The sequence below is a fragment of the Phocoena sinus genome, chromosome X (assembly GCF_008692025.1).
Source record: "Phocoena sinus isolate mPhoSin1 chromosome X, mPhoSin1.pri, whole genome shotgun sequence".
Taxonomy (NCBI): Eukaryota; Metazoa; Chordata; class Mammalia; order Artiodactyla; family Phocoenidae; genus Phocoena; species Phocoena sinus.
Window position 1 is genome coordinate 18664293 of NC_045784.1, and position 288358 is coordinate 18952650.

General features: G+C 41.6%; 3 protein-coding genes and 2 pseudogenes across 3 annotated transcripts; 3 read left to right on the plus strand and 2 right to left on the minus strand.

The window, feature by feature from the left end:
* Window positions 1-5698: 5698 nt before the first annotated feature.
* On the plus strand, window positions 5699-203920 carry PHEX (phosphate regulating endopeptidase homolog X-linked). The gene is given in 23 exon segments (XM_032619721.1): window positions 5699-5816; window positions 10972-11040; window positions 18001-18162; window positions 44688-44774; window positions 48179-48405; window positions 56762-56830; window positions 59577-59693; window positions 62827-62910; window positions 64153-64312; window positions 72217-72268; window positions 72270-72313; window positions 74685-74812; window positions 97138-97239; window positions 133127-133204; window positions 142150-142253; window positions 151798-151856; window positions 171538-171592; window positions 184572-184639; window positions 186817-186947; window positions 194035-194100; window positions 195150-195254; window positions 199319-199395; window positions 202405-203920. Coding segments are annotated over 23 exon segments (2265 nt in total). The 3' UTR covers window positions 202508-203920.
* LOC116747480 lies at window positions 144657-145129 on the minus strand (annotated as a pseudogene).
* Window positions 203921-206423: 2503 nt separating the features above from the next.
* CBLL2 (Cbl proto-oncogene like 2) lies at window positions 206424-225524 on the plus strand. The gene is given in 7 exon segments (XM_032620344.1): window positions 206424-206522; window positions 223892-223964; window positions 223967-224172; window positions 224175-224222; window positions 224224-224462; window positions 224688-224863; window positions 224866-225524. Coding segments are annotated over 7 exon segments (1500 nt in total).
* Window positions 225525-272444: 46920 nt separating this feature from the next.
* Window positions 272445-273797, plus strand: LOC116747805 (40S ribosomal protein S3-like). Its single transcript, XM_032620345.1, is given in 4 exon segments — window positions 272445-272460; window positions 272845-273518; window positions 273520-273627; window positions 273629-273797. Coding segments are annotated over 4 exon segments (888 nt in total). The 3' UTR covers window positions 273719-273797.
* Window positions 273798-284769: 10972 nt separating this feature from the next.
* Window positions 284770-285790, minus strand: LOC116747563 (annotated as a pseudogene).
* Window positions 285791-288358: the final 2568 nt, after the last annotated feature.

The window sequence follows — 288358 nt, forward strand, 5'->3', positions numbered from 1 at the left end:
CCGTGCTTGAGCAGTTGGCTGTAATTAATCAAAGACGTTCAAACTTCCATAGGTTAGTAGTCTAACTGAGGGGTCAGAGTGGGTCTGATCAATTTGAGGATGTAGTATGTAAGCACTAGTTGGATGAATAGTTATTACATTTTAACAGAGGTGTTATGCAGTAGAGTGCTTTGGGAAAAATCTCATTTTTTAATTTTCTATATTTTATGATTTTTTGACATCGTGACTCCTTTCAGACCCAGGGAGGGACTGCCCCTCCAAGGGTTAGCTAATTCCTAAACATAGTGAATGACTTGCCTTCTACCATGCCTCTGAAATGCAAACCAACCAATCCCAAGTTCATGCCCCTACCTGCCTCCTTTCATCAGACTTGTGCAGTATCCAGGACACTGTCCCCCTGCCCTAATCACCCCAGGGCCGGGTACTGGACAACTAGAGCCCAGTCCTATAGACCAGAGCCTGCTGAAATTACTCCAATTCTAAACTTGCTCAGTTGCTTACCCTGCCTCGCCCATTTCTCCCCTTGAAAACCACAATAAAGGCTTTTGCTCAGACTTTCCCCTCACCCCTTCTGCCGTCTGACCAACCCTGGTGCTTCCTCTTGCAGCCGTCTGTGACATGGCATGCCACTTCCTCTTGAAAACTGTGAATAACACTCTTCTTTTGAAGCCTGTCTTCATGTCCGTCATCTTATCATACGTGTTTAGAAAAAATCCCGGGTACCTCTCAAAACAGGAGCCAGATAGATTTGAGTTCCAGCTGGGCTGTCATTTACCCATCAGGTGACCCTGGGAATATTACTTATTATCCTCTGCCAGCTTCAGTGTCCTTATCTTTTGTTTTTGCGGTACGGGCCTCTCACTGTTGTGGCCTCTCCCGGAGCACAGGCTCCGGACACACAGGCTTAGCGGCCACGGCTCACAGGCCCAGCCGCTCCGTGGCATGTGGGATCCTCCCGGACCGGGGCACGAACCCGTGTCCCCTGCATCGGCAGGCGGACTCTCAACCACTGCGCTACCAGGGAAGCCGCAGTGTCCTTATCTTTAAAACCCGTGAAAAGATTCCTATATCATAGAACTGCCATAAGGACTGATGATAATATGCATAAAAGGAGGGCATACTGAAGAAATAGTAGCTGTATGGTCCAGGAGGTGAGAAAATCAGGGAATAAAAGTCCCCTTTAGGCTCAGAAGTAAACAAGTACAACTCATGGATAGATACCTTTCAAGTTTATATATCTTTCCTAATGTTCAGTTACTAGCAGCAGGAAATCGGGCGATATTTTATGTATTGCTATTTTTGTTCCCTAGCTCAAAAAAAATTTTTCCCCCATGTTAAGTTATGGCTGCTGTTCCTGTTAAGGAAATAAAATGTGATAATGAATCTTTTTAACAAGAGAATTAGAGGAAGCATAGTTTATCATTGCTTTTCCTCAGCTCAAGTGTCTTTTTGATATGCTATACCTACCTCTGCTAATTACCTGAGATAGATAAACAAGTTTATCAAGAAACAAGGCACAGAGAAAAGAGGTTGGAATTTGAAACCCCTCTGGCCTTAAGACAAATACCTGCTATGTGACCTTGGGCAAATCACTTACTAGCTCCAAACTTGAGTTTCCTCATCTGCAAAAGGACACAGAGCACCTAGCTAAGAAAGATGTTTAAAAAGATCAGATTAAAAAAAAATCAGATATAATGTAAGTAATGAGTCCCTTTAGTGCAAGGCCTGGGACTTGAACCTTCCCTAATCTGATGGACCTGCCAACGAATAACAGAGCCCTGCCACAGCTCCCAGCTTTGAGTTTTCAGCATGTAGCTTCTCTCTCCCTCTTTTCCCTTCACTCCCTCCCTCTTCCTTCCAGGGGATGGATGAGTACATTTTTCAGGATTTGAATCATTTCCTTCCTTCTCACTGAAATTGTGGCCCACATGGGATTTTACTGACAGAAACAGAAGACCCCAAACATCCAAGTAATGACCAGATGCACTCATGTTTAGCATAGACCCGTTTTCAGTTGTCCTCCCGGCCACTGGAGTTGGGCTGAGATTGCAGGAATCACTTATCTGTGGATAAATAATCTCACCTGTGAGTCCTGCAGGAAGAGACGTAAATGCCCAGGCAAGTCCCCTCTTGTGGTGGGGTTTGGCCTATCTGGAAGTGTTCCTTTTATTCCTCAAGCTGTCCATTCTTGCTGGTCCTCCTTCTGGAAGTCTTCCCAACAAGTCTACCACCCAGAGATTTCTATTTCTTTGGACATTTAGTGACCTTTAGTGTTCTGTAACTAAGTTGCCAAGGCTTTTGGATGTTTTCCTGCCCAAGCCCAGTTTCCCAGTCTGGAATCTCTGGCATGGCTTCTTCATCTTCCCTCACAGGCCTTGCACAGGACCATGCGCCTGAGAAACGCCCAAGAAACTTCTGTTGATTCATTCACTGATTTCAGTTAAGGCTCCTGGTAGCCCTGGGGCTTCTTAATTGAAACGGGTGGATGCAGACCAGACTATTAACAGACTTACCTGCATAGTGACTTTAAATTTAACTCATTTTTACCGCTATTGAGAAATTATAAAAGTTTTTTGACAATGCCCACCCCTTTTTGTACCAGAACAATGACTTTTCACTTCAAAACACACTAAGTTATATGCTGTAGTTTCAGTAGCACAGTTTCAGGCAAAGACACATCGACCAATTTCCTTGACGCAATAGCTTGTATTTAGAGAATATCAAATGGAACGATTTTGAGAAGGTCAAGTGTGGATGACCATTTTGCTTTGTGTATGTGTGCCGTGTGGGTGGTCTGAAGAGGCAGCATTTCCTGCTGCTCATTAGTCCAGGGATTGGTAAACTTTTCTGGAAAGGGCCAGAGAGTAAATATTCTAAGCTTCACATACTATCTGTGTCATAAAACTACTCAACTTTGACTTTGTAGCATGGAAGCAATCATAGATGATACATTAACAAATGGGCATGACTTTGTTCCAATAAAACTTTATTTACAAAAACAGACAGTGGGCCACGTGCCCTAGTTTGCAGATCCCTGCTTTTGTCTCTTGTGAGCACTCTAATTCTCTGTGCTTTGAACTTCTTTATTTTGCTCTAAAGGGTTTTTTCTGTGTTGCAACTTTATTTTTAAGTGCAGTTTGAGCACAAAATAATCGTCATCTCTGAAAAGGTTGAAAAATTAATGCAGAAAATGGCACAGAATGAGGAATGCACTTGATGGTGAATGATTCACCTGCACCCTTTCTTCTACCAATCCCCACCCACTCTCAAGTCTTCCTCAGTCCTTTGGTGAGTTAAAACAAACCTTCACTACATTAGGTGAACATACTGTATTTTTGACATTTTGAAATAGACTTATTTTCATTGTTCAATTAATACATTTTTCTATCTGCACTTGCATATCTTTGTCTGGGATGGAATGCATCCTAATTTTCCTGTTACAACTGATGGAAGTATTTTTTGGTTTAAAGGCTTTTCACTTAGCAGTTGAGTGTTCAAAAATAAATTCACAAGGTTAAGTGATGGATAGGTGTGCTTCAGGGTAAGTCCCAGCTGCCCTCGTCTCTGGGGAAGCTGCCAGTCCAAGGTTTCCAGCCAGCAACCCACGATCACCACTGCATGTTAGTCTGGACCTGGAAAGGTGTGGGGAGATTTGAAGAAGGAAAGAGGGAAGAAGTGGGTCCTGCTGTCATGCTTATGTGGATGTCCTCTCCCCTGTGCACAGCGTATGGCAGTGATCCCCCTCGCTATCTTTCCATTTCCTGCTTTTCCTGTGTCACTTGAGGCCAGTCCTTGGGCCTCAGTTTTCTTAGGAGCAAAACAGAGATAAAAATACCTTTGCTAGCAAGTATATAGGTTTACCATGAGGTTAAAATGGGATATGAAAGTGCTCTCTACCTGTGTGAAGTATCATTATCATCTGAGCATTTAGAAGGAATTAGGAGGCTGAAAGACCCCCAGACGCTAGCATCTGAGGTTCCTGAAATTGCTTTTTAAGGGTAAGTGGCTGAGGCTAACTTGTGTAATTTTCATTGCTCCTATTTCTCCCTTCGCTGTTGTGGACCATGAACTGTGGATGATGGCCTGCAGCACTGAACTTGATGGATGTGATTCCTGACCTCATGGAGCTCGCAGTCTAAGAAGTAGTATGGAGTCAAGTCCAAAAACTCTTGGGAGGATCCCACCCTAGAAGCCAAAGGCCTGCTAGGATGTGTTATTGGAACAACAAAATGTCTACAACATACCATGATGTCATAATTTGGACAAAGGCTTATTCTTTCTGGTTTGGGGGCAACATGAAATGAGCGGAAAGTAAGGTAGGGTGTGTTACAGGACTGTGAATGTGAGCCCGTGTTACATTGGACTCCTCGGTGTCTGCTGAGCCCTGGTGTGATGCCTCCCACGGCCAAAAGCAGAAGTTTTGCATGAGAAAAGTGCTCTCCTGGTTTCTAGATGTAGCTGAATTCTCCAGCTCCACTCCCACTGTCCTGTGACCTCCAGCAAAACAAAAACAGGTAGGTGGTAACTGTGCTGTGAATTAATGATGTCTATATCACTGGATCATAAAATCGATATAATTTTAATAACACTGAAATATCAGATGCCCCGTGAAGAAAGCAGATTTTTATAATTTAAATTGTTAGTATCAATATAATCCAAGAAATCAAAGACCAAGTCATTAACCAGTCTTTCCAGTGAGACGGATCACCTCTGAAATTCATCCTGGGGAATCTGTTGAGACCGGGGCTTGATGAAAACACAAAAACGTACTAACCAATGGTGGGGCTGGAGGACACGATACACGGGTGCACTTTTCATTAAAACATGCAGGGAAAAACCCTTTTGCCATATCTTTTGTGCTGGCTGATAAGCTTAATTCGAACGCTTACTCGCCTTTTGTACAATTCTTAGCACCACGGAAAGGAAGTGCTTTTCCTTCTTCCTTAAAAAAAGTTCCAGTCCAAACCATCAGCCGCTGTATGTTGTCTTAATTACTACTTTGCACTGCACTGGGCTATGACTCTGATTTCTGGCACATGCTGTCATACACAAACTTCCTAAAATAAAATGCTCCAGGATATCCCAGGAACTCTTAGAAGGCTTTAAAAAGGGACTCGCACACCGAAAGAATATCTTTGATGAAGACAGTTCAGGCAAGCAGAATGATTATTGCCAAAGAAGTACGTGATTCTTTGAGATCTTGAAGTGGGTCGGAAGAATCCTTGCCACCTAACTTATCATGGTTTGGGGGAGTTTGACAAGAATCCAGTTTTGATAAAGACAATCGTTTTTTCCTCCCCAAGTGACTATACATTTAAATAGCTAAAACGTCTGTTCAGTAACATAGTAAAACATGTACACTCGGAACGCCTGAGAGAAGAGCCTGCCAAACAATCGGTTGAGAGGGGCAGCACCCTCTTGCTGGGGGGAGAGCACCAAGATAAAGCAACCACTGTTTGTTTTGTCTGGTCGGGGGAAAGCCAAGGTGACCAATAATTTTGGGTTTCTTTTATTTCATTTGTGAAGAAGTATTTGAGAAAGGGTGGCGAGAGGACATATCCTGACGGGCTTTTTTTTAACCTGTCCATTAGTAGAAGAGCATGAGAACCTTGGATGTCAACGCCTAACAGACTCTTGAGACCAGCCACCAAACCACAAAAAGCGACTTTCTTCTTGCCTGGCCCTTACATCTCTCCCAATGGATGCAGAGACAGGGAGCAGCGTGGAGAGTGGGAAGACGACCAACAGAGGCACTCGAATCGCCTTGGCCGTGTTCGTTGGTGGCACCCTGGTGCTGGGCACGGTCCTCTTTCTAGGTAAGTGGAACTGGGCTGGTGCAGTGGCTTCCTTGTGCTGTATTCTGGCAAACCTGGTCGGGATGCAGGTGGAGGGCTGTTTGCTTGTGTTAGTAGGTGGTGCATCCTTAGTTTCTATTAAATATGCAAATGAAAGGAAGCTTTTTCTTTAGGAGGGTAAATAAATAAAAACTCCCAAGTACCAAATGCATAGTCCAGAATGTGAAGTGGGTATAAAGTGGATTCGGGTGGCTAGAGGATTTGGTTGCATCGGGCAAACATTTTTTGTGCATTGCACTCAACAAAACGAGTGTTTATGAATTCATAGTCAGATACTTTGATTTATTTTGTGAGGAAAGACTTTACATTGTGATCAAACCACGTTGGAATTTCTTTCCATTTGATTTTTGTCAGTGTTTGCCTGAATGAATCATGAAATTTAACTCACAAAGTACAAATCAGTCTTTAAAAATGCACCATTAATGATATTCTTCAATTCCTTTCTAACCCAGTGACTCTGGTGGAATAAAAAAATTAACTCTGCCTTTCTCTTAGATTTAAAAACTAATATGAAGGAAATAGAGGTTTTCCTCCTAAGATTTGGAAGGTATTGTGATTCACTGATTTTAATGACTTTTGGTGAGGATGATGTACCCAGAGAGTGATGTTAAAAGCGTATTCTTATGAGACAGAACAAAATAGAAAGGGGAGAGGAATGTTCTAAAATTTTAGGCATTTTGAATCTTTGACTCTTCGCCTTTGTATTTGTTTCATACGGCTCAAGTATGAAACAGTATTTCATTGGCTTGAAAGTTATGTAGGACCAAGCCCTATATTTAGGAGAGTCTAGGTGCAGTGTGAAATGTAGCGAGCCTGGGAACGTACCTTGGCACATGCAGGATGCAGGAGGCCATGTTTATCTTGGCAGGGGAAAACCAGTAATTAAACTTTAAAAGAGTTAGGGTTGTGTGGTTGAAAACTCTGCTAAAACGAGCAAACCATCTTTCCTTGTTTTCTGTGGCTGAAGATTTAGGAAATTAGATGGGTTTATTGCTTTCTGGTACAGCTGAACCTCCTACTCCTGCAACTGAAATTGAGGCTCTCGAAAACTCGTGTGAGATTTCTTGGCACTTGCGGTTGAGGCAAGTGTCCTATCCTGAAATTCAAAACTGGAGGAAAGATGATATGGGCATGTCAAGGGAGTATGTACTATGTGGGAAGTGGACTACAAAGTTAGACTATTTGTGTTTTGCAAACATTCCCAACTTAAAAATCCAAATGATTATTGTTTAGGTAAAAATATGTGCTCTTTTTAATGACGTTACTACTGCTTGAAGCTTTTTTGAAATTCCTCTCATGATTACGTTCTGAGGCTGTAGCATATTATCAGAATGTTCTTGATGGCAGCAATCTTTTTTTTTTTTTTTTTTGGGGGGGGCCACACTGATCTTAGTTCCCGACCAAGGATCAAACCCAGGCCCTCTGCTGTGAAAGTGTGGAGTCCTAACCACTAGGCCACTGGGGAATTCCAAATCTTTGTTCCTTGAGAGAAGATGATTCTTTGGGATCAGCTCTGAAGTTTTAAGAGCACAGTAAAATTCATCAAGCCAAGCGATGCTATTATGGGTAAGGAGGCCTGCCTAAGATAGAAAAAATAACTTTCCAATGTGCCCAATAACATGGCTCTCTCTCACTTAGAATCTTTAGAGAAGCTGTAATGGTGTTAGAGAGTAAGGGTGTGGCCTCCCTCAGCCTTCGCTACTCAGTGCCGTCTGTGGACCGGCAGCGTTATAGCATTATTTGGGAGCCTGAACTCCACCCCAGACCTACTGATTCAGAATCTGCATTTTCACAAGATCCCCAGGTGATTCATTTGCAAATTAAAGTTTGAGAAGTATTGCTTCAGGTGACCATGTCCTTTCGGATGAATACATTCAGAGACATTTGCTTTTAAATAAATGCACACTCTCAAGTGAAAACATAAATGATATTTTTGTCAAATGTCTCTGCACTATTTCTGACTCCCTTCCTTCCCTCCTCCCCTTTTCACTGCTAGTTCCACAGGCCTCTGCCACCCACCTCCACCCTGCACCTAGCAAAGTCCTTGTCTGAAAATCTCCTGGGACCTGCCAGACAATGCTCTTTATGACAGTATTTTGGTTAAGGTCGTCTTCTCTTCAAGGCACTTCCGGGTAAACTTTGTGGTATATTTTTCTGCCTATAGAAGTTCAGTCACATGTCTGCAATTTCCGGCCTTCTCCTTCCCTCTTATTTGTATTTTAGCTCTGGGGTAATCTCTTTTTTAAAACCTTAGTCTTTATACAATAAGAGTGATAGCCACTGGCCTTGGGGTGGTTTCAGAGAACTTAGAGCCCTAGGATTTAAGGCCTTATATGCCTATACCCAGTTTATTTGATTGTATTTCATTTATTTCTTTTAGATTTATTTTTTATTCAGGTAACATTGGTTTATGACATTATATAAGTTTGATGTGTACAATTTTTTCAGCTTTCCGGGCCGTGTGCTGTCTCTGTTGTGGCTACCCGACTATGCTGTAGCACAAAAGCCACCATAAACAATATGTACACAAATGGGCATGGCTGTATTCCAGTACAACTTGATTTCTGGACATTGAAATTTAAATTTCGGATCATTTTCACATGCCACGAAATATTCTTCTTATGATTTTTTCCAACCATTAGAAAATGTAAAAAGCATTCTTAGCTCACAGACCATTCAGAAAGAAGCCGTGGATGATGTCACTGCATTCTGAAGTCATTTCTGCTGCTTATAGACTAATCTAAAATGAGAAACCAAAGCGCTCTTTAAGTTTTTTAAAAAGCCCCTAACCAGCAAAAAGTAACATTTTCATTTTTTTATTAGAAATAATTTTTTTGTTGTCTCTGTTTTATTCACTTAAACCTTCACATTGTCTGGGCTTGTTGACCCCTCTTAATTTACAGGGTCTTAAGATAACCCCCCATGGAAATGATGCTCTTCCTTCAGAGACTGGTTTGTCTGCGTCCTAATTAATTTAACCTAAACTTTTCTTTTACTCATCATCAGGTAAGGATATTTGATTTTAGTTTTGCTTCCCTTAGAGGTTTTCGGTCAATAATTATTTTTCCATGAAAGAAATAACTCCTTAAAACTTTAAAAAATGAGATATAATTTACATGTAACATTATTATATTGGTTTCAGGTGTACAGCGTAATGATTCAATACTTGTATATATTGAGAAATGATCACCATGATAGGTCTAGTTAAACATCTATCACCTCACAGTTACGTATTTTTTTCTTGTGATGAGAACTTCTAAGATCTACTCTCTTATCAACTTTGGAATATACAATGGAGTATTACTAACCATAGTCACCAGGCTGTATGTTACATCCCCATGACCTATTTATTTTATAACTGGAAGTTGTATCTTGAAAGGAATGTCTTTAACTATTTTATTATCTTTTTTTCTAAAATAAAAACAAGGCTAGTATCAAGAAGGTATTGTCCACAATCATAAAATATTATTATTTACAATAAAGTTTGTTCTTCCACTGTAAAAGAAGACACATGCTCTTAAAGAACATTTGGTAACCATATAGAAGTAGACTGAAGGGAAAATTTACTCCATGGTTCTACCACCAAGGCATACTGAAATATTCCATACTAATCTTTATGTTCCACATATATTATTTACATTTTTTTGCTTGCTAAAGAAATCAAAATATAACTTTACGACAAGATACTTCTTTTCTTAAAAATAGGCCTGAGAGGGCTTCCCTGGTGGCGCAGTGGTTGAGAGTCCGCCTGCCGATGCAGGGGACACGGGTTCGTGCCCCGGTCCGGGAAGATCCCACGTGCCGCGGAGCGGCTGGGCCCGTGAGCCATGGCCACTGAGGCTGCGCGTCCGGAGCCTGTGCTCCGCAACGGGAGAGGCCACAGCAGTGAGAGGCCCGCGTACCGCAAAACAAACAAACAAAAAACAACAAAAAAATAGGCCTGAGATGTTTGTTCCATAGACAGCTTTCTTGAATCTCTAATGTAACACAGGTAAAAAGACTGTTTGGAGGATGAATGTCACATTTCCAAATGATTCCTTATTTCTGCTCACAGAGTACAGCAATAATGAATTCTCCACAATTTCCTTGGCTACCACAAATATTTTCAAAGTCTAAACTCACATCTGCTAATGCCCAGGTGCTACCTGAAGTTTACAAATAGGGCACCGTTCTATACTTCTGCAGAAATCCATTTAGATGAAGTTACCGGGCAGATGGGGGAAATTAAGCCATTGGTGAAAAGCTACTTCTGTCTTACAGGGTTTTTGTTTGGTTTTGTTTTGGTGGAAGTAGTTGGAAGCTTGGTCCACCAAGCTGCATCTGTCTGGTAGATGCATCTGTCTGGCTGGGCCTGATGGGAGGAGGGTGTGTGGGGTACAGGGCAGGCAGATAATGACTCTGTTGATAGATGACTGAGTTATATAGGATATATTTTTACTCTTCCCCCCTTTGACGGGCCGTGTCCTGTATGGGTGGTTAGATAAGACGCAGAGCTTTAAATGCCACCTATGCTAGCTTTTTCCTTCCACTCTGGATTTGGTCCAATGACACAGTCTATAAGTTTCAATTTTCCCATCACTAAAATGAGAATGTAGTTGTAAACAAAAAGTGAAATTATGAGACTTAAACCACGGATAATCAGAGATAGAAGAGACTTTAGAGATCATTTAACCCAGAGGTTCTCAAACTTGAGCCTGCATCAGAATCACCTGGAGGCCTTGTTAAAACGCAGATGGCTGGGCCCCGCCCAAAGAGTTTCTGAGTCTGAAGGTCTGGGTGGGGCTCGGTCATTTGCATTTCTAATTAGCTCCCAGGTGATGTTGCTGTGCTGCCCTCGCCCTGGGGCCCCCACTCTAAGAAGCACTGGTCTGCTTGTGCCCACTTGTCTTGTGTTCAAGAGAACCAAGTTTGAGAGCAGCCAAGAGTCTCACCAAGGTTACTTAGCTAGTGACCAGAGTCTGGTTCTGTGACACTGAGCCAGGTGGAGTTTTGAATTCCATGTCAACACAGGGAAGGATGAACTGACAGCAAATGTCTCGCATACGTGCCTGACGGTGGGTTACTTGGTGGTGGTCTGCTGCAAGCCAGTCATTTCTTTATTTGGTCTGTTTTTCAGTGAGTCAAGGTTTCTTAAGCCTCCAAGCTAAGCCGGAGTACTGCCTGAAGCCAGAGTGCATCGAAGCTGGTAAGTCAGTTTTCCATCCTGTGTCAAGTTATGATTATGGTACCTTGGTGAGTGGAAGAGAAAACAGGCGGTATTTTTAGTATTTTGTTTGCTTGAGGTTTACCAGGTATGAAACGCAATTCTGATGAAATTTTAAGTTTTCTTTCAAGACTTGGTGTGAAGTTGTGGAATGTAGGTTTCCTGTTTTCTTTTTCCTTGCAATGAAACAGCTGTGCAGTATTCCAAATCATTATAAAGGAAATCAGGAAGGAGTGTGGGAGGCTGAATGGCCTCTCTTAAGACCTGGAGACCTTGACCTTCGTATCCCCTTAGCTGGATACAGATTCCCATTTATCTCAAGTAGTCTTTCTGTATCTTCTGGTCAGTGGGTCTGGCCTGTCTGCGTCTAAGCGGGGACCCTCTGTAAACCGATACTTCCACTGTCACCTGGAATCCCTTTGGGTCCTTCTATTTCACGTTACAAGTCAAATTTTTCTTGAGGTGACAGACTGTGTATCAGTGGGTACCGCAAAGTGAAGACGAGCGGTTAAAGTTGCCTCAGTTTTGCAACATCTATCAGTTTTGCCCTCCATAAACCAGTGTTAGGGCCTAGAGTTGCAGGACCTGGATCCCAGCCCCACTCCCATTTTTAAGTGGCCAGGGACACTAGTGTGTGTTTTCCAAGGGGAAAGTGATGGGATAAGTTAAGCACATGGTCCTTTCACTTTCATCTTGGCCTTAAGAGAAGAGATTAATGAATTATTGCACCAAATATTTATTGCCCTCCAGGCACTGAGTTAGGTTCTAGGAATATAGCAGTGAGGCCGAATGACCCGGTAAGGGAAGAAAGACAACAAACACCCAAGGCAATTAATGGACAAGAAAAATATCAGCTGATGATACATGTTATGCAGAAAATTTTAAAAAATAGAATAATGTGGTGGCTAAGTGACAGGATGGCTAGATTGCAAAGTCTGAGGAAATGACACTGAAGGGGCCCTCTGAATAATGAGAAGGGAGTGCTGTGTGAAGATGGAGGTGGGGGGAACAGCTGGGGCAAAGGTCCCGTAGAGGAAAGAGCTTGGGGCACTTGAGGAATGGGAAGAAGCGCTCTGGGTAAGGGGCAGGATGCAGGTGATCAGGGTCAGTGGGGAACCCAGGTGCCAGCAAGTTTGAGGTTTTCCTAAGTGTGCTCCAGAGGGATTTCAGAGAGACACAAGATCTTATTAGCCTTCAGAAAGATCTCTCTGTGGAGAGCTCGACTCTGGGGAGTCTTTTGGGGTGGAGGAGAGACTGTAGAGGGCAAGAATGGAAGAAGGTCGCTCAGGCAGGTGGTTATTTCGGCAAGCCAGGTGAGAAGTGATGCTGTCTTGAATTTCAAGACATGGGAAAGGAGACAAGAGGGTTAGGAGATAAAGAGCTTGCTAAAGGATTGGATGTGGGCTGCAAGAAAATTCAGAGAATCAAAGTGGATACTTCGATTTTTGGCGGTGGTTGGTGGTGGCATTTATTGAGATGGAAAAGACTTAGGTGAAAGGGCTTTTAAACTCTGAGGCCTTATACAAAGGTACTAGGGTTAGACAGTTGTGTTATTAGAGTTCTTTCTTCTAAATTTATTTTTTATTGAAGTATAGTTGAATTACAATGTTGTGTTAATTACTGCTGTACAGCAAAGTGACTCAGTTATACATATATACATTATTTTTTCCTATTCTTTTGTATTATGTTTATCACAGAATATTGAATATAGTTCTCTGTGCTATACAGTAGGACCTTGCTGTCCATTCCATTCCATATGTACCAGTTTGCACCTGCTAATCCCAAACTTGCATTCCTACCCTCTCCCACCCTCCTACCCATTGGCAACCACCAGTCTATTCTATTAGAGTTCTTTTTTTAAAAAAATATTTATTTATTTACTGGGCTGTGCTGGGTCTTTAGTTGCAGCACGTGGCTCCTTAGTTGCAGCATGCATGTGGGATCTAGTTCCCTGACCAGGGATCGAACCTGGGCCCCCTGCATTGGGAGTGCAGAATCTTAACCACTGTGCCACCAGGGAAGTCCCTTGTCCCATTCTTAGTGATCAACATATTATATATATATGTTTTAAACCGGGCAGTATGTTTAAATGACTTACATGTGCCATCTCATAAAAATCTTCATAAGAACCCCATGAAGTTGGTGCTATCACCCGGCCCAATTGCACATGAGGAAATGTAGGCTTCTAGGTGCTAAATAACTTGCTCTGGGTCACATCCTGAGTTAGCAGCAGGGCTGGGCTTCAAGTTCATGTGTGGCTCCTCTCCATCTGTGCCTGTGTGCCAGAGGCCATGCCAGGAAACTCTCTTGGACCCTGGTCCTGTCTTGCTCTTTTTTCATAACATTAGACCTACTAGAGTCTAGGGACTAGACAACTGTTTCAGCTTTTTGATCTCGTCCCAGAAAGGATGAGAAAGATGTGGGAATTCCCAGGTCCTTTCCTGCTCCCAGTGGAGCAGCTGACCTAGGGATTTCTCCAGTGGAGCAAGGGTGACCTGGAGTCAGGTGGGGCACCAGGTGGGACTATCAGAGGACAGGTTTTAGGCTTCACGTCATCACCTTGTGCTTCGTCTGTGGAACAGTTTTTGCAGATGTGTGAAATTAAAAATTTTGAACTCAAATTGAAACCCTAAGTCAACTTTCCGTACGGAGGGCCACTTATTTCATGAGTTTTGTCTCTTTATTACGAATCATAATAATGCAAAAGTAAAGCTTGAAGAATGACATTGATTATGTCGTCTCCTGCCAGCTAGTGTTTTCCCTTGCTGCCCTCTTTTTAGTTTTCACCTTGGCGACTGGCTTTCTAATATTCAAAAAGATACTTCCGCTGTTTCTGGAGCAAAAGGCTCACCAGGGCTACAGTCCTGTAACGTGGGCGCCGCTGTGCGGTGCGTGGGCGCCACGTGTGTGCTGCGTGGGCAACTGTGCGGTGCGTGGCCTCCCCGTGCGTGCTGCGTGGGCGCCGCTGTGCCGTGCGTGGGCGCCGCGTGCGTGCTACGTGGGCGCCGCGTGCGTGCTGCGTGGGGCCGCTGTTGGGTGCGTGGGCGCCCCGTGCGTGCTGCGTGGGGCCGCTGTGCGGTGCGTGGGCGCCGCGTGCGTGCTGCGTGGGCGCCGATGTGCGGTGCGTGGGCGCCGCGTGCGTGCTGCGTGGGTGCCGCTGTGCGCTGCGTGGGCGCCGCTGTGCGCTGCCTGCTGGCAGGATGAAGTTTGGGAGAGCGAAGTTCTGGACTTTTTGCGAGCAGGTGCCAGTCTTTTCCGAGATGGTTTCTCTTCCTGACTTTCCTTTTCTATTTCCATCTATCCTAATCCCTCTTTCGGAATAAGAGGTGGAGGAAGAATACAAAGAAACGAGGAAACAAGGAAAGGGCGTGCTAATGATAGTGGATCAGGCCAGAGAGGTTGATGAGTGTGAGGCATGATCTAGCTGGCCAAGTACAGGCCATGTGATCTGGGCTAAATACATAAACCATCCTAAGCTCAGTTTCACCATCTGTAAAATGGGAATAAGAATTTTTATTTATCATACTGGTTGTGAGACTAGAAGAAAATAATGTTGGTGGTAGTACTAGTAATCCAGGTCCACAGTGCCATATCCTTTACCCTGTACCTAGAGAGCGTTGTAATGCTCAGTTGGCAAGAGTGGACCCGAGCTCTGTTCCTGTGACGGCAAAACTGGATCTTAACTCAAGTGAGGCTGTTTTAGACTTTGTTCATCCTACTTAAGAGAATATGCATTTATTCCCTATAGAATTATTAATGTGCTTGCTACAGGAGTGCTGCTCCAGACATTGCTGGAGGTATTATATAATCTGTGGTTTAGGCGTTGCATTACTTTTCTAGAATCTATGAGCTCTGAAACATCTGGGCTCAAGAGCTTCGAGTAAGTGTTTGTGGAATTGTAATAGCAAATTTGTATGTATGGTTGCCAGATTTAGCTACGTGCATTCATTCAGGATGCTCAGTTAAATTTGAATTGCAGATATACAACAACTTTGTTTTTGCTATGAGTATGTCCCGTGCAATATTTGGTAGTACTTACGCTATAAGAGTAGTCATTTATCTGAAATGCAAATTTCACTAGGCATTGTGTATTTTATCTGGCAGCTGTATTTATTTGGCGATGTGCCTGACACTGTTCTAAGCACTTTACGCATATTTTCTCATTTAATTCTCATGAAAATCCTATGTGGTGCTATTATTATCCCATTTTATACAGATGAGGAAACTAAGATACAGAGAGGCTAAGTAACCTGCCTAAGGTTACATAGTTATTGCATGGGGTTGTTGGCATTCAAAACCAGGTGGTCTGGCTCCAGAGTCTGTGATGAGGCTATACTGCCTGAAAAGGGCTTAGCATAGTTCCTGGCACAGAGGAAATGCTCAATATCAGTGATTTTATTGTTACCCCCTCCCCCCCCAACCCTGATTAAACTTAAAAAGTCAGGGTGGTATAAGGAGTGGTGTCTTCACTTCTACTAGATAAACACTAGCTGGAGATTGAATAACAATTTACCTTATATGCAATGACTTGAGGGAATACATAGCTTGGCCTTTCACAGATTTCCTTCATTATCATATTTCTTTTATTAAAACAAGACTCTCTGGTTTTTCTCCATGGAGCTGAGTAGGGGGAGAGGAGTTTTGGTGTCTTGACAGCTATGGTCCCTTGCAATTTGAAGTCACAGTTCCCTTGTAGAAAGTGCAGCCCTGTGCCCAGCTGTGAATTGTGAGTGCTGAATTGAGAGGCTGAAGCTGGAGTTTTTCCACGTAGTGGGCTCAGTTCCAAATTCAGTGTGAGTGATGTATTCCCCCACTTTATACCAGGGCTGAGGTCAGAGCTGATCTTGCAGTTTAGGTTCCTGCAAGAATACTGAGGAGATGGGATACATTTGAGGGTTGGGGGCAGGGGGAGGCTTGGGAAGGTGGCCAGAAAACAACGTGCTTATGTGAATAAAAATGTGTGTGAGGGTTCCTCTGTGTGACTCTGAGTATTGTGTGGGACTGAAACTTGTATGATCCGTGTTCCTGAGGTGTCCTATAGCAGATTCATTCTGTGGCTGCACAACCAGAATAACCACAAATATAAACTAAAATGAAGATTTTATGTGTCCTAGCAAATTTGCATATTAAATATTAATGATAAAATAGTAACAGTAAGTAAAATTGTAATTGGAGACAACCTCATTAATTCTGAAAGATGAAAATATTAAGTAAATTTAAAATTTATCAACCTTAGATTCTAAACCAATTTTTTTCTTTTTGGATGTGGAAGGATTGAGCGTGATGGGGATTTTGAAGTTCTATAGAGATTAAGTTGTTTGTATATTATTAACTTCATCAAAGACAAAAAGCTGTTTGAAATTTTCATAGAAAGTCTAGGCTAGAGAAATATGTAGCCTTACTTTTAAACCTGGAGGAACCACACACATAACCAAACTGTAATAGGCGCATCTAAATTTACGCAGATTATATTTTTTCGGCAAGTCATTCAAGTTTAGCTGAAAACTCTTTGAGTTTTCATTACTTCAAACATAAATGTATTCTGGCATTAATTAATTATGAAAATCACCCAGGCTGTCGTCTTTCCCAGGTCATTAAAATATTGGCTGCCTTTTTAAAAAAAAAAATCATTTGGTGCATATCTTTATGCTAGAGTGGTAGCCAGCAGTTGGAAGGGAGTTGGAGTTCAATATTAGGAATTTTGGGACTTTCTCGTTTTGTAACGAAAGACTTTTTTTTAAAGCTCATGGATACATATTTAAGTATGAACGAACTTCCTACCGATTGACTATCTTCCATATATAATCGAGTGTGGCCTTAAGAAAGAGGAAAAGATGGCAGATCAATCTATCGTGTCTTTCTGTTAACTCATACAAATACCCAGTTCTGCCCCTAGACCTGGGCAAGAGGGGCCCCTGCCCTGGGCCCCTCATTTAGAATGTTACACTTTGCTCTGCTCTGGCCATGCCTCTCCCCTCCTTAACCCAGAATTCCCTGCAAGATGGCACCAAGCCTCCTTTTAGGGCCTGTTTGGGTCTCTTCCGGGGCTTCATTCCTCTGAGAGCTGCCCTGAATGTCAAGGGGCTCAAGGATCCATACCTGGCTCTCCAGGTCTTTATAAAGGTGTATTGTAAATAGATATTGTCAACATTTAGGTATTACATGTGGGCTTCTGTTTCAGTTAGCCTTTGTTGTGGAATAGACCACCCCAAACCTTAAAGGCCTGAAACAAGAGTGACTTAATATTTCTTATGATGCCTTGGGTTTGGTGGGGTTCCTCTGCTGGGACTGCCTAGGCTCATTCATACAGCTGCATTCAGTCGGAGGGTCGCCTGGCCTGGAAGGTCCATGATAGTTTCAGTCACACATCTGGCGGTTGGTGGTGGCTGGGTTCGTCTTCGCGTGGCCTTACCTCCTCCAGGAGATTCTTCAAAGGGCAGTCTCAGGGCACCAAAGGGATTTAACGTGGAAGGTGAAAGGCCTCTTAAGGCCTAGTTTTGAAACTCATGAAAAGTTACTCTGCCACTTTCTGTTGGTCAAAGCAAGTCACAAGGCCAGCCCAGATCCATGGCAGGGGAAATAGATCCTGGTGGCAAGAGTGGCAAAGTCACCTTGCAGAAGGATGAAAGGAATGGAAGGAAATGTCACGCACGTCCTGGCAAACAATTTACCTTATACTCCATTTATATTCCTGTTCCAGGTCCCACAGATGTTAGGGGTGCTCCTGCAAAAGCCGGTAACTATAATATGACTCAACTTTTACCCACTTGCTCTGGATGTAATAGTTTAATATAGTGAAGTTGATTCAGGGCTTCATTTGAGGGGAAATGTAAAAGCCAAGGCTTGGGAACTGGTTGATATGAAATCATTGTTTAATTTGGAAGAGACCAGTACACAATGTTCAGTGCTTGTCATTAATCCTATGATTTTCTTTTTAAATAGCTGCTTCCATCTTGAGTAAAGTAAATCTGTCTGTGGACCCCTGTGATAATTTCTTCCGGTTTGCTTGTGATGGCTGGATAAACAGTAATCCAATTCCTGAAGATATGCCAAGCTATGGGATTTATCCTTGGCTGAGACGTAATGTCGACCTCAAGTTGAAGGGTAAGTTTCTACTGGGGTTTGGTGATGTGCTTTACAGAGAGCAGTATTTGACAAGAAAAACATAGTTTTGGATTTGAGGCATGACTGCTCACTCTTTAACTATACTAAATTCACTTCCAGGATTTTTTAAAGTGGAAGATTGAAAGGAAAGTTGTGGAATTTTAATCTTTCAGATCTCAGTGCAAGCCTAGTGTAGTTCATTATGTTCACATTGGATAATAGTAAGTTCTGCTGCTGAAGGATAAACAGCATTTGATTGAGGTTGGGAGCAAAGGAATACTTAATGAAAATCATGTTATATTGGTATACTTATTCATCTGTTACGTTCAGAGCAAACTTCATCACTTGCTCACTGTGTCCTGGATTTTCATGGTTTACAAAATGTACTTAACACTTCATCGTCTTTTGGCATCACTTTTGGGAACTCTGGATGACCTTGTGTTTGTCATGTTGTTCCTGTTAACTTCTAAGTTGGCTCTGGGGAGACTGTCCTTTCCCCATGGCCTCTCAAGCAATGACAAGCTCACACACACATACTCACATATGCGCGCATGCACACATACTCTTCAAAAGTTGAAAATATCTTTAAAAAAAGCTAGAGGATCTTCTGCTCACAATTGGTCTAATTTTTATGCTGAGTTGTTGGAGAAAACCACTTCAGAACGCAAGTAGAGAGATTTCAAGGCCAGGTAAGGTGAGTGTTTTGTGAAGGCAAAAATAGCATATATCTTTTTGGCTTTCTTATAACTGAGCTATGCCATATAACTTGCATTCAGTAACACACCTAAAAGAATTTCTGAAAATTTTTGAGAATCATCATTTTTCTATCTTCTCCATATCCTTTTCCTGAAGATTTTAAGAATTAAGTTCATTAATTTTAATGAAAATTAAATACGTATCAACTTATATGTATGTTACAACATCTGAAACCATTGGCAAAATAATTAGATACCTATTGTCACTGTAAGGAAAAATGTGCTTAAATTTCACAACTAGATATAAATCATATGGACTTACATTTTCTACTAGAAGGCTGAAACTTAATCTTCTTAAGTTATAAATGAGAATTTGCAAGAATGTCAGAGTTTTCCCATAACCCAACAGGTGAGATTCCTGTTCTGTGGAACTGTAAATAGGACCTTGAAGAATGAATTTGCTGAGCCTTATTTTCCTGCAGGATATTAACTCGTGTCGGTCCTTTACCTACCATTCTTGCCTGTTTCCTGTTTCCCTTCTCTGGCTTCTTGTCTTCCTAGACAGAGAGATGTGTGCATGTGTGCACATGTACACACACACAACTGGAGAAATATCACTGAAGGATAAAAAAAAGTCAATATTTCCAGATAGATGATCCTTTTATATTAGTTATAGCCCAAAGATTTCTGTCTTCAGGGCATGAAGCAGTTATAATAATTTAAAGAATTTCTGGGAATGTCTTATTGTAAAAACTAAAATCAGTATCGGTGGGCTTTGTTTGAGGAGGACATGGTATATGGGCTAAAATTCACAGAAGTAAGAGTAAATTGTTCAGAGCAGCACAAGTTTTTTTTTTTCTACTTTGAAAAATGAAAAAAATTTATTTCCAAGCTCAGTCGTGAAAGTAGAAAGGAGCACAATTAACATGCAAAGAGTAAAAAGAAAGTCACACATAAATCCACCCCTAGAAATAACTGCTAATAAAGCAATTGGGTATATAGCTTTCCAGGTGTTTTTCTCCATGTGTGGGTACATATGCATAATCTCATATGCACAGCCATATATTTAAAAAAATAAAAGATAGCTGATATTACGCACGCTGCTCTGTCACCTGCTGTAACACATAATGTATTCCTCATAGACATGGATTATGTCAGTAGATATCTTTCCTTATTATAAATAACACTATAATAATACCTAAGTTTACACATCTTTATGGCCTTATCTAAATGTATCCTTAGGATAAATTCCCAGATATGAAATTGTTGTGTTGAAAGAGTATTCACCGTTTCATTTTTGTTGCATATATCAGAATCACCCTTTAGAAAGTTATTTTTAGGTATTCATATATTTTCTTGCTGTTTTAAATGGTTACTTTTCGCAATCACCCATTTTTTTTGTGTGGTATAAAGTAGGGGTCAACAAACTGTGGCCTGTGGGCCAAATCCAGCCCACTGCCTGTTTTTGTAAGTAAAGTTTTTTTGAAAGACAGCCACATCCATTCATTTATGCATTATCAATGGCTGCTTTTGCACCACAAAGGCAGAGTTGAGTAGTTGCATATAGAGACCATATGACCCATAAAGCCCATATAACCTGCAAAGCCTAAAATATTTACTCTCTGACCTTAATGGAAAAAGTTTGCCAACTCCTGATGCCTGTTGTAAAGCTTTGATATATCTATATTGGATCTAGGTAGAACTATTTTATTAATTGATAGCTATTTGGTGGGTTTTTGGGATTTTTTGATAGGACATCATAAAATTAAGAAATAATTGTAATTTTTGTCTCTCCCTTTCCTTTTACTATATTGACTAGATTCTCAGAATAATGTTGAATTATAGCAATCGTAATGGGTATAATTTTCTTTTTTTTGAAATAAATTTATTTTATTTATTTATTTTTGGCTGCATTGGGTCTTCATTGCTGTGTGCAGGCTTTCTCTAGTTGCAGTGAGCGCGGGGGCTACTCTTTGTTTCGGTGCACGGGCTTCTCATTTCAGTGACTTCTCCTGTTGCGGAGCATGGGCTCTAGGCGCGCAGGCTTCGGTAGCTGTGGCACGTGGGCTCAGTAGTTGTGGCTCGCGGGCTCTAGAGCGCAGGCTCGGTAGTTGTGGCACACGGGCTTAGCTGCTCCACAGCATGTGGGATCTTCCCGGACCAGGGCTCGAACCCATGTCCCCTGCATTGGCAGGCAGACTCTTAACCACTGTGCCACCAGAAAAGCCGGGTATAATTTTCTTATTCCTAACTTGGGTGGTAATGCCTCTAGCATTCCCCCCAATATATTTTTTCTTTTTTTCTAACCTTTTCTATTGTGTTCTGTTATTCCTAGTTTGCAAAAAGGTATTGCTCAGGAAAAATCTCTTCACTGTTTATCAAGAGAGTCACATGGAGTATCTCTTTTAACTTCTCTAGATTTTCTCATGCTAAATTAACCTTATAATCTTGAAATAAATCCTGCTTATGAATGGTTTATTATTTTAAGACATTGCTTAAGAATTGATTAAGCTAGTATTTTGTTATATTTGTGTCTGTATTTATGATTCATATTGGTCCATGGATTTTTGTGTGCTAGGTTTGTTAAATTCTGTTATCAAGATTGTGCTGGCCTTGTGAAACAAAATGGGAGGCTCCCCATATATTTCTACGCTCTGGGAAAGACACAGACAAATAAATCTCAAGTTATTTTGTGACAAGCACCGTAAAGGATGAATTTAAAAATCAGTCATAGGGCTCTTGCTACAAGTGCCAAGAAGGAGAGCAAATGGTGGAGTAGGGTCTCTTTTTAAATTAGTATCATCTTGTTCCAGATGTATGTGCTTGAAATATAAAATATGTTTTCTTTAAACTTTTAAATTTTGAGGTAATTCAGACTTAAAAGTTGAAGGAATAGCACAAAAAACTCCCATATACCCTTTACCCAGATTTCCTGATTGTTATTGTTTTGCTGTACTGTATTGGCTTTATCATACTATTCATTCTCTCCATCTATAAATGTATAGGTTAGAAATATGTAAATGTGTAGATGATACTGATACACAGATTTATAGATACATATCTTTCTGAACTCTGCAAATATGTTGCAGATAATTAGGAATTCTTAAAGTGTATAAATAGAGCTTTTCAAATATCAGAGGTGCTAACAATGTTATTTTTTAAACACCAGACATTTATTTATTTATTTAGCATGCAAGTTGTTTATTTTGAGAAGTGATCCCAGGAAATAGAGGTGGGGGACTGGGAAGAGTGAAAGATGGAAGGGAGGAAAAGTGAGTCCAAGAATTAAACACTAGTCTTTAAATTCTATCTGTATGTCTTTATTCTATATCTATCTATGTATCTGTGTTTCTCTCAGTCTGTCTACTTATCTGTCTAACCATCCAGGTGATGCAAGCTCATTGTAGATCAGCTATAAATGACTAACAAGGAGAAACATACTTCAGATCCCAATACCTGGTGATAACTTTTTAAATGCAAATATACATATAAAATTATATATATATCTCAAAAGGGATCATGTATTCTATTTTTATAATCTGTCATTTTTACTTGACACGTTAACATGTTTTCAGGTCAATAAAAATAGATCTGTACCATCATTTGCCATGACTACTTTGTGTGGATATAGTACAGTTTGTTTCATCAATTCATGTGGTGCCATTTAGGTGGTTTCCAAACTTTTTCCTCATTGTAAGCCACTCAGAGCCTGAGTTTTGATGCCACAGGGTTGGATTTGAATCCTGGTTCCCTTTCATTTCTCCTCTGTGTCACTTTTGGTCAATTACTTAGCTTACCTAGCTCAGCTTTTTTACCTTTCAAATGGAGATGAGAATACCCATTTCATAGGATTTGTGAGGACTAAAGGACATGACCTATATAAATTACCCAGTCTAGTTCCTGGCATGTAGCAGGCCCTCAATTAATATTTGTCCTTTGCTCCTACATTTTGTCTCAAAGATAGTTCTAAGGCTCATGAAGTAGTGTCTGTCAAATGCTTTACATTTTATTCTGGTCTTATCCTCTGTAAATATCATGTGCTTTCAAAAATATTGAATGCGGTCTAGATATTTCTCCTCACCCTTGATAAAAAAGAGAGAACATCCCAAAATAAAACGCAATACGAGCAATCAAAAGAATACCATTTTCTTATGGCTGATAGAGAACACACAGAAATGGCTGTCCAATTTGTGAAATAAAATGGATTTGACAGACCTGGCTGATGAAAAATTGCCCTCTATTGAAGTCAGCAACCTGGCTTCATGAATGTTTTCTTTAAATGGCATATAAGGCTCAGATTTCTACTTGGCAAATAAAATTATTTCTTGTTCTCTCCAAGAATTAGAATCTGTTTTTTTTTAAAAAAGGCTGAATGTAGTCATGTGTTTGAATGTCTTAAAATTTCCCTCCTACAAAACCTCCCAAATTTGTTTTCATGTGGCCATGAGGATGACACAGCATGCACTGCTTATGAAAGAACAGATGAAAATTTTGCAAATGGGCATTTACGAAACACGAGGCAATGAGTGAGATAGAACACTTGTGTCAAACAGAAGACAGATGACTCAGGGTAGGGCCAGCTCATCCCTATTAGGGAATAGCGATCTTTGCCAATAGTTTATAAAGAAATGCAGTATATTATTATATTTAAGCACAGACAGCACCAGCAGAACAATAAGATGAAGTAGGGTCTATGCATTAATGGGCAGAGAAAGATGATCGTGATTCATAGATTGGTTATTTATTTGTAAATACCTGCTGGCTGAGATTTAAATGATTCTCATAATTAAATAACCCCCCTGTAATCTTGTTTTCCCTATTAGTGATCCTTAGCCAAATCGTCTTTTACAGATATTAAAAAGCTGAAAACTTCAGTTCGGCTCCTGTAAAGTCATTTGATAATTAGAAAGTTCAGATCGTTGAAGACATAGTGAATTGTGTCATTTTCCTCATACAGTGAACATGGTATAATGATGTACCAGATTGAGCCTTGACATCATTAAGCTCTTTGAAACAAATGACGTCAGACTAGAAAAAACAAAACAGGGATGTGGTGAGGAGGTGCTAAGGAGCAGCCAGCCACCGTGGTGTGCTTTTTATTCCTGGTGAAAACTCAGCCCCTGTAAGTCTCACTGAATCTGCTATATGGACTGAGTGCGCCCACTCAGAGCAGACTCCTGTTTTTCTGACCACGTGGCCGTACAGGAAGCAGCAAATTGCCAGTTTGTACATGCGCCGTTATCGGTCCCGTGTGCACAGAGGGGTGCTGGGTAAAGATTTGGGCCTGTATCGCAGGCTTCTAGAATGTGAAATGAAATGATCTTACCTGAAGAGTTTTGTTGTTGTTGGTCCCATTTTTCCTAATTGCATACCCCATTTGAGCATGGGTAGGATGGGAGTGTGGGTGCGTGAAATGTGAGGAAGGGGAAAGAAGTCCAATTTTAAAAAGTTTAGTCATTTCCTGTTGGGAGACACTCACTTCAAATACAGAAATGAATTTCTTCCTGAAGTCTCTGTGAAAAATGTGCATTTAGCTTTAGGACAAGACCTCTTTCTAAATAGCTTAAGGAAGTAAAGAGGCCATGAGAACGGCCACCATGTGTAAAAGCTTGTGTTCTGGTAGTTCCGACACGCAACATTTTAGGTTTTCTTCTTGTGTATCCATTTTTACCCCCAGTGCATGTCCTTGTCTTACCTTTTGACTCCTACCTGTTCCAATCTTTTTATTTTATGATCCGATCTTTTCCCCTGTGTCTTTAATGTAGCTTTTAAAACTTCTGTAGTGGTTAATACTAGACATAAGTTGGGTACACTTGATAAGAACCAGATCTTTTCATTACATTCATTCTGAGTTGTATGCTCTTTAATTTGGGGGAAATGTGCCCGCTTCAAGTAGATGGAAATACACAGCATTTTGATTGTATTAGTCTGTGAACACAGGACTATTTTCTGAGCTTTTACTTTTTTCCTGGCCCCAGTTGCTTTTAGTCACAAGTAACAGAAACATCAACTCAGACTGACCTAAACAATAAAGAAGATTTGTTGGCTCGTGTAACCAAAATATCTAGTAATCATGTGGACTTCAGGTAAGGGTTGATCTAGCAGATGAACCATCCCATTAAGGATCACATTTCTTTCTTTGTCTCTACTCTGACATCCACTGTCTCATGCTTTCTAAGTCCGCTTGGTCATAAGATCGTTGCCAAGAGCAATCAGAATTTAGACTTCCTCATTCACATCCAGCAAGAGGTATTGTGTTAAGCATAGGAGGATGCAGAAGTTAATGAGGCTCCCAAGACTACCATGTGGAAATTAAAAATCAGCACATCACAAAATATTTCAATAGGTACTGTAATCAAGACTCTAGAGGGAATTCCCTGGCAGTCCAGTGGTTAGGACTTGGCACTGGGTTCGATCCCTGGTCTGGGAACTAAGATCCCACAAGCCACGAGGTGCAGCCAAAATAAATAAATAAATAAAAGACTCTAGAGCTACACTGTTCAATACTGTAGCCACTAGCCACATGTGGCTTTCAAGCACTTGAAATATGGCTAGCTGGAATTGAGATGTGCTGTAAGTGTAAAATACACACCAAATTTCAGAGACTTCATTTAGAAAACATGTAACATATCTCACTAGTAAATTGATGATTTATTTCATTAATTACCTATGGAAATGATGATATTTTTAAGGTACATTGGGTTAAATAAAATATATTATTAAACATAATCTCACCTGTTTTATTTTAGTTACTCAAATATAGCTACAAGGAAATTAACAATTATGTATTTGGCTCAGATAATATTTCTGTCAGACAATGCTGCTCTAGAGGCCTGAATAGGCCATTAGAAAGGTGAGCTATCTGTGAATAAATTCAAATTTATTTCACTGATAGAGAAGGATCAGAGAACACCTTTATTTAATAATTTTTTTTTTTTTTTTTCGGTACGCGGGCCTCTCACTGTTGTGGCCTCTCCCGTTGCGGAGCACAGGCTCCGGACGCGCAGGCCCAGCAGCCATGGCTCACGGGCCCAGCCGCTCCGCAGCACGTGGAATCTTCCCGGACCGGGGCACGAACCCGTGTCCCCTGCACCGGCAGGCGGACTCTCAACCACTGCGCCACCAGGGAAGCCCCATTTAATAATTTTTTAAGAAATTTATTTATTTTTGGCTGTGTTGGGTCTTCGTTGGTGCGCGCGGGCTTTCTCTAGTTGCGGTGAGCGGGGGTACTCTTCACTGCGGCGCGCAGGCTTCTCGTTGGGGTGGCTTCAGTAGTTGTGGTGCGCGGGCTCTAGAGCGCAGGCTCAGTAGTTGTGGCACACGGGCTCAGTTGCTCCGCAGCATGTGGGATCTTCCTGGACCAGGGCTCGAACCCGTGTCCCCTGCATTGGGAGGCGGATTATTAACTGCTGCGCTACCAGGGAAGCCTGAAAACACCTTTATTAAAAATAGTTCTCTACTCCCATCTCCAGTCCCCCTCTATCCTGTTACCTTATTAGTGTCCTCTGTGGTACTTATAACCATCTGAAATTATCTCATTTGTATACTTGCTTACTTGTTTTTCTCATTATGCTTGCTCCCCTCCCTTCCCCCTTCCCCCCGTGGTAAATTTTCTGAGAGCCACAGTCTTGTCCATTTTGGGCTTCACTGTAACCCAGCACCCAGCATAGTGCCTGGCATATAGTAATTGCTCAGAAAATACTTTTTGAAGAAAAAGATCGTGCCCTCTGTATGTGGCTGGCTGGGGTGGGGTAACTTTGTCTCCTCCTCTTTCTCCCCCCTTCTGAGCCTGGGGCCCTGCATGCTGTCCCAGAAGAGCCGTGAGTTGCAACCAGAGCTTGACCCTGATGGGAGAGGAAGGGTATCGTCAGTTCTTCATTTGTGTTCTAGGTTTCAGGAAGGCAGGACAGGGGAGTGGACAGTGCAGCAGGCTAGAGCCTTTCTTGGGTCTCCAAGACTCCCTGGCGGTGTGATCTTGTGTAAGTTACAACAAGGAAAATAAGAACTCACAGGATGGCGGCCAAGTTTGGGCTCTGAAAAGAAACTGGGACTCTGCCACTTATTGCCTATATGATCATAGGCAAACCACTTCCTTCTGAGTCTCAGTTTCTTTTTTTTTTTTTTTTGGTGGTATGTGGGCCTCTCACTGCCGTGGCCTCTCCCGCTTGCGGAGCACAGGCTCCGGACGCGCAGGCCCAGTGGCCATGGCTCACGGGCCCAGCCGCTCCGCGGCATGTGGGATCCTCCCAGACCGGGGCATGAACCCGTGTCCCCTGCATCGGCAGGCGGACTCTCAACCACTGCGCCACCAGGGAAGCCCTGAGTCTCAGTTTCTTATCTGGCAATACTGTTGGATTAATTCAGTGAGATGCAGCGAAAGTCTTCTAACAGGGTTTGATAAGTGGCATCTGTTATTACTGCTAATTTCATGAGGATTAAATGAACATTTTAAAAGCACTTGGCCCATAGTAGATCCTTAAGAAATGCTAGTTTCCTAATCAAATAAAAAATAGAACTTTAATAGATAAGAAAATTTAACAGTATTATTAAAGTAAAATATTGTGATCTAGTTTTTCCCAAAAGTCTCATCATTCCTGTAAACGAGGCAGCTGGTCCTGAAAGAAGCAAACCTAGGGGTGAAAACAATAGGTTAGGATATTTGTGTATTCCAAACTTTTATTGCCAGATCTTGGTCATGACCTGAAACCCTGGAAGGTCTTGCTAATCTAACTTGTCAGACAAAATACTCATTGGTGTATGTGAGTTTTAAATCTCTCCCGTAGGGAAAGAGAGGAGAGGAAAGGGGAATTGGTGAAAATAAGAAGTGTCATCTTAGGCTGCTCTAGATCTTTTTTAGCTACCACTATTTTTTTTTGTTGTTCTTTATACCAATTTTTCTTCTCTCTTTTCTTTTCCTCATCCCTAGGGGATCTTTAACTTAGACCCATGTCCCCTCAAGAGAGCTGTTGATAGAATTCAGGGACTTGAATAGGAAAAAAAAATGCATCTTTATTTTCACTAACCTTTGATGGAACTTTAGCATTTTCTTTATGACTGTAGGCTACAAACTCTGGTATTATTAGCTGTGACTTTGTTACCAATGGGAATCATCATTTTTTAAAATCTTAATACAGATGTTGCAGGTATCTTGAAATACTATGTACATACATCACCACTTCAAAATCATAGTAGTGGCTAGACTCGATGGTAGATCTTATTTAATGAGTTAATGAAGTAGTGCATATATCATGATGTCAAACAGTAAAACAACTGTTTTGTTAACTGTGCTTTGAAAGAACCGGTTTCCATTGTAAACCTATGTTTCTTATCTTATGTTCTTATAGATAATATTTTGAGAATAGCCCATAGGTTTTAAGAGCCTGCCCAGGGGATGTATGGCACAAAAAAGATTAAGAACCCCTGCCTATGTAAAGATTGCTGGGGCACGCCTCAGGAGGTATAGTTTTATTGCACTTCAGCCTTTCAATGCATCCTAATTCAGGTGTTTTGAGTGGACACAGCTATTACATGGACCCACTGGTCCACTCATACCCAAATATTTGAGCAGTCCACTGTCTAGAATCCCTGGGTAATGAGCACATTACCAACAGTTAATAGGTGTTTATAATGATATTAGATGAAACTGGAGATAGGTGTTTGGAGATTTGTGCCAGTGCCAAGCTTTGAACTGGTTAAGTGCAAGCTTTATGGGATTACCTACGCCACAGAACAAATACAGTTATCGATGAAATTATTGTCTATTACCACATACCTCTTATGAAAGCAGAGAGTTAAAGGTCAGTGCCCAACTAGAGATGATACAGCCTTTGTCATAGTGTAGTTAAAAATATTTATAAACAGTGCAAATGATTGAAAGTAGTAATATACAAAGTAGCGTCTTCATTCATAAGTACATATTATGTGGTGTATGAAAGAGCTCGCTCGTTGTCTTATCTTGAAGACAGGGACTCTTGTTTGAACTTGGAATGGCAGCGGGTGGAGGGGGGCTGTAAATCTGGAGGTGCTGGAGTGAGGTTCCAAGGAGAAGACCGAATCAGTATAACTTGGGTCTGTTGGAAGGAAGGAATGAGCAGTGCTGTTGGTGAGAGATGACAGGAGTGAGATGGCGGATGAAGGATGTCAGAATCCATTTGTGAGATTTTTGACTTGGGGCAAGGAAGCTGAGGTTTCTGAAAGGTGGAGTGACAGCCTGGAAATGCTATGCATGGGACTCTAGACTGAAGAAAAGGAGTGTAAAAACAGATGAGGGGGCTTGTTTGTGGTATAAATATTGCAATACATTATGAAAAGTTTCCTGCTAGTTAGCTTGAATGTTGTAGGAAGATAGAAACATTTTACTTTAGAAGATTGTCAACTAAATTTGGGATCTTTTGACTAAATATAAGGTTTTTGGCATGACTAATGACACAGGATATTTGCATCCTGAGAAAGACATATATATACCTACAGTGACACTTCTCAACCTGCCCACACCCAGGCCCTATTTTGCATGGTTGGTGTGTGTAATGTGTTTTACTTTGTAGTTGTTCAAAAGAGTTGCATATTTTTGAAAAGCCACTTCCTGAAAGAGGATGACTGGGAAGGGAAGAAAAATCCTAGCTGGCTTTGGTGGTAACAATTCGGAGGCGTACCCACGTGAGCTTTGGTGGTAACGATTCCTGAAGCTCCTACAAGTTCCCACATGTTCCTGCTTTTGGTTGCTAGAAGCCGGGATAATAACGGAGCTGAGAATATGGGATTTTTGCAGGAACTTCCAAGGGTCATCCAGATTTCACAGCAGAAGCAGATGATTCAGATTTCCTGGGCCTTGAAACCTGTGTCTTAGAGAAATGGGACAATCACTTACCTTTACTATACTCCTAATTGGTCAGTGGCAAAACTCAGGCACCAGAAAAATTTAAAAGTTGGTTGCACACAAATGCATGGCCAAACCAAGTTGAAAATTTCATTCTCGCATTTCCAAACTGCCTGATGAGATGATTTCAGCTGTGCTCTCATCCTCAATTCTGAGAACTTTTCAACTGCAACTTGAAGGTGTGGATGGGTTGAGCATCTTTACAATGCGGAAAAATCCCCATTTCTCCCCTGATTTACTAATAATGGGGGTATTTCTTCTCATTACTGTGAAGTGAGCCTTTAACAGATCGCCCCCCCCCCCAAATTCGTAAGAGTACATCACACAGAGCAGGCCCTAACATTCTAGGCACTTAATAGAGGTGACCTTATTTAATAATACCCTTGTTACCATTTGTTGAACTCTCTAAACTGAACTCCCAACAAGCCTGTAAGATGGAAGGTTTAGCTACATTTTGGGAATGAGGAAATAGAAGTAGCCGAGCAGTACAATCAATAACCAGCCCAATATCACACAGCTAATAGGCGATAGAGCTAGGATTAGAGTTCAGATTATTTTGACCTAGTAAAACCCCTGAAAACCAGGAAGGTGGTATTATCCCATTTTACAGTTGTGAAAATTGCGGCTTGGAGAGGTTAAGTAATTCATTCATATTCACACAGCTAGTGACCTGTAAAGGCATCTTCCAGAGCAGTGGTGTCCAAAAGAAATGTAATGAGTCACAGATGCAACTCACATGTAATTTTACATTTTCTAATAGCTACATTAAAGTAAAAAGGAAACAGGTGAAATTATGTATTTTATCTAACCCAGCATATCCAAAATACTGTCATTTCATGGAATCAATATAAAAAAACTTATTTGTGAGACATTTTTACGTTTTTTTCTTGCCTACTAAGTCCTTGAAATCCACTACGCATCTTACACTTGCAACATGTGTCCTTTGTGGACCAGTTATATTTCAGGTGCTCAACAGCCCCTTGCGACTAGCCGTTTCTGAATTGGACAGGGCAGTTCTAGACCAGTGCTCCTCAACCCCAGGCGCACACTGAAATCACAGGGGAGCTTGAAAGACGCAGATGCCTGGGTCCCATCCTCAGAGGTTTTGATGTAATTGGTCTGGGGTGGTACAGGCTGGCTTCCGGTTTTTTAACCACCCTTCCCCTGCAGGTGGTTCTAACCTGCGGCCAAGTTTGAGAACCTACTCAAGTGTGATGTCCAGTCTAACTAACCAAGTAGAGAACTGTAGCCACTGTCTACTGGAGAAGGTTCTGTGAGTTTCCTGAAATGAGAACCATTGAAAATAACCACTCTGGCAGTATGCTTTGCTAGTGCACATTAAAGACTGTTGGGCAATGCCCTAATTTATTAATTTCTCGCAATTTATATTTCCCAACATTTTGACCAAGTCCTGGAATAATGTAAGGAAAGAGATTTCTTTTTTCCCCCTTGACTACACACTGCTCTGGATACACACCAGTGCGAGTAAATTAAGACATAAAAATTCAGTTATTTTAATTGAGGTCAAAGGTGTGCGTGTCAGTCTGGAATCTCTGAGCTGTGGAGAAGAGGAAGTTGGGGTTTGAAAGCTGCAGGTCGTTGCCAGAATGAAACGTGTCTAGTGGGGACCGTGTGGGAAGTGCTGGGTGAGGAAAGGCAGTTGTGGCTCCGGCTGAGGTCTGAAGGCTGCATAGCCCACGCTGTGGCAGGACGCCCAAGAAGCTGCCCTTGCCAGAGGTCTCACGCCTGCCTCCCCGCTCAGCCAGACTTGTATTCTTGCCCCTGAGACCTGGATGTGAGACTCAGCATTCAGGAACTAAAATGTCTCATCTCACCGGAGGTTCAGTTGTCCTTAAAATGCTTTTGCAGTCATTTGGAATAATTTTTCTCTCGCCTTCTTTTATTTAAATTGAAACACAGCTTGAATATTCTGGACACATTTATTATTATTTCCCAGGAGGAAAAATACTGGGTCTTCTGTGGTGGTGATGCTATTGCAGTTTTGTTGGTTATATTTATTTGACTTAAAATTAAGCAGGAGAACACACAAACACTGCTGTCTTTCATAGCCTCAACTAAATTAATACCATATTTCAATGAATCAAAAAGACTGTCAACTGCAAGGTGCACCACTATTTCATGTATGCTAAGTAAGACTAAGCTATTACACAGTGGTTTCTTAGCACTTGGGATTTTTATTTTATGTTCATTGAAAGTTTTTTACACTTAGACATTAATTTTTATCACGTTAGTCTTTTGCATTAATTAAAAAGGAAAACGCAAGCAGAAGAGATGGGTTAAGGTGTTTCTAAAACTTCCTCACAGTATTTTTGATTTCAAACCATCAGTACATCTATTTTCTCACAAAACACTGTCCTCTTTCCATCAATAACAGCAGTGATTCAGCATTTCTTTAAAATGTGTTCCCAGTCATCTCAGGGATTTTCCTCCAAGACTGCCTTTTTGGATATACAGTAAGTTTTCATTTCATAGCCAAACTGTAGTGAAATCTTTCTGAAGATGAGTTAAGCGATAATTTCCTAGCCCGGCAACCAGCTCATTTGAAGTGCTGACAATAAGAACTGCTAGATCAAGGTCACACATGGGCAGGCGATGGCATCTACATCGTGACTGTACCTGGCTGACAGCTTTAAGATGAATTCCAATTTCAGAGATGTTAAGATGAAAAAAAAAAAACGTGCTTCTTAGATTTCATGAAACATGGTATGTAAATTGTATTCCTAATAATCCAGATTCCCCAGCTGCTTGTCACATCCACCTTGTTTATGTACTTCTGAACAATTTCAATGAGATTTGCCTGCTGTTCCCTCCTCAGCACACCTAGGCTTTCATGTACAATGGTGTGTAAGCCAAACTCTCCCACTTCCTTCTACTCTACTTTGCAGCTGGAGTACAAAGTACAAAACTGTACTTTGATACCCTTCTTCTCAACCTTGAATGTGTACATGGATCACCTGGGAATCTTGTTAAAATGCAGATTCTGTTTCAGTAGGTCTGAGAAGGGACATGAGAGTCTGCATTTCTGGCAAGTTCTTAGGTGATGCCCACATTGCTGTTCCAGGGACCACATGTTGAGCAGCCAGGCTTTGCTACATCTAAGAACATGGTATGTCATTAAAGAAATTCAGCACCTCTCCAGGGTGCATGGGTGGTTTGTTTTTCCTTCATTTATATTATTATTTTGTTAAAAACCTGTATAATGCAAATGTCATTGTATTGGATAAGAACGAAGATTTCTTAGGATGAAAAGAAAACAGAAATTTTATATGTCCTCTCTTACGGTACAGGGAGAGGTATTTCTTCCCCTTAATTTGTTTTCTGAAAGATTTGTTCATTTGGTTTTCCCTTGCCTTTCTCCTCAAAAAACTTGGGCAACTTGAATTTATTAGGAAATCTGCATGTAATTGCAGATTAATAACCTACCCATTAATACCACATTAGTTCATTGTGATTAATAGCATCTGTGTGAATACTTAATGATTAGTAATGACGGACTATTTGCTTTAAAGTGTCAAGAGAACATTCCATGTAAAAAGGCACTACCCATAACGGGAAAATTAACTATAGGCTGGTTGGATAATGACTTGTCACAAACAAGATATGTTTGTTTGGAAAGCCTCATCAGTGTTGATATTTGCACAGTGAGAGATAATTTGTAAAACATGCATGGACCTTTTAATTTATAAAATGAGAGGGGAATTTTATTTTCAACAACAGTTAAGATAGGTACGGGAGCTTATATTTATGAGAGAGAAACACACACTCACAAATATGTGCTAGTACACTCACAAGTTTGCTGTGTCACTAACCAGACTTCCTGTAGTGACCTTTTAGATTGAGTTCCAAATTGAACTGCTTCTCCTACCTGCTGTCTATTCTGAATTCATAAATTCACTTCCCCAAGGCCCAAGCGTTTCTTGTTACTAATTTTATTCCTTTAGCAAATCATTTGTTTTCTCTATGGTTCCTCATTCTAATTCTGTGATGTTGCCATCATTGTTTATTTCTGTCTTTGCCCTACATCTGAGGAAGCGAAGGTCAGGAAAATTATGTGAGTTGCCCAAACCAATCCAGCCATATAATTTGTCCAGATTATGGGTCTAGCATTTCAAATGTCTCCAAATTTAACCCAGGCGGAAAGAACTGCATGAGCAGAGGCTCTGTCCAGCTGGTGCCTTTGAGGAAACCCAAGAAGCCCAGTGTGATTGGAGCTCAGAGTTGGAAGGGAATGGGTACACAAGACAAAACTGAAGAGAGAGGAGGGACCAGAGCACATAGGCCTTGTAGGCTGTTTAAAGATTTTAGCTTCTGTCCTCGGGCAGTGGGAAACCATTTGTAAATGTCATGTCAGGGGGTGCCGATGAGCGATGCATTTTGCCAGAGCGTGCTGGCTGCGTGGCTCGGAGGAGGAAGTTGATGTACGGAGATCAGTTCTGAAGGCCCCAGCATGCTGTTCTGTTTTCTAGCTTGGGATCCAGATGAAGGTAGAGTTTGTCTTCTTTGTTACAGAAAACCTCAAGCATTATTGGGTATCCTTTTCTCTCCTTTCTTCTCCCTTCAGCATGAAGGGTCATTGTGTCTTCTCTGTAGCCCCCCTTTTTTTTTGAAACGCTCCCAGACACCTGGAAGAATCAGCTAGGGGAGCTTCAGCCACAGCCAGTGGGTGCGGAAGTTAACTTCTGTCCCACCAGCCCTCTTGCCCTTTTGGGTTCTCTGCTTGCGCCAAGGATGCTATTGCTTCCTTTTTTTTTTTTTTTGCAGGAGAGGATTCTGGACAGAGAAAGAAAAGAGAGCCCAGCTCTGAACCCCTCACTGTCCTAAACCCAGTTTTAGAGGGGCAGCTGCCCTTGACCACACACTGTGGTTTGAATAGCCAAGAATAGAACCTCTGCTGCTCTCACCTCCTCATGGAAGGTGGGAGTGAAAACAGGGGTTAGTTGGGGAAGTGGCTTTTTAAACCTATGTTTACAGTGTTTTGATGCCGCTGTCATAGATGAGAGAGGAATCGTGAAGTCTGGAGCTCAGATTTTTTAGGATTTCAGCGATGCAATATTTATCCCACTCTTCCTCTCTGTAGGGTGTGGTATAAGCAGGAGTTGAAAATAGCTATCCTGTGTTGTTTTTTTCATTTGGAAGTCTTTCTGGCATAGTGCTGATTATTTTTCTTTTCTTAAACCAGTGAATTGACTCTCACCTCAAACACATATTGCATTTCATCTTTAAGAAAGGAACTTTTCAAAGCCGGGTTTTTCAGAACTGAGGACTAAGACCTAAATGGGCCAGTGCAAGGAGAGTGTTTCCAGGACAAAACAAAGTAACGTTCTCCTTGAAAAATGTTGATGTTGAATTAAAATGGAGCTACAGAGTGAGGAAACCAGCAAAGAAAGGGTAAAGCTTCTGATCTGACATTGGGTCAGGTGGGGAATGGGAGAGGAGGAAATCTGGGCTGGTGATGTCCTGGGGTCACAGGCATCAAGAAGGACTGCTGATAACTGTCAACTGTACCTTAGTAAAGCTTTGGGGGAAGGAGGGCTGGTGAGTGCTGTTGGTTGAAAGTAGTGGTTCTCAAAGTACTTTTCTCCACCTGCAGTATCAGCATTAACTGGGAATTTGTTTGAAATGCAAACTCCTGGCCCCTACCCCAGAGCTATTGAATCAGACACTCTGGCAGAAGGACCCAACACTGTGTTTTAACAAGCCCCTCTGACAAACCTACAGCCAACATAATACTCAATGGTGAAAAGCTGAAAGCCTTCTCGCTAAAATCTGGAACGAGACAAGAACGCCTACTCTTATCACTTCTATTCAACATAGTATTGGAAGTCCTAGCTACAGCAATCAGAGAAGAAAAAGGAATAAAAGGTATCCACATTGGAAGAGAAGGGGTGAAATTGTCAACATATGCAGATGATATGATATTATATATAGAAAACCCTAAAGAGTCCACACAAAAACTCCAAAACTGGGGCTTCCCTGGTGGCGCAGTGGTTGAGAGCCCGCCTGCCGATGCAGGGGACACGGGTTCGTGCCCCGGTCCGGGAAGATCCCACATGCCGCGGAGCGCCTAGGCCCACGAGCTATGGCCGCTGAGCCTGCGCGTCCGGAGCCTGTGCCCCGCAACGGGAGAGGCCCCAACAGTGAGAGGCCCGCATACCGCAAAAAAAAAAAAAAAAAACTCCAAAACTGATAAATGAATTCAGCAATCTTGTAGAAGGATACAAGATTGACATTTGTTACATTTCTGTTACATTTCTTTTTTTTTTTTTTTTTGCCGTATGCGGGCCTCTCACTGTTGTGGCCTCTCCCGTTGCGGGGCACAGGCTCCGGACGCGCAGGCTCAGCGGCCATAGCTCGTGGGCCTAGCCGCTCCGCGGCATGTGGGATCTTCTCGGACTGGGGCACGAACCTGTGTCCCCCGCATCGGCAGGCGGGCTCTCAACCACTGCGCCACCAGGGAAGCCCCCTGTTACATTTCTTTACACTAACATTGAAATATCAGAAAGGGAAAGTTAAAAAAAAATCCCTTTTAAAATCGCATAAAAAATACTTAGGAATAAACCTGATCAAGGAGGTGAAATACTTATGCTGAGGACTATAAAACATTGATAAAGGAAATTAAAGATGGTTCAAAGAAATGGAAAGCTATCCCATGCTCTTGGGTTGGAATAATTAATATTATTAAAATGGCCACACTACTCAAAGCAATCTACACATTTAATGTGATCCCTATCAAATTACCCATGACGTTTTTCACAGAACTAGAACAAATAATCCTAAAATGTATATGGAACCATAAAAGACCCAGATTTGCCAAAGCAATCCTGAGGAAAAAGAACAAAGTTAGAGGCATAACCCTTCCAGACTTCAAACAATACTACAAAGCTACAGTAATTAAAACAGCGTGGTATTGGCACAAAAACAGACATATGGATCAATGGAACAGAATAGAGAGCCCAGAAATAAACCCATACATCTACAGTCAATCTTTGACAAAGGAGGCAAGAATATACAATGGAGAAAAGACAGTCTCTTCAGCAAGTGCAGTTGGGAAAGCTGGAAAGGTGAAGTTAGAACACACCCTCTCACCATACACAAAAGTAAATTCAAAATGGCTTAAAGACTTACATATAAGGCATGACACCATAGAACTCCTAGAAGAGAATATAGGCAGAACATTCTCTGACATAAACGTACCAATGTTTCTTAGGTCAGTCTCCCAAGGCAATAGAAGTAAAAACAAAAGTAAACAAATGGGACCTAATCAAACTTATAAGCTTTTGCACAGCAAAGGAAACCATAAACAAAACAAAAAGACAACCTACTAGGAGAAAATATTTGCAAATGATGTGACCGACAAGGGCTTAATTTCCAAAGTATACAAACAGCTCATACAACTCAATAACAAAAAGAACCCGAATCAGAAAAATGGGCAGAAGACCTAAATAGACATTTCTCCAAAGAAGACATACACATGGCCAACAGGCACATGAAAAGATGCTCAGCATCACTAATTATTAGAGAAATGCAAGTCAAAACTATAATGAGGTACCACCTCACACCAGTCAGAATGGCCATCATCAAAAAGCCTACAAATAACAAATGCTGGAGTTGTTGTGGAGGAAAGGGAACCCTCCTACGCTGTTGATGGGAATGTAAATTGGTGCAGGCACTATGGAGAACAGTGTGGAGACTCCTTCAAAAACTAAAATAGAGTTGCCATATGATCCAGCAATCCCACTCCTGGGCATATATCTGGAGAAAAGTCTAATTTGAAAAAGGTACATGCACCCAAAGTTCTTAGCACTATTTACAATAGCCAAGACATGGAAACAACTTAAACTATTTACAATAGCCAAGACATGGAAACAACTTAAATGTCCATCGACAGATGAGTGAATAACGAAGATGTGGTATATATACACAATGGAATACTACTCAGCCATAAAAAAGAATGAAATAATGCCATTTGCAGCAACATGGATGGACCTAGAGGTCATACCAAGTGAAGTAAGTCAGAAAGATAAAGAGAAATACCATATAATATCACTTATATGTGGAATCTAAAATATGACACAAATGAACTTATTTATGAAACAGAAACAGACTCACAGACCTAGAAAACAAACTTATGGTTACCAGAGGGGAAAGGGGTGGGGGGGCAGGGATAAATTAGTTTAGGATTAGCAGAAACAAACTACCATATATAAAATAGATAAACAACTAGGTCCAAATGTATAGCACAGGGAACTATATTCAATATCCTGTAATAAGCCATAATGGAAAAGAATATGAAAGAGAATATATATGTGAATAACTGAATCACTTTGCTGTACACCAGAAACTAACAGAACATTGTAAATCAACTATACCTCAATTAAAACAAAAGCGAAAACAAGCCCCTCTGATGATACTGATGCATGCTCAAGTTTGGAAACCACTGGTTTGACTAGGACATAATGTGAAGTGAAGCTTTCGGGACCAGCTAATTTTGTTTTGATCTAACCTCACCAGGCCTCCTACCTATGACTAGGAGCATCAGGAGTGTGTGTCACTGGTCACAAATATGGTTACGGGGCAAAGGGGGTAAATGGCTCAGCACAGGGTCACTCCACCACTGCAAAAACAAGTCTTGATATAACCGGAGAAGGCATTTCTTCCAGTTATGGTGGAGAGCTCTGTCAAGAAAGTCCATGAGGACTGCCTGTGGTTTAGCCACCTGGGGGCTTTGTTCTCACATAGGAAAGTGACTTGCAGAATTTTACTGGGTACCTGACGGTCAGATGAGCAGGAGTCAGGGACCTGGGTCCAAATCCAAGCTCTAACTTTTACTAGCTGAGTTTCCTTGGACAAGTTATGACAGTTCTTGCCTGTAGACTGGGGTTAATGATACATGCTGCTTAGGGTTGGTGGGGGATTAATTGAGGTCATGTACAATATACCTGGCACAGAACAGGTGCTTAATAAATGAACGCTGTCACCAGGGTCCTTGGATGTCTCAGGACTGCTCAGGAAGGACCACTGTGGGGGGTATGTAACCATCATGGCCTTTTCTTGTAATGTTAAGATGGTAGAAATAGGCAGGAAAAATGTAATTAAGATTTGCACTATAGGAAAAAGAAAACTGAAGATGAATTTTAATGACTCTAAGTTCAGCACAGGCCTTACATTGAATTATCTGCTAAGATTCAAATTATCTAAATAGGAAAGCTATTTTTATGAGTTAAAATATTATATTGGCAGATTCATTGTAATGCTATGCTATCAGAGTGATGTTAAAATTTAAATTATTTTGAAGTGTGACTCTGGTAAGTGTAATCCTTAAAAATTCACTTATAAGCGCACATAATAAAAGAGTTAGCTTCTGTGAGACTTTTGTAGTGTCTGGCAGTTGTATAAAATTGATTTCATTATGGACAAAGAGGTCTTTTGTGTTAAAAGGGGAATATTTTTATGTTATTTGGTAACCCATGATTTAGATTGATGAGTTCGAGGTTTTTCATGCCCCTAAAATAATCTCTGCCCCTTTTTCTTAAGCTAATGCCAACCAACAATGATCATTTATGAGATGATCATAAAAAATGAACAGAGAAAAGCATTCTGACAGCTTCTCTACCTATGTTTGGGTGGGAGTTTTCCAGAAGAATGGGAAATATCAGCTCTCATTGTCTTTTCAGTGTGTCAGACAGACTCAGTTAATCCCATGCTTGACCGGCTATGGGGCTGAGGAACTGCAAAGTCGAGTGTCACACAATTCGTGTGAAAACATGAGGGTTATGGGATCCACAGACCATGACTTAGTTAACTTGAATTTTATTTTTTAATGAGAATAACAATGAGCTTTGCAAGCTGATTTAGAGTCTCCACATCTAACTGCATTAGAACTTAATACCCATGAAGTGTAAGTTAGAAAAATGAAAATTTTCAGTACGGTAAATAAACTGAGGAGGCTGGAAACCAGATTGAAGCCTGTAGCCTGGAAAATCAACAGAGACTAAAAATAGTAAGATTAGAGGCAACATTCAAACATGGACCAGCCAAAGGTGGCTTTTAAGTACCACCAAAGGAGAAACCAGGCCATCATATGATAGGTTTAAAAAAATATGTGTCTAGAGAACATTCTGTTTCTTATGTAGGTGTGGAAGGGCACACCTTCCCTTAAAATGTAGATTTGGTTTTCCAAAGTTTTGATTTCTCATGTTCTCTCTCTCTCTCGCTGGAATTAAGAGGACACTCCCACTGATTTCTAAAGGAAATGCTGGCATAATCTACATGAAATTGAGCATTCACCTTGATGACATTTGACTGAAGGCTTTATTTTTTTTTTTTTTTTTGCGGTACGTGGGCCTCTCACTGTTGTGGCCTCTCCCGTTGCGGAGCACAAGCTCCGGACGCGCAGGCTCAGCGGCCATGGCTCACGGGCCCAGCCGCTCCGCGCCATGTGGGATCTTCCCGGACCGGGGCACGAACCTGTGTCCCCTGCATCGGTAGGCGGACTCTCAACCACTGCGCCACCAGGGAAGCCCTGACTGAAGGCTTTAGAATGCAGTTGCTGCTTTCTAAATATTAAGCAAATCAGGCACACAGCTCCAGCGAGCTCTTAGCAAGTAGCCAGAGGATCCCCTTTAGAACAGGCACATAAAAGGATTACAGGGTCCGGAGAAAGAACACAGAGGAGCGTGTTTTGAAATAATCCTTATGCTCTGGGACCATCTTGTTTAAATGGCGTCACCTTAACACCGAGGTTCTTGGTAGGTGTTTGCTCACAGGCCTAAAACTTTGTGCGTGTGGAGTTTTGAAAACAGTGTTAGTTGGGAAAGTCCTAAATATTGCAAAATCTCCAGATGACTGGCCTGAGCTGTATGTGACTGTCGTGAGCTCTTGACTTACCAGGGGACTGCCAAGTCCTTAGGAGTATCGTTTTTCTTTGTTTGGAATTCCCTCTTCTTATTCCAGAGCTCTCAATAAAGGCCCTGTCTGAGCAGGAGAATGTGGACGGAGTAGAGTTGATAGTCCTGTCTGGCTTCTGCGGTTAAAGGAGGTTGAATGCCAGTAAGTACCCCCCCACCCCCACCCCCGCCATAGAAGAGCGGGGAAGTGGAAGGTCAACCTGAGACCACTGGTGAAACGAGACTTACGTAGCTTAAAAAACGGTATTCACAAAAACAGATGAAATCTTGGATCTCATTGTATGATATGCAGACTGCAATGTGAGAAAAGGAGATAATGGATGTTAGTATAATTAGGACATTGCTGATTATAAAAAGAAATAACAAAATAAGTCCAGTTTCTCACATTTCCTTTTCATTTGGGCGAAAAACTCTCTCAGACTTTCCTTGACAGAAATTCAACTCGGCAAACATTGAATACCACCCATGCTAAGCGCTAAGCCCTGGGTGTTCAAAGGTGAATGTGACTCAGTCCCTGACCCAGAGAGCACTTAATCTAATGGAGAATAGCCATTGTTAATGCCTATTTTATGCACTAAAAGTAATTTTTTGTGGTAATATTTGAGGCCCAATGACCAAAAATACCTTCTTTATTAAAATTCTCACACGATTCGTCCCCTGTGAGGCCAAGCCTGTGTTACAAAGGCATGGGCAAAACCCAATTTCTATGTGGACTGTAGATCCAAATGTGAAACAGTAAATATTCTAGAGGAGAACATTAGACACTATCTTCATGACCTCAGGGTAGGCAAAGATTTCTTAAATAGCACACAAAATATGCTTACCAAAGATGGAAAAAGTGATCACATTACACTACATTAAAACAATTTCAGTTCATTACATGATACCATTAAGGAAATGAAGTCTGGGGAATGGAAGAAGTATTGCAAATGCAGTGCAAATACTCAACAAAGGATTTGTGTGTAGAATATATAAAGAGCTTCTATAAATTAATAAGAAAAAAGATTACCAATAGAAATGTGGGAAATAGAGTTGAGTAAGCACTTCACAAAAGAGGATGCTGGTTGTCTTGATTGGAGATAGTGACTGGAAGGGAGCACGAGGGGCTCCAGGGGTTCTGGTCATAATGTTGGTTATGTGGGTGTGTTTACTCTGTGAAAATCCTTCAAATTATGATTGGTGCACTTTTCTGTAGGTAGGTTATAATTTCATTGAGAAAGTGTACATAAAGAAAAGGCCTTGTTGTCTAGGATGATGAATGCAGCAAAGTATTTTCAGACGTTATCTCTTGTTGGAGCGTTGCCTCTACTATGGAAGCAGAGGAAATGTTGAGAGCATGGGCTTTTGCTTGGTTGTTAGGGCAGGTCCAGTTTGTGCAAGAGTCCTGCACAAGGAGTGCCAATGTCTTGGGTTAGCAGAAGGCCTTTTGGCTACCAATATCCTGAGAAGGGAGGAGGAGAAAACATTTATGGAGAAAGCACTAGAAACAAGCTTGATTACTTTACAGTTTCGTTTAGAGCTAACTCAGCCTGGAAGCCTGTTTAAGCCACCATTGATTGATCACTTACCACGTATTGCGGCACTGAGATAGGGACTTTCTGTGCTTTAAAATATTTGATCCTCACCACAACCCTGGAAGGTAGGTGCTATTATTTGTCCAGATTTACAAATGAAGAAACTGGGGCTTAGGGAGAGTAAGTAACTTGCTTAAGTTCCAGCTAGAAAGTAGCAGCAAGCTGCAACTGGAACCCACATCTTTGTGATTGAAAGCTCACCCCCTTGACTCTGTCTATTATTTTGCCTTTTTGGGGGGCAAAACCAATTTTATCTGAGCATAGTGAGAAGAAAAAATAATTACCCTGTATGCACACACACATATATCAAATTTTGATGAGCATAGGCACTTTGAAACTGATTTTAAAGTCTGAGGTTTGTTGTACTATAGGTTATGAACTGGAGTTTTCCTTCTCTGTTGTAACATGGTTAGGAACACCTGGATGGGGGTGAGAGGAGACTGAGAAATCTTCCAAGAAACAATGCAGATTATCATGGGAATACACTTATATGGGTGACCCACGAGCCCTTCTCAGTGCTTTAGGGACAGTGTAATAACCTGAGTAATTGCCTTTGATAGGCTTTGTTTTCTGCTCATTAATGACTCTCCAGGTTAGATTTTATACTTCTTACCACTAGTTGAAATACAGAGATACATAAAATGGATGCAGCCAACTGATTGTCACAACATTGTCTGCATATCAACGTTCTCCTGCCTGCTTGGGTTTGAAGAGAAGGAGAGGAGAAGGGAAAGGGTATGATAAGGAACCTGTGTTAGCTGAATTTGTTTCAAAAGTCAAATTCTGGTACAGAAGCCAGAATTTTGACACATAAAAATTATTGATATTTGTGCACCGTTAGGGTTTGGGGATTGCCCTACTTAGCATATACATGTCCTCTTTTCCCCTTCTCGTGATACATAGAGCGCCTTGGGTACACACTCAGGTACATATTTAATATTTTGAGTTCTTTTGTTCCATGGCTTATTTTTGTTCCCCAGGGTGTTCATGTTTGCAGCCTGTGGAGTGTTTATAGCATCACAATAACAGTGCATCCCCAAATGAAATTTGGATTACTTACTTTCAAATGTGTCTCCCCAGCAGTCCAATGACTGTGGTAGCAATATGGTGGAAAGGCACATTATCTGATTTGAATAGAAATATATGTGGGTATGATTTTAGAGATTCTGTTTATTAAAAAAAGCAATCATCCTTTATCCTTGGGGCTAGTTATCCCAGTTTTATTGCTGTGGTAATACACAAGAAAGAAACAAGTTGAAATAATTGAAAATGCCCACATCGAGCTCAACTTATTTAGTTTATCTTAGTTATATGTACTTGTTTGATGTACAGATGCTTATAGAAAACTGGACAGAAGCTCTGGGTTCCTTTTTTTTGAAATGTAGAACTTGTAGTTTAGAAGTAGATTCTGCTTTAGGGAATATGTAATTATTTACTAATTTGATTAGCACTGTACATTGTATGTTGAAGCTATTCAAAGTACTGTAGGAGCATCTGTTGTACCATCATTTGGAGGCTGCTAGGTTGTTTCAGAAATAAATACCAAATTCCTTGACAACTGCAGTTTGACATAGCTCGTTGTAGGCAGTGCCGTGGTGCTGTGTGGGAATTCTTTGTCTTGGCTTCATGTCGGTAAATTGATATTCTCAGGTGCATCCAAGGTGTTATTTTGTGGGGAGGGTAGTTTTTATTGAGTCTTGGCTTTCCTAGTTCCTTATTTAATAAAATAGTGACAGCTGTCATTTTCTACCTTCAAACAATAGCATCAGTGATTTTATAAACAGAAAATCATTTTCCAGGTGGGCTTGTGCCCATGCTGGCAGCCATTTTATATACATGGCCTCATTTTAAATGGCCAGGACTTTGAATGTGTAAATGGGCAACTTTTCAGGCAATTTGGGTAGGCTTTACATTCTTGCTTCTCCATTTCCTGTCTAAACAACGTCTTCCGTGTCCACGGCATGTTTATGCAGCATTGAATAAAACTCCTAATGGGAAATTTCTTACAGATGACCTCCCTGAGCGGCTGGGCTGTGAAGAAGTCTTAAGAAACCCGACCCTGATGAAATTGCCTCCGTTGAGAATATTACTCAGTGCAGAAACGAGGAATAGAATTCGGTTATTTTTGGTTCTTGAAAAAATGAATTCTGGGTTTTTTTGTGTGTAGGTGGCAGAAAACATTAACCCTGGCAGAAGGTCCAGTCTCAGTTGGAAATTGAACTTTTGGTTTCTTTGAATTAGGAGAACCTTGGAGAAGAGGATGTTAAAAATATTTGTTATTTGAACCTCAAGCAACTTGGAATCGGTTCTGCTGTCTTTTATAGACATATCTTTTCCAGGGTTGTCTGTCTCTACATTTAATTTTCTGGAGGCTGGGACTGATTATCAAATGACCTCCAACTCAGCATCACCTGTGGCTGGATACTAATGAATCCTTTTTTAACCTTCCTAGCACTTTTGGAGAAATCAATCAGTAGAAGGCGGGACACCGAAGCCATACAGAAAGCCAAAATCCTTTATTCATCTTGCATGAATGAGAGTGAGTAATAAAGAAAATAAATAAAATAATTTACCACCCTTATTTTTCAGAGTTCTATTAATGCTTAAAGATATTGTTTAAGGAAAAAGAGAGCTACTAAGAATTCTACTAATATTTAAAGGTGTTGCTTAAAGAAGAGCTATTTTCCAAGACTGGATTTTGACTACCCCTGCCTTTAAAAAAAAAGTTAATTAATTAATTAAATTTTGGCTGCGTTGGGTCTTCGTGGCTGCGCCGGCTTTCTCTAGTTGCGTGAGCCGGGGCTACTCTTCGTTGCGGTGCACGGGCTTCTCATTGCGGTGGCTTCGCTTGTTGCGCAGCACGGGCTCTAGGCACACAGGCTTCAGCAGCTGTGGCTCGTGGGCTCTAGAGCACAGGCTCAGTAGTTGTGGCGCATGGACTTAGTTGCTCTGTGGCATGTGGGATCTTCCCGGACCAGGGCTGGAACCCGTGTCCCCTGCATTGGCAGGCAGATTCTTTTTTTTTTTTTTTTTTTTTTTTTTGCAGTACACGGGCCTCTCACTTTGCAGAGCACAGGCTCCAGACGCGCAGGCTTAGCGTCCATGGCTCACGGGCCCAGCCGCTCCGTGGCATGTAGGATCTTCCCAGACCGGGGCACGAACCCGTGTCCCCTGCATCGGCAGGCGGACTCTCAACCACTGCGCCACCAGGGAAGCCCGGCAGGCAGATTCTTAACCACTGCACCACCAGAGAAGTCCCTGACTACTCCTGTCTTTCTTTTTTTTTGGAATTTTATTTTATTTTTAATACAGCAGGTTCTTATTAGTTATCTATTTTATACATATTAGTATAATATGGGATGGTGGGATGAATTGGGAGATTGGGATTGACATATATATGTATAAAATAGATAACTACTTTACTCTGTATGATAGTCTCTAGGTCCATCCATGTCTCTACAAATGACCCAATTTCGTTCCTTTTTATGGCTGAGTAATGTTCCATTGTATATGTGTACCACATCCTCTTTAACCATTTGTCTGTCAACGGGCATTTAGGTTGCTTCCATGACCTGGCTATTGTAAATAGTGCTGCAACGAACATTGGGGTTCGTTGAATTATGGTTTTCTCAGGGTATGTGCCCAGTAGTGGGATTGCTGGGTCATATGGTAATTCTGTTTTTAGTTTTTTAAGGAACCTCCATACTGTTCTCCATAATGGCTCTATCAATTTACATTCCTACCAACAGTGCAAGAGGGTTCTGTTTTCTCCACACCCTCTCCAGCATTTGTTGTTTGTAGATTTTCTGATGATGGCCATTCTAACTGGTGTGAGGTCATACCTCATTATAGTTTTGATTTGCATTTCTCTAATAATGAGTGATGTTGAGCAGCTTTTCATGTGCTTCTTGGCCATCTGTATGTCTTCTTTGGAGAGATGTCTATTTAGGTCTTCCGCCTAGTTTTTGATTGTGTTGTTTGTTTTTTTTAATATTGAGCTGCATGAGCTGTTGATATATTTTGGAGATTAATCCTTTGTCCATTGATTCATTTGCAAATTTTTTCTCCCATTCTGAGGGTTGTCTTTTTGTCTTGTTTATAGTTTCTTTTGCTGTGCAAAAGTTTTTAAGTTTCATTAGGTCCCATTTGTTTATTTTTGGTTTTATTTCCATTATTCTAGGAGGTGGGTCAAAAAAGATCTTGCTGGGGCTTCCCTGGTGGCGCAGTGGTTGAGAGTCCACCTGCCGATGCAAGGGACACGGGTTTGTGCCCCGGTCCGGGAGGATCCCACATGCCGTGGAGTGGCTAGGCCTGTGAGCCATGGCCGCTGGGCCTGCGCATCTGGAGCCTGTGCTCCACAACAGGAGAGGCCACAACAGTGAGAGGCCCGTGTACCGCAAAAAAAAGATCGTGCTGTGATTTATGTCAAAGAGTGTTCTTCCTATGTTTTCCCCTAAGAGTTTTATAGTGTCCGGTCTTACATTTAGGTCTGAAATCCATTTTGAGTTTATTTTTGTGTATGGTGTTAGGGATTGTTCTAATTTCATTCTTTTACATGTAGCTGTCCAGTTTTCCCAGCACCAGTTATTGAAGAGACTCTCTTTTCTCCATTGTATGTCCTTGCCTCCTTTGTCATAGATTAGTTGACCATAGGTGTGTGGGTTTATCTCTGGGCTTTCTATCCTCTTCCATTGATCTATATTTCTGTTTTTGTTCCAGTACCATATTTTCTTGATTGACCTCTGTCTTAATGTTTTGTTGCTAGCTTGATGGAGAAACTAAGAAAATTTTATTTCAGTGGTTGGCTTGGATTCTTCAGGTATCAGTTACTCCATGGGAAACTTGGGTGGGGTCAGAAGGGCAAACCATATTGCACGTGGTACAGAAACCAGAATCTGGAGGCTAGGTCTGGTTTGAGAAGGACATAGTAACACTCCTTCTCAAACCAGACCTATGTCCTTTGGAACCTCCTGGGGCCTAGCGTAATCCAGATTCCCAGCCGGGCCAGGCTCCTTCTGCTTCTCCATCAGCCTAACAGCCATCTTTGTTGAGCACTTTAGGCCCCTCTCAGCATCTTGGGTCTGATTGGAGTTAAGAGGGACACCTGAGGGCTTCCCTGGTGGCGCAGTGGTTGAGAATCTGCCTGCTGATGCAGGGGACACGGGTACGAGCCCTGGTCTGGGAAGATCCCACATGCTGCGGAGCAGCTAGGCCCGTGAGCCACAACTACTGAGCCTGCGTGTCTGCAGCCTGTGCTCCTCAATGAGAGAGGCCGCGACAGTGAGAGGCCCCTGCACCGCGATGAAGAGTGGCCCCCACTCGCCGCAACTAGGGAAAGCCCATGCACAGGAACGACGAACCAACACAGCCAAAAATAAATAAATAAATAAAATTAAAAAAAAAAAAAAAAGACACCTGACATTTTACCTGGTACACTTTCTCAAGGCTACTGCAGGAAGAAGCCAGTGCCTCTGAGAAGTGTGTTAATTTGTTTAGGTTTTGAGGTATTATTTGGTGAGCTAGAAGAGGGCGCTGAAAGATGATGAAAGAGTCTGAAGCAGTAATTCATTTTTGTTGGGGAGTGATTAGTTTTATTGAGCAGTTTCCTTTAGTTAGGGTTGTTCCTTAGTTTTGCAGAGTGTTCTCAGCTTAACGTTGCTCATTGGCTTGGGTCAGTATGGTGAGCCCATCTTTTATTGTTGGGAATACTGGGCAGGTTCCCTAGTCAGCTCTCCTGGCAAGAACATCAGGTTTAAACAGTCACACTGAAGTATGAGTCATAGGTAGTTCTGTTTCTGTGATTATGCTCAGTCCGCTGCACCTCTCCCGAAAAAGTTAGGTTGGGACCTTACTGGAATTTTCTCTTGAGAAGATACACTTGCTTTCTAGTTCGGTGATCCAGTTTGCATTTCTAACTCTCTCTTCATATTTGCTCCCTTTCAGAAGCGATCGAAAAAGCAGATGCCAAGCCATTGTTACATATCCTGCGGCACTCACCTTTCCGCTGGCCTGTGCTTGAATCTAATATCGGTCCTGAAGGGGTTTGGTCAGAGAGAAAGTTCAGCCTTCTTCAGACACTTGCGACGTTTCGTGGCCAGTACAGCAATTCTGTGTTCATTCGTTTGTATGTGTCCTCTGATGACAAGGTGTCCAACGAACACATCTTGAAGGTATAGTGAGGACTCCTTCATCATGCTTGTTTAGCCCAAGGTTAGCCTTTTTGGGTTGCCTTCTCAAGGAAAGAGACTCATACCACCTTAGTGAAATGATAAGGTTACAAATTCTGTTAAACGTTAGGATCTAGACTATTCCCTACCCACCTCCCACCTCCCCCCACCCAGATTTGCAGATTGTAAATCATGAACACACTTTTTGTCAGCCTTGCAAGAAGCCGGTGAGTGAGTTTCAAGTGATCTGTGATCTGGCTCTCGAATATCTACCCTGAGCATGTGTAGGGCCCCTTAATTCTGGTGGAGAGATGAGCAAAGACTTTCTGAACTCTGCTCTTCCTCTCCCCTCATTCCCCTGACCAAGGAGTGAACATGTGCTATGGTTCATTGTTTTCCTTCACTAACATCTTGTGTACATGCCTAAAATTTCATTGTCAAGTTGTCTTCAATCTCTTGTCCTTCCTTTCAAAAGGTAAGGCAAAACTTGTTCTAAGTGCTTGATTGCATTTTCTGTTGGGAGAGTAAACATCTCTTTCATAAAGGAATGGGCCATGAGGACATACCCTGAGGTGGAGTATTACATTGGTAAAATCAGGAGACTGTCAGAAAACTGCCAACAGTGGAAGATTGATCAGTCAAAGAACTTGGCAAGAATGCAAATAGCACTTTTTAAATTATTTTGTCCTTTGATTCTTTTTTTTTGCTTCTGTGGTTACTTTAGTAATGAAAATTTTGTTGAACCGCTGATTTTTCCCCCCAGTTCTGTTCTTTGTTAAACCAGAAAATATTAATGATATATTGATAATTAAATCATAGAAATATAAATCCTTTAGAGTGTATTATCCTCTCCTGATATAAGTCAACTTTTAAAAATCTATACCCTGGAGTTTATTTTTTGATTTATACCAAGGGGCTGGCAAATTTTTTTTCTGTAAAGGACCAGATAGGAAATATTTTATGCTGTGCGGGCAATATTATCTCTGTCTCAACTACTCAACTCTGCTGTTATACCTGGTAAAGCAGCTGTAGACAATATGTACATAAATGGGTGTGGCTGTATGGCGGGCTGGACTCCAGGCTGTAGTTTGTCCCTCTCTACTTTAGACAATGGCAGTCTCAATAAAAATATCTTTAGTCACTGAAAGAATTCCCATCTCCTCAAGACGAAATTCTTAGTTACAGAGACAGCTGTATATCTGTGCTGGGTGATGGAACAACAACATGACACAGACATATTCTAATGCTTTCAGGATAAGACGTGCTCTTCAACGCTCTACAACCATGGTGATGGTCCAATTGACCTCTGTCCCATGTTGATAGATTACTCACTTAAAACAAACAAACAAACCAGATTTTAAAACTCTCATTCTTAATTTCAGAACTATTATGGTATCCCTTCCAAAAACCTTAAATGGTGTTTTGAAGTAAGTTGGAGACTGTCTTTCAAACTTAAGTTTATGTACTCTATTGCATGATAGATCTTGATTTCCACACAGGTTAATTAATTGCAAATGGTAACCACTTCAGTTTTCACCAATTTCCGGATCTAGTATAAGAACTGAATCCATTTAAACATTTTATTATGGAAAATAATACAAGTAAAAGTAAAAAGAATAGTACTACAAATTCCCGTGTACTCATCAAGCCACCTTCAACAGCCAGCAACTTTTGGCTGTTCTTGTTTCATCTGATACACCTCCTTTTGGAGAGCAGGCTGGAACATTGTGTAGCAAATCCAAGGTATAATATCATTGCGCTGATAAATGCATCAGTGTTTATCTAATGGAAAGGACTATTACAACAACCAAAAAAGTAATTGTAATTCCATAGTTAACATCTAATACCTGGCGAATTTTCAGTTTTCCTGATTGTCTCAAGCATGTCCTTTAAAAAAATTAAACAGTTGGTCTTTGATTCGGGTTCCAAATAAGAATCACATGTGCATTGGGTTGACACATCTATTTTAATTTATAGCATACTAGATTTGACTGATTTCAGGGTAACCTAATAGCTAATGAGAGAAAATTCTTGTTTATAGGAGAATCACAGCTTTAAAAGTACAGGAGAAATAATAGAATTTAAAAGTTAGCATTTTTTAAAATCCCTAATGAAAAAAAGAATTAAGGTAACTATCACCAATAGCTGCTAAAGCTATTAGATGAATGGTTGATGGAGAAATTCAGGATAGAGAGACCAGACTGACATCAGATGAACCCAGATATTAATGGTAGCACTGCTAAAAGTTGGAAAACCAGATTTTGTGTGCCTCCTGATACCATGCAGTGGGAAGCATATGCTATCAATGATGCCAAAAGAAAAGGAAAAAGGGCCCGTGAGCCATGGCCACTGAGCCTGCACGTCCGGAGCCTGTGCTCTGCAACGGGAGAGGCCACAACAGTGAGAGGCCCGCGTACCACACACAAAAAAAACCAACCAAAACCAAACATCTGTGTGTATGTACATAATTGTAAATAAGCACTTGGGCTTCCCTGGTTGCGCAGTGGTTGAGAGTCTGCCTGCTAATGCAGGGGACACGGGTTCGAGCCCTGGTCTGGGAGGACCCCACATGCCGCGGAGCAACTAGGCCCGTGAACCACAACTACTGAGCCTGCGCGTCTGGAGCCTGTGCTCCGCAGCAAGAGAGGCCGCGCACCGCAATGAAGAGTGGCCCCTGCTTTGCCACAACTAGAGAAAGCCCTTGCACAGAAACGAAGACCCAACACAGCAAAAATAAATAATAAACTCCTACCCCCAACATCTTAAAAAAAAAAAAAGAAAGAAAAAAAAATGAACTTGGATCTAATCAAGCCCGTAGTTTTAATACCAGCTTACAGGAAACACGGGGAATAGAGGATCACGGCAATCAATTTTTAACAGCTTGCCTTGCACACTTAATATTCAATTAAACTGATCCTAGAAACACTGAACTGTCAATAACAGAACACTTTCCAAATGTAAGGAGGCACTCATGTGCTTACTACTGGTCTCTTCTGCCAAGGTGGCAGCTTCCTCCAAACTGATGTGTTTGAGCATGGCCTGGCATTTGAGTGCAGTGTGCATTTGCTTCAGTTACGTCCCTGTTTGTACCATTTTATATGAGTGGATATTCACACACCTGAATTAACAAAATAGAGCTATAGTCTTTCTAATCATGACAGAGCTGCTAGAAGTTCAAGCATGTGTCTAGATATTGGTAGGAAAAGCTCTCTTCTGAGATCTGCATAAAACCCAGTGAACCTGATAACAAAAACTAGCGTATCTGTGGCTACCAGTGTTGTAGAATTTGTGGGTGTTGCTTTTGTTAGAAATAGTTAAAACTATAAAAAATCTAACTGAATATTTGAAGCCCCTGAAGTACCTTTTAAGTTTTGTGGAACATAGTTTGAAAACCACTGCCATGGTGGAGAAAAGAGTATGCTTTGGTGTTAAAGAGATTGAGGTTTGAGGTTTGGCTTTGTGACTTACTCACTGAATGTGTGTGCAGATTGTTTCACTTCTCCCAGTTTCATTGTCCCCATGTGGAATGAAGGGTGAATTAGAATTTACTTTTCACTGTTGCTGTGAGATTTTTTTTTTTTTTTTTTGCGGTATGCGGGCCTCTCACTGTTGTGGCCTCTCCCGTTGCGAAGCACAGGCTCCGGACGCGCAGGCTCAGTGGCCATGGCTCACGGGCCCAGCCGCTCCGCGGCATGTGGGATCTTCCCGGACCGGGGCACGAACCCGTGTCCCCTGCATCGGCAGGCGGACTCTCAACCACTGCGCCACCAGGGGAGCCCCGCTGTGAGATTTAAATAGGATGAATTTGGTGATAATTTACAGGATAGATGCTGGTACACAGTAGCACGTGACAAAAGGTACCTTTCTCTTAAAGCATGACTAGGCAACTGGTCAGAACCATGTGGGGAATGTTTGTCTTCAATTTCTGTGCCAAACATGTGTCTCAGATCTCAAGTTCAGATGTGTGAGAAATAGCCATTTTCTTTAGTCAGTCAGTCTCATGTCTGACTCTGAGGTCCCACCCCCACCTTTTAGTTGGAAACTGAACCAGTCTAGGCCCTTCCCCACTTCCCGGCTACTCTATTTCTCAGCCTTCTCCTAGGGTATTGGGAGACCCTCTGATCATCAGTTATGTGTTTCTGAAAAGAAACCTGCCATCCCAGCCCATGTAGCCACTTCAAGTGTTCCTCTCCTCTGCTGGGGCCCTGGGCCTCCCAACTCCCTCTCAAATCCTGCCATTTCTAGGAGCATTGATGAGTCCTTCTGCTCGTGAGAAACTTTGACTTCTTTGGCTGCCTAGATTCTGTTTTTGCTCTGGGAGAACTCTCTCTTACCCCCAAACTCTTCTCCCTCAGTGTATTTAGACTTCCTTTTCCATCACATTCTATTTTCCTCAATGTTCTTGGGTTTTGTAATCCCACAAACCCATGGGGATAAGAAAAATGACTCCTTTGGGAAGGCACAGCTCTGTAGGCATACTACTAGGTGAGCAGGCGGTGCCTTTGGGTGCCTTTCCAATGGGCACATGTATTCCCATGCCAAGAAATGCAGTTTGGCAAGCAGGGGTTGCTCAAACCCACACAGTGGTCCTCTGTAAAGTTCCCCTGTGGCAAGATGGCACAGGATTTGCCACAGACTTAAATGGGAGAAGGGAAATACACAAATACAGGAAACAACAGATTAATGCCTCCCATCATATCTCACTACATGTGTTTCGTTTTTTTTGTGTAAGGAGATACCAAGAATGAGGATTTAAAGGACAATAAAAGACTTTTGAATATATGTGGTCCTGAAAGAGTGTTCGGAAGGCCAGGGTTGTCTCAGTATATCAGTGACTTGAAGTGATCATCACCCAGCGCCTGCATTTGTGTGACTCTTAGCAAAATCCGTAAGGATGATAAGGAGAGACTGTCTTGGAAATGAAGTTGTTGCTAGCTTTTTTGTCCTTTTCCTGCGTCATACTGTGTGAGATGTTTCTTTTTGTATTACTGTTTTGTTTCCTAACCTGTGGTGTATTGCAGTCAGAGAAAAAATTCGTATTTCTGTTCAATGTGTTAGAGTTCCTAAATATATATTATACTTTCTACTTGCAATATTAAGATCACTTATAAATGCAAGGATTGAAAAACCTCAGACAACATAGTGTCCTAATATTGGCCTCTTGAGAAAGTCTTTTGCCTCAAGAGTTTATCTGGTTCTGATGAGATTTAGTTGACTAACCTTATTCAATCTGTTTGGTGTATTTAAGATGTTCCCTAGAAACTGTAGCAATCTGAAAGTTTAAAACAGGTCCGGTAACTTCACTTGAATCATCTAAACTTTTACAATAAGTGGATTTAACTTCATTTCATCAGAGGGAAGCTTTGGCTTTCTTGATATTGTCTACACAGTTTCCTTTCCTTTGAGACTGAAGCTCAAAAAATTCTCCAAGTGGTCTAAATCTAGTTGAAACCCAAATCATCTTAATCATAATATTATGTTTCATGTTCCTGGCTTACTTAATTTTTGGAAGAAATGGTGGTATATTGGGAATTGGAATAGGATGAAGCCAGGCTGGCTTGTGATTTGGTTGTTTAGGGCCAATTAGTGAAGAAGATTGAACACAGTAATTTGAGGTTTTTAGCAATACACCCAGGCAAGATGGATGTTATGAAAACATCTTTTTCCCCCAACTTACTTAACTTTTTAAATGTGTGAATAAGATTTAAGGTCGAAAATCTGCTGTTGCATTCAGTTTTATTCAGTTTTTGGGCAGTTGCTGATACTCAAGAAAACAGAAAGAACAACTATAGAGAACCATAGAGAAGAACCATGGAGAAGGTTCCATAGAGAACCATAGAGAAGGTTCTGGAACTTAAACATTTTTTATTTAAAAATTTATATACAGTTAAGTTCACTATTTTTTAAATTCACTTTTTGTGAAGCACAAGTCTGTAAGTTTTTACAAATGCATGGAGTCATGTAATCACCACCATAGGAAAGAGAATAGTCCCATCGCTCCCTCAAAATTTACCTCGTGTTGCCCCTTTGTAGTCATCCACTCTCCCCATCCCCAAGCCCTGTTCTCCATCCCTACAGTTTTGCCTCTTTTGGAATGTGATTAAAATTTGCCCATGCTGTTGCATGTATCAGTAGTTCATTCCTTTTTATGAGTGAGTAGTAGTCCATTGTGTATCACAGTTTATCCATTTGCCAGTTGAAGAACATTTGGGTTGTTTCTAGTTTGGGGCAATAATGAATAAAGTTACATGCAGGTTTTTGCATGAGCATAAGTTGCATTTCTCTTGGGTAAATAGCTAGGAAGTGAGATTGCTGGGTCACATGTAGGTGTATGTTCAATTTTACAAGAAACCGTCAAACCAATTTCCAAAGTGGCTCTGTCATGTTGCATTCCCAACAACAGTGTGTGAATGATCTAGTTTTTCTACATCCTCACCAGCACTTGGCATTATAAGTTTTTTTTGTTGTTTTTTTTGCCATCCTAGTACATGTATAGTGGTGTTCCATTGTGGGTTTAGTTTACATTTTGCTAATGACTAGTGATGTTCAGCATCTTTTCATTAATTTATTTTCCATTTGAATATTTTTTTTGGTGAAGTGTTTGTTCAGATCTTTTGTCCAGTTTTAAATTGAGTTGTTTGTTTTCTTATTGAGTTGTGAGGACTCTTTATATATGCTGGATACAAGTCCTTTGTCATATATGTGATTTTCAAATTTTTCTCCCTGTCTGTAGCTTGTCTTTTTCATTCTCTTAACAATGTCTTTCACAGAGCAAAAATAGTTAATGATGATGAAGTCCAATTTATTTTTTCTTTTATGGATCTGCTTTTGGTGTCTAAGAACTCTTTTTCTAACCCCAGGTCAAAGATTTTCCCCTGTTTTCTCCTAGAAGTTTTATAGTGTTAGTTTTTACATGTAGGTCTATAATCCATTTTGAATTAATTTTTGTACAAGTTGTGAGGTGTGGGTTGAGATTCATTTTTTTTTGGCAGATGGATGTCTGATTGTTGTAGCTCATTTTCTGAAAAGACTGTATTCTTCCCTTTGATCGCTTTTAAGGTGCTGAAAGTTTTTTTTTTTTTTAATTTTTAAAAATATTTATTGGGCTTCCCTGGTGGCGCAGTGGTTGAGAGCCCGCCTGCCAATACAGGGGACGTGGGTTCGTGCCCTGGTCCGGGAAGATCCCACATGCCACGGAGTGGCTGGGCCCGTGAGCCATGGCCGCTGAGCCTGCGCGTCCGGAGCCTGTGCTCCACAACGGCAGAGGCCGCAACAGTGAGAGGCCCATGTACTGAAAAAAAAAAAAAAAAAAAAAAAAAAATATTTATTTTCTTTAATTTTTTGGCTGTATCAGGTCTTAGTTGTGGCACACAGGATCTTTGTTGCGGCATGCGGGATCTTTTGTTGTGGTGAGGGCTTCTCTTGTTGTGGCATGTGGGTTTTCTCTCTCTAGTTGTGGCGCTCAGGCTCCAGGGCACTTGGGCTCTGTAGTTTGCAGCACGCGGGCTCTCTCGTTGAGGCGTGCGAACTCAGTAGTTGTGGCGCATGGGCTTAGCTGCCCCGCAGCATGTGGGATCTTAGTCCCCTGACCAGGGATCAAACCCACGTCCCCTGCATTGGAAGGAGAATTCTTTACCACTGGACCACCAGCAAAGTCCCAGTGCTGCAAGTTTTAATTCAAGAAATTATGCTATACTTTTCTATAATAATAATTCTAGATATTTAGTTGTCTGATTATTGTTTGTATTTTTATCACCTATCTTAAACTTTCCAGAGAGGGTTCTAAAGTTTGCAAAGATTTCTCAAAACAAAATTATTATTGATTCCTTTCCCCCCCAAAATGGTGCAATACAGTATTTTAGGGAGAGGGGGGTGAACAGTCTGGTTAATCAGCTTGACGTGGATTGGCATTTTGCAAAATACTGCAGTGAGAAGAATAGTGGATCTGGTGGTGGAAGACAATGATTCTCCTCTGAGCTCTGCCCAACTGTGTTACCTTGGGGAAGTCACATGACTTCTTTGGATTTCGTTTCTCCACCCACCAAATAAGGGGGAAAGTCAGATAATCTCTAAGACCTATTCCAACTCAAATATTATAGCTTTGATGCTATTCAGTATTGTTAGAAACTCAAAAGGGTTACAAACCATGAATCAGGGGAGGAGGGGCAGGTCTCTGATACTTTATAACAGTCATTGCTGAAGTGCCTACTTGCATGTAGCTCTGATTGCATTGAATTGTTTTTGTAACGGTAACACATGCTCTAAATATGGCTGGTATGCAGATCTCATGACTCTTGTTAATAACATGGTACCTAAGAATTTACAGTGCAAGCAGATGCTTTGTTTTTTGTTTCAACAGCTGGACCAAGCAGCGCTCTCCCTAGCCGTGAGGGAAGACTACCTTGATAATAGCACAGAAGCCAAGTCTGTAAGTTTTACTCATTCAACTCTGTATCTTGTCAGGCATTTTTGGGTTCATAAATTGTTCTCACATTCCCAACTCTTTACTAGAATTGAGCAGTGTGGGTGTTTGATGACCATATTCCCAATGTAGGAAGCAAAGGCCTTTCATTTCGGCAGATAAATGACACTCCCTGTTTTCTGGAAGTCTGAAAATGAAGGCTGTATGAGCCCCTGTGCTCAGTGCCCTCATGATCAAGCTGGGAAGACAGCACACCCAAGTTGAGTAACCAAAGAATGAGCTTGCAGCCATGCCTCAGAAGTGCAGAGAGCTCACAGTATATTGCAGCAGCATGGGCATGGACACCCGGTCGACCAGTGGTTCCCAAATTGTACTGCTAAGAACCACCTGGGAAGCTTCTATTAAATGTCCATTCTTGGGCCTCAGCAATGGAAAGTCCGATTTAGTAGACTTGAAGTGAGGCCCAGGAATCTTTTTTTAACTGGTGCCCCAGGTTAATTTAAGGTTAATGAGAACTAGATGGGATCAATCTGGTCTGACTTCTTGGGTTGGCTTGGAGACCTAGGAGTTTCCTGGAGGTTGGATTAGAGCTGGTTCATTCCTAATACTTTCAATTCATTTTGGAACCTCTGTTGAGCTTCCAAAGGAGCCTCAGACCCAGGGGAACCTTGACCAGGGAGTGCTCGGGTTTCTGGCCTAGCCTGAGAAGGCAGGAACTTCGACAGGGAAGTGCTGGCTCACAGTGGAAGTCCCTGCTCCTTTGCTGATAGGAAAGCCTATATCTAGGAGGCTCTGGGGGGCAGGAAGCTAGCCGAGATCCTAGGCACCTTTCTGGCTGAGGACACTCATGGAAGAAGGTTGGCGAGTTTTCCTTCTTGAAAGTGGACAGAATGAACTTTTGCCAATCTGGGGAACCTCTGTTTCTGCTGGGGTCACCACCCTACAAGCAGCCGTGCTTGAAATCTTGTCCCTGTCCTGTAACCAATCAGTCCTGTAGACTCTGCCTTCAAAGTATCTCTTCCACCTAGTCCCTCCTTTCTGTCCTTACTGCCCTAGGGCAGACCCCTGTTAAGTCTCCTTTTAGCTGTTCCCTCCTCCCCTCATTCCATTGCCTCCTTAGCACCACCACTTGACAAGTTCTCTTCTCAAAGTACAGCTCACAGAGTGCTTTTGCTCACAAGCTAGACTCTAAATTCCGCAGAGGGAGGGAGTTCAAGGCCTCTTCATGGCCTGGTCCCAAACCACCTTTGCTGTCTCACCTATTTTTTTTTTTTTTGTGGTATGCGGGCCTCTCACTGTTGTGGCCTCTCCCGTTGCGGAGCACAGGCTCTGGACGCGCAGGCTCAGTGGCCATGGCTCACGGGCCCAGCCGCTCCGCGGCATGTGGGATCTTCCCTGACCGGGGCACGAACCCGTGTCCCCTGCACTGGCAGGTGGACTCTCAACCACTGCGCCACCAGGGAAGCCCTGTCTCACCTATTTTTATTCTTCCCCCAGCAAAGCAGCTTGCACACCTCACAGGAGGACTCCTCAGCGCTTCTGAACCAGTCTCCTTTAACTGCTATGTCCCCGGTTTCTTGAGGCTGGAATTTTCCAGTTCTTGAGTTTCTAAGCACTTAGCAGCTTTATTAAGGACCTCATTTTGGTCTTGCTAGTGTTACAGTTAGTAATGATGTGTTTATCTCCCTCACAGGGTCACACTGAGAACCAGACTCAAGTATTATTTAAATTTTCGTCTGTACCTCCCATGTGCACAGAAGGCCTAGCAAGATATCGTGCATATGTATTGATTGAATAAATATTTTTGGAATTGAACTGGGATTTGCAAAACATTTCTAACTAAGACTATTTGTGAATCTTGCTTACTGATTCAACAAATAATTATTAAGGGCCTGCTGTATGCTAAGCACCATGCAGGTCTCGAGGTCATAAACATCATTTTGCTATGCAAAATCAAGGTTACATTAGGAAATCTTATTCCCATAGCATAACTATGAAGCAGTTTAATACCCAGTGTATTGAGTTCTCACAAATATATCTGGAAGGAGAGGTGACCCCCCAACAAGATTCCTTAGTTCCCACAAAGTAAGCTCCCCCTCTCCAATAGTATGTGAATAGCCTGAAAATGGGTTTATGAACATGCAGGGAGGAAATTCTATATTTGCTAGGTTTCTTTTCATCATGCTTCTCTTCTTTCCCTTCTTTCTTCCCTGGGCTAGTGAGGAGAACTCTGTAAAAACCGTTCAAAACTGAAAAGACATAGGGCTTCGGTCACTGGTCTTTTGTTTTCAGTGTGGAGGTGGGTAAATTGAGCTGGAAGAGAATAAATCACAGTTCTCATTAGTCTTCATGGATCATGCCTCCTGCTTTTAGCGACAGTTCTTTCCCATTATTTTATTAAAGTGTCACTTGCCTGGAAAGAGGAGTCTGACCTTTAACTTTCTGTTCTGGGCTCATTTGTAGATGTTTCTTGTATCCATAATATCGCTAGTTGCCAGCAAACTAATTCTCTTGATCCTTGGTGGCCAGACATTTCTGTCTCATGGAAACAGTACCCAAGTAGCCATCATTCTTCTTTGTCCCAAGGTGGTAGGTGGGTGGTTGGTATTGCACGATGCCTGTACCATACTTCGAGTACAGAGTGAAAATGAAGGGCATTTATTTCCACTTGCTGTTTCTGCTCTTCCGTGTCCTTGAAATATACTTCCTAATAGGCTGATGTCATGGTCACTTGCTTCTTTATCTCTTACAGTATCGGGACGCCCTTTACAAGTTCATGGTGGATACTGCCGTGCTTTTGGGAGCTAATAGCTCCCGAGCAGAGCATGACATGAAGTCGGTGCTTAGGTTGGAGATTAAGATAGCTGAGGTAAATCTTAATCTAAAATCTGTTTTTTTTCTTTTTATTTTAAAGGCAATATATCTTGAATGAAAATATATTTTAAAAAATCATTCTGTGGCATTGTTCTTTGGGTTCAAGGTAGAACCTATAGCATCCCCCTCTGGGAAGTAACAGGAAGAAAAACCGTGACAGAAAGAAGAGCTCTTCATTCCTTCTACCTCTCTGCTTGAAGCCCATTCAGTGTCCACATGCTGCTCAGCTGTGGCCAAAGAATAGCAGCAGGGAGAGGCTCTATGTTTTCCTAGAGGAACTCCTGTTTGGTCTCAACTGAAGAATATATATTTGATAAATCGTTATTGATTTGGCTTGAGTGGAACGTTATTTTTAGTCTAGTCTACTCTTTACACCATTCCTACTCAGAAGTCAATCTGATCTAAGATAGGGGCTTTGGGAAGTCTATGCACCCATACTGGACACATAATTTGATGTAGAAAGTGTATAGGGCAGGCTGGTAAGCATTTATTAGCTTCCTTTCTAGTGCTACTTTGTACCTACCCCTGGTTTTCATTCTTTTCTTGCCCCACTCTAATGAATGTCATTGTGTCATATGCTGTGTTCTATGTAAGTCACCTTTTAAATTTTTTCAGGCTCATGGTGGAGGCAAAAAGGTACAAGAACAAACTTGAGGGAGAATAATCAGAAATCCTAAATGGTTAGCTTTGTTCAAAGAATAACTTTTCTAGAAGAACAAAGAATAAAATCTCTATACATTCCCAGGACCGGAGGGAACAAATATGGTGAAATTTGCTTGTGGAGATACACTGTAGTGAAAAAAATGATACTTTTGTCAAGAAGTGGTTGCATATAGGTTGGTAGTCTTCTATAACAGAAGTTGGTAAAAATCCTGAAGTGCATGGGAGTCCAAGTGTTGCTTGGTTTTGTGTTTGGCAAGGTGCGGTGGGGTGTTGAAGTGAGGAGTAGGCTGATAGGGTCAGGAGGAATTGGCCTCTTGGCTGCCGTGGTGTACTTGTGTATCTTCCTGTAGACCCCTAGTTGCAGAGCAAAAAGTTCATCCCTGCATGTCACCTTTGAAGAGTGCAAAGACTGCTGCAGATGTTCTGGAGTCAAAGACTATGCCTGTGAACCAGTCTAGAGGCCATCTGGATTCCCTTCCCAGGCAAATAGGAGACCCAGCAATCTAATTTGGACCGAAGCTCTGATACAGCGGGAAAGGCCTTGCCTTGAGCCAGGGATCTGGACCAAAAAGGGAACTAAAAACAGCTGGGCTGAGGCAAGACTGGGAATTATCAAGAGGTTAAATGACGTGACAAATCCATGGGGTGGGAGAGTAGCTGGCAGAGAGCTGAAAACAGCTCTGAGGTCAAAGGGCTGCAGCCTGGGCCTGCAAGGCTGAGTAGAGGGAGGAGGAGTGTGAACATTCTCTGAGGCAATGATTTATTAATAAATAGAGCCAGGAGAGTGCTTGTGAGTTATAGGAAGTCTCTCCTGTGGAGGGTGAGGAGAGAGAAGCTGAGGACACCGAAGCATTTAGAAAAGAGGGGTAGATATCTGCCACTCAGCCTTCTGTGATTTTGTCTTGACAAATCCATGGTGTGTGGGTTTTTGGCCAGCCGGTAATGCTTATATATGTCTCTTACATCTCAGGTCACTAGGGACCTTCAAATATTAGTGGGGCATGTCATCCTAGGGAAACTTCTAAAGCTGGGGAGACAGGACAACGTAGTCAAGCCCCCCCGCCAAAACAAAAAGTTCTTGTAAACACAGCCATGGAAGTGTGCATTCAGCCATTCCCAGCTAGGGATGTGTGCATAAGGGGAGGTCTTGTTGATGGTGTGGCCCTTGGGATAAGAGCCAAGTGGAGTTTGTTTTGCTTTTTGTTTTTTTAAAATTTATTTATTTTTGGCGGTGTTGGGTCTTCGTTGCTGCACGCAGGCTTTCTCTAGTTGAGGCGAGCGGGGACTTCTCTTCGTTGTGCGTGGGCTTCTCATTGCGGTGGCTTCTCTTGTTGCAGAGGATGCAACATACGGGCTTCAGTAGTTGTGGCTCGCGGGCTCAGTAGTTGTGGCTTACAGGCTTAGTTGCTCCGTGGCATGTGGGATCTTCCCGGACCAGGGCTCGAACCCGTGTCCCCTGCATTGGCATTCTTAACCAGTGCGCCACTGGGGAAGCCCCCAAATGGAGTTTAATTGGAAAGACTTGAAAAAGAAAACGAATCATAGGCAAAGTGTTGAATTACGGTTCAGACCATGAGGGTGGTGTTGATGGATGGGGGTGCAAGGGTAGGAGAGTCCTGTGTGAGTTGGAAGGTGGCAAGTTTAATGCGAGGGAATCAGATGATGGATGGTCTTAAGGCGAAATCATGATGTGCTCAGGGGCACGGGGAGCTACTGCCTGTCCACGGGAGTGATTAAGGTGGCCCTTGAGGAGATGATTGTTGTTGCTCTTCTCAGACTAAACGTGGCAGAGGCTAGAAGCTTAGATTTGGTGTTGCCAAAATGGCCAAGAGCATAAGTATTGGGAATGGAGGAGTGTGAAGAGTCAGGGCTGTAGATGCAGACTTGGCAATATGTCTGGGTGGTAACTGAACCCCTACCCCTAGCACTGGGGCCAGGGGAATCTCAAGGCCAGAGAAACCAGAGGGAAGAGGGGAAGTGAGGGAATGAGCTGTTGACAGAATGGTCACAGGTGGCAGTGGTGTCCAGATAGTCTAGTGCTCTTCAGTGAGAATGTTCCCCTAGGGATGAAGGGGTGGCCTGTAGTCCATGAACTATGGAGGTCATTACCTGGACACCACAGGTGAAGGTGGGATGTTTGTCTCAATTGCTCAACCTTAGTTTGGCTGTCAAGCCCGAGCCAGTAACAGGTTTTGTCCATCCGTGTTATAGGGATGGGAGGGATTCGAGTAGTTATTTTTGTACCGAGGACAGTGTTTCACACTGAGCAGGACAGCAAAGTTTCTTTTTATTTTCTTAATCCTGCCTGAAGTGATATCTTTTTTTCTTCTCTCCCAGGTTCGGCACCACACCAAAATCTTGAAAAAGTTTATGATACTATGCAGATGTTTTGGCACATGTAGAAAGTAGTCATGCAGTAAGAAATGGGTCATTTGAAAAAAATAACCAAAGTCTCTTTCCAACAGATAATGATTCCACATGAAAACCGAACCAGTGAGGCCATGTACAACAAAATGAACATTTCCCAACTGAGTGCTATGATTCCCCAGGTTGGTGAAAATGACCCAGGAAATTGTATCTTAACTGGTCATTTGACAAGCGATTCTGTTTCACCTGTGTGTAAAATTTTGCCTCGTAAAACCTACCATTGGTCGTCTTGCTCGTCATCATCTTTGTCAGTCATCACATAAAATATCCCTTGTCTGTGCATCGGGATGCTTTCTGCCATAGGGAATAGAAAACTTTTCCAAGAGTGGCTTAAAAGCTTCAAGCCTGTTCTCTTACATGACAGAAGTCTAGACATAGGTGGCTGTTGGTGTTGGCTTAGCTGTTGCACAATGTCATCAAAGATCCAAGTTCTTTCTTTCTGCTCCACTCTTCTCAGTGTGTTGGCTTTTTGACTTCACGTTTGATGACTCAAGGTTGTAAGGTGGCTGCCACAGCTGCATATGTCACATCTGCCTTCAGGGCAGGAAGAAGGTGGAAGCACCAGTATGGGCCATGTGTAACTCTTCTACCAGGAAAAACCAAAGCCTTTCCAGGTGTCTTCCCTTTATTTCTTATCAAGTAGGATTGGGGCACATGGCCATCCCTACCTACAGGCTAGGCTGGGCAAGTGAGTGACTGGTTTTCCTTTTCAATAGTGGAGGCAGGCAAGGGAGGAAAAGAAGGGAAGACTGGGGATGACTTTTGGGGTAGCCAGGTAAGAACGTCAAGATAGTGATGCTGTGAAGAGGGGACACATGTTACTTTTTGTTGCTGCTTGTTTCCCTCTGTGTAAGAAAGGCTATGCCAGAGGGAAGAGCAGAAATGTAATGGGGCATCTCTCTCGGTGTGGACAGGAGAGTGAATGAGTAGGGAGTGGGGGAGAGTGCAGGGAGAAGGGAGGTGAGGGCTAGCGCAGGAGGGAGGGAGAGTGCAAGAAGGAAGGAGGGAGAGCCCAGGAGAGAAGGGAGAGGAAGGAAGAGGGAGGGGGAGAGTGGAGGAGGCAGGGGGAGTGCTGGAGAGGCCAGGGGAGCGCGTGTGCGCATTACTGGGGGAGTGTGTGCACGCACGTGTGGTGCATACACAGACGGTACAGAGCACACATTCCATTTACCATTCAGGCAGTAGGTCTGGTCTGGGTGGCAGTGATCAGGAATTTATTTTCTAGATTTGAGCAGTTGAACGTTTAATTATTTGGTCTGAAGTCACAAGCAATGGAATACATTCAACTGACTCTATTTGCCTTTCTCCTTGATTCTTGCCCCCCAGAGGTTGTCTCACTATGTTGTTTTTCTCTCTCTCCTCAGTTTGACTGGCTGGGCTTCATCAGGAAGGTCATCGATGTCAGACTCTACCCCGAACTGAAAGACATCGGCCCCTCAGAGAATGTGGTGGTCCGTGTCCCTCAGTACTTTAAGGATTTGTTTAGGATATTAGGCTCTGAGAGGAAGAAGTAAGAGCTTTTTTGTGCATTTTACTGTGACTTTTATTTTTCCTTTTAAATTATAAGGTCTTCCCTCTCATGTCCTTTGAAAACTGTTTTTAAAGAAAGTTACATCAAAAGAGTCTTAGGGAAGGTCATGGTGCCCTTTGTGACAAATGGGCCGAAACCATCATCTGGTGTAATTTATTTGCTATGATGACAACAAATACGCAGTGTTTTTGCCCCTTATTTCTGGTCTTTCTCCATATTTTCTCTCTGAAAGCCTAAATTGTTTATTAGTTTTGGGAACTTGTCATATAATGATGTTATTTTCTGAGCTTTCTATATGAACATCTTTGTTTTTCCCCAGTTCATTCTCGGTCTTTTGCTGTTTTTTTCTGGTTTCTTTTAAGCCAATAAGTCACTTTGTGGCAATAAACCAAAGTACCAGTATTGAAAAGGCATAAGATCACTCTGAGAACTGTAGAAAAATTGGACTGATGAAACAACTTCAGGAACTGTCAAGTTTTTCTTAAAGAATGTTTTAGAATTTGTTGCTTTGTTCCTTTAGCACTACAAAACAAGGGAATGCTAAAAATGTCCAGGAAAGAGAATTTTTTTTATTGAAGTATAGTTGATTTACAATGTTGTGTTAATTACTACTGTACAGCAAAGTGGTTCAGTTATACATATATATATATATATATATATACACATTATTTTTTTAATATTCTTTCCCATTATGGTTTATCACAGGATATTGAATATAGTTCTCTGTGCTGTACGGTAGGCCCTTGTTGTTTATGCGTTCCATATATAAAAGCTCACATCTGCTGACCCCAACCTCCCCCTCCAGCCCTCCCCCAACCTCCTCCCCCTTGGCAACCACCAGTCATGAGTCTGTTTCATAGATGGGTTCACTTGTGTCATATTTTAGATCAGGAAAGAGAATTTTACATCCTCATGAAGCCATTCACATTTGACTACAGAAAATGAAGCGCAGGAAGGTCAAATAGTTGACAAAGACAGCTTAATAGGCTAATTGCCGGGCCATAATTAAAAATCATACTTTATTTTATTTTATTTATTTATTTTTTAAACATCTTTATTGGGGTATAATTGCTTTACAATGGTGTGTTAGTTTCCGCTTCATAACAAAGTGAATCAGCCATACATATACATATGTTCCCATATGTCTTCCCTCTTGCGTCTCCCTCCCTCCCACTCTCCCCATCCCACCCCTCCAGGCTGTCACAAAGCACCGAGCTAATATCCCTGTGCCTTGCGGCTGCTTCCCCCGAGCTATCTACCTTACTACGTTTGTTAGTGTGTATATGTCCATGACTCTCTCTCGCCCTGTCAAAACTCACCCTTCCCCCTCCCCATATCCTCAAGTCCGTTCTCCAGTAGGTCTGCGTCTTTATTCCTGTCTTACCCCTAGGTTCTTCATGACATTTTTTTCCCTTAAATTCCATATATATGTGTTAGCATACGGTATTTGTCTTTTTCTTTCTGACTTACTTCACTCTGTATGACAGACTCTAGGTCTATCCATCTCATTACAAATAGCTCAATTTCATTTCTTTTGAAGGCTGAGTAATATTCCATTGTGTATATGTGCTACATCTTCTTTATCCATTCATCCGATGATGGGCGCTTAGGTTGTTTCCATCTCCGGGCTATTGTAAATAGAGCTGCCATGAACATTTTGGTACATGACTCTTTTTGAATTTTGGTTTTCTCAGGGTATATGCCCAGTAGTGGGATTGCTGGGTCATATGGTAATTCTATTTGTAGTTTTTTAAGGAACCTCCATACTCATACTTTCTTATTTGGACTTAGACAAGGCTATGTTACCAGGAGTTGTGTTGGAAAAAAGGCACCTGCCAAAGTCCTAGGAATAAAATTTAGCATCCATCCCCACCTACGAAAACACTTAGACACTTTTGAAGAGCTGTTCATTTTAAGATGCTGTTTTCTTATGATAAAAACAATATGTGTTCATTGAAGAAGGCATACAAAAAAGTAAACATGCAGAAAAGGGAGAGTAGAAATAATAAATTCACTTCAGATTCTTTGTGAGGTAGAGCCTTGCTATTCCAAGTGTGGTCTGTGGACCAGTAATGCCAGCAGCATCACCTTGGGCCCTTGGTAAAAATACAGATTCCAAGGGCCCTCCTCCTTAGAGGCTGATGCAGTAGATCTGGGGTGAGGCCCAGAAGTCTGTATTTTAACAAGCATCCCAGGAATCTTACGATTAGTTTTTTGGGAGACTCACTGCTTTAGAAAACTTTTTCATATGTACTTCCTAGCTCCGTAATACTATAAAATATGACCCAAATGATTTTGTACTTCTATGCCATTGAGTTACTCAGCACATTTTCAATGGTGGAGGTAATTTCTGTTGAAAGATGGAGTTTGCCATGCTGTATGTGCATCCTTCAGCACCTAGTGAGTTGGTTTCTTCTAGTGTCTGTGTTATCTTCAGTTGTAAATTAGTAGGTACTTTCGGAAATTGTATTAATTTTACTTCCACAAAAGCATAATTTACAACCAGGGGATAGATTGGGCCTTGGTTTACTGTATTAGATAATCTCTTTGGTGGTGATTACACTTTAGAATTGCAGGACCTGTCATGACAAAGGGCCCAAGAAAGACCATGATTGGAGGAAGACATTAATCTGGTTCTTGACAAAATGATAACTTAGACAGATGTAAACATAGTGAACTATAGTGTAAGAAAATATAGATAGAAAAGTGAACTGCAGACATTATGTACATAACATAAATGACCTGCAGATATTATGAAGCTTCAGTTTTAAATAGACAAAAAACAAACCTCTGTCACATAGTTTACTCTTCAGCAACCAATTCCTCAAAAACAACTTGTATTCTGTGTATGTTTATGAGATTTCAAAACACTATATGCTTCTTGAGAATTTTGATAGCACTTTATTTGCATGGCACAGTAAGGTTTTTAGGCTGCTAATCATCTTTGCTCCTCACTTGTGTTGTGGCACAAGAGTGGTCAAGGAAACGTGCCCTTGGGATCCCATTAGTCAGGACACACCAATCGCTGTGATAAGCACCTCTAAACTCTTATTGGCTTGTACAATGCAAATGTACTCTGTGCTCCTGGAATGTCCAACATGGGTGTCCCTGTAAGGCAGCTTTCCTCCAAGTAGGGACTTGGGAACCCAGGCTCCTTCCATCTTGTGGTTCTGCCTTCCTCTGGCTTTTTGGAATCCTCTCCATTCAGCCAGTGGATGGGGAAAGAGAGTGGAGGATTGCACAAGAGGTTTTGTGGGAAGGCCTAGAAGTGGAATGTGTCACTTCAAGCCGTAGTCCATTGACCGGAACTCAGCCACATGACCCATTTAACTGCAAGAGAAGCTGGGAAATATAGTCTAGCTTTGTGCCCAGGAGCAAAATATCAAAGAACTTACCTAATTTTCTGGTTTGCTCCTCTCCCTCACCTCCACGACTCAGTGAGCATCTGATGGTGGGCACTCCTGTAATTGCTTTTGTAACTTCAAGGCCTAGCATGGTACTTCTCACATAGAAGATACTTCCTAAAAATTTCTAAAAGTTAACCAGATGGCCCAATGCCCACTGTGCAGGAGGTGACATAGGAGCAGAACCCCAAAGGATAAGGAGGAATTTTCCAGGTAGGGAAGAGTAGAAAAGGGGGATGTTGAGCATGTTGGGTGATGGAACTAGCATTAACTTGGATGTTGGCTTCGAGGCAACAGTTTCTGGACTTCCCTGGCGGTCCAGTGGTTAAAACTCCACACGTCCACTGCAGCGGGCATGGGTTCGATCCCTGGTCGGGGAACTAAGATCCCACATGCTGTGCAGTGCATCCAAAAAAAAAAAGAGGCAACAGTTTCTGATTCAGTAGATCTTGGGGGAGGCCCAGGAATTTTCTAACAAGTTCTCAGGTGATGGTGAAGCTGCATACCTCTGGACTGCCTCTAGGATTTAGGAAGGTCTCTTTGGCTTTGAGAACCTTCAAGAGGTACCTGTTTGGCTTACCTCAGGTGGTTTGACTCAGGAGCAAATGCAAGCTGTGGAATCTGAAGACCCAAATGTTAGTCCTGGAATTGACCCATACTTAGAAGTCCTTTGACCTCTGACCTTTGTTTTATTTATCTGAAAATTGGAATAATAATAATAACCACCCCATAGCATCGTCATGAGGATCAAAAAAGGTCTTTATGATCTCTTAAATGTAAGCTGTCACTAATTGCAAACAAGGGGCAGGAAAATCTTCTTAAAAAAAAATCTTCCTAGTCAGAGGCTTTGGGAAATGATTTCATGCTGCTCTGTTAGTGGTGGATTCTCTCCTGAGATGCTTTGCTTTCCTCTACTTTATTTATTGCCATTTGGGGAAATTACCATACTGCTAAAAATGCTTTTTGAAAAAAAAGGTATTATGTGTTATTTTTCAGGGACTGTTGCTGAGTCTTATTTTTGTTTTGTTTTTTGATGCATCTGAGCATTAAGTGTCAGTAATTCAGTCATTATGGTCAGATCTGTTCCTGGCGTGGTAATATTAGCACTCCAAAGCTGTGCTCCCCAGCATTCTGTCAGTGTATTTATAGCACGCTGGAGCAGCTCATCAGCGCCATTGCCTCACTGTGCGAGCTTCCCCAATTCCGTCTTCTAGCTCTCAGAGGTCTTTGTGTGCTATCGTCTCGGTCGTGCCTTGCCTATGAAGGCCTCACACACTGTTCTTTCTTCATACCCACAGATTTCTTTGAAGTGTGGTTGTCAGAGTGTTTTGGGGTCCCTGTGACTGGCCAGGAAATCTTTGTGGAACTAGAGGTGTTAATCCCTCACTGTGTGGCATGGGGAAAAGCGCAGAGGCTTTAAGAGTCAGATACACCTTGGTCTGGTCTAGCCTCCACTGCTTATTACACCCATTCTCCAACTTGGCTGCACATTGGACTTAGCTGGGGGGGATTTAAAAACAATATTTATCGTGGGTCTCACCCTAGAGATACTGATTTAATTGGTCTGGTGTGGCCTGGGCATCTGGACTTTTAAAACTCCCCAGGTGATTCTACTGAGTTGGAGACCGACTGATTATGGGATCATGAGGCATTACTTAATGGTTCTAGGCGTCAAGTTTCCTTTTATGTAAAATGCGTACAATAACATCTCTCCTATAGCAGTGCTGTGGGAGTTATAGATAATATGGGATGCCTTAAGCGGTGTGATTTTGAGGGAGCAGGAAACGCCGAAAAATCTAAAACCCCAACATACTTGCATCGTGCTGCCTCTTTTACCGCCAGCATTAGGCCACGTCCTAACAACTTCCCCAATTGATCTGGCTCATCACAGACCCCTTGAGGGAATAGCTTTTGAATTCACGTAAGCATATCTGCTGGCCATGGACCTCCTTTGAATCTCTACCTATGGAGCCAGCACAGCTCTCACACCACAAAAGCAGTATTTTAAGGTTGAAGAACATACAGACCTTGTGTTAGGGTTGGGCTCTGCCCCTTTAACAATCTAGATTTCGGACCCTAATTGCAGCCTGTGTGTTCCCTGCTGTAGCTGGCCTTTCTGCCTATAGCTCTGTGAGTGATGGCCCTGCTCAGCATCCCCTCCAACACAGAAGCTATTCCTGCATTATTCAGCCTGTCCAGAGTTCATGTTCCTGCTTCACACCCTGAAGCCTTCATAGCCCGAGCCCTGTCCCCCTCCCAAGGCCTACTCACATCCCTCAGGTTGAGGTGTGCACTCTCCCCAGCCCAGTGCCTGGCATGCACTTTTGGGTGCTGGGGTCTGCCAGATCATTATTTCTGTGCTTGCCTGGTTCCCTGCTTGGCTAAAAGACCCAGGAGATCAGGGGTATAGCTTTCTCAGCTGTCCATCTCCCCAGCACCTAGAACTATTAGTACGTATCGGGTGCTCAGGATGTGCTGAATGAGTGAATGAAAGAAGGGTTCCTTATGTACTTACCGTGTATCCCATTCAATTAAAAACCCCATTTTTCATGAACAAGCTGAAATCTGAAGTTCCCTGTCCCCCACCTACACTCTTAAGTTCTCTGAATGTGGGTGATGAGTTCCTATTTCTTTACATTCCTCATGGCATCTGGGACGATACTTGGACAGCAGTAGGTGCTCAGTGAGCACTTCTTGTCTTGCTCAGGATTAGGGATATGAACTCAAAACGTCCAAAGGAATGACCTAAAACGGCATGTTTATTATAGTGCCTCAAAAGAGCATGGACAAGGGCTAGATTTTCCTGATGAGAGTGGTGGTCTCCGAGGGGAAGTGGGTCTGAGAAGAAAATTTTAGAACTCCTATATATCTTTATTCTTTCCATTGAAAAAATAACTAGGCTATATTGAGTTTTGCTATATAGATGGCCATGGACCCTTCATTTGAGCTGCATGGCACATATGAGGCAAGACAGTGTTACCTTCACTGGTTAGTCTTTATTCCACATATTAAAAATAATCTCAGGTCATTTACATATACCTGTAGATTTATGAATTTTATTATTGGTTTAATCCTCACAAAATGGACAAGTGATTTAAAAAATTCTTGTAGAGAAACAGGAATTGAAGCTATTACTAATAGTATAAGCACAAAGTGAATGGGAAAAGAATGGCAGAAGTGGCCCTTCTCCCACTCTAGTTACGCCATCTTGGTTGGCCAGCTGACAAGGTAAAAAGCAATGGTGTTCTAACCAGATCCGGGAAGGATATGGTCAAAATATTTTGAAATAGTCAAGACAACCATATGAGATGTTGATTTACATTGACTGTCATGTATTAACCTAATCCTGTATGGATAATGTGTCTTGAAGAATTAACTAAAAGGTGTTTGGAAGGATTAACTAAGGACTTTGGAAAATATCTTTATTTCATTTTATCTTTCAAAAATGTCTATTTCTATATTTGTGAAAAACATTCCTGATATGTTAGTCCATTAGTATATCTCTGTATAAATTAAAATGACTATACATATATTGGGTGTATATGCTGAAATAAATTGAATTTGCTGAGAGTGCATGTCCACTGGGTTAGGGTGCCATGCAAATGAGAGTGTGGGTTGTTCTTGATGGGCCAGTTGCCTTCATCATGTCACACTGCTCTCACATGGCTGGCTGACCGAGAGCCATCTCAGGAATGTGTGTTATTAGTCACCATGGTAATGGCACAGCTGGGAGGGGATGGGTCATTAAAAATTCATCATCACTATTGAGTTAGAATTAACTCAGATCACACATCCTTCTAAGGTCAGGGCACATAAAACGGCAACACTTAAGAAAATGTAACGGGTTTTAAAAATATGTATTATGGACATTACATGAGTGTATGGGGTTGTTCATATGTTTGGAAGTGAACAGCAGCATGAAAACTAGAATTTACTCTGTCAACATTTGGTTACTTATTTTAACTTCACAGTAGCCCTATAAGGTAGGGATCATTCTCATTGTATGGCAAAGATAAAATCAGCAAGCTTAAGTGACTTGCCCAAACTCCCACATCTAGTAGTTTTGCAACCAGGGTGCATATCTAGATAATTGGTATTAGCCAATATATTGCATTTTGTTTCCAAAAGGTAAGAATTCATCTTCATTTTATCAAGTCACTTAATAATTGGAAGTTCTTGACAATTTCTAGACATGAAAGGCTGGGTAACAGTGGACTCCATGTCCTGAGTGGGAAAGCAAAATGTTCACGCTGAGGCCTGGGGCTGGAATTTTCATATCATCTATCTGTATTAGGTGGTGAAAAGCAAGCCAGTTTTGGTTGAGCTTATTGACACTGTATCATCTTATGTCATTTCTCAGTGAAAGTTCTGCAGTTCTGTATGAGCAAGAGGTACCCTCCATGGAGCTTTGCCAACAGATTTTCCCAGGGTGTTCTGCAGAGCATCACATATCAAATTCAACACAACAAATGTGCTTCTCTTTCTGTTAACAGGACCGTTGCCAAACTATTTGGTGTGGAGGATGGTTTATTCAGAATTCCAAACCTAGCAGGCGCTTTCAGTATAGGTGGCTGGAATTCTCACGGGTACGTTTTAAGAAGATTGCAATGTTACATCACTGGATAACTTCACATGCTGGAACAGTCTGTATATTAACCAACCCAATAAAATCATCTTAGGGATTGGATGAAACAATCCAATTGTTTAAACAGAGGGAGTTTTGCATCTCAAACTCTATTTTTTGGGGCTTATTTTCTTTTTATTGAGGTAAACCTTACATACAGTAAGGTACACTCAAGCTCTTCTTTGATGAGGCTATATATTGAGGGCAATACTTGGGACCATCATGTTGTTTTCGCTCTCCCCTTCTTATCAGTTTATTCCCCTTTCCCCCAGTGTTTTTAAGTGGGTCATTGTAGTTATAATTTTTTTTTTTTTTTTTTTTTTGCGGTACGCGGGCCTCTCACTGCTGTGGCCTCTCCCTTTGCGGAGCACAGGCTCCGGACGCACAGGCTCAGCGGCCATGGCTCATGGGCCCAGCCGCTCCGCGGCATGTGGGATCCTTCCAGACCGGGGCACGAACCCGTGTCCCCTGCATCGGCAGGCGGACGCTCAACCACTGCGCCACCAGGGAAGCCCTGTAGTTATAATTTTAATATTTCTTAGTGATATATTTGTAACTGTCTTTCATTTTCAGTATTCTGAATATTCAAAATATGCATGATATAAGTATTAGATGGTAAAGTTTCATCTTTAATTTAGGGGTAGAGTTTTGTCTTTAACTCTACCTTGATCTTCAGTCTTTTAATTTACCCGAATTCTACTAGGCCAAAGAGGGCCTAAGTTTAATCTCCTCTGAGAAGTGGCTCAACTGCCTGAAACACTTTTCCTTCTTCCCCTCCTCACCCAGCTCTGTGATCTTTGCCTCCTCTCCCACTCTTGTTCTCCTCTTAACTTACATAGGTGTTACTCTGTTTCAGAGGCTTTTGTCTGAGTATTCTCTTACTAATACAGGGCTTAAGGATTTTGTGGCTTTTTTTGTTTTAACATTTAAGAATTTTGTGACTTTAAAATGTTTAGTTAATTTTATCTCAATTTGGAGTTAAGTAATGGCTAATTTTGGAAGCTATAACTTTATTTAACAGACATTTTAGTTACTAGAGAAAGTGATAAGTAGAGAAGTTTCTTAGTGGGTCATTACTCTTGAGTAGTAGCACAATTATTTGGATACATTTTGGCCCTTAAAGTCACTAGAGTATTGAGCTTTATAGAGAACTCATATAAACAACTATATATGTTGAGGTCATATCAAAGGGTTAAGTTACAAAAAAGGTAGATTATATATATGTATCTCTGTGTATTGTTAACTCCCATGGATCACATAAAAGATGGTACCCAGCTGCTTTCCACCCCCACTGTGAAGAGAACAGAGAGTTGTAAGAAGTAGTTTGTGAAAATTTGAGGTTAGGTATGAAGGGATGTTTCTTGAGCATAAAGTGCTAAATATAATACTGAATTGCCAAAGAAGATTGTAGGATCTCTTTCTCTAGAAGTTTTAAAAATAGATTCATTCATTCCTTATCTCTGAGAGTCGTTGTGTTATCAGTAAGTAGAGGAAGAATAGATGAACTTCATTGTTAATCCCATTTGCTCTGAACCAACAACCTGGATCTAACATCGTTCAAGGGATGCCTCCTGCCACCATTCTCAGAGCCTCCGTCCCTTGCTGTCTGCCTTCACTTTGCATTTTGAGTGCTCCAAACTCCCAACCTGCAAGGGCAGTTTAAACGATATTTATTTCTTTGCTTTCATCCCCCAAGAGTAAACCTTTGAGCCCTCCAAGTCCTGCTTTGGAGCTTCCTTACTTGTTTGTAAGTGTTTTCTTGAAATGGTTTATTGGACAGATGAGAAAAACATTTACATCTATTTTTACTTGGTCACCAGTGTGTTCTGTTATGACACAATGTAAATATGCTTCCTGGGTGTTCATGGTGGGCATATTTTCCTGGTCTGTCTTGTGAATGTACTTCCCAGAGCAAGGAAACCCTCACTGGGCAGGAGCTTTGATCACCTACTGATGTTAGACCTTTCTTGGTGGAACTTTAGTTCTCAGTAGATGTTAACTACCATCTGGACACTTGGACAGCATCCCCTCTCATCCCTGTTAACTGCAGAAAAGCTATGCTATTGTCCAAATCCTTTGTTTAATGGGGAGAATTGGAAGGAAAGGAGGAATACATTATTATCCACTCTTAAAATATTTTCACTTAGTTTTAAATATAATGGGATAAGCAGAATATTTTTCTTCATCCGATTTTACCTTTGGTGTACTATCTGACACATATATTTGCGTTGGGGCCTGCAGTGTTTTGTAGACAGTTTCCTTCAGGTTGTTTGAACTTTTTTTCAGTCGTTGGTTTTATCCAAGTGAAGCTCAGTCTGGATCAATTATCTCCCACAGGTAATCCAGGGTACACAACTTTGTTGCCTCAGTGGGACAAGTGTGTCAACTTTATTGAAGTACGCTCCCTTATGTTGTTGGAAAAAATGTTTGTGGATGTACACTTCCAGGAAGACAAGAAGGAGGTGGTAAGCGCTGCTCCCCAGCTGATAAAAACAAGGGCGGTTAACAAGATCTGACATGGATATGGTCAGCAGGCCAATATCAGCCTTCTAGCTCTTCCAGTGACGAATCTAGAGAACAGCTTTGCTTCAAGAGGAATTCCTGCAGTACCATATTAATTGAAAACTCAAACTCAATGTAGAATGTTATCATGAAAATTAAGAAAATTTAGAAATGAGGAAACAGCATGAAATCATGCCTTTAAGAGTCAGAATTTCTCCTGTAGAGATTAAATGTGTTAGGGCAATGCTTAGGAAAAAAGAGGACCTAAATAATTTTAGGATTGGATATTTGAACTATTGTAATTACAAAAGGTAGAGATTTCTAGTCAGGTTTCTTTGTTTTACAGATGAGGAAGCTGGAGACCCAGTGATGAAGTGATTTGTAATATATTTAACAACTTCTCGTTTTTTTGCCAATTTTATTATTTACTTTTTGTTCTTCACAATAAGCAACTTTTAAAAATTGAAGTATAGTTTGGGCTTCCCTGGTGGCGCAGTGGTTTGAGAGTCTGCCTGCCGATGCAGGGGACGCGGGTTCGTGCCCCGGTCCTGGAAGTCCACACGTGCCGCGGAGCGGCTTGGGCCCGTGAGCCATGGCGCTGAGCCTGCACGTCCGGTAAGCCTGTGCTCCGCAACGGGAGAGGCCACAACAGTGAGAGGCCCGCGTACCGCAAAAAAAAAAAAAAAAAATTGAAGTATAGTTGATTTACAATGTTGTGTTAGTTTCTGGTGTACAGCAAAGTGATACAGTTATGTGTATAATAGTTATATATATAACATATATAGTATAATGTAATAATTAATGATGTTGAGCATCTTTTCATGTGCCTATTGGCCATCTGTGGAGAAATGTCGATTTAGGTCTTCTGCCCATTTTTTGATTGGGTTGAAAACAAACAATTTTTTTTATTGAAGTATAGTTGATTTACAGTGTATTAGTTTTGGGTATACAGCAGAGTGATTCAGTTATGCATACATATATATCTATTGTTTTTCAGATTCTTTTCCATCATAGGTTATTATGAGATATTGAGTATAATTCCCTGTGCTATACAGTAGGACCTTGTTGTTTATCTATTTTATATATATATTAGTGTGTATCTAATATATACACACTCCTAATTTATCCCTCTAATTTATCCCTAAACTCCTAATTTATCCCTCTCCCCTTTTCCCTTTGGTAAACGTAAGTTTGTTTTCTATGTCTGTGAGTCTATTTCTGTTTTGTAAATAAGTTGATTTGTATAATTTTTTTTGGATTCCACATATAAGTGATATCATATGGTATTTGTCTTTCTCTGTCTGACTTAGTTCACTTAGTATGATCATCTCTAGGTCCATCCATGTAGCTGCAAATGGCATTATTTCATTCTTTTTTATGTCTGAGTAGTATTCCATCATGTGTATATGTGTGTGTACACCACATCTTCTTTATTCATTCATCCGTTGATGGACACTAGGGTTGCTTCCATGTCTCGACTGTTGTAAATAGTGCTATTATGAACATTGGGTTGCATGTATCTTTTTGAATTAGAGTTTTCTCTGGATATATGCCCAGGAGTGGGATTGCTGGATCATATGGTAGTTCTATTTTTAGTCTTTTAAGGAACCTCCATACTGTTCTCCATAGTGGCTGTACCAATTTACATTCCCACCAACAGTGTAGGAGGGTTCCCTTTTCTCCACACCCTCTCATATTTAACAACTATTAAGTGGCTTAGAAACAAACAAAATGCAGGGATTTTTCCCCCCTTTCCTTATGCTGTCTTCTAAAAACTAGAGATGTGACATTTATTTCACAGAAAACACTGTCAATTTTTTTCATAAGCTTAAAAAGAAATCCTTTTATTTTGTAAATTTGTAAACATATATAGAAAGAGCATTGTAATCAACTTCCATGTACCCATGATCTGTGGCTATTCGTAATTGTCGTAGTGGTGTTAATGGCTCAACCAGATAAATCCACTAATAAAAGCTGAGGTTTAATTTCATTCATTTACTCAACAAATATTTGTTGAACATCTGTTATATACTAGGCACTGTTCTAGGCACTTGGGATACAACAGAGAACAAAGATCCCTGGCCTCATTGAGATGACATTCTATTGGTGAGGGTAGACAAAAAAATCAATACAGTGCATACATTAGCAAGTGTATTAGAAGATGATAAGGACTCTGGAAGACAGAGGAATGAGATCAGGGTAAAGACGACAAATCGGGATTGCTGGAAGGTATGAATATGTGGGGGTGGATTGTAGGATTAAATAGGATGATCAAGGAAAGCCTCATTGTGAAGATGACATTTGGCAAAGATTTGAAGGAGGTGAGAGAAATAGATATGGCATCTATCTGGGGGAAGAGTGTTCTTAGCAGATGGAACAGTTAGTGCAAAATCCCTGAGGCAGGGATGTGCCTGGAGTGGTCAGGGAAGAGCAGGGAGGTCCACGTGGCTGGAGCAGGGTGAATGAGGGTGAGAGAAGTAGGCACTGAGGTCAGAGCAATAACAGGGATGGTGTGGCATTTTATAATCCTTGTAGAACATTGTAAGAATGTTGGCTTTTACTCTGAGTCAAGTGGGGAGCTAATGCAGGCTTTTTAGCAGAGGCCTGATGTGACTTGACTTATGTTGAGAGGATCGCCCTGGCTGCTGTGTTGAGAAGAGATTGTATCAGGTCAAGAATGGAAGCAGGGAGGCCAATTAGGATACTATCAGAGGGACCAGGCCAGAGATGATGGTGGCTTGGACCAGATGGTAGCTGTGGAAGTTGTGAGAAGGGGTTGCATTCTGAATACATTCTGAAGGATAGAACCAGCGCAGTTTGCCGACAGATTTGTTGAGGGATCTGAGAGTAAGAGCTCTGAGTCTGATTAAATGGAAATATGGAGGTGCTATTAACTGAGAAGAGGAATACTGTGGGGAGGATCAGGTTTGGAAGGCAGGATCAGGAGTTCAGTTTCGGCCATGTTGAATTTGAGATGTTATCAGACTTCCAGGTGGAGATGTCATGGAGGCAGTAGGGTATGAGTCTTGAGTTTAGGACAGAGGTTGGGGCTGAAGGTTGGAGGAGAGAGGAGGACTGAAATGGTTGTCCAGGGGAGTGGGAGACTGAGTAAACTGAGGAAATGTAGTATGGCTGCTCTAGGTGAAGTTGGAGGTCATGAATTTTAAAAAGTCTCCTCATTTTGGCTGTGTTCTTCTCCATGTGTTTCAGCTACACTGGAGGAGAGGGTCTATTTTAAAATAGAAATTTCAATTTAGCTAGGTTTTTTTTTTTCTGATGTGCATTTTCTTTGTGAAGAATTATATTTTACAAATGGCATGAAGCAGAATATCTAGGTATGATTAACTAATGTAGGGGAGGAAAAAAAATTTTTTTCTCTACTCTTCTAGGTTCCTGGCTGAGACCCTCCTGTAATAAAAGATTAATAGGAGAAAACCAAACAAGTTTAATAACATGTGTACCTCTTCTACTCAGGAAAACTGAGTAACTCCCAGAAATGGCCCAAGCTACCACCTTAAATTCCAAGTCCAGCTAAAGACGAAAGAAGATGTTGAGCACTGGAAGAAGCCACTTGTGGGCACCAGACAAAATGCAGTAAATAAGGGCATGGCTGTGATGCAGACTTAAGTCCTTGCCGTCTCCATTGCTAAGAGTTTCTAGAGATTTAGTCATGCTCCTCTTGGTACCGAGAGGGAGACACCCTTACAATGGAGTTTACCCTTATAAACGTTCATTTCTCTCACAAAAGGGTGATTTCTACTGTTTTCAGGACAATTCCTATGTCTGCAGCCTCTCAAAAATAATCAGCCCCAAATAATCAATATGGCAAAGGGGCATATTTAGGGATGGTATATTTTGCTTCCCTTCGCTAATAACAATCCATCGTAGTCAGTCAGATATGAATATGTAAGCACCTTGGGCGCAGGTGGTCATTAAACATTGAATTTAAAGGCAAAGAAATAAAAAAGTCTGTTAAGCCATGATAATTCCACTGGTTGGTATTATGTGTTGATATGTATTACAACTATGTATTATGTGCTGAGGTTTGCTTCAGAATGCCATACATCTAAGCACATTTACTTGGATTTTTTTCTGTCTTTTGATACTTTGGAGAATTTTATGCCAAGTTCGAGACTTTATATTTGAACCTGTAAGTACTCTTCTTGTAAATAATTCCACTGAAGAATTAATGTCTTATTTCAAAATACTGAATATTCCCATTGTGTTTTCTTTCACTCCTTGGTCGGAGTAAATGGATTGAGAATTTATCAGATAATCACAGTGGTAACATTATAAGCCCTGGGAAGGATATAAAAACAATTAAGGGATAATGGAGGTGTTTTTATATAGCAGGATTTTTTTTTTGGCAGTAGAAGAATTTTAAGTAATACGAAAGGTATGTGGATTAATTTGTTTGTCTCAGTTTTGGTGTGAAAGTCCCTTTTTCATGTGTCAGGATGTGACAAGTCAAGTTGATTTTGGCACTTCCCCCCTTATTTTGATGTACGTGGGACGTGAAGGTAGTGTGATAGTTACACAGATACTCATTTATTTTACATAAAATTATTTGCCTCCCTTAAGCAGAAGCTATTTGCCTCAGGGAATACTTAAGTTGGAAACTTATAAGAGTAATATGTGGCTTTTTATAGCCGTGTTACAGGGCTCTCATCCAAGAACCACCTGGAACCACTGATTTACTTGAAAAACATTCTTTATTATTAGCTACAATCCAAAGAGAAAAACAAAAATATCCCCAATGGCACAAATTCCAGAGACACTAACTCAGAGGGGTGAGTGCCATTGTTTTATTTTCAAAAACAGTTGTTAAGCAAATGAATACAGTCAGAAGGTTAAACTTCAGGTATTTCTCAAACTTTAATGTGTACAGGAATCACTGAACGATCTGGTGGTTAAAATGCAAAATCTCATTGCATTTTAACTGGGTCTGGGGTAGGACCCAAGAATTTGCATAACAAGCTCCCAAGCAGTGCTGACACTGCTGGTCTAGGGACCACACTTGGAGTAGCAAGGCCTTTTCATCATTCATGTGTTTGCAGTTACCACCAAAAAACAGCTCTGGCAATTCATGTGAGCAGGGCAGGCATTTGGCTCAGGGCAGCAGTACATCGTTTGCTAAAGCCTGTTGCATTAGTGCAAGTAATCGCTTCAATTTTCAGATCATAGAAAATTTCCCTGTTTCAGATTGCTTTAAGTGGACTGTGCCAAACCCCAGGTGTGAGGACCTTCAGGCTACTTTTTAGTTCTGCTTTTTTTGTTGTTGTTTTTTTCCTCTGAGCTATTTAGTTTTCCTTTGAAAACTGATACCTGGGTTCCTCTAAGAGACTTTGTGCTTCTCCTCAGTATTTCTGTTTTTACAGCCTCTTTTTTTTTTAATAAATTTATTTTGGGGGGCTGCGTCGGGTCTTCGTTGCTGTGTGCAGGCTTTCTCTAGTTGCAGCGAGCGGGCGCTACCCTTTGTTGCGGTGCGTGGGCTTCTCCTTGCGGTGGCTTCTCTTGTTGTGGAGCACGGGCTCTAGGTGTGCGGGCTTCAGTAGTTGTAGCACGCGGGCTCAGTAGTTGTGGCTCGCGGGCTCAGTAGTTGTGGCTCGCGGGCTCTAGAGCACAGGCTCAGTAGTTGTGGCGCACGGGCTTCATTGCTCCGCGGCATGTGGGATCTTCCCAAACCAGGGCTCGGACCTGTGTCCCCTGCATTGGCAGGTGGATTGTTAACCACTGAGCCACCAGGGAAGCCCTCTGCAGCCTCTTAATGGCAAGTTGGCCCAACTGCCTCTGGTTGGCACCCTTTGTTATAGAGAGGGTGGGAGGAGCAGTTCACTTTGGGGTTTCCTTCGTAGCGGTGAAGGCATCCTCCCTCACTCCCCCAAAGTACCTCTCTTCCTTTATCATTGGGGAAAACACATCATTTTACATTACTATTTCCTTGTGACTTCCCATATGCGAGTCTGCACGTGCACACAGCCACATTCATGTACAGTCATATTTATTCACTCACACATAACAATGGGAGTTTTACAAATTTAATTAGAAATGGGAAGAATAGCATGTAGAAAAAGGAGAATCCTTCCACAGAAAGCCACCTAAAGGGGCCACATGGAACAATCTCCTGCCTATCAGATAGTGAGCCAGGACCTTAATCCATGTGGGACTGGCTGCAGACTTTACTTGAGTCAGAGGGACAGGCCGGTGGAGTGAGAGTAGGGAGTTGCACAACTCTTTGGACGGTGGTTGTCTTTGTTACCTAGAGTAGCACTATCCAGTAGAACTCGGTATGAGCCATGTATGTAATTTTACATTTTCTACTAGCCTTATTTAAAAAGTAAAAGGAAACAGGTGAAATTAATTCTAATAATATATTTTGCTTAACCAAATATATCCAAAATATTGTCATTTCAACAAGTAATTAATGTAAAATTATTAATGCAGTAGTTTGTGTGCTTTATTTAACACTCAGTCTTTGAAATCCCATGCATATTTTTATAGCACATCTCAGTTCGGACTAACCCCATTTCAAGTGTTCAATTGCCACGTGTGGCTATTGGACAGTGCCTGTCTAAAGAACTGAAGAGTTCAAGCCCTGCCTGGAGTTCAGCATGGCAGGGCTCAGTCCCTGGGTGAGCGGGTGCTAGTAGCCAGGAAGGTCCCCGAGAAGGTGGAGTTGTTGGTGTCTGACCAACTGGGTTTCTCAGAGTGCTCTAATATCGAGAGGGGAAGGACTCAAGCAACCCCACGTGAGATTCATGGCCTGGGAACAGGGGTGGGAGTTGGAGTCAAGCTAGTACTTGGTGAGGATGTTTCAGATTCTCTGGGATACCAGCTTAGAGGAGGAAACAAATTCTAGACTGTACTCTGAGGTAAGCACCTTGGAGGCTTGGTTCTCATTGGCTCAGGGACCAGCTGGTGTGGAGTCTGCAAGTCAGAGATGTTCAGTGCCTGAAAGGTGCAAAGGACTGAGTCAAGGCGAAAGTCGGGGGTTCCGAGCTCAAATACCCTCACAGCCAGTGAGGAACATTAAATAACGTACAGGAGTAAAGCTGGCTGGGTGTCAGCAAAAGCCAGGGCAAGTGCAGTGATGAGTGACAGCTGACCCTGGGCCTCGGTGTCTGGGACCCAGTAGTGATGAATAGGAATGGATGTGATATTCAGGATTCAGCTCAGGCTCTTTTCATGCAGGATGCCTGCCGAGGGTTGCTCGGTTTCTGTTTTTTGTTTTTTGAGAGAAGTCAGAAATGCGGACTTGTATGTGAAATATCCTACATTTTAAATCTTGGCCAGTACTTTGGAGGCCAAACTGAATATGTCCCTGGGATACCGTTTTGTGGCTTTTACACTAACATTTTCTCTCCAGTTTTCAGACCCAAAGTCATGACCGTGTCTGTCAGAGAACTCTTTAAGTTTTGCAATCTTATTTAGAAGATCATGCATAGTTTAAAAATACAGCATATTAGCTAATCATTTAACAGGTTGCTTTTGTGGAAAGTTATATGAAGGGTATGAAAGTAGAACTCTCTCAGAGAATCCATGGTGTATTGTCACTGTAAATAGAGATGATGGCTCTCATCGTACTGTGACAAACCCTGATCTGTAGGCTCATGACCTAAATGACAGGAGAGAGAGTTAGGGGTATGTGTGTACGTGGGGAGGGATGTCTAAAGTTGTTACTTGTTTTTCTCTTCCATTTTAAAATTATTAATGATAATTTATATCTGTAATGTATGAGTAAATGCCCCAGATAGATATCAGTGTCCACGGTGGGCACACAAAGATCCCAACGATGGCTGTATAATGTTTTAAAAATCTGATGATGATAATAAGGTAGCTAACTTTTACTGAGATTTAGTTGGATGTCTGGTACGCATTCTATAAGAGCTTTCGATGCGTTAACTCATTTAGTCCTCGCGGTGGCCCTGTAATTGCTGTTATTGCCCTCATGTTTCCAGATGAGGGCACTGAGGCTCCAAGAATTTAAGTAAATTCCCCAAATGTCACACGGCCTGAAAATGCTTTAGGTGGGGTTCAAGTCCAAACACCCTAGCTTTAAGTCAGTGTTCTGTTCCCTTGCTTCTCTCTGAAAAACACTTGAATCTTCACCATTTTTATGACTGGCATGAGGAGACCAGTCATAATGAAAAGACTTCTTAGTGGCTTGTCCTATAATTGATTCACCCTTATCAGGAAATTACTTATTCATGTATTAAGATCTTATACAAATAAAAGGCACATATTTCCTATTTCTTAGCATTTTAGAGGTAGGGAACAGTTGGAATAGGTTTTGCTTCTAGTAGCATTCTAATATTTTAAAGACAAATAGAGTGAAAGCTTAATCAGTTCGAGTCTAACCAGGTGACATTGCATTTTTTTGTGTTCATAAAATTTTCAGAAGAAACGGGGAAACAGTAAGAAACGAGCTGATTATCAGAGATTTCATCTAAGAGCAACATTTGAGGTTCATCTTTGGCTCAGTCCACACACTGAGCTCAATTTCCAGTATTTCCTACATATATCATTCTGAGGAGTGATCCCTGATGCTTGGAATGATGACCTAAGGCTCTGTAAGCTTTCTTCATCAAAACAGTCTTTAAAATGTTCACCATTTTTTTGGGTTACTAAGGCAGAAATGTAAACATACACGTCAAAGAAAAATTTTCTATCATGTTGATGCAAAGGCGAAAAGGATCTTTCCGTTTTATGCTTTGAATTGTAGTTTCTAGAAAATTCAAGGAAATTGGAATTCCCATTTGAACATTTTGTCTGAGCTAAATTATTAAACCACATAATTTTATCTCATTATAGATACTCTGTCCCCAAATTACTTATCTTTATTCATATATCTCAGCTCTGCCAATAGGCATTTTATTGCTGTTCTCTCAAATTATCTGTTTTTGTTGTAGGGTGAACCCTATTAAAGAAAAAAATATTCTGATACTTGTTAAAATGATAAGGAAGACTTTATTCAGGAGTATTGCAAAGGATGTCAGGACTTTCCAAGTAGGTGAGAGAGATCGGGCTCAACTGTGAACATGGCAGAGACAGCTGGGGGTTGGCCAAGGAGCAGGGTGAAGGAGGCAGTGGATGGAAAATGACTAAGAGGAAACGTTCAAAGGTCAGGGGACTTTTTCTGAAGGCAGGCCAGGGTGCACAGATATCAAGGGTGGGGGATGAGGAATCTGACAGATATGGAGGGTGCTCAGATATCAAGTGTGGAGGGGGTTCTCTGTAAACTGACTTACTGGGATTCTTGATAAAACTGGGCTGTGCGGGCCTGGCACAGGGCTTAGATGAACCTGGCTAAAGGTTGGTCAACGAGAGAGTTTTTGTCAACACTCAAATCAAAGGTAAAGTCACTGGTCTCTTATTATACGTTAAAACATTCTGTACGCGGAAGGTTAATCTAGTTAAAGAGGAACGAATCTTTTATTATACTTTAGATTGAGATTTTATTAAGTGAAGAATTAAAGCTTTATTTACTGTGTAAAACAATTCACTGATTTCTCCTGTACTCTAGTAGCTGATTCCTTTTTCTCTTTATGGTAAGGACATCATTCATGTCCCCAAGTAGTGCCATGGATGACCTAGAGTATCGTCCAGTTTTCTGAGTGCTCCGCATGAGCAATTCTGGTAGTAATTCTTATCCCAAGAACGGGTTTCTCCTCCCATCCCATACTGCTGCAGCTGGTGCCGAAGACTTAAGTACCCACATGGGTCCAATTGCAGTGGTGGAGTTTGAACTTGCAACCTCCATGCACTAGGAGTTCACCTCATTAGTTAGCCAAGATAATTGAATTGATGGACTTCCATTAATATTCAAGTTCTCCAATTCCCTTGCTCACCGTTTTTCTCAGTGGTTGAATAAATGAGATGTAACTCTAACGTTAGTGGCAGAAGTCACTTGAAAGTCGGTGTCATACATCATAGCAATGCCTTTATACCGAGGGGTTCTTGATTCCTTACAGATGCTGTTACAAGAGTTGCTCTCAGTATAGCCATTGTACTGATAAAGATAAAGCTCCCTTCAACACAAGTCACGCAAAGTAAAGGATATTCTATCTGGCTATCAAGTGTCCCTGTTTCCGTTTGCCTAGGCAATGGTGTCAGCTGTTATATCAATCAGTTTCTCTGGGTCTTTGCAGAAGATCCGTCTGGATTAAGGCAAAACAAACTGATGTGAGTTTTAAAGGGCTTTTAAAATACAGTTATAAAATATTGACCTTATTAAGAAATTACGTCTGATTTTCTGAAAACTTGCATTAGCATCTCATAGCCCAGTTCTGTTCTTATCATTTGGGGCAAATTAACCTCTTTGTTTCTCTATCTTCCTGTTTATGAATGGTACACAAGGTTTTGCTGCTATAGTAATGCTGTGTAACACTCAGCCACAAAACTTCAGTGGCCTTCACCAATTAACAGTTGATGTTGATGCGCCTGGAGTTGGTTGGTGGTTCCCCTGGGCAGCTCTGCTTATTTTCGCGTGGTTTGTCTAATGTCTGGGGGTTGGCTGGTCTAGGCTGGCTTCAGCAGAGGTGGCCAGGATGACTTGGCTCTACTCCAAGTATTGTACTTCCTTCAGCCGGCTAGCCTGGGCACGTTTTCATAGCGATGGCAGAAGTGCAAGTGAGCAGGCGGAGACGCGTGAGGCTTCCTGAGGCCCAGGCTCAGGACTGGCATAGTGTCACGTCTGCATTCTGTTCACCAAAGCAAGCCACAAGGCCAGTCCAGAATGACAGAGCAGGGAAGTAGACGCTGCCTTTTTAGTGAAAGGTCCCACAGCAAAGAGCATGGGTACAGGGATGGGGGTATAGAGTTAAAAGCCATCGTTGCAGTGACTCATAGACAGGGATACAAACAGTACCTACTTCGCTGTTTTGTGACGAGGACTGAGTGAGATAATCCACGTAGAAGGCTTAGCACATGCCTGGTGCATAGTGAGTGCCCAGTGAACGTCAGCTACTGTTATTACTGTGTGCCATGCCTAAGATTAATCATGAAGAGAGAATGCATACTATCTATCAAAGAACTATGGCAACTCTCCTGCATTGAGATCTCTTCTTTCTAATTTCTCCTCAAAAGAGTGAGTGTGAGGCAGGTACCTGGGGGATTGCTGTTCCTAGTCCTGCATATATGCCCAGTGTAGTAGCTTTCAGTTGGGATAAAGATCCTTTTATGGCTGGTGCCCTAGCCACATTCCAGAACCAGCCCTATCGTTTAATGCTTAAATCTGGCTCATAAGAGAGAGTCTCATGCAACTACTCAAGGAGCCAAGTATAATTTCTAGAACAGATCCAGGTTTCACAACTCTCTACGGGCTAAATCTTATTACAGCAGATGTCATAAGACCCCAATCCTGACAGCTCTTTTTAAGCAACCTTTGGTAAAATGACATCCAGCAAAACAAGTAATTCAGAAAGGTCATTGGGAATTCTTTTGAAATAAGTGTGGACACTACTCTTGCCCTTGTCCTTGAGTGTGCTGCCACGATGGTGACACATTTGGGCCGCCTTTCTTGTTTGTGGTCTCTATCTTTGGATAACATTGGACACTGTTGCCTTTGCCGCTTATTATCGGCCGCAGTCTTGTCAAGCAGATCTGATCAGGCCTGTGGGCTGCGGAGACCCTGTCCTGGAAATTCATTGGCTGGAAGAAAGCACTTAGGCCCTCCAACAGAGCTGCGTTTTGGATGTGACCAGGGAGAATTCCTTGCTGGAGGGAGTTTACCCACAGCCAAAAGCTAGACCATTATGAGACTGGTTGACTTCTAAATATTATTCTGGTTTCTGATCCGTTCCCTCGAAGAGTAGGAAAGTGGGAAACAGAAAAAGATGAGTTAGAAAATCAGAGCACAGTCTCTCTGTTCATATCCAGTAAATAGGATTTTACTCTTGTTACCTCCACCCCAGCCTTATGCTTTTTGATAAGAGGTCGTGGTAAACTGCCCCACCAGACTGACATGCTTTATATAGCATGTCTGGGGCCCAAGTAGCTTGACATTTTTTTCTTTCGCCAACATTTTAAATAGCTACGCAAGTTTGTTAATCTTGACAAACTGGTATGATTTGTTTTATCATACCAGCTTGCTTGGCTGCCAGAAACTGAGGGTTTCCTAACTATCCTTAGTTTTTCTGGCTTTACCACTTCTCCCACCTTAACATGGGTCTCTTCTTTACTTCTTATTTCAATGCCATTATTATATTTTTATCAGGAGCCAATTCAAAGTTGTTTTCATAAATACAGTATAAATAATGAGTCAGTGGATAGTTAACATTTATTAGTGCATTGATTTATTTAATGTCTGTGTTTCTAGTGAAGTGACAGTTGCCAGAAAGAAAAGTTTTAGAACTTCCCTTAGATTGCAGCCTATTTCTTCCAGGTTAACCACATGAATTATTGATAGTAATTTTTGTTTTTCACATTCACTCGTCACGTGGTTATAATTTAAGGAACCATGTCTTGCTCTAGACCAGTGAGGAGACTGGAGACGTTTTAATCTTATGTTTTGTTAAGATATTACGTATAATTTCTGAATATATTAGGAAAATCTCTTCAACATTATGCTTTTATTTAAGAATTTCATTAAAATTACTTTAATGCATATAATCACCTTGAAGATTGTTTTTCTTCTTTAAGAACTCCATCAGCCTATAGCTATTTCTATCAGATATATAATATATATGTATATACATATATTAATATTTTTAAACCATTCTTAGCCATCTGTTCTGTACCACGTTGGCATCATCAACCTCAGAATGGACTGGGCTAACTTACTGAGTCATTTGAGTTCCACTGAAGTTTATATTTGGAATAACTGCTGGAATAACTGTTATACATTAGCATGTATAAAAGATATTTGATTAAATTTCATTTCTTTGCTAGATACCCCCTGGAGGTTTTGAAAAACATAAATCAACTTCTATTTATTGAACATCTGCTACATGTATCGTATGAAATCATACCATGTGAAAAATCATATCATGTAAGATGTGAAATCATAAAACTAACAGTGGTGAGATATGAAATCATAAAACTAACAACTTTAAATTTGCAGAACACCATAGGGGAAGAAAAATTATTTTTCCCTTTAACCTCCTAGGTTCTTGGCTAAGATCCCTCTGTAATGAAAAGACAGATTAACAGGAGAGAGAGAGAGGTTTAATAACACGTATACCTCCTGTATACATGAGAGAGACCCAGGAAAACTGAGTAACTCGCCAAAATGGCCCAAGTCATCACCCTAAATACCATCTGCAGCTAAAGTCAAAAGATGTTGTTGTCGGGGGAGGGAAGCCAGTTATGGGAGGTTACCAGGCAAAGCACGGTAAACAAGGGTAATGTTGTTATACAGATGTAAGTTTTGACTTCTCCACTGATAAGAGTTTCTAGAGATTTAGTCATGACATCTTCCTGGTACAGAGAGGGAGACACCCTCTCAAATGGAGGTTTCCCCTGTAAATGTAAATGTCTCTTACAAAAGAGTAACTTCTCTGTTTTCTGAGCTTTTTCTAATCTGCTGTTCCTTAAAAATAATCAGCCTAAAATCTAAAATAATCCTCATGCCAAAGAGGTATGTTTTGGGGTGGCAAATTCTGCTCCCCTTCAACACTTCTTAGTTGCCTTACATATCCATGACGTCATTTGATCTAAATCATGATTCCTGTCTTCGAAGCTTATGGATTTCTTGGGGAGATCAAATAAATATAAATGGCAATTAGACACACACCTATATTGTTCTGAATATAAGCCTAATAGGAACTCAGAGAAGGGACTGAAAGTGTGGGTTTAAGTGTTTGGGATTCGTTGGTATGAGGTACGATCTGAGTTGGCCTTGTAGGATTTCTTTGTCACCAGAGACAAAGCTTTGAAGGAAACTACAACTGACAGTGGGGTGAACTGACCCCTTTTGTTATCGAGCCAATCTCGATGTGCAGTAAAGTCAATCTACAGACCCTGGGTTGTGGTGAAGGGAAGTATAGCATTTATTTGCAGGGAGAATGGGCAGCTAAAGCTCAAAAGACCCATACTCCTTGATGGCTTTTGGGCAAGCGTTTTTATTTTACTTATTTATTTATTTACGTTTATTGTGCACTTTATTTCTGTTATTATTACATTGTCATGTATAATGAATTAGTTATACAACTCACCCTAAAGCAGAATCGGTGGGAGCCCTGAGCTTGTTTTCCTGCAACTAGATGGTCCCATCTGGGAGTGATGGGAGACAGTGACACCCGAAGTGTGTTGCTTCTGTCCAGTCTCCTCCGTAAGATGCAGCTTAACTGTCACTTGCCACTCACTGATAGGGTTTTGATACGCGTCTGCAAGCAGTTGATTTATTATGGTCTCTGTGCAGTCAAACCTCTCTGCTAATGATAATCTGTATTTGCAGCCCCTCCCCAGCACTAGCATCACCGCCTCAGCCCCACTTCAGATCATCAGGCATTAGATTCTCACAAGGAGCGCGCAACCTAGATCCCTCGCGTACGCAGTTCACAGTAGGGTTGGGCAAGGGTTTTTAAATGCAACATTAGGGGTGAGGGTTGCAAGGTGTGTGATCAGCTTGTGGACATTCTTCTGATTGGTTGTTGGTGAGGTAACAGGGTGATGTTTTGAGAATCTTAAGCATCAGTCTTCTGGTTCCAACCAGTCTGAGGTCTGCATGCTTATGGTCAGCAGTTTCCATCTGGTGGGGCTCTGGTTTCTGTAAACCAACTCAAAGATATGTGTCAGATCGTTATCTGTATCCCTTGAGGAGGAACTAGGAGTCCTTTGACTCTGTTTTATGGCTGAAATATTGTGTAAGCTATCGTAACATTTTGCTTGATTGCTTTGACTTTGTTTCTGCATTCCCTCACTTTTCTAATTATTAACTGCTTAAATTTGCTCTTTGGAACTCAGGGGAAGGCCGGCGAGACTAAAGCTTTTTTTCCAAACAAGAAGTGGGGGACACGGAGGGGGTCTGTCACCAGGAAGGCCATGCAGGGTCCTGCTTGGTTTCACGTCTTCTCAAAGCGGTATTAGCATATGTCCCTTTAAATGCATTAATAGAACCATCTTGACCCATATATATAGAACACAAAGTTCCTATGTCCATGTGAGGGGAGGGAGGATAAGGAGAGGTCAAAAGAAGAGCAGGTGAGACAATTTTAATGCACTAAGATAGGAGAATCTCATTTAAAAAAATCTTTCCTGAAGGGTACCAGGTGTATGCATATGTGTATGTGGCTCACCAGTGTCTGATGTCTGATGTAGAATGCTGTGGGCAAAACCCTGGAGTGCAAAGAATGAAAAGGGGAACCCACTTTTAAATAGCATTGGTTGAGGGAAAGAACTAAAAACTGCCCATATACTGACCAAATAAACTGTATTTTCTCAGTGTGGGTCCATAAAATCTGAGATAAGTAGATGCTTAACAAAATGCTGCTTTACATGGAGGGCTCTTATTCTGCATGTGGCAGATTTTGCCATAATAATATTTGAGTTAATTTTTGTATGTCATATTTTGATTTTTAACTCTAAATAAATATTTTCTATGGATAACTTCACCTTATGACTTCTACTTTAAGTGATTTCTATTAATGTTATATGCTGGCTGGTTGGGGCATTAGGTCAAGGTTTGGTGAAGAAATAATATTTCTGTCTTCTTATTTAAAAATCACAGCAGGCTTTTGCTGCCTCAGGGAACATGACTTGACTGAAGGCATTGTTATTATGTGATGCTGTAGAGTAGTCTAAAGGTAAAAATCAGAAGTGTTCAGTGATTTATCTTCCTAGTTCCAGCATACTAAAATCATTATTTCTCTTATTTGCATTGACATGCCAACCAATGACATTAATCACCTTCAGAGATTTCCCTTGTTCTTAAAGTCTGCTGGGGTGGTTCAGCACCATTTCACAAAAACTGTTATATATTAAATCTGTAGAGTGGTCAAAAAGAAAGAATTGAGAACCTGTGATGAGACCTGGGAGGGGAGTGGTGGTCTCAGAGGATAGGGCAGAGACCAGCTGAGGCTCACAGGGAAAGAAAAGAGGAAAATGATTACAGTCTTCTCTCAGTATCTGCGGGCGATTGGTTCCAGGACTCCCTGCAGATAACCACAATCTGCGGATGCTCGATTGCCTTATATAAAATGGTGTAGTATTTGCATATAACCTACACACAGTAAGTCCTTTAAAAAGGACTTAATTTTTTTTTTTTACAGCAGTTTTAAGTTTATAGCATGGGGAAGAAAAAAAATCTTTCCTCTATCCTTCCGGGTTCTTGGCTGAGACCTCCCTATCATAAAAAGACAGAGTAACAGGAGAAAAACAGAAGTTTAATAACATGTATATCTCCTGCATACATGAGAGCAAGCCAGGGAAACTGAGTAACTTTCCATAATGGCCCAAACCATAGCCTTAAATACCATCTCCAGCTGAAGACAGAAGAAGATGTTGGAGAGTGGGGTGAGGGCTGGGGAGACAGTTGAGGGAGGTTATTGAGAAAAGCACAGTAAACAAAGGTCTGCTTGTTATGCAGACTTAAGTTCATGCCTTGCCTTCTCCATCGATAAAAGTTTCTAGAGATTTAGTCAACTTGCTCTTCCTGATACAGAGAGGGAGACTCAGAGGTTTCTCTTATAAATGCAAGTGTTTCTTCCAAGAGGGTAACCTCTTGGTTTTTAGCACTTATTTTGTGTGCTCTTTCTTAAAAATAATCAGTTCGAGATAATCCTTAAGCCAAAGAGACGTGTTTTGAGATGGCATATTCTCTCCTTCAACAACAAAATTGAGAGGAGGGTGTAGAGATTTCGTGGAATGGCGATTTCCTCGGTTCTTGCCCTTCTCAAGGGAAAGAATTCAGTCAGGAGGCATAGAGCAGTTTTGAGTAGCAAGAGTTTTATTAAGCAGAGCGAAAGTACACTCCCAAGAAAGGATGAGAGTGGTCTATCTGGAAACCAGAGCAGCCCTGCAATGGGACAGGATTGGGTGTGTCCTATGTCATTTGATTGTCAAGTTGATCGACAGCTTTAGGTTATATAACTTTCCTGCTAGTATGCAGGCACTTACCCATAAGCACCCAAGCAGAACCCATGGGGTGGGGCGGGGAAGCAAAAGCCGCAATGCTAAGTTATTACAAGTGAGGCGTAATGAACCCTGGGTTACCTTGAGTCACCTTGTAGGTCTTGGTGCGCCTGCGTCAACCTGTGCTGGCGGTTTTGTCTTGCTTGGTCCTGATACGGCTGGAGACCTAGTGGTGGTCCTCGGCCACAAGAGGGAGGATCTCTGGGTGTGCTCTGTCCACCAGGTGTCCTGGTGGGAGAGGGAAAGATGAACCATCCAGGATGGGGCAGGACCCTCTCATGTCTGACTAGCTACCTAACACTCCTGCCCCTGACACATGCCTAGTTTCTCTCATTAACATCACTCACTTTTTTTTTTTTTTAAACTGAAGGTGAACCTACATTGACACATCATTATCACCCAAGGTATATAGTTTACCTTAGAGTTCAGTCTTGTACATTCTGTGCATTTGAACAAGTGTATGATGACATGAATGTATCATTATAATATCATCCAGAGTATTTTCGCTGCCCTGAAGATTCTCTGTGCTCTGCCTGCTTATCTCTCCCCACCCCCACCCCACAACCGCCGATCTTTTTATTGCCTCCATAGTTTTGCCTTTTCTGGATGTGGTATCATTGGAATCATACAGCATGTAGCCTTTTCAGATTGGTTTCTTTCAGTTAGTAATATGCACTTAAGGTTTCTCCATGTCTCCTCATGGCTTGCTAGCTCATTTCTTTTTAGCACTGAGTAATATTCCATTGTCTGGATGTATCACAGCTTGTTTAGCCGGTCACCTACTGAAGGACACCATAGTTGCTTCCAAGGTTTGGTAAGTATAAATAAAGTCGCTATAAACATCTGGGTGCAGACTTTTGGGTGGACATAAGTTTCTATCTCCTTTGGGTAAATACCAGGGAATGTGATTGCTGGATTGTATGGTGAAAGTATGTTTAGTTTTGTAAAAAAGCTACCAAACTGTCTTCCAAAATGGCTCTCCGATTTTGCATTCCCACCAGCAGTGAGTGAGAGTCCTGTTGCTCCACAGCCTCTCCAGTGCTTGGTATTGTCAGTGTTGTGGATTTGGGCAATTCTAATAGGTGTGTAGTGCTATCTCATTGTTTTAGTTGCATTTCCCTCATGACATGTGATGTGAAACATCTCTTCTTATGTTTGTTTGCCATCTGTATGTCTTCTTTAGTGAGATGTCTGTTAAGGTCTTTGGCTCATTTTTTAATCAGGTTTTTCGTTTCCTTCTTGTTGAATGTCCGTCAGTACATAAACAAACACATGTAAACCTCTCACATGGGCAACTACCACAACCAGCAGCAGCAACAAACAATGCACACAACCCAAACTCAGAACCCTCTCTTAACCCTATATCCACTTGTACCCTGTCTTTGCTTTCTCTCTTTCATAGACAGACTCCTCGACTGGGTTGTGCAGCCTTGATGTCTCCACTTCCCAGTGAGGTCTGGCCTTTGTCTTCACCTGTCTTTCTCTTCCAACATTCTATGTCTTAGAAAATGGTGACTATAATTTGTAATACTGTATTGTATATTGATAGTTGCTAAGAGAGTAGATCTTAAAAGTTCTCATCTCAAGGGAAAAAAAATACTCTATGTTTGGTTGAAACGGAGCAAGACTCTGCGGGGCCCTCCCTGGTACAAATCTTTTCCGTGTCCCGCGTTTCTTATTCGCAGGAAAAAGGCTTCAGCCTGCTTGACCTTCCCTGAGTTCCCAAGGGCAGCTTCAAACAGTTGCTAAGCAGGGAAGGGAGGGAATGCAGAAACAAAGGAGGAGGAATAAGGAGACCACAGTGCAGCAGTGTCCTGGTTCCTCCTCAAGGGATACACATAGCCGTATATCTCTGAGTTCTTCTGCAAGAACTAAGGCCCCCACCCAGGGGGAGGATGGTAACTCCCGGCTGAGCATAGGATTCCTGGAGCACCGCCCTGTTACCTCACCACCAACCAATCAGAAGAAAGTTACACACCCTGCAGCCATCACCCCAAATTTTGCCTATAAATACTTCTGCCTGAAAACTGCTGGGGAGTTCAGGGTGTTTGAGCATGAACCATTTGTTCTCCTTGCTTGGCCCTGCAATAAACCTTTCTCCGCTCTAGACTCCGATGTTTCAGATTGTTTGGCCTCACTGTGCGTTGGGCATATGAACTTGTGTTTGGTAACATGGTGATGGGTGTTAACTAGACTTATTATTGTGATCATTTCATAATATATACAAATATCAAATCATTATGTTGTATACCTGAAACTAATATATGTCAATTATAACTCAATTTTTAAAAATGCAAAAAAAAAAAGAAAAATGGGGCAGTGTCCATCTGGTTGCCTGTGCCTGAAGCTGGGAATTAATCTGACTGTTCCCACCCTTTCCTCACCTCCCCACAAAATTAATCACCTGGTTCCATTGATTCAGTCGCTGAATCTCTGGCAAATTAATGCACCCATTTCTTTCCATCCCTGTTGCCCCTCCCTAGTTTGGGAAGTTACTGTTTCTCCTTTTATGTGAAGGTGACAGGCTGGCTGGTGCGTGTTGCTGCATGATGGTGTTGGAGAGGAAGAAGTATTCCTCTCCCCTTCTAAATTCTTCTGGCTGATAGAAGAGTTAAATTGATGTGACAGAGAGTGACAGCAGAAAAGCAAACAAAGTTAAGTAACGTATGTGCATGGGAGAGACCAGGGAAAACTAAGCAGCTTGCCAAAATGGCCAAAGCCCTCACGTTATATACCATCTTCAGCTAAAGACAAAAGAGGATGTCAGTTATGGGGCAATACTAGGAAAAGTGCGGTAAAGGACGGTGATTGTGATGAAGATTTAAGTCGATGACTTCTCCATTGATGGATAGGAGTTTCTGGAGATTTAGTCATCCTCCTCTTCCAGGTACAGAGAGGGAGACACCCTTCAAATGGAAATTTCCCTTACAAATGGAGATATTTCTTACAAAAGGGCAACTGCTATTTCGTTTTCAGATCCCTTCCTATGTCTGCTGTTCCTCAGAAAATGACCAGCTTAAAACAATTGATATGCCAGAGACATATTTTAGGGTGGCAAATTTTGCTCCCCTACAGTGATGTCATAAAGACTTAGGGGTGCTGGTGACTGCAGAGGCAAATGATCTAGGCCCTGAAGATTTCCTTGTTGTTTTAGCACCCTCCTTCTGTGGGTTTTCTGTTTGAAATGGTCACTGCTGCATCTCTCTCTGTTTTCTTCTACTTTCCTGGCATTTTCCTCTGATTTCTGAGGGACACCTCTGTTGCTCCTGGACGTTCTGACCTCACAACTGTCATTTACCTCTGAGGTCAGGTCCTGGCTCTGACCCTTCCCAGCTGTAAGAGCTGGAAGAGATCATGGACTCTCTCTTTCTCTCTCTCTGTCTTTTCAAAAATATTTATTTATTTATTTGGCTGCGCCAGGTCTTAGTCGTGGCATGTGGGATCTTCGTTGTGGCGTGTGGGATCTTCGTTGCGGTATGCAGGATCTTTAGTTGCGGCATTTGGGATCTTTTAGTTGCAGCATGAGGAATCTTTAGTTGCGGCATGCAAACTCTTAGTTGCTGCATGCGAAGTCTTAGATGCGGCATGTGGGATCTAGTTCCCTGACCAGGGGTCGAACCCAGGCCCCCTGCATTGGGAGTGCAGAGTCTTAGCCACTGGATCGCCAGGAAAGTCCTGCTCATGGACTCTCTTGACTCCTGATTTCCTTATCTGTAAAATAAGTGGCTTCCCTACACCAGTGAGTCTTCATCCTGGCTGCACATTGGAATCACCTGGAGGGGCTTTGCAACCTCCCAGTGCTCAGGCCTCACTCTGCAACAATGACATCAGCATTGTTTAAAGCTCCTCCCGCCACCCCCCAGCCAGAGACCCCATGTACAGACAAGGTTGAGAACCAGCGAACTAATGATTTTAAAGGACCTTTGCTCTTCTGTCATTTCCTGTCTTTATCACGCCCCAATCTCAAGTTGAGGTTTCTTTTCTCTTAATGTTTTCACTAAGTTGGGAAGAAATAGCTGTGAAGTACCCCCGCCTCCATCTGCTGTTTGTTCTTATTTACATACAATGGAACCCAGCCCACTGATTTCCAGCTCTTATTCCCTTACAACTGTTATTGAACTGAAAACATAGCTGAAAACTTATTAAACAGAAAAAAACTATTTTGAGCTTTGTGCTGACAATTCATTATAGAACCAAGGAAACATCTAAATTTCTTTCTTTCTAGAATTAATGCTAAAAATGGATTTACACCTCCATAATTTCAAATGAAAATTTCATTCTGGTGCCAAACCTAGTATTATATGCTTTCTTGAGTGTCCTATAAGGAAAAATGAAGCGTCTGTGTAGGAGAATGGAATTTCGATTGGTTTTCACCCATAGACAAGCAGGACCTCCCCAGACTGCTCCGTGTGGGCTGCTGAAGTTAAGCGTTAGCATCTCTCTCTCCCCCAGTCCTCTCTGCTGACCCACAGATGCTGGAAGAAAAGCCAGGGCAAACACATCATCACTGTAGGTGTGGTCTCACTCTTGGAACACTTTGAAACAGGGCTTTCAGAAGACCGTGTTTCTGTAGCAGTCCCCTTGAGACCTAACCATTTAAGACTTGAAATAGCATACGACTTTTCTGAGCTGTCAGAGAGGAGAGAGGAGAGTAGGAAGATGACAGAGAACAGCCACGCATTTGGTTTAACCCCTGGCATTAATTTGGAGAGAACTGGGGTCTTGACATAAGTGATTCATATTGAGAAGTGTCTAGGGTGCTGGCTCTCCCTGCCTGTTTCTCTGTTAACAGTATCTCTTTCAACTGTTCACGCACTTTCTTCTGCAATACCTTTCTGAAGTACACAGCACATGCCTTTGCTTTTTTCTCTCAAGCCCTTATTAACCTATTGAAATTAGTTGCAACCTTGATATGGGTGCGCTAATACGGTAGCTACAGGTAAGTTATTAGTCATAACCTATGGCGAATTCCTTTCCTCATGTAATCCTTTTACAAGTGGGCCATCACATTGTTCTCAAGGAAGGAAGTGGTTAGTTTTCTTCTAGTAATGGGGGGAAAAGGCATTTTCCTGGGCAAAGAAATGCTGCCAGAGCATGGAGTCAAGCTTAAAGGAGCCTCTTTGACACTGTGTTTAGCATTGGGCTATTTATCGTGGCCTAGAAAAGCTTGTCTGAAGCTTCTTGGTTTTGACCTGCTTCTTTGGGTATTTCTTTATAGATGGAGGAATTGATTGAGGGTGTTCGATGGGCCTTTATTGACATGCTGGAGAAAGAAAATGAGTGGATGGATGCAGGGACGAAAAGGAAAGCCAAAGAAAAGGTAAGGATTCCTTATGATGAAAAAAATATGACTTCTGGTTTTAATGGATTTTCATGCTCCCCATTGACTGTGTAGTGGATTTTTATATTGACTGAGCTGTTGACTCCAAATGACCCCAGAGTTAGCTGTCTGTTTTGGGATGAATACAGAGATTTTATTACCAGGAGGTAAGAGAAAATAAGATCTGACTTTTTCAAACTGCGTTTTCAAACACCTTGTAATTCAGCCTTTCCTTCTCTCCTAATTGCCGTCTGTAAGAGCCACATGGCTTGCTGCCCAGCGAATTTTGCCATTAAACCATCAGTGGCTATGGCAGAATGCAGAGCAGTGGGGAGCCAGGGGGAGCAGCTGGCAGAAGAGCCCTCAAGGCACAAAGAAGAAAAACCGATATTAGCTGTGTGTCCTGCTCCGTGCACGATGTGTGCTAATGTCCTCAGGCAAATCCTCTACTGTAACCAAGCAGACCTACTTCCTAACTCATCATTTTGTGCAAATGATCCAAATAGCATGTTTATAAACTGTAGACCAATAGTAGACCATTGCGTAGGAATACAAAAACATTTCCTAATAGAAGCGGACACTTGCTAGGCCTTGTAAACCTTTCTGGCAACAATATAAGGGGATAAGTGAGAAAAGTATTAGCAGCCTTGCTGTTTAGAAGTAAAGAATGGGACCCATCTTGAGTTCTAGGTATTCTCATGGAGCTGGAGCTTGCATGGGTGGGAAACGCCTGCTACATTCTTTTTCTTTTAGCATCTTTATTGGCGTATAATTGCTTTACAGTGGTGTGTTAGTTTCGGCTGTATAACAAAGTGAATCAGCTATACATGAACATATATCCCCATATCTCCTCCCTCTTGCGTCTCCCTCCCACCCTCCCTATCCCACCCCTCTAGGTGGTCACAAAGCACCGAGCTGATCTCCCCGTGCTATGTGGCTGCTTCCCACTGGCTCTCTGTTTTACATTTGGTAGTGTATATATGTCCATGCCACTCTCTCACTTCGTCCTAGCTTCCCCTTCCACTTCCCCGTGTCCTCAAGTCCATTCTCTACATCTGCATCTTTATTCCTGTCCTGCCCCTAGGTTCTTCAGAACCGTTTTTTTTTTTTTTTTTTAGATTCCATACATCTGTGTTAGCATACGGAATTTTCTTCTCTTTCTGACTTACTTCACTCTGTATGACAGACTCTAGGTCCATCCACCTCACTACAAATAACTCAATTTCGTTTCTTTTTATGGCTGAGTAATATTCCATTGTATATATGTGCCATATCTTCTTTATCCATTCATCTGTTGATGGACAGTTAGGTTGCTTCCATGTCCTGGCTATTGTAAATAGAACTGCCATGAACATTGTGGTACATGACTCTTTTGAATTATGGTTTTCTCAGGGTATATGCCCAGTAGTGGGATTGCTGGGTTGTATGGGAGTTCTATTTTTAGTTTTCTAAGGAACTTCCATACTGTTCTCCATAGTGGCTGTATCAATTTACATTCCCACCAACAGTGTAGGAGGGTTCCCTTTTCTCCACACCCTCTCCAGCATTTGTTGTTTGTAGATTTTTTGGTGATGGCCATTCTGATTGGTGTGAGGTGATACCTCATTGTAGCTTTTTTCTTTTTTAAAATTAATTAATTTATTTTTGGCTGTGTTGGGTCTTTGTTGCTGTGCGTGGGCTTTCTCTGGTTGCGACGAGCGGGGGCTACTCTTCATTGCGGTGCGCGGGCCTCTCATTGCGGTGGCTTCTCTCGTTCCAGAGCACGGGCTCTAGGCATGTGGGCTTCAGTAGTTGTGGCACGTGGGCTCTAGGGCTCAGGCTCAGTAGTTGTGGCACACGGGAGTAGTTGTTCCACGGCATGTGGGATCTTCCTGGACCAGGGCTGAAACCCGTGTCCCCTGCATTGGGAGGCGGATTCTTACCCTCTGCGCCACCAGGGAAGTCCCCCATTGTAGTTTTGATTTGCGTTTCTCTAATGGTTAGTGCTGTCGAGCATCCTTTCATGTGTTTGTTGGCAGTCTGTGTATCCTCTTTGGAGAAATGTCTGTTTAGGTCTTCTGCCCAGTTTGGGGTTGGGTTGGTAGTTTTTTTGATATTGAGCTGCATGAGCAACTTGTATATTTTGGAGATTAATCCTTTGTCAGTGGCTTTGTTTAGAGCAGTTCCTTTAATGAAAGGTGAGAAAGAGGGAATGTTGTCTACGAATTTCCGGCAGTTCTCCAAAGCAAGTCGGGCTCTGGACCCCAGAAGATGTGGGTTTTCTTTTTCCAAATTAAATGAACGTGGAGATCTGGAAATGACCTCTGGGTGGAGCTCATAGCACTCACAAAGGCGGTTAGAGAGCTGAAGGCTCTTATGCAGCTTTCTGCTATGGGGTTGTTTTCGAAAAATTATTTTTTTTCTTGCCCTTTTTCTAGGCTGTCCTTGATTTGATTGCCTTTTAATAGTCAACATGAAAGGAGAGGCTCCACCTAATAATTTCTTGAATCTTAGATGGAAATCTCTGACTTATCTTAGGGCTTTGTCTTTCTGATACTGAGTAGCCCCTGCAGTAAGACAGGATTTGCCTGCATTTGAAGTGGAGGTGAATAATTCGCCTGCTCTTCTGGTATGACTTGGCACTGTTCTTAGGGCATGTGTTGTATCCAGTATATCACCCAGGCGGAAGATTTCTCATCAGTAATAGTGCCCACAGTGGGCCAGCGCTGAGTCACTTGGCAACCCATCGGGAAAGCTGGAAGAATGTTGCAGTTTGTGAGGAGAAGAAGCTTTCCTTTCTCTCACGGTCAGGCTCTGGTCTGCAGCTAATTACAGTGCCTCCTGAAGGGGATTGACCTCAGCGTTCCCTAGTGACCTGCCTCCTGAACAGGGAGGGTCTAGATGCCTGCAGTGGGCTGAGGCCTAACACCCTGGCTTTTGTGGCGGTTACTCCAGTCTCACAATGGAAGCGTGGGCATGTGGCCTTGTCGTTCTCTTTGCTAAGGGTGATTACTGTAAAAGACAAACAAGGATGCCTCTGCTTCCGTGAATGAAGGGTAGATGTGTTATCTCTATCTCCCTGCCTTTCCCCTCTCATTTCTCAGGAGGTCATGAGTAGTTTTGTGTTGTGAAACCAACAGTGTAGGTTTCGAACTGGAAATTTAGTCTGGTCAAATAAGCACCAATTTTTGTTTAGGATTCTATGTTCCCTGCAAGCATATGCTCTTATTATAAACAAGCAGCAAAGGACAGGAGGGCTGTTAATTTTTCCTGGCTATTGTAGCTGTTGAATGAGTGTAAGGTGATACAAACTATTTTGGGGGGTATCTTCTAGAAGGTTTGCCTTTTCCAGAACAGAGTAGGAGGGTCTCAAGGTCACTACACTACGTAATGATTGTGAGGCCTGGCAGGAAGGGATGCAGCACTGCCTTTGGCTGCCCTGGTGGTGGGCACCAGGCTTGTGCTGATGAGCTCTGTGTCAGATCGGGAGGAACTCGGCTGGTGCCCAGCTGGATTCGATTCTGTAGCCAAAAGCTGGATTCTTTCTAAAATATTTGTTTGTGCTCTTTGCCCCTGTGACCTTTGTTTGCCAGGCCACCCCTAGAGAAAAAGACCCTGATGGAACTCCTAGGAAGGCAGCATCCTCAGGATGCTGTGAGTGGCCTTAACCTTAGTCATAGCAGGTACAGAGGGTTCTCAAGAAGCCTGTCTCACGGTCCCATCCACCTGAGCATGTGACTCCCAGGCACATGCTTTGGGCGAGGTGGGAAGAGTTTTTCTATGGAGGACCAAGCAGAAATTTAGCTCACCTCTTCGGCTTTGTCTCTGTTGGGCAGGGAAGATAACCTTTCCTTCCATCCTTCTAAGTTCTTAACTTGGGTCCATGTAACAAAAGATAGATTAACAAGAGAAAAGCAAACAAGTTCACTAACAGGTATATCTCATACACATGTGAGAGAAACTCAGAGAAATGAGTAACTCAGAGAAGTGGCTTAGAACTCCGGCTTATATGTCATCTAAACCAAATGACAATAAATTTGTAGAGAAAGAAGAAGAAAAAGGGAAAGTAGTTTTAGACTTTCAAAAGTGGCAGATGGTGGGAATGTAAATATATGGGAAACTAGTGGTAGATACAGGCTAGTTAGTTGTTATGTAGATTCCTCTGCTGCTGTCTCCAGGCCTATAAGGTCTAAAGTTGTCTCAGTGATTCACTTTTGTCCTCCCTCATAGAGAGGGGAGGAGGGACAACTTTGAAAATTTATGTCCTTTTAGGCAAATTGGGAGAGAGCAGGACCTTTCCTTGTATCCACTGCTTCTCAGTTGTCTTCAGCTCAAAATAATTGTTATGTCAAAGAGGCATATTTTGGGGTGTAATTCTGGTTTCCTTTATCTTTAAGCTCTGCCCAGCCCTAGGTGTTGGATTTGCCCCAGGTATCCAGCATGGACCAACCATGTTGGTGTCCTGCCCACATCTGAGCCCAGTGGTTCTCGGGCTGTGCTTCTAGACCACCATCAGCAGCCGCCTCCCTGGGGACTCATTAGAGATGCAGATTTTCAGGACCACCCCGACCCGGTGCGCTTGAGGGGGCGCTAACTGCCCTTGCCATCACCATTTCACTACACACCTGTCTGACTTCAGCTGCCAGCACCTGCATTTTCCCCAACAGCTTCCTCTTCCCACTGGCGCGTGCTAGGCCACTCGCCCAGAGAGCCCAAAGGTCCGGGAAGTGAGCACAACCCAGTGATTGATGGGAGTTGCCCTAGCCCCCTCCTCCCTCGAGTGTGTTCTGCCCAGGCTCCTGGAGTTTCCCCAGTGGGGTAAGTGCTAGTCGCTCACACTGACAGCTGGCTCCATAAGATCCCCTTTGATGACTGCCTGTCTTTCTCTGCTCACCTCCCCAGTCCCCTACCAGTGTTTGGTGTCTCTTTCACGTCCCAGATGAAATGCTTGCACTCCAGTCCTTGTCTTGGATCTGTACCTGGGGGCTCCCCAACTAGGACACAGCCTCTGGGGTGTGATTTTTCCCGTCCTTCCTCTCCTTAACGTGACATCGCATTTCACTGCATCTGGATGCTAGCAGCACTTCAGCAAATTCAATTCCACAGACTTTTCCAGAAGCAACAGCGTGCCAGGTACTGGACTAGGAGCTGCGTGTTCAGGGGTGATCAGTTGCAGTCCCGTTTCTGCAGGGGTTTCCACACTGCTAGGAGAGCACAGCAGTGACACGGGTTCTGAGAAGATGAGGAGAAGTCTTAATGTGATGGAGACGCGGACTGGTCCTGGGGTTCTAGAGGAGCCCAAGCACCCTGTGTGAGGGCACCTGGCTTGCGGGGCCCACTCTGCCACCTCGCTCTTCCTTGTCACAGCCCTTGTCCCTGCAGCCTGTGAGCGTGGCTTCTGCTGGCTCTTCCTTACTTATTAATCCCAACAACTTTGCATCCAGCTGTCACTTTCCCTTGGTACCTTCACTTCTGCTTCGTCTCATGTATTCCTTTTAAATTGCTTTGTAGAAGAAAAGAAAGGGAAGGACTTGTGTCAAACTGTGTCCTGCCCTTGCCTGTGACAGATTCAAGCCTGTTTGTGTAGGTGCTTAAGAATGCAGTCACCCCAGTTCCTGCATCCACGCCAGCGCTCACCTAGGAACACACAGGGACTGACAAAATAGCATGTGAACCATCTTTCAGGCTCCCCCCCACTCCCTCTGCATCTCTTGCTCACACTTCCCGCCATCTTGAGCTTGCCGGCACTCTCTGGCTCTGTGTCTCTCCGTCTCTCTCACATGCACAGACAGGCCAAGGTAATGGCCTTCACACTTGTATCTCCTCTCCCTCACTGACCCCAACAGGAAGTACAGTTACAGAAGCTTACAGACTCTGGAGAAAGACTGCCTAGACTCAGAGCCAATGTCTACCACTTATTAGCTGTATGATCCTTTGGAAATTACTTAACCTTTCTGACCCTCAGTTTTCACATCTGTAAAATGATGAGATTAGTACCTACCTCAGAGATTTGTTATGAGGAGTTATATACTCCAAGTATTTAGAAGAGCGCCTGGAGCGTGAGAAAGGCTCTCCAAGTGTGTTCAACTGTTTCTTCCAAACTCTTGTCCTGTGCAGGAGGGGAGACTTTGTCCGCACTGACTGGTGAGAGATGCCAAGCGAGGTTCTGTGTGTCTGGGTCATTGTGTTTTCCTCTGGGCTGCGAAGGTAGATGACATAAGACCACAGTCTCTGAGGTCCCTCTTAGCCTTTAGGTGCTTGATGCTTTTTGTCAGAACACGGTCCTCCTTATATATCACCCCCGCCCCACCCCTGCAGGGCAGCCCCTCCTGAGAGGGTGATGGGAGTGGGGGTACCCTGCTTTTCTCCGTGGAGTTTGGATTTTCTTGTTTTAAACGAATTCAGGGTTACCTTTGTGATACACCTTTTAAATACCAAAGCAAATAAATATTTGGTGTAAGGAGCAGTTTGCTGCACATAGTTACCAGAGGCATATTACACCTGATACCTTGTTGGAGTGAGGTTACTTTAATCAAGTTTCGGTGTTCTAGATAGAGCCTCAAGGAAATGTTGTTTTGGGCAGTGTTGTAGGTCATTGGTTCTCATACTCGAGGTGCATTGGCACCATCTGGAGGGCTTGTTAAAACATAGATTGCCAGGCCTCACCCCCCAGAGGTTCTGAGTCCGTAGCTCTGAGGTGGGGCCTGGGAATTTACATATCTGACAAGTTCTTGGCGATGCTCTTGGTCTGAGGCCAACGCTTTGAGAGCTCCGGGTTATCAGAGGTGAAAGCTCCCTTACACCAAGGTTGTATTGCTTGAACTAGCTGATGTTTATTAAGTGACGACTTCCCTCACCCCTTACAGGAATTCCTTACAGGAATCCCTGTTCACCATCTCTCACGGGGGAGTGACCTGAGTGAGTACTGGGACACTCCGAACCCAACCAGGCCACCCACCAGTGTTGCTCCAGCTGCTAAAAAGCCCTTCTTGTTACAGATCCAAAGGCTCCTTCTTGGTCACTTCCACCCCTTGACTCCATGTCTGTCCCCAGGAACTATGCAGAATATATCTTCCACATAAGAGTCCTTCCAGTGTTTGAAGATGTTTAAATGTTTTTCTATTTCAGACGAAACGTCTCTAATGTTCCTCATTAAATTAACAAGCATTATATGCCAGGCTAGATGTTCTAAATGCTTTACAAATATTAACTACATCAATGCCATGATATCTGTGTGAGGTTGGTCAAATCGTTTCATTTTACAGATGAGAAAACTGTAGCACAGAGAGGGCAAGTAGGCTTGCTCAAGGTCACACAGTCAGTAGGTGGAAGAGCTGGGACTTAATCCCTAGCAGTGTGGTTTCAGAGTCTGTGCTTTTATCCACAGTGCCAGTGGGTCTCTAAGTGTGGTCCTCAGACCAGCAGCATCGGCATCACCTAGGAACTAGCTAAAAGTGCAGCTTCTTGGCCCCATCCCAGATCTATAGAATTAGAAACTCTGGGAGGAGACCCAAGAATCTGCATTGTAATAAGCCCTCTGAGTGATTCTCATGCCGCCAAAGTGTGGGAATCACTGCTTTCCTGCTGTGGTTCTGATGCCTCATCCTGCTGGCTACTCTCCAGGTTTTCAACATCTTTTTTAAAAGCTCAAGTTCAAAGCTGAACACAGTATTCTAGATATAGTTCAACTCACACAGCACAATGGGAATATTGTTACTGCCTTTGTTTTGCATACAAATTATTTTAGAAATCCGAAGTTTATATTATGGCTATCTTTTCTCCTCAGCCATGTCACTGTTGGCTCATAACGAATTTACAGTCGGTTAATTTCTAGGTCTTTTTTTTAATCCCACAGGAACTGTCAGTAAGCCCTGTTGCTCCAGTCGTAAACTTGGCATTTCGTTTAAACCCTCATCTCAGAACTTCACATTAATTCTTATTAAAAATCCATTTAGCTTTGGTCATGGCTCTGATTTTAAAAAAGTATATGTTTCTGGGTCTCCTGTGTGTTTATTAGTTTTGCTACAAAAATCTATGCTCATTAAAGAAACTCTCCAAGGTAGAGTATAAAAGTAGAAAGAAAAAAAATCAATACTAGTCCCATCACCCAAACATAACCACTGGTAACATTTTTTTCCCCCCACTGGTAATATTTTGATGTATTACTTTGTTTTTTTCCCTATACGCAGGCTTGAATAATCCTGTATATATAAATTTGATTCCTTCTTTTTTCTCTTTTATATATATATATATTTTTCTCTTTTATATTTTTAAACATTTCTCCTCTTACTACATAATCTTTTTTTTAAAATAAATTTATTTATTTATTTACTTTTGGCTGCATTAGATCTTCGTTGCTGTGCGCGGGCTTTCTGTAGTTGTGGTGAGCGGGGGCTACTCTTCATTGTGGTGTGCAGGCTTCTCATTGTGGTGGCTTCTCGTTGTGGAGCATCAGCTCTAGGCATGCGGGCTCAGTAATTGTGGCACTCGGGCTCAGTAGTTGTGGCTTGCGGGCTCTAGAGCACAGGCTCAGTAGTTGTGGCTCGCAGGCTTAGTTGCTCCGCGGCATGTGGGATCTTCCCGGACCAGGGCTCAAACCCGTGTCCCCTGCATTGGCAGGCAGATTCTTAACCACTGTGCCACCAGGGAAGTCCCTATTACATAGTGTTTATAAAAGAATTTTCACTGTTATTGCGTAGTCTTCCAGTGGTTATACAGGAGATTACTTAATCATTTCTCCATAGTTGGGTATTCAGGTTGTGCTATTATTGATATTACTGTGATAAACATCTTGTGCATACTGCTTTCCCCCAAAATTTAGGACTAATTCCATAGAATGGCATCTCCAAAGACCTTTAAAAATCTCAAGTCTGTCATTCAGTATCTCCACCTTTATATCATTCATAATTTGATAAGTCCACTTTTTTTTTTTTTTTTTTTTTTGTCCAGCTGCACAGCTTGCAGGATCTTAGTTCCCCAACCACGGAGTGAACCTGGGGCCATGGCAGTGAAAGCATCGAGTCCTAACCACTGGACTTCCAGGGAAGTCCCACATAAATCCACTTTTTGCTTTAATTATTTTTCTGGGTTATTAATGAGCACGCTCACACAGTAGAACTGGAATCTCCCTATTGGCTCATCCTTTGGAGATTCCTTCCAGATTTATCTATTGAGGACATTCGTGGAGAACCTGCCCTGTGGCAGGTCTTTTGTTAGATGCCTAGCCACTCACTAACCAGTGGATTTTTAGTCCAGTTATTCTACTTTGAACAACTTCATGGAACTGTCATCCGATTTATCCATTTTGCCTGCAAGGAGATCATGAGACATTTAGCAGTGCCTTTATATGATACAGTTACACTATATTTAGGGTATTCCTTGATTTTCTAATTTATTGTTCTATTTAAAAAGTGGGAACTTGAGGGAATTGAACATTCATTGGGTTCCCATTCTTTCTAAGGTCCTGTGTTATCCTCAGTGAAGATTACATTATTCCATGGGTTATAGCCAGCTATTCAGACTCCCAAACCAGAGATCTCAATTTTACTTCCCAGCCAACTGGGAGCACTCGAATCCTGTTGAGTCTTTCTTCCAAAAAGCTTTCAAATCTTTACCATTTCTGTTTCATAGTTCTTTCCTCCCCTAGCTTCTCCTCCTTTTTTCCTTTTTATATTGAGGTAGAACTCACATAACATAAAATGAAGCATTTTAAAATGTACAATTCAGTGGCACTGGCGACTTTTACAGTGTTGTGCAAACACCCCCTTTGTCTAGTTCCAGAGCATTGTCATCATCCTACAAGGAAACTTCATACCCAGTACTTCACTCCTCATTTGCCTTCCCCCAGCTTCAGGTAACCACCAATCTGCCTTCTGTCCGAGAATTCACCCATTCTGGCTCTTTCATATAAATGCAATCATAGACTGTGTGACCTTTTGTGTCTGGCTTCTTTCACTTGGCATGACGTCTTCTAGATTCATCCATGTTGTAACGTACATCCTCTCATCCTTTTTAGTCCATTTCCCCACTTGTAGTCTTGGAAAGAGAAAAACAAACCATTTTAGCATTTCTGATAGTGAGGTCTTTCCTGTCTTCTCTGAACTTTTGAAATGGCATCATAGTGTTTATGTATAACTAAAAAACTGTTCGCCCAAAATACAGATTACTGCATTGAACGGACCCCTGTAAGGGAAGAACTGTGGTCTCTGGTTCACTCTTGTGTGCTCAGAATCCAACATGGCTTCCCTTCTTTGGCCACTGGGCAGACCTTAGTAAGAATCACGGCTCTACCAAGCACATAGGCAAGATGCACATTTTGGGGGGCCTCAGTTTCTTACCCATGAAATGAGAACAAATATACTAGTGTTTTCACAGAGTGGGAGGATTTAAACAAGTAATGTATGTCCAGTGACTAGCAAAGAGCAAGTGCTCAGTATTAGTAAGATGACATGTTCATCTTCCCCAAGTTTCCTCTTATTTATCCTCACCAAATGACGTAATGCTCCATGAAAGTCTCCTAAAATTGGGAGAGAAAAGCTGATGCCAATTACGTTAGTGTCTTTGGGGTGGAGGTACAAAATGGACTTTTGTTAAGGTTCACTCTGTTCAGTTTTTTTTTAACGTCTTTGTTGGAGTATAATTGCTTTACAATGGTATGTTAGTTTCTGCTTTATAACAAAGTGAATCAGCTATACATATATCCCCATATCTCTTCCCTCTTGTGTCTCCCTCCCTCCCACCCTCCCTACCCCACCCCTCTAGGTGGTCACACAGCACTGAGCTGATCTCCCTGTGCTATGCGGCTGCTTCCCACTAGCTATCTATTTTACATTTGGTAGTGTATATATGTCCATGCCACTCTCTCACTTTGTCCCAGCTTACCCTTCCCCCTCCCCGTGTCCTCAAGTCCATTCTCTAGTAGGTCTGTGTCTTTATTCCCATACTGTCCCTAGGTTCTTCATGACCATTTTTTATTTTTAGACTCCATATATATGTGTTAGCACACAGCATTTGTTTTTCTCCCTCTTACTTCACTCTGTATGACAGACTCTAGGTCCATCCACCTCACTACAAATAACTCAATTTCATTTCTTTTTATGGCTGAGTAATATTCCATTGTATATATGTGCCACATCTTCTTTATCCATTCATCTGTTGATGGACACTTAGGTTGCTTCCATGTCCTGGCTATTGTAATAGACCTGCAATGAACATTTTGGTACATGACTCTTTTTGAATTATGGTTTTCTCAGGGTATATGCCCAGTAGTGGGATTGCTGGGTCGTATGGTAGTTCTATTTTTACTTTTTTAAGGAAACTCCATACTGTTCTCCATAGTGGCTGTATCAATTCACATTCCCACCAACAGTGCAAGAGGGTTCCCTTTTCTCCACACCCTCTCCAGCATTTATTGTTTGTAGATTTTTTGACGATGGCCACTCTGTTCAATATTTTAAAACATGTTGTTATGGAAAAATTTAAATGTACACAAAAGTGTACGTAACAAACCCACAAGTTCTTATTACCCAGCCTCACCAGTGAGCAATCTTTGCTGTTTTGATTTCATCTTTTCCCCACCCCACCTGTTTTTATGCTTGAGAATTCTCAAGCTCATGTCAGATGTCATTTTTTTAAATAAATTTATTTTATTTTGTTTATTTTGGGCTGCATTGGGTTTTCGTTGCTGCACGTGGGCTTTCTCTAGTTGCAGCGAGCGGGGGCTACTGTTAGTTGCGGTGTGCAGGCTTCTTCTTGTGGTGGCTTCTCTTTTTGTGGAGCACGGGCTCTAGGTGTGCAGGCTTCAGTAGTTGTGGCATGCGGGCTCAGTAGTTGTGGCTCGCAGGCTCAGTAGTTGTGGCGCACGGGCTTCGTTGCTCCGCGGCATGTAGGATCTTCCCAGACCAGGGCTCGAACCCGTGTCCCCTGCATTGGCAGGTGGATTCTTAACCACTGCACCACCAGGGAAGTCCCGTCAGATATTATTTTACTATAAACATTTCATTATGTATCTTCAACAGTTAAGGATAAAAAACAAAACAAAACAACTCACCACAGTACCCATAACATACCCATCAATATTAACAGCAACACCTGTATTCTGTCTGCTTTCTGTAATTATCTCAGAAATGTTTATTTTTTTTAAACAGTTGGTTCAAATTGGTATCCAAACAAGGTGTACATATTGCAGTTAATGGGTCTGTCTTTTAAAGCTTTAAAAGTTTTAAGAGTGCCCCTCCCCTTTTATCCATGAAATTTATTTGTTGAAGAAGTTGTGCCATTTGTCTGGTAGAGTTTTCAGCACTGCTGAGTTGGCTGATGATATACTATTGTTGTCTTTTAACATGTTCTTCTGTCCCTCATATTTTCCGTATATTGGTAGTTCAGCCTAGAGGTTTGATTAGATTCAGGCTCAATTTTCTTTTGGCGTAAAGACGTCATGGGCAGTGCTGTGTGCTTCCTGTGCAGCCCTCCAAGAGGCACATGGTGCTGTGTTGTCCCACTTCCACTGAAAATGTTGATTAGTGGGTTCAGGTATTCTCAGATTAATCCTTCCTTTTGAACTTACCCATCAACCTTTCACCATAGGCCGTGGTCCTCTTTCTTGACTGTGCCTTCATATCACCCCCGGGGAGCTTAAAACATCCAAATGCTCAGGCCACACCCCAGACCAATGACATCAGACTTTCTGGGGATGAGACCCAGGCATCAGTAGTTAAAGTTCCCCAGGAGATAGAAATATGCAGCCAGGGTTGAAAACTACTGTTTTAATTGTTTAAGCGGTCATTGATAATATATTGCATAGATACATGAGTTCATTAGGGATTGCAACGGGTGATTTTCTAGTTCTATCATTCTTTCTGCGTATATTAGCTGGAATATTTCTATAAAAAAGGATCTTCTCTCATAAACCACTTGATTACACTGACATACAGCTTATACTGATATAAACTGCTGAAAGGCAGCATAAATGTCTTTTTATTTATTGATTTTCACAATGAGTTGGTGCCCTAGTGCTTCCAAAGGTACCAAAGCAGTTTGGTTTTTAAATATCATGATAAACTCAGGGAATTTTATGTATTTGATTTGTTTAGATTCATTACAATCATCATTATTTTTTAGCTCAAATTGTCCCATATTGGCCAACCTGAGGCTCTTCCGTTAGGGAATTTTGACATGACTCTAGTTGTTTCTGACAGCATCTTTGCTCCCTGGCACAACAAGATATCCTCTTTAATGTTTGACTTCAATTTAATCACAGGCTCTTTTGAACAGTTTATAAATCATTGCCTTAATTAGTTCTTCTCCCAATGAGCAATATATTGATTTTTGTTGTTGTTGTTGTGGGAGGGGGAGAGGAGAGAGACTCAGTACCAACTTGAAATACAGAGTTTTAGTCATAAGCAAATTTGCAGAAGTTTGAGTGAGAGGTTTATGTGAATTGTCATTTGTAAGGGGCACTAGCTCATGTCAGTGGACATACATGTAATATAGTCTATGGTTTTTGAAAATTTTTGCAGTGTTGTGTTCTCAAGAATATAAGGAAGTATATAACTAGTGTATGACCATGCCATACATTAAAAAAATTAATGCTAGTATCAAGAAGTAGAACTAATTTGAACAATGTGGAACAATGGAACTATGTTAACAGATGAAACTTGCAATGGTAAATATTCAAAAAATTTAACAACATCAACAAGCAGTAATAGTTTAAATGTGGTACTGTGTAAGTGTTTAATGTTTAAGTGCATATTAAGGATTATTTTGGCTTGTGGGATTTGTTGGTTGTAGGACTTTGAAAGAAATTGGGAAATGCTATGTTAGCCTCAGAGTGAAATTCCAGAGGCCCAGGGGAGAGAGCTGCTTTTTAAACATTATGGAGACTATTTATTACTTTTATTCATGGGATTGGGGGGAGAGGTTTAATGCCTGTCTTTATTCTTTTTTGGTCCAAATCCAAATTGAGTATGTTAGGAATTCACTTACAAATACATGTTTAGTTTGGTTTGATAAGAAGAATCAGTTTTGATATGTTGATTTTTAATTTCATGGGAAAAGAGTCCATTAGGGATGTTTGCATTCTCTGTGTATATTTTGTGATGCTTCTTCTCTTTGGCCCAAGATGAAACTAATAGCCACGACGTGTCTGCTTATCTGCTCTCTCTGAGGTTGTGTCTGCTGCTGTCAGCGGCTCCCTTCTTATCTGGCTGCTGGGCCTGCTCAGTCAGTTATATGGGAATGTCAGTTCCATTAATAACCCAAGGGCCGGACAGGCAGATAGTGGAAAATGGGTGAAGAGAGAGAAATTGTATTTAACCTGGTGTTCTGAGTTGTCATTTTCTAGACCCTAGCATAGCTGGGTAAAGACAGGCTTGAGGGCGTGATAGCAAATCCAGTTCTGACAGAATCTCACTTATGAGCTGCAGAAACAACCTGATACCAAGAGAAGAAAGAGTGAAAGAAGCTGGGAAAGAGGTAGAGGTAATTGGAAAAGTTGGAGGAAGCAGTGCTAGGAAGAAATGGCACGACCAAAGTATTCTGATAGAGGTGCAGACAGCTTTGCAAAATAAATTTCATTTTGATTTTTAAAAACATTTTAATTTACTAATTTATTATTTAATTTTTTTTTTGGCTGTGCCACACAGTTTGCAGGATCTTAGTTCCCCGACCAGGGATTGAAACTCAGCCCTCTGCAGTGAAAGCATGGAGTCCTAACCACTGGACCGCCAGGGAATTCCCTAATTTTGATTTTAAATAGTATCATTCTTGGCATTTCAAATGAACAAAATTCCTTAAAAAAAAAAAACGGATTTTATGGAAGGATTGATTCCTCATAGAGGATTTTGGGGTTTTGTGTTGTTTTGGTTCTGGATCTGTCAATTGCCAGAGGGAAGAGAGCAGGTTTTAATTTTCTTCATGCAGGGAGAATGACTCACCTACTGCAGTGGTCTGTATTTGTGTTATCTATTGCTGTGTAACAAACCACCCCAAAACCTGCCGCCTTAAAGCAGCAAGTATTTTATTATTTCGCATGATTCTCTGGGTTGGTTGGGGCTCAGATGGGTGACTCTTCTGCTGGTCTCGTCTGGAGTGTCTCAGGCATTTGCAGTCAGATGGCAGCTATGGCTGAACATCTGAGGTGGCTTCTTTGCTTGTGTCTGACACCTCAGTGTTCCTTACGTGGCTTCTTTCTCCAGAAGAGTAATGTGGTACTCTTACAGGGGAGCTGAGGGCTCCAAGAGGGAGGCAGCAGAAGCTGCCAGCCTTCTTAAGGTCTGGGCTTAGAAGCCCCAGAATGTTTCATGTGTTACATTCTTTTGGTCAAAGCCAGGGACAAGGCCAGTCCATATTTGAGGACAAGAGAAAGACTCCATCTCTTTTTATTTATTTATTTTTTTTTGCGGTACGCAGGCCTCTCACTGTTGTGGCCTCTCCCGTTGTGGAGCACAGGCTCCAGACGCGCAGGCTCAGCGGCCATGGCTCACGGGCCCAGCCGCTCCGCGGCATGTGGGATCTTCCCAGACCGGGGCACGAACCCATGTCCCCTGCATCGGCAGGCAGGCTCCCAACCGCTGCGCCACCAGGGAAGCCCCAAGACAACATCTCTTGATGCGAAGAAGGTGTGAGCGCACAGGGAGGGAAGGCATTGTTGGCAGCCATCTTTGGAAACTACCTACCTACAGTGTGTATCCTTTGCCTCTCTCACCTGTGTTCAGTTTTTCATTATTTACAATTGAGAATTTTGAACTATTTTTACCCCCTCTTTAACACCTGACCACCGAGTATCATTAAATTTTCCCCATTTTCCTGTTAAGTTGTTTTATATTATTGACTTATTTTTTTTCTTAGCTCAAAACCAGTATATACATTGACTTAGAGAACTATTTGAGTAAACCTAATTATTGTTGAACTGTGATGGGGAAAGGACTCAGCCTCAGTCTGTGAGACCTTCCTGCATAGGTATAAGAAATACCTACTACATGTTAGGGCCCAGAACTGGACTAAGTCAAAAGGGGCCCAACCCCATCCTAGTAGGCACATCATTTTTTTCCAGTTTTACATACATTTGAGTGCCTTAGTAAATAAACTTAATTTTCAGTATAGACACCCCTGACACTGACTCCCTGTACTTTTTTAAAAAATTGAAGTGTAGCCGATTTACAATATTGTGTTAGTTTTAGGTGTACAGCAGAGTGATTCAGTTATACATATTTTTTTTCTTTCCAGATTCTATTCCATTATAGGTTATTATAAGATACTGATTATCATTCCCTGTGCTATGCAGTAAATACTTGTTGTTTATCTATTTTATATATAGTAGTGTGTATCTGTTAATCTCATACTCCTAATTTATCCCTCCCCCTTCCCCTTTGCCTTTTGGTAACCATAAGTTTGTTTTCTATGGCTGTGAGTCTATTTCTGTTTTGTAAATAAATTCATTTGTATTAATTTTTAGATCCCACATGTAAGTGATATCATATATTTGTCTTTCTCTGTCTTACTTCACTTAGTATGATATTCTCTAGGTCAATCTATATTGCTGCACATGGCAATATTTCATTCTTTTTTATGGCTGAGTAATGTTCCATTGTATATGTATACCACATCTTTTTTTATCTGAATTTTTTATTGAGATAATTTTAGATTCACAAGCAGTTGTAAGAAATAACACAGATCCCATGTACATTTTACCCAGTTTCCTCCAATGGTAACATTTTGAAAAACTACCATGTAAGTCATAACTGGGAAATTGACATTAATATAATCCACAGATCTTCACATTTCCCCAGTTTTACTCTGTGTACATTTTACAGTTTTATCACGTGTAGGTTTATGTACCCACCACCATAGTCAAGACACTAAACAGTTCCAGCACCTTATGCTACCCTTTTATACCCACCTCCCATCCCCACCCCTGAATCACTAAGCTGTTCTCCATTTCTAAAGTTTATTATTTCAAAATATTACATAAAGGAATCACACTGTCTTTATCCTTTTGGGATTAGCTTTTTTTTCTTGGTAGAGTTTTCAGGAGATCCATCCCCAGGTTGTGGCGTGTATTAGTAATTTGTTCCTTTTTATTGTTGAGTGGTATCCCATGAAATGGATGCATGCCAGTTTGTTTAAACCATTCAGCTGTTGAAGGACATCTGAGCAGTTTCCAGTTTGGGACTGTTATAAGTAAAGCTGTTAGAACATTCATGTACGTAGAGGTTTTTGTATGAATATAAATTTTCATTTCTTTAGAATAAATGCCCAAGCGTGTAATTGCTGGGTCGGATGGTAATTGCATGTTTTGTTTTATAAAAAAACTACCAAACTGCTTACCAGTGTGGCTGTACCATTTTACATTCCCACCAGCAATGTCTGATGAAGCACTTTTTCTGCATCCTCACCAGTATTTGGTATTATCACTGTTTTTTATTTCAGCCATTCGGATAGGTGTGTAGTAATATCTCATTTTTTTAATTGTGGAAATAAATTTATTTTGTTTTTTAAATTTATTTTAATTTTTATTAGAGTATAGTTGCTTTACAATGTTGTGTTAGTTTCTACTGTACAGCAAAATGTATCAGCTATACATATACATGTATCATTGTGGGTTTTTTAAATTGAAGTATAGTTGATTTACAGTGTTATGTTTCTGGTATACAGCAAAGTGATTCAGATATATATATAGTATACAGTACATATATACATATATATATATTCCTTTTCAGATTCTTTTCCATTATAGGTTATTACAGGATGTTGAATATAGTTCCCTGTGCTATACAGTAGATCCTTGTTGTTTATGTATTTTATATATAATAGTGTGTATCTGTTAATCCCAAACTCCTAATTTATCCCCCTTCCCCTTCCCCCTTTGTAACCATAAGTTTTTTTGCTGTCTATGAGTTTATTTCTGTTTTGTAAGTAAGTTCATTTGTATCATATTTTAGATTCCACATATAAGTGATATCATATGGTATTTGTCTTTCTCTGACTGACTTCACTTAGTATGATAATCTCTAAGTTTATCCATGTTGCTGCAAATGGCATTATTTCATTCTTTTTTATGGCTGAGTAATATTCCATTGTATATATAGACCACATCTTCTTTATACATTCATCTGTTGATGGACATTTAGGTTGCTTCCATGTCTTGGCTATTGTAAATAGTGCTGCTATGAACGTTGGGGTACTTGTTTTTTTTGATACTGAGTTGTATGAATTGTTTGTATATTTTGGATATTAGCCCCATGTCAGTTGCATTGTTTGCAGATATTTTCCCCCATTCATAGATTGTCCTTTTGTTGATAGTTTCCTGTGCAAAAGCTTTTAAGTTTGATTAGGTCCCAATTGTGTATTTTTGCTTTTATTTCTTTTGCCTTGGGAGACTGAGCTAGGAAAACACTTGCATGATTTATATTAGAGAATGTTTTGCCTATGTTCTCTTCTACGAGTTTTATGGTGTCATGTCTTGTATTTAGGTGTTTAAACCATTTTGAGTTTATTTTTATATAAGGTGTGAGGGAGTGTTTTAACTTCATTGATGTACGTGAGGTTCTGATTTCCTGTACTTTATAGCCAAAGACTCTCGGCATTGGAAAGGGCTATGCTTGCTGACCTAAGGAAGAGGGGACAGATCTGCTGCCTTTGCTATATTCTGGTGTTGCCAGTGCTGAAGCCACCGTGCAGGCTAACAAGAGCCTCCTTGCAGGGGTTCGTAAGCATTAAACTAATGAGCTGCGTGGACCTGTCCCAAAGTGGAGCAGAGTCAAGGACAGCACTGAGGTTGTGTCCTTTAGGGCTGCAGAAGAGAGCCTTTGTTTAATTCTCGTATTAAGTTATAAAATGAATTTACACGTGTATGGAATAATTTGGCTTGTTCTTCCAGGCTTTTGAAAATGAAAGTTAAGGTTTGGCAAAGTGATTTCTATAGATCTGTATGAAGTCGTGTTCTAAAGAGGCCCTATGAATTGTCCTAAGTAATTTCTGATTTCCATTAACAATTATTCACAAAAAAAGGAGCTTGTCGGAGAGAGCAATTTTAAAATGAGAAAACTTGACAGAGTAGAAGAGGAGCAAATCCCTTCCTTCTGCTCTTCTCTTCCCACTCCCCAAATGCTCCCTAATTGTTGGATGCTTGTTTGAGTGTCTTCTGTCAACATCTAGTGAGAATGAGAGCTAGGTGAGGAGGAGCTGGAAGCTCTTGCAAACTTTTCAGACTGGAGTTACCTCAGACCCAGGCTATCAGTGTTCAAAACAAAACAAAACGAAATAAAACTCCTCCGGCAATTCCAGTAAGCAGCCACGTTTGAGAAGCAGAGCCCTATTAGAGCACTGCTGCTCAGACTTGAATGTGCACACCACTCTCCCAGGGACCTTGTGAAAATGCAGATTCTTATTAAGTTTGAAGTAGAGCCTGAGATTCTGCATTTCTAGCAAGCCCCCAGGTGAGATGGATGCACCTGAACCATGGACCGCACATTGAGTAGTGAGAGTGTAGAGCAGGAGTTGGCAAATTTCTCGCTCAAAGGACAAGATAGTAAGTATTTTGGGCTTTGCAGGCCATGTGGTCTCTGCCACAGCTATTCAGACCTACTCTTGTCCCATGTATGCAGCCATAGACGTTATGTGAACAGATGTGCATGACTGTGTGTCAGTAAAACTTTATTTACAAAATCAGACAGCAGCTGGAATTTGGCTTGCAGGCCATGGCTTGCCAACATGGTCTAGCACTTTACTAGTCTCAAGTTTTTGACCAACACCTTGCTGCTTTCCTCTCTTGTTGGGCTGAAGTTTGAGTAAGAATTAAGTGGTTTTATATAGAGGTTACTCATCGGCTTTGTTGAATGATGAATAATTGATGATGACATTTAGGCTGCTGTTTACCAACAGCCCACGTTGTCCCTTGGCTATGACTCATTGCTTTGTCTTGCGTATAGGTGGCCTTTCTTTTTTTTTTTTATTTTTTAAATTTTTAAAATTTTATTTTATTTTATTTTTATTTTTTTAGGTGGCCTTTCTGATTTCCTTCCCTAGATTGCCTTTTCAGAAGTAGAGCAAAAAAAAAAAAAAAAAAAAAAGCTAAGATTTGTTCCAAAATGTAGCCCATGGGCATCCCAGAATAAATAACCAGGTCTGAACTGTGAGGGCAGAAGGTGGCTTTGGGTTGCATTTCCTTTATCTGTCTCTCACCACTCACCCTCTGGAGTTTAGTCTGAACGGGTGGAGGCTGGTACTCTGGCAGAGAGGTAGAGAGCAGCAAGGTACCTGGACCCGTGAACGTTGGCATATGCCATACCATGTGTATAGCTGTTATGGTAGCAGAAAGTTACATGTTACTGATGATATATGCTTACAAGCAGATAATGCACGACCAAGTTGCCAGAATTTTGGGGAACCCAAAGTTGGAACCAGAAACTCATCATTCTTAAGGCCCATATTCCATCTCATGGGCTTCTGGGGTAAGGTACAAGGTTCCTGGTCTGCTGCTTTTGGTATGTTCCTGCATTTGCAACCTCAAAACCAGTCTGGTTAAGCTTAATTGATTCAAACTGGCTCTCATTTGTCTTTATGACTGTGCTAAGATCCCTGAGGGAGAGACCTTATTCCTCTTTCAAAGTGGGTGGATGCGGGCCAGAAATCCTTGGGCCAGGGGTGCTCAGGCTAGACACATTTCTCAGGGTAGTTGCCAGTGGATCTTCTCTATGAGGTTGATAACCGTCTCTTCATGGAGCCCCATTCCCTGGAACTTTCCTCCTATCGGTGAGGTCTCATTTACTTCATTACCTTGACTGGTCTGAAAAATAGATGTTCTCATATTTCCAGAATAGAAATACTTTCTTGTCTCTCCTTTTCCATTTTGATCTCCTCTCTTGGCTAAGCCTTGGTCTGCTATGGGCTCTCAAAGTTTAGTCCCACTGGTGTCCAGAACTAAAAGCTCGATGGAATGATTTTTAGGGAAGGATGGAGAACTTCTTAAAAGTATTCTTACAGCTAAAAATATTATTTTTCTTAGCATGTTGAACATGGCTACTGATGCAGAGGTGGTCTTTACACATTAATCAGTTCATTTGGATTTATAATTTATATAATAGGATATTACTTTTCATCTCTCAAAAGATGGTGTATGTTGGAAAAACATGGGCGTTTTGAAGTCAGATTAGGGCTAAATTAATCTGGGTTAAAAAGCTGGTTTTGGCCCTTATTGCCTGTAGGACTTGGGGAGAGTTATTTCCCCTTTCTGAGGCTCAGATCCATCAGCTGTGAAATGGGGATAATCTGTACTCACCTGATAGCGTTGAGGTAAAATAAATTTGGATCTGATGAGGAAGTGAAGCACTTAGCCCAGTACCTGATCCATAGTTAAAGTTCAACAAACAACATTACATTTGTTATTATTAAAAATGTTATTTCTGTTGTTGCTGATTGTGTTTAGCACTGAGATCTCCTCTTTTTTATACAGCAGGTTTTTATTAGTTATCTATTTTATACATATTAGCGTATATATGTCAATCCCCGTCTCCTAGTTCATTCCCCCTCCCCCCGCTTTCCTCCTCGGTGTCCTCACATTTCTTCTCTACGTCTTGTTTTTGCCTCTCATTCTCCATGTGTCTGACTGTGAACTCCTTGAGGACAGGAGTGCAGTGTATTAAACTATGTATCTCAACTCTTGCTACACACAAAACACAGATGAATTTCTCAGATGTAATGTTGAGATGAAAGAAGCCAGACACACAAGAGTACACACTTTTTTTTGAAGTTCAAGAGCAGGCAAAACTAAGCTATGGAGATAGAGGTTAGAATACTGGTTATCTTGAGGGTGGATAGCTTATTAACTGGAAAGGCACCCCTGGCCCAAGGATTTCTAGTAGCCTTCTGTGTACTAGAAATATTTTAAATCTTGTCTCAGAGTTGCTGGCACAGGTTTGTGTGTATGTGTGTGTGTGTTTAAAAACAAATCTTTGATTTGTACACTTATTATTTGTGTACTTTGTGTATGTTACAACTCAAAGAACTTTAAGAAGATATTTTCAAGTCTGTGGTGCTTGTTTGGCAGTTAGTAATCACTCTGTAAAAGATTGAATATTGAACAGATATTGTGATGAAGAAAGTGGTCAACTTAATCACCACGTGACTAAAGCCACATTTTAAGGAAGATGTAATATACCTTTGAAAAACATGGTGGACATAGTTCATAATCAGAGTTCACACTGTTATACACAACACTGCTTAAATCTTCATCTGGCTGTTTCGGAAAATACTGTAACTGGGGATGATGACAGGACTTGTTATTTAGGACTGTTTGTGCAGGTGGCATGGTAGGGAACGAAGTAGAGAGAGGAATACAGTTCCATCAGATTGGTGGAAAACCTCATTTGTGTTTTATTTTTTTTTCATTTTATTTTTTTTAAGTCTTTATTGGAGTGTAATTGCTTTACAATGGTGTGTTAGTTTCTGCTGTATAACAAAGTGAATCAGCTATACATATACATATATCCCCATATCTCCTCCCTCTTGCATCTCCCTCCCACCCCCCCTACCCCACCCCTCTAGGTGGTCACACAGCACCGAGCTGATCTCCCTGTGCTATGCGGCGGCTGCTTCCCACTAGCTAGCTATTTTAGATTTGGTAGTGTATATATGTCCATGCCACTCTCTCACTTCGTCCTAGCTTCCCCTTCCACTTCCCCGTGTCCTCAAGTCCATTCTCTACATCTGCATCTTTATTCCTGTCCTGCCCCTAGGTTCTTCAGAACCTTTTTTTTTTTTTTTTTTTTAGATTCCATATATATGTGTTAGTATATGGCATTTGTTTTTCTCTTTCTGACTTACTTCACTCTGTATGACAGTCTCTAGGTCCATCTACCTCACTACAAATAACTCAATTTCGTTTCTTTTTATGGCTGAGTAATACTCCATTGTATATGTGTGCCACATCTTTATCCATTCATCTGGCGATGGACACTTAGGTTGCTTCCATGTCCTGGCTATTGTAAATAGAGCTGCAGTGAACATTGTGGTACATGACTCTTTTTGAATTATGGTTTTCTCAGGGTATATGCCCAGTAGTGGGATTGCTGGGTCGTATGGTAGTTCTATTTGTAGTTTTTTAAGGAACCTCCATACTGTTCTCCATAGTGGCTGTATCAATTTACATTCCCAGCAACAGTGCAAGAGGGTTCCCTTTTCTCCACACCCTGTCCAGAATTTATTGTTTGTAGATTTTTTGAGGATGACCATTCTGACTGGTGTGGGGTGATACCTCATTGTAGTTTTTTTTTGTTGTTGTTTATTTTTTGCGGTACGCGGGCCTCTCACTGTTGTGGCCTCTCCCGTTGCAGAGCACAGGCTCCGGACGCGCAGGCTCAGCGGCCTTGGCTCACGGGCCCAGCCGCTCCGCGGCATGTGGGATCCTCCCGGACCGGGGCATGAACCCATGTCCCCTGCATCGGCAGGCGGGCTCCCAACCGCTGCGCCACCAGGGAAGCCCCTCATTGTAGTTCTCATTTGCATTTCTCTAATGATTAGTGATGTTGAGCATCCTTTCATGTGTTTGTTGGCAATCTGTATATCTTCTTTGGAGAAATGTCTACTTAGGTCTTCTGCCCATTTTTGGATTGGGTTCTTTGTTTTTTTGATATTGAGCTGCATGAGCTGCCTATATATTTTGGAGATTAAATTGAGTCTCTACTGCTTCTACCTCTGTTTTTCCCCCTCTCCCCTTGTTCTTTTATCAATTACACTTTGAAATGAAATCTGCAACTCTAATAGATGCTACTGAAACTTGTTTGGCAATTCTACCAGATGGTATTTGAATCTCGGGTGTTGTGTGAAAAATGAAAAGACCAAACACATGCACAAATAAATGAAGGTTGAATTAATCTTTATAATTAAATAGAATATTACCCTGCTATGACTGATTTTAGCTTTCAAAGTGGATTGCACTTTGAAATTGCTAATTTTTCAGTGAACTGTAATTGTATTAACGTGGCTTTTTAGATGCCTCAGAGTACTTAAAAATATATTTTACCGAGCTACTCAGAGAAAAGTTATTAGAACTTTTAATGTAAATATCTCTGAGATCTTAGGGTATATTTCTATCATGACTTATAGTTGAAAAGCACTTTCCAGTTGTTAATTCTTTGCCTCTATCATCCTGGGATTTAGGTGGCATTGACCAGAAATTAGGTTGAACTGCAGTTGCCTGAGGCACGTTAAAAAATTGATGGGAGAGAAGATCATAGTGTTTTCTCCATAAAATACTCCTAATGGCATAATAGTGGTGACCATTAATGAAATGCCTAAGGAATGTTGAAGGACTGGATGAGCCCCCTTCTTAGGAATGGGTAATATGGATACAATGTCAGGGGTTCTCCCACGTGCGTCCAGATGCCTTGACAAGTACCACAGTCTAGGTCAGATTGTGTCTCACACCTGAGCATGCGTGAGAATCCCCTGCAGCAGTGGTTCTTAACCCAGGGTGATATTGTACCCCCAGGTGACATTTGGCAAGGTCTGGAGACATTTTTGGTCACAGCTGGGAACGGGGGAGAGTTGACTGGCATTAGTGGGTAGAGGTCAAGGATGCTGCTAAACATCCCACAGTGCACAGGACAGACCCCCACAAATGAGAATAATTTGGCCTAAATGTCAGTAGGACCAAGGTTGAGAAACTCTGCCTTAAGGTAAGGTTTGTTGCAATGCAGATTCCTAGGTTGCAACCCGGACACGTTTGACTTAGTAGGTCCAAGATGGATCCACAAATCTGCATTTTAACGAGCTCCCAAGTGATGCTGATGCTGTTGGTTCAAGGATAGAGGTTTGAGAATCCCTGAACTAGAAGAGTCCAGTGTCAAAGGAACAAGCATTATATATGTGCATTGGCCCCATGGCATCCTTCTTTTAGGAAAACTGTGTGACAGTTTACATTTACCTAATTTAATAATTCAGCAGATATCTTATTTGATCTTTCCCCTGTGTTATGAGGGAGGTAGTTTGAAGTTTTTTCAGGCTGGTAAAGAATCGTTCACGTCAGAGGTAAACCTCAGTGGAATAAATGAGGACAATTCTGGTTCAGGTGGACTGTTGATGAGAGAACAGGATGTGTTATTGAAGTTAATCTCCAGCTTGCCTCCTGTTTAAGTAAGTAATTTAACAATTGGGAGGAGGATTAAGTGGCTGATAAAGTTTATCTGAGAACATGTTAGGTGTTAGGGACTAGGTGCTCAATGTGCATTTCTAAGCCATTTGAATCTTGACATTTGAAAATGGTTTTTAGTAATTTGTATATATTTTTTCTTTTCCTCAAAAAGTACATTGATTTTTCCATGGTATTGCCATTTCTGCTTAATATTTGTATGCTCGCTCTGTTTTAAAATTCAGGTATTTACCTCAACAAAACATGAAGCATTATTATAAGTTTAATCACATGTTTATATCTGATGAACCTGTCCAAAAAGATTAAACTTTGTCCCTATTTTTCCCTTGCTATCTTTACTATTAGTTTTGAAAAATTTGGGACCTTCTTATGTAGAAGAGGTGTTGGCATAATTTTTCTGCAAAGAGCCAGATAGTAAACAGATAGTAAATGTTTTAGGCTTTGGGGGCCCTATGGTCTCTCTTGCAGCTACTCAGCTCTGCAGCTGTAGCGTGAAAGTGGCCATAGACAATCCATAAACAAATGAACGTGGCTGTCGTTGGAGAGGAAAAACTTCTACTACCCTTTGAGGTTCAGTGTTCGGGGGTCTGCAAATTAAACTGACAGAAGGTGGATTAGCAGGAGAAAAGACAAAGTTTATTCCATTAGGTAGGTGGGAGCTCACAGAAAATGTAGCTCAAAGAAGCAGTGAGAATTGGGGCCTCATATGACATGTTTTTTTTTTTTTTTTTTTTTTTGACATGTTTTTTTTTAAAAAAACACTTTATTATTTTTTTATTGAGGTACAGTTGATTCACAGTATTATATAACTTTCAGGTGTACAACATAGTGGCTCACAAATTTTAAAGAGTATGCTCCATTTATAGTTATTATAAAATATTAGCTATATTCCTTGTGCTGTGCAGTATATCCTTGTAGGTTATTTATTTTATACACAGATTTCAAGGAACAATAAACGGTGGGATATGACTGAGAAATACGTGGAGGAAACTAATGGAAGGTAAGGTTTGATTTAGTAAGGTCTGTGTATGCAATTTCTCATCCTGGCGCTGACTTCTCATCTCTGGTGATAAGAGTCACTCTTTGCCCCTGGTATGAGAAGCCTCCCTTAACAGGGATTTATATGACAGTGGAATTCTTTTGGAAGGCCTGCTTTTAGGCAGATAAGGGGAGTGCAGAGAAGGCCTCTTCCTCTATCTGTTGATTCTCAAATGCCTTCAGCTCAAAATAATTCTTATGCTGCAGTGACATATTTTGGACCCCTTCACCATGTCCCAAAACACAGTGTTTTTTACAAAAATGTGTGGTAGGCTTGTTTTGGCCTGTTGGCTTTTGTTTACTGACCCGTGACATAGAGCCCTGCGTGTGGGGCAGAGAAAAATACCACTTACTTTGGCTCATCTGAAAGCCTAACTATAATATAGGATTGTTCTGGCTCTCGGGTTTTTATCATCTTGGCCATGTCTGGACAAATAGATTTGGTTAATTGGAAGCTTAGGATATTCATTTAATCAGGTCTAGCAGCTGTTCTATTTGCGAAAACTTTGTGAGCAGTTTACCCCATGTAATTGAAGGTAATAAAAAGACATTGACACTCTCCTGTTTAGCTTCAAAGGGGATACGTGAGAGTTGCCACTATTTTTAAGGTAATGTTGCCCCTACCATCAGGGAGATGTGTTGTTTTATGGATTAATCATAGGATGGTTTTGGGTTCTTAAGTCTGTTGTTACTCCCTGCTCCATCTATGTTCAAAGAAAACCCAAATGTTCTTTTTTTAAAAAACTGTTGGGTACAGGGCTCACCCAAGTGAGAGGACTATCACAGTGATACCAGGAAACTGTTTAGTGCCGGTGTGGCTAAATTATGATTTACCTGTACCAGAGTACTTTCCTTTTTTGGACTGGAAAAACTGCCCACCTTCAAGATAGATGGAGTAGGTATTTTATTTTAATTAATTAATTAATTAATTAATTATTGGACTTGCATTGGGTCTTCGTTGCTGCGTGTGGGCTTTCTCTAGTTGTGGCGAGCAGGGGTTACTCTTCATTGTGGTGCGTGGGCTTCTCATTGTGGTGGCTTCTCTTGTTGCGGAGCACGGGCTCTAGGCACACGGGCTTCAGTAGCTGTGGCTCGCGGGCTCTAGAGTGCAGGCTCAGTAGTTGTGACTCACAGGCTTAGTTGCTCCGCAGCATGTGGGATCCTCCCGGACCAGGGCTCGAACCTGTGTCCCCTGCATTGGCAGGCAGATTCCCAACCACTGCACCACCAGGGAAGTCCTGGCGTAGGTATTTTCAAGGGAGACGATGGATGGATGGAGTTGCTTTATAATTTGGAACATACCTTCTTAGAATGTTGTCCATATCGGAGAGAAATGGGGATTGTCTGCTACACTGGGACATTATTCAGGCAGGGTTAAGGGTGGAAGACCTGAAATCTGAGCATTCCTGTCTTCCACCTTTTGCAAAATCAGAACTGTGACTTGCACTTAAAAAGCTCTGTGATTCATGGGGGGCGTTCTCCCCGCTGCATGATGCGTGAGCCTGTGAACTACACCCGAAAGCAATTTGCAGAATTCAAGTTTTTGAAGACTCTTGATAAATCATTGCCATTCTTGTCAAGAAGGTGAAATTTGATTTGTCAGATAACTGCATTGTTATTATTTGTGGAATTCAGAAAGCCCCAAAGGATATTAAAGCCTGTTCTCCAGCCTAATTTTCATTAATACCATTAGCCCTGCTTAGGATAATATCTTCAGCCAGGACATCTACACTAGTCAATCATTTGTTTGGCATCATGGGAATTGCTACTGTTTTGAAGGATAGTGTAATTCATGTACAGTCTCCTGAACTTCCGACGCTTAAAGCTCAGAATTTTGATTGATGTTTAATAGTTATTGTAGAACTCATGAGAGAAAACGAGACCTTGGCGTGGTGAAGCCTGACTGACGGTTTCACAGCTGTTGCAAGCGTTAATAAAGTTGTGCTCTAAATTGTTTGTAAAAGGGCAGTTGATCATCAATTGTTCCATTTTTTTCTTAAGTTAGTTAAATTAATAAAAGAGAAAAAATATGCTAAGCGACTTAACTATGTAGAAGAAACACAAAGCTGTTTAATTAAGTGTTTAAAGTGATGCCTTTGATGTAGTACATGCAAGACATTTGAGAATTTTCCTGACTCTCCTAAATAGCCAGGTCAGTGGGGATTAAAACAAATGAGCTTTCTGTCTTGATTTCTGCCGATCAGCTTAATATTAAGTGGCTTTGAAAATTTAGGATAAAGCAGTCAAGCTAACCAACCTTTAAATCAGTTTGGTCATCTGTGTAGAAATTCCATGTTGTTTCAGTGCTCACAGCCAAATAAAGCAGAATTCTGTTTGGTTCTTTTCTTCCCATGAGCGCTATCAAGTTGTAGTGTACGTTGTGGAAAATAGTGGGAAGGAGGGGTGACTTGAGAGTTTAAATCGTGTTGTGTTTTAAGTTTTCAGTGTTCCTTGTTTTTCTCGTTCATTTGTGATAGTTTTTCTCTCTCTCTCAAAGAAATAATCTTTACTTCATGAACTGTCTGTTGTCTCCACAGAAATTAATTGTGATTTTTAAAGTTCTAGCCCTGAGACTTTAGGGCAAGGAATAAACCCCCAAGTGACTAAGATTTGTTGCATGTACATGTTAGTAATAGCAAAGAGCAAAATAAAAACAAATATAAAACTTAATAGCTAAGCCCTGCACACACACGCAGACACCCCACCCTGTTCAGCGTGGATCACTTTAGCAAGCACTGTTGAGCACTTACTGTGTACTAGACCCTGTGCCATTAATTGAGGCAACTCAATGAACGACCTACCCTCAGTGAATTATGTGTCAGCCCAGGAAACTGTGGCTCTTGAGCCATATTTAGCATGCTGCCTGTTTTTGTATGGCCCCCAAGCTAAGCAAGGATTTTACCTCTTAAAATTGTTTTGAAAAGTCAAAAGAAGAGGAATATATCATGTTACATAAAAGTGATATGAGATTCAAATCTCAGTAGTGTCTGTAAATAAAGTTTTATTGGCACACAGCCACAGCCATTCATTTACGTGGTGTCCACGGCTGCTCTCCCAGGTACAATGCAGAGTTGAATAGTTGTGACAGAGGCCATATGGCCTGCAAAGCTGAAAATATTTACCATCTGGCCCTTTACAGAAAAAGGTTATTAACCCCTGATCTAGTTAATCCAAGTTATCCTTTCCCAATTCCTTTGTTATCCAAATACTTCTTTCAACTCTCTATTTCACTGCATTGGTATTAGAAGTAATTTTATCCACATTTTACAGATGAGGAAACTGAGGAACAGAGAGGTTCAGATAATTAAGATACTGCTCATACTTTGTAGTAGCGATTATGGCAAGTTGTCATAGAATGTTCTTCTTCAGTCTTTTAATATAAATACAGTGAGGCCATGGATCGTCTTATATATTTTTATATTTCTTTAGCACTGAGGAGAGTCCTGAGCCTCAACAGCATTCTCGATAAGTATTTGTTGTTTGATTGAAATAGCTTATATTAAAAAATACAGTTTTGGTTGCTGTCAAGAGTCAGTCCCAGGACTTCCCTGGTGGTGCAGTGGTTAAGGATCTGCCTGCCAATGCAGGGGACGTGGGTTTGCTACCTGGTCTGGGAAGATCCCACATGCTGTGGAGCAACGAAGCCTGTATGTGGCCAACTACTGAGCCTGCACTCTAGAGCCCGTGAGCCACGACTGCTGAACCTGCGCGCCACAACTGCTGAAAACCATGCACTCTAGGGCCCACGTGCCACAACTACTGAGCCCGCGTGCTGCAACTACTGAAGCCCGGGTGCCTAGAGCCTGTGCTCTATGGCAAGAGAAACCACCACAATGAGAAGTCCGCACACCGCAACGAAGAGTAGCCCCCGCTCGCTGCAACTCGGGAAAGCCCGTGCGCAGCAGTGAAGACCCAACACAGCAAAGAAAAGAAAAAGTCAGTCCCAATGGATTTTGAAAACAAATTTTATTTATTATTTATTTATTTATTTATTATTTTTGGCTGGGTCGAATCTTAGTTGTGGCATGTGGGATCTTTTTGTTGCGGTGTGTGGGCTTCTCTCTAGTTGTGGCCTGCGGGCTCCAGAGTGCTTTGCCTCTGTAGTTGAGGCCCATCGGCTCTCTGGTTGTAGTGCACAGGCTCGGTAGGTGCGGCTGTCAGGCTTAGTTGCCTCGTAGCGTGTGGGATCTTAGTTCCCTGACCAGGGATCGAACCCATGTCCTCTGCATTGGAACGTGGATTCTTAACCACTGGGCCACCGGGGAAGCCCCAGTCCCAATGGATTTTAAACATTGCTCCATTTTCCAGAAAGTTCCCTAGGTTCTCAGAAAGTCTCTCTCTTTTTTCCCTCATTTTATCTCTTTTGGTAAGATCAGTTTATATGGAAATGTGCCTTGACGGGAGCAGCACTGAATGATGTTCTTGGTCATATAACCTTTTATATTTTCTCATACTATTCTTGACATTGATCAGAATGGGTTTATCAACTAAATTACTCATTACATGCATCAATATTTATTGAGCATTGATCACTTGCTATATGCCCGGCACTGTATTCCATGTGGGGAACACAATGGGGATTAAGTGGAATAGGCCATTAGCTTGATTTGAGTAGTATCAGAAAGAAGGTTCTGACAGCTACAGAAACCTCCCTTATAATTTGATTTATCCGTTTGGTTAATGAACTACTCTTTTAAATACAGATATTTCTCCTGAGTTAATACATTAGATTGCTATTAGTCACTCACATCTTATAAATTAGTTTGAGGCCCCAATGACAGCTAATAGGTTAGCTGCCGTGAGGGAATAACAGTTTTGATGGATGAGGAGCGAAGGGGGAGATGACTTTGGGGCACAGTGTATTGCCGAGGAAAGGCCAGTTTGGGGTATGATCAGAGAGCAAGTGGTATGAACACACAGGGCCTGCTAGGTACTGGGAGGAATGGATACAGGCAAGAGAAAGGAAGGGAAAACAGAAACCAAGATGGTGAATGCTAAAGGCAACCTTTGCTTTGATCTTGGCTAAGATCAGCTTTCATAGTGTTTCCTGTGTCCATTTTCTGAGGTGTGCAAATAGTGGCCCTCAGAAGAGTCCTCAGACTTTCGGGGGGATTTGAATAGCCTGGATTCTCCTGGCTCATACTTAGAGTCTGGCTTTGCTCAGGAAATCTTCCTCCATGCTCCAAGCATCTCATGGGCACATGTGTCTCCCCATTGATCACAGGGTTGCTTCAACAGCCTTCCTCTCTCACTACTTGACCTGTGACTAAAAAGAGTGACATTATTCCCCAGGGGAGTTCAGGTATTTGGTTAAGGATGTAATCTGGTCTGGGTTCCCCTAAAAGACCCTCCAAATAGGTACAGAACAGTGTTACTCCAGATCCTTGGAAGAAGTCGTACTTCTCCTTTCTCTGTATAATCTACAGCCAACATTTATTCATCATGTACTCTGGACCAAGGCATAAAAAAGTGCTTTGTGTGCAATGTCTTCGTGAATCCTTGCAGACAAACCAATGAAGTATAGGTACTATTTTTTTCCCCTCAGGCTGTATCTGATGAAAAGGAGATCATGTTAGGATTACATTCAGCTACAGCTAGTAGAAAACATTATATATAATGCCTCAGACAAATAGGGGTTTATTTTCCTCATGTCATAGACGGGGAAGGGAGGCAGTTCATGCCTGATATGGTGGGCTCCAGATGGCACCCAGCTCTTCATTCCACCCTTTTTAGCATGTCAATTTCTTCCTCTTGTTTGTTACCCTGTGATTACAAGATGGCTGCCCTATCTCTGCCATTGCATCAGTATTGCAGGAAGGAGGAAGAGGAAAGGCTAAAGCAGTGGTTCTTACCCAGCAGGCAATTTTGCCCCTAGGGGACATTTGGCAATGTCTGAAGACATTTTTGGTTGTCACGAGTTGTGAGGTGGTGTTGCTAGTGGCATCTAGTATGTAGAAACCAAAGATGCTTCTAAACATCCTACAGTCTACAGGACAGCTCCCACAGTAAGAATTACCTGGCCCCAAATGTCAATATTGCTAAGGTTGAGAAACTGTGGACTGCAGGCAGAGGACACATGCCAGCTGAAAAAAGCTTCGTCTTTTAAAACATATTCCTGGGAGTGCAACAAGGACTTTTGGTTATATGTCATTGGCCAAAATCTCATCCCGTAGCCAACTGTAACTGCAAAGGAAGTTGGGTGATGCAGCTGTTTTTTGTTGGGTCCATTGCCATCCTGAGAAGAACTGGGGTCTGATAGTAAGCAAGGGACAGGAATGTGGATATTGGATATATAATAGGCAGTATTTGCTTCAGAAAAGTTAAGTACTTTGCTCAGGGTCACACAGGTAGTGAAGATCATTTGAGCCTCCTTTATTGAGGAAGAAGGTCCGATTGTCATGTGCAGCCCTTTCTGGAGGTCTTTGTGAATAAGGGATAGAAATGCATGCACTGGTTATGGAAAACTCTTGAGTTTTTGATCAGCCATAAGCAGACTGGGAAATATTTCTTGCAGGATATAACATGCAGTCTGTTTTTTATTTATCCCACTGTTCTCTCAGTGTTTGCAATGGAACTTGCCTTTCCTTCTTGTCCTTATAACCCATGGAGTAATTGATTTCAGGCCTGCTTCACTAATGCTTTTCCCTTCACAAGCCATCAAGCTTTTGGTGCTTCATTTCTTCCATTCTGAAAAAATTAAAAAGTGATGTGATCATTATTTGCTTTAAAGGGTATATCAGAGTTTATTCAGGAAAATGGGTGCCATTTTAAGTGTGTCAAGCAGAAAGATGTTTAATATGGGGATTTGGAGGCTTATGCAATCATCAGGAGGGCTGGGGAGTGGAGGGCAGAGCCTACCAATGGTCTCTGCTGCCCGCACACGAAAGGGCTCTTCTCAGGAGAATGCTTGGAAGCTGCTGGCAGAGCTCTTTATCTGCTGTCTGCAGATGCCCATGTGCCTGCCCATAGCTACCAGCAGCGAGTGAAGAAATAGTGTCTCCTCCTCTACTTTTCCAGTCTCCTATGAGTGCTTCTCATTCACAGAGTCTAACCTGCAGTCAGGTCCCATGGGGTTTTGGGAGATGTAGTTCTGAGGCTTCTCAGGGAAGAATGTAGAACGGGGTGGGGTGGGATGATGTGGAAGTGACAACAGACTGTCTGGCAGAAGGAGCATTTGGGTTTGAATAGAGGCATAACAACACAGCACATTTTTGGGGAAGAAGAGTATTCTTTTCAGACGTTGGCAGTGTTGCTACTAGTATTATTTACCTTTGTGTTCTTAGATGAATAGAGATTCTTTGTATCACCATTCTGGCTCTCTTCAAGTCGTGGTGTTGCTAAATAAATAATAAAAAAGGATTCAGTGACCTGCATATACAGTGCAGAAGGTAATATACTCTGTGCAGCTCTGTAGTGCAGTGGGGGTCCCAGAGAGTGAGGTTTGAAAAGCAATCCATGATTCACCAACATGCTCCGGAAAGACCAGTGTTCAGAAAACACTTGTGGATGACTCAGCTTGTGTATTTCTTTCTTTTTTTTGAGACTGTCTGGAGCTCTTTTTTATAGTTATTATGTATATGACTTGTGGCGAGCTAAGTATAGTGAGGAATTAAATACGAGGGAAGTAACAGAACAATCTGGAACGAGGTAACCTGTAGACATATGATGTATTGTTTGGTGTTGGGGCGAGTTGTAACCACTGGTTATCTGCTCTCGGGGTCATATCAGACTTTCAGTGTAACTCACAGGGTTTTAAAGGCAAAATTTTATCTGTGCTATATTTGAGGCTCTGGAACAGCAAAACCCATTATGACTGTGTCCTGCGGCACTTGTAAAATCCTCTCTGAGTCTTGAGTTTCAAGTTTCTGCTGATACTTAATATTTGAATTATCTCAAGGCAGATAAAGGAAAACATACTATCTTATTCTATTTATTTCTTGAGTGAGGAAAATTGAAAAGGACTGAAGGAAAAAACTCATTGCCAAGAGCAGTGCACAAAGGTCACTGGTTTTTGCTTTGCTGGAATAAAACCGATGTGTTTGGGGTTGCCTGGTGTCTTATGTTGGGACTTCTTGAGGCGGAGCTGGAGATGAGGATTTGTGTGCAGGTGATTTATGATTTATTCAGCAAGTGCTCCCAGGAGAAACCAGCAAGGGAATGAGGGAAGCCAGGCTGGGAAGGGTGAGAGATGGACCAGGGTGCCATTTCAGGGGAAGTCTCAGATAGCCTGATCCTGTGGGGAACTCCAGAGGGCAAATTATACCTCACACTGTGTCCTGAATTGAAGCAAAGGAGCTGGACTTTCGTATTCCTGCTACAGGCAGTCATTGGCTGAGGGCTGCTGGGATGGCAGCAGAGAAGCAGGGCCCACGGCAGATAAACTCCCAGGAGGAAACTGTTTTGAGTGCAGGCAAGGTGTCCTAGTAGCCCTAGGGCAGGCCTTCAGTCTCAGGTGCTGGCCATTAGAAAGGAAAAAGAACTTAGATGCTGGGGAGGGATATGCTGAGGTGATAAAAGGGATCCCAGGGGATCTGGGCAGAGGCCTGACACTGTACTTACTCTTTGAGTAAGCTGTTCTTTTGTTTTTGTGAAACCCTGAATCTGGGGAGAGGAGAGAGACAAAGTTTCTTGAGAGCAAGGGTTGGCAAACTTTTTCTTTAAAGTGCTAGAGAGTAAATATTTGAGGTTTTGTGAGCCAAAGGGTTTCTGTCCCAACTATTTAACTCTGCCCTTGTAGTGCAAAAGCAGCCATAGATTGCATGTAAATGAGTGGGCGTGGCTGTGTTCCAAAGAAACTTTATTTATAGAAACAGATTTGGGCTGGGGAGCCGGGGCAGAGAGTAGATTTGGCTCATAGGCCATAGTTTGCCAGTCCCTGCTGTGGAGGCTCCTTGTGCGTGCCTATTTTTCCTTTATCCATTCCCTATAAACTGTAAAACAGGGAATAAGTAGTATGTCTATCAAAAGGATGGTTGTGATGCATCTTAAATTAGTCTGGACTCCCTACCTCCAATTTTTCCGGCATCCTGGCCATCGTTCACGGAGTTGAACAGATAATTTCGCTGGAGGGTGACTCATCTCATTTTATTCCTGCTAAAAATATTTAGTTCTCTCTTGTTTGTAAAACAAAATATAGACTCTTCGCATGGCATTCAGGAATCCCTGTGACGTGGCCAAAGCTGGCTTTCTTGCATTGCTTTCTGTGTCCACCCCTTGTGCTTTCTCCAGCTACGGGAAACTGCTCACCACCTCTCTGACGTGCTCTTTGTTTCTCGTCTCCCTGACTTTGCCCCTGCTGTTTGCTCTCCTGGAGTGTCTGTCCTTCCTCTCAGCTCTGCATTTTGAAATCCCATCCATTCTCTAAGACTCAGTTTGGTCACCTTCTCCATTAAGCCTTTTCCCCATGAGGAAATAATCTCTGCTATGGACTTTGATAACAATATTGTCTATAAATAAAATTATTTATAGGCAATATTGTCTATATCTAAACCTTTATTTATCTTGTATTATATACTTATTTGCTACATTCACTGTGCTTTTAGTATGCTGAGGGCAGGGACTAACTTAGATTTTTTTTTTCTTTTTTGCCCTTCACAGTCGGTTACATATAATAGATATTCAGTAAACGGAGTTTTCAGATGAAGGCTGCATTCCTCTGTCCTTTGATTATTAATGACTTAAGTGCTGAAACTCTGACATCATTTTTCCTTTTCCTTTTTATAGGCAAGAGCTGTTTTGGCAAAAGTTGGCTATCCTGAATTTATAATGAATGATACTCATGTTAATGAAGACCTCAAGGCAGTAAGTGCTAAATTTACTGTATTTTTTTTCGGGCAAGTTTTACTGGCCTCGGCCTTTCAGCTAACCCAAGTCCAGGCAGTTAAATCTGGTGGTGCCAAAAAGCACCAACTTTTGATTCATTCCTTGGCTAGATATCAGCCTCATTATGCCAGGCATATCACAAGATTTAGAGCAGATTCAAAATAAAGGAAGTGTCAGAAAGAATGTGTAGCTGAGTGCGTACCATAAAGCAAATGGACTTGGATTTGGTCTACATTGATCATAAAGGAAAGAATTAAGCAAATCGAGTATTTTACAATTAGCGAGCATGTTCTAATGGTGAATGTATGATGTTTGTTGTTAAACAGTCTCTATGTGCTTCATTCATATTAAATCTTGCCTGTTGGAAGTTAACTTCCTTAAACTTTATGAGTGTTTTGACAAACTAAGTGCATATACATATGACTCTATAATTTATTGTGAGTTGGATTGTATATTTGCAGTAAGTTACTGATGGAGGAATAGTCATTCTTTTTTATTCCAGTATTTTGGGACATATATTTTCCAGTAGATGCATTCATTACAGGCCTTTCTAATCATAACCACTGTTATTTTCCTTCCTACAGATAGTTCTGGTAAAGAACTTTTCTTCCTCACAAAAACCCCTGTTTTTATCATTCACTAGATTTTCTTGAAAAAGTAGTTTTTTTGGAATTCATTTAAATAACAGTGGTTCTGAGGTATAGCTCTTTCCTGAAACTGTGATTTAATAAGTTGCATATCTGTAAGCAATCCTAGCTTTATAGATGAACATTGGAATTTTATAAAATTATTCAAAAGTGAGTGAAAGCATTAATTAGAAAGTTTCTCAGTTGGGCTCCAAGATATAGCCTTCCAAAGTATTGATCCAGTTACTGTGGAGGAAAATAATTGTGCTTCACAGTATCCCAAAGCTCACACAACCCATTTATACGTTGTTTTGATCCTGAAAAATCTCACTATTAGCATGATAATTAAAGATACTGACACATTTGCCACGTTCATGTACATTATCTTTTAAGCCCCACACTGATCCTGTGAAATAGATGGTGTTTATCCCCATCTGCAGGAAAGGACATAGAGACTCAAAGAAGTTGGGTGATTTCCTCAGTGCCGTGCCAAGCGTCAGAGCCAGGACTGAAATCTGGGCCCAGGAAGCTCTACTTGTAATCAGAGAAGGGGTTTTGCAGGGTTCTTGTCAGGCAGCTCTGCTGGAGGAACAGAGGAGTGAGTTGAAGAGTGGCTGGGAACTGCTTTCCCAGAGCTGGTTGGGATGGGGTGAGGAAGAGAAGGGAGGTCATACTGTTAAGTGACGAAGAAGTGATTCTGCCTCTTCCACTGGCTAGTTGTTTGATTTTCTGCAGGTTATTTAACCTCAGTTAGCATCACTTTGATTATCTGGATACTGGAGATGATAATAACCAAGTCTTAGTATTTTTGAGAAGATTAAATGAGATTATATAAATGTAAAAGCACCTAGCATAATGTGTGGCACATAAGTCGTCTCCCCATAAATGATAGCTATAACTTTGTTTATCAGTATGAGAACTATTGCTGCTAAGAAGGGCATCACCAGGGCACAAAGTACCTCAGCGGTAGAACCTGGATAATTACATGTGATTGGCAGATACTCAAAGAATGCGGGTGAGAATTTGAGAGGCAGTTTGGTGTAGTGGTTATGAACATGGACCCTGGAATCAAAGTGTCTGGAATTAAATCCCCATTCTGCCATTTCCTAGCTGTGCAACCTAGGGTAGGTTATGCCACCTCTCTGTGCCTCAGTTTCTTCATATCAAAATGGAGATAGTAATAATCCCTCCCTTATAGGGCTGCTATGAGGATCAGATAAGTTAACATATTTAAAGTATGTAGAACTGACCCTGGCACAGAGTAAGCACACTGTTAAGTGTTAGTTATGGCTTCTTCAGTTTTTCACTTATGATAGTAAATTATTTTGGTTTGGAAAGGTCATTACGAATTAACACATGCAGTATCCATGTGCCTGAAATTGATTTAAGAGGCTCTACAGATGGAACAGTCTCAGGCCTTAATCAAATAAGATAGCATTCAGGGCTCACTCACGGTGTTTAGTTGATCAAGTTTTGTTGGCAGTCTGCTGCTGTTTAAAGTGAATGCCCCAAATTTAACGATTCAGTAAATGTAGTATCTTTTGTGAAAAGAAACCAGACGCCCAGCAGGATGCAGTGTTAGGTGTATTTCCTCATGTCTCCAGGGCCTGAACTGAAGCCATTATATACCAAAATTTTTAAGTACTTTTGTGAAGAAACGGCTTTCACCCAACTCATTGCCAAAGCAGACACAATTACACCCAGGAGTTTCTAACAGTTTAAAAAAGACAGTGAAAAAAATCCAAATACATGAAGTGAAAATACATTCATGATCAGAAACTGAAAATGAATAAAACCCAACCGGAAACTAGGTAAAGGATGCTTGATGTGATAGTAATAGCGTCACCGAGGTTAATAGCAAAAGGACTAAGGTATTGCTGATACACAGTGGGACTGTGTTTTCAGTTTTGAGGAATATGTAGATAAGGACTACTGTTGGGCTTATGAGAAATTTCTGGTAATACAAACTCTGAGCATGACAGGCTGTTACAAATGAAAAACAGCTTACTTTATTTGATGCAAGTGAAGGTGTGATTCATCAGGTACACACACAAAAGGAAAGAGGATAGAGATTGGAGAATGGATTAGATGAAGGTCAAGGGAAAGGCTGAAAACTCAAGTTGGGCTCTTATGGAGATAGGAGAAAATGGAAAAGAACTTAGAGGCAGATATAAAGAATTAGAAAACAATTTTTTTTTCTCTTCTGAGGATGACAGGGTAAAGTGAGATACCCAGTAAAATATTGCTGAACAACAGTCTTTCTGTAGTCTTTGAAAAGAACAAGAAAAAGGATGTGCCCTTTATATGAGCCCCCAGTAGCATGCAGGAAAGCCTGTTAGCTAGCCTAAAAAGATAGGCATCAGTCCACGTTCAGACAAACCTTATAAGGTGTACCTTCACTGTTCTTTGATGGAGACAGATGCAAGAGTGAGTTGATACCAATTTTGGGAAGATTTCTGTATCAGCCAGGAAAACCACACCGCATCAGGTATTTCAAAGAGAGGAGATGTAATACAGGAAATAGGTTGGAAGGCAAAAATCAGGAAGGCGAGGTAAACCAGAGATTAATAACTTTTTTAGGAAGCAGTTACCACCCCTGTGTCTAGGGACACAAAAGGGAGGAGGTGGTGGTACCATTGCTTTCTAGAGCAGATGAGGAACTGCCACTCCAGAGCAGAGCTGGGCCTGTGGAGGAGGGGCTGAAGATTCTTCCAGAGTCATAGTCGGAAGAAGAAAGAGGAGAGAGAGGGAATGAAAGAGAAAAAACACAGCATCCTTTCCCCTCCTGCCACCTGCGGATTTCCGCCAGTGCCTCCTATTGGCAGGAAGCCGACTGCAGTGGAGCCTGGGAAACATGGTTTTCAGATTCACAGCCTAGCATTATATTATAGAACGGAGTAAAAGGGTGGGCATGTATCTGAGAGACAGTAGGTAAATACTTGACCCTATTAGGCACGTCACTCATTGTGAAAACCAATGGAAAACTGCAGTAGGAGCTAAAGTCAGAATCACAGCTGGCCTCCATTTACTTAGGAGAACTGGATGTGGGTAATTTTTCAGAAAAGATCAATGTTTCTGGTGAGTGACACATACATCAACATAAGTATGCGCATGGAGAGATGGATATAATATGTGAACCCCCATAATATTCTTTGGGGCGGGTCTTGGTCTGCTCTTGCTAGTGGAACACTTATGTGTTTATGTGTGTATATGTTTTTTGTGTGCATAAATGACAGAGGGTGCTGCTGCCACTATGCAAGAGTGAGGTGATATTTAGGTGGAATGCTCCAGAAAAACTAGTTGTTAAAATATCGAAATAATTCTGTACTACTTGGTAAAAAACCAAAATGAAGCATTGCCGCCAGCTCTCTCAAGTGATCTCTGACCCCCCATGACCATGGAGAGCAAGAGTGGGCACTGGAGGGAGGTGCACTGATGCCCACTGGCTTTCTAGCCAGTCCTCCGTAACTCCCGCACACGGAGATGGGACACGAAGTCCCATCTTTGTGTTCCACTGGCTGCAGCAGACCAAGACCTCCCCTTACCCCCGGTGGTGGCAGCAGGGCATCTGGTTTCATCTGGTTCCTGGTTGGTGTGCTAGTTGGTGCTCCCTCAGAGTCACCCTTATGTGAATGCCTGTGGGAACTGTATCTTCCACAGTGTTCTGTGTACTTAGGTTGTTAAACATTTTGAACACCACCCCATATTGTAGGTGTGTATATATGTATACTACATACTACGTACGGCGAAGCCATCTAAACACAGCAATCTTGTGTATTACTTTGCTATTTATATGTTTTTTTATTTAAATACTTTTAAAAAAAATTTTCGGCTGCGTTGGGTCTTCGCCGCTGCGCGAGGACCCCCTCCAGTTGTAGCCAGTGGCTGTTCGTAGAGGTGCGTGGGCCTCTCGCCGTGGCAGCATCGCTTGTTAAGGAGCACGAGCTCCAGGCGAGCGGCCTTCAGTAGCTGTGGCTCACGGGCTCTAGAGTGCAGGCTCAGTAGTTGTGGCGCATGGGCTCAGCCCCTCCACGCGTGAGGATCTCTGCGCGTGAGGATCTCCGCGCGTGAGGATCTCCGCACGTGAGATCCTCCTGGACCAGGCCCGGAACCCCCCCGCCCCCCGCACTGGCAGGCAGACTCCCAACCACCGTGCCACCAGGGAGGTCCGACTTTGCTATTTAAATAAGGGAAAACATAATTCTAAAATCTGGATTACATTAAGTATTCAGAGTTCTTTGGGTGCCTAAAATAAAATCTCTCTTAGAGGTATTTGGATATATCGCTGAGTATGTTTAAATGGATTTAGCTTAAAAAGTGTTCTAGAATCTATACTTCCTATTGGCTTATGTAGTATCTTATCAAGTTGTATTTACTGGTTCTACAGAGAAGCTGAACACATTTCCTTGTTCTGCCCTTATTATGTGTTCCTCACCTTTGGGGAGGGTAATAGCTTTATTCTTCCATTTAGTCTGTTGTGTTTGTGCTAGGCATCTAGGATAGGATTTCCACAAAGAGAAAGTCAGATTCCCCTAAATTTTATGATCTGGACAGCTAAATGACACGGGAGCCCCAATTAATTCCCCAAAGGTCACTCAATTGAAAAGTCAGGAGGTGGAATTGATTGAAAGTCATTATCAACTTGACCTAGATTTTCACCAGTAACTGAAAGGACAAGAGACTTCTGAGCCAATTATTGTCGCTTTCACAGTTTAAACATTTTTTTTTGAAGATTACAAGTGGTTCTAAAATATTCATGCACATTCATTCTTGTTGCTGTCTCTACAACAAGCAGAACTTCCCCGATGGTTGCTAGGTTTCATAGTTTTTTCTCACTCAAGGCCCTATTGAAATATTTGAAATTATCAAAGTATGATCACATGGTGGAAAATTTGAAAAATAGAGAAAAGGAGTGAAAAAGTCCCTGAATGTTGGTACTTGAACATAATAGTATGTACTTCTGTTTTAGTGTATTATTTTATCTATTTTTGTGTAGCTGTAATTGATGCTTATATATAATTTTGTATACTGACCTTTGCGGCTAACATATTGTTTTGTCCTTGTCTTCCATAGCCTTCATTACCGTTATTTTAACAGCTGTCTGATATTAAGTAAACTGTACCCTGATTTATTTAATCACTGCTTCTCCTCCCACTCGTAATTCTTACCTTCTCCTCCTCCTTCCCTGTACTCTTGTTTGTTGAATCACCAGTTTTCTTATTAGGACCAATGAACATAACACTGAAGTAGGAGCCTAATGATTTGGACTGTGTGACTTGGCCAGGTTCCATAATCTCTCCATCGTTGTTTCCCATCTGTCATATGGGAATAACAGCGTCTGGCCCTTTCTTACTCCCAAACACTTAACCTGTCTTACAGGAAAAAGTAAAAATTGTCCCCTGTTACCTGTGATGTCCATTAAATAAATGAAATAGATTAACTGAACCAGGCTAAGAAATAGAAACTATGCTCAGTTTAATAATTAAAAATACTTTACATAAATATGGTCCTACCATAGCCATGAAAATGGTCATGGGGAGCAAAACTCAGAGGCAAGTGATTACAAATTTGCCAACATCTTACCTATGTTTAGAAGGATAAATTTTAAATTGTTTTAGACTTGGAACTCTTCTTCTTTAGGAAATTTTTGGGTGGTTTTCCATTTAATGTCTGTAGAACAACCTGAATGTCAAGTTTTTGTTTTCGAATGGAACAGGAAAGTACCACTATTAGCAGACTCTTCTAGAAGTAACAACTGACCCCATTGATGGTACAAAAAAGTTAATATATTTTTTAACATCTTTATTGGAGTATAATTGCTTTACAATAGTGTGTTAGTTTCTGCTGTATAACGAAGTGAATCAGCTATAGGTATACAGATATCCCCATATCCCCTCCCTCTTGCGTCTCCCTCCCACCCTCCCTATCCCACCCCTCTAGGTGGACACGAAGCGCCGAGCTGATCTCCCTGTGCTATGCAGCTGCTTCCCACTAGCTAGCTATTTTACATTTGGTAGTGTATATATGTCCATGCCACTCTCTCACTTCATCCCAGCTTACACTTACCCCTCCCCGTGTCCTCAAGTCCATTCTCTACGTCTGCGTCTAAAAAAAGTTAATATTTTTGAAGGAAATTCCTTTGGGAGAAGTTTCTGGAGCACGCTCTGAACCCAAGAACGTATCTGAATTTTCTGTCAGTTACAATCATATTCTGAAAGTTCTGGCAGAGCTGTCTTCGGAGCAAAAGCTGAAAAAAGGTTGAACACTGGACACATCTTTAAACTGTGTGATCCGGGAACACATTAGAATTGCTAGTTAGGGTTGCTTCTTAAAACAAGGAGCTTACTCTCTTTCTTCTGAGGCTGAGTATAAACATCTACCTAAAATACAATCGATTGTAAGATTTCTTTTTATTATGGAGCATCTCAAACATCAGAAAAGTATGTAAAATCGTATTTTGAACACCTCTAGCTTTAACAAATATTAAACATATTGCCATATTAGCTGTATACATGTACACACACATTTTAAATGAATAAAGCAGATACATTGGAAATTCTTTGTGTAGTCCTCCTTGACCTAATGTCCTTCTTCCCTGCCTGTCTCCTTCCCTAGATACGCTCTCTTGAATTCAGTGTTTCTCATTCCCATGCATTTCTTTATGCTTCTGCTACATAGGTATGTGCCCATAAACAGCATATAGTATTGTCTTATGAGTTTAAAATTTTTAAATTCTCTAATACATACAACTTGTCTTATTTACTCAGCATTGCTTTTGAGATTCTTTCATGTTCACACATACAGACCATTTGTTTAGACTTCTGTGTGGTTTTCCATTATGTGATTATACCACGATTTATTCATCAGCCACCTCCCCTAAGAGGAGTGAGGGAGGGACAGTTTGAAGTCTCATCTCTGTAACTTGTTGGCCAAGGAGAACACCGAAGATGCCAGGAATTGATACTTTCATTCCTGCCTTTCTCTCTGTGCCATTTGTTATTTTATTCTTCTCTTTATATTTTGGCCTGGTCCCCTGGAAAGATTGCTAAGATGAGTCATTAACAAAAGTTACTCTGCAGACAAAATGAGTACCCATGATATGTTAGGGAAGAGATAAACCTGAGCGAGACACTGGCCAACACATAGGCTGCCGTCAAGTCTGTAACTGTCAAGTTGTGTATATTCATTCATATCTGTAGTGTGATGCCTGTGGGTCTCATATACCTTCATTTGCCATATTTTAATTTTTGCTTTTAAAAGAGTATCATGGCTTAAATTTACAGAAATATTACAGCTAATAAGAATATGATTACTCTTGGTTATTTGCTTATTCAAATGTGTATTTTTTCAATTTTATTTGCCACAGTAATATATTTTAAAACCAAAGCATTAGGGATCACTACAAACCACTGCTTTTACTGTTACATGGATATTATTTACAATATTTAGGTTAAGTATTGCTACTTTTGTAGATAGAGTGCCTATAGAATTAAAACTGTCTGCCATTCTCCTTCCAAAAAAAAGAAAGGGAACTCAAGAATCAATTATGTCTTTCTCCCTATTTTAATAGACAACACTGTTGTGAGCCATCAACTTCCTTTTTTTCCATGCAAGCTATAATCTATGATTTGCCTCTGTAATTTCATGAATCTTCAGTGACCAGAGCACTTTTTGAGCGTTGATAGAAAATTTCAATTAATAAACAAACTATTCTAGTGACTCCATTGTGCTTAGGGTAGAAAGTAAGTCTGAATCACTTTCATTTTTTTTTCCTTCATGAACAAATACTGATTACAGTAAATTAGATTTTAACATTTGACTAAATCATCATCTGTGAACTAAACGAGGTTTCAGCTGAATAAACTGAATGTTATTAGAAGAACCTACGTGACAAATAAATAAAGTACACATTTTTAGAAAAGATCAAGGACTCATGTGGGCGAAGAAATTTCAAACCTAAGATAATATGTTCTGTAAAGGCTAAAGTAGATTTTTCAGTTATAAAGCAAATGAAATGCATTGTAAATTACTGCAGCTTCTCGTTTTTTACTGTCATCCAGAAACGACCGTATTGATTTTTGAGCTTTTTATTTTAAAAGAAAATCACTGAGATTAAATTTCATGGCGAGATTAAATTTCATGGCTTTGTGAAGACTGGGTTAACCGGTGATGGCTGAGAGATGATGTGAGGAGTGCAGCGTCTCCGCTGCGCGCTCATTTGTGCGCTGAAGTCTTTTTTTTCAGAGCCATCTTTTATCTGCACTTAGAACAGTGATGGTCGTGGTTTGTTTTATTCAGGTCAAGTTTTCAGAATCTGACTACTTCGGCAACGTCCTGCAAACCCGCAAGTATTTAGCACAGACTGATTTCTTCTGGCTGAGAAAAGCTGTTCCAAAAACAGAGTGAGTAAGAAAAAGAAAAAAAAGAAAGAAAGAAAGAAAAAAAAAGTGAAATAGATAAATATGTTGGTGGGAAGTAGAGTTTCTTTAGATCAAACTTTGTAATTCCCCTCAAGTCAGAGTAGCTGGCTTGCCAGTTATTTTTGTTTGGCAAAATTTGTGTTATGTTTTGGCAACTCTTATTCCTGATATTATATGAATCAGTTGTTCAGTCTAATTATGACTACCCTACTCCTAGCGTCAACACATAAAAAGAAGGCTTACTCAGATGCAAATGTTCAAATCATTTCTAGACCTTGTTATGAATATATGTATAAGCAAATTTCTCTAGAATTTCACACTCAGGCAGAAACTTTTGAATATCTTAAAAACCAAATATTTAAAAAGTAAAGTATGATTACAAATGCAGAAGTAATTGTATACAGGCATACCTCATTTTATCGCACTTGGCTGTATTGAACTTTGCAGACAGCGCGTTTTTTACAAATTGAAGGTTTGTGACAACACTGTGTTGTCAGATGATGGTTAGCATTTTTTAGAGATAAAGTATTTTAAAATTAAGGTATATACATTTTTTTAGATATAATGCCATTGCACACTTAACAGACTACCATATAGTATAAACATAACTTTTATATGCCTGGGAAGCCAAAAAATTTGTGATATTTGCTTTATTATGGTGGTCAGGAACTGAACCTACAGCCTCCGAGGTATGCCTGTGATTATGAAGTAACTATAGGATCTTTGTTAGGTAATGCGTGTCAAAGAACTGATAGCTCTATTATTTTCCTTCAGTAGCAGTCATGATTTATATCCCTCTTCTCAGCAAGCGGTAGGAACCTTTCCTATAGGTAGGGAAGTTTCACTAGGAACTATTGGGGTCAGGGCCAGTCATGATTTTCTTCCCTAGCAAAGTGTGAATGATGATGATGATAGCAACTAAAAATTATTATGTGTTTATAATGTTGCAGGAAGTGACTTACATATTTTAATTCATTTTATCCTCTAGTCAATTCTGTGAGGTGTAGGTACTATTTATTATCCCCATTTTACAAAATGAACAAGAGGCTTACAGCTGAGAAATTCTTCAGCTCAGGTTTAGATTACTTTCTCTTCTGCCTGCTGGTCTTACTCTGTTCTGATATGACCCAATTCTCCAAGGTTGTTTTCTCTCTTTTCTCCGGATTGGATTGTTTCTATTGATCCGTCTTCAAATTCACCAGTTCTTTCTTCTGTATTCTCAAATTTGCTGGTGACTCATCAGTACAGTTTTCATTTTGATTATTGCACTTTTCAACTCCTGAAGTTCCATTTGTTTTTTTAAAATAGTTTCTATTTCTTTGTTACAACTCTTTGTTGTCTTTGTCCTCATATTTTCCATTAATTGTTTGAATACAGTTTATTTTAATTCTTTGAACTAATTTACAGTTGCTGCTTTCAAGTCTTTGTGTGTTAAATCCAACATGTGGGCTCAGTCAGAGTCAGTTTTTATTGATCGCTTTTCTTTACACTTTTTCTTCCAGCATCATTTTTTGTCGTTGTTGAAAATGACATTTAGGATAATGTAGCACCTGTGGATTCTGATTTATTTTTCTGAGGCTTTTTAAAAAGTAACTTTGCTGGACAAACACAGTAGAATCTGTCTCTGCTACAGTATGTGGCCATAGATGTCTACTCATTTTTTAAATTCTCGTTTTTATTTTTTAGCCTCACTTCATGGAGGTTGTCCCTGAATCTGCATAGCTTAGTCCTCAGCCAGGGATCAGGGCAGAGCTTGTGCTCAGACACTTTGAACCTGTAGGGCTTCTGCCCTCTGCCAGTTGATCTGCGTGGGGCTTGGGTGTGCATTCAGTCACCAGCCCTTCCCAGTCACCCTTGGAGTTTACTTTCTCCTGGGCTCTCTTGGGTCTCCCCTGTACACATGCCTAGTTTCCCAGTCAGCCAGGGATGTGTGGAGAGCTGATCTCACTCTTCTATGACTCTTTCAGTTCCACTGTCTCCCTTTTAAATTGCTGGCTGATCTGTCACTTTCCGCAATGGGAGCTGTAACTGCAGGCTCACAAAGCTGTGGGTTGTCCTCGTTTGTTTTCTACCGGGTTTATCACTTCCAGCTGGCATAGTTGCAAGTTTTTACCTCCACCCCCTGCGGCAGCAAAGCTGCTGGTTTTCCAGCCAGCCCTGTCCTGACAAAATAAGTTCTTGCTGATTGAGCTGGGAGGGAGGCTAGTAGTCCCAGGCAAGAAGGCCACAGACTCCTGTTCTACTTCCTCTTAAGTTGTAGCAGTTTTTCAAAATTAAACATTTTTCAATGTGTTGTTTGCCTTTGATCAATTCCCAGGGCCCTAAAATGGTTGTTTGTTGACAGTTTGGTCCATTTTTATACTTTTTTTTCAAATGAGGCAATTTATTAACCCAACATCTTTTGTTCTAATGCTTCTTGTTGGCAGCTGCCACCTGTCCAGCGATTCTGTCCAGATCTCTCTGTCCCTGAGGTGTTAGTTTGTGGCCCCCATCTTGGTCCTTTTCCGCCATTCTCAGCCCCTCCAGGGCTTGGAGGACCCGACGGGCCACGCTCTTGGAGCCTCTGCTGGAGTGGCTGGGCATGACACCATTTCTCTGACGCCCCGCATAGATCTTGGTCACGGAACCAACCCCAGCGCTGCCCTGGAGGTACAGGTGCTGTGCAGGCAGCTCGTGTGTAGAACCAGTTCTCATCATAGGGAGCGAGCTCTTTGTGCTTGGCCGGCTTGACAGCGTCACCCATTCAGGGACTTGCAGCTCCCGGACTTTCTGAGGAAGGCTGCCAGAGCTCTGACGAACTCCCGCTGGTTCCCGTCTTTTACAGTAACTCCAGGCATCCTGCGGCCTCCAAGCTGCCAGCCAGGGCAAAGGTATACTTGGCTTTTGTGGAAAGGATTTGTTGACCTTTTCATAGTGTCAGAGCTGGAAGCCTGAGTTCCATGGCCCTTTTTTTTTTTCATGGCCCATGTTTTCACCTTGTGTGATATTCTGGTCTCCAGATCTTTGGCTGGCTCTTTTTATGCCCTATGGGTCTCTCGTTACTCCCTCTTCCAACTCCTTCCTCTGTTCTGGCCTCTAGAAAAACTCTAGGCCCTTTACCCTCCCTTGGCTTAAGCTGTGATTACCGCCTCTCCCTCTTAGCCATGGGTCCCATCTCGCCATCCTGCCCCTCTGCCCTTCACATCTTCTTACAATATGCGCCTACGGAGTAAGTTAAAAGTGTTTGACCTTAAGGAGTAGGCCTAAAGCTGAGCCATTCCCCTGGCCTATCCGTGACTCCCCTCCAAAGCCCAAAGGAAGAAAGCAGAAGGCTTTAGAACTTCTTTGGAAATGACAGAGAGCTGATGTGAAGCCACCTGCCCCATTGTCCTTGATGTTCTCCTCTTGTCACAGTATCTCTCAGTCCATCTTGCCTGTTTCATTCCAAGCCTAAATTACTCAATAGAAATTTTAGATTTAGGGTTCTAAAACCAGCTTCTCAAATCTCACGACTTCAGATAGTTTCCAGTATCTCAGTGAGCATCTACATGTAGTATGTAAATCATCCTGCCCTTTCAGGTCTACTTCAGATAAGTTCAAACTCTTGTCTTTGCAACTTGTGAAAAATTCAAACTTCGCACCAGTATTTTTGTGAACTTTCAGGGTCTTCTCAGGGATTCTTCTATTTTGGAGACGCTGCCAAGTTAATTCTTTAATTTCAGAATGTCATTATTCATTTGGGTGTGTAGCAAGGCCTGGGTTGCTAATTGGAAAACTCCTAAATGTGTCACTTTTAACATCATCCTGAAATACTGATGGGCTGTAAGATTCTAATGGCCTTGGCTATTTCTAATATTTATGCCTTGGAAAAGTGCTGGCTGACTGTGGGCTTAAGCAAACTGTGTGACTTGTGTCTTTTTTTTCTCTGTCAATGAAAACAAATACCTCTTTCACAAGGACATTAAATTGGTTAATATTTCTGGAAGAGTTCTCCTGGAATGAAAATCAGTGCAATGCTAGTAATTCCTCAGACCATATGTCTATATCAGGGAAAGCAATGTTAGGAAATTTAAGATTCTTTTTGCATGGTAAAGTGATGTGATAGTCATTTTTTTAGAAGAAATTTCAGGTGGGTCCTTTTTCAGGCACTGTGGGGAATTTTAGCTTTATGATACCCTTCGACTTTAATTGACATCTTTTAGGTCTGAAAATTCATGAGTTAATCGAATGAGGATGATTCTGGAGTAGCTCCACTACACTAGTTCACTTTGAACAGCACATCCTGGTTATATTTCCATAAAGCTCTGAAATAACATTTTGCTTCTTTGTGGGTATAGGAGATAAACACCCTTTATGTTTCATTCTCATGGAATCCATTTTAGCTGCACTAATGTGCATTAAGAAGTTTCTAACACGATGGGAAATGTCAGCAAGAATGAAATTAATTGGGTAGTCATCCCTGAAGGTACATATTTAGGGGTTGGTTCTCAGAATTGTCACTTCATCAGCTTGCTTAAAAATAGAGGATTTACTTCATTGCTCAGCTTGAGTCAAAAGTAATTTCTTTCCCTCAGGATCCTCTTTCTTTGACAGAAATGATTTTAAGCCAGCCTCCCTATTAACTCACTCTCATTCTACTGTGACCAAACATGCCTGGATTTTTTTCTCTATCTTCTGAAAAATATGTAAAAATACATCAAATGTCTATACAAATTATGGTCCTGCCCAGAATTATCTACAGCATGGAATGGGATGGATACAATCTACAGGATATGTGAAATAAAGCAATAAATACTCTACGGTTTTTCCATTCCATATTCCCTAGACTATCTTTAAGAGTTAATAGGTAAAATGTAAAACTTTAGCCTGATGTATATCTATTTTATATGGTCCAAAGAAATCAGGGTATCAGTGTCTTTTGCTTTAGATTATTGCATTTCATCATCACACTCTTTTTATGTATCCATTGTCCAGTATAATTTCATCTCCATATGTTTTTGAAATTTATATGAGACCTCTTCTTACCTTATCTACTAAATCCTTTCCCAAACACAGACTGCAGGAACACCCTAAAGACATAATAAAAAGAATTTAAAGCACTTGAATGACACTCTTTGTTTATCTAAGTAGATGTATACATAGCAATACATTCATTTAAATAGATTTAATGATTTTTTTTTTTTTTTTTTTTTTTGGCGGTATGCCGGCCTCTCACTGTCGTGGCCTCTCCCGTTGCGGAGCACAGGCTCCGGACGCGCAGGCTCAGCGGCCACGGCTCACGGGCCCAGCCGCTCCGCGGCACGTGGTATCCTCCCGGACCGGGGCACGAACCCGTGTCCCCTGCATCGGCAGGCGGACTCTCAACCACTGCGCCGCCAGGGAAGCCCAATTTAATGAATTTTTGCTCAGCATATACCACTTGGACAATAGTCTTAGCCCATAAGGAACTTAAAATCTTGTTGGGAGGTAAGTTGTGCAAACTCATATGCCTTCACGGCCCAGCCAGGTAACAGATATTGACCTAGACAGGTGTAAATGATAGGGAGTGGTGGAGACCATAGAGAACTAGTGATTGCATGCCTTATTTAAAGGAATTCCAGTTCTAGTGATTGCATGCCTCATTTAAAGGAATTCCAGTTCGGTACTTTTAAAAGCCATTGTGTTGGGCAAATAAAACATTTTTCTGGGAAAATTCAACCCGTTGGGTAGGACTTAATCTGTGGACAGCCAGCTTTTCAGTGTTTCAGTTATCTCTTGCTGTAATGAGCTGTGTAATAATGAACCACCCCCAAAGTTAGAGGATTAAAGCAACAGTAATTATTCATTTTTCTCTCGCGGTTCTGGTGGTCACTAGGTGCAGCTGGGTGGTTCTTGCTCATGGCGTTGCATGTAGTTGCAGTCAGATCGTGGCTGGGACTGGAGTCACATGGGAGGCCTCCTCTCCTAGTCTAGTGGTTGGTGCTGGCTGCTGCCTGGAAGGCCTACTAGGCCTCTCCATGTGTACTGGGCTTCTTTGTGGCATGCTGACTGAGCCAGAAACTTTGAAGATCAAGTTTCCTGAAAAAGAAGGAGGGAGGGTGAATATGAGTTTACCATGGGGAACTTGTATTGCCTTTAATTGCCTAGCATTGGAAGTCACGTGGTGTCGTTTCCACTGCATTTTATGCTTTAGAAGTGAGTCACCAAGACTAGCCCATAATCAAGGGGAGAGGAATTTAGAGTCCACTTCTTAATGGGAGGAGTGTAAAAAAAATTACAAACACGTATTAAAACCAGCACAGGTAGGCTTAGGTTAGAGAATAGTAAAACTAAATATATAATAAACTCAGATATAATCAGGGAGATGTACAAGATATTTAACGGCTGGCTTGGTGTGGGAACTGTCCAATTAGAAGAAATAAAGGCATCCCAACTGGTAGGCTCCGTTAGTGCAGCTACTTAGTATCAGCTCTGGGTATAATCAGGGCTCCAAACATGTCCTAGAGCCAGCAGGAGCTCTGAGAAGTCAGGAAAGGTGAGATCATGCATCTTGTATAAGATGTTTTAGGAATTCTTGCTGAAACTTCAGAGGCCCCATCAGGCTCCATCTGGTTGTTTGATTTCTTTGTTTTGTCTGCCTTTGTCCGTCAGAAGTTAGAAGCATTGTTCCTACATATGGCTCTTAGCCTAATGTTTTGAAAGTTTATTCTTTGCTAAAGGGAGGGGAGTTGGGAGGGATGGGAAGAGAAGAGATGAGCTCTAGGAATACACATCACCTTTGGTACATACTATGGTTCAGTCCAATGTCATTTAGAAGCCATGTTGAGAGGCACCTGGATTCTCCCCTCTTGACCCAGAGAGCAGACATAACAAATGCTGGGTTCTTTGCGTGTTAGTTTTCTGTTGCTGCTGTAATGAATCACCACAGCTTTATCGGCAGCTCAGAGCGACACGAATGTATTCCCTCACCGTTCTGTAGGTCAGAAGTGTGGGATGGCTTGGCTGGGCTCTCAGCTGCAGTCTTCAGAAGGCTGAAGTCAAGGTGACAGCTGGCTGGGCTCTTAGCAGGAGCCTCTGGGAAGAATCCTCTTCGATTCTCATCGTAGAACTGAGGTTCCTACTTCTTTGCTGGCTGTCAGCTGGGAGCCACTCTTAGCTCCTAGAGGACTCTCTCCCCACTCCTTGCACGTGGCAGCTGCATGTCACAGCCAGCCACAGCATGTCAAATCCTTCTCACCCCTGGAATCTCTCTGACTTCCCGTTCTGCAGCATCTCTTCTGACTTTCTCCCCTGTTGCATCTCTAGGATTCCAGCCAGAGAAGGATCCCCACTTTTAAGGACTCATGTGATTAGATTGGGCCAACCTGGGATAATCTAGGATAATTGCTCTATTTTAAGCTTCTTGACCTTAATTACATCTGCAAAGTCCTTTTTGTCATGTAATGTAACATAGTCACAGGATCCAGGGATTAGGTCATGGACATTTTTTTGGGGGGGCCATAATATTACCTACTACAGGTAGTGACATTAGGGCAATAAAAGTGCTTTCCCTGTACTTTTCTCCTCAGAAAAGTAAGCCAGCCAGTAAGTGTGTGTCAAACATTAGGGTTTATTGAAATACTCATCCTAAATTTGAAGGAAAAGAATATACATTTTATGGAAGTGAGTACAGGTTTCAGCTTTGACAAGAGGAGGCACTCTGTTTTGATTTCCAGTGATGTCTCCAGTATAATATAATGCTTAAGAGAACTGGTTTGAAGTCGGACAGACTAGACCTGTGCGAGCATATAATGCTTGTAAGTCTCATTGTCCTCTCCTGTGAGATAGGCTAATAATTCCTGTAGTTCCTATGGGGAAAACCTATGACTAGAAGGTGCATAGGACGTGGTAAGCGCTCCGTGAATGTTAGCTGCTGCTGCTACTACTACTAGTGATAATAATAGGACGACAGTCATGGGCTTCCTTATAAGGGGAGAAGGTATGGGTGGACCAACTAGAACCCACACTTGGATTTCCTACCAGTTTCATGTTAGTCTGACATAAATTATCAGTCTGACATAATTATTCTATTAGACATAAATTGGTAAAATGATTGTTCTGAAAAGGGATTTACAGAAGTTTATTTTGAGCAGTTTACCTTAAGACAAATGCTTGGTTTTAATCATAAACAGCAGTGCCTGAAACTCACAGGCATCTAAGTCAGGGGTCAGCAAACTATGGCTTGAGGGCTAAATCTTGCCTGCTGCCTGGTTTTGTACAGCCCATGAGCTACGAGTGCTCTTTAGAGATAAATGTCTGTGGTTGATTTGATGGTAGGAAGCACTAACTTTGAACCTCAAAGCATAACATTCTCCTGCCTCTAAGGAATTTCATTCTTCTCATTACTAGGCCTGAATTACCAAAAATTGTACTCGATTTTTTTTTTTTAAAGGGAACTTTATTTTATTTATTTATTTATTTTTGGCTGCGTTGGGTCTTCGTTGCTGCGAGCAGGCTTTCTCTAGTTGCGGTGAGCAGGGGGCTACTCTTCGTTGTGGTATTGGGGCTTCTCATTGCGGTGGCTTCTCGTGTTGCGGAGCACGGGCTCTAGGTGTGCGAGCTCAGTAGTTGTGGTGCACGGACTTACTTGCTCCACGGCATGCGGGATCTTCCTGGACCAGGGCTCGAACCTGTGTCCCCTGCATCGTCAGGCGGGTTCTTAACCACTGCGCCACCAGGGAAGCCCTGTACTAGATTATTATATTTTGACTTTCATCAGTAAAATTTTATAGAAAAGTTTCTCTCACTATGGAAGTACCTATATAATGTCCTTGATTTTTCCTCTTGGTCCATGAAATGACTGAATGTTTACCATCTGTTTACAGAAGAAATTTGCTGAGTCTGATCTAAGTAACTTCCTGTGCATTTAAAATGCAGTGTAGACTCTTCATAGCTGGAAGGTACTCCCAAGATATCTTAATGCCATAGCTTAGTTTTATAGCTGAAACTGAAGATAGGCCACTTTTCCACCACAACCCGGCTAGTTAGTGATAGAGGCAGGATGAGCCATTAGATCTTTTGGTGCTTAAATCAGTAAACTTTCTACTGGAGCAGGCAGACCCTCTAGGTACTGTGGTTGTGCTTTATTATCTCTCTTTACATGGACTTCTATGTTGTCACCAAACTCAAACCTTTAATGGACAGGTCAGAGGTGATGCAGCATGGAAAACTCAGCTGTCCCATGGACCCATTGAACAGGGCCTGGCAAACATCAGCTTGTTGCTGTGTTTCCATCTGTGGGGAGATCCCTTTAGATTCTAGAATTTTTCATTAAAGCTGTTTCAGAAGCCCTGGTGCTTTTTTACATTGCGTTAGTAACAGTGAATAACCAGGCATGTTCAGTTTAGGATGAGATTGTTCATTGAGCAGAGCAATAACCCTAAACTGAGGTGATAATTTCCCTGCGTGTCGAGCTTCCCCATTGTTCCCTGGTTATTTGCTAATAAATCCCGCCACATTGTATGTGTTTCACTGCCCTCCTGCCTGGATAATGATGGTCACTTGGTGGTGGTTGTTTCTCTGTTTACAGGTGGTTTACAAATCCAACGACTGTCAATGCCTTCTACAGCGCATCCACCAACCAGATCCGTGAGTACTGGTTCCTTGTCTCCTTGTTAATGTGCTACAAAATGGGTGGAACTTTTCCATGACTGTGACTTAAGAGTAGGGCACTCTTTATTTCCTCCCAGCAGTGACCAGGTATGTTGGTGAAGGAAGTTTGTTTCCCTACCCATATGTCCAATTTTCCTCATTACCTTATAAGTTTTTTAAAAAAAGCTTTATATAACCATTAAGTTAAAAAGAAAACAGCTACAGTAAATAAAACTGCAGTGATGTTGGCCATGAAAAGGAACAAGCTTCCACTTTTCTTTCATAATGGTCTTACTGATTTTTGTTTTATTTATTACTAGGATTGATGGGAAAAACGATCAGGTAGCTGGGGAGAATTTAGAAGCTGTTAGAAAAGCTTTGAAACGCTCTAATTAATCCTGGGATGTAAAGTCTTGAGTGTCTTTTATTTACATGTATTAGGTACATAATTATAACTATGATGATAAGTTAAAAATTATTAAAGGTCAGATTGGCACAAATTAAAAATCTAACAGCACCAAATGTTGGCGACAGGGACACATACTGCTGGTGGAAATGTACATCGGTCCACCCACTTTGCTGCACAATTGGGCAACACCTAGAAAAGCCAGCTATGGGCACGCGTGTCTGTGAATGTCACTTGAGCTCTTGACATGTGCACTAATGCTGTTACTCAAAGTGTGGTCCCATGATTATTAGCAATAGAGTCCCAGGGGAACTTGTTAGAAATGCAAAATCTTGGGCCTCACCTTAGACCTGTTGTTCACAAACCCTGGACGTGGGGCTCAGAAAACTGTTTTATTAAGCCCTCCAGGTGAGTCTAACATAGTTGGGGAAGCAGTACCCTAGAGAAGTCGCACATGTGGAGGCCCACGTGAGAATGGTTACAGCAGTGTTGTTTACAATAGCAGCAAAAGGGGAATAACCTATGTGGCCCTCCAAAGGAGAATGAATCAGAACGTGTCATGTTCACACAAGGGCATGCCAGACAGTGGCGATCAATGAGTGACCAGAGTGACATGTATTAACGTGGATGAAGTTCACAAATAATAGGTTGTGTGTGTGAAAAAAAACAACTTGGAAAAATATGTGGAGTATGATATCATATAAATAGAGTTCAAAAGCATGCAGAACAGTTCTATATATTGTCTAGAGGTACATCCACATGTAGTAAAAGCCTGAAGACGTTGACGAGAATGACAGAGCCCGAGTGCAGGCTGCCAGTGACCTGCTGTGGGAGGGCGGGCTGCTGCTGCGTGTCTTCCGGTGCCCCCCTTCACTCCCTCGTGTGGTGAGCACCTCTAATCTCATGGTGTTAAGCATGTCTCTAAGCTGTTTGTTGAGCGCGGGAGATGGAATTTATAAGGAGTTGCTCCCCTTGATTGTGCCCTCACCGTCTCCCCCCGAGCCCCTGTAATAGCCTCCTCGCTTGCCTCCCTGCTTCTGAACTTACTTATCCCCCTTTGGTCTATTCTAAATATAATATCACAGCCATTTTAAGATGTCCTACAGTCATCTCATGTCCCTCCTTTGCTCAGAACCCGTTATCAGCGTCCCATCTCACACAGAATAAAAGCCAAATTACTTGAAATGGCCCCGAGGCCTCTTATGATGCTGCCTTTATCTCCTCTCTGTTCCAGCCATGCTCGCCTCCTTCCTGTTCCTAGAGCATGAGACACTCTTCTTTACAGGCATTTGCGCTCGGGGGTCTCTTTGCCTTGGAAAACTTCTCCAAGTGATCCAAGTGGTTCGCGCTCCGACTTCCTTCAAATCTTTGCTTGAATGACACCTTCTCAGTGAGGCTTCCTGTCTACCCACTTGTGGTAGGTCCTCTGTGCTGGCCCTCATCCTGACAGGACTCCCTGGTCAGAGGGGACAGCCCACTCCCAGCAGGCACACCTTCTTAGAGTCGCCCTCGTGTGGCCACCTTGGAGAATGGCAGCCTCTGCCGGACTGCTCTGGGAGAGTAGTGAACAGGAAAACAGTTAGCTGGCAGTGCATTATTATCATAAAAATACCATTGATTTCTCCACCCCCCCCAGCTTTACTGAGGTATAATTGACAAATAAAAATTTTATATATTTAAAATATACAACATGATGCTTTTCTATAGCTCTGAGTTGAGAAGTAAGCTGCATGTGTTAATGGGAAATTATGATATTTTAGATATTACTTATAAATACTATTTATAATAATATAGGTTATATTCATATAACACGAATTATACCGATATCAATTGGAATAACTTACTGGGTGATAGAAAATTCTTTAAATTATCTATTTTAAAAGAAAATGGTTTACTTTGTACACGCAACAGATTATATATAACATGCTAGAACACATAAAGTTACAAAGTATATAAGAAAACATATGAGAAAATAAATATACGTTTGTGAACCCACCACCCGTCCAAGAACTGGAACGTTCCTGATGTCAGTGCCTCTGTCTGCGCTCCTCCTCAGTTTTCTCCTCCTCACCAGTTACATAACCACTATTCTGATTTTTGTGTTTATTATTTTCTTGTATTTTGAAAAATAAATTTTAAACCATATGTATCCCTAAACAATATACTGTTTATTTTTACTTATTTTTAGCATAATAAAAATGGTATTATATTGCATGCAATCTTAAGCAATTGTGTTTTCATTCAACATGTTTTTAAGATTCATCCAGGTAGCATGTGGCAGTAGGTTTTCCATTTTCACTGCTCTGTAACATTCCATGTATGACTGTACCCCAGATTACTTACCTGTTCTACAGACCTAAGCGTTCCCCTTTCCCCCGGTTTTTGCTATTATGAACTACGTTGCTCTGAATATTCTCATACATGTCCCCTGAAACAAGTGTTCGGGGCATATACTAGGAGTGGAATTACTGGCTTGTAGAGTATGCACATATTCAACTTTACCAGATGACACCAAATGTTTTCCAGAGTGAGTGTTCCAAAGTACAGAAGTGTTTTCACCAGCTCTCATTTTCATCACTTCTTGGCATGGGTAGACAAAATTTTCATCAATCTGGTGAATGTAATAGATCAGTTCTTATGCTAAACAAGGCACTGAGGTAGACTCCTCCGCAGTGCTTCCACACTGGCTTTCCAATGTCAGTGAATACTCACTGCTCTTGGGGGGTTTAAATCCTGCCTCCAGGATTCACCCCTGCTCAGCCTGTTTCTTTCTGGGGAGAGCTGATCTTATCAGAGGTTTACTGAGGGAGCAGCCATTTCAGGGTAACCCAGTGGTTTCTCTAAAGCTCATGAGCAGAGGGGGTTTGGAATGAACAATTTGAAGCAGTATTTTAATTAAGAGATTCAAGCTGTTTCTGTTTTCCTAATGACCAGTGCTTGCTCTCATTGTAAATTGCATTCCCAGGCAAGATGACAAGGAATCCTGTGGGTGACATTTTTTTCTCCCTCCTTTCTGATTTTCTGGACTATAAATTAAGACAGGTGGAGTTCCTTATACATTTCCCCACTGGGTTTCCTGGGACTCCCCCCAGCCCCCAAGTACCACCTTTTTGCTTCACTGAAGAAGTGAAAAATGGAGGTGATTTTCTAAAATGAACATCTTTATTGATCAGGGGCTGATTCTGACAGCATGTGGCCATCTGTTTAATTGGGTTTCACATCTAAGATGTAACTATACTTAGTAACGTGATTTATGAGAATTTCATTCACTTCGCATTATCATTTTCTGATTTATGCCATTTAAGTCAGCTTCTGCATGCAGTAGAGACTTGAGTAGAAAATAGAAAAACCTGTAGGGTTTTTGTTTGTTTATTTGTTTGTTTTGGCAAATCCATGCCTATATGTGAAACCCTATGATTTGTGGTGATCTTTCAATGTTAGATTTTTGCAGGGTGGTTATAGCTTCTTATTTTTCTACCCTTGTCAAGCTGGGTAGCAACGTCTTCAGACACAGAGTGTAGTGTGAAATAATGATGATTTAAGTCTGCTGTACGGGGAGTTACACTCAGGAGCTGTTGCAGAATTTAATTATATTTGACCTGATAAGGTGGTTAAACAGGAAAACAAGGAGCTGAGGTTATTGGTGCCTAAGCTTGTGCTTCCCTAACCTTACTGTGATAAATGCAAAGCTGGTCCTCCTGCGTTTATTTTATTTTATTGTATTTGGCCATGCTGCGTGGCATGCAGGATCTTAGTTCCCCGACCAGGGATCGAACCCGTGCCCCTTGCAGTGGAAGCACGGAGTCGTAACTGCTGGACCTCCAGGGAAGTCCCAGGTCTTCCTGCTTTTAGTAGGAAGACATAAGCTCGATGGGAGACCTTGAGTGCCACTGATTTAGTTGCATGACCTTGGTCAAGGTGTTTCTCCTTCCTGATCCCTCTTGCCCTCATCTGTCACATGTTGAGGTTACCCAGTCCATAGAGTTTTTGGTAGGATTTAACAAGATCAATTTGAAAAGTGCCAGCATATTGTCAAGGTCAGGGTTTTGTATATCAAAAACTGGCACGCCCGCCACTAATGCCTGGGTCTGTCACAGGATACACAGCGTGTATATGAAGATTGTGGGAGGGGCGTATTTTGAACTTTTGTTCTCAGAAGGTTTTATACATTAAAACAATATTTTTGTACATTAAACAGTTACAACTCATTTGGAAAAGTATTTGTCAGTTTGTTGATGTCTCCTGTCACCCAGAAATTCCACTCTTGATAAGATGAATGGATCCTGATGCCCACCAGGAGACATGTACACAATGTTCATAGCAGCAAAAATCTGGAAAGAACCTAATTTCCATCAACAGAAGAGTAGGTAAATAAACTGTGCTGTATTCATAGAATTGAATATTGCACAGCACGGGAAAAGAACAAAGTGCTCCATGCTGCAGTGTGTAAGAATGCCGCTGACTTAATGGTGAGTGAAACACTGCGTGGTTCCATTCGTATGAAGTTCAGGAACAGGCAAACAAATCTGTGATCTAAGTGATAAAACTTAAAATAATGGCTACCTTTGTTTTGGGGGGTATTGACTGAGAGGGGGCATAGGAAACATTACCTTGATCTGGGAGGTGGTTGCACAGGTGATACTTGTGTAAAACACTCACTGTGTTCTACCATTAAAATTTGTTCCTTTACTGTATGTATGTAACACCTCAACATAAGCAGTAATACCCCCATTCTCCCTTAAAGATTTTTAGAATAGCGTGTAGCATGCGTAGACATTTGGGCTTATGACAGTTCACCTCAGGCCAAGCTGCCAGAGGTGTGGACGAGGGATCGGCAAATGTTTTCTATAAAGGGCCAGATAGTAAATATTTTTGGCTTTGCAAGCCATATGGTCTCTGTTGCAAATTCTCGCCTTTGCCATTGCAGCCATAGACAATTCATAAACAAATGAGCGCGGCTGTGCTCCAGTGAAACTGTTTACATGGCTGTAGTTTGCCAATCTGTGGTGTAGAGCACTGTGAGAGGATGGGATCTAGGGACCCTCGTAGCGTGTTTCTGACCCAGCTTCCAAAGTACTTTGGATCTAATCAGGTGGTCTTACGGGAGGCAGGAGGGTGAGCCTGAGGGGAGAGCCGCTTACATTTGGTTTTCATTTCCGCTAATATAGACTGGTCTTTAGAATAAAATTCATTTCATGTATTCAGTATCAATGTGTATCTGCATAGTGCCTTATAACAATATTAGTTTTTTATCCTCGTAGGTCTCAAATCATATCAAGGAATTATTTGAAGCAAACAAAACCTTGGCTTGAAAAGAAGCAAGGCCTAAGGGCTAAAACCAATGATTTTTTATTATCTTTGCTCTTATACACAAGGGATTTAGTTGCCTCAGTTTAATCACAGATACTCTGCTAAGGAAGATAAGCCTTTGTGCAGAGGCTGGGCTGACGCTGGCATCTAACTATAAAATTAATCCTGAAATCAAGCATAGATTTGTTTTGCTGTTAGGGAAATAACTGTGTTTCAGACTGGTAGAATTTCTCATACTTTGCTGACTCTGCCTAAAACCATAAAGTAGAAGCCAAGTTAGCAAATACTCACCTGTGGCCTCTACTGGACTTTAATGAAATTAAATCCCTGAATGCACTTGACAATCTATTTGGGTAGAATTGGAAAATAATCTCCCATAGTTTTGGAGCTACAAGGAAGGAAACTTAAGTGGCCACCTAGTCCAGACTCCTCATTATCTAGAAGAGATCCTGACAGAGCAATTCTTAGTAATTTTTTCACCTTATTCACTTAATATTTATAGAGCCCCCAGTGATTCTCGCTTCCCGTGTGTTCACACCCCTGTGTAGTCTCTCCAACACTGGATAAGGCTGACCTCTGTAAGTAATAGGATACTGTGGAAATGACAGGGTGTGACTTCTGAGGCTGGGTCATAAAAGACATCTGGCTTCTGCCTTGCTGTCTTGGATTGATCACTCTGGGGGAAGCCAGCAACCATGTCATGAGGGCCCTCAGGGAGCTGGTGGAGAGGGCCACATGTGAAGGACCTGAGGCCTCCTGCCCATGACCAGCACTGTGTGCGCGTGCCATCTTGGAAGCGTATCCTTCAGTCCAGCCAAGCCTTCAGGTGATTGCAGCCCGCGCTGACATCTTGACAGCAACCGCTTGAGAGACCCTGAGACAGACCACACAAATAAGCTGTTTCCGAATTCTTGACCCAGAGAAACTGTGAGATAGTAAATGTTTATTGTTTTGAGCCACTATGTTTTGGGATCCTTTGTTATATAGCAAGAGATCAGTAATACAGACATTACAACTTCCCAGGTACTGAGTTCAGTGCTAGGTTTTTAATATGGTATGGTGTAGTGGTTAAGAGTGTGGGCTTTGATTTTGAATCCTGGCTTGGCCACTGATAACTTGCAACCTTGGGCACGTTACTTAACTTCTTTAAGCCTCAGTTTAATTATCTATAAAATGGAGATAATAGTAGTGACTACCCTATAGGGTTGTCGTGAAGATTCAAGGTGATAATATATACAAAATGCTTGGAAGAGAAACTGGTTTGTAGTAGGTAGTCAATAAATCTTAGCTGTTAGGATTCCGTGCTTTTGAGGAGTGGGGAGAGACAGACTTGTTACCAGTCATTTATAAGACATCATGGTGAGTGTGCAACAGAAGGCTGTGCAGTGCATCCTGGGAGCCACGGAGCAGTGTGTTAATTATCTAGGGGAGTGAATGTTGGCTTCACGGTGAAAATGGCATTTGAGTGGGCTTTGAAAGGAGAAAAATTCTGTAGGCAAAGTAGGTAGGTTGGGACATGCAGAAGTACTGGCTGGTGCAAAGGCAACACACGCGGAGCATGGAGCAGGAACGGGTGGTGAGATGCTCACAGTTGCTGGGGCACAGACTGCATGTGGTAGATGGGGGATGGGGCAGAAGGCATGACACGAGGTGAAATGTAGCAGAAGTAGATGAGGACCTTGTAAGCCATACTGAGGAACAGGCCATAGGGAACTGGTATAGTTTTCTTTGAGAGGCAGGAAACTTCATTTTTGGTTCCTTGGTCTTAGTCTTAAAGATCATGGCTTGGAAGATCATGGCTTGGAGACGGGAAAGATTGAGACCCCCTACGCCAGCTAGGAGTTTGGCAGGTGGTTCAAGAGAAGGATGGGGAGGGTCTAAACCTAGGCAGTGGCAGCGGTGAGGGGAAATAGGGAATGGGTAAGTTAAATCCCAAAAGATTGTTCTCAAATAATTGTGTAGTGATAATACAGGTAGTTTCCCAACTTTTCCACTGATGCTTTGAAGGACTCCCATAAAATGGAGAGTATAATTGCGCTGTGCAGCCATTCTTCACTGAGAACCATTAATGTGCCAAGCATTGTGCTGGATACTTTAGCATATGTTGTCTCTAATCTTTAGTAGGTCTATCTATAAGCTTGATACTGTGGGCCCTTTTACAGAAGAGGAAACTGAAGCTCAGGGAGGCCAAGTAACGTGCAAAAGAGCACACAACTAGTAAGTTGCGGAGATGGGAGTATAACCCAGCTTCTCTGATTACGTGCTCTAGGTCTTCAGCCTACACTGTTCAATGCCAGATAAGAAATGTGAGAATTACGTGAAAAGATACATGTGAACACACTGTGAAAAAGTTGAAAGCATGGTATGTTAGAGTAATGATTATATATTCTGCCCTCACCCATGTAGTGGGGGATTGTTTGTTTGGTATGGAAACAAGATATTATGGCATGTGGGGACAGCCAGGGGATGAGGATCAGAAGGTCGGGCGGTCTTCAGGTCGTGCTGATTTCATGTCTTAAAGGGCTGTCACATCAAGCAGCAGTTGATTTTTGCCGTCTCTAAGAGTGCTGTTCTCTGCGAGCCCTTTGGCTATGCCCGTGATCTCCTTCCATCCTTGGATTCCGATGGCGTGGGGACGTTATTTGAGAGATTTCATAAGCTACCTTAACAAGAATACTTTGAGCTACTCTCCCAAAACGTTGTCCTTCACAAAATTTACTCTGAAATTTAAAAAAAATGTGTTAAGTGAGCTGTAGTTAAGTCATGAGCAAAGTTCACATAGTTTGCAGACGTGCCACCTGATGCACTTAGCAAGGTTGTGGGACACCTGCTACAACTGTTTGCACATGTTCTTGTCCTGGTCTAGTCAAGGACTCTGGACGCCCTAATTACAGCCCCATGTCTCTAAGGCCCGACCAAGGAGGCGGCTGAGAATGACATTCTGGGTAGTGCCACCGAGGGACAGGCTGCCTTTCAGTGGGAAGCCCTGCAGTCTCATGGCATTCCTGTAACTGTTGAGTCCCAGGACCGATGCCTGGAGGCACGCATTTACCACCTGCTGTGCACTTGTGGAAACACTCTCGTGGGGCAGGACGCCTGCTGTTTCCAGACAGAGGACTGGGCAGGTTCGCTGCAGGGCTGGTAGCAGAAAGCACAGAATGGCTTTCAGGGTCAGTTTGATTCAAGAGGTGGGGGGTGAGTGGGACACACACTGGGAGCGACCTGGCTGTGAGCCCGAGTGAGCAGAGCATCAGGAAGCTGGAAAGGAGCCATGGCCAGGGAGTCAGGGAACAGTCTCACTAATTGGTCTTGAAGGTCACCGTCTCACTTGTCCTCCCTTGAAAAAAATCAATTGTCTTTGACCCTTAATACAAAAGTAGTTCACATTTACTGTGGAAAATCTAGAAAATTTTAGATAAGCTAAAAATATTTTTAAAGTTAATCATAATTTAAAAATAGCTACAGTTAATGATTTTGTTGAATCTCTCTCAAACTTATGTTTATCTACATACTTAAAAATTGAAATTAACTATGGACTCGTCCAGTTAAACTGTTTTTTCCCACTGAAAGTTGTAACAAGTATTTTTTTCATTTGTCACATATTCTTCTAAGTTACCATGCAGAGTATTCCACCATATAAAAGCACCTTACTTTCTTTAATTTCCTACCGAAAGACATTAAGGCTGTTCCACTATTGTTAAAAAAAAACCCAAAACTCTGTGATGAGTTTTGCGGCTAAGTCTTTGTGCAAATCTGAGACTGTTCTTTAGGGTAGATTCCTAGATGTGGAGGAATTGCTGAGTCAAATGGTATGCTCAATTTAAGGGATTTAAAAATATGTATTATCCTACTTCTCTTGAGAAAAGTGGTACCAGTTTATATTTTCACTAACAATAGATGAGATGGGTTTCTTTTACCATCGTAAAAGATACTGTTAGGCATCGTAAAGATACTGTTGGAGGAGATGAATAGAGACTCAGTTTTTTTCTTTTTCTTTTTTTTTTTGGTCTAATTGATAAGGGGAAAATGTTAGTCACATTTTCATTCTTGAGACCATTATCTCACCCCCAGATATGGCTCAGTGACCCCACACAGGCATTTGTTGAGCATCTGCTGTTTTCCCAGGCCTGGACTGAACATCACTTCCTCTAGTGTCAGTTTTGAATACCTAGGACAGCAATTGTGTGCATGAAAGGACTTGTTGGTACGTGAGTAGAGTATGAGATACTGAGCTGCACAGTGGTTCTCAAAGTGTGGTCCCTGGATCAGCATCACCTGTGATAAATGGGCTTTACCTGGTCCCATCCGTGACCTACCAAATCAGAAACTCTGGGGGTGCGCCCAGCAATTTATGTTTTAAGAAGATTTTAACCATCAAACCTCCACTAGATGCTGAAATTCGAGAACTGCTGAGCTATGAAATTGCAGTTCAAATGCAAAAGAGGTCAAACTTGGTTGGGTAAAGGTAAGGAGGCTAACTTGTCCTGGTTTGCCTGGGACTGTCCCAACTTTAGCACTGAAAGCTCCACATCCCAGGAGCCCCTTCAGGCCTGGGCAGACAGGGATGGTTGGTTATGCCGGTAAAGAAGAAGGGGTTCTCTTTGTTGCAGCCTGGAGGTAATTCTGGCAGGAAAAGAATAGAAGAGCCCGAAGAGTAGATTTCAAGACGGAGGGCAGATTTTAGAAGCTGCTTCCAGCTCGTCAGTTCTAGGCTGATAGATCTGGTGGCAGGAGGTTACCCGCAGGAAGCCAGCAGATGGCTAGGGCATCTTGCTGGATCCTTTGACATGAGTCACAGTTGTTAGAACTTGATATTTTCTGGAAAGGGGAGGGTTGGCATTCACCAAATTACTGCAAGATGCCAAATTGAAAAAAAAGCCACTATTAATCTTAGCAGTGAGATGACAATGAAATCCCTTTACAGCAAAAAGCATAACCAAAAGTGCTTTGTAACTGCAGCAATTTCCATGTCCCTACTGATGGCCCCCTAGATTCTAGAAGAATGGTATCTGGCTTATCTGATTATAAGAACTAATCCTGAATAAGATGTAACACTCTTTCTCTCTTAGAGTGAGCATTCATCCTGGATTTTCCAAAGCAGTTGCAATTAAAACTGTTTTTGTCCTTTTGTACAATCATAATTTATAAGCCGTGTAAAATTTCAGTTTTGAAAGAATAGTCTGCAAAATTATAATAAAAATATCTAGTCATATGTTACGAGCACAGTGTGGAGGAGCAGTGAAGAGAGGAGAATGAGACAGGACGGCTAATTTATATACATCAATTATTTTTCCTAAAGCAAGGTTTCTGAACTTGTTTGCATGTTAGAATCATCTGGGGAACTTTGAAAACATACTGCTGCTCAGGGCTCCATCCCAGACACTGTGGCTTGATAGGTCTGGGGCAGGGGCTTGGACCTGGGTATATTTTTAAAAACCTCCCCAAGGGATTCTAATGTACAGTTGGAGTTGAGAATCCTTATTCTGATCGAAGCCAGTGGGTTTCAACTAGGAGATGCACCGAAATAACTGGGGGCCTGTTGAAAGCTCTGGTCCCTACTGATCTTACAAATTTTTTGCCCATGAGCATACACACGTGTACAGATAACCCCTTTTCCAAAACACGCCTATGCGTCTACTCCCGTGTATCCAGTATCTCTTTACTGACTTTAAAAGACATTTCAATTAAAAATACACTTTTAGAGAGCTTTGGTATCAGTTCACCTTCCTGTTTAGATTTTGCAAAATGGAATTTTTTTTCTAGTTACGGCCTTTCCCCCTCACTGGATTGTAGGTTCTTTGAGGACATTTGTATGTTCAAAACTTACCTGAGTGGCTTGGAACATCATAGGTGCTCAGTAAATGTTAGTGGTCGCTGGTTATTTATGGAAGTTGCATCATCATGACCAAACCACACTTCTCCCAGTAGTTCTTATGATGGTATTTAAATATATTAACATCTCCAAAATTAGAGTCATAAACTATGTTCACTTAGTGAACTATAGAACTTGGAGCTATTGGGCAGGACAAATAAAATAAACAAGTCGGCAGAATTAACTACAGGTGAATCTCACCAGGAAGTATAATGATGTCGCTGAGATGGTACATCAGCAGTAAGCCTTGGAATGTAGATTGATACATGGATTAGTTCAGTAATATAAGCATATGCTTAATGCTTTTGAAAATAACTGTCGTGACATGTACTAGAATAAAGTCACATTAATACACCAATAAATCCATGCAAAAGACCAAACATTCTGTTATTTGACAAGACTAATAATATAATAATATTATATATATTATTATATATATAATATTATATATTATATATATAATATATTATATATATTATATAATATATATTATATAATAATAATATAAAAAAACTAATAGGGCTTCCCTGGTGGCGCAGTGGTTGAGAGTCCGCCTGCCGATGCAGGGGACATGGGTTCGTGCCCCGGTCCGGGAAGATCCCACATGCTGCGGAGCGGTTGGGCCCGTGAGCCATGGCCGCTGGGCCTGCACGTCCAGAGCCTGTGCTCCACAACGGGAGAGGCCACAACAGTGAGAGGCCCGCATACCAAAAAAAAAAAAAAAAAAAACTAATAATATAATACAATGTATTGATACAGTCAGCCCCTCAATAAAAGTATGACAAACACCCATAGTGATACACACTCCATGGAAAACCCTCTCTGGGGAAAAAGCACCTACAGCAAATATGGAAACAGATTGAATTAAACAGTTGAGTGTGCACATTGGCCTACACATTCTCAAGCCCATTGGATTCTCCTTTAGAACCTCCCCGCTGTCAACTTTTGGACTGAATTTACTTTGTCATTGGCCCCTGGCTGTGCCACTTCCGCCCCTGAGGCCGCTGGAGAGATCCTAACTGGACAAATTCAAATAATGCTGCTTCCTTCAAAGGAGTCAAAAGAGAGACTGAATTTGAGTGAACTGCTCCCAAATTTAGATGGAATTTGAGTTGCCTTGCACCATACAGTTGGCCCTCCATATCTAAAGGTTTCATCCGAAGGTTCGACCAACTGAGGATTGAATTCCACCCTTGGATATGGAGGGTATTAGTAAATTTTCGAAAGTTTGATGGAGAGAAAGGGAAGAAGCAGGTGCTCTGGGTTTTGAAGGCTGGTATTGAAAGTTGGAGGTCTCCCATCTTGTTAAATCTGACCAAACACGGAAACAATGTTTCCAGTCTGTATGTTTCCAGTCTGACTACAGTTGTCTTAAAATAATCACCATTTGTAAGTGTCAATATATAAAAAACAAAACCCAAAACTTACAAGTAACAAAACTGGAAGAAAATGCTTTCAGAATACTTGGCACATGATAACTTTCTTGAACCACACACTTAGGGAACTTAAAATTAATGTGGCAGTTATGTGAAAGCATACAAAGAATGTAGGGAAAAGAGATTATCCTCATTCAGTATTGTTAGGACCAAAGGACTCTGATCTAAATCAGTATTTTGTGTGAGTTTCTTTTTGTAGCATATGCCATAAAACCATAAAAGGGAAAATATCCTACTTTTATTCCTTGGTGTTACGGAGGGCTAAGAGGACATAGGGTGGTGGAATTTGCATGGAGCTAGGCAGAGCTTTTCATCTTGTTAATATTTGCATTCTGACTAAGAGTTTATTGAAAAAAACGTGCAAACTTCAAAACCGCACTAGCTCGGCCGTGATTGTAAGGGAATGGAACCAACAGAGTACCTAATCTAGAAGGTAAAGGAAAACCAGAACTTGAATAATGGAACATAGCCCCATTCTGGTGTTGAATATGGAAACTTCAAGAAGTAGCACATTGGTAGTACTAATAGTGTCATGTAATGTTTTAGACTTTGGCTAACACGCACTCGTAGTTATAGGTAATGTTTAGCCCCAGTCACCGTTTAGAGTTTCACAAAGTGCAGATTCCATTCACTCAACAAATACTTATTGAGTGCTTACCACGTGCCAGGCATTGTTTTGGAGATATTGCAGTGAGAGAATGGTAAAAATAAAAGTCCTTTTGTTATGGAGCTTGCATTCCAGTTGGGGAAAGACAGACAATACTTTATAAAGGATAAGTAAAATTTAGAGTATCATAGATGGTGGTACTATGATGAGCTATAAAGCAAGAAAGGGGGGTAGAGTAATACTTTCCTCCTTTAAAAAGCACTAGGGAAGGCCTTAATGAGAAGGAGGTGACATTTGAGTAAATATCTGAAGCTAGTTTTGTACATAGTAGTGGGAAGTTCTGGGCTGGGGGGAGAGGGGTGGGAAAAAAGGGAAATTATTAATTTTTTCCCCATCTCTCCATACAGTTTGAACTCTCTATACCTGAGGATATATGTTTGTTTTCTTAGGTCTGAGCTGTGGGGCAATGGGCTAATTTTGTTTTTTTCCTCTATATTTGCCTATACTAAAAAACCTAATTAATGTGATTTTACACTAGTAAAATGGACACTGAAACCCAGACACACTGAGGCATTTAACTTTTCCTGGAAAGATACAGCTACAGTTAGGATATAACTTTATGACTTTAAAGACCGACTAGTTGAACCTGACCCACTGAATGTGATCAGTTGTTTGGCAGTTGTGTCCTAAACAAAAGCACTCTATGGTCACCCTTTTGCTAAGATTCCAACTAGGTTAGTCAACATTCATTGATAGAGTTATGAGAAATGCCAGTAAAAGCAAAAGGCTGACCCAAGTAGAAAGCCTAAAGCAGGCCTTGTGATTTTCCTACATACAGATTTGAGAAAGAGAATTTTTTGCTACCAAAGAGTGAGGTTGTTACAACATATAGATACCAATATTTTCTTTTGTCAGAATGTTAGTGTTTGGAATTATTTAACCACAGTCTATTTTTGCTTGAAATAGGAATTTGCTGGTATTGACAAATGTATGAGCAAAAAACTACTATGTAAGCTTAGTTAACTATAAACTGTTTGGAATAACCTTTAGAAGAAATTTCTGTAATACACACACCTATTTATCTCTAAAAGAGTTCATTTTATTTTTTTAAATATTTATGTATTTATTTATTTATTTTTGGCTGTGTTGGGTCTTCGTTGCGGCATGCGGGATCTTTCTTTGTTGCGGCACACGGGCTTCTCTCTACTTGTGGCTCACGGCCTCTAGAGCGCACGGGCTCAGTAGTTGTGGCGCGCGGGCCTAGTTGCCCCGCGGCATGTGGGATCTTAGTTTCCCGACCAGGGATCAGACCCGCGTCCCCTGCATTGGAAGGCGGATTCTTAACCACTGGACCACCAGGGAAGTCCCTAAAAGAGTTCATTTTAATTATACAAGTTGATTACCTTTGATTAATCAATATTTAAAACATTACATTTATATCCAAAGCCCCTTTAACCACCCACCACCCCAAATCCCATTTAGCTCCAAGAGGTAAGTAACCACTATGACCACTTTGGTATGTATTTTACAGACCTTTTCTGTGAATTTTCATACATATACTCAAACTGATAGGATAGTTATCTTAAATATATAAATGGCATTTGTATATCTGTATCTATGCCTTGCTTTATTCCAACAGCATTTCTTCGAGAGTTTCCCACGCTAGAATATGGAGACCTGCCTCTTTCTTTTCATTTGCTGCACAGCAGTCCATAATATGGTTATACCATCATTAGCTCATTCCCCTCCTGTTGAACATCTAGGTTGTTGCACACTTTCCTCAGTTACAGCAACGCAGCAATAAACATATTTAGCCATGGCACCACAGTTCATGACAGCCAGTGACTGGGCCGTGGTTCTTGAAGTGTGGCCCCCAAACCATCAGCATCACATCACAGGGGAACTTGTTAGTGATGCAAATTCCTAGCCACCTCTCTGAACCTACTGACTCAGAAGCTCTGAGGGTGAGGCCCAGCAATCTGTGTTTCAGTAAGTCCTCCAGGTGATTCTGATGCATGACAAAATTTGAGAACCGCTGGTGGGAATATATATGTGTACATATACACATAGATGTGTACATACGTAGTCAGTTCTGCTGTAATGCGACATGTGGCCCTAAACATCACTGCACTATGCAAAACTGTGCAATAAAAGCCACAAGGCTTATGGGACAAATGGGGTTGGGGCGCAGCAATCAAAAACTATCAGTGACACGTGAAAACAAGCTAGGAGCCTAATAAAAACGATAGCACGGTTTTACACGTGTTAAACGGGTAAATACATAAACGCTACAGTAAATATGGTGCTTTCCCTTAAAAAAAAGACCTGAAGTTTGCTTGGGGAAGTTGGCATTGGAGGGCTTGCAGCTTGTGAGTTACTGTGTAGTGGTGGAAGGAGGTTTATCTGAAAAGTTTTAACACCAGATGTGGATGGGTAGGGCTTCTAACACATGGGGGACAGAGGTAGCTGGTCCACGTTAGGATGTGTGCGTTTTGTGTACTCTTAAGCAGCTCAGTTCATTTGGGTGCAGTTTTCTGCTTTCATCTAGCATTTCTCATGGACAAAATTGTGCATAAGAAAATGTGAAATTGGAGTTACGTTCCAGTCTTTTCCCTGCTACTTCAATCGTGTTGGAACAAATTTACCTTTTCAATACAAGCGTTATAGCAGACCTGGCTCTATATACCTATGCATACATTTACACATGTAGTACACATAAAAGGACTCATACGTGACAGAACGCTGTATTTACACTTAATATTTTTATTGCTTAATAATATCTGTTAGAGCCTTTTTCTTATCAGCATGCAGTTACTCATTTTTTAAAATGGCGTTTAAAGCATTGAGAGATGACTAAATTGCTTTCCAAAATGCTTGCAAGAATTTATATTCCCACCAACATGCTTCCTACACCCTGGTGAGTATTAGGTATTATTAAATTTATGAATTTTTGCCAGTCCGATAGTTAAATTTCTCTTTCCTCCCTCTCCTTCCCTCTCTCCTATCTCTCACGTTCATATGTATGCGTACATATATACACACACACACACTTACATTGTGAGGAATGTCTCCCATAAATATACTGATAGAAAAAGGAGCTTGAAAAGTGTGAAATAGGTGGTGAGGCAGTGCTGAAACGGGAAGAAGAGGAGATAAAATGGATATGCAAGAAAAGGTAAGAAAAGCCTATTAAAAAGGGAGATGAAAAGAAAGAGAATTCCCTTTCCATTTATTTAATTATTTTTCACTTCTACCTTTGCTAAATAGAGCTCATTCGCTTTATGAGATAAGATATTGAGTTGGCCCTGTTGGGATTTGATCTATCACTCTTGCCAGTTGACATCTCCAAAAATGCAGCTTAAACAGTTAATCCATTCACTTGAGCAAAATGGTCCTAAGGGCATCAGATTCTTCTGTTGATCAGTGTTGGGTTCCATGGCCCTGACAAGCTGCGAAGATACAGCTGATCAGGGGAGTGTGATGGCTGCGGTCTGCGCTTCTGGGGCCTCTAACAGCAACAGCGGCAGAAAGGAGGCTCGTGCAGGTGTCAGATGTTTTCCTGTAAAGGGGTTGGCAGTGGACATAAATGCTTCCAACTGGGCACATTACCAAGCAGGAAAGCCATAATGATTTAATAATTAAGTCACATTGGTCTATGATCATTGTTCTTATTGGGAAATATCATTGCTTTTTGTTGATATATTATGTGAGACAGAATTTTCATATAAACACTGTGATTTGCATATATATGTAATATATATTTGCATATATATATCCAAGTCAGAATGACTTACTAAAAGTAATCACCAAAAAGATGATGGAATATTGATATAAAGATGCCAAAGATATTTAAGAAAATGTGGAAATTATGAAGATTAATATGACATTGCCCCTCCAGAGTCAGATGCATTTTCCTTTATGTGAAAGCAGCAGGAAGAGAGAGGACTACTAGCTGGATCCAGCTCTGTTTTACAATTAGGTTTTTGCACCCTGAAATCTCAAACTATGATATTATTAAAAAATATAAATAATATATGTATATGAATTACACAGAATTAATATTTCACTTCTAAATTAAGAATGTGCTTTCCTACCCTCGCTTCTCGTAGTGTCCTGTCTTGGAGGAGAGGTAGACAGATTGTTGAGAGGGAGAGAGGGAAGATAAAACATTTGAACTCTTATAAAAGAGCTTTTAGTCTCCAGCAGCTTTGAGCAGTGGCTCTGGAGCAGGCAAGGATGTTGCAGAAGGTATCTCTCTCTCTCTGTCATTTTCTTTGTTACTATTCTTTGCATTCCCAGTTGTGATGGCTTGTAAGTGCAGCTCCTAGGATCAACCCCAGGGAACAAAATTTAGTGGTGACTTGCAATGGCAGAGCAAAACAAGGCATTTCTCCCACTCATCTGCACCAGGGCCAGCTACATAATTTGTGGGGCTTAGTACAAAATGAAAATATGGGGACCTCTTTTTCAGAAAGCAGGGAAAAGTGCCGTAAAGGGGCTAAAATATATAGCTTTGTCCTGTCTTCTACAGCCTCTCTTTCTCTAGACTTGTCACAGTATTTTTTATTTGCTATTTAATACCATTGTAAGTTGTAAGAAAAATTAAAAATTTAAATCATCAGCATAATTTTACCATTCATCTTTATATTGTGCAATGCCAAAACAAATACAGATATAAGAACTTTTCTTTAAACAATATTTATTTATTTGGTTGCTCTGGGTCTTAGTTGTGGTAGGTGGGCTCCTTAGTTGCGGCTCGAGGGCTCCTTAGTTGTGGCTCGCCAGCTCCTTAGTTGCAGCATGTGGGCTCCTTAGTTGTGGCATGCAGCCTCCTTAGTTGAGGCATGCGAACTCTTAGTTGCAGCATGCATGTGGGATCTAGTTCCCTGACCAGGGATTGAACCCAGGCCCCCTGCACTGGGAGCATGGAGTCTTATCCACTGTGCCACCAGGGAACTCCCCAGATAAAAGAACTTTTAACTGAGATGTGGAATTGACGAAATTGTAGTTTGTATTTTCTAGCTTGTACATGAGTATGTATTTTCTTCTTGCCAGAACAGTGGAAACACTGCATAAAACTAACTCAGTTGGTTTTACTTCATTTCTTATATACATGTACATTCTACCAACACTCTCTACCTTTGGCTTACTGATGAGTAAGAAAGGACTGAAAGGAAAAGAAACTATGGGTTGTCCTATCTTTCCCTTTCCTTCTACGTCATCATTTCGGTATATGTGGTTGACTGATACAGGAGTAAGAAAGAGTATGACAGACTTCCTTGGCCATTCATGTTTCTTAGAATGCCACTGCTGCCCTTTGGTGATCAAAGAAAATTCTGCTTCCAACAGAAAGAGCCCGAAGAGGGCTGTCAGAGCTCCCACATACTCAGTCCTAGATGTAATATGCTTACCTTGTACTCGTTTTGAGTCTTGCTGAATTCACACATACTGTGGGTCTACTGGAGTTCTGCACTCCCAGGGAGCATCTTGGATGCTGCATACAAATGGAGCATAAAAGGAACCGTGGACAGGAATATTTTGCATGGCCGCTTTGCTCGCATGCATGCTTTCTTGTCCCCTTGGTCTCCACTTCCAAAATCACATTCAAACATAAATTTATTAAGCATTTCATACAGTGACAGCAGAGCATTAATTTCATTGCAGGGTCCTTCTGCACGGGGGCCCCGTGTGACTGCATTGGTCGTGTGCCCATGAAGCTGGCCCTTTCTGTATCAGGGGAAGCCACAAGACAGCTGGAAGCCTCTTGCATGCGCTGTTTATGAAGGAACCCAGTTCACGGCAGCCTGGACACTGCCAATAGTGTATCCGTGCGAAATAGTTTCCTTGAAACTGATGGAATGCACTGATTTCAAACTCAGTTGAATTAATATCATCTTAGAGATAGTTGGATCTCTTAGAGGGGTCCCAGCTCCATGAGGAGTACCTTTAAGATGGGCCTTTGGAACTTCAGTGCCAAAGCTAGAACCAGGTACTCATCATTAAATCAATCCCTACGTCCCTTACAATTTTGTTTGTCTTTCTCCCAGGATTTCCAGCAGGAGAGCTCCAGAAACCTTTCTTTTGGGGAACAGAATATCCTCGGTAAGTAAACTAATAAAGAAACCACTTACTGACAAGTAACGAAGAATATGATGTTTTGGCAGAGCATAGAAAATAAAGTCAAAGGAACAAAGCTAGTGGTTGTTGAGCAAAAAGAAGGCTTAGAACCTGGCATGGGTCGGCCCCACTCTCGCCATGTTAGGTATTTGTTTTCTGATTCTTGTTGCCAGGGTGTATGACGAGGTAGGAAAGCCAACCTATACACAGGTAGCTTTCATTTTTTATGCATTTGTTCACTTATACATTGACTCATACTAGAAAAATGTGGACCTTGAAGGATTCTTAGGATTTGAGTTGATGGTGATGGGTCCAATACAATTCCAGAGGGAAGAAACAACGTGAGAAAAGGAAAGAAAATTGCTTTTCGAATAGCAAAGAGTCTGGTTTGGCTGGTCCAAGTGTGATTCCTCCATCTTCCAAACGAGCAAAGTTGCATTTCTTTGACCATTCATCCATAGTCACATCTCCTCCTTTTTTTTTTTTGTTTTTGAATTTTATTTTTTTATACAGCAGGTTCTTATTAGTTATCCATTATATATATATTAGTGTATATATGTCAATCCCAATCTCCCAGTTCATCACACCACCACTGCCCCCTGGCCACTTTCTCCCCTTGGTGTCCATACGTTTCTTCTCTACATCTGTGTCTCTATTTCTGCCCTGCAAACCGGTTCATCTGTACCATTTTTCTAGGTTCCACATATATGTGTTAATATACGATATTTGTTTTTCTCTTTTCTGACTAACTTCACTCTGTATGACAGTCTCTAGATCCATCCATGTCTCTACAAATGACCGAATTTCGTTACTTTTTATGGCTGAGTAATATTCCATTGTATATATGTACCACATCTTCTTTATCCATTCATCTGTCGACGGGCATTTAGGTTGCTTCCATGACATGGCTATTGTAACTAGTGCTGCAGTGAACATTGGGGTACATGTGTCTTTTTGAATTATGGTTTTCTCAGGGTATATGCCCAGTAGTGGGATTGCTGGGTCATATGGTAATTCTATTTTTAGTTTTTTAAGGAACCTCCGTACTGTTCTCCGTAGTGGCTGTATCAATTTACATTCCCACCAGCAGTGCAAGAGGGTTCCGTTTTCTCCACACCCTCTCCAGCATTTGTTGTTTGTAGATTTTCAGATGATGCCCATTCTGACTGGTGGGAGGTGATACCTCATTGTAATTTTGATTGGCATTTCTCTAATAATTAGTGATGTTGAACAGCTTTTCATGTGCTTCTTGGCCATCTGTATGTTTTCTTTGGAGAAATGTCTATTTAGGTCTTCTGCCCATTTTTGGATTGGGTTGTTTGTTTTTTTAATATGGAGCTGCATGACCTGTTTATATATTTTGGAGATTAATCCTTTGTCAGTTACTTCATTTGCAAATATTTTCTCCCATTCTGAGGGTTGTCTTTTGGTCTTGTTTATGGTTTCCTTTGCTTTGCAAAAGCTTTTAAGTTTCATTAGGTCCCATTTGTTGATTTTTGTTTTTATTTCCATTACTCTAGGAGGTGGATCAAAAAAGATCTTTGTGATTTATGTCAAAGAGTGTTCTTCCTATGTTTTCCTCTAAGAGTTTTATAGTGTCCAATCTTACATTTAGGTCTTTAACCCATTTTGAGTTTATTTTTGTGTATGGTGTTAGGGAGTGTTCTAATTTCATTCTTTTACGTGTAGCTGTCCAGTTTTCCCAGCACCACTTATTGAAGAGACTGTCTTTTCTCCATTGTATATCCTTGCCTCTTTTGTCATAGATTAGGTGACCATAGGTGCGTGGGTTTATCTCTGGGCTTTCTATCCTGTTCCATTGATCTATATTTCTGTTTTTGTGCCAGTACCATATTGTCTTGATTACTGTAGCTTTGTAGTATAGTCTGAAGTCACAAGTCTGACTCCTCCAGCTCCGTTTTTTTCCCTCAAGACTGCTTTGGCTACTTGGGGTCTTTTGTGTCTCCATACAGATTTTAAGATTTTTTGTTCTAGTTCTGTAAAAAATGTCATTGGTAATTTGATAGGGATTGCATTGAATCTGTAGATTGCTTTGGGTAGTATAGTCATTTTCACAATATTGATTCTTCCAATTCAAGAACATGGTATATCTCTCCATCTGTTGGTATCATCTTTAATTTCTTTCATCAGTGTCTTATAGTTTTCTGCATACAGGTTTTTTGTCTCCCTAGGTAGGTTTATTCCTAGGTATTTTATTCTTTTTGTTGCAGTGGTAAATGGGAGTGTTTCCTTAATTTCTCTTTCAGGCTTTTCATCCTTAATGTATAGGAATGCAAGAGATTTCTGTGCATTAATTTTGTATCCTGAAACTTTACCAAATTCATTGATTAGCTCTAGTAGTTTTCTGGTGGCATCTTTAGGATTCTCTATGTATAGTATCATGTCATTTGCAAACAGTGACAGTTTTACCTCTTTTCCAATTTGTATTCCTTTTATTCCTTTTTCTTCTCTGATTGCCGTGGCGAGGACTTCCAAAACTATGTTGAATAATAGTGGCGAGAGTGGACATCCTTTTCTTGTTACTGATCTTAGAGGAAATGCTTTCAGTTTTTCACCATTGAGAATGATGTTTGCTGTGGGTTTGACATATATGGACTTCATTATGTTGAGGTAGGTTCACTCTGTGCCCACTTTCTGGAGAGTTTTTTTTTTTTTATCATAAATGGGTGTTGAATTTCATCAAAAGCTTCTTCTGCATCTATTGAGATGATCACATGGTTTTTATTTTTCAATTTGTTAATATGGTGTATCACACTGATTTGCGTGTATTGAAGAATGCTTTCATCCCGGCGATAAATCCCACTTGATCATGGTGTATGATCCTTTTAATGTGTTGTTGGATTCTGTTTGCTAGTATTCTGTTGAGGATTTTTGCATCTATATTCATCAGTGATATTGGTCTCTAATTGTCTTTTTTTGTAGTATCTTTGTCTGGTTTTGGTATCAGGGTGATGGTGGCCTCATAGAATGAGTTTGGGAGTGTTCCTTCCTTTGCAATTTTTTGGAGAGTTTGAGAAGGATGAGTGTTAGCTCTTCTCTAAATGTTTGATAGAGTTCACCTGTGAAGCCCTCTGGCCCTGGACTTTTGTTTGTTGGAAGATTTTTAATCACAGTTTCAATTTCATTGCTTGAGTCACATCTTCTGACTCTCCTCTTCTGCCTTCTCCTCCACTTTTTTTTTTTTTAAGCCAGTTATTACTGTGGACAACTGGGACTCAGTTTTGCTGGGGAACTGTAGAATATGCTTCAGCATGATTCCATCTCAGGAGCAAAGGAGCTGGGGTATTTGTCATCCAACTCACTTTCCATCATTAATTGAGGACTGCCAGCAGGTGTATTAACTCCCTGGCATTGCCCAGTATAGGCCTGGAGGGCTCTGGTGGCCAGAGAAAGCCCTCGGGCGACTAGTTTCAGGTGCTGGCAGTTGGAAGCTGTCAGATTGGTGTGCTTCAAAATGGTGAGTGCCCAGGGACAGACAGCAGCAGGCATCGACAAAGCCTGCTATAGGGAAGCGCTATCATTAGCATAAATGAAAATTATCCGTGTGTATTGACCAAATCCATTAATATCATCCCAGGTCTCAGCTGCATAGTTTTCATCAGTGTTCGGGTATTTGGAATCCATTTTTTCTATTGTTGAGATTAGAAATTTATATATATTTCCATAAAATTAAGGGTTTAGGCTAAATATTTGCTAAGCTTGCTTCAAACTAAAAAAGTCCTAGAAGTCTTTGATCCTGCTTATCATTAGCAATTTAACTGATCTTCTGTGGTTATATACCTGGACGCTTGGACATAGTCTGGTTGGGTTTTGAATTTATTGGTCAATGTATTTGTTTATTGGGTCCACGAGATGATTTTCTGATATAAAAGTCAAAATGATAGAGACTTATGAAATGTTAGTGTTCAACCTTATGCTGAGTGGGAGAGAGATTTTTATTTTTATTTTATTTTATTTTATTTTACATCTTTATTGGAGTATAATTGCCGCACAATGGTGTGTCAGTTTCTGCCCCACAACAAAGTGAATCAGACACACACACACACACACACACACACACACACACACACACACACGTTCCCATATCTCCTCCCTCCTGCGTCCCCCTCCCTCCCACCCTCCCCATCCCACCCCTCCAGGTGGTCACAAAGTACCGAGCTGTTCCCCCCGTGCTATGCGGCCGCTTCCCACCAGCTATCTATTTTACGTTTGGTAGTGTATATATGTCCATGCCACTCTCTCGCTCCGTCACAGCTTAACCTTCCCCCTCCCCATATCCTCAAGTCCATTCTCTAGTAGGTCTGTGTCTTTATTCCTGTCTTACCCCTAGGTTCTCCATGACATTTTTTTCCATAAATTCCATATATATGTGTTAGCATACGGTATTTGTCTTTCTCTTTCTGACTTACTTCACTCTGTATGACAGACTCTAGGTCCATCCACCTCATTACAAATAGCTCAGTTTCGTTTCATTTTATGGCTGAGTAAAATTCCATTGTATATATGTGCCACATCTTCTTTATCCATTCATCCGATGATGGGCACTTAGGTTGTTTCCATCTCCGGGCTATTGTAAATAGAGCTGCAATGAACATTTTGGTACATGACTCTTTTTGCATTATGGTTTTCTCAGGGTATATGCCCAGTAGTGGGATTGCTGGGTCGTATGGTAGTTCTATTTGTAGTTTTTTAAGGAACCTCCATACTGTTCTCCATAGTGGCTGTACCAATTCACATTCCCACCAGCAGTGCAAGAGTGTTCCCTTTTCTCCACACCCTGTCCAGCTTTTATTGTTTCTAGAATTTTTGATGATGGCCATTCTGACCGGTATGAGATGATATCTCATTGTAGTTTTGATTTGCATTTTTCTAATGATTAGTGATGTTGAGCATCCTTTCATGTGTTTGTTGGCAGTCTGTATATCTTCTTTGGAGAAATGTCTATTTAGGTCTTCTGCCCATTTTTGGATTGGGTGGTTTGTTTTTTTGATATTGAGCTGCATGAGCTGCTTGTAAATTTTGGAGATTAATCCTTTGTCAGTTGCTTCATTTGCAAATATTTTCTCCCATTCTGAGGATTGTCTTTTGGTCTTGTTTATGGTTTCGTTTGCTGTGCAAAAGCTTTGAAGTTTCATTAGGTCCCATTTGTTTATTTTTGTTTTTATTTCCATTTCTCTAGGAGGTGGGTCAAAAAGGATCTTGCTGTGATTTATGTCATAGAATGTTCTGCCTATGTTTTCCTCTAAGACTCTGATAGTTTCTGGCCTTACATTTAGGTCTTTAATCCATTTTGAGCTTATTTTTGTGTATGGTGTTAGGGAGTGATCTAATCTCATACTTTACATGTACCTGTCCAGTTTTCCCAGCACCACTTATTGAAGAGGCATCCACTGTATATTCCTGCCTCCTTTATCGAAGATAAGGTGACCATATGTGCGTGGGTTTATCTCTGGGCTTTCTTTCCTGTTCCATTGATCTATCTTTCTGTTTTTGTGCCAGTACCATTCTGTCTTGATTACTGTAGCTTTGTTGTATAGTCTGAAGTCAGGGAGCCTGATTCCTCCAGCTCCGTTTTTTGTTCTCAAGATTGCTTTGGCTATTCAGGGTCTTTTGTGTTTCCATACAAACTGTGAAATTTTTTGTTCTAGTTCTGTGAAAAATGCCAGTGGTAGTTTGATAGGGATTGCACTGAATCTGTAGATTGCTTTGGATAGTACAGTCATTTTCACAATGTTGATTCTTCCCATCCAAGAACATGGTATATCTCTCCATCTATTTGTATCATCTTTAATTTCTTTCATCAGTGTCTTATAATTTTCTGCATACAGGTCTTTTGTCTCCTTAGGTAGGTTTATTCCTAGATGTTTTATTCTCTTTGTTGAAATAGTAAATGGGAGTGTTTTCTTGATTTCACTTTCAGATTTTTCACCATTAGTGTATAGGAATGCCAGAGATTTCTGTGCATTAATTTTGTATCCTCCTACTTTCCCAAATTCATTGACTAGCTCTAGTACTTTTCTGGTAGCATCGTTAGGATTCTCTATGTATAGTATCATGTCATCTGCAAACAGTGACAGCTTTACTTCTCCTTTTCTGATTTGGATTCCTTTTATTTCCTTTTCTTCTCTGATTACTGTGGCTAAAACTTCCAGAACTATGTTGAATAAGAGTGGTGAGAGTGGGCAACCTTGTCTTGTTCATGATCTTAATGGAAATGCTTTCAGTTTTTCACCATTGAGGATAATGTTGGCTGTGGGTTTCTCATATATGGCCTTTATTATGTTGAGGAAAGTTCCCTCTATGCCTACTTTCTGGAGCATTTTTATCATAAATGGGTGTTAAATTTTGTCGAAAGCTTTCTCTGCATCTATTGAGATGATCATATGGTTTTTCTCCTTCAGTTTGTTAATATGGTGTATCACGTTGATTGATTTGCATATATTGAAGAATCCTTGCATTCCTGGAATAAACCCCACTTGATCATGGTGTATGATCCTTTTAATGTGCTGTTGGATTCTGTTTGCTAGTATTTTGTTGAGCATTTTTGCATCTATGTTCATCAGTGATATTGGCGTGTAGTTTTCTTTCTTTGTGACATCCTTTTCTGGTTTTGGTATCAGGGTGATGGTGCCCTCATAGAATGAGTTTGGGAGTGTTCCTCCCTCTGCTATATTTTGGAAGAGTTTGAGAAGGACAGGTGTTAGCTCTTCTCTAAATGTTTGATAGAATTCGCCTGTGAAGCCATCTGGTCCTGGGCTTCCGTTTGTTGGAAGATTTTAATCACAGTTTGAATTTCAGTGCTTGTGATTGGTCTGTTCATATTTTCTATTTCTTCCTGACTCAGTCTTGGCAGGTTGTGCATTTCTAAGAATTTGTCCATTTCTTGCAGGTTGTCCATTTTATTGGCATAGAGTTGCTTGTAGTAATTTCTCATGATCTTTTGTATTTCTTCAGTGTCAGTTGTTACTTCTCCTTTTTCATCTCTAATTCTACTGATTGGAGTCTTCTCCCTTTTTTTCTTGATGAGTCTGGCTAATGGTTTATCAATTTTGTTTTTCTCAAAGAACCATCTTTTAGTTTTATTGATCTTTGCTATCGTTTCCTTCATTTCTTTTTCATTTATTTCTGATCTGATTTTTATGATTTCTTTCCTTCTGCTAACTTTGGGGTATATTTGTTCTTCTTTCTCTAATTGCTTTAGGTGTAAGGTTAGGTTTTTTATTCGAGATGTTTCCTGTTTCTTAAGGTAGGATTGTATTGCTATAAACTTCCCTCTTAGAACTGCTTTTGCTGCATCCCATAGGTTTTGGGTTGTGTTTTCATTGTCATTTGTTCCTAGGTATTTTTTGATTCCCTCTTTGATTTCTTCAGTGATTTCTTGGTTATTAAGTAGTGTATTGTTTAGCCTCCATATGTTTGTATTTTAAACAGATTTTTTCCTGTAATTGATATCTAGTCTACAGCATTGTGGTCGGAAAAGATACTTGATATGATTTCAATTTTCTTAAATTTACCAAGGCTTGATTTGTGATGCAAGATATGATCTATCCTGGATAATGTTCCATGAGCACTTAAGAAGAATGTGTATTCTGTTCTTTTTGGATGGAATGTCCTATAAATATCAATTAAGTCCATCTTGTTTAATGTATCTTTTAAAGCTTGTGTTTCCTTATTTAGTTTCATTTTGGATGATCTGTCCATTGGTGAAAGTGGAAAAAAAGAAAGAAAGAAGATAAAGTAAAATAAAAGTAAGATAAAATACAATAAAGTTATTAAATTTAAAAAATAATTATTAAAAAAATTAAAAGAAACAAAAAAAAATCATAAATCTTGCCCTCAAAGTCCACCTCCTCAATTTGGGATGATTCGTTGTCTAAAGGAGGGAAGGAAGGAAGGAAAGAACGAAGATAAAGTAAAATAAAATAAAGTTATTAAAATATAAAGTAATTGTTAAGAAAAAAAATTTTTTAAAAAAAGGACGGATAGAACCCTTGGACAAATGGTGGAAGCAAAGCTATACAGACAAAATCTCACACAGAAGCGTATACATACACACTCAGAAAAAGAGGAAAAGGGGAAAAAATCCATACGTCTTGCTCTCCAAGTCCACCTCCTTAATTTGGGATGATTCGTTGTCTATTCAGGTGTTCCACGGATGCAGGGTACATCAAGTTGATTGTGGAGCTTTAATCCGCTGCTTCTGAGGCTGCTGGGAGAGATTTCCCTTTCCCTTCTTTGTTCTAACAGCTCCCAGGGGCTCAGCTTTGGATTTGGCCCCGCCTCTGCGTGTAGGTCGCAGGAGGGCGTCTGTTCTTCGCTCAGACAGGAGTGGGTTAAAGGAGCCGCTGATTCGGGGGCTCTGGCTCACTCAGGCGGTGGGGAGGGAGGGGCACGGAGTGCGGGCCGGGCCTGCGGCGGCAGAGGCTGGCATGACGTAGCACCAGCCTGAGGCGCGCCGTGCGTTCTCCCGGGGAAGTTGTCCCTGGATCCCGGGACCCTGGCAGTGGCGGGCTGCACAGGCTCCCGGGAAGGGGGTTGTGGATAGTGACCTGTGCTCGCAGACAGGCTTCTTGGTGGTGGCAGCAGCAGCCTTAGCGTCTCATGCCCGTCTCTGGGGTCCGCGCTTTCAGCCACGGCTCGCGCCCGTCTCTGGAGCTCCTTTAAGCAGCACTCTTAATCCCCTCTCCTCACGCACCAGGAAACAAAGAGAGAAGAAAAAGTCTCTTGCCTCTTTGGCAGGTCCAGACTTTTCCCCGGACTCCCTCCTGGCTAGCCATGGTGCACTAACCCCCTGCAGGCTGTGTTCACGCCGCCAACCCCAGTCCTCTCCCTGCACTCCGACTGAAGCCCGATCCTCAGCTCCCAGCCCCGCCCGCCCCGGCGGGGGAGCAGACGAGCCTCTCGGGCTGGTGAGTGTCGGTCGGCACTGATCCTCTGTGCGGGCATCTCTCCGCTTTGCCCTCCGCACCCCTGTTGCTGTGCTCTCCTCCGTGGCTCCGAATCTTCCCCCCTCTGCCCCCCGCAGTCTCCGCCCGTGAAGACTAGTGTGTGGAAACCTTTCTTCCTTCACAGCTCTCTCCCGCTGGTGCAGGTCCTGTCGCTATCCTTTTGTCTCTGTTTTGTCTTTTTTCTTTTGCCCTACCCAGGTACGTGGGGACTTTCTTGCCCTTTGGGAGGTCTGAGGTCTTCTGCCAGCGTTCAGTAGGTGTTCTGTAGGAGTTGTTCCACGTGTAGATGTATTTCTGGTGTATCTGTGGGGAGGAAGGTGATATCCGCGTCTTACTCTTCCGCCATCTTCCCTTCTTCCCGAGATTTTAATTTTTTTCCTAAGTGTTCTGTGTTTGCATTGAAGCCATTCATCCTCTATTAACATGCCCATTCAATGAATAATTATTAAGCATCGTTTGGGCACTCAACATTGGAAATGTGGAGATGCTGGAGAGATGGAGATCACAGTCCAGTGAGATGGGTTCCCATACATGCATCTGTTCTAGATGGATTTCCTCCAGAACCTAGGAGTGGCTATTCTTTCTGCTCACACTTGTCAGCTTAGCCCTCCGGTGAGTGTTGGGTCTAATTGTGGTGACATCAACAAGCTGAATTATTTCCAGAGGAAAGAATCAAGATTGTAAATGGCATAAGACAAAATATCCCAAAGTGTGTGTTCCACGAAGTAGTAATAGAGGTGAGTTGTCCTCCCCTTCCCTTTGTTTTGGAGAATGGCAGTACTTAGCAGCATAAAAATTCCCAAGAAGTCCTGCCAGAAGTCCCTAAACTCCCCTTTTTCCTGTGTTTTGGGAACTGCTGGTCAAGAATTCATGACTGAAGAGAAAAGAGTTGAAAGAACTTGAGAACACTTGAGGGGTAACCTCGTAACTGCTTTCACATTTTTTAAGGAAAGTTAAGGTAGCAGAATCATTTACTAAACTTGGGGAGGCCAGAGGGGTGTTTAGAATACCTTAGACTGCTACACTAGACCAATAGGTAGAAGAGAGATTCCAGATCAACATTAGGAGCACTGTTTTGTTCAGAACTAGTCGAAGAGGCAGTGGTCCACCTCAGAAGGGGTTGAGCTCCTGGTCATTGGACATGCCTAAGGGGAGAAGTCTTAGGACCATTTGAATGGGTTTTTGTAGACCTCTGCTAAGGAATTGAACTAAGTGACCTTAAAGCTGCTTGTAACGCTGAGATTTTTATGCATTTCCACTTCAGGCATAGAGTAGCCTCTACTTGATGACAGCACGAGCTCGTGGTTGCTCCAGACAGCAGTACGGTGGTTTTGTTGTTGACAGCAAATCCTGTGCTTATGTTAAACCCATCGGGTAGTAAGAACAAAAGAGAAACTGAGTAGGTGGAAAAATTGTCATCTTCTGCATTTTATTTTTGGAAGGCTAGATTTTCTCTGCAGGAGTGTTCTTTTTTCTGGCCAGCAAGTCACATTTTAAAAGGCATACAAGTTTATTTATTTATTTTTATCACATGCTAATTTAAATAACGTCCATTGATAAAACGGAAGATGTGAATTTAGTATTATGAAACATTATCATTGTCAGGCTTAGTCATCTAAAATTACTTTTTCTTTGGCTCTTGCCCAAAAGATTGTGATTATGTAACTGAGAATTGGAACTTGCAATGATTCAATCATTTTCTGAATTCTCTATTACCCTTTGCAAATAGGAAGTTTGTTGGAGCAGTTCCTCTTAAGGGACATTTATTGCAGAGCAGTTGCTATAAGCTTCCATTGTTCATCCCTTAAATTCATCCAGTCAACAGCATTGACCGAGGCTTGTAGAGGACCGAGTACTATTCTCAGCTGAGAGTCCTGCAAAAAATGAAATGTTGCAGGCTGCATAGTGATAGCTACTGCTGCAAAAATTAGCACTATGTAAAATTACAAGTTTGTCCCACACTGCTCTGATAGATCTGTGATTGAAGTGCATAATTTTACTCTTTTATTTATTTATTTTGCGGTACGGGGGCCTCTCACCGCTGTGGCCTCTCCCCCTGCAGAGCAAGGCTCCGCACGCGAAGGCCCAGCGGCCGTGGCTCATGGGCCCAGCCGCTCCGTGGCACGTGGGACTTGGGACGTGGGACGTGGGACTTGGGACGTGGGACGTGGGACCCTCCCGGACCGGGGCAAGAACCCGTGTCCCCTGCATCGGCAGGCAGACTCCCAACCACTGCGCCACCAGGGAAGCCCTACTCTTACTTCTTTAATGAAGGTTTGCAATGATGGAAAAGCAGTAGGACAGCATTTTTTCAAATGCAAATTACCTTGCAGGAGAGAAATAACAAAGGAAGGAACTGCCACCAAAGGGAAAAATTAAATCTTATAACACTTCCTTGGGTATAGTTGAGACAAACAATTAACATGTTAAGGATCATTATGTCCTGTAATAACATGTTGCTTCAAAAGTTTTTGTTCCTTCCACTTATAGGTCCTATCTATTTGCTGGGTGACTTTGATGTTGCATCAGGAACCAACTGTGAAATATTTTTAGTATAATTACAAATCTTAGGAAGAATCCTTATAACAAGGATTTTAAGTTGTCTGTAATCCTCATGCACACATTAAATGACTAAAATAAGTTACATATTGATCTGTCACTTGCAAGAAATGGTAAAGTTAATTAATCAATTAGTTAAATCATTATTACTTACTGTGTACTAGGTACAGAGAATTTAGCAGCAGTCAAGTAGATAAGGGTTTGGCCTTCAGGGAACTTTTAGTTGAGAGAGGATCCCAGACACACATATAGGGAAGCCCCCCTATTGGTTTCCTGATATATGATTTACATGTTCTCTTTCAGTTACCTATTGCTCCGTAACAAAGCGCCACCACTGTTCGCTCATGATTCTGCAATTTGGGCGGGACTCAGCCCAGACAGCTTGTTTCTGCTCTGTGCAATACTGGCTGGGACAGCTCGACGGGGGCCATAGGATCTAAGATGATTTTGCTCACGTGTCTGGTGCCTCAGTTGGGCTGGATCTAATGGCTGGGGCCTGGCTGGGCCTCTCTCTTTCTTTAGAGGTCTCTCGACGTTTGGCATCTCTCACTTGCTTCGCTTGGCTTCTTTTTCTCCATTACCCCAACTTCTTTACACTGCAGCTGACTTCCAAGGAGGCACAAAAATGGACGTTATAAGGCCTCAGCCCAGAAGTCACACCCGGCCCCTTGCACTGCATTCTGTTGGCCACAGCAGGTCCCAAGGCTCATCCAGATTCAAGGGGGGAGGAAATAGATTTCCTCATGGCGGGAGGAGGATCACATGCGTTCAGGGTGGGTGGCATTGTCGGTGGTCACCTTCGTAGGTGACCTACCACGTGGTTCTTTAGGGGTGAAGAGAAATAATATCGCGCCTTTTCCAGATCTGGTTCAGGCTTCACGGTCTTTGCTGTTCAGCTGTGAATTTGTCTGTCACAGAAGCAGAGGAACATGACTACCTTTGAAAGCAGGGTGGTCCCTTTTAATCTCTGCTCTTTTCCTGTTTCATGACTCCGTTTGGAAAACAATTTAACTTCTAAGTCCATAGTGATTTTTCAACAGGTTCTCAGATAAAAAATAAGCGGTATGTTTACTGACAGGATCTTTTCAAGCCCTGCTGCTGCTTTGGGTGTTTATACATATAAACTACAGCTAGAGCGGATATAGAACCATAGAAGCCTTAGGGCTGGAAGGGACTTTGAAAAACATCTCTTTCACATCCCTAATTTCACAGGGTAGGAACTAAGGCCCATAAATGTTCATAATGACAATGTTAGAAATTATATTTTCTTTGTCTATTTCAATGAAAAGGATGTGTTTACTTTTTTTTTTTTTTTACAATTTTGTGAGTGTGGTTAGTAAACAGATTATCTTGGCTTTTTGTTGAGAAAATATTGAAGGATTATGCTCTGACGTTCATGCTTATAATTTTCTCCCAATTATACATTTATGCTGTAGATCTCTGAGTTATGGCGCTATAGGAGTAATTGTTGGACATGAATTTACACATGGATTTGATAATAATGGTAAGTACTGGTTCAGTGTATAAGCTGATGCTTTTATGGTCATGTTGACCATATGGATGTTAATTGTTGCTATTATCTTTGCATAGTGGTATCATCATAGGTTGAAGATTATCCAAAGCAGTATGATTGCTGATTGAAAACTTTCCCCCGTGTCTTGCTGTGATAGCTTGCAATAAATAAATAATTGTTCCCATTGGAGATGGGGTAGAATGAAAAAAAAAAAAGACCTTGTAATTTCAAGGAAATTAGCTTTGCATTTAGATCTGGGTTGCTGTAGCTGCCACAGTAGTTACAGGAATTATTTTGTAGCTTCTCCTCCTTTTATTTCTTTATTCACCATTTTGAGATGCTCTCCCTGGAGGTGTGAGCTCTGCTCTGAAGATGATTATACATGCTGCCAAGTTAGGACTCAGCGAGTTAGGACTCTGAAGCTTGGCTGACTAGATCCTTTATACTATTTCAAGGATTATGCAATGCTTAATCTCTGTTTTTCTCTATGCTGTCATATATTCAGAATTTTTTTAGAAAGGCTATGCTTTCCTAATAATGAATAATATAGAGTATGCTATGTATCCTGATGACATTTAAGCAAAAGGAAAGAGCAGAATATGGCGTAAACTAAAGAAATGATTGCCCTTTGAGAGTCATCATTTTTAATCAGAACTCCTTTCTCCTTTAACTTTGGAGTTTTATTGGAAAGCCACATGAAATCTCCGAAGCTTAGGAGTTAGCAGCAAATTGCGATCACATCCACATCCACACAGTGATTTACAGGGCAGACTCAAGAACTGCCTGGCCCAAGGCAACACTGTATAGAGGGACCTCTTTCTTCCATGTCTGTGATGTCTCTAACATCCTTTCCTGGATGCCTACCCCAGGGCCAGAGACCCTTTTGGTTCCTCTGCTTCTGGATAATTCTTCCTGTACTCCCACCAGCCTTTCCTTAATCACCTAAGTTTTTTGCCCCCTGGCCTCCCCTCCCTGTTAAAACGTAGCTGCCTTGTAGTCATCTGAATCCCCAGAGCTACACTCTCTGAATTGCATGTTTGGGTTATCTGGGAGGAGAGTCTTAGCTAAGAAACAAAAGCCAGTAGTGGTCTCTTGGTTCTGGGCCTTTCTTCCTGGGAAACTTAAGTATAGTTCTCCCTCAGAATCTTCTGGAAGCCTTTTGGATTCTCTCTCAAAGGACGGAATCTAAAGATGGCATTTCACTCTGTAACCAATGCTTAGAACAGTGCATTGCACAGTAACTATTTAATGATCGCTTGGTTAGTGGGTAGGGGACAGTGACACTGTGCTCTACCAGGGGTTGGTGGTAGTGGCATCCAGCCTTGCTGAAGAGCTTTGGATTGTTTCAGTTAACACCTTTGCTGAGGGGACTTTCTTGTAAGCCCAGTGAAGAGTTCTCTGCATAATTAAATTTAAACCAATAGTAACCTTGAGTGTAGAAGATAGTCCAGATACACCCAGACTTTTTTTTGAGGGATGTAGAGAAAATGAAGAGTGAGCCTGTAGCAAAAAAGCATGTATAACTAATCTTTTTTTCTGTTATGTTTTGGAGATTTCCATTCTTGTTCCAAGTTCTCTCTTTACAGCAACCTTCCTTGTCAAAGCAGGACAGATGGGCCTTCCATCTACACTGATGGCTGTGGAATGATTCATAACAGAGGTTTTATGTGTCTCTTGGCTCCTGGCAACTTGGAGGGAACACGATCCTTTAGAGCTGAGTCGGGGGCTGTGGTCGCAGGGTGTGAGTGACTCACCGAGGCTGTTCCTATGGATTGTTTGTTTGGAATTTCACTGGTAGTGGCGCTTTGACTCCTTCCATGGGCTTTCTGAAAGCCATTTCATTTCATAATTTAGAGAATATTTTGGTCAGAGCAGGTGAAAGCAAAGAATCTAAGATTGGTCAAGAATGGTACATGCCATAAGTTGATAAATCTTAAAGTATTCTTTGTTGCTTAGAAGGAAAGAACTTCCTCAGACCTCTTTCTCCTTTCCTTGCTTTTTACAGTTAACCTGTGGCACTGGAGAGAAGGCAGGAACTGCTTCCAGGAGTGCTCCCTGCTGCTGGAACTGTCTTTTCAAGGCTTGTGGAAGTGAGGGAAAGGGAAGATGAAGAGATGAATTTGTTTCCATAAATAATACGAGTATCTTTTAACTTTGTTTTTTGCCAGGTAGAAAATATGATAAAAATGGAAACCTGGATCCTTGGTGGTCTGTTGACTCAGAAGAAAAGTTTAAGGAAAAAACAAAGTGCATGATTAGCCAGTATAGCAACTATTATTGGAAGAAAGCTGGCTTAAACGTGAGTACAGCTGTGGCGAAGGGGGCATCTTGTGAGTCCTTCCTCACGAAGACACTAGCTTGCTTTAGACCATCGGTTCTCAAAGTGCGGTTCCCAGGCCAACAGCATCAGCCTCCCTGGGGAACTTGTCAGGGATGTAAATTCTTTAGTCTTAATCCAGACCTACTGACTGAGAATCTCAGGGGTGGGGAGTGGGGAGCTGGGGGTGGGTGGGAGCGTGGGGTCTGGCAGTCTGTCTTTTCATAAGCCCTCAAGTGATTCTGATATAAGCTAAAGTTTCAAAATCACAGGCCTAAACATTAGTCTGTTCTCCTAGATTCAGATTAGTACAGAAAACGCTGTAGCAAAGATAAACAATAAATTTCTCACAAATCTACACTCCATACCATTAAAAAGATTTCCTTCCAAACTACTGCTTAGGTTTAATTCACTGAAATAAAACGTCACTCATTTGAATTAATGACTCTGAATTGGTTAAGAGTTCTTAGATAAAGAATTTTGAACAAAAGAAATGACTTTTAAAATGCTGATTTTCTATTATATATACATATATACATTCCTATAAAGGCATGAATGTAATTTTATACATGCTTTTCTGTGTGGAATGTTGTTCCTTTCCTTTTTTGTCTTCACCTCTACCTCCTTCCCCTTTCCCTCTCATCACTTTTATCTTCTCCACCTGTGATCCATCTCAATAACCCTGATATACTTTTTCCCATGCTCACGTAGAGTTACACACATACATACACATGCACGTGTGTGTGCACGCACGTGCTTTTACTTCACTGTTTTCAGTGGCTGCCTGAAAGTCCACGGTGTGAATGTACTCTAACACAGGTGACTAATGTCTTGTTGAGGGTTACACTGTGTCTCCAGTTATTTCTCCACAATAAATACTGCTGCACTAAATACTCTTATTAGGTATATATTCTTTTTTTCTGTAGAGGATAGATTCCTACTGTTATTAAGAAGTTATAATATTTCATATTCCCACCAGTGATGGATGGAGGAGCATTTATGTATTGAGTTACTTACTTGTCAGTTTATGAGACCTTACAAAATATTATCGATGTTAAAAAGTTTATTTGTCATTCATATTATACTGTTTTCTCCTCAATATATTTCTCATCCATTGTACTTTGTATATGGTATCTTTTGACAAACGAAATTTAAATATTTCCATATAGTCAAAGATACCTATCTCTCTTAAAAAATTGTTTCTGCACTTCCATTCTATATCATATGTGTAGTCTCCTAGCTTTTCTGGGAAGGTCTTTACTGTTTTGTTATTTTACATTTAAATATTGAAGCATGTGAAACTTATTTCGCTGTGGAGTTTAATACGAGAGTTCACTTTTATCTTCTTCCAAGAGGGATAGTCAATTGATCCAGCATCAGTGACTAAAAGACGTTTTTTCTTACTTAATTGAATGTTTGTCAAATATTAGAATCTCATATATACTGAGATAAATTTCTGGATTCTATATTCTATTCCACTGATCTATTTGTTGATTTCTATACCAATGTGTTATTACTATGGCTGTATGGATTTTTCTGGTATCTGCCAATGCAAGCGCTGCCTCACTGTTCTTCTTTTATATACTTGGCCATGCTCAGGCAAATATGCTTCTGTATACACTCCAAGATCATTTTGCCCATTCTCCACCCACTCCCCAAGAGAATCCCATTGAGATTCTAAGTTAAATCGCATTAAATGTATGGAATGACATTTTTGTCATAGTCTTCTTGTTCAAGAACGTGGTATGCCTTCCCATCTGTTTGGTATTTGTTTTCGGTTTTGAAATAAGATTTTATAGTTTATTTCCTGTACATTGTTTTTACTTCTTTTTTCTTTTCTTATTTTGCTGGTTTGATCAGGTTAGCTTTCATTCCCTTCCCCCACTATTCGTTTTTTCTTATAGTTTTTCATTGTATTTTCTGTCCCTGCTTTCATAGTTACAAGACACAGATTTCTCTCACTGTGTTTGACAGTGCGACCAATAATGAAGAATTGTTGATAGGTGTGGATCTGCATGAAGATCTTCCTCTAAAACGCACATGCAAACTGTGTCCTCCTAATTCATCTAGTCAAGGGCACAACACCTAAGAGAAGCAGGGGACCACACAGAACTGGAGTAGGTCACAGTGTATTTACACGTAGTTTCCCCAGAGTCTCTTGGTCTGTTAGTCAGGCACGTGCTCCATCCTGACAACTTGGGCTGGGAAAGCACCTGAAACCTCACTATGCGTCAAGTCTATTATACTGGGGTTTATTTCACCATTCCAGAAGAATTTAGGTAACAGTCTGTGCACTTTTAAAGGGAACGTTTATGAACACTGAGCCGGTTCTCCTGGTTCTGAAAGCGTATACAGCACCAGGGAGACCATCCCTTATCCAGGAGGAGAAACCAGACTCTGTATCCTTGAATAGTATCTCTAGCTCCTTTATCGGTGTCCTGGAAAGCCATTTCTCTGCCCATATATTTTAAAAATATCTACAACTGTGTCATGGGAAGACCTAAAAGGGGCGCTTCTGTGTATCTGTTCTCAATTCAGGGGTTATCACATTGTGAAAATCCATCTAGAATATATGTTGCTTCAAGAAAAGCATAGGGTTCTTCCCAGATGATGATTGAGAAGCTAATAAAAGAAATGGTGCCAGGTACCACAACAGTAACAGAACATTGCTGTTTTCTGGGGGTTTGTTTTTTGCCTTTTTATTTTTAATAGCATGTGCTAGATGTCTCTAATTTTGTTCAGATGACTGTAGAACCTGGATAAGCTGTTGCTGCTACTGATGTGTAATATACTACTGTTGGTCTTTTATATAAATCTATCTATCTATCTATACCGCTCTCTCTGTATACACACATATATATAATTTGAATATTTGGAAACTTTATCTGTGCTGTCAACTTTGGAGAAAGTATCCCAGTTGTACCGTGTTGGGTTGGCATTGTATAGAAATTAACAGCCATATTGGTATAGAAACATTAAACATAATTTTTCCGTTTGGACAGGGGTAACAGTCTGTATTAAGTTTGTAAGGTCTTATCTGCATGGGTTTGATTACAGAAACTAGCAAAGTACCTCTAAAAAAAAAAAAGCATAGAGGAGGGATTCTAGAGTCAGACACAGCTCCAAATTTTGGTTCAACCAGTTGCACGTTGTAAGTTTTTTTTGAACTTGGGCGAGTTATTTAACATTCCTGTGTCTCAGAGTCTTCATCTGTGAAATGGGCAGCTGTTTTTGAACTCGTTAGTTTGTCTTAAGAATTAAATGACTGAGATAATGTAAAGCACCGGCATGATGCCTGCTATGCAATAAGTGCTCAATAAATTGTAGTTAATATTCCTAATACTTTGTGACATACTCATAGTATGCCATCCCAGGAGAGAACAATACAATAGGGGCTAAAAAACCAAAAAACAATAGAAGAGCAGTTTTCTTGGAGGAAGGGGAATGCATATTTCCTGGTGATTATTATATGCAGGCATGGGAGTTAGACTTTACACTTAATTGAAACATATTTAATCCTCATACTGGTTCTGAGAGGTGTGCATATTACTAGCCTGTTTTACATATGAGGAAACTGAGGCTCAGAGTGATTAAAACCCATGGTAGAATCTACATTAGAGCTTAGATTGGTATGACTCCAACATCACTACTGCTCCCCCCATATCATGCTCGTGTTCTCTTATTTGAAGTTCATTTTAAACCTGGGTGATGTATTGGGCGGAGACTATTCTACAACATCCATTTTGGCCAGAGTGTCAGATACTGAAACTGAATTCTGACAAATGTGTACCTTTGCAACAAGGACGATAGAAAGGGCATGGCTGTCTCAGCATAAATCCATTCAACTGTCAGAAAACAGCTTCAGTCTCATTCCGCAAGGAGAGGGCGTGGCTTCCTTTGTGGATATAAAGGGCCATGCTTTATTTTTCTGGCTCCATTTGTGGAGGCCAATCCTCTGTACCTGAACCATTATTTGCATTGGACTGGGGGGAGCTCCAATGGAGCATCAGAGAAATGGGCTGTTAGCAGCTGTTGAGTCCTGAGAGGCAAACCTAGGGCCATGGGGCTTCCCTGGTGGTACAGTGGTTAAGAATCTGCCTGCCAATGCAGGGGACACGGGTTCCAGCCCTGGTCCAGGAAGATCCCACATGCCGCGGAGCAACTAAACCTGTGTGCCACAACTACCGAGCCTGCGCTCTAGAGCCCACGAGCCAGAACTACTGAGCCTGTGTGCCACAACTACTGAAGCCCGCGCGCCTAGAGCCCGTGCTCTGCAACAAGAGAAGCCCCCACAATGAGAAGCCCGTGCACCACAACGAAGAGTAGCCCCCGCTCGCTGCAACCAGAGAAAAGCCTGCATGCAGCTACAAAGACCCAACGCAGCCAAAAATAAAATAAAATTAATTAATTAATTAAAAAAACAAAAACAGAAACATAATTCTCAACTTTAAAAAAAATACTGATGAGGGCTTCCCCGGTGGCGCAGTGGTTGGGGGTCCGTCTGCCGATGCAGGGAGCACGGGTTTGTGCCCCGGTCTGGGGGGATCCCGCATGCTGCGGAGCGGCTGGGCCCGTGGGCCATGGCTGCTGGGCCTGCGCGTCCAGAGCCTGTGCTCCGTGGCGGGAGAGGCCACGGCAGCGAGAGGCCTGTGTACCGAAAAAAAAAAAAAATGATGAAGAAGAAAAAATACTGAAAAAAAAATCTAGGGCCATATGGTCTACTGAGGTGGTCCAGAGTGGGAGGGGCCTGAGGGGTGAAGCTAGTCCTCAAACCTCTAAAAGAAAAGCTTAGGGGAACAAGGAAGGAGATTAAATTTGAGCATGAGTGGTTATAAACAGAAGCACTATAGTCAAGAGGAGTTAAGACTTGAGAAGGTAACATATTATGGAGCAAAGGCTCTGGACAGAGACCGCTTGGGTTTGAATCCTTGTGAAATATGGGCAGTTCAGTTAATCACTCTTAGGTCAGGTCCATTAGAAGCAGAGCCCAAGATAGGGGTTTCTTAGATAAAAAGGTTCGTTGCAGAAGTAGTTTCAGGAGAAACCTGTAAGGTGGCAAGGAAGACCTGTTGGTTTCAGAAGTTTAGCCTCAGTTTGATCCCATAGAGGATTCTGGAGCATGAATTGCATCGCAGGAATTGTTCAGCCTGGGATAAGGGGCTGGGCTATTCTAACTCTACATCAGTCAGTTACTGAGAGGTGGGGGTATCACCTCCCAGCAAGCTCAAGGTGAGGGGATTCCCCTAAGCTAAGCTTAATCTTCCTGAGCCACTAGCAGTTACGGGACTGGGTTCACAGTCCTGGTAGAAAAGGGGATTTGGTGCAGCACCAATGACATCTGCGACACACTCTCAGCTTTAGATTCCTCATTTGTTAAGCAAGGATGGTGATAATAGCACTTACCTCGTAGGAGCGTAATAAAAGAAAGAAGGTATGTAAAGCAGGAGTGTTAACTTTTGGGGACTGAAGCTAGGAGGATCCTGGGTGATTACAGAGATTAATGTTTTCTGAAGATTAGTTTTTATTCATTGGTATTGTTTGATACCTGGGGGATTGGGCTAGCTTAAAAATAAAGAGTTGGTAGCATCTGTGGCTTGAAAGTTTAGAACAATGTGTATTAGTTTCCTCTTGCTGCTATAACAAATCACCACAAACTTAGTGACTTGAAACAACACAAATTTATTATTTTACAGTTCTGTATTTCTGACTGAGGTCTCAGTGAGCTAACATCAAGGTGTCACCAGGGCTGCTTTCCTTTCTAGCTGCTGTAGGAGAGAAGCTCTTTCCTTGCCTTCTCTAGCTTTTAGAGGCTACCCACGTTCTTTGACTCCTGGCCCCTTTCTTCTTCAAAGCCAGCAGTGACTGGTCAAGTCTCCTCATGTTGCATCCCTCGGACACACTCACTCTCCTAACTTCCTTTTTCTCTATTTGTACAGACCCTTGTAATTACATTGAACTCACCTGGATAACGTAGGCTAATGTCTCCAGCTCAGGATCGTTAATCATATTTTAAATGTCACTTTTGCCACATAAAGTAATATTTTCACAGTAATTTTTTTTATGACATAGGCATCTTTATTATTATAGGGCATTATTTTGTCTCTGATGCAGGGATTGGCAAACTTTTTCTGTAAAGGGCCAGGTAGTAAATAATTTCGGCTTTGTGAGTTGTAAGGTCTCTGTTGCACCTACTCAACTCTGCCACTGTAGGAAGGAAACAGCCACAGACAATACGTATTTGAATGAATGTGCCTGTGTTCCAATAAAACTTGAATTATGGACACTGAAATTTGAACTGTGTATAATTTTCACATGCAACAAGATATTATCCTCCTTTCTGTTTGCTCCCCAATTGTTGAAAAATGTTAAATCCAGGCTTACCTTGCAGCCTGTAGAAAAACACGCAGGAGGTTGGATTTTGGCTTGTGGGCCATCTTGGTTTAGAATATTTTTTTGTCCTAGCCTATTTAAGGGTTTTAGAAACAATCTTCAAATGTTTGGTAGAATTTCTTCACTGTGCTTGGCTGGTTGTCATACATATTGCAAACCTTGACCTTGTGGTCTGCACTACTTCTATTGGATTTTTGTTCCCCATGAGAGCTATCCTCTTTTTAATTTTTCATGGAATTTGCTGAAGGTAAAAATGGTAATGGTTGGTCTTAAAACCTTGCTCCTGTGTGGATGGTAGATATTTGGAAACATAAAGCACACTGAAAAGAATACTCAAATTAGGTGAGTTAATCAGAGAAAGTAATCTGTATGTTGATATTTCTATTTTTTCCCCACTTAACCAGAGTCACTCAGAATATGTTAACATTTTATTAGAGCTGGCTAAATTGGTGAGAATAGAGAGGTGGGTGAGAAAGAAATGTGTAGCGTGATAAAACAGAAGTTATGTTCAGGAGCACCTTGCTGGGGTTAGTTTGCCATCTCACAATATGTTATGACTACCTCTGATTTATTGAATGCAATTTTCTCTTTAAAATATGGCACTTTCTCTTGCTATCATATTCATGCCTCTTGCTGAATGACAGTTGGCTGTCAAACACTCTTATTTTCTTTTTGTTAGGTAAAGGGGAAGAGGACCCTGGGAGAAAATATTGCCGATAATGGAGGTCTGCGACAAGCTTTTAGGGTACGCACTGCAACATTTGCTGTGATTTTAAAAATTAAACTATAAAATACCATACGGGTGCACCTCAATTTACACCACAGACATTTTCTTGAGGAGTTAAGAGTTCTGTAAATTCTGTGAATTCCTGTAAATTGAATTATATTTCCCCATTGACTCTATTATATTCTATTATATGAATAGGGCTGCATTTCTTTCTTTTTCCTTTTTGGGGAGTAAAGTCACCCTAAAAGTAATATTTGTTATTAAGAATCATGTATTTAAAGGATAGTTTTCAGAAGGTACATTCAGTGTAATATTAAAACATGCTACAGAAATCTCAGGGCGAGGTTCATAGGCGTTTTCTTGAGCACAGTCTCTGTAGCCCGCCTTATAATTTTCTCTTAAAATACCAAACTTCTAAATTACGGTCAGAGGCTAGGGGTTCTCATATAGCGGGCCAGGTAAGAGTCCATAATAATGTTTTCATCATCCACTGGTCCATGGTTAAACAAGACACATAAGCAGCAAGATAAGAGGATGATGTAGAAAGACATTCATAAAGCTAAATGCACTCGGTGTAAAGACCAAGCTGTTATTCTGAGGTTATATCTTTCCTCTATTCTAGTTAAAATATACTTTATTTTATAAAATGATGATGATTGAAGATTATAGTTTTCCCTCTTACCTGGCAAAATTAAAAAAAATTGCCCATAGATTGGCCCCCAAATTTATTTCCATACGGCTTGCCATTGTGTTAGATTTGTTTGTTCCCTGGTAGGAATACAAAGAAAAGCTTTTTGGGGGAAGGGGGCATTATTTAACATGTGCCCACTTTGGCCCAGCTGCTTTGGTATCTATTGAGTGAAAGGTCTTTTTGCAGGTGAACCTGCTTCACTGTTAAGCAATACAACGTTGACTTGCATTTCCAGGTGTTTGTTTTCTTAAAGGAAATCTTGATAGGCTACATTTTGCACACGGTGGAGGATATATTTAATATCTCTGCACTGGCTGAGAAAAGAGAAAAGCCATTATTGCAGCAGATCATCTCTTCTATCTACTTCTCTCCCCAGGCTTACAGGAAATGGATAAATGACAAGAGGCAGGGGGTTGAGGAGCCTCTCCTACCCGGCGTTGAGTTCACCAACAGCCAGCTTTTCTTCCTGAGTTATGCTCAAGTGAGTAAGACCAAGGAAGGGGCATCAAAGATGAGACGTGGGGCTTTGGCTTGCTCCCTGGATCAAAGGTTTGGCACCAAAGTTTAATGGCATAACTTTGATTTCAGCTGCAGTCTTATCTTGCTGCTTATTTTCTGGACAAATATCACCTTTATGTTCTATGGGACATAATTAATTAACTGACTGAATCAAGGTTTATTGGTATTTTTTATCAAGTGGGTTACCAGCCTTGTGGTAACTCACTTGATTTTTAGTATATCCTGACTTCTTAATGTATTTGATACTATTTGTAACCATTTCTAGTGACTTGTTCTTTGGCTTTCTTGGCCCTGTGGTTTCCTGCATTTCTCCTCCTTCACCTCATTTGCTGACTTTACCCCACCACTCTCAACCTGTGGGGGACCCTCAAGGCTATGTTCCCAACTGCCAAATGAACATGTGAAGACAACTAGAGCTGAAAACAACAACAACAAAGGCAAGGAGAGTCATGTCACCCTTTTGTGAGTTTAATGGGCTCTCTGAGCAGAAATTGAAAGATGTGCCCTAAATAAGGTACAATTCTGAGTTCGAGTATCTGGCCAGTGAGCCAAGTGCTGGTTGTTCTTTGTTATTCGGTTATTGCGCTGGTTTATGTCACAATATGTAGCCTCATTTTCAAACAAGTCTGGGGTGGGTTGATGATGGTTCTGGTGCATGGCCTCACAGTGGGCAAATCTGTATCTGTATGCTCAAAACTGGGCAAAAGTTTTCATCAGTACAACTTTCTGTTCCTCTTTTTGTTCACTCCTCAGTAAGCTCATTCATTTCCACGTCTTCTTCGGTTGACTCTGGCTAAAGAATTCTCATCTGTCTGGGGTCTTTATTTCTTAAAGCTGACATGACAACACTAAATAAATGATCATTTATCAACCTGACATCAGCAAAAGTGGAGTCAACAACAAAGTGACTTTCCTTTTTAGTTTTCTCACTTCTATCAACACACCCTCACCCTCAGTCTTTGGGTCTTCCTGGTTAAGAAACCTGGATTCTTAGGTCTTATTTGATTTACCTGTCCTCATTTTTATGACATGTGTCCCAAAAGCTGACGTTTCATCCTTTTAACTGCTCTTCAGATTCAGCCTCCCTTTCTCCCCATTAACCCTATTTAGTCATCTATAGACGGTCAGCCTCGATCTCGTCTACTCTGGATTATCCCAACAGCCTTATGGCATGTTTTCCTGACCTCGGCGTCTTTCTACCACTGTCTGTCTTACATGCCACTGAAATAGCCTTTTTATTTCATTACTGACCTGCCGAAGGAACTGCAGTGGCTCTCAAGTGCCCACCACATTGAGACCGAACACCTTTCAAAGTTCTCCTCAGTCTCATCCAACTCTACCCAACCAACTCTAAATTCCCATAGCTCCACCAGACTCACACTTAGCCGGCAGGTGTCCTCACTTCCACCGCACAATGTTCTGCTCATTATTGTGTCTGTGGTTTTGCTTTTGATTTTCCTTCTACAAAGTGACGACCCCCTTTGTACTCCTCCCCCTCAGATTATTCAGTTCCATCTTTACCTTCAGGATCCATGTCAAGTTCCACCTCCTCCGCATCTTCCACAAACTTCCCCAAGGACTCCAGTTCTCGTTAAAAAGAAATCTCCAACTCCTTTGCATTTATCTTCATTACCATGCAGTTGAGTGCTTAATTGTTATCAAAATGTAAAAGACTTTTACTTTTATCTTCATAGCTCGTACATCTTCATACACTTCTTATTTATCTCCATAGCATCCAGCAAAGAGGCTGGGTATATTGAAGGCACTTGACATTTTTAGATAAATTGCTTGAAAACACTGAGATTAACACAGTTCAATTAAGGAGACTTTCTTTTGGGTCAGTACTGGGCCAGATATCTAAAATAAGAACACAGATATAGTTAGAACTTTCTAGAGCAGGGATTCGCAAGCTAGAACCCGTGAGCCATATGTTGCTGCTGTCTATTTTTGTAAATAATGTTTTATTGGAAAGCAGCCATGCTCTATACTTTACACATTGTCTATGGCTGTTTTTGTGCTACAGTGGCAGAGTTGAGCAGTTAAAACAGAGACTTATGATCTGCAAAGCCTAAAATATTTATTATCTGTCCTTTACAGAAAATGTTTGCTGTCCTCTACTCTAGAGGACAAAGTACAAGGTCTGTCAGTTCTTATTTAAGTTCTTACTTTCTAACTTAAGATCCATCTTAGTAGATGAAGTAAATTAACTGATATCAACGTTACAGTCATAGTTTTGAAATGTCTCCAAATAAAATTTCAAACTATATATGACTTACTTTAAAGAGATTAAGAAAAAAATGACAAGATATTTTATATTACTAATGAGAAATTTATCTTGGAGCTTTTCCTACTAGCGGATTGAGGAGATTTTCAACCTTCTATACATTGAAATAAGTCTGCTTATAAGGAGTAAAATTATTTTCTCTCCTGGGAAGATACTAGGAAAACAGTAAGAACGAAAATGTGTTTTTAGAAATCTCATAAATGATATATGAAGCAAAGACAATACTACATAATAATGGAAGAATGTAAGAGGAAATAACATACGAAAAAGTGAGGTAAAATTGTGAGAAACAACTTCACCTTAGCTAGCTTCTGAGGAAGTTAAGTGCTCCCATTACAAAAAACATCTTCAAAGTCAAATTCAGAACCAGAGTGACGGATGGTTTATGTTCATCAAAAGCAATAAAGCAATAGCATTGTATCACCTTTGCTGCTTCCTGTATCCCTGTAGTTTCTGTGACCTGTCAGTTTTTCCTCAGATATTCTTCTTATCCTTCTTCTCTCTCTTCTCATTGCTACTTATTTAGTAGACATTCATTGGGAACCTTCCTGGGGCCCATAAATAATCTTCAAACTACTGCCAGATAAATCTTTTAAAATACCCCTGCCAGATAAATCTTTTAAAAATATATATTTTTTATCACCTTTGTGCTCAAAACCAATGTTTAAATATAGTCTGAACACTGTAGCCTCTTGCTCAGGACTTCAGAAATCTGGCCCTATCCTCACCCTCCCCTGGTCTCCCATTGCTGCCCACTATGCACCACACAGTCCAGCCAAGCTGACTGTCTTGCTTTTTCTTCTCTCAGATATGTCTTTGTTTCCATTTTCTCCTCCACCTGGAATTCCCCCCATCATATTCATGTTTCCTAGTTCTATTCATATGTCAAGCTATATCATATTTCAAGGCACAGTTCAAATCAGGATTAAGTAGGTGAGGGTACATGAACAGACAGTGCAAGGAAAGGTTTTTTTTCTTGTCCATGTTCCATGTCCAGCATGGGTCAGCACTGGGGCTCTGCTCGTAGTTACTACTCAAGGACCTGGGTTTTGGAGTCTTTATCTCCACATGTGCTTCCGTGGTCACCATAGGAGTAGGGAAGAAATACGAGGAAATGTGCACTGGCCCTTAATTGTAGCATCTTAAATTGTTCTTATTACTCTTAAAACTTCTGCCAGATTTTTAAAGCTTCTGCCAGGAAGTGACATATATCACTTCTGCTCACATTTCATTGGTCAGAGCAAGTCATATAGCCATGCCTAACTTCAAAGCAGATGGAGCAGTGTCCTTCTATCCAAGGCCTGAACTAGGATGAAGCAAACAAAGCACCCAGGGTGCAAAATACCTACTTCTCATGACCATATTCAATAATGGATGATTGATTCATTTTATTGATTCAAACGAATGTGGTTAAATTTGATAAGGGCTATTCCAAGCATGTTAACTGAATGAACACATTGGTTGATTCCTGGACACATATGCTATTCTCTTGATTTAAAGCATTTGTTTGGAAACCTCTCTTAATTTACTCAAATTCTGGAAGTATTCACAATGATAAAACTTTCTACTCTGGGAATTGGAATAATAGATGTTACTACTGATGAAGGTGTTGTGTTATCTGATCTCCTAAAACTGCTTGTCATCCGTTGAGTCTAAAATTACTCTTCAGTATAATTTGGAGCAGTTAAGGCAGTAGAAAATGTGTAATTGAAACATAATTATCGGGATGTTTTCTCTTCTAGGTGAGGTGCAATTCCTACAGACCAGAAGCTGCCCGAGAACAAATCCAAGTTGGTGCTCACAGCCCACCTCAGTTTAGGTAAATAGGCACATGGGTGACACTAGTATTTTTTTTTTTTTTTTTCCGTACACGGGCCTCTCACTGTTGTGGCCTCTCCCGTTGCGGAGCATAGGCTCCGGACGCGCAGGCTCAGTGGCCTTGGCTCACAGGCCCAGCCGCTCCGCGGCATGTGGGATCTTCCCGGACCGGGGCACGAACCTGTGTCCCCTGCATAGGCAGGCGGACTCTCAACCACTGCGCCACCAGGGAAGCCCTTGTGACACTAGTTTTTAACTGCGCATCTCCATCTCCTCCCCTCCCCAGCCATCCCAGGGCTCTAAAATAGGTGATCTGACCAAAGCCTGCATTGTGAACAGTGATAGCTCCATTTCACAGAAAAAAAAAAAAAAAAAAAAAAAAAAATCTGGCCAAACAGAAACTAAGCATCTTTTCTTTAATTAGTAGGAAGCTGGTTTAGTTAGCATTCTCTCACCTAAATTTCAGTAGTAGGCTTTTGTACACACCTCTAGTATCAAGAGATCTGTGAGATTGTACAAGACTCCAAAGGTAATTTAGATTCCAAATCATAGCTTTAGTATTAATTCCCATTTATTATCTTTCAATTTTTGAAAGGCAGCAATCCATGGGTGCCCTGAGCACACCACAGGTGCTCAGTAAACTGGCATGTTTGATTTATCCAACTGCCTACTTTTTAGAAACATGGGCCAAAAATCTCTTTTCTTAGATAAGGATGAGATCTTATGCACTGTGGCTTAAAACACCTAGAGCTCTGGTTTAATTTGTGTTGTAGAATATCCTATTTAATGCCTCTTGTACTTTCATACAGCCAACCAACAGACATGAATGAGTGCCCACTTTCTGAATAGCTCTGAACACCAAGGAGGATATATGGTGATATTTAGCTATTGTAATTCATATCTGGAGGCAAAAGCTCTATATTTTGGCTTTTAGTTTGAGTCATATTTTGAAACAATTGCTTATATATGAAGGGAAAAGAATTATGAATTACAATCTTATTTAATTGTTAGAATGTATAAAATATTAAGTAAAAATAAAATTAAGATTAATATTACTTAAGCCATGCTAGGTTTCTAGCATAGTTTGAGGGAAATTTTCTATAGTAGGGGACAGAGTTATAATAGTAAATGCAAGAAACCGTAATAATTTGTATTTATTTGTTCTCTGCTTAGAACATATTACATCTGGATATCTTTATATTTAATGTTTAAACGAATCCGTCAGCATATTGCAGGAAAGTCATCTAAAATTTCTCCTGTTTTAAAGTCTTATTCCCAAAGCCTTGCCTTAGAAATGCTTCAGAAATTGACTATAAATTACCCAATAGCATAAAAATCTAATCATTGTGTTAGAAATTCTCCCCCACTGGGCTAAACTGTCAAGAATGCTGATTCCACTGACAAATGGTGCAGATGAAACCACACAGTGGATTAATTACTCAACAGATAAGTTTTTAAAAACTAATTTCCTTTTACTAACTAGTTGCCTGTAATGTTGGATTTTAGCTGATAATTTGCAGAGTATACTTACTGATTGTCAGCTAAATTCTATCCTTAACACTTTCCCAGGGTGAATCATACTATGAAACCTGCATCCCTCCCCATACATCCCAGCTAAAACACAAGAGGTTTTGGGGATTCGGGGATACAGGCCATTATATTCATTCAAATGCCCATAGGGAACAAAGTCATTAGGGAAGAAACAGTCAGTGGCCGAGAATGCTGTCTCTAGTCAGCCTTTTGAACATGCAGTCGAGTAAGGAATAGATGAGGGGGGAGGTTTTTTCCTGGCTTGTTAGTGATCTCTGCGGTAACTGTAGATTTTGAGTGCAGCAGAAATCACACAATGGAAATACCACTTCCAAAAGGCAGTTAGAATCAAAGTGCTGAGTAGGACTCCGCAGTCTTTACTGCAGTCAGGGAGCTTGCAAGAACACCAGATTTTGGAGCTAACTCCAGTAAAGCATTACTCATCAATAACAGCTAGACACCATTCATTACCTTATGGTTGCATAAACCAAATTCTAGGTAAATATGAGCCTTCAAACATAATAGGAGTTTATAAAAAGTGTTTTTGTAGATTGAAAGAGTTCTTTAAAGATAATTTAGGGACTTCCCTGGTGGTCCAGTGGCTAAGACTCTGCTCCCAATGCAGGGGGCCCGGGTTTGATCCCTGGTCAGGGAACTAGCTCCCACATGCCGCGGCTAAGAGTTCGCATGTGACAACTAAGGATCTCGCATGCCGCAACTAAAGATCCTGCATGCAGCAGTGACGATCCCGTGTGCTGTAACTAAGACCCTGAGCAGCCAAATAAATAAATAAATAAAATGTTTTTTTAAAAAAAGGTAATTTAAAGATAGCAACAACATGGATGAATCTTAACAGACATAATACTGAATGAAAGAAGTCAGAGGCAAAAGAGTGCATACTATGTGGTCTACTCATGTGAAGTTAAAAAACAGGCAGAACTAATCTATGGTCAGACTAGTAGTTATGCTTGGAGGTGCTACTGTTAGGGCACACAAGGGAGCCTTCTAGGTGCTGGAAATATCCCATGTCTTGATCTGGGTGGTAGTAACATGGGTGTATTCATGTGAACTAAATGATCTTTACATTTGAAATGCGTATACTCTCTATCAGTTATATCTTCCTTAAAAAGTTAAATTAAAAAATAGTTAGAAAAGCTAAGTATTGGTAAATCTTCTAGTTTGTAGGAATTTCTGAATTTATAGGAATGTATGACCCTATATACAATTTATAGGAATTGTAGATCCTACGGTTTATAGAAATTTGAAGGTATTTGGAAGATTAATAGCATTTGTCTGGTTCTAGTCTCGGCTCTGTTAATTTCTTTGGAAATTTACTTAACCATTTTGGGCTTCAGTTATCTCCCTGTAAACAGATTAAGTGAATGCAACATCATATCAAGCAATATAATGATACAGTTTTGTCCAGAACCTGTTGATTTGTAAGAATTAAATGACATGGACTTTGACATATCTTTTTCAGGGTCAATGGTGCAGTTAGCAACTTTGAAGAATTCCAGAAGGCTTTTAACTGTCCGTCCAATTCCACGATGAACAGAGGCACGGACTCCTGCCGACTCTGGTAGCTGGACTGTTGGTTTATGCCATCCTGAGAGAGTTGTGCAGTGCTCATCACCTACTGCTTTAGGCCTGTGTTCCCCTGAGGATGTTTATTTTTGATGCATCTTCATTACTTGGGTATTGCTTAGATCTAAACAGTATCTGTTCAGAGTTGTAAGGCTTAAAAAAATGGAATACAAAAAATCGAATCAAGTATGTTTCTTTAGAAAACCAAACCAACAAAAATAAGTCCCTAGGCTGCTTTTGTTAAAATGCTGTCCGCTGGATTGTTGCTGTTGTCCAGTTTAGTGTGTAAGCCACGGCTAAGTGGTCCATATCATTTTAATCTACAGCTTTGCAGGGGCCCTAAATAGAACGCATCCAGAAGAAAATTCAGCCTATTACACTTGCAACCCTCAGTGATGTGGACATGTGCGAGGATACCTGGGAGGTCTTTCTGCACTGTGGAGCGCACTGTGAGATTTCACACATCGTCATTACGTAGCGTTGATTAACTCTAAGGTAGTTAGATTAGAAATATGTTGAATTCTCATTTTACAATATTTGATGAAGTTCTTGCCTTCAGCTTTGGAGTCTATTGGCATGAAAACGTGCCTCACAGCTTGTATCTGGTGTAGCTTATTGCCCTGTTCAAGTCAGCATGAGCAAAGCTGGCAGAAAGGCTGCTTGGTAAAGGTTTGAGTTCATCAAACAGAAAGACAAGGTTGTATCTGTAAGTCCCAGAAGAAGCCAAAACACCTAGTCACGCAACAGTGGGGACACTAAGAAATGACATCTCCAAAATTTGATCTGGTCTGCCCAAACCTTGGAGATTATGTCATCTGCTGGATACTTCTCTTCAGTCCAATTCCTGGTTGTCTTGTTATCCTCATATATGTGCACTCTCCTGCTTCTGAAATGAGTAGGCATCGAGAAAATGATTTTCTAATTCCCCATTAGGAATGTATGGCTTTCCTTCCCCTTTAGTGCAAAGGGACAAACCCCACATTGAGGAGGGCGCAAAGTGGCTCAGTTAAAGTTACCTCTCTTTTAAAGAACCTTTTGGAAAAATTTCTTGATTAAAGACATTTTAGAATCTGTTGATTGAATTGAAAATTCCCTTCATAGTCCAAAGAAACATAATTTTTACTCTTCAAGTCTTCTTCTAAAGAGTCTGTAAGAAAGAGCAGTATTACGTTTTTGATCCTCAGAGCTCTGTCTTTTCAAACTCTCACACTTTTCAAGTGTGTGTTCAGCGTGTGTGTAGGATAAAATTGTAATGGCCTTAAAGTGGTTACCTGGCATTTTCGGTTTCTTAAAATAGCCATCCCCCCTTCACATTATTCCTTGTACATGTGGTTCTAGGTTAAGTAGGCCAATAGGAAAATCTTGGAAGCAAAATGACAAATTCAGGCTAACCAGAGGAAGCCATTTTACATCCCTGGGATTTGTCATTTAAAAAAAAAATATATATATATATATAAAAGTGTGTGCCATGTCCTTTTGTAACCATGGGAACTTAAGAAGGGAGAAAAATGCAGGGGCACCATCATGAGGAAAACAATTCCACTGCGTTAGTCAGAGGAGAGTGATTTTCCCCTTGACTTCCCGCTCTCTGAATAGATAGACTCCTGAAGAGCAGCTACCTTTTCCTCCTTAACCATGGCTTAATGTGACCTTACTTTGTATTTTGAAAACAGCAGTTACTGTGTCTTTTCTCCAGAGGAATCATTCTGATTTGGTTTAGACTTAGAAGATTCTCCTTGTTTTTTTCCTGTATCTGGACATTTAAAATCAGCTGAGATTTTTAAGGCTTATATGAATAGCATTTTCCTTCTAGATTTCTCTTTTTAAATTCCAAATAAACACATTCCTGCAGGTCAGAGAAAGTGTTTGATAAAAGCATAGAATTATCAGTTTGGAAATGGGACTCGTTCAGTCACTTAATGGTTTAGGAAAACTGGTTGGTGAACAGTTGGGGCCCTCACGGTTTCTGGATGATGTGGCTACTTTGTCCTGACTAACTTTACCTGATGTAACTCAACTATACTGAAAGCTGTTATTACAACAAACTCAGAGCAGCCCAAATCATCACTACTAACTGGAACAATATTCTAGTAGATTGAATTTCCAAATACATGCTCATGTTTAAATTTTCAGAGTACATTCTTATTGTCCCTTCTCTTCAATACAGATTAGCATAAAAGAATCAGACACTGATTAAGTGGTAGAGGGAGGAAGGTAAAATGCAACTGGAAGGGAGAGAGAAAAAGTAGGGAGAAGCTGGCCTAAGAATGTGACTCTGAAGAGAACACAGGATTTTGGCAGTCCTTGCCAAGCACATCCACTGGAGTAGGGCCATAAAGTTTTACAAAAATAATTATGCTAAATTAAAAGGAAATTAGATATTGGATCTCAGACTAGGACTGCCAGACCAAACTTCTCTGATTCATATACCAGATGCTCTGCCAGTGAACTATTGTCTGGGCAATGGAAGGAATTAGGTTTTTTTGGGAAAGTCTCCTGGATTAGTCAACGGTGTTATGTATATAAAATGATCTTGTTTGGGCTTATCATCATTGTGCAAAGTTTCCTGAGCTTTTTACCAACCACATAGCATTGGCCTCCTATTTCCATTTTTTTTTTCCTTTTATGAGATGGACTTGGAAGTGATTACTGCAAGCTCAGGATTCATAAATTTTCCTTAAGTTTATTCAGTGCCTTTCCTCAATGGAGCTTAAAGCACAGCACATAAATTTTATCTCATTTAGCCTTGGAGCATCAGTAAGAAGCAACTAGGAACTATGGCTTGCCACACAGGTTATGCTTGTGCCAGAGCAGTGGAGAGGTTTGAAATTGCTTCTCAAGTATCCCAGAGTCAGGAAAGGCAGAGCCTCTGTTCTTTGGGCTGCTGACCTTTGCGTTAACCTTCATCCCGTAGATTACCCTATTTCTGAATACATTTATTCCATCAGTGTTTCTGTAATCACTTAGCATTTGATAGGCTTCTTCCTTGATATTTTTAACATAATGTCTCAGTTGCATATTAAATTATGGAAGAATATATGATTATTTCAAGCAACAACATTCTCATTGCCAGTGGCAGTGCCCCACTGGTCTGAAGAAAGGTGTTCTTGGATTATGCATTCCTTATCTAAATGGTCATTGTATTTTCTTCCCCTACTTGTGAAACAATGTGAGCAATCATTTTAAGGACAATAAAAAGTTGAAGATATTGTTTCCTCTCTTTTTAAAAATAATATTGAAACCTGTTACATTGATTAACATATTCAGTTCTGTTTTAGACAATATTTGCCTAAAAAGTACACAAAGCACTGTAGAGGACTAGGTTTCTTGGTTTAGGAAAGTGGGATTTGAATGCAGTAACTTTCTCTGTAGACAATGAGAGATTTGCGAGGTGGTCATTGTATTTTCTTCCAGTATATAAGAGATGTGGTTTATTGCTTGTGCAATAATATTCCTATTGAGGAAAAGAGAGGTTTCTGAGGAAATTATCAGCCATGGTACGGCTGGTCTTGCAAAAGTAACAATGAACATTACAGTTACTGTCGAACCAAAGAATCTCTATGTGCTATCACCTTTCTTTAACAATCAAGTCGATTTATGGTCACTTATTCAGTACACAGTAACTGAGCACCATTATATTTAAATCACTGAACTAGCTGTACTTAGGCAGACCGTACGCAGTCTGGTCTAACATGGGAAACAGATACGTAAACTGCTACAGTCACCCTATTTCATGACAAGTGTGATGAAATGCAAGGACATCAGGTTGTGGTTTGGTGCACAGAGAAGGAATTATTCAATTCTCCTCCGGTGGATGCTGTCAGAGTTCTCTCTGCCCAGATCCCAGCCCTTTTACCAGGCACCTAACCTCACCTTCTGTGTGCTTTTCTTCCTCATTGGCTGTAGATCTCTAGGATGGCTGCCCTCATACTACTGGAGCCTCTGTGCCCCATGTACTTCCAGAGAACTGGAAGTGCCTGGAGTTTATATTTCCTGGCGACCTTTGGACAACGAGTGAGTGGTGCAGGACGGTGAAAGCCTGACTGCTTTGCCTGGGTCTAGACAAATCCAGAGGCATATCATAGAATTCATACTAAGTTCTCTGGGGGGCATTTTGGGATTAGTTTGGCAGTGCAAGTAGAGTCCCCTGTTGATTATTTTAAACATCTTTCTGACACTGATATGTTCTGAGATGTGGAAAAGTACTCGTTTGTAGTAGGTGTGCCATAGTGTCCATGTACAGGTGATGGACATCAGACAGACTGTGGAGCTGGTAGGTAGTAAGTGTTTGAGTATGGCCTGTTAGTGCCCCTCTTAGAGAGTCTACTCCAGTTTCTGAGCTGATCCTTGAAATAAGAATTTTTGTCTGTAGGGTAGTGGCAGAAGGAAGGATGTATAGAAATGACAGAGTTTATGAGTGATCTCTGAGGCATGGACAGGAAGGAGAGGCTTTGGGGTAATGGAGGCAAGAAGTCTAGAACCTCTCTTGCTACGGTCTGTTTGATAGACTTTATGAGGTATTCAGTGTGCCTCAGTTTTTAGATATATATCTTAGTGGACCTGATCAATATTTGAAGGAGTCTGATGTTTCCAATTAGGTTTAAGGTTTTTGCATGTCCCTCAAGTTCAGTTGCTTTCTTTGTTAATTAAGATCGCACTAGATGTTGAAACAGAGCATCTCAATGGTTTAACCTAATTTAAGTTAATTTATTGTTTTCATTACATACAAAATGGGTATTAATGATCAGTGAGCTTCTCTCCTACAGTTGGTGATTTAGGGACCAAGGTTCCTTCCATATTGTGATTCTGCCATTTTCAATGCTATTGAATACATGCTTACCTACAAGAAGCTGGTGGAGGGGAAGAGGTTATGGAAGATATTGGGTGGAAGGTTTGGTCTAGTCCAAGGAGTTAGCTGCGTCACTTCTGCTCATATTCCATTGGCTAGAGCTCAGTCATATGGCCAAACCTAACTGCAGAGGAGGCTGGGATATATAGTCTAGCCGTGTGCCCAGAAAGAAGAGGAAATGGGTTTGGCTATTACCTAGCGATACCAGCCACACCTTCTAAAGTAAAATACCGGCCAGTAACGTGGAGCTCTTCTGAATTTAGGAAATAGCTTTTGAGCACAGCACAATGAAAATTTTAAATGCCACTGGTAGCCTGGAGTTTATTCTGTAGGAGTCTTTTTAATTAACAGTTTAATTGGATAATTTAATCCCCTTTAGAATTGGAAATATGAAAATGAAAATGAGATATTCCCTGTGATCTGACAATACTGTGCTTTAATAAACACACCAAAGTGAGCCCGGAAATGAACACCACAAAAGCATTACCATAATTTGTGATCAGTGAAAGAAAACCTGATCTATAACTTTAATTATTTATAAATGGTTTAGCTACATGTTTTATTTGAATGTATATTTTGTTTTGTTGCTTGTCTCAATTAGGAAGGTAACCGAATATAAGATGTGGCTGTGCCATGGATTTACAATATGTTCTAAGCTTTTAAAATATATCCCATTGAGAGGGGAAATATTTTTTTTTTTTTGCGGTACGCGGGCCCCTCACTGTTGTGGCCTCTCCCGTTGCGGAGCACAGGCTCTGAACACGCAGCCTCAGCGGCCATGGCTCACGGGCCCAGCCGCTCCACGGCATGTGGGATCTTCCCGGACCGGGGCACGAACCCGCGTCCCCTGCATCGGCAGGCGGACTCTCAACCACTGCACCACCAGGGAAGCCCAATAAAATATTTTTTATGAAATAACATGTGCTGTGTCTTCTAGGATTTTTAGAGGATTTATATGAAAATTATGGGAATTCCCTGGCAGTCCAGTGGTTAGGACTCTGCGCTCTCACTGCTGAGGGCCTGGTTTCAATCCCTGGTCGGGGAACTAAAGTCCGTCCCACAAGCCATGTGGGGCAGCCAAAAGAAAAAAGAAAGACCTTTAACAAAAAAAGAAAATTATTTTTACTTCTCCATTGATTAGAGATGAGAAATGCTATTCTTTATATTCATGTTTTATGCTTTCTCCACTTAAAAGAAAAATCGAGGCTCAGAGTCCAAGAAACAGAGATGAGTGTCCATGTACAAGCCACAAAAGTACTGTTAGAATTAATTCTGGCTTGAGATGCCACTTTACAGAGGAAGAAGCACTAAGTGATTAAGTTAAAATCCCCAATGTAAAAGCTACCTAAAATATTAGGTATCACTTATGCTGCCAGTTAGGCTGAAATGTCTGCATATGTCCTAAGCAAAAAGAGCAGTACAGTTTACCATTTAGAACTGAACTCTATCCATTTCCAAACTGAGTTAGAATAGAAGTCAGTGGAATCTGTATACTGGTAACGGTCACATGACTCTCCAACCCCAGTGACATTTGATGAATGAAGAAAATAACCCAGAGAAAATTTATTCCAAGATTGTCCAGGCATTTATAAATGATTGTTTTTTTTTTGCCTAAAAAATGATCACGATGAAAACAGCAAACATTTCTTGACACCTGCCATGTCGTAGGCACCCCACTAGGGTCTTGCATGCCTTATAGCCGGTCCTCACAACGACCTTGCAGATACTTGTTACTGTTTCCACTTCACAGCTGTGGAATACTTGTGTGACTCGCCAAGACCACATTTGTAATCGGAGGAGCCAGGAATAAAGTCATTTTTGTCTGATTTCAAAGCCCATTCTCTAATGCTCTACTGGGCAGTTGGACCAACGTTCCAAACCTGCTTTTGACCTGTGAATTATTGAAGATTTCAGGCTGAGTTCTGTAGTCATCTGTTAGAAAAGAAGTGAAGGAGTCAGTTTACAGGTGTTTGTACCTGATGATAGTTCCATCTTGAGTCCTTCAGAAAGCTCTCCAGAAGCTGCTCTTCACTGATAATGCTGGCTACCATTTAGTGAGCATGAACCATCTGTCCGACATCCACTAGATGTTTTATGTATATTATCTAATTTAATCATTAGGATAACTCAGACACCTATAGTTATCCCCACTTATAGGTAAGGGAACAAAGGCTTGAAGAGATGAACAACTTGCCCATGATTATTTAGCTAGCAAGCAACAGGGCCAGATTTGAATCCATTTTTATCCATGTGCTCCCTTAGGCAAACATACAGCTGTGGGGACCCCAAGTCCTAGATTTCTGGGCTGGGGTGTCCCAGTTTAGTTGGTAGACTCCCCCTCAGTTTACCTGTGTTCAGCCCTGTGATTGCCTGTGCCCTCTGTGTTCAGTCTTCTGCAACCAGATTGTCTCCAGGTTACTTTCTCCAGAGAAAACCTTTGTGACTCTGCTTGTGGGTAGTTGAGAGCCTGTGAAAGTTAAAGACTTTAAAGCAATCACCTTGTTCGTAACCCCATCATGCCTACTGACATTCACTGTTACCTACAGCTTCCAAGGCCTGAGGACTTCTGGTAGTCTGCAGGGCACTTCAGCTTGCTTCTAGTAGGGGGTCTATTATTTTTGCCCATGTGGCCTTTTTAATATTTTTAGTATCCTTTTTGTGAGAGGGAAAGTAGATCCATATCTGAGTAACTGGAAGTCTATGTTTTGTTTTCTAAAGGGAAAATGTACCAAAAATTTATTATTTTTAAAAGAAATGCTGCTATAGATACAGTTCTACTGAATTATTGCCTTCACCCACCAATATCTGTAACTAAAGAGTCTAAAGCTTCCTTTAAACTGCTGAGTATTTGGAGGTTTCATTTTATGCAGAAGCCAATCCTATTTTTTCTTAGTTACTTTAATAAAACAAGCATGCATGAGCATTTGGTATTTTCCATTTCTCCTAAAGCCATATAACTTAGTCTTTGGAGAATTCGTTTGAGGTGAAAGGAATGTATCTCTGTCCACCTTCCAGAGTTGCCTGGGAATGTGTCTAGGAGAATGCTAGGTTGGATTTGTTACGAAAGCTCCAGAGGAAATTTTTACTTACCAACAAGGGCCAAGCACAGTCCTTGGAGATTCACATTTCAACTGTCATCTGCACACACACAACAGGCTCCGGCGCAGATTGAGTTTGAGTTAGTGCACATAGCTTGTTGGGAGGAAATCAATCAAAAGCCTTTTTAAGCATAAATGGTTCTTTAGGAACTGAAAGCTGAGTGCCTCAATTTTATTGTAAGCATTGAATAAAAACCATCTTAAAGCATTCAGCATGTTAAAACTACAAACACGAGTAATAATGAAGGTACTCCCTCACCTAGGTATGTTGGTGATACGTACGAAGTAGTATTTGCTATAGAATAAGAAGAAAAATCGACTGTCATTTAAGATCTGCCTACAATACATGAGGCAGAATGCTAGCTGTCATACTGGATTTTGATTAATCCAGGACTTTGGTGACTTTAACCCCAGAGTTCACAGCAAATATTATAATAACAGAATTGTCATTCCAATGTTTTAAAACCCTTCAGTGATCTTTCCATTGCAGTTACAGTAAATCCCAACAACTTACCCTGACCTAAAGGCCCTGCATAACCTGGCTCTCCACTTTTCCATTGCCATGTCTCCGTTGCATTTTTTCCTAGTTACACTGGTCTTCTTTTTGTTTCTCCAATTTACTAAGCTTTTTCCTCTCTTCTCAGTGTCAGAGACTTTACAGCTTTGCCTGAAATAGTTTTGCGTGTCTTTCATATAAGCCTGTTGAAGTTAGGGCCCTTTACTTTAGAGTCCGTCCCCTCACCTAGCTTACACCTCCCTAGATCTAACCACAGTTACCAGTGTTCTTTTCCCTCCCCTCCTCATCTTTCTTGGCCCCTGTTGATAAGTAAAAATTTCTTCTGGAGCATTCATGACAAATCCACCCTAGCATTCTCCTAGACGCATTCACAGGCAACTCTGGAAGGTAGACAGAGATACATTCCTTCCAACTGAATTGTCCAAAGACTAAGTTACATGGCTTTAGGAGAAATGGGAAATACCAAATGCTCACGCATGCTTGTTTTATTAAAATAACGAAAAAAACCCAAGGATTGGCTTCTGCATAAAATAAAACTTTCCAGTATTCAGGTAGGAGTGTCCCTAGGATGTTGAGGAAGAGCAAGGAGGCTAGCGAGGCAAGGAAGAGTGCGGGACAAGGTCATGTGAGAATGCAAAGTGGCATTCCAATAGTTGACGGTCATGTAGATCATTGTAAGAATTCTTGTTTTCACTCTGTGACATGGGAAGACATTGGAGACTTTTGAGCGGAAGAGCGACAAGATCTGCCTCCTGATTTCCAGGACGATTCTGGCTGTGTTGAGAGTAGACTGTGGGTGAACAAGGGAAGAAGTAGGAAGACCAGTCAGAGGCTGTGGCACTCATCCCGGTGAGAGATCATAGTGACTGTGCCTAGGAGAGTAGCTGGGGAGGTAATGAACGAATGCACGGTAACAACATTTAAAAAAGAAACTCTTTTGTGGTCCGGAACCTTAAACTTTCCAAGTATCTCTTTTTCATTTGTCGTTTTCTATGTTGCTCCCTGGATCCATGCACGATTATATGGTATAATCTTAGAGCATTGTATGATTTTGCGTGATATTTTTTCATTTAATGGTATCGGCATGCATCCATGGCATTTAATAATCTTCCATTTTAATGGCAGCATAATATTCTTTAGAGTTTCTGTGACATTTTATTCAATCATTTCTTTATTGTTAGAAGTTTATTATTGATTTCATTTGTAACTATTGTAAACAATACAGAGATAAGTGTCTTAATGTGTAGAGTTTTTTTCTTTCCTCTTGATTGTTTCCTTTAGAATAAATACTTGAGAGTGAATTTACTTGACCAAAGGGGGCATGTTTAAGCTTTTGAAATATACTGACATACTGCTTTTTAGCACGGTTGTATATATGAGGGTACATACTTCATTTTACAACGGAACTGGAGCAGGAAAGGGTCCTGTCCATAAGAAGGTTATGGTATACTGGAGGAAGTAGATGTGTAAGCCGAAAACTATAATAACAAGCATAATGAAGAACAGTATCAGAAGGTGCCACATTTAGTAAAACCTGATAAGTTCTACGTGTTATTAATTTCAACTTTACTAATACTTTACATCTATTAAATATATGAAAGTGTGACTGGTTGTTTAATTTTAGTAATTAGCTTTTTGGTTTTTACTTCTCTTGATGTAAATTACTTGCACATCAATGCCTTTTGCCCTTTAAGCTATTAAGATCTTGTTTTTTTCTTTTCAATTATATGAGATTTTTATTGCTTATTATTTTTAGTCATTAATTGAAACAGAAAAGTTCTATTGCTATGCTCTGATCATTGTTTTGTACTTTTGCAACTAGTATTCTTTTTTTCAATGCTAGAAACTTTTAAAAAATTTTATTTAAAAAAATTTTTATTGGAGTATAGTTGATTTACAGTGTTGTGTTTCAGGCATACAGCAATAGTGTTCTTTTGTCAAGTAGTGGAGAAAGGGCAGAGTGCTCTACCTTACAAGGTTTGCCTTGTTGGAATAAGCTTTAGACAAAGGAGTATAAAGATAGTTAATACAAATTTAGGAAGAATACTATGTTAAATGCATATCAGTTAACTGAACAAGTATTTATTGAACCACTTGCTAGATATTATTCTAGGGCTTGGAATACAATGATGAATAAGAGCTCTAACTGCTAATTATTTAGTGATTTAAAAATTACTTAACAATTCATAGGGAAAAGTAGATATGTAAATAACAATTTCAGCAGTGTAGTATATCATAGAACAGAGTTGAACGCAGGGTTCTTTGGGCATAGGACTGGATAAAAACATTTCTAGAGCTAAGCAATGAAAGAATTACAATGTCCTCAGCTGTGAAATCTAAATAATAATAAATTAATAAGGCAGACAACTCAATAGGAAATTGGTCAGATGACTTGAACTTGTTCACAGAAGAGGATATCTGAATTGCCAACAAATACATGAAAAAGTGCTTAAACTTCACTAATCATTGAAACCATAATGTGACTCATTTGTATACCCCTCCCTGCAGAATGGCTAAAATAAAAATGGATTTAGACAAACAGAACTCTCATATAATGCTGATGAGATTATAAATCGGTATGGCCACTGTAGAAAACTATTAGGCCAGTATCTTCTAAAGGTAAATATGCGTGTAACCGATGACCCAGCAATTCCACTTCTAGGTAGTGATAAGTTGCCATCTTAGTAGGTCGAAAATGGTTGAATATTGGCAATTTCATATTGTTCAACCTAATGTTTACCAAACAGAAATGCACACGTATGTTAACCAGAAGACATTGTAGAAGATGTTCATAGAAGCACCAATATTTGTAGTAGTTCAGAACTGGAAACTACCAAGATGCCCATCAACAGTAGAGTAGAGTAAATACTTGAATATTAGTCTACAATAACAGTGAAACTACAGCTACATACATATGTTTATCACAAGCATGATATTGAATGAAAGAAGCTGAATTTTATGATTCTATTTATATGAAACAAAAATATGCAAAACTAATTTGTGCTATTAGAAGTCAGGGGAATGGTTGCCCTTTCAGTGTTAGTGACTGGAAGGTCCCACAAGGGGGCTTTTGAGCTACTGGTAATATTAGATTTCTTGATCTGGAAGCTATTTACATTAACCATTTGTACACTTTTATATATGTATATTTCACTATAAAGTGTTTTAAATAACAGTAAAATAAATACAAGGAAGTCCATGTAAGTTCTGATTTTTTTCCCCATAACTACTCTGATGCTTTTTGAGGGAAAAAATGAATATCAGATTCTTTCCAAAATCTTTTCTCTGCTCGTTTTTTGAGTTCTTGCTTTGCTGGTACTCTTGGGCAATCCTGCAGTTGTCATAGGAATATACGTAAAAGACAAGACTGGGTGTGGGGTCTCTTGGAAGAGATGAAGCTGGACCTGAGTTTTGTAGCATCCACTGGAGACAGCCAGGGGAGCTAGCAGAGAGCAGAGAGTTCCAGGCAGAAAGGCCAGGCTTCTGGAAAACAAGATGAGGGGGAAAAAACCTGTTGGGAGGGGCTGGAAATGGCTTATTAGAGCTGGAGCTTGAAGAGTGGCTGAGGAGGGGTTGGTGTTAGGCAAGATAGTTTGGCAGAGGCCAGGTGGAGAAAGGCCTTGAAGGACTATGCTGTGAGTCTGGACTTGATCCTGTAGGCGTCTGGGAGCCACTGAACAATTTAAATCAAACCATTGACACAAATAGATTTCTGGTTCATGAAGAGTAAGCTGGTGATGGTGTGGAGAACACTCGGAGGGGGATAAGACTGAAGCCTGGGGGACCAGTTACGAGGCCACTGCAGTAATCGAAGGGAGATATGACATGCTGGTGGCATGGGATGGAGATGTAGGGATAGATATGAGAGCTCTTGAGACGGAATTGTTCTGACGGGACTTGGTAAACTGATGGGTCTGGAGTTGATATGTAGGCGTGGTGCTACATACATAAAAAGGTAAAACCTTGCATTCAATAAATGGTGAAACACATACAGCCTTCTTCCTGTCTTTTTTCCCCCTTTAACACCTTCCTACAGTTACATAGGTCACAGGATGTTGCCGTGACAAGGAAGAGAAAGCTTACCAGCTACTTACCATTGCTTCTTAGAATTGAAGACTCAATGAAACATTTCATATCTTTTCAGTGGAGGATCAGGTAGGTCATCTTGTGCACTAGCACACAAACTTCTTGATTTTGCCAAATAAGCCAGTCGAAAGGGAAATGGTAATTTATCTGAGAAGCCCTGTGTTAATGCCCTTCTGGAAATAGAAAAGAAGTGGTACCTATATATATTGTCATATACTATTGTAAACAAAAAACAATTTGTGCATGTGTTTATATGATGATTATATAGGTACAAAAATATGTATACACATATGAATAAACATACACATATGTATATATACACACAAACATATATATACACTAGGAACTTATACAACTATGTAATACCCTTGAGATATTAGATACAGAGATTATCTAGGTATATAAAGAATAACAAAGTTTTATTTAATTTTCTCTGTCTTTTTAAGCATAATATGTGGGTGGGAGAGGATCTGGAGGCTATTTTCCTTACTTTAATTACCTCATTGCAATTCCTTCCTTTCAATTTTGGTTTTTATAAACGGGAACACTGTATTAATCCATTCTAATTAAAAACCAGTCATGCAACCCTTCAGTTAAAGAAACAATTTTTAGTCTGCCTTTGATATCATTTAGTCAGAAATTGCCTGTATGGCTTTTGGAATTATCACCACTACAGTGCTCTGGTGACCACTGGGGCAACAGCTTTACTTGCTGATTTTATGCTAAAAATATCAGGAATTGGCCAAGTGCTTTTCCTCTGGAGAAATGTTCAGAGCTCTTCCAAGGGTGCCTGACAGAGTGCAGAAATTTCTATTCCTGCAGTAAAGGAAGAGGGAGAGTTATGGAAGGGGTGGCAAGAAAAGCCCCAAGTTCACCTTCTGCTTGTCCACATAACACCTCTTCACCTTCCGGCTGCCAGAGGAGCTATGCTATCTATTCTTAGCCATCTCCTGCGAAGGTAATTACACAAAACCCCTCTGAAACCCATTTCTGTATTTGTCCAAGAAATGTTTTTATCTTCTGTAAATCCCCTGCGCTGTAACTAAGCCCTTGGTCTGCCCTTGGCTGGATGGGAGGACAGCCAGGCTTCCTTTCTCCAACAGAGCCCTTTCTGTACCTGAAGACAATTAGCTCATCATCAGGCCAACCTCCTTCCCCTTCTCCAGACTGAAAATGTTCATCTTTAGCTTTTTCTTGTCTTTCTCCTTCTTGTTATTTCTTCGATCCCTTTCCTTTTCACTATTGCCAAGCACTTTTCAGAACTGGACCTCCTGCTATGCAAAAAGCCCAGTTGACCTTGATCTCCAATCGATGGGGAAAAGGTAGAGTTAAACAGAGTCCGGGGGAGCAACAGAGAAAGTCAAGGCAGGTGCCTCTTACCCGCAGCTGTGGAGTACAATTGAGTCATGGATCAGAAAACCCAGATGTCAGTACAGAATCAAGGCCCCCAGTCCAAGGTAGCATCCTCAAAAAACAAAGCCAAGTCCAAAGGTATTGCTGATCCAAAAACCCAGGGAAAATCCAGCAGAATTGCTCAGTGAGGGGAGCAGCCTGGACGTGGGCTGGGGTAGTGAGTGGGTAGCTGCAGCCTTAAAATTCAAGTCTTAACTGTCATGGGGTGGGGAGGGGAGGATATCTCCCAAACGATTGAAGAATTGATCAGTAGTGAGTTCAGGATACTGTTCTGATTACCTTTTCAGACCAAGACAAAATTCCTCCATGTCACTAAACATAGGCCTCAGACCCTCTGGTGGACCAGGGCCAAACTTACGAGGATGTTGACGAAGCAGATGTGGTCCATGCCAAATGGTTCCTTCCTAATTGGATCATGTGATAGTCTTTTGGGCTTGAAAACTTGGAGTCATTTCCCTTTCCCTCCTCTCCATTGCCAGTTAGTCCCATTAAGTTAGTTGCCAAACTCTGGCCTTTCGGCGTCTCCCACATACTTGTTTCTTTTGGTCTCTATTTCCCACTCAGACCTGAACAACCTCAGTCCTGAACTGTGAATTGCTTCCTCATAGGACTGTCTGACTCCTGTCCCAGTTTGCCGACCTACACTATGCTCTGTTCCCTTTCTTTTATATCTTTATTTGATGATTTTGAATTGCCTTGAGGGATAAGTTTATACTCCTCAGTATTCCATCCAGACCCTTCAACATTTGGTCCTAAACGCCCCTTCCCAACTGTATCTCCCATCTCTTCTGTATGTGAGCCCTCGATTGAGTCAAGCATATTGCCCTTGAACACATCTGCTTTCCACATCTGTCTTTGTCCGTGTGGTTCCCTAGTCGCTGTCTTCTATGCCCATTTAAATTCTATCTTTAAGGATGCAGATCTAGTCTTAGTTCATCCAAGATCATCTTGGTTAGAAGTTCTCTACGTCCCCAGAGTTCTTATAGCACTTCGTGTCCATTTCCCTCATCCAACCCTGTATGGTACCAGGCTGTTAGCTGGCCTTTCATATGTGTGTATTGACTTCCCTGTCTAGAGTTTTAAATACTTTGATGGCAAAAGCGGTCTTTTAGTGGTGAGGATATCACTCTAAACGGCTTAGCATTGTCCTGAAGGTTGGGATTTTGCTGTGGGTTCAGTGTAGTTACAGTGCTACGATGCAGTGATTCTCAATATTTTTCAAAGGCGAGGATCACTTTGTTTCCTTTTCATTGTCAAAAAATTTTTTATCTCCCACATTGACGTCCTGATTCATTGAAATTTTTAAAAAAACGATGATCAAAGCTTTTGTGCATTTGATGATGCTTTACAGTGGAATTTTGGGTATAGTAACACCCACATGTATTTGAAAATAAGTAGTGTGGTATTTGTAAGATGTTTTTATTTATTTGGTCTATAGATGATTCTTAGTGAAAATGTGGTTTTGCTGACCCTAACAATAAGATCGGTTCCCCTGTGCCCTGCTGCCCCATTATTTGGTCACGACATCATTATTATCTCACAGGGCTGTTGTGAGGATTAGACGAGATACCATATATTAGGTGCATGGCACAATGCTTGGTGTTTAAGTGATCCTGATCATTCTTTCCCTTCTCCTTGTCACCGTCAGTTAATTTTGAAGGTGAGGAAGTTCTGGGACCTTCTGGGCAATTTGATTTGGATGGGACTGAGTTTGGGGGAGTGAATGTGGGGAAGGCAGTGTCTCTCAGAGGAAAGGTGAAAGAGCATTAAAGATCACCTAGAGGAGCAGTTCTTAAACATTTTACTCTCAGGACTCCCTTCCCCTCTTAAATATTATTGAGGACCTCAAAGAGCCTTTGTTTATGTGGAATATCGAGAAACTTAAAATATTTATTATTTTATTAAAAAAAATAATAAGCCATTACACACTAATATAAATTATACATTCTTATGAAAAATATATTTTCCAAAAGAAAAAAAGTCACTGAGAAGAGTGGCATTGTTTTAAATTTTTACAAATCTCTTTAATATCCAGTTTAATAGAAGGCAGCTGTATTCTTACATCTGCTTCTGAGTTCAATTTTTGTGATATTTGGTTTTGGTGAAATTAAAGAAGAAAATCTAGGTTCATACAGATGTATTGTTGGAAAAGGGAGGAGTATTAGAATAGCCTTTCAGAAAATTGTGAATATTCTTTGAAATGAAACCAAACTCAACAAATGGTAGTTTCTTTTCTTTTTATAAATTTATTTATTTATCTTGGTTGCATTGGGTCTTCGTTGCTGTGCGCGGGCTTTCTCTAGTTGTGGCGAGCGGGGGCTACTCTTCATTGTGGTGCGCGGGCTTCTCATTGCGGTGGCTTCTCTTGTTGTGGAGCACGGGCTCTAGGTGTGCGGGCTTCAGTAGTTGTGGCTTGCAGGCTCAGTAGTTGTGGCGCACGGGCTTAGTTGCTCCGCGGCAAGTGGGATCTTCCTGGACCAGGGCTCGAACCCGTGACCCCTGCATTGGCAGGAGGATTCTTAACTACTGTGCCACCAGGGAAGTCCCTACAAATGGTAGTTTCTTAAAGGTTAGTTGCAATATGGAATCTGAAAGAGCGATGAAGTTTTCATACTCTGTTACACTAACATCTACTCCTGTCTTGATTTTAAATGGGTCTTTTAATTATGTATGATTTTGTAACATCAACCATTGGTCATTTGGAAAATATTGGTTCACTGAGTTATGCAGAACTTCCAAGTGTTGACACATTTCATTATACAGTTTCAAAAAATTACATTCATTATTAATTACCACTGATCTCATCAGATAAGTCTTTCGTACTGGGAAGCTGCCAGGATCGTGGCAGATACAAGATTTTCAAAATTCTAATTTTCATTCAAAAGCTTGAATTTTATAATTGGCAACAAATACTGTCAGTTGTTTTTCTTGAATTGACAGGCTAAGTCTGTTCAGTTTTGAGAAAATGTCTGCCACATACCCAAGTTTGAATAGTCATAGTTTGTCACTTGTTCTTTCACATGAAAATAATGTTCCACACAAAAAAGCCGATAGTTTACCTTCCTACTCAGATGATGACATAAATGCTTTTCCTTGAGATAGCCACTGTACTTTGGTATGCCCCCAAAGTACTCCGGTGTACTTTCTTTCCATTTTGTCACACAAAATATGAAAAAGATGTGTACTCAAGGGTTGAGATTTAATAAAGTTAATATTTTTTAGAGCTTCATCACATACATTCTTAAGTGAAACTAGCATTTTCTCTTTACTGTGTGGCAGTAAAAAATACAGTGACTACTAGGATAGTTTGATACCACTGCCTTATTTCGTGCTAAGAAGCCAGCAGTTTTATCCCCCATTGCTTTTGCATCATCATGACAAATGTCAAACGGTGGAAAAGCAGATAACATCTTAGTATTCTTATGGAAATAGTTTTGACCTCCAGGGCCCTCAGAAAGGGCCTTGGGAATCCCTAGGGGTCTGTGGACCACGTTTTGAGAAACACTGCTCTAAACTTTTGCAAATGGCTGGCCCTCCCAGGATGTAAAATATAGCTACCAGCACACATGGGAGGAGAGCCGAAGTCTTTTTCACACAGGGCAGTTTGCCTTACTTTTTGGAACCTGAGATGGACTTTTTATTTCTTTGCAGAACTGAAGGCATCTGGCTTGGGAACATGATTATTCTCCACTCACCTTTAAATTGCCTCAGCTCTTACTAAGTCTCTGGCAGTGATATGTTGATTATGTGAACTTAAAGCCCACAGGAGCCAGAGGAATGACAGATCAGATTCCCTTAAAGGAGAAATGAAATCCAGGAGCCCCTGCTGACCTTTGGTGTCATTCTGGTAGAATGACTGCTTCTGGGCCAGATGGCATGTGGCTTAAGCGGATATGTCTCAACCTGTTTCCTAGCATTAATTGTGCACGTTGATACTTCTTCATTGTGCAGTCCACAATTCTTCATTGTCACCCTCATTTAGATTTTTTTGAGGCAGCCGAATTCTAACAAGACTCCATGAATCCAAGCAATTTCAAAAGGTCTAATTTCTCTTAAATCTCCAAACTCAAACCTTTTTATATCCAATCATTGTTACAGGCAGACAGACACTGAATCTCTCTTTTGTCAATCGAATTTAAGTCTAGCGACTTTTAAGAGCAATGAGATTGAAGGACAGAGTCTCTATGCCCTGAAGGAGGTGGCTGAATGGAAGCCCATTTAACTTTTTGTTTAAGGGCACTAAATAAGGATCAATTTGTAAAGGCAGCTTTTCTAGTGTGGCAAAGTTAGCTTCTCATATCTGATGTGGATAAATGGAGGGTCAATACCCTTTATCTTATCAACAATTTCACCAAAAAATATTTATTAAGGGCATTCAGGTCAGGCTTCTCAGCTATAAACAAGCAAATACTCCAAGCAGAGCTGTCGGAACCCACTTCTGAGGGTTGTTGCTCATTAGGTCAACTTCAAATTATTTTAGAAATAAATTCTAAGCTCAGCTTTTGAGTCCTGTTAACTCCTAGACAACCTCCACCCAGGAGCTGCTTTCGTTCATCACTTTGAAGTTGACCTAATGAGCAACAAAAGTAAATTTAGCCAACTAGGAAAGAGAGCTGGCTTTTTTTCACCCAGGGTTATGTGTAAGGACAGCATTCTGTCATATGAGAATGTCACAGTTTAGACAGAAGAACACTAGTTCCAGGGAAGAAGGGAAAATAAGTTTTGGATATTTTATTTGACAGACTTTTACCCCTTTATATTTATTGTTTTTGAATTATATGCATACCACTAACCCACACCCCGACACACAACCTTCTTAAAGAGCCTGCAAACAAGTCATTGTAATTGTAAAACAGGAACATTTGCATATGCCTTCATGCTCTAAATTTTAGGTTTTACTTAGAATTTTGGTTTATTGCTTACAACAGGGGCAGAACATCCGTGGCTTAGTAAATAAGAACCACTTTGACTTATTAAAATGTACTGCTTTTTTTAAAAGCCAACAAAATTTCAAATTACCTAAAATTTAAATCAACATGTAATGGGAGGCTTAGTTTGAGAGAATAAAGCGTGTTGTCTTTAGAGTTTAGGCAGGTTAGGAGACTCCAGGAGATGGGCCCATAAGAAATTTATTTGCATGAGGAATGAAGTTGCCTCCTGGGAGTGAATGAATCCTAAGAGAAGACAGCATTGCTGGAATACTGAAACATTTCCAGAACTAGGGGAGAGTGTCAGAGGTGAGTGGCATCGTATATTCAAATTTAAACTAGCTACCATGAGCTAGCACTGCCTCTGTCCTTTTACTAGGGGAGTAATAATTAAGAGCAAGTAAAAACTAACAGAGCAATTTCAGGAAAATCTCTTTAACACACTGGCAAGTGTTAATCTGAAGTGCTTTGTAGCCCATGTAATAGAGTGAAAGAAAAGAGGGCAAGGAAGTCCATTTATCTTCTTAAGACTACACAGCGCCTTCAGTGCTTCCTTGTTTCCTTGCTGGCACAGCACTAACTTTGGGCATTAGTGAGCACTGGTACCTTTGGTGGGTATCTGGGCATTGTTGTATTTTCACCATTGGTGTAGCCAAGAAGCAACACCCCAACAAGCCAGGGAAAAGGAAACCAACATAGTTCCCTGTCACCATGTAAAACGATAATTGAACTGGGGATAGTTTTCTGTTATGTTAAAAACTTCTGGGAATAAGCAAACTTACCTACTTGTTGCAGGAAGTACTTTTTCCTGAAAGATAACATTGTGAGCCAACCAAAGGAGTTTACTTTCGTTTCTTTTTATGGCTGTGGATGGACCTAGAGTCTGTCATACAGAGTGAAGTAAGTCAGAAAGAGAAAAACAAATACCGTATGCTAACACATATATATGGAATCTAAGGGGGAAAAAAAAGGTCATGAAGAACCTAGGGGTAAGACGGGAATAAAGACACAGACCTACTAGAGAATGGACTTGAGGATATGGGGAGGGGGAAGCGTAAGCTGTGACAAAGTGAGAGAGTGGCATGGACATATATACACTACCAAACGTAAAATAGATAGCTAGTGGGAAGCAGCCGCATAGCACAGGGAGATCAGCTTGGTGCTTTGTGACCACCTAGAGGGGTGGGGTAGGGAGGGTGGGAGGGAGGGAGATGCAAGAGGGAAGAGATATGGGAATATATGTATATGTATAACAGATTCACTTTGTTATAAAGCAGAAACTAACACACCATTGTAAAGCAATTATACTCCCATAAAGGTGTTAAAAAAAAGAGTTTACTTAACAAGAATAACATATTGCCCATTAATACTCATGTCAATATTCTCAATTCCCTGTGCCTGCCAGTCTTTAGGTGTCATGTTATAAAATCTGCGTAATTCTCCTTGCAAGACCTGCCCTAAAATCACCCAGCTCAGCCCCTAATATCCTGCCATCCCTCTTCTGAGACACTATTTAGACTCTGTTAAGGTAGTATTCTCCTATGTTGCAGTAAGTCCAAAAAACTTTGATCAGTGTTTCTTGTTTAGTGTTTTCTGGGGAGACTTGACAGTCAACATAGCCAAAAGGGTGAATGTCTACACATTCAGGAGAGACCCCGCCCCCCGCCGTCAGGTGCAGAGGAGCCACAGTTATGGGTGGGGTGGAGCCAAGTAAATACCGTTTGTTGCTATTTTTCTGGTCCAGTTTCTACTTGCGGGAAGGTGAGACCTGGGGAAATTTGGCTTAAATACCCAAAATCATTCTCTAAGCATGAACAGCAAATGTCTAGCACTGTCAGATTACCATGTTCACTACTTTTTACATGATTTTTCCTTGATAAGATACATACAGTGCTCCCTTCCTCCAAAGTTGATTTTACATTCATTATATCATGACGAAATCTTAGAGGTGTGTGTATGCCTGACTACATACATATATGTACACACACACACGCACCTGAGCAATTTAAGGCAGGTTACAAAAATGCAGTGGGATAAAAATAAAGCTGCCCCAGAAGGCAGCGCTCTAATAAGCTGGGAACGTATTCTTTTGGCGGCTGCTACGCTCACCTTCCCCATTCCCATCAGTCTCTTTTTCCACAGTTAAAGGCCACTTTCATGGCACATAAAGAGCAGCCTTAGCAACCTCAACAGTGAAGCTCTTTCCCCCTTGTCCAAACTATGTCTGACTCCCTCACCCGAGTAGTGAGGTCGGGTAGGGAAAAGGAGAAGAAGCCGCTCGGAAGTCAAAGCTACAGAGCCGGGGTTGGGATCTGATCTAATCTGACCTAACTCTCGCCTCCTGGGCTCGGGGAATCTCGGGGAATCTCGGGCAAGCTCGGGGAAGCTCGTGCCGCGCATGCGGACTCTGATTTCCGCGCCCGCGTGCCTTCCTAGCCGAATAGCCAAACACGAATACCGCTGATGCTGACTGTGGGCCACCACGCGCTCAGAGCTCTGGATCATCCGGTGGCCTTGAGGTTCGAAGACGAATTCCTTTAAAGCTCATTTCTAAGCAGGTGAGTAAAAGCAATCTGTGTCTCATATTCCAAGGACTATGAATGGGTCGCCTGCTGGTGAAAAAGAATTTGAACGTAATGGAGGAGGGCGGTATGACTGTAAAGGGAGTGAGCTATTGGGAAGAAAGAAAACATTTCCTAAATGCGTTTGGGAGGACTTTAAGATAAACATCATAGGTGAAAAGTTTGATTTACCAGTTCATTTCTGTGACAAATTTGTGATTTGCCTATTAAAATCTATGGGCGTATAATTCCGTGCAAGTATGCTTTTTTGCTATGACTGTGCTAATTTATATGAAAGAAAAGGAGGTAAGATATGACCAGGCTGTAGTATTCCTGTGCTGCGAATTGTGGAGCATACACGAGGTTCTGTCTTCATGTGTAGCGCTGGCCAAGAGTGCAGGAAAACTTATTTGTCTCAAAGAGAGTTAGAAGCTCGTATCAACTACCACCATAAGAGAGCTAAATAACTTGTTAACTGTGCTCCGCTTAAAAAAGTTCACCCTCGGGCTTCCCTGGTGGCGCAGTGGTTGAGAGTCCGCCTGCCGGTTTAGGGGGCGCGGGTTCGTGCCCCAGTCTGGGAGGATCCCACGTGCTGCGGGGCGGCTGGGCCCGTGAGCCATGGCTGCTGAGCCTGCGCGTCTGGAGCCTGTGCTCCGCGGCGGAAGAAGCCGCGGCGGTGAGAGGCCCGCGTACCGCAAAAAAAAAAAAAAAAAAAAAAAAAAGTTCACCCTCGTATTGCTTCACCAACAACTGAAATCCCTGAAATGCTGCTAGACCAGGACCATATGAGCCATATTCCACCAGAGTTGTGCAGCATTATGTCACCATCTCCTGTGCAGTGTGTATCACACAAGCGCAGTAACCAGCCACGCAAGGATCTTTATGCTCCTCCAGCAGAATTGTCGCCACCCCACCTCCTTTGCTCCATCAGGAAGTCGTTAGTATTTCAACAAGGGAAAACAGCAATTTAGTAATCACCCCTATTCAGGGTGATTCAAATTCTGGTGCCAAAGAGCTATCACCTCCTGCCCCAGCACCGGCTCACCATCATCCTGAATATCAAAGTCAGCCAGTGGTATTGCCCCCTTATATTATGCCTACAGAGGCACATGCACTACCCCCATCTACTCCACCACCAGTAAGCCATCCAATGTCATATTCTCTCCAGGATTCAGGTACTCCTCAGTTGGTTTGTAGTCAAGTGCCACCTCCACCCATGACTTCTGATCCATCACCAGTACCTTCTTCCCCTGGATGTATTATTGCCCTGGTGCCACCTTATACGAATCCTTCTCTGCCAGGATCTCCTCTGTCTCATAATGGTGGTCCACCTGTAAGTGAATTCCCTTCTGACTGTCATAATCCTAACTCTTTACCCCAGTTCACCGAAGAACAAGAAATTCTGAGCCCTCCGTTTATACAACAGGATGGAACAAATCCTGGTATGTGACCTCTGTCGAAAGGACTTTCACCTCCTTCACCAGCACAGGGTCCACCTTCCCCAACCCCACTTTCTGGATCACATTGCTCAGATCAGACAAGATATAGACCATATTCACATTGATAATAGTATTTGGAACTGAAGAGCTGGTGAGGACAAAAACCTTAAATATAGTCAACTTTTCAATTAAACTGTGTTTTGGGAAGGAAAAGCACCTCTTACAGAGATAGCAAAACACTTAGTTAGGATCTTGACTTTTAAAATGATTTTAAACCTTGGCTTTAGGATTTATTTCAAGTTTTATACTATAGAGTGGATAAATGGCTCAGTGGAGCATATCTGTATTTTAACAACTTTGTTCCTTTAGTGTGGTAAATTGACTCAGAGGTGACCTTTTATAATTTGAGTTCCTGAAATAAATTTGCATTGTTCCACTTGCAAAAGTTTTGTTTTTGTTTAGGTTTTTTCTGTGATATATTTTGTTAACCTGTGTAAAAGGATTAAATTTCAGTATGGTTGTAAAAATGCTATTTTTATTTGAATTTAAGCACAGTCACACAGTTTTTTTCCTTCCAGTTTTATTGAGATATAATTGACATATAGCACTGTATAAATTTAAGGTGTACAGTGTAATGATTTGACATACTGTTTTTTTAAAACCGTGTTTTACCTCTGATTTCCCAAAGTGCAATAAAAATCCTGGAAGTAAAAATCTAGAATATAGTGTAAGGCAGACAGCTAAATGGTAGAGAATTATTTCACATTTTTAGGCACTGAGATTTTGTGCTGTTGTATAATAACTGTATAATGAATTTCGTGTGGATTGCCTTCTCATTTTTAGGCAGCCCTAGAAGCACCAAAATGCATCAGAATTCCAGTACTGTGATAGATTTATGTTTGTAATGTTAAAAGGCATTACTAAATCATTTGGAAAGATATGGCCAAAGTAATTGATTCTGTAGGCTCCAGGCTGGTGGGGATGCTGGTACTTGTTACTACTTTTTTTCAGAATGCTTGGAATCACATAATGCACCACACTGGTTAGTCTTAAGTAACATTATATTATAGCACTGTTTAAATGGTGTCATTTAGACGAAGTGTGTGCTACTCTGTTCATTGTCTTAAAGTCTATTCAGCCCTAAATATTTAGTTTATTATAATGCCTCATTTCATAGTAGAGTTTGGTCCTGTTCTCACGGTTTCTTGTTTATTGGGTTTTAAACTACAGTTTAAGTGCCATGGAGGAATTTGAATAATATCTTAATGATAGGCATTCGTATAGTCACCAGCTCGCCATTTGCTTGGGTTTTATTACTGTGTGATAAGTGTTTTCCCTTTTTCCCTCTAACCTGAAATTTAAAAAAACTATTATTTCTTGCCTGTTTATTTTATTGGTAAAGATTCTAAACTTGTAACGTTTTAGCATGAAGTTAAATGAAGACTACCAGATGACTTTGTATTAGAGAAGAGAAAAGTAAATTATATGAATGACTATGACTAAGTTATACGAATTTCATCACTTTGTAAGGTGTCTTTAGAATTAATTTTTGAATTATAGGGACTTGTTATGTTTCTGCTAAGGTGACCGCTTACACTTTATACAGAATTCATACATATAAATTGACATTCTTGGTGTATTATTATACGTCATTTGAATAAACCCTCATGAAGTTTTTCTTCCATTAAATGGTGCATAATGCAAATATGAAATGTGTATTATGTGGATATGATTTATTATATAGTTTATAATATATAAATTTAGAACATATTTCTTTTTGGCAAAGGACAAACTTATTGCTAATTTATCATTTTATTCTGTTGGATACAAGCAAAACAAATTCTCATTTTGGCTGATCAGATGCAAACACATCTCTGAGCTTAGAGCTGAAATTAGAAATAATATAAGAGGCCATTTTAACCTTGACCAGCCTAAAATAATTAACACTTTAAAAAAAAAAAAGTAAGTGATTTTCACACCTGGCAATTTGAGAGTCCAGTGCTAATACTTCTAGTGAGAAAGCTTTGCTATTAGAAGTACAGACTGAGGTAGTGTGAGATGGTGGTGGTGAATGCTTCTATCATATTATTGTAGGTACTTGGACTGGTCCAAACTTGATTCCCTTTTCTGCCCGACTTTAGGAGCTGTTAAAATATTTCTCTTAAGATACAATACGATTCTTTGTTTCCTGTAATAAGAAAATAGTCAAATTCACTAAAGTCTTCTCAAACATCTATGATGGATGAGCTCTCCTGCTTTTATTGAAATTCACTACGGTTGAATGTAGTATGAAACCACTTAAATAATATATTGGACAAAAAAATGAGTATCATGATAAAATGCACACATGTTAAAAGAGCTGGACTTAAAAATCATTTATTTTTAGTTAGGTTTAGGAAATATATGTTATGCAGCAAAGCAGATCAGGTGAATGTGTTGTAGCAGACAAAAATTTTAAGTGGCATCAGGTGTGAACTCATCCAGTTGTTTGAGTGACTGTGGTGGGTAGAAAGATAACAAAATTAATGTTTGCTTCTCTAAGGAAAAAAATGATGTGAATTGCACTGTATATCAGAGAAGGCTTTGAAGCTGGAATAGGCACAAGTCTAAATTACCTGTATGTACAGTGCATTATAGTACTCTGAAGATTGCTGAAATGGCAGTTTAATTCTTAAAAACAATAAAATGGATGCATAACTACCAAAAACCAGTATTTATAAAAAATAAAAATAAGTATCAGGGAAAGGGGAAATGAAGGTAGAATAAATAGTAAAATCAAGCCCAAGTTAAAGTTGGAACCAAAAAAAACTGAACTGGAAAATGCTGCACCGTTGTTAATGATGGATGAAATGGGTTTAAAGCAAAGAGGCAAGATCAAAACATGTACATTTCAGAGAGCCTAAGCCAGACACTGAGCAAAAGTTCTTTTGCGGGTTTTCATAAAATGGCCACTGCGTAATGTAGGGTAGCGATTCCTGATTCTGACAGCAGGAGAGAATCTCTTGGAGAATCCGCTAAAAATACCGGACTTTACCTTATTTCCGCAGGATTCTGGTGCAGTAGGCTCGGGGAATGGATGGGGCTTAGTAATATGTCCTTTCAGTAAATATGCTAGATGATTTGGAAGTTGCTGCGTGACAGATTTAGTCACTGGTCACTAGTCTCCGTTCTCTCAACTAGTCTCCATTCTCTCGGCAGCCTACCATCCTTTCTGCACACAGCAACAAGGGTAACCGTTGGAGGACGGAACTCGGCCCTCAGATAGTTTCGCATTGCACTTCAGGGCCAATTCCTTCTTCATGACAGCATACAATTAGACTGCTGGTGGATTTCCTAAACTCATGACTTACCATTCTTGCCTCATTCCCTCTATTCTAGCCACACAGGCTTTTCTTTGATCCTCGGACCACCAAGCTCATTCCTGCTTCCGCAGTTTGCACTTACTGTTTTTTCTGCCAGACCATCTTCCCGCAGATCTTCATACGCCGGCTTTCTCACTCATGTTCTGTTCAGATGCCTTCCTTGCTACTCTGTGGACAGCAGCACCCCGCCTCCCAAATATCTCTCCGTATCTCCTCACCCTGCTCTGTTTTTCTTCACGGTGCTGTCACTAATTATTATGTAATGAACTGCTTTCTTATTTTTGTTTCCTCCATGAGGATGTCACTTAAGAGAGGTGGCTTTTTGTACTGGTCCATCAGAGGAAGACAAAGAGTGATACGTAATTGGAAAACAATTTAATTTTTGTTTCCTGCTGTTTTTTTTCATTTTCACTTTTTTATTTTTTGGCCGCACAGCATGGCTCGTGGGATCTTAGTTCCCCCACTGGGGTTCGAACCCATGCCCTTGGCAATGAAAGTGTGGAGTCTTCACCAGTGGACCACCAGGGAATTCCCTCCTGCTTTTTACATTTTATTTTGTCCCAGGTGAAAATTGGGGCCCTCTCGTGACTTTTGTCTATACTCCTAGATGATAGAAAGCCCTGTGGTCAGTAATTAAAATGTCCAGTCCAATGTGATGGTCAAATTTTGGAACTGACTTAAGAGCGAGGCCTTTCCCCACTTCCCCAGCTGTGGCTGGTGGAAAACTAGCAGCTGGGGGAGAACGTTGTGGTCAACTTCTTATCCACATATGTTTTTACTTCTCCCCTAGTTCACTAAGTAGAGGTCTTGGTCCTCCAGAGTTGGAGTGCAAGGGATTGGGGGAGGGGAGGGTAGTAGGAAGGGTCTTACTTGATTGGTACTATATGAAACTGGGTTAGTGCTTTCTGGGCCTGACTACAGGTTTTAAGAATTGATTCTTTCTTTCACAGGCACTTTTGTAGTTGGTAAGAATTGCTCTCATTGCTCTGGATCTCTCCCTGTAGTTCCCTTGATGAAGTTGAATGCATCTCTTTTCCAGTTAGTTTCTTATTTCTTCTTCAGCCCCTGAGAATCTGGCAATTCCTACAGCTTCCCTCCACTGAGTTGTATTCATCCCTCCATGTGCTCCTCTGGAACAGGACATAAGAGGACCTCCGCAGTAGCTCCCTCTAGTGAGGGGCAGTGCCTGGCCCATGAGCAATACATTCTTTTCCCTAATAAACTTTGGCAGTGCTGGCCAGTCCCAAACTTGTCAGCTCCCTCTTCCTCAGCTGTCAGAGAAGTTAGTCAGCTTGTCTCCTGCAACTTAGATTTCCCAGACAACAGTCTAGAGTGTCCCTAATGCTCCAGAGAACACATATGTCGCCATTGCAAGGGTCTCATTAAAGTGTCTCTCTCCTGGGAGGTGAAGTAGGAGGCATCTTTCATCCCTTCTTGCAAGCAGAGAGGAGGGGGTGGAACTCACAGCAGAGCAGAAGCCTGTGCCAGCCTATGTTCTGATTGGTCAGTGCCCAGGCTATACTGTTTGTTAGATTTTTTATTATTATTATTATTAACTCTGGATCCAGCTATTCTTGATTTTCAAATGGCTCAGGAACCACAGATGGCAAAATACAGCCTGCTTGGATTGTGTCTCTAAAACTAAGGAAGGGGAAGAAGTAGGTAATTAATAGGATAATTTAGGAAAAAATGCCTCAGGTATTGGAATTTTCCTGGCAAAGTTTTAGCTGAGTCATTCTGCAAAGTGCCAGTATTTGGCACATCTCATATTCCAACAACGTTATGTTGAATAAAATAATACTTTTTTTCTTTAAAAAAAGAGTCAATAGATATATTTCATTTCCATGGGAAGAACTCAATTATATTTTAAGCATCTTTCAAGGTCAGACCTAGTAAAAATGTGATATAAATGGAGTTCCTATTTGGCTGGGATAAAGTAGAGATACAGAACCCTTTTTCCTCTGATGAATGAAACTGGTGGTGTTTTTTTTTTTTCATCAGGTCATCATGCATTAGTAAAGAGATGGATTGCTTACTTCATTGACCATCACTTGCTGTGTTTTAACTTTTTCCCTAATATTTGACTTGGATTTTCTTTTTGGTTTATGCGTGTCAGACTGATTGCAAAATTGGCATCAATTCTTCACCCCTTCCTGTAGTCTTCACAGTTCCTCTTACCAAGGGATGGGGTCTATTTTCTCACCCCCTTGAATATGGGCTGGGCTTGTGTTTACTTTGGCCAATAGAATATGGTAGAAGTGTCGATGTGCCGTTTCTGAGCCCAGAGACCTTATGTCCTTCTGTTCTCTCTCAGAGCTCTGTCACCATGAGAACAAACTTGGCCAACCTTGCTGGAAGATGAGAGAACACACTGAGGAGAGCTCATATTTCCCATTCAAAGCCATACTAGACCAGCCTAAAGTCAGCCAACCTCAAAACATGTGGGAGCTACCATCCCAACCCACACCCGACTGCAGACCCACGCAGGAGCTCATCTGAGGCCAGAGGAACCGCCCATATTACCTGTAGTTTTGTGAGCGATAATAGAAATGCTTATTGTTTTAAGTCACTGAGTTTTGGGATGCTTTGTTGCACAGTGATCGCTAACTCAGACTGGCCATTTTTGCCCTCACTTTCCCCCTGTGGTCAGAGAATTCCACACTGTCCAGTTTTACAAGTAAAATTTGCTCTAATGTAAGGTATTTTTAAAAACATGAATTACAAATATCTGATGTTAAGACATGGGGAGAGCTCACCTTTGAAAGGATTTAATATACTAAATATTTCAGGTTTTATCATCTTCACATATTCATTTCTAGTTTTCTCATTAATATCCAAGTTATAAGGATGAGTAGCCTTCAATAAACTGTGTAGTAACATTGGACACATTGTGGAGGATTTAGCTTAAGCAGATATCACATATGCAGCTGGTGTTTCCCAGAGTCTTGGTGATCAAATTACTGAGGAGTAAATGTGAAGTCTTGTGCTTATCGGCATAAATCCTTATTCCAGATTTTCTCTTCTGAATTGGTATCTTGGGATCTCCTAAGTCGTGGGAGCCATTTGTGCAATAGCTGAGCTATGGTGGCCTGCTCTTATTTTGATGATTTCTCTCTGCTCTATGCCCGACAGATCTGTATTCAGGGAGTATGCAAAAAAAAAAAAAAAAAAAAAAAAAAAAACCTAAGGGAGTATACAGAGCCATAGTCACTCTGGTGCATATTCTTTATCTTTGCATCTTAGGAGGCTCAAGTTAGCATGGGCTACCTTGGAGAAAACTCCTCCTTTTAACCTCATCCTTTCATGGTTCCCAACAGTCTGAAATGGCTTTTTAAAATTGATGTCCTAAAACTTTCTTTTCCCTCTTTAGGCCAAATTTCCCATCTCTCTCTGTTATATTGCAGTCACATATGAGCAAGCTGTTAGCCCCCCAGCTCTGCATAAGCCCGATGTTTGTCACCAAGACTGACATCACTTTGGATGCCACTTGGCTGCATTTTAGGCAGCACGGAGGCAGTTGGGCAAATATCTGTTTTAGGGACAGATGTCTGCACGATCTTAGGTTTTCAGTCCAGAATATACTTAAAAATGTATTTTTAAATGCTTTTATTTTTTATTAGGGAAAATAGCCTTAACATTTTTAACGCTTTAGTTTAAAAAAGCAATACATGCTCATTATTTAATAGTTACACAATATAGGAAAGGATAAATAAAAATAATCTGTAATTCTATAGATGATTTTTTGGGTATATTTCATGTGCATTTATATGGTACTCTGTAAAAAAATAGTTTTCAAGTTTCCACCTTTTCTATAATCTCTCTCTTTTATTACTTAATCATTTAAATTAAATTTGCTAGAGTCAACTTTGTTTTTATCTTTTAAAACCCACATGACTTATTTGCATTTTAACATATAATAGCATTTGATATGTTTTAGTTAGTGCTCAATATACATAAATTACTTAGGTTCTTAATGTAATATACCTGTGTGGTTGCTTAAAATTGAAAACATTAACTCTAGTTGACTCCACACTTTGCCTATGTTTCACTGCAGTCACCAACCTGGTTCTCTCTTGAGGGTAAAGATAGAACATCTCCACAAGTCCATGTATATTTGTAGAGAAGAAGGAGCAAAGTAGTAGCCAACTCCAGAACAGGTGCTTTGAGAAAGAGCACCTTCCTCAGTCACTATAATTATCACTAGGTGTATTTTAACACAAATAATTTTATTTATTTATTTATTTATTTAGTTGGCTGCATCGGGTCTTAGTTGCGGTGCGCGGGCTTCTCTCTAGTTGTGGCACATGGGCTCAGTAGTTGCAGCCTGTGGGCTCTCTAGTTGTGGCGAGCGGGCTCTGTAGCCTGCGGCACGTGGGATCTTAGCTCCCCCACCGTGGATCGAACCTGCGTCCCCTGCATTGGAAGGTGGATTCTTAACTACTGGACTGCCAGGGAAGTCCCTATCACAGATAATGTTTGTGATAGTGTCCCTTCCTTTTCTCCTTTTTCTTTTCTGATGCTGTTGACTTGGAAAGGGGCTGGGCACAAATTATTAGGCCAGGGAGGAGTGGGAGGATGTCATGCACTGTTCTAGGAAAAGTAGCTGATTAAACTAAAACTACTTTTGTTATTTTTAAAAAGTCTAAAAGTAAACAGCTTTATTTAATTTGAACATTGTTTCATTTTGTGCTTTGATATACTGGCAACTCATAGCTGTTCACAACTATTATCTGGCCGACTTCCCTCCAGCCAGCAGACTCCTCGTGGAGTGTTTCCTCTCTGGATGAATGGTTCCCTTAGCCAACTCAACGTACAGTCCAGAACGCTAGCGCTCATCCTTTAGTCCTCCACACTCCTCCCTCACTTCCTCATATTTCATTGGTTACCAAGGTCTGTAGATTCTACTTTTTTTTTTCGGTACACGGGCCTCTCACTGTTGTGGCCTCTCCCGTTGCGGAGCACAGGCTCCGGACGCGCGGGCTCAGCGGCCATGGCTCACGGGGCCAGCCGCTCCGCGGCATGTGGGATCTTCCCGGACTGGGGCACGAACCCATGTGCCCTGCATCGGCAGGCAGACTCAACCACTGCGCCACCAGGGAAGCCCTAAAGTCTATTTTATCTGATATGAGTATTGCTACTCCCCCTTTCTTTTGATTACCATATGCATGGAATATCTTTTTCCATCCCTTCACTTTCAGTCTGTATGTGTCATTAGGTCTGAAGTGGGTTTCTTGTAGACAGCATATATATGGGTCTTGTTTTTGTATCCATTCAGCCAGTCTGGGTCTTTTGGTTGGGGCATTTAATCCATTTACATTCAAGGTTATTATCGAAATGTATGTTCCTATTACCATTTTCTTAATTGTTTGGGGTTTGTTTTTGTAGTTCTGTTCCTTCTCTTGTGTTTCCTGCCTAGAGAAGCTCCTTTAGCATTTGTTGTAAAGCTGGTTCGGTGGTGCTGAATTCTCTTAACTTTTGCTTGTCTGTAAAGATTTTAATTTCTCTGTCGAATCTGAATGAGAGCCTTGCTGGGTAGAGTAATCTTGGTTGTAGGTTTTTCTCTTTTATCATTTTAAGTATATGCTGCCCCTCCCTTCTGGCCTGCAGAGTTTACACTCAAAAATCTGCTGATAATCTTATGTGGATTCCTGTGTATGTTATTTGTTGTTTCTCCCTTGCTGCTTTTAATATTTTTCTTTGAATTTATTTTTTGTTAGTTTGATTAATACGTGTCTTGGTGTGTTTTTCCTACGGTTTATACTGTATGGGATTCTCTGTGCTTCCTGGACTTGGGTGACTATTTCCTTTCCCATGTTAGGGAAGTTTTCCACTATAATCTCTTCAAATATCTTCTCAGACCCTTTCTTTTTCTCTTCTTCTTCTGGGACCCCTATAATTCGAATGTTGGTGCATTTAGTGTTGTCCCAGAGGTCTCTGAGACTGTCTTCAATTCTTTTCATTCTTTTCTCTTTATTCTGCTCTTCAGCAGTTATTTCCACCACTTTGTCTTCCAGCTCACTTATTCGTCCTTCTGCCTCCGTTATTCTGTTATTGATTGGTTTTAGTGTATTTTTCATTGCAGTTATTGTGTTGTTCATCTCTGTTTGTTCTTTAGTTATTCTAGATGTTTGTTAAACATTTCTTGTATTTTCTCAATCCATGCTTCCATTTTGAGAGTCTGGATCATCTTTACTATCATTACTCTGAATTCATTTTCAGGTAGATTGCCTATTTCCTCTTCATTTATTTGGTGTCGTAGGTTTTTACCTTGCTCCTTCATCTGTGACATATTTCTTTGCTGTCTCATTTTTTCTTTTAATTAGTGGCATTGTGTTCCTGTTTTACTCGTTGTTTGGCCTGAGGATTCCAACACTGGAGTTTGTTGTAGGCTGTTGGGTAAAGCTGGGTCTTGGTGCTGAGATGAGGAACTCTGTGAGACTTCACTCTGATGAATATTCCCTGGGGTCTGAGGTTCTCTGTTAGTCCAGTGGTTTGGACTTCGGAGCTCCCACTGCAGGAGCTTCCGCCTCACCCCGGGCAGCAAAAAAAAAAAAAAAAAAAAAAGGACAATAACAAAGTAAAAAATAAAATTAGGGCTTCCCTGGTGGCGCAGTGGTTGAGAGTCCGCCTGCCGATGCAGGGGACAAGGGTTCGTGCCCTGGTTCGGGAGGATCCCACATGCCGCGGAGCAGCTGCGCCCGTGAGCCATGGCCGCTGAGCCTGCTGCTCCGCAACGGGAGAGGCCACAACAGCGGGAGGCCCGCGTACTGCAAAAAAAAAAATAAATAAAATAAAATTAGACTAGGAAACTAACAGATATGTTAGAAAGAATGTGAAAATAAAAATATAGATGAATCAACAACCGGAAGGTACATCAGTACCACAATAGTAAAAAAGAGGAGGGAAAAGAAATTAAAAAAGGGTGATGGGGGAGGGGAGGCCTTGGCTGTGGAGAGCGGGGCCTAAGCAAGGGCGAAGTTTGGGTGGTGGGCGGGGCCAGTGCTCAGGATCCACAGGGCTGGAAAGGCCCTGGGGCTTTGGGTGGGTGGGGCTTAGGCTCAAGGAACAGATGGGGCCCAGGCGTGTCCCCCAGCCCTGGTCTCAGAGGGCAGGGGACCTCACCTGGGAGCCTAGCAGGCTTCCTGGGCTCGAGTGGGCAGGGCAACTGTCCTCATCTCCTCTCCTGCCTGTCTGGGGCCTGGGACGGCCGCTCCCGCCCGCCTCTCCTGATCTTCTGGGCCTCCCTCCCATGCCTCCAGGACCACTGCGGGCGGTGGGGGGGGGGAAGGGGGGCCCTTGGAGGGCAGGGGACCAGCCTGGGAGCTCAGCAGGCTCCCTGTGCCCGAGTGGGCGGGGCAGTCACCCTCTGCTCCTCTCTTGCTCCTCCTGCATGGCCCCTCCCACCTGCCTCTCCTGATCTCCCCGGCCTCCCTCCTGTACCCCCAGGACTCATGCGGCCTGGGGCTTTAGAGGGCGGGGAACCGGCTTGGGAGCTCAGTGAGCTCCCCGGCCCGAGTGGGCCAGGTGATAGCCCTCTGCTCCTCTCCCGCTCTTCCTGGAGCGTCCCTCCCACCTGCCTCTCCTGATCTCCCCGGCCTCAGGGGCCCCGATCCTGTCTGGCCTCCACTTCTCCTCCCCCCTCGGTCCCCCTATGTCCTACCGGTTCACTCTGAGGTTCCTCCCGTCTCCTTGGGGGTCACAGCTCCTCACCAGCGGCCAGCAGGCGCCCTAGTTTGACAAATGCTTTTTAAAATTTTTCTCAAGACCTGGTTTTAGATCAAACTTGCCAAGTCTTTTTCTTTTCCCGCCTGAAGATAGGTCTACGGAGCCCCTGCAGACACAACTGTAGGATGCTTTGTCTTGCAGGCACTTGGCAGAGGGTATTATAGAACTCATTTATACTGCAGAATAGTTATAACCTTCATGTCTTTCACTTGGACAGATGTGTGCACTAGCAAATATCGATGGAAACGGAGCAGTAGAAATGTATTTGATGAAGGCTGTGAATTTTAAATATTGAACTTTGATAAGTTACTATTTGCAAAGTGAGAATAGTTTTCAAATGCAATATGTATCACCTCTGACATAAGGGCGGGACCAGTCTGACGTGGACCAGCATTGGGCAGTACAGAAATGTATTTGTGGACAATGCACCAGTAACATGGTGATAGAGGAAGTGAATTGCAGAAGCAGATGGGAAGTGTTTTCATCCATTTCCTTGTGAGAAAGGATTGGTAGTTAAACCAGAATCCCTCTGAACCTCTCTGTGACTATTCACACCCAGTAGCTATAGTTGCTTGTTTATGGAATATGATTAACTGTTAACCAAGCTGAGTTTATCCTGTATTGTGAATTCAGCACTTAATTTTTAAAATCTTTACAAACCCTGAATTGAAAGCCACTGCCCCCAATATTGTTATGAGAACAATGTGTACTAGGTAGGACCCACCTGACATTTCTAGTCACCACCTTACATGAAAATGGAAAGACCTGGGAAACAGCACCTTGAGCCATTGAAATCGTCCAGAACAATATTTCCCTCAGTTTTAAGTATGGTGGCGGTAGCAAGGATTGTGATTCTAAGTATAAAACCACCAATTTTTTGCTCACGTGTGTTTTATTTTAGGACACTATGTTGTTTTGTTATGATCTTGGATAACCTTTTGGCTTGGCTTCGCATGTATCGTTAGAACCACACACAATCACCCAGATCATTATAATTGCACACATTTAGGAGCCAGGGTTATGGATTCACTCTGGAAGTGGAATGCGTCTGTAGTAACGCACCCAACAACTACTTGGCCACCTAAGAGGTGTTACCTTGAATTATACCCTTGGGACACCCGGTTATTCAGGAACATAGATCAGGAGAGCAGTATAGGAGGACACGGATATTCAACATTCCTTAGCCCTTTAATAAAGGGAATTTGTAGGATGTGTTGTCCTTTAAGAGACCAGCTTTCATCCCCTTTGTTCATGACTCCGCCTTAGAGAAGTTCACACTTTTAAGAAAGGACGGTTGTTCCCTCCCAGGCTCCAAATGGAAACTTTTCAAGGCCATATTTGCTATGAGGGATATTTATCATGGAAGTTAAGTAACTTACACTTTAATTCAAGTGTCCTCTCGGCACTGAGAATAGGTTTTTTTCTCCAGGAGACCCGGGCAGATTCCTGTTTTAAAGAAATTGAAAAGAAATATATTGCTTTCAGCAGCCCCCAAATCAATACAGTTTCAAATATAGATGGGACCAACTTTCTTGTGCTTCTTATGTGGGCTGAAGGATGGTGCTGACATGAAGTCCTTTGTGATCATAATACATAGACGGAAGCCACTGTGCTGTGGGGAATGAATGATTGTGGCACATCTCTCGCCATTCCAGATTCAGGTGATCAGCCCTCGTACACACCACCGTAACGATGGCCTCCCATCCATCCATCTTTAGAAACTTCCCCACAGAATATATTTAGGACCAGACCATTTAAACATCAAAACGTTTTCCTTTTTCTTTGCCTTTAGAAAAACAAAATAGAGCCTCAAGGCATTGCCAGTCAGTGCTATTTTGAATAGAATAACATGTATGATAAATAAGTCCAGCCATGAGCTATAAAGTCGTTTGATAGCAGGGTACCAGTGTTTTATTTATCTTCCTATCTCCCTCAGCATCTAATGGTGGCTTGTACAGAAAACTAGCTCAATATACGCCTGTTAAATAAGTGAATCAAAAATTTTATATACCAGTGCTACAAAGAATGTCCACTTGTTTTTGGGTTTAACATGTAGATTTTTCATGCTGGGAGAAGGACCTTGATTCTTTTGTATAGTTTCTTTTTCTCTGCTGCAGTTGCTTTTTATCTCTTTGAATTTGGTGAGCATGTTTATTTAAAGTGTTTGTCTCGTAACTCTTAACCTCCTCCCTTGTTATTCTATTTTTATTTATTTTTTCCTGCTGCTCTTAATTCACGTTGTCTTGTCTCCAGCCTGTCTGCTTTTGTTTGCATTTTAGACCTTGTAGTTGAAAAATTGTTTGTAGAAATAGTGTGAAGCCCAAGATGATGCTATTTTCCTCCAGAAAGGATTAGAAGATGACCTGCAGTTCCCGTTGCAGTCCATGTACTTTCTGGTCACACTGATCTTAGGGTACAGACCTTTGGAGATCCAACCCAGAGTAAGGAAGAACGAGCAATGCCTCCCCCTGCCCCAGACTTTCTTGGTGGCTCCCAGACACCAGTGTCTGTTCCTTTAGCTCCACCAGGTTGACTGAATTATTGCTTAACCTCTCAGCCCCTCACTTGTCCCTCCAGGACCATCAAACATTCCCAGGAGTAGAGACTCTACACACAGGGTTCATTTCTCTGGGCATCCGTTCTCCTCTGCATCCTGTCCAGGTAATACTTCTCTGCCTTGTTAACATTGTGAGGCCTTTGGGCAGATTAAAAAAATATTTTGTTATAATTTTCTAGTGGTTCTTAGTGGGAGAGTGTGTCCAAAAATTACCTAATCTGTTATTAGCAGAAGCAGAAGTCCGTCCATCTTATTTTTGGTCAGAGTTGCTTGTTTTTATATCTTTAAAAAATCATTTATTGTTTGGTCAGTTTTATTTCTTGTTTTTTCTGTGTGAGTCTATTCTGATAATTGGAAATGAAATGTTTATATATTTGTTTTGGTGGCTAGCTTTGTAATTATAACTTCACATAATCCTTTTAGCCCTCCCTTTTTTCAAAAAATATCTGTTAATCTTTTATTTTGAGAATTGATAAAATTAGAACACTTCCTTCTCATCCCATTCTACCACTTGATTTGAGTTGATTGCATCATACTTCTTAGTGTTTATCATGACACTTAAATGTATTTCTGTTATTTAATTTTTCAGTTTAAAGCAGTAGTATTTGGCATACAGCTATTAAAAAGGACAGAATATAAGTAATACATATATAGAGTCAAAGAAAAAGAACAGACTGGGAAAATGTTTTAAGTAAAATATTACTTTTGAAGGTCTCATTTTTATACTGCATAAATGGCCAATTAAATTTAATTCTCTTAATATGCTTATGGATCTATCTACTTCTGCTTTTAGTTCTGTCAATTTTTAGTTTCCATATTTTGAAGCTATGTTATTGGGTTCATATGGCTATAGACTTCTGATATCTTCCTGGTCATTAAACCCTTTATTGTTAGAAAATATCTTTCTTAATCTCAAATATTGCTTTTTGCCTTAAAATCTATTTTTCTGATATCAGTATAGCAATACTAACTTTCTTTTGGTTGTCGTTTGCATGGTATATCTTTTAAAAATAATTTTAATTTTAAACTTTGTGTCCTTATATTCAAGATGTTTCTCTTATAGGCATCATATACTTGGCATTTGAGTTTTTAATCCACTAAGACCAATTACATTTAATGCAATTACTGATATATTTGAGTTTATATTCTCCCATATTACTATATGTTTTCTAATTCATCTACCTGTTCTTGTGATCCTTTTTCTCTCCTTTCTTACCTTCCTTTGGGTAATCAATATTTTTTTATTACTCAATTTCCCCCCCTTGATTGTCTTGTTAGTTACATATCTTTTGGCTATTCATTTAATGGTTTCTGTAGAGACTGTGACATGCTTTGATTTATTAGTTTAATGTACCTTTTTACTTTTTCCACTTCCCTGACAATGCTAGATCTTAGACGAGTTGAACTTTATTTCTTCCCTTTCTGCCTTTTGTGATATTACTGTCATGCAACATAATTATACATATATTTTAAACTCCACAAGAAAATCTTTTGATTATTTTACGTATTTAGTACTCATTTATTTACCTTCATGTTTACCTTGTTTTTGTTCTTCACTCCTTTCTGTATTTCCATGTTTCTCTCTGAGATGATTTTCTTCCTTCCAGAAAAACTGGTTTTAGTATTTCTTATACTGCAGGCCTGCTGGTGATGAATTCTCTCAGTGTTTGCTGTAAGAACATCTTTATTTCACTCACATTTTTTGAGGAATATTTTACTGCATATAGAATTCTAGGTTGGCAGTTATTTTCTTTCAGTACTTTAAAAGTGTCACTTCCATTGCCTTCTGGGTTCCATCACTTCTTTAGAGAAGCTAGCTATAGATCTTAATGTTTTACCTTAACCTCTGATTTTAAAGTTTTGTCTTTATCTTTGATTTTTACAAGTTTTACTATTATGTGCCTAGCTTTGGTTTTCTTTGTGTTTATCTTGTCTAGGGTATACGAAGCTTCTTGAATCTGTGGGTTGGTGCTTTTCATCAATTGGGAAGAGTCTCAGACATTACCTTTTCAAATATTTTTTCTGCCCCATTCTGTCTTTCCTTTTCTCTGCAACTGTGTGTTAGGTATTTTACTTTTCCCATATGTGTCTTATATTCCTTTTAGTGTTTTCCATTCTTTTCTTCTCTCTGTGCTTCAGTCTGTATATTTTCTATTGACCTGTCCTCTGATCTGTGACTCCTCTTTTTTGCTGTCTTTTCTCTTGCTAAATGCAATTGTTTAGTTCTTAGTTTCAAATACTGTATTTTTAAGTTTTAGGATTTTCATTTGATTCCTTTTTATAGATGCCATTTCTCTGATGACATTTTCCATCTTTTCATCCATTCTCTCTCTTTTCTGCTATTTTTCTAGAAGTTATTAATCTTAGGTATTTTAAAGTTCTTGCTTGATAATTCGTAAATCTGGATAATCTGTGGGTGTCAATTAATATCATCAACTTTCCTCTTGATTTTGGGACTCTTCTGGTAGTATCTGATTAAATGTCAGATACTGTACGAAAAGTTTTAGAGGGGCTGCATGATGTTGTTTTTCCCCAGAGAGGTTTTATCTTTTTCTCTTCAATGCAGATGGGGGTGGGGGCGGCGACTGATTATCCTAATTTAATCAGAGAAGAGGCTTCAAGATTGTGTTGCTTTTTCTCAAGTGTCTACCAGTTGTTTCCTTCATGCTCCTCAGGTATAGCCCCCAAGGGTTCTCACTGAGAACCTGAGGTATTCTGTGAGGTGCCTCTACTGTTGTTGATCCCAAGCTCTTAGTCTCCTCCACATAGAAAAACTGTTAAGTGCAAGCCTTTGCTTTTTAGAGGCTTTCTGCTTAGCGTCTTGCCTCCTGTCTTGTGCAGCTTCAGAATTCAGCAGATATTTTGAGGGGAAAATTGGTTAAGTGTACAACTCAGATCTCTGTTCCTTCCTTCTCACTGGGATCCTAGACCATCAAAACTCTGATTGTTTCTCTGCCTTTTAGTAGAAGTCGTTTCTCTGGGAAGAGCCTGTATTCTCAGCCTATTGTCCTATGGCTAGAATTGCCAATTGCCCTCAGGAAAAAGCAGCTCAATTTTCTGCAGCTTTCCCTTTTTTAGAGTTTTGCTTGCCTTAGCATCTCTGATGCTTTCACACAGACCTTCCTTCCTTCCTCCCTCCGTTCCTCTTTCCTTCCTTTCATTTCTTCCTCTTTCAGATGAACTTATTTATTTATTAATGATTCATCAAATATCTGATAAGACACTAGTATAATACACAACAGATACAAAGATGAAAAAGATAGAATCTCTGCTCTTAGTAGCTCGTCTGTGATTATAATTATTGAAATATTGAATATCTTGTACTTTATGCCCTGCATTGTTTTTTATTTTGTTTTTTCTTTAAGAAATAGATTTGCTAATGTTCCAAAGACTGAGTCTTTTTCTTCCAGCTTTGAGATATAATTGACATATAACACTGTGTAAGTTTAAGGTGTACAACTGTGATGATTTGATACATGTATATATTATGAAATGATTACCACAAAAAGGTTAGTTAACACTTCCATCACCTTACTAATTACTTATAATTAACTTTTTTTGTACTGAGAACAGTTAAGATCTATTCTCAGCAACTTTCAAGTATATAATACAGTATTTTTTTTTAAGCACCCTTCCTTTATTTATTTTTAAATTTATTTTTGGCTGTGTTTGGGTCTTCGTTGCTGCGTGCAGGCTTTCTCTAGTTGCAGTGAGCGGGGGCTACTCTTCGTTGTGGTGCATGGACTTCTCATTGTGGTGGCTTCTCTTGTTGCGGAGCACAGGCTCTAGGCACGTGGGCTTCAGTAGTTGTGGCACACGGGCTCAGTAGTTGTGGCTCGCGGACTCTAGAGCGCAGGCTCGGTAGTTGTGGCACACAGGCTTAGTTGCTCCGTGGCATGTGGGGTCTTCCCGGATTAGGGCTCGAACCTCTGTCCCCTGCATTGGCAGGCAGAGTCTTAACCACTGTGCCACCAGGGAAGTCCTATAATACAGTATTGTTAACGATAATCACCTTGCTGTACATTAGATCCCTAGAACCTATTCATCTTATAACTGAAAGTTTGTATTGTTTGACCAATATCTCCCCATTTTCCCCAACCCCTCAGCTCCTGGAACACCACTATTCTACTCTCTGTTTCTATAAGGTTGGCTTTTTAAGATTTCACATATATGTAAGGTCATGCAGTATTTGTCTTTGTCTGACTTATTTCACTTAGCGTAATGCCCTCAGAGTTCATACTTGTTGTCACAAAAGGCTGATTTTCTTCTTTGAATCTGTATATATACACCACGTTTTTTTAATCCATTCTTCTTTTGATGGACACTTAGCTTGTTTCCATATCTTGGCTATTTATTGTGAATAATGCTGTGACGAACATGGGGTGCAGATACCGGTTTGAGATAGTGATTCCATTTCCTCATATATGTACCCCAGAAGTGAGATTGCTAGATCATATGTTAGTTATATTTTTAATTTTTTGAGGAACCTTCATACTGTTTTCCATAGTGGCTCTACCAGTTTACATTCCCACCAACAGAGCACAAGCGTTCCCTTTTGTCCACATCCTCACCAACACTTGTTATCCAAGAACTAAGTCTTGAATGGATCAGTTCTGATAATGACATTTTCAAGTTTGTTTTCTATATGTCTCCTTTATTTCAACTTTTTCTTTCCTTTAGTTTTTCATGGAGTTATTTTTGCCTTTTTCTTAAGATGGAACTGGTCTGGCACATTTGATTTATTTATCTCACTGTGAACTTCCTGTATTATAATCACTTTCATTCCTACTAAATGGTAGCAACCTACACCCATAGTTATAATAGCTAACACTTACGAACTACCTGCCATGAATTATTCTAAGTACTTCACATACATTAACTCAGTTAATCACCACAACATAATTTATGAGGTAAGTACGATTATTATCCCTCTTTTATAGCTGAGGGAACTTGGGCACAGAAATATTACACAAATTGTCCAAAGTTACATAGCTAATAAGTGGCAGGGTTGGGATTCAGACTTCAACAGTCTAGCTTCAGAGGCCAAGCAGTTAATCTTGCTGATACCACTTTACCTCTTCCAATGATTCCTACTCTCAAATTCTTCTGTCTGACTGCAGTATCCTAACTTTACACCCCAAGCACCAAGATTTGGTTTTCAGCCCCTTCATCTGGTATAAGTCTAGTTACTTTCCCCAAGGTCCTCTCACCTCCTAACCCAGCCTGAATCTTAGGTTATCTTATGTTATGAATCAGTTTTCTGGGTTCCTTGATCATCAGCCCTCTCAAAGCCCAACCCTTTGCCCAAACTGCCTTATGTGTATTTTTTCGTAATCCTGGGCCTCTGGGCCCCTGGGCCCCACTGGAGGTAACTGCGAGTGTACCTAGGTGAGCCTCATTGCAAATGATGCTTGTCAACCCCAGGTAGGTCCTTCTCCTCTAACCATTCTTCATGTTTTCCTCTCTGTACTCACTTTCCCATTTCCCCACTGTGACTTTCTAAACATTTGTTTCTCTCATTGAATTTTCTGCCCAACTCTGCCACCTACCATTTTAGCAGATAACCTCAGCATCTATGCCTTGAAGGGAAAAAGTCAGAACTGAGCTTTCTAAACTCCTTTTCCTCCTCCAGAAAACTTACCTGTAGTGTCATCCATTTTTTCTTCTTCTTTTCTCCTGTATTTATTCGTTTTCTTGCTCACTGCCTTTAAAAAAAAAACTATTTATTTATTTATTTTTGGCTGTGTTGGGTCTTCATTGCTACGTGCTGGCTTTCTCTAGTTGTGACGAGCAGGGGCTACTCTTCGTTGAGATGCGTGGACTTCTCATTGCGGTGGCTTCTCTTGTTGCGGAGCATGGGCTCTAGGTGCACGGGCTTCAGTAGTTGTGGCATGTGGGCTCAGTAGTTGTGGCTCGTGGGCTCTAGAGCGCAGGCTCAGTAGTTGTGGCGCATGGGCGTAGCGGCTCCGCGGCACATGGGATCTTCCTGGACCAGGGCTGGAACCCGTGTCCCCTGAATTGGCAGGCGGATTCTTAACCACTGCGCCACCACGCAAGTCCTCCTTTCTTTCCTTCCTTCCACGAATATCTGTTAAATATCTACTATATGCCAGGCACTGTTCTAGTTTCTGTGGATGCCACAGTGAATATGACAGAATTCCTGCTCTCTTGCAGCCCACATTCTTTTTTTTTTAACATCTTTATTGGAGTATAATTGCTTTACAGTGGTGTGTCAGTTTCTGCCCCACAACAAAGTGAATCAGTCATACATATACATATGTTCCCATAGCTCTTTGCTCTTGCATCTCCCTCCCTCCCACCCTCCGTATCCCGCCCCTCTAGGTGGTCACAAAGCACCGAGCTGATCTCCCTGTGCTATGCGGCTGCTTCCCACTAGCTAGCTATTTTACGTTTGGTAGTGTATCTATGTCCATACCACTCTCTCACTTTGTCACAGCTTACCCTTCCCCCTCCCCATATCCTCAAGTCCATTCTCTAGTAGGTCTGTGTCTTTATTCCCGTCTTAACCCTAGGTGCTTCATGACATTTTGTTTTCTTAGATTCCATATATATGTGTTAGCATACGGTATTTGTCTTTCTCTTTCTGACTTACTTCACTCTGTATGACAGACTCTAGGTCCATCCACCTCACTACAAATAGCTCAATTTCGTTTCTTTTTATGGCTGAGTAATATTCCATTGTATATATGTGCCATATCTTCTTTATCCATTCATCTGTTGATGGACACTTAGGTTGCTTCCATGTCCTGGCTATTGTAAATAGAGCTGCAATGAACATTTTGGTACATGACTCTTTTTTGAATTATGGTTTTCTCAGGGTATATGCCCAGTAGTGGGATTGCTGGGTCATATGGTAGTTCTATTTGTAGTTTTTTAAGGAACCTCCATACTGTTCTCCATAGTGGCTGTATCAATTCACATTCCCACCAACAGTGCAAGAGGGTTCCCTTTTCTCCACACCCTGTCCAGCATTTATTGTTTGTAGATTTTTTGATGATGGCCATTCTGACAGGTGTGAGATGATATCTCATTGTAGTTTTGATTTGCATTTCTCTAATGATTAGTGATGTTGAGCATCCTTTCATGTGTTTGTTGGCAATCTGTATATCTTCTTTGGAGAAATGTCTATTTAGCTCTTCTGCCCATTTTTGGATTGGGTGGTTTGTTTTTTTTGATATTGAGCTGCATGAGCTGCTTGTAAATTTTGGAGATTAATCCTTTGTCAGTTGCTTCATTTGCAAATATTTTCTCCCATTCTGAGGATTGTCTTTTGGTCTTGTTTATGGTTTCCTTTGCTATGCAAAAGTTTTGAAGTTTCATTAGGTCCCATTTGTTTATTTTTGTTTTTATTTCCATTTCTCTAGGAGGTGGGTCAAAAAGGATCTTGCTGTGATTTATGTCATAGAGTGTTCTGCCTATGTCTTCCTCTAAGAGTCTGATAGTGTCTGGCCTTACATTTAGGTCTTTAATCCATTTTGAGTTTATTTTTGTGTATGGTGTTAGGGAGTGTTCTAATTTCATACTTTCACATGTGCCTGTCCAGTTCTCCCAGCACCACTTATTGAGGATAGCCCACATTCTAGTGGGGGAGACAAGTGAGAAACAAGTCAATGTATATCATGTCAGATAATGATCAGCACTTTGAAAATAAATGAAGTGGAGTAAAGGAGCTAGAGAATTGTGGAGGGAGGGTGCTTCATTTTTATATTTGATAATCAGGGAGAGCCTTCTCTGAGTAAGTCCTAAAGGTAGGGTTGCCAGATTTAACAAATACAATTACAGGGTGTCCAGTTAAATTCGAACATCAGATAAACAACTAATAATTTTTTAGTATGAGTATGTCTCATGCAGTACTGCAACTTATTCATTGTTTATCCATAATTAAAGTGTAACTGCACATCCTGAATTTTATCTGGCAACCCTATGAAGGAACTATGGTGATAAACCATGCATGTATCTGGGGGAAGAGGTTTCAGGCAGAGGGAATGTCTTCGGGATATTAATTTTATGTCCGTAATGTCTCAGGCACTGGGGATACAAAAAAATCATTAAGACAGTGTTTTGCCTCCTGACTGGTCTAGCTGTGTCACTCACCTCTCTCCTCTAGTCTACCCTACATAAGGCAGCCAGAGTGAGCCTTTTAAATTATAAATCATGTCCTTTCTCTGCTCAAAACCCTCCAACGGCTTTCTTTCCCAGAGTAAAAGCCAGAGTTTGTAAAATGGCCTTCAAAGACCTAGGTCAGTGGTTCTCATATTTTGCCACACATCAGTTACCTGGGGATCTGATGCCTGGGTCCCACCCCCAGATTTGGATTCAACTTGTTTGTGATGCAGCCTGGCATTCAGGATTTTTCAAAGCATCCCATGCGATTGTAGTGTGCATTGGACTTTGAGATCCCCTCCCACCCCACTCCCCCAGGCCCTCCACCCCTGTGTTACATGACCTCACCATCCTGCTACCTCTTGGACCTTAGCTCAGACAGCTCCCCACTTGCTCTCTCCAGTCCAGCCCCACTGGCCACCCCACTGGCCTCCACTCTCTTCCTCACACTCTTCAGCGATGCTCCCACTGCCTCAAGGCTTTTATTTTCGCTGTCTCCTCTGTCTGGAATGCTCCTTCCAGGGTATCCATATGACCCCTGCCTCCACTTTCGTCAGGTCTCTGCTCAAGTGTCAGATTATCAGCAAAGCCTTCCCTGATCATCGTCATCCTCCACTCTGGTGCCCTCATCCTCTTGTTTCCTGCTCTCATGGATGCCTTTCCTCTTATGTATGTCTTTATTTATGCCTGTCTCCCTCCAACTCCGCCATAAGCTTTGTGAGGGCACTTGGTTCATGACTTTAGTGCCTAGAACAGTGTCTGACATGTAGGTTGAACTCGACAAGTATAGGTTCATCGAGCAGTTGAGTCTCATGGGGAAATTTAGACCCATAAACAGCTGGGGTTTTCTTGCCGCACCACGTGGCATGCGAGATCTTAGTTCCCTGGCCAGGGATGGAACCTGCGCCCCCTGAAGTGGAAGTGGAGTCCCAACCACTGGACCGCCAGGGAAGTCCCATAAACAGCTAATTATAAAGGATTGGGGCTTCCCTGGTGGCGCAGTGGTTGAGAATCTGCCTGCCACTGCAGGGGATACGGGTTCGAGCCCTGGTCTGGGAAGATCCCACATGCCGCTGAGCAACTGGGCCCGTGAGCCACAACTACTGAGCCTGCGCATCTGGAGCCTGTGCTCCGCAACAAGAGAGGCTGTGATAGTGAGAGGCCCGCGCACCGTGATGAAGAGTGGCCCCCGCTTGCCACAACTAGAGGAAGCCCTCGCACAGAACAACATCTTCTTTTTAAAAAAAAAATACAGTAGGATAAATTATTATTAGTTTTAAACAGAATTCCCTAGTGAATATAATGCTATTGCTTCCTGACTCCATCCCCTTTCTCTCCCTTGAGGATGTCATTTTCCAAGTTTATCATTAAACATCTCACTTTACGCAACCTCCATACCCTTAGTCTACAAACCCACTCAAGCCCTCCTCTTCGTCCAACTCCCCATTTAGTGACTGCTTTGGATGCGCTAGGCATTATATTAAGCACATTATAAAGACCATCTCATTTAATTCTCACAGCAATCCCAGTGTAGGAGTTAGTATTAACCGTATTTTACAGATGAGGAGACTGAAGCACAGAGAAGTTAGGAAAATTCCTGAAAATGCCTGGAAGTTCGTGCATGGGAGCGACCCTCAACTAAGACGGGATAAGTACCTCAGCTTCCTTGCCGTCATTCAGACGATTCTGAATTGTGTTCCATACTCTTTCTAGAGGCTTTCCAGTGGGATTGTGCCCCAGTTTCCCATAGCAGTAACTGGTTCATTAATCTTTTGTTGGCTCCTTTCCCTTTTCTGCCTACCTGGAATCCTCTCCCCCCAAATCTACTCATACCCAAATCCTTGACTCAGGATCTGCTTCTGGGAGATCCCAAATGGATAGGACATCATGCATTTTCCTCTAAGGAACAGAACAAAGTCCCCAGACAACCTCCAGCACCTTCTCAGTTGCTACTTGAATTGGGGAGACTAAGCTGACCGGTAGAGACCTTCTCCTTATGCCTTGCAACTGCCTAAACACTTGCCCACGCACATCAACCTTGCTTTTGACCACTGAGATTCTAGCTGCTTTTTACAAACTTCCTTTTATAACTGTTTGAAAATCACTTTCGGTATATTTGATCATATTAACCACCCATTTGATTCACAGAGATGGATGGAAATTTTGGCTTGACCAATCTGTGATCCAGGAATATTGTTGCCTGGGTAACAACCCATGTGGGTGTGGAATTAAGGATAATAAGGCCGAATGCTGCATATGGAAATAGAACCAATTGCCTGGTAGAAGGAGGTGCATTAGATTTCCCAAGCAACTTGAGATGCCATTTTGTTCACTGGAAGAGGCCATTTTCTAGGCAGTTAGAGGAGTAAATGACTCAGTAAGAGATGCTGTTGACAGTAGGGATTTCTGTAAGGGGATCTTCCATCACCTCATTCCAGCTTCTTTCAGTTCAATGTAGTCATGAGGGAAGCTATGATATATATATACACAGATGTATAGGATATGTGTTTAGGGAGCACATATGTGTATAGGGAAAATACAAATATCTGAGACGGAAAGATAAACACAACCAGGCCCTGCTTGTGTAGGTGATTCCTTCATGCCCCACTGCATGGAAAGGATTTCTGTACAAAGGCAAATAGATGAAATCTTAATTCTGTCTCTCTGCCCAGGGATAGCAGTCGAATCAATATTCTGCGCCTCTAGGAGGAAATAGAGAGCATTTACACTGTGGACTCAGCTAAATGTGTATACATATTAGAATTTGTTGAGCTTCCTGGCCCTGGTGGCACAAAACAAGCACCGTATTGCTTCCTGCTTCTCAGCCAGCTTGAAGTGTGAAGTAAGAAGATTCGTTCAGCCAAGTCCGCACCCCAGAACTCTTCTGGCTGTTTCATTTGCTCACCTACCTTTAAAGGTGCTGGTATAACAGCAAGCACCCCACGTGGGATTCCTTCACGCTGAAACAGCATGGAACTGGATTTTGTGGAAGATTGCTGTCTTCCAGAGACTTTCAAGCATCCCTTGAGAACCTAGGTGTTGGTTCTGCAATCTCAAGAAATCATAAGCAAACAGGTCCAGGGATTTAAGTTTTAGAGATAGCATCTCTTTATATATAAGAAGGATTTTGATTATGACTTCAGAGCTTTGATAATGTTCTCATCACTTCAGGGCTTTTGTATCTAAAGTCATCATTTATGACCTTCTTAATCACATTCAGCCTCTGCATTAACCTTGCCTAGAGAGCAAACTGTAAAACCTATCTCTGTATCTTTTCTGACTGTCTTAATTTGCATGCTGTTGCCTTACATGCACTGTGGTGCATTGCGGAGATTCTTCAGGGTAATCACCAATAAATGTGCTGACATTATAAGGAAATGATATGGTCCAGTTAAAGAAACTTTCCATTTAGAGGAAAATTGTATGCATGTCAACATTTTGTTTGTGTTAATTGTTTGATGGCAATTTTTTTTTTTTTTTTTTTTATAAATTTATTTATTCATCCATTTATTTTTGGCTGTGTTGGGTCTTCGTTTCTGTGCGAGGGCTTTCTCTAGTTGCGGCAAGCGGGGGCCTCTCACTATCGCGGTCTCTCGTTGCGGAGCACAGGCTCCAGACGCGCAGGCCCAGTAGCTGTGGCCCACGGGCCCAGTTGCTCCACGGCATGTGGGATCTCCCCAGACCAGGGCTCGAACCCGTGTCCCCTGCATTGGCAGGCAGACTCTCAACCACTGCGCCACCAGGGAAGCCCGATGGCAATTTTTAATGAAGTATTTCTCTCCTCTTTGATACCTTCACTTGGGAATTCTGAACATGGTCCAGATGTTTTGGATGCGTTAGGATCACCATGACCAGCCGTGGTGGTGCTGAGTCTTCAGGCCCTACTAATGTCATTAAGGGGCTTTGATCCCTTAAATGGCCTGCCATTACTGTATCTTTTGAATACTAACTTGGGTTTCCCATTTTAAGTTATTGTGTCTTTTCTTTCCCAGTCAGTGTGTCTCTTTCTCCCAGTCTCCCCTTCAAACTTGCAGCCATTCTTTTTCTTCTTCTTCTTCTTTCTTCTTCTCCTCCTCCTCCTTCCTCCTCCTCCCCTCCCCCTCCTCCCCTCCCCCTCCTCCTCTTCCCCTCCCCTCCCCCTCCCCTCCCCCTCCCCCTCCCCTCTCCCTCCCCCTCCTCCCCCTCCTCCTCCTCCTTCTTCTTCTTCTTTCTTTTTTAATATGGCACCCAGATAACTAAGTTTGTGGGAACAGCAATTCAAGTTAGAATACACAAATTCTGAATGTGGACCTGAATGAGACTCGTTTCTATGAGTAAAGTGTATGAGCTTTATGCATGAACTTGACAAATAGATGTATTTTGATTGCTTAGGGGTTTTTTTCCTTGTAATTTCCTATTTCTGTGTAGTTGAATTAGCTAGATAGGTAATTACAAGAGATAAGAGAATATTGTGTGTGTGTGTGTGTGTGTGTGTGTGTGTGTGTTTGTACCTCCCTCATACATTATTTACTTTGAATTTAGTGACTGCAGCAGCATTTCTTTCTGGTGCTCCAGTTGTTGGCTCTCGATTACATTTCCCTCTCTCTCAAGCATTAATGCTCACCAAGCCCTCCATGTCTAGCTCACTAAGTGGGTAGCTTCTGTGCTTCTGACTGGAATGTTAGAGAGTGTAGCTGACAGGGTATTGTATGGTAGGGTAGGCTAACATTTTTAAAAAATTGAAGTATAGTTGATTTACAATGTTGTGTTAGTTTCTGGTGTACAGCAGTGATTCAATTTTATATATATATATACACATTCTTTTTCATATTCTTTTCCATTATGGTTTATTACAGGATATTGAATATAGTTCCCTGTGCTATACAATAGGACCTAGTTGTTTATCTATTTTATATATGGTAGTTTGTAGCTAGTTATCCCAAACTCCTAATTTATCCCTCCCCCCTTTCTCTTTTGGTAACCATAAGTTTGTTTTCTATGACTGTGAATCTGTTTCTGTTTTGTAAATAAGTTCATTTGTGTCATATTTTAGATTCCACATATAAGTGATACCATATGATGTTTGTCTTTCTCTTTCTGACTTATTTCACTGAGTGTGATCATCTCTAGGTCCATCCATGTTGCTGCACATGGCATTATTTCATTCTTTTTTATGGCTGAGTAATATTCCATTGTGTATATATACCACATTTTATTTATTCATTCGTCTGTTGATGGACATTCAGGTTGCTTCCATGTCTTGCCTATCGTAAATAGTCAGGCTCACATTTTGCAGGTGTTCGTTGTCGCGTTGGCAGACTCACCTGAGAGTAGGAGATGAATGTAATGGACTTTCTGGTTGAGTTTTCAGGCCCTGTTTGTCTTCAGGGTCCAAGAAATTTTGGGCGTTTCTCTTGGGTAAGGAACTCCCCCCAAGAAGGTTGAGCCCCGGAGGCAAACATGGCCCTAAAACCCAACTGGAGAGTCCATTACAATCACCCATACTTGTTCTTATGTGTACATTTCTACTTTTCAGTTTCTTTGTTTGCTTAAGTCAAGCCTGTGTCTTTAGAGAAGTAGAATTTTATATAAAAGGCTTCAGAGTTCTTCTCCAATGAGCATTATACAGATGGTGACACAGGAGCTCTGAGATTAATGATCCAATGAAGTTCTAACCCCTAGTTAGTAGTGATGGAGATGTGACAGAACTGGGTCCCCAGATTAGTTTTGTTATCTAGTATTTTTAGTACTTTAGTCACACTGTGGCTCTTCCTTGTGAGCTTTAGGTATTGCAGAGGCAGAAACACACTTGCAGAGTGAAGGCCAGCTTTATTGTGATGAGTTCCTCATCAGCTCTGGAATGGTGGGAAGCCTCACATTCACCACAGTATGAATTCCTAATTTATTTAGTCAAGGATGGGAAGCTTCACAGAAGAGAGAGGGCTTCAGGGGTAGAAAGGAGACCTCAGCAGAGCATCTTTTGATACTTTTGATCCTAAGATAAGGTTTGGTCTTGCTGGCCTGGGAGAGCTTCATTTTGTGCTATGACTGCGTATTTTATAATCGGCTAACGTGAGAATTCAGGAAGAACTTCCACAGGCAGCGTCTGTATACCGTTAACAGGAAATACTGATGAGTATCTGGGACCCTCCTGAATCTTGAATCAAACTCAGGGTCAGCAGGCTGCATCCTCACTGTGGGGGAAAGAGGATGCCAGGTCCAGGCAATGTGCGTAGTGGTTAAACACCCACACTCAAGGGCTGAACTCTGAGTTTGGGACTCTTAGCTGTCACTCAGATGCTGAGAGATCTCAGGAAAGTTACTTTTAACCTCTCAGCACCTCAGTTTCCCCATCTATAAGATGGAGACGGTAATAGTACCTACTCAGAGGGTTGTTAGGAGGATTAAATGCATTGCTATTTATAAAGTACTTAGAACAGGGCAGAACAGGAGCTTGGAATGATGTAAGGAGAGTATTAAGTATTAGTTGTTACTATCATGTTTCCTTCTTTTCCAGCATCTTATTTCCCTGTAGGCTTTACTTAGGGAAGATGCTCAAATGTAAATCAATAATTAGCTTTCGGAGTGGATGTGTAAAAGTGCAAGTTATGAATTTGACAAATGTTTTCTTCTCTTCTGGATGTATCTCCAATTTTGCTATGAACAAGTGCATAAATTAAGTACAATAAATTTATATTTCTCTAGAATGGTTATTGAAAGGGTTATGCTGATAAATTTTATATTCTACATAGCCTTTAGAGCATAAAAAAACTGAACAATTTCATGGAGTTTAGAATTTCCAAAGTACTCTTGCATATATTATTTCATTTGATTTATGATACTTTGCTACGATAGCGTCATTAGCTCCATTTTACAGGTGAGGGTTTTTGAAGCTCAGAAGGTTTAAATGAATTATCCCGAACTGCCAGCGGGTCTGGTCTTGAACTCAGGTTTTCAATCCCTGAAGCCCATGGAAAATTCATCTACAGATAGACAATTTTCGAAGAATCTTAATATATTCCCTTCAAACCAGAAAACTGTCCTTCTGTCATAATTCAGAAGCTACTTCAGGATATGTTAACACTTCAACCACCATTGTGAGCTTTTGTTATTGTGGAACCTTACTGCAAAACAGTTCTGGCCATTAGAATTTTACTGGTGATGTGCAGGCTGAATAAATGGAAGCTTTACCAGGCTAAGTAATAATCTGTGCTGAGAGACTAGAAACAAAGCTGATACTATTACTTAACCAGCCTAGTATATTATGAGGGAGAAATGCTTCTGTAATGTGCGTGTGTGTGGCTCTGTTGTAAACTTGCCGTTAGAATAGGAGATGAATGGTGGGAGAGGGTCAGAGAAGGGAAGCGTGTGTCTGTTTAATGGAAAACTTCAAAGTCCGTAAGTCTTGTTTTTGTTTCAGAAATTGTCACAGGAACCCGGTTGCTGACCCACATGAATAAGCCGTCTGCAAGCACAGGCTGCAAGTTGATGCTTTCAGAATTCCTCTTCATAAGATTACTGGATAAACATAATATGATTTTTGTTTCTATTACAAGATAATTCCAGCCGTCCTCTCCCTCCCTGATTGCAATAACAGAGCTTACTTTATCTTACTTGGGGCTCTTAAAAATGCTTCCCATACCTGTATCACTTCATAGATTATTCCAGAGAGAGAGAAATTTAATTCCTGTTAGCTGAGCTCTACGAGTCATTCTGGCAACTGGCAGCACCAACCAGTTCCCCACCAGACTGGCCTTTGCCGAGGGCTCTAAATTTAGAAACGGAATGAGATTGCCTCAGGGTTACATAAGGAGGTGAGGCAGTTATTTTTAGCACACCGTGATACCTAGAGAGCCCTGGGCTGCGATCTGATTTGTTAACCACCGGCTGCGGGAAAACGTGGTTACTGATTCTCTCCACATGCTCTTTGGGCGCTGCACCCCTCAGGACCAAATGACATTTGCAGTTTTGTTTACTCGCAGTTCCTCCTGTTTATTTTTTCTATGCTATAGACACACTGGAAATCAATTGTGTTCTAACGCAATGGCAGTATTTTTTACTGCCCCCTTTATTTGAGGAAACTTCCCCAGTATGCATTTTCATTATAATTTTATCTTTCCTTCCTCTCTCTGTCTGTCTCTCTCTCTGTCTGTGTGTCTCTCTCTGTCTCTCTCTCTCTCTGTCTCTAAGAATGGAAAGAAGTCATTCTGGCTACTTCCTTTCTAAGGCTGCTGTCAGAGCTGATGACGGCACATGTCTGTCTAGACCGATGAAGCTTTCTTTGTGTTTTCCGTACCAGGCACTTGTTTTTACTTTCTTTTGCAAGGGGGTTGCTGCAGCTGATTGGGAAAAAAAAAGTGGCAAAGCAAGCATTAGGAGGCACGCTGTCATCTGGGCAGAAAATGAATGGATGCAGCAGTGGCTAGAGAGAGACTCTGGACAGAGGCAGTGTTTTGCTTGTCAGTTTATCCCCATTGTTTCCCAGCCAATGTTGAAAGTCAGCATTAGCGCCTTCCGATTCTTCTAGGTTGTTTTAGCAGTGCAGTATATCTACTTTGGAACTTTAGTGCAATGACAATCTCTCTTATTTATCTTTTTGATTGTTATTTTTGAAGGGATTGGATGGTCATATGGCTAGTTGCCTAGGAAATCTGTCTACTTAGAGTCACATTCTTTTCTGTAATCAGTGTACGTAGGTGAGGTCTTTAGCTGGTGTATATGTGCAGAGTAAGGAAAATGTAAGAAAAAGAAGTGAATGGTGCACACGGATGTGAGGGCGTTTGTAGCGATAAAATTAGAACTGCCAGCTGAAGGAGTTCACTGAGACATTGCTAAGACATGACTATTTTGTGGTGGTTCTGCAAAGTATTTTGCAAGGAGCTGGACTGTACAGCAGTGACCCAGGTGGCTCACTCTGGGTGGCCTGGACTGGGGCCCCGCTTTCTCCTAGCAGGAGTGTCTGGGTACCCAGTAGTTACTGATAATCCTTTTTCTAGCTTTGCTCATAAAATTATTTTCTCAAAGATAAATCTGATCATGTCTCATTTGTTAAAAAGCAAATGGGCTATAACAGTCCCTAAATAAAGAAGATAACTAAGTGGCAACCAAATAAAAAGCAACTTATCTGTTTCTTATTAATAGGATTTACATAAATATGGAAGCACGCTGTATAATATATGAAATGAGTCATTATATTTCTCAGAAATGGGGAGAGAGAAAGTTCTGACAGTGTTACATTTCTAACTATAATACTCGATTCGGCCTAGTCAGTGCTATTTCTCCCAGTGGGATTGGCTGCTCCCAAGCTCAGCTTCCCATGAAACTAGTGGTTTCCATACCTGGACAAAGGTGGCTGTAACTTCCCATGTGCCCCCAGAAGTTCCAGATACCTGCCTGTTGATGGTTCCAGGCAACTCCTGCAAATAACTGGACCCAAATCTAGACACCTTGGTGCCCAGGAATGTGTTCCTGTTCTCTCTGACAAGACCGCTTTCTCTTATATTTGCTCTAAGATTGAGGGTGAATGGGTCGGAGGCTTTTTCCTGGAATGCAAACCTATGCCCTGTCCCTGGGATACCTCTCCACTTATGCCCTCTCTTCTCTTATGACCCTGGCCTTGTAAGTTTCCACTTTCTCTCTACGTTGTTCTCAGGCTTTTAATACAACAGATGATTACCACAAATGGACCCACGTGGCACATCAGGTGAAGAGAATTTCTGTTGTCCAGCAGGAAAGGGTCCAGTGGGCCACCCCTGAAGTGGGAGATACTCCTCCTGAGGGTGCAGACAGGGTATTTGGAGGGCTGGCGAGCAGGGTCATTTGGGATGAGGGAAGGCCACTGGATGACCAGGGTCATCTTGAGTCACCACAGCCCCTGAGAGGGCAGGCCAGGCTGCTCAGCCCAGAAATGGCCAGGGCTTCAGTAGCTTCAGCGTCCATCTGAAGTTGATGGGGACTTGTAGAAGCTGGCCACTTGGAAATCCTGGAGTGGTGGACTCACTGTGAGAGCGGAATCCTGGGTGCTGAAGGGTGGCATCAGGTGGCTGAAGCAGCCTCCCCTCCTCCCTCAAGAGTCTGAACACCCTGAGTGCTATGGACGGAGGATGGAGAAAAAAGCCTCACCCAGGGCACTCGCTGGGCAGCTGGGGCATCCTAAACATACAACTGAGGAGGTGTTTGGAAAAAAGTCCAGTACAGATAGAAATGGAAGGTTGCCAGGAAAGAGAATCAGGCTCCCTCCAGGCTAGCGCCTTACTCTTGGCTAGAAAAATTGCCAGAAGCTTGATTGCTTGTGTCTCTCTGTAAAGCTGAATGGTGGGCAGTAGGCAGGGCTTAAGGCAGGGCCCCCTACTGCAAAATAAATTGCTGCACTGAGTGTATTGGACGTATCTTGTGCCCAGCCTTGTATCCTCTTGGCCCACATATCTTCCCCAGGTGGAAAGCAGCTCTCTGCAGATGGAACCTAATAACAACGTCTTGCCCCAGTGAGCTGACCCAAGGCTTCCCTGCAGCCTCTGTGTTCTGAGGGTATGCACAGACCTTAAGGGAGTTCACTCCCCTGGGAAAGTCCTTGACCATATGGAATGGCAGTCAGTAGATGAATATTAGTCCCTAGGGCAGACGATCCTGAGGTGTATTCTACATGGCCCCTCGGGGAATCTCCGAAAAGACTGAGCTCCTTAGATTGGCTTTCCATCCTCCCCATTTCACTCTTCCCAGTATCCTCATTTCTATTCCTTGGGATCACTTTCTAAAATAAACTATTTATATGCAAGCCATGTCATGAGAGCCTTGTCTCAGGTTCTGCTTTTTTTTCTTTTTTTTTTTGCGGTACGCGGGCCTCTCACGGTCGTGGCCTCCCCCGTTGCGGAGCACAGGCTCCGGACGCGCAGGCTCAGCGGCCATGGCTCACGGGCCCAGCTGCTCTGTGGCACGTGGGATCCTCCCGGACCGGGGCACCAACCCGTGTCCCCTGCATCGGCAGGCGGACTCTCAACCACTGCGCCACCAGGGAAGCCCGACCTATTGTTTTTTATTCCTAGCTTATCCCTAATATTTTGTCCTTCACTATCCCACCCTTTACCTCCCCCTTGAGAAGTAATAGACCCAAAATAAACCAAACCCGAGCTCTTTTTCAAGGATCTTATATGTGCTCAGCCATATTCTAGTGTTGTATTAGATACAGAAAAATGTTCCTGCAATTCCTTACCCTTTGGAGCTCATAATTACGTTTCTAAATTGGATTAAATATTGAACTGTGTGATATTGACTCAGTGTGATCACAGACAAGAGAAACTTTTCAAGGTAGAGCTACTTAAGACAAAGGAGGACCTTGATGAATGGGTAGAATTTTGCATAGAGAGAAAGGAAGAGGAGGTGGGAGGGAGCTATTGGAAAGCAGAGCAGTGTAATCAGAGACCTGGAGGCTGCATCACCGAATTTATGTTGTTTAAGGTTTCAGCTTTCAGACTTCAACATCCATAATCCAGAATGAAGAGAAATAGAAGTTGGCAAAGACGTGACCTGGGTGCTGAACAGGCTCTAGTAAACATGACTTTCTTGTCCATTTTCTCACTGCCGTTGTGTTGACAGCTAGGCAGGGAGGCCTGCACGAGCACAAGCCTCTGTCACACATGCTCCTGGTGATAACATCCAAGCCACTTGTGCTTCACTGGCCAGGACCAAAAAATCATCTTTGGGTCCTAGACTCCTCTTAGGTTCCCTAGACCAAGGACTGTGCTGCCCTTCGGGGGCTACCTACCACCCAGGGACTGGCCATCTTTCTTCTTTTCCAGAGCCTTCTTGTAGGTGAAAAATGCCTACTTTGAAGATAAGTAATGTGTTGTCAGAACCTTACTGAGGGGACACGTTAGGGTTGTAATCAGGGGACAGGGTACCAATATTGGACTTGAAGCTTGGGCATACTCATGAAGATTCTTTGCTTGACCAAACTTTAGTCAGGCTCCTGAACCTTCTCATAGGCCCAGCTTGCACTTACTTATGAAATCCAGTTTGGGGAAGAACCCTGCCAAGTCATTTTAACCAGAACCGTCTCCTCCCACCCTCAACACCTGATCACCCTCCGCATCTGATCAGGTTCCTCATCTTTGATCATCCCCCAGGTGATGCCTGACCACCCGGCCCTGTCTTCAGCAAGTATCCTTTTAGGTGGGTTTAGCTAGAACCCTCCCCCACCTTACCCCAACATTTCTCTTAGTAATTTTCCATCCACTGACTCCCTCCCTGTTCCTTGGCTATAAATTCCCCCCTGCCCATGCTGTATTCAGAATCAAGCCTGGTTCTATACTGAGGTCTCTTTTTCCCCTATTGCAATAGTCCCGAACAACTCTGTTTTTATTGATTTAAGTACTCTCCAGCTTGTTTCTTCTTTGACAATACCAGATAGCCATGTGACCCTGAGGACGTCAGTTCAGCTTTTCGGGATTCAGTCTCATCATCTGTAAAATGAGGGGGATTGTGCTGTGTCAGTAGTTTTCAACTCTGGCTATATATTGGGATCACTGGGAGAGATGAATAAACATCCCAATGCCCAGACCCCACCCAGATCAATCCAGTCACAATCTCCGGGGGGTGGGGCCTGGAGGATCAGTACTAAAAACAAAATAAAACAGTAACAACAGTGGAGTTTTAATGGGGAGCCATTATTTTTTAAAAAAAAAATTAATTATTTATTTGGCTGCGTTGGGTCTTTGTTGTTTGTACGTGGGCTTTCTCTAGTTGTGGCCAGCGGGAGCTACTCTTTGTTGTGGTGCGAGGGCTTCTCATTGTGGTGGCTTCTCTTGTTGCGGAGCACGGGCTCTAGGCACGCTGGCTTCAGTAGTTGTGGCACGTGGGCTCAGTAGTTGTGGCACGTGGGCTCAGTAGTTGTGGCTCATGGGCTGTAGAGTGCAGGCTCAGTAGTTGTGGTGCATGGGCTTAGTTGTTCCGCGGCATGTAGGATCTCCCCGGAGCAGGGCTCGAACACATGTCCCCTGCATTGGCAGGTAGATTCTTAACCACTGCGCCACCAGGGAAGTCCCTGGAGCCATTATTTTTAACGCTCTTAAAACCTCTAATACCTTTAAGGTTTGACAATTCCATAGGATAACTATATAATAATAGATAGCTGTTATTATTATTGGTGAAATTGAGTGTGTATTATATGCCACTCTGCTAAACATTTTATTTGCACTATAACATGTCTCACAACAACCCCATGAAAGATGTACTATTCTTATCCCATTTTGCAGGTGAAGAAACAGAGAGAGAGAGGTTCAAGTTGTTTCTTCCAGGATTACATTGCTAGAAAGTGAAGGTGTTGGGTTCAAATCCAGAAGTCACCTATCTTGACTATTTGACCAACACTAAATAGAGATTACAGAAATGATGCCGGAGGAGACCAAGTTGAGCCTGGGTATTTCGTAGTGGTGGGGGCCCATGTGGTGAGGGAAATGCTAAGTCAGGTTGGAAGGGTGTGGTAAGGCCAGCCTTGCTTGTTCCTGACTTTTACCCAGTACTTGGAGTGCTTTTAGATGGAGCCATTAATTTATTCTTCAAGACGTGTCCTTTGGGTGGTAAGTTCCTGCTGTGCTGTATTTTGTTACTTAAAAAGAACAGGTAAAAGACTCAACATGAAATATGAGACAGATGGCCTCTGCTAAGGGATATTTCTACTTATGAAGCAGGCTTGCCAATTTCCAAGGCTCTGATGTGCTGATAATTCACACTCTCTCTTCTTGGCTTGGCTCCCCAGCTCATCTCCCCAGGCCTGCATATTTAAAGCAAGGCCTATCAGGGGAAATTTGCAGGTAAAAGAACTCCACTACTTGGTGAGCTGATGGTCATTAAAACATGGTCATTGACCAAATCTCTTAATGCACAGAGCTCTTCGGTTGGCTTACGAATGCACTTTTGAGAGGATTAACTGCAAAGCATGTTTAATGGAGGGCAAATCACTCTGTCTCAAGCACCACAAATGGGATGCAAGTTTTACATCCTGGAAAGCCTTCCTGCGAGGAAATGCCTATCATGCTATGCCACAGAGGTTGTTCATTGTCATTCAACATCGGAAATGCCACAGTGCATACATTTGGGCATTTAGTTCTTGTTTAGCAGATTTCAGAAGAAACACAGTGGTGAGGAGAAAACACTGTAAATTAAGCTGTCAAGTCCATGGGTTTAGTTCGATGTAAATATGCATATACTCTGTCATTAAAAGCTGAGTGACGCTCTCAACAGAAGGAGGAGGCATTTTCTGTTAGTTTGTAACTTTGGTTTTCTCTTTTCCAGAGTTTGCTTTTTCAGTCTTTTTTTTTAGTTGTGGCACATGGGATCTTCGTTGCAGCATGCAGGATCTTTTAGTTGCGGCATGCGGACTCTTAGTTGCAGCATGTGGGATCTTTAGTTGCGACATGCGGGATCTTCATTGCGCCATGTGGGATCTTAGTTGCGGCCTGCAGACTCTTAGTTGTGGCATGTGGGATCTAGTTCCCTGACCAGGGATTGAAACCCAGGCCCCCTGCACTGGGAATGTGGAGTCTTAACCACTGGACCACCAGGAAGTCCCTGCTTTTTCAGTCTTAACACACATTTTCTGAAATTTTAAGGATTCTGTGACCAGCCTGCTTGCATTCGTTCATTCATTTATTCATGCATCCGTTCATTCTTTTAAAAACAAGACAACAGGCACAAAGTGGAGTGGCTTATGCTAAGCCCCCTGTCCCCAAACTGAGACTTAACTTAATTACAGGTTGGCCTCTCCTAGAAATGAAATTGTTGCTGAATGCAAGTTTGTATGCCCTAGGCAAAATGAGGCCAAACTGAAACACTGGAGTTTGGAGCAGAGAATGGTTTATTGCAGGGCCAAGCAAGGAGAACGGGTGGCTCATACTTAAAAAAACCTGAACTCCCCAATGGTGTTACCTGAAAAACTGGGTTGACCTCTTGGTGGGTGTTGAGCCAAAAGACACAACCAAGCCGAGGAGCAGGAGAAGGAAGGATTTATTACTTAGCAAGTAAGGAGAACCCTGGGGATCTTTCCCAAAGCAGAGTCTCCTGGAACAGCAAAAGTGGGGAAGCTTTAAGCTAAGGGCACATGCATACTCATGGAGGGGTTTGGGCAAAGGAGAATTCAGCATAGAATTGGGGCAAAGGTCAACAGAGTCCGAGCTTTAGTTGATTGAAGTTTTGAGGGTCAGAAAAGTTCAACATCTTCATTCCATCCTCCATCTGGGTGGGGGCCTTAGTTCCTGCAGAACTCAAAGATATGTATCAGATTGTTATGTATATCCTTTGAGGAGGAACTAGGACTCTGTTTTATGGCCGAACCATTGTTTCTTGACTGATTTTCCTTTGTTCCTGCATTCCCTTACTTCCCTTATGATCATTAATTACTGAGACCTGTTCAAGGGCAAGCACTGTGGCCAGGCTTAGATCACAAAATGCTTAGGCCAAACATGGTTTCTCTTCTCTGGGACCCCCTACCCTTATCTGCTTACAGTGGTTTTTGGGGAAGAATTTTAAAGGCAAAATTTGGGGGTGAGGCCTCCAGGGTGTGTGATTTTCTTCTGATCAGTTGGTGGTGAGGTAACAGGGTGGTGCTCCAGGAATCTTGTGCTCAGCCTGAAGTTACCATCCTCCCCCTTAGTTCCTGCAGAAGAACTCAGAGATGTACTGTTGTGTATATTCCTTGAGGAGGAACTAGGATTCTGCTTTATCGATGCACTGCTTTTTCTTGACTGCTCCTTCCCTGTTTCTGCATTCCCTCCCTTCCCTGATAAGCAGCTGTTTGAATCTGCCCTTTGGAACTCAGAGAAGGTGTAGGGGGCTGCAGCCCTTTTCCTACAAACAAGAAAAGGGGACTCGGAAAGGATTTGTACCAGGGAGGGCCCCACAGGGTTCTGCTTGGTTTCACTAGATTGGATGCTGTCTGATTCGAATTGATTTTTGCTCCGATAAACTCTTAAAAATTTTAATACGCCTCAGTTTATCTTTTAACAATTCTTTTACCCATTCTTTCAACAAACATTTATTGAACGCTGACTGAGTGCCAGTGCCTCACTCATGTTTCAATGTGGCTGTGATGCCCGTTTTCCTGAAGCTTGGATAGTATTTTCTGCCTAAATTCCCTCTGAAAGATGAATAACTGTGCATTTTCTAGGTATAATTATCAAACGTGCATCTATCTCTTTAGTCAACTTGTACTATAAAAGACGTAACACTGAAAAAGGCTACTTAATTGCAGCTTGTAAAGTTAGCCGGCCTAAGTTAAAACACTTCCTTTGTTCACCATTTGATAACTAAGATAATGCCTGGCCTTCCTCTCTCTCTTAACTTGTACATCTTTAGAAAGGGAGACCTTTGGCTCCTTTTTCTCATCTGCTTGCTGTGGTGCTGAACTCCCTGAGCTCCTCCTGGCTTTACTGCTCTGCGACTTGGCTTTGATTTAAAGTCCTCATAGCTTCTTCATTCACAGCAGGACTGCAGCTTTTCTCTCAGCTTCAGTCTCCATCAGCTGCCAGAGGACGAGTCCCGTGGGGCGATGGGGGGGGTGGGGTGGGATGACACAGCATCTTCTCTCTTCTCCTCTCCTTTCCCAGCATCTATTCCTCCTGCCTCCCTGTCTCTCCCCTCCCACCTTCCCTCCTCCTCTCTCTTTCTACCCCCTTCCTCCCTCCCCTCTTTCCCCTCTTTCTTCTTTCTTGTTTACTTTTCCACTAGGCAGAAAAATAAAAAGAAGAGGCAGAAAGCCTTATACAAGGTGTTTTAGCTGGATGGAATCATTTTCTTATTCCCTCCCACACCCTTTTCTTTTCCCCTCTCTAAAGGAATAAATGACTTTATTCCTTTTCACTTGCCTACCTCAGTCCCTTTCCATCCTGATTTACTTGTGGGGTAGAAGCAGTGGGGCTGGATACAGCTTCACTTACAGAGAGTACTTTGCCTGGTAGTCCTAGCAAGAGGTCCCCTACACCAAAATTTATGAACATCCTCACTAACAGAGTTATTCAGAAACTGTTTGTTTGTTGTTGTTGCTGTTGTTTTTTACAGATATGCTGTCATTCACACAGAGCAAAACACCTTACTGACATTTAAACACTCTTTTACAGCGAGATGTCACCTGTTTTCCTTACACTCATTACCAATGTTAGGATGTTTTCCCAGTAGTATTGCTGAATTTGTGTTGATCTCTCCACACCGTGCAACTCAGGTCCCCTTGAGACCAATGTTATATCTTGACAAGGTGGCAAAGAAGTGAGCTAAGAGGACAGCTTAAAAATCACTAGTGTGGAGTGTTTTTTTTCTTGCTCAACTGTTTTATTTTTTTTTAATTTTATTCTTTTTATACAGCAGGTTCTTATTAGTTATCTATTTTATACATATTAGTGTGGAGTTTTAACTCAGTCACTCAGACAGCTATATTGATAGCATTTGGTCATTTGCTCATCATGAAAAGCTCTGTGAATAATCTGGATTTACAATGCATGGTTTAATAAATTGGTACTTGAAATAAGATAATCCATGGTTGTAAAGAGAGTTTTGACTATTGACTAAATTTTAATATACCTGATACTGAAATCTTACTCAGTGGTTTAAACGACAGATATATATATATATATATATATATATATATATATATTTTTTTTTTTTTTTGGCGGTACGTGGGCCTCTCACTGTCGTGGCCTCTCCCGTTGCGGAGCACAGGCTCTGGATACGCAGGCTCAGCGGCCATGGCTCACGGGCCCAGCTGCTCTGCGGCATGTGGGATCCTCCCGGACCAGGGCACGAACCTGCGTCCCCTGCATCGGCAGGCGGACTCTCAACCACTGCGCCACCAGGGAAGCCCAAACGACAGATATATTTTTAATTTGAAGCAGCACTTTTTAAAATGTGAAATTTACTTCATGGGCAAATTTTAAAATCCTCATAAAGTTTAAAACATTACCATTTAATTTGAATAATCATCTTAAACTTTTTGAGCCTCTTGATTTGGCCTGAGAGAATTAAAAATTAGTTTTAATGAAATAACTAGAAATGCTATAATTAAACTACTATATTTCTTTGGGGCACAATTCTTGACACAGAGTGGGTATTCATTAACATTATATTCATTAAAAAAACTCAGTGAAATTATTCATCTGTTTCTGGGCGAAAAATATTTCTAAGAAATCTGTAGCTTTTTCTTCAACTTGATAACTCTATGAAAATAGAGGAGAATGTCTTTTAACACCAAGAGCCACAAATTCCCCTGAATTTGCAGTGTTCTAGCACAAAGGAGGGAATAAAAAGGGAACATTGAAACTGTCAAAATGTAAATGACACATTTAAGGTACACTCATCTGGCACAGTAACACTTTACAGTTTTTTTTTTTTTAATCACAGCAGAGATATTCGGTTTCCATCATTTTCAAAATGTGACAATTAAAATGAATTTTATGACTTTGAGTTTTTTGCCCATTTATAGACATCTGTCTTGATACTCTACACTATAACTGTTCTTTTCATGGACTAGATTTGAAACGTAGGTTAAGCTCAGGTTAAGACCGCCTCTCCCCTGGCTGCCCAGGGGCTGTGGGCAGGACCAGGGGTCTGTCCTCCACCTCCCATCCTGCCCTCCTCACTTCCACCCGCAACTTTGCAAAGAAGAAGGCTGTGACCAGAACCGCTCTTCCACCTTCTCCTCAGGACCAAGCCCATGATGTCTTACATCCCCCGGTCACCATCAGCAGCCGGTCTGCCAAGTCCCTGTGACTGCCCACGCCTTTTCTCCACAGGGCTTTGTTCATCTCATCCACCAGCTCAGCTTCCCGCAGCCTCTTCCGTCTTCAAGCCCTTCCACTCTGCCCGCTGGGAAACCCCTGATGGGAACGTTCCCTTTACCTTCCAGATCTAACTCAGGGTTTCTCAACCTGGGCACCATTGACACTTTGGGCAGGATCATTCTTTGCTGTTGGGGGCTGTCCTGTGCCCTGTGGGATGTTTAGCAGCCTCCCTGCCTTTTCCCCTAAAATCCACGAGTACTCTCTCTGCCCTGCAGTTGTGACAACTAAAAATGTCTCTGGGCATTGCCAGATGTCCCCGGAGATGGGGGGAGGACATTGCCCCGGCTCTCCCTGCACCCCTCCTCCTCAAACACTAAGCTCCTTTGACATACACGCCACCATATTACTAGCCTTGTGTATTAGTACTGACCTTGTATTACATCTGCTGACATCCTGGTCACCTCCTCACTTCTGATGGAGATTTTAGCCTGTGGCTCTTTCCTCCCCTGCCTCTCCACTACGAGTCTGGGGATGACTCTCCTGCAGCTTTGCCATCCAAGGAGATCTTCTACTTGAACCTCTGGCCTCTAAGTTACTTGATCCTCCAGACCCAGGTTAAACCCAAAACTCTGCCCATTTTACTTCTGAGGAGATGCGTGTCACTGGAGAAAAACACACAACCCTGCTTACTGGCCTCATTTCAAATCGATGACTGTAAATTTCAACTTCCTTGACCATTGTGGAATATTCCCCTGCCCTGTCTGCTCTCCCATCCTCAGAGACAACTATTTCAGACCTTCTCCTCTGTCCTCAAAAACTCCTTCTACTGCCTGCTGTCAAATCCCCCTCTTCTTAATGATCTTGTTTCTTAATTCACTGATCGAGTGGAAGCACTTGGAAAAGGACTGCCTCATCCTACTGCCACTAAGTCGACTCGCTTGCTTGTAGGCATCTATAAGCTTGTATTTTCCCTTCCCTCCTGCCGCAACTAGTCTGTCACTGCTCCTGTCTAGCGTCAGCCTGTCCCCTGTGCATCCCCTCCACCCCTTTACAGCTACCTGAGGACTTTGTGCGTTCACTTCACTTCCCTTTTCTTGTGCGCCATGAATTCTCCCCTCTCTACCACCAGCATAGGAACATGCTGTGATATTTGCCATCTAAACAAACGACCACAGCATGACCTCTACATACTGTCATGGCTCAGTCCTCTGCTATTTCCTCTCCTCTCCTTTTTCCCCCTTCTCTGTCCTCTCCCCTCCTTTCCTCTCTTTGCCTTCTCTCTCAATATTTACTCTCTGAATGGCCTCAACCAGTCCCATGACTTTATATGACACCTATATGCTAAAGATTCCAATTTATATCTCTGCCTTTCACTGGAGCTTCAAATTAATATGTCCAGCTGCTGGTATACATATTTACTTGGATGTCTCACCCGCATCTCCAACTTACCGTGTTCAAATATGAACTTCCAGTGATCCCCTAAAGCCTTTACTTTTCCAGTGTTCACCCTTCCTAAAAGGTGCTCTGGCTGAAAATCCAGAAATCGTGTTAATTTCCTTCTTTTCCTCCCATCCCACCTTCCTCACGCATTCTTGTCAGCTCTATTTTCAAAATAGATCACAAATCTGACCTCTGTCCATAATTCCCCATTATTCCTCGCCTAAGCCACCATCAGCTCCTGGACTAGCACAGTAAGCCTCTGAATGGCTTTCTCTGCTTCTACTTTTACTTGCCTAGAGAATCTCCTTCACACATCGGACAAGGTAACCTTTTAAAAGTTGTAAATCGGATTATGACACTTCCCTGCTCAGAATTCTTCAGTGGATTTCCATCACATTTGGAATAAAAGTCCACGTCCTGGGTAGATCTGGACCCTACCTAATTTATTTCTTATCACTCTCCTCCTCCCTCACTTTGATCTGGCCACACTGGCCTTCTTGCTGTTTATCAAAAACACTAGGCTCATTTCAGTTCCTAGGGCTTTGTACTTGCTGATTCCTCATCAGAGATCTTTGTATGTTTGGTTCCCTCACCAGGCAGTGTGGATATGTCACAGATGGAAGCGAGCATGGCATTAATTGCCATGCAAGTCAAAGAAATGTGGGTGTTCATTAGACTTGCCTTGCTGATATCCTGATACCCTGTGTTAGATCATTAGGGCGACTTGAAACATACAACTCGGAAATTGCTAGTCATTGCTTAGGATTTTATTTTTATTTGGGGGGGGGATTTTATTATTCAGGGGCTATTACCTGATCCTGAACCTGACAGAACCCCAATGCATCAGATCTTGGACCGCTTTGAGAACTTTGCCTGTGCTTTTGTGACCTAAATCAAGCAATGATCAATCCCCAAAGAGAATTTATAATTGCAGTCTTAACCAATCAAATAATGCCTTTCAGAATCCTGCCTTATTTGAGAAAAATTCCTCCTTTGACCCTATTCATCCCTTCTGCTTGGGGAAATTTGCAGAGTCACTGAACTCGCTTTGATACGACACTGTTTCCCCTTGCCTGGTGAGTAATAAACTCAGCTTTGATCATTCAGCTCTGCTGGTCTGGTTATTTCAATGTGACAGTGCTTTAATGATTTAATTTTCTTCCCCTGCATTGTTTTAGGCCTTTTTTTCTCTCATATTTTAGGAACTCTGGTACTTAACGTTGGTCTCTTTGTTTTCCAAAACCCCTTGTGGGAACATAGTGTTTTCCTTCCGAGCGAAGAAGGATTCTACTGACCTGGAATAGGGACAACCACCCGACTGATTTAGGTAGCTCGTTCTTTTGAAAGATTATTATACAAGAATCCATTCCTAAAACTCCATCAAATCTGAATCCTTTTGACACACCCCGAACTAACCCCCCTCTAAACCAAACCAAACCAAACCAAACCCCTAAACTTTAATTACTATAGCTATTTATTTTGGTTCCTCTCTGTGGGTGAAATTTACATTAATTAGAGTATAATGAAGCCTGCCCTTTCAAACAAATTTATTCCTTTGTTTGCATTCACTTGAGCAAACTGAATGCCCTGTATGTGAGCAGCAAAAGGGAGGCACTGAAATCGGCTTTTACGAGCCAGACTCCCAGACCTCACCTTCCCAGTCCTTCCCAAGACGCAGCTTTCCCCACTTGAGATTTGTGAACAGAGACCTCTGTGTGTGTGTGTGTGTGTGTGTGTGTGTGTGTGTGTGTGTGTGTCTGTCTGTCTTGTTGTTTTCCTACCTGCAGAAGAGACACATTTTCTCAGAAAACATTTCTTTCTCTGCGGCTTTCTGGTTAGTATTCAGGCCATCACCTCTGTTATCAGACGGTGGCAACAAAGCTTTTCCGCTCGAATCTTCTGCGAGGTGGCGGGGAAATGGATTGCACAGTAATGAGCTGTTTTTGCAGGCTTCCTTCGGGAGCCTTTGCTTATATCCCTTGGCAAGAGGAACTAATTCAAAACAGCAACCCAACCCTGGGGCATCTAAAATTCACAGAAATTCAGCTGACTTGACAGTAAGAGGGTCTCACTGAAAATTCAGGGCTGTACATCAGAGAGCTTCGTTCTGAAGAAAGGGGAGGGGTGGCCTTGAAAGGGGAGGGGTGGCCAGAGGTTTTCTGGAACCTTATATAAGTCTTTTATCCCCATCGCTGTTTTCAAGCCAACTGAAGATGGTAGGGAGTGTGCTGGGAGCAGCTTTTCTTTCCTGATTCTGCCGTTTCATCCTCTAAGCAGCAGGAACCCAGAGTCTCAGAGCGCTTCATCCGGAGAGGCAGTCACGAAAGCCGTGACTCTGCCCAAGCTTGGCCTTGGAGACCTTGATCTCCTGAGGGTAGGGCCCGGGCTTTTTCTCTTTAGACCTTCAGGAGCTAACGCGGCACCTGGCACTTAGTGGCCCCTCGACGTCTACTCGGTGGGTGTTCAGTGAGTGGCGGTGGGGCTGGCAGTGGCCGCCCGCTTCCATTTCCCGAGCCGTCATCGCCGCCATCCCCTCGCGGGGGTTCCGGGTGTCATTTACCCCGTGGGGGCAGCCTTTCCTGCCGGCTCCAGCCTGCGGCTCTCGTCTCCTGTGTTCAGCTGTAAGTCCTCCTTTCCATCCAGTCTCTTTCTCCTCAGAACATGGTGATCCTCCATCTGTAGAGACTTCTCTGCTTACACCGTGAGAAAATTGCTGAAAACACACATCCACCCACACACCCAGACACACACAAAGACACACACAGACCCAGACACACATCCACAGACACACACAAAGTCACACAGATACACAGACACACACAAAGCTACAGACACATGCACAGATAGACACACAGACACACACAGATACAAAAACACACACACACACAGAGACACACACACCCAGACACACACACAGATACGCAGACACACACAAAGACACACCCAGACACACACCCACACACACCCAGACATACAGACACACACAGACAGACGCACAGATAGATACACAGACACAGAGCCACACACAGACACAGACACACAGAGACATACACACAGACACACACACAAAGACAGACACAGACACGCACACAGACACACACACAGACACACACACAGACACAAAGACACACACAAAGACACACACACAGATAGATACACACAGACACACAGACACACATAGACACACAGAAACACAAAGACACAGGCACACAGACAGACACACACATGGACAGATGCACAGATGATAGACACACAGACACAGACGTACACACAGACACACACAGACGCACACAGGTAGACACACAGGCACAGACAGATACTCACAGACACACACACACACAGACACACACAGACACACATACAGAGACACACAGACACACAGACAAAAACAGATACATAGAAACACACATAGACTCACAGATATCAACAGACACACACACAGAGACACACATCCTTATGGCCCAGTCTCCCACTCTCCACATTTCCTCAGTCTTTTGTAGGTTCCAGTTTCCTTCTCTCTCACCCTCACATCTCTCCCTTCACCCTCAAGGGTCTCCTCATTCTTTTAGCCCAGACTGACCATCTGTAATCCCAGCTTCTGCCCTGACTTCTGACTTTTCTTACCCTACATTTCTGCTCCTTTGGTGGGTTTCACCCCTTTACCCCCTGGCGCTCCCCTTTATTTAATCTTAATTTAATCTAACGTCCCGTATATCTTAATTTGCTGGAGGTTGGAATTGGAAGCGGTGGTCTTTACCTTTCAGACCGACACTGTGAACAAGTGAAATAGCTGAGCAGTGATAGTTTTAGGGTACACTAGTAGAAATTACATATATTCCTTCTGAGCGTGTGGGGTGATTATTAAGAGGATAAAGCTGGATAAAGCCATACTGTGTTGTTTCATTTAAACCAGTGATTCTCAACCAGAGGCAGTTTTGTTGCCAAGGGGACATTTGGCAATGTCTGGAGACATTTTTAGTTGTCACAACTGGAGGTGGGGGAGGAGGGATGTGCCTGGCGTCTAGTGGGTAGAGGCCTGGGATGCTGCTAAATAACCTACGATGCACAGGACTGCTCCACAGCAAAGAATCATTGGGGCCAAAATATCCACAGTGCCGAGCTGGAGAAACCCTGGCTTATACATTCTTCTCCCTTCTTCCCCAGGCCCTCCTCTGGCCTGTCTCCTGATATTCTGGGTCCTCACAACCTAAGCTTGTCACTTGTGTCCCACGGCCCCAATTGCTGGGTTTGCCCACTGCCTGGAGAGCACGCCATGCTTGGTTTGAATCTCCACGGTGCAAGCTCACCATGAACACTCCTTTGCTCTTGGAATCCTGGTTGGTGTGAGAGGAAGGGCCTTCCAAAGTTTTTCTTTCACCCACCTTCTGATTCTTCAGAGGAAAAGAAGTGACTTTGCTAAGGTCACAGAGCTACTCAGGGTCTACTCTGGGGGCTCCAGCAGGGTTCCCCACTTCCAGCGCCCTTCTCTTTCTACTCACTCACTGCTTTGGGTCAAATAGAAGAAAATACAAACTGACTGCCTGGGCTAGGACAGGAATCAGATGGATGGGGCTCATTGAAACAGGGACACACTAATGCACTTCCCAATTTGTTTTTCTGGGTTGCACGCTCTAGTGCTCGGGCAAGGGTCCCTGCCAGCCACGTGGTATGGCTGATGCACCTTCCTGTCCTCGTAGGGGGGACGCCTCGACGTCCAGTGCCATGCTGGGCAGGGCATTAGGAACAACAGCTTTGGGCAGGCTGTCTTCAAGCTGTGCCATGTAGCCAACTAGGTACTGAGTCAAGTAGTGCCTGAATCTGGGAACAGAATACCGTAGACACAGACTTTCTGCAGTCAGGAACCACAGTCTGAGAGAATTACAAGGCAATCTGGGCAACTTCCGTGTCTTCCTTCGCTCCCTCACCTCTCCCCAAACAACCACATTTTATCAGTGAGGAAAAGGACCTTTTGGTGGGAGGGAGAGGGGATGGGCCAGTGTTTTTCCAAGTAAGGTCCTTCGACCTACAAGCCTCAGAATGGCTTTGGGGGAATGTAAAAATGCATATTCCTAGACCTACATTTTTCACCTCCGGGGTATGGGGCCTCACACTGGTATTTTTAACAAGTTCCCAGGGCATCCTTCTGTAGTCAGAAGTTTAAGAACCACTGACCCAGACATTTGAATAATTGGGCTTTTTTTCCCCCCCAAACAATCTCAGAAAGTCAGACACGTGTAAACAATGTCTGAACGTCAGAGAGAAGATCCGCTGCTAAAAAAAGACAAAGAAAAACAAACAAAACCATGTCTCTTCTTGGTGACATCTCATGGCCGTAAGGTGACTGAGTTTGAGTGGAGCTTTGAAGTTGTAAGGGCCACATCTGGGAACGTGTACAACATACCAGGGAGGGATCAGGCTTTGCTCCTGTTGCGAGTTTTGAAAGGGCTGGCACTGGCCGCCTTCTGTTCTCCTGGCACCTCTTGCGTTCCCTCTTAAGGCCTCTTGAAGAGCCCTTTCTTTGAGAACTGCTCTTTACCCAGCTCCCCAAGGGTGCTCAAGGTGCCTGCTCATCGATCCACCTTGAACAGGCACCAATATATTCTAATTAAGAGAGTGTACAGGCTTCTTTCGGCGGCGCGTGGCGGCAAGAAGGCGGTGCAGATTTCCAAGAAGAGGAAGTTTGTTGCTGACGGCATATTCAAAGCTGAACTGCACGGGTTTCTCATTTGGGAGCTGGCTGAAGATGGGTACTCTGGAGTTGAGGTCCGAGTTACACCAACCAGGACAGAAATCATTATCTTGGCCACCAGGACACACAATGTTCTTGGTGAGAAGGGCCGGCGGATCCGGGAATTGACTGTTGTGGTTCAGAAGAGATTTGGCTTCCCTGAGGGCAGTGTAGAGCTTTATGCTGAAAAGGTGGCCACAAGAAGTCTGTGCGCCATTGCCCAGGCAGAGCCTCTGCGTTACAAATTCCTAGGAGGCCTTGCTGTGTGGAGGGCCTGCTGTGGTGTGCTGCGGTTCATCGTGGAGAGTGGGGCTAAAGGCTGCGAGGTCGTGGTGTCTGGGAAACTCCCAGGACAGAGGGCTAAATCCATGAAGTTTGTGGACGGCCTGATGATCCACAGTGGGGACCCTGTTAACTACCATGTCGATACTGCCGTGCGCCATGACGTGTGCTAGGCACAAGGTAAAGATCATGCTGCCTTGGGACCCGACTGGTAAGACTGGCCCTAAGAAGCCCCTGCCTGATCATGTGAGCATCGTGGAACCCGAAGATGAAAGAAATACTGCCCACCACCTCCATCTCCGAGCAGAAGGGCGGGAAGCCAGAGCCGCCTGCCATGCCCCAGCCGGTACCCACAGCATAATAGGGTCTCCTTGGCCGCTGGATCTGGATGTTGCTCTATAAAGACATTTAATAAAAATCTTTTTAAAAGAAAAAAAAAAGAGTATACAGGCCGTGGACACAGTCCTCATTTTCACAGTAATGCTCACTGGTTTTTGGCTCCCGCCCAAGCATGAAGGATTTTCCGGGGGTGGAGACACTCCCTCTGTGCAACTAGCAAAAGTCCTGGGTCGGTGTCTCTGTTTATTCTTTTGCATTTTGCAGGACCAAGCTTTGGACTCAGCTCTCCTTTCTCTCTTTCCAAAACCCGTAGTCCTTTGCGGAGGGGATGCTGCTCCGATGTCCCAGAAGCACAATGGTTCCCTGAGCACGGACCCTATTATGTTTTCTTTCAGAAAGAGATGAAGAGCACACATCCTTCTGTTTCATGCCAAAAAAAATCTGCATAATTATCTGACCTTAATTGATGGTCACTTTTTTATTTTCAAGTGGGGAGAAAAGGAGTCACAGTACCCAAGTTAGTTTTACAAACTCCCCAGCAGCCCCTAAAACAAATGTCAAAGTTTTGAAACCAATCATACCCATAAGATAGTCACTTGTTCTGTTTCTTATATACCCCAGGGCCTTTGCACTTGCTGTTCCCACTGCCATCTATGCTCTTCATCCGGATAACCACTTGGCTAGCCTGGTTCCCTTGCTTCCTTCTGCTGTCTGCCTAAATGTCTCCTGTTCATGGAGGCCTTCCCTGACCATCCACCATAAAATGTACACGCACTTCCACCCTTGATGCTCCCTCTTCTCCTTTCCTTGCTTCACTTCCCCACACACCGCCCATCTGTCCCTGATGAATTTTACACAGAGTAGCTGTTTGGTTTTTGTGTGTACATCTGCCCCAGCAAAAGGGAAATTCCATGAGGGTAGGATCTTGTTTTTTTGTTCGCTGCTGTAGCCTCAGCACCTACAACAGTGCCTGGCATAGCAGACTCTCAAGCAATACTGGATGTGTGAATGAGTGAGTGGAGGTAGAAATAAGGCCCCGAATACTATCTTATTTTTATATAAGTTTTCTCCAGAGTGGACATGCATGTAAGGAGAGAAGTCATGGAGCTATAGGGGTCTGAAAAAAGATGGACCTCTGACCTACCTCTAAACCTGTGGTGATGGTTTCTCTTCACCACCAACTGCCGTTCCCAGAAACCTTAGGAAATGTTTGAAAAAGAAAAAAAAAAACTAATAAAAATCCTTTCACTTTCATTAGTGGAAACCTTTGTATCAAGTAGGTACAGGAGAAACTCTCTATTTCTGCCTACTGAATCAATATTTGTTTTTTATTTTAAGTTTATTTATTTATTTATTTTGGCTGCTCTGGGTCTTAGTACAGCATGCAGGATCTTCATGGCAGCATGTGGGATCTTTAGTTGCGGCACACGGACTCTTAGTTGCGGCATGTGGGATCTAGTTCCTTGGCCAGGGATTGAACCCGGGCCCCCTGCATTGGGAGTGCAGAGTCTTACCCACTGGACCACCAGGGAAGTCCCTGAATCAATATTTGAATCTCGGTATTCACCAGGAGACTCCAGACTTTTGCAAAGAAGATTGGGCAAGGAACAAACCTACATCCAAGCATTTCTCGCCTCCATTATTAATATTACTTCCCCCTGAATATGCTGCAAGCCACGCGTACGCATTTTTTTATTCAAGTATAGTTGATTTACAATATTGTGTTAACACGTGTACCCATCTCATCTTGTTTTCAGTAATACCACTTTTTCACGTATATAGACTAGAGAATAAGAATATATGTATGTGTTTTTATATCTATATATCTATATGTATATCTATTCCCACTGTCCCTACCACACACAAATGCAAGAAACAGGAGGGGCAAAATTTGTACGATGTTTGTTACGGTCAACCCACTCTCTTTCTCAAGACTTCGGATAATTGAAATGTAAGCTAGATTCAGTAATTAGTGACTATTCTTGCCAGTAAGTTATAATGGCTCATTTATAATCTTTTCCAGTCTTACCATCTTCTTGGACTATCTAAAGCTACTAGTTCTGAAACCTGTTGGATCATCAGAACTGCTTGAGGTGTTAAGCCTGAGTTTCTCCACCTTGGCACTACTAACAACTGAGGCCAGATCATTCCCCGATGGGGGACTGTCCTGTGCACTGTAGGATGTTTAGCAGCCTCCCTGACCCACTAGTTACTAGTAGCCCCCGCCCCCTAGTTATGACAACCCAACTGTCTCCAGATGTTGCTACATGTCTCCTGGGGGCAAAATCATCCCCCAGTTGAGAACCACTGAGTTAAAGCAACAAGACAGATGCTGGAGTACCCTGAGCCCCTTGCCTTCAGGGAAGGCGGATTTGGGATTCGTTCTCCTGCTCCTCGCTGGACTGCCTTGTGAGTAAACCCTCTCTTCACTGCACACCTCGCTGTCTCAGTGCTTTGACTTGACAGGTATAAGTAACTTCAGTACAGTACAGATAGATTCTGGGACCTCGGTCTGTGGCAATCCTGGAGAACCTCTGCGAGGATCAGGCAGTAAAAACTCTTTTAGAGCAGAAATCCACTGGCCTTAAAAATTAATGGTGGGAGGGAGTCCAGGAAAAGGTCTGGAGCTGCCTAAGAGGCAAGAGACCATTATTTCGGGGTGTGCAAGGAGAGGGGATTCAGAGCACTGCCTAAACGAGCTCCAGAGACGGGCATGAGCCGCAACTATCAGCAGAGACCCCAGAGACGGGCATGAGACGCTAACGCTGCTGCTGCCACCAACAATCCTGTGTGCGAGCACAGGTCACTAGCCACACCTCCCCTCCCGGGAGCCTGTGCAGCCCGCCACTGCCAGGGTCCTGGGATCCAGGGACAACTTCCCTGGGAGAACGCACGGCGCGCCTCAGGCTGGTGCAACGTCACGCCGGCCTCTGCAGCTGCAGGCGCGCCCCTCATCTGTACTCCTCCCTCCCCCTGGCCTGAGTGAGCCAGAGCCCCCGAAGCAGCTGCTCCTTTAACCCCGTCCTGTCTGAGCAAAGAACAGACGCCCTCAGGCGACCTACATGCAGAGGCGGGGTCAAATCCAAAGCTGAACCCCGGGAGCTGTGCGAACAAAGAAGAGAAAGGGAAATCTCTCCCAGCAGCCTCAGGAGCAGCGGATTAAATCTCCACAATCAACTTGATGTACCCTGCATCTGTGGAATACATGAATAGACAACGAATCATCCCAAATTGAGGAGGTGGACATTGGGGAGCAACTGTAGACTTGGGGTTTGCTTTCTGCATCTAATTTGTTTCTGGTTTTATGTTTATCTTAGTTTAGTATTTAGAGTTTATTATCATTGGTACATTTGTTTCTTGATTTCATTGCTCTCTTCCTTTTATATATATATATATATATATATATATTTCCTTTTTCTCTTCTTGTGAGTGTGTATGTGTATGCTTCTTTGTATGGTGTGATTTTTGTCTGTATAGCTTTGTTTTTACCATTTGTCCTAGGGTTCTGTCTGTCCGTTTCTATTTTTAGTATAGTTTTTAGCGCTTGTTATAATTTGTGTATTTCGATTTGGTTGCTCTCTTTCTTTCTTCTTTTTGTTACTTTTAAAATTATTTTTAAATTTTTATTTTAATAACTTTATTTTATCCAACCTTCCTTTCTTCCTTCTTTCCTTCCTCTCTCCCTCCCTCCCACCCTTCCTTCCTTCCTTTCTTTTTTTTTCTCCCTTGTCTTCTGAGCCGTGTGGCTGACAGGGTCTTGGTGCTCCAGCCGGGCGTCAGGCCTGAGCCTCTGAGGTGGGAGAGCCGAGTTCAGGACATTGGTCCACCAGAGACTTCCCAGCTGCATGCAATATCAAATGGCGAAAGCTATCTCAGAGATCTCCATCTCAACACGAAGACCCAGCTCCACTCAATGACCAGCAAGCTGCAGTGCTGGACACCCTATGCCAAACAACTAGCAAGACAGGAACACAACCCCACCCATTAGCAGAGAGGCTGCCAAAAATCATAATAAGGCCACAGACACCCCAAAACACACCACCAGACGTGGACGTGCCCATCAGAAAGACAAGATCCAGCCTCATCCACCAGAACACAGGCACTAGTCCCCTCCACCAGGAAGCCTACAGAACCCACTGAACCTACCTTAGCCCCTGGGGGCAGACACCAAAAACAAAGGGAGCTACGAACCTGCAGCCTGCAAAAAGGAGACACCAAACACAGTAAGATAAGCAAAATGAGAAGACAGAGAAACACACAGCAGATGAAGGAGCAAGGTAAAAACCCAGCAGACCAAACAAATGAAGAGGAAATAGGCAGTCTTCCTGAAAAGAATTCAGAGTAATAACAGGAAAGATGATGCAAAATCTTGGAAACAGAATGGAGAAAATACAAGAAACGTTTAACAAGGACCTAGAAGAACTAAAGAGCAAACAAACAATGATGAACAGAACAATAAATGAAATTAAAAATTCTCTAGAAGGAATCAATAGCAGAATAACTGAGGCAGAAGAACGGATAAGTGACCTGGAAGATAAAATAGTGGAAATAAGTACCACAGAGCAGAATAAAGAAAAAAGAATGAAAAGAATTAAGGACAGTCTCAGAGACCTCTGGGACAACATTAAACACACCAACATTCAAATTATAGGGGTCCCAGGAGAAGAAGAGCAAAAGAAAGGGCCTTAGAAAATATTTGAAGAGATTATAGTTGAAAACTTCCCAGTATGGGAAAGGAAATAGTCAAGTCCAAGAAACGCAGAGTCCCATACAGGAAAAATCCAAGGAGAAACACCCAAGACACATATTAATCAAACTATCAAAAATTAAATACAAAGGAAAAATATTAAAAGCAGCAAGGGAAAAACAACAAATAGCATACAAGGGAATCCCGATAAGGTTAACAGCTGATCTTTCAGCAGAAACTCTGCAAGCCAGAAGGGAGTGGCAGGACATATTTAAAGTGATGAAAGGGAAAAAGCTACAACCAAGATTACTCTGCCCAGCAAGTATCTCATTCAGATTTGATGGAGAAAATAAAACCTGTACAGACAAGCAAAAGCTAAAAGAGGGCTTCCCTGGTGGCGCAGTGGTTGAGAGTCCACCTGCCGATGCAGGGGACACGGGTTCGTGCCCCGGTCTGGGAAGATCCCACATGCCATGGAGCGGCTGGATCTGTGAGCCATGGCCGCTAAGCCCATGTGTCCGGAGCCTGTGCTCCACAATGGGAGAGGCCACAACAGTGAGAGGCCCGCGTACCACAAAAAAAAAAAAACTAAGAGAATTCAGCATCACCAAACCAGCTTTACAACAAATGCTAAAGGAACTTCTCTAAGCAGGAAACACAAGAGAAGGAAAAGACCTACAATAACAAACCCCAAATAATTAAGAAAATGGTAATAGAAACATACATATCGATAACTACCTTAAGTGTAAATGGATTAAATGCTGCAAACAAAAGACACAGACTAGATGAATGGATACAAAAACAAAACCCATATTGTCTACAAGAGACCCACTTCAGACCTAGGGACACATACAGATTGAAAGTGAGGGATGGAAAAAGATATTCCATGCAAATGGAAATCCAAGAAAGCTGGAGTAGCAATTCTCGTATCAGAAAAAATAGACTTTAAAATAAAGACTGTTAGAAGAGACAAAGAAGGACACTATATAATGATTAAGGGATCAACCCAAGAAGAAGATATAACAATTGTAAATATTGATGCACCCAGCATAGGAGCACCTCAATACATAAGGCAAATGCTAACAGCCATGAAATGGGAAATTGACAGTAACCCAATCATAGTAGGGGACTTTAACACCCCACTTTCACCAATGGACAGATCATCCAAAATGAAAATAAATAAGGAAACACAAGCTTTAAATGATACATTAAAAAAGATGGATTTAATTGATATTTATAGGACATTCCATGCAAAAACAGCAGAATACACTTTCTTCTCAAGTGCTCATGGAACATTCTCCAGGATACGTCATATCTTGGGTCACAAATAAGCCTTGGTGAATTTAACAAAATTGAAATCGTATCAAGTACCTTTTCCAACCACAACGCTATGAGACTATATATCAATTACAGGAAAAAACCTGTAAAAAATACAAACAGATGGAGGCTAAACAATACACTACTAAATAACCAAGAGATCACTGAAGAAATCAAAAAATACGTAGAATCAAATGATAATGAAAACACGATGACCCAAAACCTATGGGATGCAGCAAAAGCAGTTCTAAGAGGGAAGTTTATAGCAATACAATCCTATCTCAAGAAACAAGAAACATCTCAAATAAACAACCTAACCTTACAGCTACAGCGATTAGAGAAAGAAGAAAAAACCCCACCAAAGTTAGCAGAAGGAAAGAAATCATAAAGATCAGATCAGAAATGAATGAAAAAGAAATGTAGAAAACAATTGCAAAGATCAATAAAACTAAAAGCTGGTTCTTTGAGATGATAAAGAAAATTGAAAAACCATTAGCCAGACTCATCAAGAAAAAAAGGGAGGAGACTCAAATCAATAGAATTAGAAATGAAAAAGGAGAAGTAACAACTGACACTGCAGAAATACAAGGGATAATGAGACATTATTGCAAGCAACTGTATGCCCATAAATTGGACAACCTGGAAGAACTGGACAAATTCTTAGAAAGGCACAACCGTCCAAGACTGAACCAGGAAGAAATAGAAGATATAAACAGACCAATCACAAGCACTGAAATTGAGACTGTGATTAAAAATCGTCCAACAAACAGAAGCCCAGGACCAGATGGCTTCACAGGCGAATTCTATCAAACATTTCGAGAAGAGCTAAAACCTATCCTTCTCAAACTCTTCCAAAATATAGCAGAGGGAGAAACACTCCCAAACTCATTCTACGAGGCCACCATCACCCTGATACCAAAACCAGACAAGGATGTCACAAAGAAAGAAAACTACAGGCCAATATCACTGATGAACATAGATGCAAAAATCCTCAACAAAATACTAGCAAACAAAATCCAACAGCACATTAAAAGCATCATACACTATGATTAACTGGGGTTTATCCCAGGAAGGCAAGGATTCTTCAGTATACGCAAATCAATCAATGTGATACACCATATTAACAAACTGAAGGAGAAAAACCATATGATCATCTCAATAGATGAAGGAAAAGCTTTTGACAAAATTCAACACCCATTTATGACAAAAAACTCTCCAGAAAGTGGGCATAGAGGGAATCTATGTCAGCATAATAAAGGCCATATATGGCAAACCCACAGCAAACGGCATTCTCAATGGTGGAAAACTGAAAGCATTTCCTCTAAGATCAGGAACATGACAAGGATATCCACTCTCACCACTATTATTCAACATAGTTTTGGAAGTCCTAGCCACAGCTATCAGAGAAGAAAAGGACAAAAAAGGAATACAAATTGGAAAAGAAGAAGTAAAACTGTCACTGTTTGCAGGTGACATGATACTATACATAGAGAATCCTAAAGATGCCACCAGAAAACTACTAGAGCTAATCAATGAATTTGGTAAAGTTGCAGGATACAAAATTAATGCACAGAAGTCTCTTGCATTCCTATACACTAATGATGAAAAATCTGAAGGAGAAATTAAGGAAACACTCCCATTTACCATCGCAACAAAAAGAATAAAATACCTAGGAATAAACCTACCTAAGGAATCAAAAGACCTGTATGCAAAGAACTGTAAGACACTGATGAACGAAATTAAAGATGATACTAACAGATGGAGAGATATACCATGTTCTTGGATTGGAAGAATCAACATTGTGAAAATGACTCTACTACCCAAAGCAATCTACAGATTCAATGCAGTCCCTATCAAATTACCAGTGGCATTTTTCACAGAACTGGAACGAAAAATTTTGCAATCTGTATGGAAACATGAAAGACCTCAAATAGCAAAAGCAGTCTTGAAAAAAAAAAAACCAAAAACGGGGCTTGAGGAATCAGGCTCCCTTACTTTAGACTACACTACAGGGCTACAGTAATCAAGAGTGTATGGTACTGGCACAAAAACACAAATATAGATAAATGGAACAGGATAGAGAGCCCAGAGATAAACTCACGCACTTATGGTCACCTAATCTATGATAAAGGAGGCCAGAATATACAAAGGAGCAAAGACAGCCTCTTCAATAAGTGGTGCTGGGAAAACTGGACAGCTACATGTAAAAGAATGAAATTAGAACACTCCCTAACACCATACACAAAAATAAAATGGATTTCAGACCTAAATGTAAGGCCAGACGCTATAAAACTCTTAGATATAGGCAGAACACTCTATGACATAAATCACAGCAAGATCCTTTTTGACCCACCTCCTAGGGAAAGGGAAATATAAACAAAAATAAACAAATGGGACCTAATGCAACTTAAAATCTTTTGCACAGCAAAGGAAACCATAAACAAGACCGAAAGACAAGCCTCAGAATGGGAGAAAATATTTGTAAATGAAGCAACTGACAAAGGATTAATCTCCAAAATTTACAAGCAGCTCATGCAGCTCAATATCAAAAAAACCACCCAATCCAAAAATGGGCAGAAGACCTAAATAGACATTTCTCCAAAGAAGATATACAGATTGCCAACAAACACATGAAAGGATGCTCAACATCACTAATTATTAGAGAAATGCAAATCAAAACTACAGTGAGATATCACCTCACACCAGTCAGAATGGCCATCATCAAAAAATCTACAAACAATAAATGCTGGACAGGGTGTGGAGAAAAGGGAACCCTCTTGCACTGTTGGTGGGAACGTAAATTGATACAGCCACTGTGGAGAACAGTATGGAGGTCCTTTAAAAAACTAAGAATAGAACTAGCATATGACCCAGCAGTCCCACTACTGGGCATATACCCTGAGAAAACCATAATTCAGAAAGAGTCATGTACCACAATGTTCATTGCAGCTCTATTTACAATAGCCAGGACATGGAAGCAACATAAGTGTCCATCAACAGATGAATATGGATAAAGAAGATGTGGCACATATATACAATGGAATATTACTCAGCCATAAAAAGAAATGAAATTGAGTTATTTGTAGTGAGGTGGTTGGACCCAGTCTGTCATAGAGTGAAGTAAGTCAGAAAGAGAAAAACAGATACTGTATGCTAACACATATATATTGAATCTTATAAAAAAATGCTTCTGAAGAACCTAGGGGCAGGACAGGAATAAAGACGCAGATGTAGAGGATGGACTTGGGGACACGGGGAGGGAGAAGGGTAAGCTGGGACAAAGTGAGAGAATGGCATGGACATATATACACTACCAAATGTAAAATAGATAGCTAGTGGGAAGCAGCCGCATAGCATAGGGAGATCAGCTCGGTGCTTTGTGACCACCTAGAGGGGTGGGATAGGGAGGGTGGGAGGGAGACGCAAGAGGGAGGAGATATGGGGATATATGTATATGTATAGCTGATTCACTTTGTTATAAAGCAGAAACTGACACACCATTGTAAAGCAATTATACTGCAATAAAGATGTTTTAAAAAAGACAGATGCTGGGGGATTCTGATTGAGTAGGGGCCTGGGAACGTGTGCTTGCAAACAGCTACCCCAGGTAAGTGCCACAGTCTGACAGAGTTGAGGAGTCCTGCCCGATTTATTCTCCCAGGCAATGACAACACATTCCTCATACTGAGCCCTGGCGAGGATCCAGTTTTCAACTAACTCAAAGTGGAGTGTCAGAAAAAGACGCTTTTGGAGGAAAAATAGAAGAAAGAAGTTATTGCCGTTTCCTTTCCTCGTTTCCCTCTCCCTGAGGTGAGAGACACTGACTCTGACAGAAGCCAAATTGTCAAGTGGCAAAATTGGAAGCAGTCTAGCCTCACCCAGGAAACAAAGAAAGAAATAGGAAGGGAAGTGTGTGCTTTTATCAGTCCGTGGGCACCTGGCCGCTCAGACTGATATCGCAGGGGAGGCCCGGGCCTTTTGCAGGGAAGACGGCACTAAGAGCATATGCTCCGGATCGCAGTGGTGGATTTTAGCACAGTCTCCAAGAAAGGGGGCCATCCACAGTCTGAGTTAAGCATCTAAAAGGAGAGTAGCAACTCTGAAGACATGGGTCTAACCTGTGGCCCTTCAGCCATTCATTTTGATGTGGCTCTTTTTTTTTTTTTTTTTTTTGCGGTACGCAGGCCCTTCACCGCTGTGGCCTCCCCCGTTGCGGAGCACAGGCTCCGGACGCGCAGGCTCAGCGGCCACGGCTCACGGGCCCAGCCGCTCCGCGGCATGCGGGATCTTCCCGGACCGGGGCACGAACCCGTGTCCCCTGCATCGGCAGGCGGACTCTCAACCACTGCGCCACCAGGGAAGCCGATGTGGCTCTTTTTAAGCCTACGTTCCTTTTTTGTGATTCTCGAAATCATGACCCGGCACACAATGGCAACTGGGTTTTCGTCTCCGAAAGTGCATGATCAGCGTCAGCAGTGCGGTGATGCAGGGCCCGTATACATCTAGATCATCCTTATGTATATTGCCTCTCGTTTCTTTCTCATTTTCTTATAAAGATGTGGGAGTAGGTATTTATGTTTAAGTTGAACTATACGAAATCTCCATTTTCATACATTAAAAAAGGAGAGAGTATTGGTGATTTCCTATAGCTAACCCTAATCTTTTCTGTATCTTCTTCTCCCCGCCCCCTTCTCTCTCTGTCTCAATCTCTTTCCATGGCTCTATTCTCTTATTTTCTTGCCTTTGCAATCACATGTGTATTACCCAGAATACCAGCTCTGAAGGTCAATAGATAGTACCAGGAAAAATTAAGAAAAAGACGACGTTTCAAATTTCAGTAAGTGTTAATTTGAAAACCCACTGATGCACTTGTATATCTGGAGGGGAGGTTCTGTGTGGTCCAGCCGAAGCAATGACCTGTGAAATTCTTGATCCTGCAGAATGGACCAGTCCTGATGAGAATGTGAATTTGTTTGTGTCACCATTTTTTTTTTTTGCTCAGAAGTGTATTTAATGACTCCAGCTCACCGCCCCTCCCCTGCAACTCCGGCTTTGTCTCCCGTGAGTGGTCAGCAGAGGTTCCCTGAGAGGTTCAGCAGGGCCTCTAGGGACCTTGGGCTTGGAAGGGAAGGGCCATCGCCTACTCCTTGTGGCCTTTGGTAGCTGCCGGGTGGAGGCTGTGGGACGGGGTTCCCAAGCCCAGGGCCTCTGGGTGCTGCACATCTCACAGCCGGGTCAGCTTTGGGGCACTAGTGAAGGTGCAGGAAGGGCAGGGCCAGCCGTGCTGAAGGGCGTTGGGGAGGCTGGAGCCAGCTGGCTGAGGGGCTTGGGGCAGCCCCAGTGACTAAGGAAAAAGGCGGCCTAGTTCCTCATCCATCTTCTGGGGGCGCTGAGGATTGTGTCTTGGGGCTTCTCGGGAGGGCTGAGAGCCCCGGTCCCGCTGGCCCCCATAGAAAGCAAGGCTGTATCCAGGGACACACAGGCACCTCCCGATGACCCAGCACTGCACAGCCGGTGGGAAGCGGAACTCCGAGAATATCTGCTCCTGGAGGGCCCCAGTGGTGCAGTGGGGGTGGACCGGCAGCGAGACATGGGCAGAGGATGCAGGACCTTCAGCTGTGCCGTGTAGTCTGATGGGGCCGGGAGGGAAGCAGGCCTCCTGCGGCTGGATGCTGAGGGCCACATGATGGCTGCCGCGTGGGCTGCCCGCTTCTCATCCCCACCCTCTCTGGCCCGGGTCAGGTGCCCTGCTAGTTCCTCATTCTGTCCTTCCACGGTGGCACCTCGGACCAGGGCTGCCCACCGCTAAGCTTCCTGAGGGTTGGCGAAGTGCACGCTGAGAGGCCCAGGCCCTCCTGGTGGAGGCTGCAGCTCATGCTGGATGGGGCCTCGGACGGTGTAGGAGACTGACTCCCAGGGCCGCTCCAAACTGACCGCCCCGGGCCCCGCGCCAAGCAGCTCCAGCCGGAAGCAACCTGGTCGCTCGTCCGACCCCGCGCCCAGCGGCCTCACCGCGGCAAGCACGGCCAGGAGCACCGCGGCCCAGCCGGGGTCCGAGGCCGCTGCTGCGTCGCCCACCGGCGGCGCCATCTCTGGTCCGGCCCCGGCCCGGCCCTACGAGCCCGCTTCCGTGCCCTCCGGCCGCTCTGTGTCACCATTTTGGCGTGTGAATAGTGCTGCTTTTTTCATTATTTGGGCTTTTACATTCAAGAGGACTTTTCTGGATGTGGGGATATAGTGTTAGCGGGATTGCTAAAAGAGTCGTGACCTTAAGACCAAAAATCTCTGCGTATTACTGACAAATAAAGCAAACCGGGCTGGACAGGCTTTGCCGTATGGTCCCACTGATGATCCAGGTGCCTGGTATCTAGTTTCCCATCAAAGTTTGCCTTCTGAATGAGCTCTCTGGCCCTTGCAGCATCTTTGCAAGCTTCTTTAAGTGGATCCTGTTGACTGTCCTTACCCTGCTTGCCAACCTCACTTTTGTTTCCTGGATCACAAATGGAATTTGTCACCTTCTCATGGATAAATACACCTCAAGTAACAACACCTTTGTTCCTCTGTGCATAACATGCTTTCTTTCTCTTTCATTTTTAAAGATGCAACAGTTTTGAGCAAAGGCAAAGGCTTGTGGAAAGGAGCCATTAGAACAGCGAGGTCACATAGAAGTATGGGAGTTAATAGGGCACAGATCCTTAAGAAGGTGAGCAGAAACATGGCCCGATTTCAATACTTTAGATACGATGTGTGACAAGTGCAAAGAAGAGCAGAAATGTCACTGTCACATTTTCTTCTTGTCAGAATCATTTGGGATTATGGGGATTATAGTCAGAACTGCAGTTTTGAGAACCCTGCAATGTTTTTGATTCATCTTTCCTTTTTGAATCTCATACTATGGAATCATGTCAGTCTTCTACTCAAATCTTATTAGGGTCAATAAATTCAAACCAGTGGTTATTTATTTAGCACATACTTCATGTTCAGTGTGTAGTAGGTGGTGTGAGGGTTGCCACACAAGACATGATTCTGCTCTTGAGGGATTCATAATCAAGTTGAGAAAGCTGAAAATAGCTAAATAAATCAAAGAAAATATATAAATATGTTAAAGTGCTAAAGACAGGTTGCCAGTTTCTTATCCAAAACATTTAGAGCCAGGACTTCAGGTTTCATACATTTTCCCTCATTCTAGAAAGGTAGTATAGTTTGTAGCCTATATAATACATAACAATTCTAATGGTGTAGGGCCACAGCACCCAATAACCAAACTATACATATAATAAAGAGATATAAAGTAAAAACAATAAATAATAAATGAAGACTGTTAATAGACCAGGTTTGTTGCCAAACGAATTTAAACCAAACCTAAAAGAAAAAGTTGTGTTTTCTGAAATGTTTGGGTTTCAGGACTGTGGAAAGGGACGCTGAACCTGTATCATGGGTATTGACTAATATAGGGAAAGGAAGTGAATATTTATGGTGTAGGTAGAAACTTTCCAATTTTTTTTCAGCCGCAGCATCTGAGATTCAAACCAAGGAGTAATTTGTTCACATGTGTACAATTCAGCATCATCTGGAAACTCGTAAGACATACAGATTTCACACCCCATCCCACACATACTGAATCAAAACCTTTGGGCTGGGCCGCAAGTAATCTGTGTTTTAACAAGCCTTCCAGGTGATTTTGATGCAAGTTAAAATTTTGAGAACCACTGACGTAGCAAGTACCTGACAGAGAACCCGGATTCAAACTCAGGTGTTTCTGATTTAAAACGCCATCTTTCTTTTTTGATGCTGTTTTCCTCGCTCTCAAAGTAGAAAAAAGCGAGAGATTGATGTGAGCTCAGACGGAAGAGCGACTTCAAAGAAGGTAAGTTGAAACATGCTTCGCTTTAATCTAATAGATAAGAGCAAAATAATTTTGTAATGTACATCCCTAGAATATCAGTCTGTTCCTTAATTATATCAGGAAGAAAAATAAGCATTGATAATGCCCTGTTTTATTTTCTCCACGTTATTATCTCAAAGATGGTATAATATATCTTGTAATTTCTTTAAGATCAAGGTAGTAACTTAGCTTAATTGTGAAAATTAGGACTTAGGAACTTTGTAAGGAAAAGAGGTTCTCAGATAGTCCTAAGATGGTTATTGACCTATTATTTGGTATCTTTGGTATAAGCATGTTTCACTGGTAAGATGATGTGTCTTGCTTTTCTACTTTCAACATAATTCTTAGTGTGCAAGTTGACAAACATAAGAAAAAATCCAATTGAAGACCATTAAAACATACCTTTGCAGGTAAATGACGGTTATTTGTGTGGTCCCAGCTCTACTTAGAGGGCAAGAGATTTGAACTCAAAGGGCGAGTTTAGGGCACAGATTGCTCCTTAGTAACTGACAGAGGGGATGACTTATTTCTGAAAGTGAATAGGTAGACATTAATATGGATGTGCTTAGAATGAGACCTAGCAAAACTCAAGTCTAATACACCCTTAGGCTGTGTCTTAATAACTTAATGTCATATTGATCTCTTTCGGAAAGAGATCAATTTGCAAAAACAAAATGGCAGAAAGTGCTACCAAAATCACCAGTTATGAGTTCTCTTTTTACCGTCGTGAGTAAAGCTTTTTTTTAAGGGATGAAGTGGATGTAAAACCCAGT